General features: G+C 43.9%; 10 protein-coding genes across 20 annotated transcripts in view; 4 read left to right on the plus strand and 6 right to left on the minus strand.

Annotated features, from left to right (window-relative positions):
• The window catches only part of URI1 (URI1 prefoldin like chaperone), a 41157-nt gene extending 35926 nt beyond the window's left edge, over window positions 1–5231 (minus strand). Inside the window, exon 1 of the mRNA XM_053987456.1 lies at window positions 4852–5231. Within this exon, the coding sequence (XP_053843431.1) occupies window positions 4852–4926 (75 nt within the window). The 5' untranslated portion in view covers window positions 4927–5231. The remainder of the gene's footprint in view (window positions 1–4851) is intronic.
• A 49910-nt stretch (window positions 5232–55141) lies between these two features.
• CCNE1 (cyclin E1) lies at window positions 55142–66700 on the minus strand. Of its 3 annotated transcripts, none has more exons than XM_053987796.1 (11): window positions 66606–66700; window positions 66196–66286; window positions 65920–65988; window positions 59528–59670; window positions 59317–59452; window positions 58364–58510; window positions 57571–57666; window positions 57074–57208; window positions 56880–56991; window positions 56644–56801; window positions 55142–55784 (listed from the first exon to the last, which is right to left on the minus strand). In XM_053987796.1, the coding sequence occupies exons 2-11, from the start codon at window positions 66229–66231 to the stop codon at window positions 55662–55664; spliced, it is 1155 nt and encodes a 384-aa protein (XP_053843771.1). In that variant the 5' UTR covers window positions 66232–66286; window positions 66606–66700; the 3' UTR covers window positions 55142–55661. The 3 variants fall into 3 exon arrangements, with proteins under 3 accessions (XP_053843771.1, XP_053843769.1, XP_053843770.1); XM_053987794.1 differs by lacking the exon at window positions 66606–66700 and adding an exon at window positions 66396–66505; XM_053987795.1 differs by lacking the exon at window positions 66606–66700 and having other exon boundaries at window positions 66196–66382.
• Window positions 66701–67073: 373 nt separating this feature from the next.
• On the plus strand, window positions 67074–97009 carry LOC128812785 (uncharacterized protein F13E9.13, mitochondrial-like). Of its 2 annotated transcripts, XM_053987414.1 has the most exons (8): window positions 67074–67255; window positions 68403–68485; window positions 75252–75432; window positions 79986–80136; window positions 85217–85329; window positions 86913–87082; window positions 87881–87989; window positions 96825–97009. In XM_053987414.1, the coding sequence occupies exons 1-5, from the start codon at window positions 67183–67185 to the stop codon at window positions 85272–85274; spliced, it is 546 nt and encodes a 181-aa protein (XP_053843389.1). In that variant the 5' UTR covers window positions 67074–67182; the 3' UTR covers window positions 85275–85329; window positions 86913–87082; window positions 87881–87989; window positions 96825–97009. The 2 variants fall into 2 exon arrangements, with proteins under 2 accessions (XP_053843389.1, XP_053843388.1); XM_053987413.1 differs by lacking the exons at window positions 67074–67255; window positions 87881–87989; window positions 96825–97009 and having other exon boundaries at window positions 68252–68485; window positions 86913–87844.
• Window positions 97010–108092: 11083 nt separating this feature from the next.
• Window positions 108093–117063, plus strand: LOC128812787 (protein C19orf12 homolog). Of its 4 annotated transcripts, none has more exons than XM_053987417.1 (4): window positions 108348–108431; window positions 110362–110469; window positions 114728–114904; window positions 115987–117063. In XM_053987417.1, the coding sequence occupies exons 2-4, from the start codon at window positions 110439–110441 to the stop codon at window positions 116247–116249; spliced, it is 471 nt and encodes a 156-aa protein (XP_053843392.1). In that variant the 5' UTR covers window positions 108348–108431; window positions 110362–110438; the 3' UTR covers window positions 116250–117063. The 4 variants fall into 4 exon arrangements, with proteins under 4 accessions (XP_053843394.1, XP_053843392.1, XP_053843391.1 ...); XM_053987416.1 differs by lacking the exon at window positions 108348–108431 and adding an exon at window positions 108583–108798; XM_053987419.1 differs by lacking the exon at window positions 110362–110469 and having other exon boundaries at window positions 108093–108431.
• Window positions 117064–117335: 272 nt separating this feature from the next.
• On the minus strand, window positions 117336–117893 carry PLEKHF1 (pleckstrin homology and FYVE domain containing 1). The gene has a single exon (XM_053987415.1). The coding sequence runs from the start codon at window positions 117867–117869 to the stop codon at window positions 117336–117338; it is 534 nt and encodes a 177-aa protein (XP_053843390.1). The 5' UTR covers window positions 117870–117893.
• Window positions 117894–120426: 2533 nt separating this feature from the next.
• On the plus strand, window positions 120427–124276 carry LOC128813019 (protein C19orf12 homolog). Its single transcript, XM_053987763.1, has 2 exons — window positions 120427–120601; window positions 122872–124276. Exons 1-2 carry the CDS (start codon window positions 120427–120429, stop codon window positions 123132–123134), a joined length of 438 nt encoding a protein of 145 aa, XP_053843738.1. The 3' UTR covers window positions 123135–124276.
• Window positions 124277–137221: 12945 nt separating this feature from the next.
• Window positions 137222–144437, minus strand: LOC128813050 (pleckstrin homology domain-containing family F member 1-like). 4 transcript variants are annotated; one of them, XM_053987802.1, is made up of 4 exons: window positions 144372–144437; window positions 142453–142595; window positions 141598–141666; window positions 137222–139509 (listed from the first exon to the last, which is right to left on the minus strand). In XM_053987802.1, exon 4 carries the CDS (start codon window positions 139495–139497, stop codon window positions 138676–138678), a length of 822 nt encoding a protein of 273 aa, XP_053843777.1. In that variant the 5' UTR covers window positions 139498–139509; window positions 141598–141666; window positions 142453–142595; window positions 144372–144437; the 3' UTR covers window positions 137222–138675. The 4 variants fall into 4 exon arrangements, with proteins under 4 accessions (XP_053843777.1, XP_053843775.1, XP_053843776.1 ...); XM_053987800.1 differs by lacking the exon at window positions 141598–141666; XM_053987801.1 differs by lacking the exon at window positions 141598–141666 and having other exon boundaries at window positions 142453–142561; window positions 144372–144414.
• Window positions 144438–146985: 2548 nt separating this feature from the next.
• Window positions 146986–182120, plus strand: LOC128812852 (uncharacterized). The gene is made up of 6 exons (XM_053987508.1): window positions 146986–147156; window positions 172017–172084; window positions 176973–177036; window positions 178369–178486; window positions 181162–181395; window positions 182036–182120. Exons 1-6 carry the CDS (start codon window positions 146998–147000, stop codon window positions 182068–182070), a joined length of 678 nt encoding a protein of 225 aa, XP_053843483.1. The 5' UTR covers window positions 146986–146997; the 3' UTR covers window positions 182071–182120.
• POP4 (POP4 homolog, ribonuclease P/MRP subunit) lies at window positions 161199–164896 on the minus strand. Of its 2 annotated transcripts, XM_053987509.1 has the most exons (7): window positions 164875–164896; window positions 164303–164355; window positions 163670–163893; window positions 162951–163028; window positions 162674–162735; window positions 162249–162350; window positions 161199–161823 (listed from the first exon to the last, which is right to left on the minus strand). In XM_053987509.1, exons 1-7 carry the CDS (start codon window positions 164879–164881, stop codon window positions 161687–161689), a joined length of 663 nt encoding a protein of 220 aa, XP_053843484.1. In that variant the 5' UTR covers window positions 164882–164896; the 3' UTR covers window positions 161199–161686. The 2 variants fall into 2 exon arrangements, with proteins under 2 accessions (XP_053843484.1, XP_053843485.1); XM_053987510.1 differs by lacking the exons at window positions 164303–164355; window positions 164875–164896 and adding an exon at window positions 164113–164272.
• A 659-nt stretch (window positions 182121–182779) lies between the features above and the next one.
• On the minus strand, window positions 182780–201774 carry VSTM2B (V-set and transmembrane domain containing 2B). The gene is made up of 5 exons (XM_053987507.1): window positions 201690–201774; window positions 200885–201069; window positions 199279–199308; window positions 197992–198418; window positions 182780–183061 (listed from the first exon to the last, which is right to left on the minus strand). Exons 1-5 carry the CDS (start codon window positions 201760–201762, stop codon window positions 182973–182975), a joined length of 804 nt encoding a protein of 267 aa, XP_053843482.1. The 5' UTR covers window positions 201763–201774; the 3' UTR covers window positions 182780–182972.
• Window positions 201775–286717: the final 84943 nt, after the last annotated feature.

Below are 286717 nucleotides of genomic sequence, written 5' to 3' on the forward strand. Positions count from 1 at the left end.
TACTCACTTCCACTGTCTCATCCTCCCAACCCCGAGACGATCTGCTGACAGCCATTTGTAACCAGATCAGGAATCCACAGTAGATGAAAAATAGTCCGGGAAGGAGGGGAAAAAAAAAAAGGGAAAAAAGGTCAACAATAAAGTTTGTTTTTAAGCTGGATCCCAGCCCAGTTCACTGACCACTGTCACAAATGTGCCACCCTAGAACTGCTAAAGTTTGAGTGAAAAAAGTACATGCAAAAAGATTAACAAGTTGTTCAAATTTAAGTCACTTGGAAAACTCACATTAATGAAAAATTTGAGCAAGTATCTGAGACTGTTGCTCCTGTGCTGCAGCCTATGGTAACAGACAAGAGGAACTACAAAAGCAGCACCTGCACAGTGCAGCAGTGTCCCAATGCAACCAAACAAACACGAAGCCTTAGCGTACCTGCTGCTCTTGAGGGCATCAAGAGGTAAGCTCTGAGCCAGCAGATCCACCTGCAACACTGACTAAACAGACTAAAAACTCAGACAAAAACAAAGTACAATTTCACAGCCTCAAAGGATTGAAGAAGTACTTGAGATGAGGAGCATCCAAACAGACCTGAGAAGTACAGGTTATGAGCTGAACCTATGGAATGGAGATCTGCAAAGATACTGAAGACCATTCCCAAATGATACCCTGGTCACTGCATCTACTCACAGCCTCTGAAGACAGCTGTAAGAGCAGCACAATTCAGTGACACTTAAATTTTGTGCATATAATCTCATCTACACATTTTACCAATGAGTTTGAACACACACAGGATTGCCCTCTCCAGAATAAAGGCAATGCTCTTAAAACTCTTCTGTCAAGTCTCCTCCAATTACCATTAAAAAACCTACTGAAGATCTGTTAATTTATTTCACAGTTCTTGGCACTATATAAACTTGTGGGTATTTAACTCATACTAATAAGAACATGGACAAATATTGACTAAAAAAGTAAAACTGATGATCAATTAACACTGGAGGAACAATAAGTATTCCACAAAAAGCTTCCAGATCATGACTGAATTAGTGCTTTTACTTGAATGCAGCACCTGAAACAACATTACTGGAACCAGTGGACAGGGTGGAGTGTATGTCATCACAATTTCCAAAAAGGTAATTGTCCAGGTACCTTTTAAAAAGGAATAGGGCAAATAAAACTTCACACAGGTTCTTTTTAAAAGAAGCAAATCAAACCAAGCTTTAGACACTGTTCCCTTTTCTCAAACAGTTATTGTACAAAATGAAGTCCTGCTGCACTGGTGGCTCATACCCAGGCTTTCTCTGGATTCTGTGAACTTGGACATAGGTTGGAAAAAGTGCCACCCATGGCACTGCACTGCACTGGAAAGCACATCTCAGTCTCATCTGTGAGTCTGCAGGCAAGCACTTCCTGATTTCCAGTGGCTCCTGCACCAGCATCAAGTGAACAAGACCCCACTCTGCTTCACTGCTCCTCTTCAGACTGCAGGAACAGCTCCAAAACTGCCAAGCTGCTGATTTCATAGCACAGATATTACTTGGAAAAGACAAACAGAAGCAGTCAGCCCCAGAAGTAAATCACGTAAGAAGAGGAAACACTTTAAAAGAGTGTAAGCTTAGGATTCTGTGATTTGTTTCCCCATAATCCACTAACAAGTATTTTAACTGTCAAAAAACTTTAAGTACCCAGAATCTTGAAAATCATTTGGAAATTAAAGATTTTACAGCTCTACCATTTAAATTCATAAAAATTAAGAATATGTCATAATGCACAATGGCCAACGAGTTACAGTAAGAGCTGCACTCAATCTAATTGTGCTTTGCTGTCATGGTGAGTGACAGGAGAGTCACTTCCTTGTCCTAATTTTTCTACAAGGAAAATAAAAAAGTGTGTTTGTCAGTGCAATACAAAAAAAAAAAAACCCATATTGCCATTTAATACTGGAATCCTTTAGATTCTCCATGCCTGAGTCTGCACTCTGCAAATGTCTCTTGGGTCTAATTGGCTCTGTAATGTCTCCCATTACACGTATTGTCATTGCATTGCTCAGAAACTATAGAATATATCATCCCACTGTAAATTCACTGTCTACACAAGTCTTTCCAAATCATACACATCTGACTTGTCAACTTCCCATCAGTTAGTAATCCCAACCCACTTGATTGCAGGAATAAATGTATATAAAATATTATGTTTTAAAAGCAGGCCCTATAGCATGAGAAACCTCCTATTTAAATATTCATTTTATAATTTCTGTACTAACTTGCAATAGATTTACCACAGTATTTTCAGCTAACATATATTGCTTTTACAAGTAATCCATGACACATACATTATACTCTTCTTACAGAAATATTCAAAACTTTACGCAGGCATTGTGCTTCCAATGATGGTCTTTATCATGAAAATTACTAGATATTCTTCTATAATTTATCCCCAAGATACACATTCTAAGTCATGTTTTTATACAAAGTGCCTTTAGTAGAAGCACTGAAAATTGCTTTTAACAGTTTGGTCTTACTATCATCACAAATTAACAAGATGAAATCTGTCCAACAGGCAAGCAGTCCTAAACAAGAATTAAAATTACTTTTCACCAGGGGTCTTAAACCTAGAAGTTGCAGCCTCCATCTGATTAAAGATAGAAAGTCATGGACATCCTTTTCTTTCAGTATTTTTAAGCAGGAAGGAATCCTCACTTCACAAGTTCTCCAGGGCAGCTCTTTAGCACTTAAAAGCTCAAACCCATTGCTGAACCAGGCTTGTACAACGGCCTGGGTGTTAAAATAACCAACCACAAATCAAATATTATCTTTAATGCTGCAGATAGGTACTGCTGTATTCCACAATTCCACATAAACTAAAAGTTGCCTTCAGATTAATGGGAATAAATAGGTTTCCTTGTACTTAATCAAGCATCACTGGGACAGCACAACATCCCAGTAATTAAAAGAAATGTATTTGTCTGCCAGTATATAGAGATATTGTTCTGGCTAAGTAACTTTACTATTTTCTATGGTCCTCACACTACAATTACTAGTTTACTGAAGTACTGGGAAACTAATTCACTAATTCTCCTTCATCTTTGTGCTGAGACAAAACAGAAGCCTTCAACTTCAGTGATTCTGTGGGAAAAATACGGATCTCTGAGAAGAGGCAGCTGAAATGAAAAGACCTCCTCCATCTTAAAATACAATATTTTTGTAACTGAAAATACCGTTGTAATCTAATTATATATATTCATTGCATAGAGGGAAAGTCTACTATATCTTCATCACGACACTCCATTGTAACCAAGATATGTAGTTCTTTAGTATAATTTCATATTGAAGCTGAAGTGTTCCATTTTTTTCAGCCAATTTGCAGAAATTATGTAAAGTTTCCCTATGATAAAATATAACTTTGGTACATCAGCCTAACAGAGGCTTAATTAATGGTCTCCTGGGTCTCTTTTCCACTGGAGCAGATCTGTTTAAGAAGAGTCTTAAACTTGCTTACAGAGGGGTCTTATCATGAACTAGGAGCAATCCTCTGTGGCTATGGCAGACGTGCGCTTATGCATTAGGCCTGACACTAATGTACCAGAGAAATTATTCTTCACCAGATTCCACCACCCTGAAAATTAACCAAAGGAGCCCAAGCAGGCGAGTTTCTATCACCAATTCTTGGCACGATGGGTTCCAATCCGTGCAGGGCAGATGATGCAGAGGATTCTAGCAGACCCTCTTACTGCACATCCACATAAACGGTCAGTTGGCTACACAGGTCTTTTAGTAATGATCTAATGGGTATTCAAAAGTAGACACATTTGTGCGCACAATATTCCACACAAGGCACATTTTTATACCCCATAGGTGTTACTCACTTTTTCTCAACTAAACCAGCATGTGACAAAATACAGGCTGGAGATAAAATCCTTCCATTACAACTGCGGAACTCTAATGTGCATCTTACCATTTTAAAAAAAATTTAATCCCATGAGCAGAAAAAGTGAAAGGTCTGCAGACTGTATTTGTGTCAACAACACCCTGCACATGACCACAAGTTATTTCCAGTGACTCCTGCACCCACACAGAGCTCACCGTGAGGCTGCAATCTACAAGCCCCAAATAGCATTCATTAGGTTTTCAGGACCCACTTGAGTTAGATCTTGAGTGTAATCTACACGAAAAAGTATCCTGAGTTTTGTGCTATGGTCTCAGGTGGAACCAGCCTCTGAACTCTTGGGAATAATTTCTGTGGAAAAATCTGGTTCTTTGAAACCAATTTCAAATATAACCAATGATTCCTAAGGCAGGTCATGAACAACTAAGTTTTGATACACGGTCTTTTCAAGCTGGCCCAGGAGCACGCTGGCCTCCGGCATGACGCAGGTCACAGACATGGCTGGGCAGTTTTGAAGGCGTGACTGTCCCGGAGGCCGGAAAAATCACGGAGAGGCGTGAAGAGGATAAAAACACGCGTTCATGGGCGCGCTGCTAACCACGGCAGGCGGGGGCAGCAGCGGGGCAGGGGGTGCGGGCAGGGCCTTCCCTCCGGCCGCCGCCCGACCTCGCTCCCCGCGGTGTCCCGGGGCCTGTGTCCGGGGGGCTGTGTCCGGGGGCTGTGCCCGGGGGGCTGTGTCCCGAGGGCTGTGCCTCGGGGGCTGTGTCCGGGGGGGCTGTGTCCCGGGTGCTGTGTCCCGAGGGGCTGTGTCCCGGGGCCTGTGTCCCCGGTCCGGGGGTCTCCGGGTGTCCCGGCCCGCCTCGCCCGCCGCCCGTGACGTCACGCGGCCACGTGCCCTCCCCCGCCCCGGGCCCCCCGGGCCCGGCCCGCGCCCCCCGCGGCCCCCGGCCCGGCCCCGGTGCCCTCTTTACCTTCTCGTGCTCCCGGCGGAGCCGCCCCACCAGCGCGGGGCTCAGCGGCGAGGCGCCGCCGCCGGGGGCCTCCATGCGGGCCGGGCCGCGCCGGCGGTCTCCGGGGGAGCGGGGAAAGGGAGGGGGAGGGAAAGCGGCCGGTCTGGGCCGATCTCCTCAGCAAGGCGAATGAGTCCTATAGAAATGTTTGTGCAGGGCGAAGCGCCGGCTCCAGAGCCGCATCCACGCGGAGGCCGCCGCCGCCTGGGCCCGGGGCGCCGCCGCTGCCGGGGGAAGAAGCATCTCAGTGTCGCATTCTGGGCCGCGCCGCCGCCGCTTGGGCCCGGCTCCCGCTGCGCCGGGGGCAGAGCCGGCCCTGGGTGCCGGCGCTGGGTCCGGCCGCGCCGCCGCCCGCCCGCCTGCTGCACTCTGGGTACGCGCCCGCGGCCCGCGGGAGGCACCCGGCTGCGAGCCGCGAGAGGCGGGCGCTCCACACCCCCTGCCCGGCCCGGCCCGGCCCCCGCGCCGCGGTCCGGCACCCCCGGGGCTGCCTGGCAGCCCGGGCCGCCCCGGCGCTCCGGCGGCCCGGTGCTCGGGAGCGCAGGCCCCGGGCGCCAAGGCCTCGGCGTCAGAAAGCGAAGCAGCGGCTGCAAGGCGCTCAGATGGGCCTGCACTAATCCCGGATCCACGCAGAGACACAGCGGTGTGTCCTCTGTAACTGCGAGGTGCTGTCACAGTTACTGCCCTCGGGGATGCCGGCTCTGGAGAGTGTGTGTGCACTGGCAGGGCGGCTGGCGGTGAACAGTCATAGAATCATAGAAAGGACCTTAAAGAGAGAATAGAATCATCACGATTAGAAGAGACCTTCAAGATCATCGAGTCCAACCATCTGCTCAGCACTACCCCTGTAACTCCTAAAGCACATTGCCCAGCACTTGTGCCAGACACCTCTTAAACACCTCCAGGGATGGTGACTCCATCATATGCCTGGGCAGCCCGCTCCGATGCCTGACACCCAAACAGTGAAAAAGCTTCCTTACATCTCTAATCCAAATCCCCACATCCCCCCTGCATGAGCACGGACACCTTCTGCTATAGCAGGCTGCTCCAAGCCCCATCCAACCTGGCCTTGAACACTTACGGGGCATCCACAACCTCTATGGGCAGCCTGTGCCAGGGCCTCACCACCCTCACATGAAAAAATTTCTTCCCAATATCTAACTTCAATTCCCCCTCTTTCAATTTTTACCCATTACACCTTGTTCTTTTTCTACAGTGGGCTGCCATGACTTGGCAGATTGCAAAATACTCATTAAAATCACTTAGAGCAGCACTCAGACTTGCCTACCTGGAAAACTCACTGCATGGGAAGCAAGTGGTGTACAGCCACCCTTGGAATACCACGGGTAATTTATGTGCAGTAAAGTCACTAGCCAGCTCTGTGAATGCCATTAGACACCTGTGGCATAACACAGTGCTGGAAGAGAGCCACGCTTTAACAGCGTGCTGGACGGCAGCACTGCAGACGGCCTGAGCAGCTTCTCGTGGTGCTTGATGCCACCCTAGCAGGTGTATTTGTACACTCCAAACACCACAGAGGCGGGTTCAGTCACAGACCTTGCGTTTAGTGCTGAACCTCTCCCTTGAGTGAATGAGGTTTTGTGTTGTTTTATGTTTGCTGGTAGAGTTGAGGGGCTCATATTGTCTCCCCCACGGGGGTAAGTATGTCATAAGATGGAGGTAAAAAGGGTCATCATGCCTATGTTTAGATCAAGGGTTTCCTTCTCCTGCCAAAGAATCAACACTTCCTTTCTATGAGCAGAACTTACCCTATACACACCACAAAACAACTGTTTGTGTTATACACACGACACAGTATTTGCTGTGCACTTTTGTAAATCCATGTTCCCATCCCCCTTGAAGAGCTTGTTAAAGCTCTACAGAGGAGGAATTTAGAAACAATTTTCAAAGCATGGTTACTCAAGCTGGAAGTTAGCTTTTAGCCAGACTTTAATACAGCTTCCAATACTGCAAATAAAAATTTGCAACTGCAGCTGGGTAGTTTGGTTTTTGATATAACTACATCCATAATCTTCAAGAATAATTGAAAGTTAGCTAAAATCTCTGGCACATATGTGTCACTGAGGGAGGGATTTTGGATCCTTTAAACGGACAAGAGATATCTATTTATTGTCATGAGAAAATGGCTCACCAGCAAAAGGGTATCTCAAGTTTAAACAGGTTATATGAATCTTGCAGTCCTTCTAAATGCGCATTGTAGGTAATTCCCTTTAAGCCTGCTCAGAAACTCTTTGGAACTTCACTTCAGGGCTTGCAGAGGAGATACTACAAATAGAGGTCATCTTTAAATGTTCTGGTTGATTTCATTTCCTCTCAACTAGATCAGAAGATAAAACAGATGTACTCTATAAAGATACAGAATCTTATTTGATATTTTCATTTTTTACCTGACATAAAAAACCCTTAAGTAACATGAGGAGCCACGAAGTAGGAATTCTGTATCACAAGACACTATTTTCTAAATAGAATGTAAATACATGCAATCATTTCTCTTGGTTCCTCTTCCAAAGACTTCACCATTTCCTGTGCCTTGAGTGCACCATTTAGTCACTGAATGTGTTGGGTTGAAGGCCTCTGACAGTCCCAAAGTGAGAGGCTACATCGTTATCAGAGTAACGACTGCTTGTGTTTGGTTGTACTGATGATGGTATGGAATAGTTTATGGCATCCTTTTGTACATTTTGTTTTTCATCTGCCAATGAAGAAATATTCTAATAGTGACAAACAGATGGGATATAGCATTTGCCAAAGATGAGCCTGAAGCCTTTCTCACATTCTTTTGCACTTATAACCTGTACAAAACCACTGTCACCAGTGCAACTCTATAGATTATAAAATAAATCAAATTGAAGCTGCAGATTTTTGTTTACTTGTTTACAACATTAAATCTTTAGATGCCCTACCAGATGATTTTCATAAAACCTTGGAGAAAACTCTGGAGGACTCTCTGTAATTAAGTGAGGGAAAGGCAAATAAGCAAAGCTTACATGTTCTCTTCCAAGTCTGGCTTTGTGCTCAGCAGACATGCCCATACTGGAGCTGAAGACAGGGCTGCTGGCAGAACTTCTTCCAAACCCCAGGCTGGTCAGATTGGATGAAATTTTGGAATGAGAAATCAGTGTCATGTTTTCAGTTTTGATGTGAACAGGTCAGCTGTAGCTGTGAGAGCAGTGGAAGCAAAGTCTTGGAGAGGTCAAGTTAAGTTTGCAGCAGAAAGCCTCACACCAGGGCTCTGGCTTAAAGGCATTCTCCTTTGGCAAAGAAGTCTGTGCCTTCTCCCCTGCTCATTCAAAGTCATTCACCACCACTCTGCAAAGACAGCAGTCACAAGGCTTCCCTTGGAGGAAAACAAGGAGAGGACAAAAAGAAGGAGGCATGGGAGAAAATGCCCCAGCCAGTCTTTCTGCAGAGAGAAACAAAGCTGAATTCATGACTCCTCTGTTTTACAAAACCAGAGCCTTAGATCTTTAGATCTAACATGGATTGCAACAAAAAGTTGTGGATGAAGACAATAGGGTTAAGAATCTTGGAGCTCACACATGTGTGCAAACACATGCAGAGCTATGCTAAGAACAACAGTTGTGTGGGGATTGGCTGGAAACTGGGTACAGGGAAAAAGCAGCAAGAAGGAGCTCATCATTATCAAGTGAGAGAAAAAGTTATCCTGAGACAGGTCCCATGAGAGGAATGCATCTTTGGAAAACAAGATGTGACCCATGTGGTCAGAGATGTGACCACCTCTGTTGTCAGTACATGGGGACAGTGTGAGAACAGGAATAGTGAATGAAGTTCCCAGGCCATGAGCAGGCTCCCTGATCTGCTGAAGGGAAATTTCATACTCAGTCTTCTGTCAGGAAAAGCACATGCTGGAATTGTTGGGAAAAAAAAAAACCAGACTAGTATCCTTTTGTTAAAGCTAACTCATAATCAAAGTGTCATAAGACCAAGTCCATCTTAAGATTGTATATATAATTCTGGCTGCAACACCCACCCTGCATGCTTATTATGAACTTTTAGTGATTTTTAAATTCCTGTGAAAGATTAAAAGCCTTTCCTTGTTGCTGTGATTTGCCAGGAGGATAAGTGCCCCAGCAAATACTTAAGAATAACTGTCTCCACTCTGCCAGCAATAATTGAATATTTTTTTCTATCCAAAAATTTTATTCTGAGCAAAACCACTATTAACTTTTCTAATGAATGTTCTTTATGTTGCAGATAAGTCCTTTTGGGCCTTCCTGTTGAAAAAAAAATGGCCTTGAGTCCCCCTCCTTTGGTAAATCAGGAAGGCAACCCAGTTCCACTGGAGGTACTTAGAGGAGTGAAGCTCTGCAATGCTTGCAGAACCATGGTCAAAGCCTGCACCTCCCTCAGTTTAATCAGCCTGAAACAGCCAGTGGTTTTTGTTCAGATAATGACAATGGAGTCAAACTACTAGACACCTTTCATTGTCCAGACGTAGAACAAGTAAGGTTTTTATATGGTTGTTGTTCTGAAACATCATGGTACTGACATTAGCATGTTCCTCTCTCCTCTCTTTTCTCATTAGAGAAAGGTGAGAGGCTTCAGGGATGACACCAACATGCTACTCTTTTTTTGGTTACATACTTAAATACCATAACTCATGCTTGAAATGTAAGTTATGGGGCACTAGGTGACAGCTAAATATTTATGTGCTCTGTGTCACCACCTTAGCATCACCCTTGCTATCCATCCACACAACTATCCCATGTTTAACATTCTGATATCTGGGAACCATCAAACTCATGTTCCCTCAGGTTGCGTTTTTAAACAGGGCTAAGTATTAAGTAGGTTGATGTTCATTTGTCTCTGCAGGGAGAACAAGGGGCCTGATTTTCTGGTTAAAGCTACTGGATCTTAAAGTCCATCAATACAGTGTGTTTTGTTTTCACATTGGTAATGATGAAGGGGAGTCTGGATCTGTGTATTGGATTCAGTCAGGACACGGAAAATTGTCAGAAATAGCCCATACATTACCACACACATCTAGGAACAGCTAGTTAAAAAAAAAGCTGGAACAAAGTATAAGCTGTCTAGTGAGACCATCTGTAGAAATTTCATTTTTCCTGATAAAAAGGGCATCTATGTAAAAGATGCATAAGGCAGGAGAACCATCTATTAGTGTGCATTATATTTAACCTTATTATGTGTTTGCTAATAATAACAACATAGCTTGTTTTCATGTTACTGTCACACAGTAAAGTTCTGGGCCCCTCACAGCGACACAGCTGACTGTAGTCTAGCTGCTATTCTGTGAGTACTGTCATGCTTGGTTTGGTACATGAAACTTGGATGCTTTATTTGTATGCTTTGTAGTTGCTTCTGCCATCTTTGATTAGTATCACCTGGAAATCCCTGCTTTTCTGCATGTAGTCACACCCAAGAGGAAAGCCTGACTCGGAAAAGATTAGTGTCACTTTGCTTTTTCCCCCTCATCTTTTCCCTGTAAAGGAGGAGAGCTTTCTGATCATGGCAGTATATCAGTTAAGATAGCCTAGATACCAAATACCTTAAGGGCCTCAATCTCCTCTCATATGTCCCAGAATTAAAGCTGAAATAACTCTGTTGACTTCAGTGGTGATTTATACCAGCATTAGTGAAAGGAGAATCAAGTTCTGAGGTTTGTATGAGGGATACTGTGAAATCTATTCTTTTAGCTTGTTAAACAGACAGTAGCAAAGGCACATTCCCATTAGCAGGAAGATTGTGGCATTAAGGATGTCTGTCTTTCTCACAAGTTATTTACTCCCTTGTGCTAAGGTGCTGATGAGGGTGGCAGTGTGAGAGCAGCCCTTGTGCAGACTCAAGGGGCAGATTTAGAGGTCTCCCACACCACAAATGCACAACTTCTTTTCTGACGTTTGGGTCACTAACTCTCTTCAATACAACACCTGTCAAACAAGCACACACAAACCAAAGCTGGTAGCACAAAGTTTGTGTGAAAGCAAAGCCTGCACTTCACTTTTGCAAGCTAAAACCTTGGCCCACGACAGTGTGTTTAATACAGGCCTTGCATCAGGTCCAGCATGAGCCAGCTGGGCCAGAGCCAGAGAGAATTCTCAACCAGAAGTGACCTTGTTAAATACTCTTTACTGGGTATGTTTTTCTGCCCATTATTGATCAAGGGCAGGTTATACACCATTATTTTTTGCTGTAGCACAGGCAGCCACTTTGATTCTGTTATGTCTCAGAAACCTCTTCCTCTGGTTACAGTTTGTAGGAGGGGTACATGCTAAAAGGGCATTCCCACAGTCTTCTTTCCAAGTGATCAAGGGGCATTTCTCCAAATAATTGGGTTTTTGTCTCTACAATGCAGCAAGCCAGCACAGAAGCTCTAAACTGCTTCTCAAATTTTTACCTGAGTTTCTGTGACTGAAGTAAAGCTTGTAACTACAAAGGTTGGGTTTATCATTATTTTCAATTAATAACTTTGTCTCTCCTTTTAATTGTAATTTCTTATTCACTTCAGGGAACTATTTACATATATTTACATATATTTATTTATACACTTTAACAAATGTACTCATATTAAAACAGGGCATTTCTCTGACAAGCTTAAACCTGTTTCCCTATCATTCAACTTCCCTTTCATTTCACCTTTTGTTTTGTTTCTTGGCATTTTTTTCTACTTTAAAGCACTGCATTTTGTTGCTAAAGGTACCTTTGGTTTCCAGATATCCTTCCAATCTTGTTTAATTCTTCTCAGTAAAATCACAAATGATATTGAGCATTACATTGATTCTTAACAAAACAGCTGGGATGGGAATATCACAAACCAAAGGAAGCCAGAAACCACAGTCCTCTACTTCTGCTGCTACAAACCAAAAGCATATTACAATTTATTCCTACAATTCATTCCTGCAAGTCCTTTCTTAAGCACGTAATCCCAATTACGGACACAGTCCTCGTGGCTTCAGGGAAAGTAACTTCATGATCCAGAACTCTTCTCAAGAGAGAAAAAGTTCTTCAATTTGCTTAAGAAGGAGTTTCTCTGGAAGCTGTAGACTGAGGAGAGTCAGAGGACGACTGGAACTCTTTTTTGCATAACCAGATCAAATCTGGCCTTAGTAATAGTGAGAAATTATTACCATCTGAATTCTAATCCATGGCATATGCAATCGGGGCTGGGTGGTCTCATTATAACTTCTAGGAGAGCAAGCCTCCTCTCATAAACCACCACTGCAGGTGGCACTTCAAATGGAGGTCTGCAGGCTCAGCGGTGTAACTCCACTTCTTGTTGAACTCACAGAGCATTTTTAGCAAAGGAAATGCAACAAAGTCAGTTGTTTTCATATTTTCCAACCCCTGAAGATTTCCATGAGATGTTTATGATCATTACTTAGGGAAAGAAAAAAGAATAAAAGACTTGAAGTACATATTTTCTGTGGAGTGATGTAAACTACAAATATTTAAGCAAACATCAGTAAGATGACCCCAACACTTAAGGCAAGCAACAATAAGCCTCAAAGAGGGGAATGCTTCCAAAGGATGCAGTCTGTGTTTTCAGGACACATGTACAAATAATACCAATTTTATAAAATACAGCAAATTAGGATTTATTAGACTCCTATGCTAAAGACAAGTGGGTTTTCCCATATCCTTTGGCATATCAAATGTAATTGACCTCATTGAGAGGAGAGACATTCAAAGTATTTTAATAACCTAAACTGGGTTCCATATCCATTTATATGAAGAGCCTTAACTGGTGTCTGTTTACTGGCATTTATTTGGCTCCATTGCAAGGAAGGTCCTGCCTGCCCATCTCACCTCATTTCTGTTTTCATCTCCATGCAAACCTGGCCCATTCTGCCACAGCAACAGCTAGCAGACATCCTTGAGTGGCATCCCTGTGGTTTAAAATTTGCATGGAAAATTATAGCTGGCCCAAAAGCAAGTCCAAAACATCATCACCCATGGTGGCAGAAATGGAAGGGCAGCACTTCTGAACACCCCCTCAACAAGAGGGTGGCAGCTCAGCGAAGAGAAGATGCAGCAGCATTTGCCATTCTTGGGAACAAAGATGTTAGGGCTGCTTGTCTATTAAGAGCCCTGCACTTTGGGCCAGACATGTTTGCTCTTGGCTAAAAACCAAGTTTTTGACATGAGACAGCCTTGATAAGGAAGTTGCTGCTAAGGCACAAAAGTGATACTGGTGAACACAAGACATTATTATAGCTCACTTAAGAGCAGATACTACTTTTATATTTGATTTCAATATATTTTGAATTTATTTGTTTTCAAAAGCATCTTGCATTTAGGAGACATGTATGTATATATAATAAATCAAAATAAGTGAGGAAGTGACAGCATAAAGAACTGAAGACTTTGAATAATATGTTTCATTTTAAAATTACAAGAGCATAAATGCACAAAGTCTTAGAGGCCTCCATCCAACAAAGCACTTACATGTATACTTAATTTTAAGTCTCCCTACAGTCACGCTTTGCTGAATTGAGGCATAATAATGGTAAACTTATAGGCCAGATTCTGGACTGAATTCAGTAGATGCAGATGTCTTTAAAAGGAAACAATATGTGCATGTAGAAAGCACATCTCTAGACACGCATGCCTGATCACTTGCATTCATGTTCAGAAACTGTCAAATGCAAGAACATTTGTTTCCCCTGATTTAAAATACTTGCCTTGTTTGACACAGAGACACTTTGCTAGCATAAAAAATGATCTCTACCCAGAAGACTTTACAGTCTGAAATTTGGACAGATGAATAGCAGGTAAAATATAGAAAAGGATGAGAATGGAAGAGAGCTGAAGTAATAGGCTCAGATGGTTATTCATTATAGACATGTGCATTCCGTGGTTGCCAAGTTATAAGTTTTAAATATAGAAGTTTACTTTTATGTACAAGTAATAATTATTAACAGAACACAAATCTTAGGGGGCTCTGCAGATCATTTTGACAATCCAGAGTGAATGGGAGTTTTGCCACTAATTTCAATAGAGTCAGGCTTTTATTCTGAGACTCTGTTTTAACCCATATGTCCCCAAAAGAGAGCACACACAAACCTTTACAGCCCAACCAGCTCTGCTCTGACCTACAGAGCCTGGAAAGTGGGGTGCAAACATCTGGCAACTCCCAGCTCTCAGAAAGAGGAAGTGTCATTCATCACACATCTGTAATAAACAGCAGCATGCCAAGCAGCAACAAACTTCCTCTAGCCTTTCTTCATAGCCAAGCCTCCCAATTAACCTCCTGTCATCCAGAGGTCAAGTGGGAGAGTCTCACAGAAGAAGTCTTGCTCCACAACACCTCAACCTGCAATTCAACACCTCCACAACACCTCAACCTGCACCGCAACCTGTGTGCAAGGGGGAAGCACACAGTGTAGAACTGCTGGGGAGGAATGGTTAGTGCACATGGCCATGCTCACAGCTCCCACCCCTCCTGCAATCCTGGGAGCTCCTAATGCCTCATACCCCCAGCTCACATAGGAAAAGGGATTTAAAACTGTCAGGCAGCAACTTTCACTATTAACTTTCAGTTTTGAAACAGCTGAGACTTAAAGGCTTTGAGGAAATCTGGGTCCGATGTTTATTTTTAGATAAACTGCCAGGGAAATAAATCACACAATAATGATTTTCAGTAATTTTTATAGGAGAGCTGACAACTGACTGCGGTGACTCAGTTTTTGCAGAGTACTCTACAATATTGTGTAAGCACTTTAATTTCATCCATGATTGAATGAATTCAAAGGGTCTGGGCTTTGTTCCTTTAGCACTTCGAAGGTGTTTCAGCATGAGGTGGGAAGAAGGTAGGAAAGGACAGACTTTGTCCATGTTGTTGCAGTAGAGAGTTTCAGGAATCATGCAAAGTCATATGGAATTAACATTTCTTCTACTGTATCAGAACTTTCACCTCACCTAAGAGAAATAAAATTCAGTAATTACAGAGTAATTACTAACCTTAATAAAGTCACTGGTAAGGTTGGAGTAATACAGGGGTCAGCCATGCTCTTGCCATGTTTCAGTCAATCTATTGTGGAGGAAAGCTTTCCAGAAAGATTATTCTGATAAGCAAAATAGCTTTGTAGTAATAGCAAAGAAAACCCCCTAAAAATTGGGGATTTTTTCCTTTGCAAATTTGGTTTTGTTCCTTTTTTTTTTTCTTTTTTTTTGAGGGTTTTTTGCTTTTTTGTGTGGGTATTTTTAAACTTCTCTCAAAAAAACCAAAAACTGACACCCCTCTAAACTGAGGCACAGGCTCCTTGGGCTCTGAGGAAAGAAACTGGCATTAGTTCAGTGACTTCAACCCGGCTCCACACTGTCTGAAAGGTCCTTTCACAGGGAAGTTAATGCAATATCTTGGTCTGAATTACCTCCTTTTTATCACTACCTCCATGCTATTTAGATATAGATTTTTTAGTTAAATGTACTTGTTAAATTTTAATGTTCTTTTGAAACACTGATGAATTCAAATACCACTATATGCAGCTTGCTGGGTCCAAAGAGTCACACAGTGGGAATGAAGCTGTACTCAAGCCACGCTGAAGTAGTTTAGCTGGAGCAGAGGATTTTTGTTTTTTCTCTGGAGGCATGATGCAATAACCACCCAGCTGATAAGCTTTAACTAATTTGCAGTTTCCATTTATTCTTATAAAACTACAGTAAGCTATGCTTGGAGTGGGTCTTCCCCCAGATTCCATACACTGTGAACTGATTTTCCCCCTGCCACATGCTCAGCACCCCCCGACACTCAGCTGTCTGTGTGAGACAGGCGTGCCCTTGTCCGTGGGGTTGCACAGACAGTCACTGTCCCCTGGGCACGGGCCAGGCTGAAGGCAGCCACAGCCAAGTACACACAGCTGCAGTGCATTTGGAGTATTGTACAAACTCAGACTTCAGAGAGAACTAACTCTTAATGTAGCAATAGGAGCAACCAGATATTATGTGAATGAGAGGAAATAAATACTGGATTCTTTACTTGCAAATGTTCTTTTGGTTCGGGTGATGGCTTGTTATGCAACTAAAATGTGAGAAAACACAAGGAACCAGTAATTTCCTCTTGCACTCACAAGGCAACACCAAATATCTCTTGAAGCTCAATTACGATGGACAAGGAAGTATAATGGCTAGGTCTGGTTATGTCAAGGCAAGACAGGAATATTAGATCAGCTGCCCCAACTTGCATAGCAAAAACTCCTAGACCACCCAAATAGGTTTGCATTAAGTTGAATACTTTAGACTTTGATTAACAGCTTCTACATAACTAAATGATGTTCAGAGACACCTTGTGATAGTCTGAAGACCACCAAGACAGGCAGAACCCATCATGAAACCCAGCAGAGTTCCAGCAGGCAATTTGAAAGAGCAGTTTTATTTCCAGTTTCCATTTCAGTTTGCAGACATTGGCTGTTCTGACACATTTCCCTGCTAGCTGAAAAAGCTCCCTGGTACCCTGTATTTTCTTCCCATGAAGGTGCTTATACATTATAATTGAGTCACTTCTCAATCTTCTTTTTATAATGAAAGATAGACTAAAACAGCCTGCGGCCTTTAGAGCATAGGCAGCTTTCCAGAAGAGTTTATGAAGGAGTAGAGGAAGTCTTAATTTCCCTATTTACAATACAGTATCAGTCATCTCCCTTTTCAAACTTGCCAGAAGCTTTTGATTCCTTTTGGAAAAAGCTGTATGCTTAAATTAAAAAGCACAGAAGCATGTATCAGCTCAGATAGCCCTTGGTCCCCCAGCCTGTTTCTGTGGACATGAGCACTATTTATGACAAATCAATTTGGACTTGCATGGCAGGTAAAAATGTAAATCTTGTCTAAAGACAAAGCTCCAACGCTGCTGTTAACAGCAGCTTTTATTTCACTGAAGTATTTTCTTTTCAAAGAAGTAGATTTCAACTAATCTTACACTGATTTGAGAAAACCCTTTGCAGATCCCTGTGTCATTACAGATTGTTTGCAAGGGCTAGCCATTGATTGCTGCCAGCACAGTCATCGATGGACAGGGGCTGCTCCCCTCCCAGCACCTTCTGGAGGGCCTGCCCAGACCTCTGGCACACAGCTATTTTCTGAACACAAGAACCAGCATGCATTGGTTGGTCTCTAGCATAAGCACCTGTGTATGATCTCATAATTAAAGATGGAGTCAGTGTGGAAAAGTGAGTTTCACCTCTGGTGGCCCATGTAGCATCCCCCAAGAGCTGTGCCTCAGCCACCCCTCTGGGAGCTCGGGGTGGCACAGACCTGCTCACAGCCAGGTGTGTGCCAGGTGGCCCCTCCACAGCATCCTGCTTCTGTGATGGTTCCACAAATCCATCCCTGCCCTTGCTGGTTCCCAGTGGCAGCCCAGTCCCTGGAGCCATAGCCAACAGCTCCCTGTGAGAGCCTTGCTGTCCCCTTCCTGCTTCCCTGCCTGTGGTAGCAGCTCCCCTTACTCATCACTGGGGACCCATTTCCATGAAATCTGGCAGGGGAGGCTCCCAATGCCCTTTTCCCCAGTGCCCTGGCCAGCCCTGCAGGGATGTGCCTGAGCCTCTGGTAATCATGGCTTGTAGGAGGAAAAAGCTGCTCAGTTCCCTGACACAGCACAGCCACTGGCACCGACGGTATCACAAATCCTGTCAGGGCTTCCCTGTCTGGCACTAAAACCATACCTATTATTTATGGATACCCCTTTTTAAAATTAGATGATTACAAATTAGAAAATACATGTCCTTAAATCTGAAAGTGCAAAGAGGGGTTATAAATATGCTAAGTCATTCTTTTATGTGACCTGAATAATTATGGAAACTGTAAGAGTTGCAATTTAAAAGGATTTTGAAAACACATCATCTTTCAAAAGATACATCAGTAGAAGGTCATCTGTGACCCCTGCATTGTGTGAATTTTCTGATGGAATAGATAGACCTAAAGTAAGATGACAGCTGCCCTCTCATAATTAGCAAGTAGGAGGCTGAAACAAACTGAAAGCCACCCAAAATATCAATATCAAAGCACACATAAACGAATCAGCATGAAGATAAGCACTATGCTTAAATCTCTACGAGATGCTGCACTGGGCTTAAAGGAAGAGGCTGATTTTTAATGCAGACACAATACATCTGTAATTATTATATACTACAATTATTGCAGCAGCATATGCAAATGTTGCACTGTGCAGCCTGAGAGCAGACTGAGCACACAGCCAAGTTTGTGCAGCCGGGGCAGTCACAGCCCAAGCGGAGAGAAACCCGCACGTGCGCGTCCGGCTTCCACGTTTGGGAGCCCACGGAGCCACCCTTCTGTGCTATTCACCGTGGGCCCATCAGCCTCGTGTCAGAGCAACCTTCAGATAGTCAGAAATCAGCACTGTCAGTTCTAATGGTAAGGGACAAGTCCCATTGTCTTCTGGCATATCACATTTTCTTTGATATGACTTGTCCTAGATTTTTAGATTAAAAATAACGAGTATATAATTCATATATACCACATAAATTTTATATTAAAAAAAAACCCTTAAAACCATACCTACAGTACTTTAGTACCTGACTTGTATATTTATGTGACTATTGTTAGAAGTGACTAATTGGGTTTGATTAGCTTCATCATTAATATTCTGTCCATAATTTAACATGCTTCAATAAAATACCCTAAAGCAGTATAATGATTAGATTTCAGGAATATGTGTTTTGCAATTAAGTTGCTCTTGATTTTGATATGCAGATTAAGAAATGGTGGTCTCATTTAAAAAAAAACTGCCCTTATTAACTCAGCAGTATACTCTGAAGATTAGGTAAGAAATCCAAGATTTTCTCTTTGTATATGCTAGTTAAAATGTATTTCAATCAAGCATATGTGGGCAAATCAGATTTGATTAGTTTAAGTTCACAGTCATTCTATCTAAATGAATAATGTGTCACCTAACATTGCAAAAATTTGATTAATAGTTTATCAGTTAATTAAAAATGGGGTTTAATTTTTCTTTTTTAGGAAAATGCAAGGTAGATATTCCTTGTCTTCATCATAAATGCAAATTATTTCAGCTTGAATCTATTGTTCCTTGCTCGCTTCTTAGCCAACTGGCAAGAAAATAAAGCTTTTAAAACTATCTCTTTTAGAGAAGCAGTAAAACTTTGTTTGCTTACACATATGGCTGCCAGTTGTCCAAGTTCAAGCAGGCTTATTCCTGTACACACTTATTCCTCCCCCAAACTCTGCAGGGACTTTTTGGAGAAAGCCCTGAACTGTCTTTGCTGCATCCCATGGCAGGTCCAGGAGGACTCTGTGAGTGGAGTCCAGGTAAGACCCACCAAAGGGGTCAGGGAGAAGAGAGGAGATTCCAGCCACGCTGGGGAGTAAAAGGGAGAACAGCAGGGGACAGGCAGCCCCAGCCAGCCCCGAGAGGGGAGCACCACAGCCATGGGCAGCCCTTGGGCACCCCTGTTAGCCAGCATCAGCCCATCACAAACCCAGCAGCCCACCATGAGCCCACGGGGGCACAGGAGGAGGCTGACAGGCAGGGCTCCAGCCAGCCTGGGTGTCTGAGCACTGCTGCTGTAGGGTTGCACCATGTGTCTATCTAGGTCTTTTTTGATTATGTATAGAATATAGAATATTATACAACCAGACAAGAGAGCGGGATGGAGCTCTCAGTGGTGTGTGCATTTGTGTGAGTGCTCTGTACTTGCCTGCTCTGTATCCCCAGCTGTATGTGTACAAACACACACACATATCTTATCTAGCTGTATATCTCTTTGTGGTACATGCATTTGCCTACTGTAAATATATCTTCAACCTTGCTTTGCTGCTGGTTGGACAGGAGCATGAAGCTGCAGCAGCTTCACCTCTCAGGCCCTCAGATCCTGCCTGACATGTTTTCCTCCAACACATAACAACATGGAAAGGAAGGGAGGGGAAACTTCCTCCATCTAAGGAGCTTTGAAAGTTGTTTACAGACACCAACATTAAGAAAATTGCAGTGCTACAAAAAGAAACAAATACGAAAAGCTAAAAACTGGGAAAACAGAAAACTGGTTTCCTTCAAGAACTCAATTTAGTTATTTGGTGCAACCACATCATATCATTTTAATTATATTCTCCCACATTACACTTTCTACATGATTTTACATTATCCAGTGCACAGCATGAATAGCACTCTGAATTCACTAGCGTGAAACATGTACATCCACACATGACTCAAGTACACAATCGAAGATGCTTAGCAGAGTCTCTCCTAAAGATGCTCCTACAAGTCCCCATGATACCCTGAGGAAAACAGCCAGGATTTTAGCAGGGAACATAGCACACTGCAGGAAACACTCACAGGAGGTGCCTCTCATCACTCTAAGGGTGGGACTGCTACGCAGAGCAGCCTGTGCTCCCTGTAAGCATCACCATCAGAGCAGGTGAGATGGGCAGGATGGTGGTTTCTCTGGTAACTCTTCAACAACAACCAAGAAAATTTGCCTGCTTTTCTTTACAAAGGCTGTTACCTTTTTTTTTTTTTTCCCAGTTGGATTTTAATGTTAAAACCAGTCCAGAATATAAAACTACTTACTCCTAAACAGTTGGATATGCATCCAAGTTCGTTGCTTCCCCCGCTCCAGCACTGTCCTCCCTCTGGCTTATGCACACTGCCTCCAGTGCTCCAGGAACCCAGACTGTTCCACCGTGTTTTCATCCACTCTACATCCTTTTCAATCTGTGCAAAGCAAACCTCTTATTTTAGTCCTTTTATCACTAACTCTTCTGTTACCTTGTCACCTGTGCTTTATATCTTTATTTTCCTGTATAAGGCAGCCTCACAGAAATTACTAGAAAAACTATTACCCTTTCTCCTTCTCTCCATAGCACTGTTGCTGCCACATCAGGAAGAAATCAGCTACTTAATTACAGTGTACGAGACAGATAAAATGCCAATTTTGCCTCCTATTTATAATGATCACTTAATTTTGCAGGCACCCCACAAAGAGCAGAATCTGCATGCTGGTCCCTCGTATTTTCATATTGTTATTAATAATCTGAGCATGAGGGGGGTGAAAGACAGAAGAGATCATATTTGCTGCTGTACAGCTCTGCACTAGCTATCATAACTGTAGCACAATAATCCTATTTGTGAGCAAGTAAATGTATCTATATTAATCACTGAGTCATACAATTATTGAAGTTAGAAAGGGCCTTTAATATCGAGTCCAACTGTTAACCCAGCACTAACAAGCCCACACTAAACCATGGCCCTTAGTGCCACATGCACACATCTTTTAAACCCACCCAGGGGTGGCACTGCCTTGCTGCCCTGGGCAGCCTGCTCCAGTGCCTGACCACCCTTGCAGTGAAGAAATCTTTCCCAATATCCAACCAAATGCTATCCTGGCACAACTTGAGGCCATTTCCTCTTGTTGTTTCATTTGTTCCCTAGAAGCAGAGCCCAGCCCCCACCTGCTGTCAGGGAGCTGTGGAGAGCAATAAGGTCCCCCCCAAGGTTCCTTTTCTCCAGCCTGAGCACCCCCAGCTGCTCCTCACAATGCTCGTGCTCAGGGGGACCATCACTGCCCTGTCCTGCTGGCCACACAGGTACAGGCCAGGTGCCACTGGCCTGTGTGCCCACCTGGCTCATGTTCAGCTGCTGCCAAGCCTTTTTCCACAGGCAGCTTTCCAGCCACTTTGCCCTCAGCCTGGAGCAGCACAGGCTTTCCTGACATAAACAGTCCCTTCTGACCTTATAGACATCTTTTGATTGATTGAGAAGAAAGATAAAAAGGGAAAGAAAAGCATTATTTGATTATCCATTGAGCAAAAACAGAAGAAAACCATTAACAGTAAAAGAACTTAAAAATCTCCAACTACAAGTGGAAATGTACAATTACAGTGACATGCCCACAGGTTGTATTAGGGGGCTTTGAGTAACCTGGAAATATGGATCCATCAGGAAACACAATTCACTTCAGTGAATTCACTAGGAATGCTCAGACTTCTTAAAATCAGGTCCATAAAGACTTAACACCTAGAGAAATGTGTCTCTAAGATACCAGAAGCTAATTGGTCATGGATAATAATATAACATGCTTGCCCTCCACCATTAATATGGGGCTATATTAATATATCATGGCTTGGTAACATAGTATGACTGGAATCTATATCAAATGATTATGTCAATGGTCCATTAAGCAAATAGTACATTAAACCAATAGAAGAGCATTAGGTGTTTGCTCCATAAATGGGTATGTAACAGCAGGTTTAGGATTTAAGACTCACCAATAAATGCAATATTATATAAGCTGCAGGTTAGCAAGGAATTTGCTCTACCTCATTGATTTCCATATAGAACTAGACACAAGAAGCCATTTTCTATCCTAAGGTTTGCACTGTAGCCAATTAATATTAAATATTTTCCTATGAAAAGCCATACAAACATGACCACGTAATTCCCTTCTAAGAGAAATGTTTCATTAGTGTTTCTGATGGAGGTTATCAATTCCTCTTCATCACATTACTTCCATCTTGTCCAGCAATTATTTACAATACCAATGACACCAAACATCTCCTATGCCTTTTTTCCCCCCCACCAATGTTTGAGTTCATCTTGTCACAAAAGTTTAGTGATGATGAAAACTCTTGGACAGGAGCCTGTGCAGGATGAAACCCTTCCTTGTAGTACCCTGATGTTGAAAGGAAATTTTTCAGATGAAAGAGGTTTGACTTCAACAAATTCAATTGTAGTTGGAGATATTTACCCACAATTCCAGGAATGCATTGAAATTGCCATCACCTGGTGGAAGCTGGACAACAGTTTCAAGGTGAGGGGCACCACATACCAAGAGGAAGGTCACAAAGAACTGAGTCCCTCCAATGTCAAGCTCTGTCTCTGGGCACAGCATTATCCCCAAAGTCACTTCAGTTGTGTTTTGCAGCACATCCTCTGCTAGGCACCCCCCAGGTGCCTGGCCTCTCTCACTGCAGCTGCCAAGAAAATTCTGACAAGAGGCTGGGTTGCTCTTTACCTCCCTAAGCCTTCCAGCCCTCATCTTCAAACCTTCTGCAAGGGAAAACCCCTTCTGCCTTATAAAGAAAAAACAGGAGACCATTCTTCAAACAAACAAGTTAAATTATAAAAATCTTTAAGTGTGTTCCTGTGTCCTGTCCCACCAGCAGAGCACAGGGCTGATGTCCTTCAGGACACAGCTAAGTCATGGCAGCAATCACTCCCCCACCAGCACCTTCCCAACCTGCCTATCCTGTACACTAAATCAAGAGTCACCTTTTTTGTGTATCGTTTAACAAATTCATGTAAATAAAAGCCATGTGGTACTGATAGACACTATTACTCTATAACAAAGACTTCAAAAAAACAACATGGATAGGAGATGCAGAACCCAAAGGTTCAGGCCAGTTATTGTAAACTAAAAAGGAATTCAAAAATAAACCACTAAGTCACTCAGTACAAGCTGCAGCTGGGGGCCAGGGCCACATCTCTCCCACTGTGCGAGCCGAGGAGCAGCAGAGCTTTGGGGGGAACAGACCCTGCATCCCAGAGCTCCCCCACCACTGTGTGCATGGTTCAGGTGCCCAGCCCTGGTTTTGGGCAGCTCAGCTGCAGGTCCGTGCCGTGCCCCCAGGCCAGGCAGGCTGCCATCACTCAGTGCCTCTTCTCCACAGCTGGGCTGTCACCACCACTCCCTTGCAGCACGCTCCTGGGGTTCCCAACACAGCTCTCCCCACCTCTGCCCCCTCAAGGGTGGCCCAGTGTGGTTTCCATGCACCGCTGCTGAGGCCTCCCCTGGCCTTTCCCCTGCTGGGGTTTTTCCCCAGCACACACAAGTTACAGCTCTTCTGCTTCTCTCACACATCAAGCACAAATTGCTTCCTTCTGCATGTGTTTTCTGTTCATCGATACACAGATCTGGTGACAGTAATCCTCTTTTAGTTTCAAAATGGTTAATGGTTTTGGGCTCATCTTCTTTCCACTGTGTGTTCAGCTTTCTGGCCTCTACAAAGCGAGCATAAAACAGAGTTTCAGACACTTCTGTTCACTGTGCACAAGAGTAAAGTGCTTGAAAAGATGCAAGATAGTGAAAAATCAGTGCGGTGTGTTTCTGCCTCATTCATGCCTGCCAATATCATTTTAAAAAAATCAATAGATTGCAATTTGCATTCATTTTAATACATTTGCATAAACTCAGGCAAATACATTGAAAGCTTTGTCCCTAACAACTTTAAAGTTATGCTGGAGCAAAACAGCAGCACAGAGAGCTCATTGCAAGAGCTCATTGCTGCCCTGGGGGGTGGTTAAAGTGGGCAGGTTTTCCTCTCCCTGCTCAGTTCCATCTGGGCAGGCAGCATGGGCAGGGAGCAGGGCTGGGCTCTGCCCTGGCAGCACGCTTTGGAAGGATGGTTACATCCCTGCTTACAGCAGGGCACCCATTTGGTGAGCCCAGACTGGTTTTATGGCTGCAGGTAAGTTCTCAGGCTCAGACTCTGAGTAGTCTGTTTTGTTTCACTCCCACATTTTGGAGCCCAGTGTTAGGTCCCTGAGGAGTTGATCAGGCTCACACTACCTGCAGCAGTCACTGAGCAGGAGATAGTTCAGGGACACACAGAAATGTGGTTTCACATTGGGACACTGAGGCTGGACCAGGGTAAAAATCTTTCTTCCCTTGACTGAACCTCTAGGTCAGATTTGTGAATTCACCTAGCTCTACCAGCAATTATTTCTCTTTCCAAGCAGGTGTGTTTCATTTCCCAAATCCATAGCTGATCAGGTATAAGATTTGTTGCAAGACTATGGGATTGCTCTAAAAAGCATCAGGTCTGCTGGCTCTTACTTGAGTTCAGCCAGAGCAGCATCCCCTCAGCCTGTGGTACAAACCTGCTACACAGTGGGACTCTTCCATGCCTTGCCAGCCACCAGACACTTCCTGGCATGGCTCAGGTAAAACCAAGCAGGCAGGGCAGGGCAGCACTGGCAGGGAAAGCCACAAGCCCCCATATGCACAGTGCACATCCCAGATTGGCAGTGTGCAGCTCAGTCCTCCAGCAGGGCACACAGCCCAGCCCACCACCCCTCAGCACAGAGAGTCTGAGCAGACACAGGACTTCTCCACGGTTTTTGAGCCATGTTGCTCTGCAGAAGTGATGCTGGAGGCACACAGGCACAGCATGGTGCCCCTCAGCCTCAGCAGTCAGCCACAGGCCACGAGCAACACCACCAGACCCTACCAAGATTTAAGGGGAAGAAAAATAGTGCTGCTTACAGGCCTAAAACCAAAAATACAAGGGTAAAAATAAAACGAGTAACAGCTTTTCTGCAAAATGTGTAAAATGTTATCAAGAGAATAAAATCTACAGTTGGCTGGAGTATGTGGAGTAAAAAAATTCATGAACACACCAAGGCCTTCAACATTGCATCAAGACCAAAGAGGAGCAATGTGTTGGGAAAAATACTTTCAAATTCAGTTCAGAGAAGCTGATTTCTGATGTTCTTCAACTCAGAACTTGGAATCATTTTTTCCCCTGTAGGAACTTATACAAAAATGACAAAGAAGGAAAAATATATAAAAAGCCAAGAAATAATGACTTTTTAATCTTTGATGATATCTACTCAGAGGGTAACTATCTACAAGGATTGCAAAATTTAACCTATCATTTCTATAGTGACAACAGAATTTATAGATTAATAGATTTATAGAATTTAAACATTTGGAACGAAACCATCTGGCTCCGCAATAGCCAGCCCCAGACTTAGTGCTTCAATAGCTAGAGCTCTTCTCACTGAACAAAAGCCAAACCTCAAGTCATCAACAGCATCTGGCTACGATAAAGCCCTGCTCCAACACCAACTATTCAGAGATGCTCTGCTAAATTAGCAGGATGCGCCTGAGAAGCTGAACTGCACAAAGGGGTAAGGGGAGACACAGTAGGTGTCCCCTGGGAAGGCTGGAGGTGCTGAGCATGTGCCTCGCCGGGGCAGGAAGAGGATGATTAAAGCTGAGTACACAGACTTAATTTTTTAAATCTGCTCTCATAGGGGTCAGTTGCTGTCTGGTGCTCACAGATGTTTCCAGCTGGGGAGGAGGCAGCTCCTGGGAGCAGCCAGCGGGGTGGTGCCCTGCCAGGAAGGGTGACAATGCAGAAGCCAGCTCCACTTGCCCAAGGAAGCCACCTCCACTCTCTCTCCCTCTCCCCATCCTCGGGCTGGGGACTCAAACCACCCAATTCCCCGTCAGGGAAGCAGGATCTCCAGGGCTGGGGTGGCCAGAGGCTTGCTCCCCACCCAGCCACCAGACCATTTGGAAGCCACTTCTGTTCCTCAATGTTAAGGTAGAAATAGAAAACTTGAAACAAATCTCTGACATTTTATAACTGCATTTGCACTAACAAATGTAGACGACACATTTATTGACATTGTAACAACTCCTCCAGGACAACTACATTTTTTAAAAAATGGAAGAATAAAGATAAATCTCCCATAGATATTGCAATGAATCTTACCCTGACATCCTAACAGCTCTGATTCAATCCTTGAATAGGGAAGAGCTCATTAAAAATATCTTCCCCAGCCGCTGCATGGGGCCGATGGCTCCTTCAGCCCAGCCCCAGCGACTCCTGCATGCAGCTGGTGATGCCAGACAGGCACAATTTATGGTTTCATGAATTTGATGAAGTGATATATACACTCAGATTAGTATGTTTGTAAGAATTGTAAAGGTTTCAGGCCCAGATTTTGTGAACTACAAGTTTAATTGGCCCGCGATTACTATGACTGCATATGCAAATTAGATCCGTGCAATTTCATATGTAAATAGCCATAAATTGGGCACGCCGAGCCTGCTGTGGACTCACTGCCACTCCACCCTGGCACTCGAGCCAGCCCCTGAGCTCCCTACACCTGCATCTTGCTGTTGCTGCTGCCCTCAGGATCCATCTACACAGCTCTGTCAATATTGCTGGGAAACGTGGCTGGAGGTCAGGTTTGGGCTGGGGAAAGCCCAGAGTGCTGCACGACCAGAGCATGGCAGGCAGCAGGGGCTGCAACCCAGAAACTGAGCCAGAACCTCTCCAAGGAGGCTGCTTCTCTCACCTCATGAAATCCTGCCCCAGGCTTCTGCCAAGGGTTTGTCCACGCTGGTAACTCACCAGCAGCTAGAAGCAAATTTTACCCCAAAGTTTTTCATATAGGCTTGCTTGCACTTCAGAATTTTTACAAGTTTTCCCGACTTCAGCACCTTCCTCCAGGACAGCCTCTCCCTCCTGGGTTTTGATTGAAGCCAAGAAGTGTCCACAGTTAATGGGAATCCTGAGCCACAGGATTGAGACCAAGCCCTCCTTTTAAGGCCTGGAGCTTTGGTGCACTGTAGGGCAGCATCTTGCCTTGCTCATCACCCGGGGGGAGATGCTGCAGCACCTGGGGACACTGCAGAAGAGCCACCCGACCCAGATAGAGCAGCTTCTGCTCTGTTTCCCTAAATATCTCATTTGCACACTGTAGTTGTTGTTGCTCTTTTTAATGAAGAAAGACTTCAGATCTTCAGCCATGGACTTGGAGCTCTTCAAAAAGAAAAAAATTCAAAGGCTGAAAGCCTAATATTAATGAAGAAAAACAGAGCTATGCAAGCCTGAGACAACTAATAACCTATGCAGAGCTATAAACTGATAAAGATTTGCTGGTCTCTAGTAAGAAGTGAAGCACCAAGGGTTTTCATATAATAGGAAGATTCCTGCATTCAGTCTATCTGGACAAGATGCTTTAGGCTTAGTTTCCTCAAGACTTTTGTGCCATTTATGGACCATTTCTGCATGTAAAACAGGAAATTAGTGTACTAAAAATGACTTACACACCAAATTAGTCTGTTTTCATACCCACAAAATCCCAAAGCAGCTCTATTTAACTCTGACCCAAGTATTCACCTCAGGGGTGAATTACCTAGAGAAGCTGGAGTCAGATGGAAAAGCATTTGCAGCTTTAGGAAGGTTATTTTACATATTCACCAATAACTTCATTTTGTGGAAACAAGTGCAGATTTGGTGCACTTGTTTCCACAAGTTGTTGTGCCATGACCCAATGTGGCAGGAGCCCTTCCCATAGCACCAGATCCCCACACTGCTGCCCCTTCTGACCATGTCTGCTCTTCTCACGTCTTTCCAATTTAGATGAGCCCTAAAAATATATTCCAAAATAAAAATGAATCCAAGGTACCCAGCCTCAATAAACTGCACACCTTGCAGTGCCACAATTTCAACACCCTGCTGCTGCTGGGCTGTGTATCTCACACAGGGATGGGGACACAGGTCTTTTATTCCCACACAGAATATTCCTTCCATGTTATCCCCTGCAGGACACAGGGGCTGAAGGCACTTGGGAAGGAAAGCTGAACACGTTGTACAACAGTGTCCCAGGCTATGGAACTTGTTCCCACCCATTTTGGGGGCATTTTCCAGAAATATGGATATCCTCCCAGTGAAGGAGGCACCATTCAGGGCTTCCCTATAACTGTTTCTCAGCCTCTGGGTGTGGGTTAGCCTTCAGGAGGTCACAAGCAAGAACTGGAATAGAAATTTGTGTCTTTTGCTCCCTTTAACTCAATGCAATCTCCTCTGTTTGCATCTGCAAGCTACATCAGCAAAAACATCCTGCACAGATGAACTCTACAAGTACATAATAAATAAATAATAACAATAACAGTTTGTGTTAATATAGCACCTCTAATCCAATTATCTGAAAACTCTTTGCAAATACTAATTAATTAAGTCTTGCAACACCCCTGTGACATAGGTTATTATTATCCCCACTTTATATATGACAAACGGGAGTCACCAGAATTCCACTTCCCTCGAGCACATGTTTAGAGCAGCACAGCCAGAGCCTGTGGCTGTGCTCCAGCAGCACACATCACACCACTCTGAAAAGGATTGCTTTTGGTAAAGACCATCACACTGCAACAGCAGAAAGATGGGAAGCTTCCCAGCCATTACAGAACACAACCAGAGCCAGCCCTCACGCACGGCCGAGCACCAGGCTCCTACTCGCTGCCTTCCTGCCCCAGAGGATCCCTGCAGATCCACACCGAGGGAACATGAGGTCACACCTTACCTCTCCAGCCGTCAGCACAGCATGAAACAATAATTACTTGCCTTGGGTCTACTCCAAGGCCAGGCTTGCAAAACAAAGAGGTGCTGAGAAAGAGCTCGAGCCCCAAAAGGGCTGACAGGAGCATAGGACTCTTTCCTGGCTCTGGTTTCCTTCAGGTGCTGTGAATTTCAGCATCCCCTGAAAACTCTGTAATTTATGCCAGGTGGAGCATTTGTGTTTCATCAGGAAATGGTCCATCCCAAAAGCACAGGTGGGTGGAGGTTGAAGGAGTGGTGCTGCCCAAGGGCTCCTCACCCTCTTGCCTGTGGCAGCCAGAGAGGCTTGGGCTCAGCCCCAGCTACACAGATAATCCACCCTGCTGCCTTTTACATGCCTCAGCAATTTCAGTGCTCACTTTTTTCATAAACTTTTATAAGATATCCTAACATGGACGCAAATAATTTTTTAGCTTGCATTTTATGAAAAATTAATTGTTTAAAAGAAAGAGAGTTGCTGCTTTCTCTCTGTGGAAAGCGGGCTGGGTTACTTTACGTATCAGGAAAATTGAGGCAAAATACTTCTGAAAATGATTCTTTTTCGCTCTCTTCTGATAGGGAAACACATATGAAGGCCTTCTGATTTGTTAGAACTCTTTTATGCCCACACTCTTTTTAATCATCTGCTGTAGTCTGGAAGAGCTTTTGGAGCTCCCTGGACCAACCATCCAAGTCCTCTTTGGTACACTTTTGGCAGCAATGTGGTTGGAACCATCCATCACCTTATTTCAGCTTACCCTATACCAATGAAATGGTGTGAAAATGGAAATATTTTACATTACAGTTGTACCTTTTCAGGAACATGCTGACCTTTGCCCCAGAAGTGTGTTTCTATCAAACTCATCCCTGCAGTGCACTGAGCTGTGGTCTGCTTGGTAGTAGCAGGGGGAACCACCCTTTCATCTGCAGTGAAATCCATCCTCCCCATTTTTAACATCCAAGTGATAAAATTCACACAGCTAAATGAAAGATGTTGTTAATTATTTTATGGACTCGCTGCCAATTCATTCTCTGCTGTGTTATAGTGAGGTCAGTTGGAGAGGTGTATAGTGAGGAGGTGCTGCTGGGGAAGCAGGGAAGCTGCAGCACCACACGTGCCATGTGGAGAAAAATGGGCAGGAAGGTGTACTGCTTTAAGTCAAACAAGATAAGGCATGTTTGCCAGTTGATTACTAAACCTAAGAAAGATCAAACAGCTCCAGTGGAGGAGAACTGGGTACAGCAGCTCATAGCAAGTGCTGTGGCTAATTCCAGACCAAAGGGGAAGCAGGATAAGAGGAAATTTATGAGTAAGCTCTTGAAGTAATGAAACGAAAGTAATGCTGATTGGCCTCATTTGCAGCAGTTCAAAAGCTGATCAGCATCGCTGAAGTAGTGAAGGATCAACTGACAATCATTTCCGTGGTGAGGAGAGGAGCTGACCCGCTGAACACTGCACAGGGAGTCCAGGCACGGGGGCCACAGCTGCTCCCAAATTCCCTCTCTGCATCACCCAGACATCGTGCTGGCCCTGCCAGGGCACCAGCCCAGCTTCCTTGAGAAACGGGATGCAGCGCTGCGTGATGACCAGAGCAGCTCACAGGGCTGTAAAATGGGGAGACAAAGCTGGAGAGTGGGGAGTGCCCAGAGACACCTGCCAGGAGCTGAGCACCATGCATGGAAAGCACTGCCCCAGAGCAAAGAGGAACCTGTGACCAGGTGGGCTTCACAAGGACAGGACGTTGGCTGAGATCCCAGCAAGAGCTCCTGTCCTTGGAGCTGGAGGGGCTGTGGCAGCCCGGGGGGACCATGGCCCCTGCAGCACATGATCTTCCCTGTGCGCAATCACGGGAGCCAGGAACCAACAAATCCACGTGAAAGCTGCTGGATCTTTGACTGCCCTAGGGCCTGTATTTAGGATAACAACGGTTTGTAGTGTGCTCACTCAGAAATGGGGTGGGGAGGAAGAGTGGCACATTTGTTACTAATATGCCTTTGCTTCAAGACTGAGTCTGACCCGTGTCCCGGTCAGAGTTGTGTGGGAATACATTATTTGTGAACATGGAGCCATCTGGAAAACATGTGATTCCACTGAATTTGGAAAAAACCATCTGCCTATAGGTTGCAATGAAACGCTGATGGAACATGCAGCTTATGGAAATGTTTGTCTCTTCCTGGCTGATGTGCTGTATTATGACTAATTTTTGAAGGCCACATTGCATTAAGTCAGGATGTGCAGTGGAAACAACATGCCTGATAAAATCTTATGTGAGACAATGAATTGTAATATGTACATTTAAGACTGTGGAGAAAAAAAATAGCCTTTTTCATCTACATATTGATTCAAGTCCTTACATAAGCACAAAATCGCTGACCATAAACAAATACAGCCAAAACCATTGTGTTTCCAGTAGTGTTTCACATACCTGCGAGTGGAAAAAAAGATTAACCCCAAAATTAGTTGAGTATTTTGAGCTTGTATTTTGACACTGGACACAGTGAGGTGGTTTCCTTTAGTCACTGTAATGGGGAGAATACTAATCCACTCGTGCACCAGCACTTTTACAGGACACAGTGGTTGTGCCTCAGTGAATTTCTTCCACACCAGATTTTATTTGCGTGAAGAACAAAATCCTTTAAGAGCCCAAGAGTTCCCATGTGTCTGTGCAGTGGCCCTGTGTGAGGCTCTCTGGGCCGGGCTGCTCTGCCAGAAATTTCCCGCACGAAAATCTTGTTCTTTTGGGGTGGGAGGGATGGAGCGGTGGGAGGATAGACGGGATGCGGTACCGCGGGGGGGATGCGGTACCGCGGGGATGATGCGGTACCGCGGGGGGGATGCGGGACGGGAGGCTCTGCGGGGCCGTGCGGGGCTCGGCGCGGCGGGGCCGGGCTCGGCGCGGCCCACGAGGTGGCAGCAGACCCTTTGGAATGCGGCGGGGCCGGCGGCGGGCGGGGGCTCCGCCGGGACAGCCCGGCCCCGCCGCGCCGCGGGACGAGCCGCCTCCGGAGGGGTCTCACGGAGCAGCGGCACCGGCCCGCCCCGGCGGGGCTCTGGCAGGGCTGGGCGGTGCGAGAGCATCCCCAGGCGGTACCTGGGAAGGAGGGACAGCATCCCCAGGCCGTACCGGAGCATCCCCAGCCGGGGGGTGCACCCCGAGGAGCAGAGGATCAGCCCCAAGCAGCGCTGCCCGGTCTCCGGCCTCCTCTGCCGCCCGCCCCGGGACGCGGCTTCCCGCTGCCGGCACAGCTCGGCACAGCGCCTGCGGGGCTGCCGGAACGAGAAGGAATTTAATGTTGTCGAGATCTTTAATACGTCACAACAGGAGGAAATTGTTCCTGGAATACCTGTGGCTCCCGGGAAGATCCCCGTGGGGCGAGCGGGGGGCAGCCTGCCAGGCTCTCGGGGCAGTGCTGGGGCTCACACGGCCCCCCGCCCACCCCGTGTGTCACAGGCGGAAACTGTTCCTCCTTCCCTCTTCTTCTGTTTCATCTGCCTGCCGGGGCAAAATTAAGACCAAGCAGCCCTGCACTGTCCACCCTCCCCCGGGAGCCGTGTCCTGGAGCACCGCTGCCGTGGGGACGCGGGTGCTGGGGCTGTGACAGGGCTGAGCGGGCGGGCGGCCCCCGCTGCCGGCTGGGACCAGTGGGGCCGGGTTTAACTACAGCTACACGGCAAACCGAGACAGGGCACCGTCAAAATTCAGCGCCTGCCAACCGTATCTGGGGACCCGCGGGGTGATGGCAGATGGCGGAAGGAGTTTCTTTATAAACTGAGAATGCAGACGTGGAATCGCTGTCCGCACTGATTTTCCCCCCAAAAGAGCTCATGCGCTGATAGAGACTGCTACACATCTCCGCAATTAAGCAGTCAAGACGTGCTGAATAATAAATGAGCACAGAAAGGCCTGGGCTGCAGCTGGGACCGAGTGCCCCGTTAATGTGACAAGTGCAGCAGGCACACGCCGCGCTGGCAGAGCGCTCCCACCCCGGCTGAGCCAGGGAAGCTCCCTCTGAAGAGAGCGGCGTTCTCACCAGGCCAGTGCCTTCTCCATCCCCTGTCCCTCCTCGCCTCCCCACCCAGCACGGGGGACCAGCCCCCAAACACGCAGTCGCTGTCCCCACCCGTCCCCTCTCTGCTCACAGGGGCCGATTCCCGGCCTCCTTCGCACCTCTGATACACAGACCGCCGCCCGCTTTAAATGGGCTGCGGAGGTAGTCTGTGTACACGTGAGAATAAAGGAAAAGGTAATTAAAAGATATGACCTACATCAAGCAAGACCATCAAGCGCCTGTTACATTAAGTGAGGCGGATGAGTCCTCCATCCTGCCCAGTTTTAGCATTTATTTTTGGGCAAAGCATTAGCACAATGGCATTTTGCCTTCCCCTCCACACTTCGGGTGGCAATATACCTTTGTTTAAAAGACTGTAAGGAGCACAGAAGTGAAAGAAATCAATGTAGTTTGAGGTTATTGCTTGAGTGGGCAGAAGAACATGAAAATTCAAAACATCCCAGCAGCCTATAGATGTAGGCAAACTCCTGGCTGTTCAGGCAACTGATTGTTCAATAAATGCAAATGGACAAAGCAAAGCATCACTGAACTTGAGAGATAAAGGTCCCCTAACAATAGAGGCTTTTTACAGCATTGAGTCCAATTTTTTTTTTTCCTGTTTGTATAAGTAAAACCCAATTTGAGCAACTGAAGCATCAGCTCTTTACAGTGAAAGATAATTTGTCTGGAGCAGCCAATAAGATAGTGTAAGATCCTCTAAAGAAAGCCCAAAATATGTATCCTCATTTCATTAATAAATGGCTTGAATCCAAGCATAAAAATGATGTGACTTTAATGGTTTCTCCAACTGGTAGCCACATTCCTTGTTAGCGAGAGATCCCATGTGGGAACATTAAAGTGAGACAACCCCACACAGGCTGGGAGTGATGAAACATGACCTAGCAGCTTCAGCATGCATCAGAGGATGGAGCTTGGTAATAAAATATTCAGATAAGCAATTCAGCCCCAAATGATGCTCACTGTCCAGATTTTGAAACTGGGGTTTAAAGAGCTTCATATTTTGAAGTGCCTAGTTTCCATAAGTAAATATGAAACTGAAAGTCAAAAGCTGGTAATTACGACCTGGTTGTGCCTGGATATCTGTCTGATTAATTTAAACATGTATTTTGGGTTAGTCCAGGAAAACTATCGAAATCTAGCATCTCTTTGTGAATAAATCTTTGTGAAGTTGGCATGCCACAGGTAGGAGAGGGGTCATGTGATATGGTATGTTCTCATTTTTTGCTTCAGTAGATTCATTTTTTATTGAATAGCAGAGTAAATATTTAAGCAAAACTAGTGTAAACTGCTGGCAGGTATGCCATGCTAAGTAGCAATCATTTACTTTTAAATAATTAAAAGTCAATATACAAGCATAGCATTCTTGTTGCAGTGAGGCACACGGTGCCACTGCTCTGCCTACATGTCACTTCAGAGCCTGATTTACTAACAAAGCATTTAGTTCAGCTCATTTGGAGGGAAAAGGAAAAAAAATGGAGGGTTTTAATAACTCACATTCTCTGTTGTGTGTGTTTGCAGGTATTTTGGCTATGCAGACCCCAGCTATTTCTGTGTAAGGCTGAGTCTGCATTACTTGTGGGGCTGGTAGGGAAAGCCCTGATTTCCTTTGCTTTATGCATAGCGGAAGTGTCAGGATGGCTCTGATGGTGTTTAATTAAATATTTGGCAGTGTTTAATTAATTAAATATTTAAACATTAAATACTAAATAGGATGTGATGTCTGCTTAGTGGACATTATGTCTCAATAGCCATTAGTCATTAAATAGGACTCAAATTGGCCCTAGAAGACTCCCCTTAGCTAAGCAAGGTCTTAAGTACATGCACTTTTGGATCTTCATTAATAAGTAATAGAGGCCAATTCAGACTATGTAGCAACACAGAGATCCCTATTAATGGAAACATTAATGTCTCTGTTTGAGACCAGGCTCTCCAGTCTAGACAGCAAATGAGCTGCTGAGGGCAGAGGGGTGGGATGGGGCTGCTCGGGCGGGCACGGGGCTGTGGCCAGGGCGGGAGGGCAGCGGCAGCAAAAAGATCCCCACCGTGGCTGTGGGGTGCCTGCCAGCACAGCACCTTCCCTGGCAAGGGCAGGGGTGCAGCCTGCACGTGCCTGTGGTCTACCAGCACCACAATGCCTCTGTGGGACCGTTTTGGGTTAACTTCAGGGGATTTAAAGTTCATTACATGGTTTAGTGTTTGCACACACTTAGGCTCGCTGCATGAGCCCTGCTCGCCCAGGGAGCCCTGTGCAGCCACCTCGAGGTAAATGAGAATCAGGCTCCTCACACCCACCCTTGGCCAGATTCCCACAAGTGTTGGCCACAGGCTGATCCAGCCAAACATTCCCACGTGCCAGCACTCTCAGCCTGCACTCTTCCCACAGCACCGGCACAACACGCTGGAAACTGAGCACAGGCAGAAGTGCCTGGTGAAGTGGGGTCTATAAAAGTGAAGGGGACTGATGTTTTAAAGATTTTTCTGTAATATAATTTCAGCAGGGAAACAACATTTTACAGGCCCATGTGGTTTTGAATTTGCTAATTTATTATTCTCTATTCCCCAGACAACCACTAGTGGCAAACACTTCATACTTTTCACCTCGGTGGTATTTTTGGTAAGATTTATCGGTTTTACCATTAGATCCAGGGCTGGATTCTAACACACATTGACACTGCCTTTCAGTACCACAGTGCTCAGCAGAGGTTGTGTAGCCCACACTAGGGACTCAGGCTTCCTGGAGACAAGTGACCCTGGCACCCACCCTGCCAGCGATCTGGGGCTTTTCAGGGTGTGATAAACTGACTGCAACTTGAAGCATGTCTGAGATTGTTTTAATCTATGATAAAGTCAAATTATAATCCAGCAGAGAGATCCCTAATTAACTCAAGGTTTTGCTTCTTTGGGGATTGTGATAATAAGCCACATGCCATCAGTGAGACTTGTGGAAGGCCAGGGGTGGGCAGCCAGCAAGGGGCCTGGTGTGATCCTACCCTGGTGCTTCTCTGTGGATTCAGCATTCATAGATCTCCCATGCCTCCCAGGCTGCAAACACACTGGTAATCAGATTGTGCTTCTGCCTAGTAGTTCTTACTTGAAATATCATTGAGTTAGCTCTTGAGGGATTTGTGTCTGGTGACATATATATTGGTACTGAAGTCAGAGGTCGCCTATTGCAAAGATCATCTTGATAGGATGATTATGAAAAAAGCCATGCTGGTTAGAAGACCCTCTAACTAGATTTGGCCATCTTCTTTCAGCATCACATTAGCGGATCCTGGTTTCTCTCTCAGTTTTAGTGATCCAATCTTTCTTCTCCTGAATTTCCCCCTTGGGAGCTTTCTACACAGACATTTTAATATATCACACTATTCTCTGCAGAAGTCATTTGCTTAATAAAGAGACTGGATATTTTTTAATTGTAATATTAGCAGTGTTCAAGAGCAGCCACGATGCCCACACCTATGCCTGGCACGGGCTGGGAAGGGCTGGCCCTGGACCAAAGCCATCCCAGCAGTGAGTCAGTGCTTTCACCTTCACATTTCCACCATGCACATCTCCCAGGGCAGCTGGGACTGGCTTTGGAGGGGATGGTGTGGCTGCTGGGAGCAGTGCTCTGCACAAGATGTTCCTCCACCATTTTGTTCCATGCAAACTCCAGCTGGACCTTTTGTAGTTTTTAAGAAATTGTCAGTGAAGGGATAGGCACTCTAAAGCGAGCACCCTATCAAATATTAAGCAGCAGAGTCAGTCTCTGAATTACCAGCTAACTGCCAAACACAGGGTTATTTTTCAGTTTTAACACTTCTTGTTGCACAATGTCAAGCTGTCAGAAGACACCGTCTGCAGAACACAAAACAAATACCAGTGCCACGCTTTCTAACAGTTCAGACAGCCTGCTCAGCATCCTCTGCCCACACCACCTTCCCAGGTGACACGAGGTGAGCCCACACGAGCTGCAGGTGGGCTGTGCTGCTCCCCACACTCACTGCTCTCCCAGTTATTTCTCCTAGTAGCTTTGCATGCTTGTTGCGTGCTGTTAAAAGGCTTTTCATTTCCTGACAATTTATAAATATGTATTGGGCCTGAAGGATGAGGGTAAAGCAACTGCTGTTTCTTTTTTTAAAGAAAATTAAACATGACAAACTTAGTTATTCATGCAAACCATCCGCCTGTTATCTCTGATTATGCAGGATCCAAATGGTGAAGCTGAGTGAATGAGTGCATTCATCAAAGTAAACTGTCAGAGGCAGGAACACTGGGTTTAACCTACCCCTACCTATTCTCTTTTGTACTTATGTTTCATCATCTTCAACAAGGCAGTGCAGTTGCTTGGTATCAGGAGCACCTATTTCACTACCCCCCCCCTCTCTTTAAGGGGGTTAATTAACCTCTAGAAAACAGAAGAGACCCTGTGTGTAGTGCTCTCCTGCTTTAAAACATCACTTCACCAGGATACTTTAGCCAGATCATAAGGTATTTCAGGGGCAGAGGGTGGAGGTGCAGTGCTCGTGTGTCCCTGCTCTCACCCAGTGTGAAAGGAGGTGCAGTGTTTTGTTAAGCCTTGGCACTCGTGCATGTGTACATATGTGTGGGAGAAATACGTAGAAATAAACTTCACACACTGGAAAGTGACAGACTGATTCCCACCCATCCACCAACCTGCCCCACAGCAACAGAGAAAACCTGGGACATGTAAACATGAGAAAACAAGAAAGACTGTATCATACTGTTGCAAATTTGTGGCAAGCGCCACTGTTCGCTGGTCTGTTCTAACACAGAGAAGCTGCTTCAGACATCAGCTCTTATACTCAGCTATGATGGATCTTATGAGGATTGAATGGAGCCAGGTCCCTTCCTGAGGCACCAGAATCACAGAATGAGCTGAGTTGGAAGGGTGTCACAAGGATCATCGAGTGCAGCTCCTGGTCTGCCCAGCACCATCCCCAAGAGTTACCCCATGTGCCTGGTGCCATGTGTCCAAATGCCTCTTGACCTCTGACAGGCTTACAAGCCATTCCTTCTTCTCCCCCACAACCATTACCAGTGCCCTGAATGGTACCTCCTAACTGGACGATGCCCAGGTGACCACTGAGGCCCCCTCTGTCCTGCACTACCCTTCACTGTCAATTCTACTCATTTTGGTGCAAGCCAGTGACCAGAATTTTAAGCCCCATGGTGCTGAGCCATGCCAGAGGGGTTAAAGTGTCCAAGGATTTTTAGGGTGGGCTGGAGGGCAAGGAGGACTTCTTGCAGCTTGCAATACCTTCTGTGTTACAATATAATGCTTTAGAACCAGGAAAAAGCCACAGCACTCTCCCAGCATGATTTACACTCTGGTTGAGTCAGTGTGACAGCAGGACTACTTAACGCTACCCTCCGCCCCCACTGTTACAGAGTTATGACTTTAAACGCCAAATATGAATCAAAAATTTCCTCTCCATTCAAGTCCTCCTTCTGCCCTTCTTATCTGACTCATTTCCAGGCTGCCCACTGACCTTCATGCTAATTGATCATTACTAATAGATAAGAGTAATGCAGCTTTTGAACTGTGCTTACTGTGTGCTTTGTGCTTCTTGATTGGCACAGGCGACATTTTTTTGCCTAGACTGAAATTAAATCAGAAGCCAGTGGACAATACCCCTGCACACTGGAGTGACTGCCATGCTGCTACAGGCACGGCCTGAAATGACTGGAAAAGCCCAATTCCATCAGAGGTGGGCATTTGCAGGAGGCTGGGTCTTCTCTCACACCCCCACAGAGCACGCTTAGTGTCACCAAGCCCTCTTACGCCACCAGGTACCTCCCAGGAAGGTGCCTGAGTTCACTGCTCTGGGTGTAGCACTCACCAGCTGCCCTTTCCTGGAGGCTGAGGTGTTCCACAGGTGTTAATTAGCTCAGGAAGCCACACAGCGCCCCAGATATCTGTGGAGCTGAGCCATGTCTGCCTCTGGATCCAGGGCACTAGAGAGGATTTAAGTGACTAGTCAGGAGTTATTGGGAGAGCCTGAGGTGCAGCTCAGTTCACACTTGCTGCCCGCAGCCCCCTCTGCAGCTATCAGATAATGCCAGCCCTCTGCACTGCACTAATACTGGGGAGCATGTTTCGTACTCAAATGGATTATTACTGGAATCCTATAGATAAAACCATTCATCTCCTGTGGCCCTTGGGACCTTGTATAAGCTGAGAGGCTAATACATATCACAGCAACAAGACACGAAGCATGCAGCACAAAGACACAGTGAGAGGCACCTGCAGGAGTGCTGAAAGGGAGACAGGAACCTGAGCAGGAAAGCAAATCTGCACCAAATACACAGATGTACACACAAACTTCACCAAAAATCCCAGCTCTTCCAGCACTTTCAGGTGAAGTCTTCAGAAATATCAACATGAGCTAAAAGCTTCAAACTCCTTTTGTTCAGCCACCAATTTTCTTGGAAAGACTGTCAATGATAACAGCAATTATCAGCCTTGTTCTCAGACTTGCCCATGCATGGGAGCAGTCGCAGGTGGAGGCAGGTGCTGGTGGCACAGGACACCCAGCCTGCCCAGCCCACGTGTTTGTACATCTGCCCCTTTATCCACCACGGTGACAAAAATAAGAGCAGAAATCCCAACGCCCCATTTTCACCAGCTTAAACCCTGGTGATGAGCACTCTAAGAACCCATTTCAGGCAGAATAGAAAATTAATGAGGGAATAAAAGAGGTTGAGTCACACATCTTACATCTCAAATATGCCTTGCACAAATCGTCCGTGATGAATTGTTGTATGAAGTCTGGGCAAGGCTCCTCGTTGGTCAGAATACAGATAAAGCATGTGTGGGGCTTCTCACATGTTAAACAGAGCTCATTAAGGGAAAGATGCTGTTTATCCTTTTAATTCTGACCACATCATTCACTCGTCATCTTATTTAGACCCTATTTTTCCCCAGACTGGCAGGTGATATGATTGCATTGGCCTCAATACAATCACAGCTCACACTTTGCTTGACAATCCAGCAGCAGTGACCAGAGCTTTTGTGCTGGTGCAGCTGGGAGAGCCGGGTGCCTGCTCATGGACATCCCAGCCCAGCAAGCCCACGCGGCCGGCACGGAAACAAAACCAGGCAACTTTCAGGCCATGAATATACATCTCGTTCAGAGCAAAAAGGAGGCTCTCCAGCAGCAATGCCAAACATGCAGATTAATGACAATGCTTTGCCTGTGAAAATGGCCTTGCTGAGTCCAGACACGTTCTCCCAAGATCCCAGATTTTGTAAGTTAGCAAAAATGTTGAGCTGTCTGTTTGCTTTAAACAATTATGTCAGCTCTGCAAGTAAAATATGTTCCCTTGCCTGACCTCCCCATGCTGCTAGGTAGGGCAGCATTTGGCTGGCTCTTGCTTTAACACAGACATCAGGGGACAGCTGGAGACTTTCCCTGAGAGAAGAAGGGCACAGTCAGTGAGGGGAGAGGTGGCAGGACCAGCAGCAATGAGTGTTATCACCTGCTGCAAGCCCTAGTACCCCAACAGAGGTAAAAGCCCTGGTCAGGTGTGGGTTTAAGTCTTCAGCAGGAAGTGAAAACAGACCAGTTTTCAGAAGGCAGCTCTTAAGTAGAGATCTGGTGCCACACTTTATTAAAAATACAGTCCTAAAGCAGACAATACAAAGGAGCCTACTGTTGCTGCTCCCACCTCTCCCCAAGGGAGAGCTGCTGCAGAAAGAGAGATTAAATTATTTATCCTAGGTCACAATGGAAGTCAGTGGCAGAACTGGGAATTGCAGAGGCTCCCCTGGGTGCCCACCCAGTACATTAAGCACAAACTGAACCCTCTTGTCCACAGCAGTGGGGGAGAGGCCGGGTCAGGCATTCCCTGGGCTGGGACAGGCTGTCAGAGCCTGGCACTGGGCTGCTGAGCAGGAAACACTGGCTGTCAACACCCAGGGCAGAGCAGCAATATTTATATCAGAGCTAATGGAGGCAAACACCCATCGCTTTCCTGTGATTTATACCCAACACACCACAGCCAAGCTGAGCCAGAGGAGCCCATCCTTCCACCACCTTTCCAAAACCAGCATCCCAACTGGTGGGACCAGGCTAGGACCAGCCTGCAGGGCATTTTCTCGTGTGAGCAAACACTCACTTGACAAAGGTTCAGTAAAATGAGTCACACACACAGGCTTACCCTAGGGCCGACACTTGGTGTGAGACCACATGAGGTCCCAGGCTGGAAAACACTACTTGGACAAACCTGGGCTAGATGGCAACAGCCTTGAGTGAACTGCAGTGGAAATAAAACTAGAGGGCAACCTAGTGACAGTGCTCAAACACACATCCCAAATATTTCATTACCAGTATCTCCAGAACCCATCTAGGCAGCTTTCTGGTATGTGGAAAATCAGGTTTGGGAGAGCAAAAAAAGTCCAGAATGTGCTGGGGGTTGTGCTGAGATGGTTGATTAGAACGTGAGACAATTCTGAACACATGGAGGGGGAAAAAACCAAACCCATGGAAAAAAAAGAAACCATACAAAAAACCCAAAAGAAAAAGAAAGTTATTGTTCAGTTTTGCACTGCATTGCAGGGACTGAGGGATGGCACATCTGGGAGTCCCTGGGCCACAAAGCTCCTGGACACTCCAGCACCTCAGCCTGCTCTGCAGGTCTCTGCTCACACAGAGCTCCCTGGCCTGTACATGGAACCTCCTGCACCTTTTAGCTACTAATTCATAAAAATAGCTTCTTGGGATGCAACTGCATACAAAGCCAATACTCATCTCAAACACAGCAAAAAGCTGTGTGAAAATACACAATTGAAGGTACTTCCCATGCTATAATCATGTGACAGTTCTTCAGAGAGAGCAGAACAGTGCAACAAATCCAAAAGCCATGACACTTCTGACTGTGATAATTTCACTTCCAAGCTAGCAGCAGGTGAGGACAACACAGTTTGCTCTTCACGATATTCAAAGACTGTTTAGCATCAAAAAATCTTTCAGAGTGATCACAGTCCAGGAGAATACATCTAATTCCCTTTAAAATAATTTGGAGCTTCACTGGGTAGAAAATTGCTATTTCTGCTCCAATGCCAGAGAATTCCATTTTTAATTATAGAAATTTCTGTTATGCACAATTATAATATTCTTTCATATTCTCCCTCACTCTTAGCTCGAACACACTATTAGCTATTTAAACTACTGCTATGCATCAGGCAGACACAGGTCACTCCTGCTGCACAGGAATGCTGATGCTCCTGCCTCCAGCATCAGCTCAAACCAAAGAACAGAGGATGAAGCACTTTTTTTTTTTTTTTTTTTTTTTTTCTTTATATTCCAGGACAAATTACCCTAACAATCAATGACTGTTTGGATGCAACCTTCAGTCAGATGCAATTAGAATGTAACAATATTAAATACCTTCTCCAGAGTGCAGATATGTGCACTGATGCCTTGTGGAATGCAAGCTAAGGACCAAATTGAGTGAGCAGAGTGAGAAATGCAACATGAAAATCCACAGCAGAAGTTGGTGAAAAAGAGTAGCCCCTTGCTACTGCCTGTGTTTGCAGGATCAGGAAACAGAGGGATAAATTCTCATGTCCCAAACCAATAAACACAAAATTATCTTTACACAATAATTAATCATCCTGTAGAATGAATCAGCTGAACCAAAAAATATCAACCTGTTTCTGAGGAGCTGTTAGGGGCAGCAGCTGGAGATTCGCAGCTCAAACCTGTCCCAGTCAGATGAAAGGAGAAGACTCCAAACACACAGGAGTGTGTCCAGACACACATCCCCGGGATTAGTGCTTGCAAAGGTACAAAGATGATGAATGAGTTGCTTTAATCCGTGGCTGCATTAAACAGATTGTCTCTGTACATTTAGTACCTGCTTTTTCAGTTCCAGAGGGAATTTAGTACCTCTGCTGATCAGAATCGATAACTTTAATTGGTAGTTTAGAGTTAGGTGCAAGGTGCATTGACACTAATGAAAATTAGTTGCTTAATTTGCCAGTGACACGAGGAGCATGCTGGGGAAGGCGGTGGGAAAGCCAGGCAAGGCTGCTGCTCCCCGTGCCCCACTCCTCGGGCACAGAGGAGGGACAGAGGGATGGGGTGGAATGATGGAACAGAGGGATGGGAAGGCGCTGATGCAGCCAGGCAGCAGGAGGGTGCGCAGGCAGCTGGCCAAGCTCGCCCAGGAGCCCAGACAGGAGCCACATCCCTGCGTGGGTGGGCAGAGAGCACAGAGCAGGGACTCAGGTGCGAGCGCTTAGGAGAGCCCGCTGCAGGCAGGGCGGAGCGCACATCAGCTGCCCCGGGAGCCGAGGGAGGGGGGCTCCCCACGCCACTGGCACAGGCAGGCTGCTCTGTGGCATCGGGGCTTTCTGGGCACCCAGCAGCTCCCTGGCTCCTCGAGGAGCAGAGCTCTGCTCGTTACAGCTCCGAGGGCAGGAGGGGAGGCAGGGCTGTGCCCGCCTGCGCACAGGAGCCTGGCAGGGAGCTCGGGGTGGCCAGCACAGCCACCCCACCGTGCCAGGAGCCACCTCTGGCCTCTGCTCCAGCCACAGCCCCTGCTCACCAAACTGAAGAGGCCACGTGCATCAACCCCCTAGGATCTTCCAATTAAGCTCTTTTGGTGTGGATCAGAATTAAAACACAGCTAACTTGCGGGCACACTGGAAGCCCTCACTAGCCAGCAATTGAAATGCTTCTGGCTGGCCCCATTCCCTTTGAAGCATGCCTGCTGGCTGTAGGTTTCTCTTGTGCTCCCTCGCAATTACAGCACTTTTCAGCTTCTCTCTCTCCTTTTTTCTTTAATTTAAATAGATTGAGAGGAATTAAAAAACCCTCATCAATCAGATTTATCAAATAAAACTGTTGAGGTAGGGCCAGCTGCAGCTACATATGTCAAACTCAGCTGCAGACATGAAAGGAGAGGCTGTAATTCATAGGGTGCTCAGCTTTTTGAGGGTTTAGCAGCAAAGCTAATCCCATTCTACATTCCTAAACCTATAGAGATGCCTCCAAGCTAGGCAAGGATCAGTCCCTGCATACACAGGTCTGTCTGGACTCTGTCCCCTGTGAAAGGAGGTGTCCATGCTGTACTTGCTGCCTGGGCACATTCCTTCACAAGCTGCTGCAATGTCCCCCTTCTCAGGGCTTGGGAAGGACTCAATAGACCTTTGGTTTCTCTCCTTGTCCTTGTACCACATGTGGCTGAACAAACTGGGTACATAATCTGTCTGAGACAGTCTGCACAGGTTACTCCACTTGTAAGAGCTCAAGTGAAAGAGAAGAGTCACAGCAAAACTTCTCATTGATTAACATGGGTCAGATTTCCCCAGCCTTTGCAAATTTAGGTTCACAGAGGTCCACTTTTGTTGAACACTATTAGCTGAGTGACAATGTGCCGGAACCTTCCCCCAGATTGGGGTGACTCCGGGTGGTGGTAAAGTCTCTCCTCCAACCCGTGCCTTCAAAGAAAGACTCAGTAGTCTTCAGTCGTCTGGTCTCAAGGCAGTTTATTGCATATTATCTCAAGGCACACAGACTCCCTGACATTGTCCCTGATTTCTTCTCCCTCTGCATCTCTCTCTGCGTCTCTCTTCGTCTTCTTCTCCGTCTCTGTCTCTGTCCCTGTCTCTGTCTCTCGAGGGGCTGGTGCCATCTTTTATATCACACATTACGTATTAGGTGTTTATAGTTTTTCCCCAATGCCTATTACTTATGTTGAACAGTGACTTTCTACTCTAAACCAATCTGTGAGTGCCAACACCACCAAGAACATGGGGAATAGGAAGAAGAAAGAAGGAGGACAGGGCACGCTCAAATCCCTCCATCTTAGAACCTCTGACCCCCATGTACAAAACTCAGACCCCTCTGTACAAGGCCTAAAACCCCCCTGTACAGCACTCAAAATTCCTACCTTTCACTTTGTGACTACTTCTATTATAATATCTAAACTTTTGTGATTTCTTGTTCTTCCTACAAAGTTAGTAAATTGTTCCATGAGTCAGACTCAAGACCACAGGGGTTCCTGGCCGCCTGCCAGGGTCTCAGAGGCTTCTGCCCTGGGCCCGGAACATCCAAGAGTGTCTGAGGGACACCTTGGGTTCCGACAACAATGCAGCCAAAGAAATCCAAAAGCAGGTAACATCCTCAGAAATCTGCACAAGGATCTTGAGGTGTGGGTGAGAGCAGTGTTCAGGGGGCACAAGCTGAAAATGTTGAGGAATAGGTGTCTTGGCAATGGAGAAAGTCAGAGGTGGAGCAGTCTTCCCCCATTCTGCTGAAAAATACTGCTATTTCCATGTCGTCCCCCAAGTGCCACTGTTCTGGGACACGAGTGGTGCCCATGATTCTCCTGCAGATCCTGCTGGCCACTACTTTTTGGAAATACCCTGATCACAACCCTCCTTCTGTCATGGTAAAGTGTCAAGGGGAGCACTGAGGTACCACAGCATCCTCTCTCTCCCTTTGCTTTTCCACGCTGCTGTGGAATGGCCAACTCCATGCAAGGAGCATCTCAACAACTGCTGACAGCAAAGAACACCCCCGGGACATTCAGGGACAAACACGTGTAATGAGGGACACTCAGGGGTCTGAAGTGTGGAAGTACTTCATGGTTTTCCTCGTGGTTAATCCAAAAGGGGAGATAAGAGGTTTCCCAGCCAGTGGAAATGCACAAACCCGGTGCAGGCTCTGCCTTTCCTGCCCCTGAGCACCCACGGAGATGCTCTGTGACACATCACGGCTGCCTTTGGACACGAGTCACAGCGCTGACCAGCATCTCTGCTGGGAGCCGGGGGCAGGGCAGGGCAGCCCGTGTCCCCGGAGCCCGGGCAGCCCTTCCCAGCGGCGCCGGAGCCGCGCCGCGGTGCGGGGCAGCTGCCGTGGCCCAGCACGGCCCCACACGCCCAGGGTGTGCTGGGGCAGCCCTGCGGAGCTGCTGGCACGGAGGGGCAGCCGCTGCCCGCGCTGACATCGGGCACGCCGCGTTTGCACCGCCCCAGAGCGGGGCGGCGATGGCGCAAGCCTCGGGCCGCTCCCGGCCACATCGCCTCTAGCAGAGGCACGGGACCCTGCGCTGACCCACCTGGCCCAGCAAAGCTGCAAAAAGCAGCAAAGCCGCTGCTGCAGGGGCCCTGCTGCACCGTCCAGCAGCTTCTTTAGCAGAGGTGTCCAGACCTCATCTCGCAGGGTAAAGGCTGTCAGTCCTCCCTCGCTTACAAAACCGAGCCGCTCGCTCAGGCTGCTGCCAGGCCCTCGTGTCCTCCAACAGACTCCATCTGCTGGTTTCGCAGACGAGCAGCTCCTGCAAGGACAAAACAGATCTAGTTAAACAGTACGCACTTCATCTTCTGTTTCTCTCAGCAAAACTGTGCAATTTTTGGAGCTATTTTGTAAATTCAGATTTATTATGATTATTTTTCATGCTATGGCTACCACAGTGACCATAGAGAATTTATGGAGGTAATAATGTATTTAAATAGCCAATTTTGAAAAAAACTGAGCCATTGCAATGGATTAACACTCAAACCATTAATATTCAAATGTATTAAGTCACTTGAAGGATTTTTTTTTTTGTGTGTATGCATATTTTGGGGTATATTCTCCTCATAATACGTGGAGAGAAGATATGCTTTACTGTTGACATTTAACACATTTTCTTTATTGCTTTTCATTTCATTGTGAGTAAAAGTCTTATTTGTCCACCCAGCCTTCCTTAGGACGAATGCCATCATTTCTGTTTGCAGAAGCAACCAAAAATTAAAGGAAATATTTTAGATGTCAACATTAAATGTCAAAAACTGATTTTAAGTAATTAGTAATACCCTGGCACAGATGCATTTTATTCAGAAAATTCCTGTTAAAAATATTCATTGGGGGATATTCAAATTTATTATGTAGAACAACATGGCATTAACGTGCTGGCTTCTATTTAATGCTTTGGTTCATAGCAACAAAGATACCAATGGGAAATCATTAAACAAATATGAGATTTTTTTGCAGCATAATGGGTCTATGTTTGGTATCACTTGAAAAAAGAAGAAACCCCTCACCGAGCTCAAACTGACAGAAAAAAATGAAATCATCAGGCAAAGTACAGCAACATTATAAATGGTAACAGACTTCAGAAAGTGATTTTATGTTAATTCAAATGTTAACGCTGTCCGAGGCTGCTGAAGGGAGCGTGGGGCTGCGGGAGGAGATAGACGGTGCCGGCAGGGAGCACAAAGGGCTGCCTCTTGCTGGGGGGTGTGTGTGTGGGGGGGGGTTTATTAATTATATTTCCTTTAGAGCCCTAACAATAACATGTCAGTAATCTACACATTCTGTACTTAATTGACGTTAATGATTTGGCCGGCCGGGAGCCTCCCCGCGCCGTGAGAATCGCGGCCGTCCCGCGTTCCTCCAGCCCCCGGCGCAGCCCCAATTAAGTCGATGAGCGTGGGGCCGCTGAGCTGCATCCCCACGGCCCCTGGCCCAGCCGGGCCCCGTCTTCCAGCCCTCTCTTGGCAGCCCTGAAGGAGCACAGCCCCCAGCGCAGCCCTGCACAAAGGGACATTGACGCACCCCCAGAAGTGACCGCCAGCACGCACGGCCACCCTGCCGTGGTGGCAGTGGCGGAGCTGGGGCAGGCTCCTCTGGCTCCCCTCTGACACAACAGCTGGGGAGAGTCTGGGATTTCTCTCTCGTGCAGGTGAGCAGCAGGTCCCAAAGCACAGACAGCCATCCCAGAGAGCCCAGCCATCCCAAAAAACCCAGCCCCAAAAAATCCCACGTGCCTGCAGCTGCCCTCGAGGTGCCGATCCACCCGCAGGCACTCAGCAAAGTCAGGTCTGCAGTTATAGCAGGGAGGTGATGCCTCTCAAACCAGCCCCTGCCTGGGCCGCTGTAGTAACTTCACCTGTGGTGCCACTCAGCCAGCACAGAGTGCCCCAGACTCCCACAATTTACCTGTCCAGAGCCAACCCTTTCCATGACAGCAGTCCCTGGAAAGGTGGTTTGTCTTTAGGAAGGCAGCTGGGGAGAAAGTCCAATGGGCAGCAGCAGGATCCACACCCACTGCAGCTGCTGGCACTTCCAGACCTTCTGCCAGTGGCAGACAGTCCTTGGGAATGGCAGGAGAAGCCTGGAGCCCTGCCATAGTCCGAGAGCACGTGGAAGTTACAGCAACAGCACCACCAGCAACCACCAGGGTTGCTCTGGGCAGATGCAGGATGACTTCCTGGTGTGTTGCACCAGTGCATCCCCTGCATCCTCCCAGCACAATGGTATGCAAGGAAGTCATGCAAATTTCTCCATGAGGACCAGTAACAGACCTGCTTTTGTGTATGGCATTTCCTCCCTCCTTGGGGCTCCTCTTAGGCTCATCCCAGTTCAATGCCAGATGTGCTTCACAACCACCAGTGCTACAGCCCCAATTCCTTCTTCCTCTCTTCCCACCTTTGATCCTGCCAGCACAGAGCCTCCACCATCACTCATCCAGGGTGTGGCCAAGCAGAAAGCATGGTGGCTGAGCCTGTGTTGCTCCTTCACAGAGGATCAGTAGCTTGTCTGACTCCTTTTTCTTCTTACCTGCATTAGAAGTCAGATCTTCCTTAAGTTGTCCAATAGAGGAAGCCAAGAGACAGGGAAGTGGGGAGAGGAACCACAAAAAAAAACCCCATGAGTCCAGATTTGGTAGGAAATCAGGTTAAAAAAAACCCAACCAACCCAGTCATTGCAAGCAAATACCACCCCCTATTAAGGGGTTTCCAGACCAGCCATCCCACAAGCAGCACCTCTCCCACTCCCAGCAGAACAGGGTGGCCCAGGCAGCAAAACATTCAACAAATTGTTCCGTTGCCACTTCTCAGGGGAAAACATTTGCTTAAAAACAGTCAGATGAATTTGGAGTGATCTATAGGGCACTTTGTTATGTTAATGACTGTTACCAACTGTCTGTTCTTTATATTAAAGTGTTGACTCATTGTCAGTTGGGGCGAGACAAGACAGCTTGCTTGTGCCTTGCAGTCCTTTTGCACTCACCCAAACTACTCATGTGAAGACACTTTAATATGAAGAGACACTGTCTGTGGCTATTATTAATCTCCTGACTGAAGCCCAGAATACTAATAACACCATGCAGGATCATCTAACCTTTCCTCAGAGCATTCTTCATTCTGCAGGATTTTGGCCAAAATGAAAACATTTTTCTCTGCTCTCACAAGGCTGACAACCAGACTTCCCAATCAGAGATATAAAAAGGTTTTCATTTGCCCTCTCCTGTGCTCAAATAACATCGTCATTATCATCATTCTGGCAGAGGTAAGAGGGGTGCCTCCTGCGAGCCCAGAAACATCAGCTTTACCCACATCAGACAGCAGCATTTGGCAGGTCTGGCTGAGGTGAGAAAGCAACTTGTTTATTCTCAGACTGATCTTAAACCCAAGTGTAACAACCAAACCTCTCTGTGAGCTGCACAGTCCAGAAATGACATTGGCATCTGGTAAGAACTGGAAGATGGATAATGGGGTGAATAGATAAAGGTTATCTTTTAAGTCTTGTAATGGTCAATAACTCCTGACACGTAGAAAAATTGGGCTGAGGTGCTGAGCTGCAGAGGCTGGTGTCCTGATAGAGTGCCCTCCCCCCAAAAAATCCAAACACCTTGCACAGAAGTGCAAAACAAAGCACCGTATTACTCTTCTCCATCTGATGCTGCTGCTCTGGGATCCAATCCAAGAAAGCTCAAACCATTTATCCTGGTTGCACACAGAGCACTCCATAGGTAAGTTTGTGTAACTGGAGTCTGAACACGATAACCTGAGCAAATCACAGCTGTCCCTACTTTTCCTTTTGCCTTGGGAGGAGCCCAAACACATTCCTACACAGTTTCATTACATTTTTACTCTCCTCTTTCCAGCCAAGCCATCCATATTGAGAATGGCCCCGTCCATCCATATTTAAGAAAAAAGCAACAATCCTAGATCAGAGCAGTGTCTGCTCCCTGCTCAGGCAGACCAGCCAAGCTCACCCTGTCAGCTTTAGTGGACTTCACATCCTTGTGTCACCAACAGCTTGTTTCTGGAAACACATCTGTGCATAAGTTACTTTGGGCTCCTGACCCTACTGAAATAAAAGAATCTGCCCCCCAAAGGAAGAAAATAGACCCAGCTATGCTTTTAGCACCAGGAAAAACAGCCACCCTGCATACGTGATAACTGCATGATTTTCCAGAAAATGTTCAGGCTTGTTGCTTTTCTCTGTCAGGAAAATTGTTTAGCTCTTGGTTAAACCCCTTATTTAATTTTCAAGGAATGCTACTATATACAGTTTGTGAGAAATCCAAACATTTGATGCTTTGATGTTACCTTAATAGTATAAAAGTATATTATATGTGACCAAATACTTGCTTTTAAATGAAGAGTGACCAATTGTAGTATTGCCAGAAAGACATTAAGTGCATTTAGATTTACAGAAGCATTTCCCTTCCCCAGCCACTGTCCATAAACAAAGTAACTTCTCTTCTTTCAATAGTCATGGGAATTTAAGAAAGCAACAAAACTCTTACTTCTTTAGCCAAGCCAAGGCAAAAGTTCACATTTGAGACTCATAACAGCACAGGCTGATAAAGGAAACCTTTTCCCCTCAAATAAAGACAGTTCTTGTCAGGCACCTGCTCTCCTCCACCCCAGGAACAGGGCTGGGGCACATCTGACAGAACAAGCACCAGGTGGGAGAAGCTGCACACAATTTTTCCTCATATCCCAGGCAAACACATATGCTGAGGCAAACCTTTAGTATTTCATATTTTTCCTCCTTGCATATTATTGCCATCATGCTGAAAATCAAAAAATCAGTGCATTATAAAAACATTTGCTTTCTTACTATACCAGTTACGTGAGAATATGTTTGGCTTGGTAAAACAAAACCAGTTTTCAAGTAGATTTGCACCTCCAGTAGACAGTCTGCTCCCCTGAATTGCCAGCATCTGTAGTACCAAAGCCCCTGGGATCAGAAAGGTCTTCCTTCCTTCCTTGAAAGCCATCTCATTTAATTTGCCCTCAAACATGTCAGTCTGGGGAGTTTTGAAATCCCTGGTTTTATTCAGCCTACAAAGAATATTTCCTTTCTTTTTCTAATGTGAAACTCACCTTTCACAGAAACAAAAAGCTTCAAATACAAACCTACCCTTTCTGCTGGACATAAACTTACTATTTCAAGAGATTGAAAGGAATGGCTCATATAGCATTGCAATATTCTGCAGTCTTAGTTAAATGTTTGATTATGTATAAGCTGTGGCAATAGTGGACTACTCAAATTTGAGAGAAACACATTTTGTACTTTAAAGCTGGTTTGCAGATAGTGTGGCTGAAAGAGAACAGGATCATCATCAAAATACTACTCATCAACTCAAGCCAAATGGGTGCTCTGCTGTAGTTTTAACTTCAAAGCAGAGGTTTCACAAATTGCTATAACAACAAGAAATGGACATGAAAGTCTGCTCATATTTGTGCATACTTTTCTTCTGCCACCTCACAGATACACAAAAAATAAAATACAACCCCCAAACCTCTAGTTTCTCCACCTTGACTGGCCACCCCACAGCTGGGGCGAGGGCAGGGTGACCAGAAGGGGAAGAACCCTGCTGCTTCCTGCCACAGGCAGCACATGACAGAGCTACATCCCTATTTAAAATGCCAAACCTGAACAGAGACCACAAGAGTCCAGGCCAAGCTGCCCCTGGCCTTACCAGTAAGGTAGAGCTGTTCTTAATCCCCCAACAAATTCAAGGCTAGACAAATAACCTGTTATTTCACAGCATAGGCCAGTGTTCTCTTTTTTTTGATGGTAGAGGCTTGTGGAAGATGGGGTATGGAATAATCTGGTGCTTTAAATGCACGTTGATAAATACCTAGAGAAAGCAGTTCCCTGAATCCCCAGAACAGAAGGTTCATGCCAACAAACGAGGGGAAGCAGGTACATCCAATGTCAACCTGCACGCTCACCAGCCCCCTGCTGCACTGCACACTGACCCCCAGCTGTTCCAGAGGGCTTTACCTCGCAGGTGTTACTCCAAATAAAGCCTGGAAAACAGCCCATTGTAGGCTATGGCAACTCCCAAGCTGAAGCTGAGGTTCCCTGACACTTCCCCCAAGAGCGGATGCTGCTGTGAGCCTCGAACACTGGCAGTGAGGTCTGACCTGACAGCCTGGCTGAAGAAGTGTCCCACCCAGCCAGGGTGGGTGGGACAGTCCCTCCTGGATTCAGGCTGCTGTGCTGTGTGGGCAGCAAATAGCACCCAGGAATAGAGAGAACCCTGAGCCAGGCCTGAGGGCTGGTTCTTGCCTCCACCTTGTGCAAGCAGAGATGTAATAAAGCCCTCGTGTTGTAATTCCTGAGAACCAAGAGGAGATGCTGACCTGAGACCTAGAAGTAGAACCAGAGAAACCACCCTCCTGCTTTAGGGCAGACAAGCTACGCAGAACTATTTCTGTGAACTATTTATACCAATAGCTATTTCTGTTAGGTACCTACGGCATTTACAAGAGCTGAGCATCTGGCTGTCTCAGTGGGGACTGCCATGCCTTCATCCTTTCTGCTCACCAACCCTGTTCCCCTCCACCCCAGCTCACAACTGCAGCCTCAGCTCACTCATTTGGGGTTATTTCCTTCAATACACCCACAGCAACCCCCAACTTCCAATTTTACAGTAGCAGTAATGCAAAATTAGCACTGGATTAATTTCTGTTGTTCAGTTTCTCTGATGCCCCCAGCTTTCAGACCAAGGTGAGGGTTTGATGCATTGTTATGACAAACCTTTCAGGAGGAGAAGATAATCATACACCACCTGGGTTACTGCAAATTCAATTTACTTTGCAGCATGCTTTATGCTGGTCTGGAGCTATTAAGGAGATACAGTTTCCAGTTGAGGAGTGCGCAGCACTGCACAGCTAAATTGCTTTCTCAGGATTGCCCAGTGCTGCCCCTCCTGCATCATCCTGGGGCTGTTTCCCCCTGGAGACCTCTCCCCACCTCTTGGGGTAACACACCTGAGGTCAGAGCCTGCAGGAATATAATATTTGGTATCAGCCAAATATTTTTTATTTGCACTAACTTCAGCCCTAACACCCCAAACCTTTTCCTCTTACCTAGCCAGGCAGAGCTTACTTTCTTCCACCAGACTGGGCCAGGATTGAAATTTAGAATAGGATTCACAAGGAAAGAAATAGGGAGGAAACTCCCTCTTGGAGGTGGTTGGCTTTTTTCTAATAGGGACAACTATCTTCCTTAAAATTACCTGCACTCTTCTTATCTAAAAGTCTTCTTTTCAGCTAGTGGTAACCAGTGCAATTATTTTTCAAGGTACCCTAGAAAGGCAGCACCAGACAGACAACACAGTATCCATGTGTGGCAATAGAAAACCAGAAACAATTCTTTTAAAAGGTGCAAAAGTAAGAAAATAGCTCTCAAGGTTAAGTCCCCAGCTGGGACGTGACTGCATTCCTACCTGGGGAGCTGCAAAGCCACCATCTCCATGCTCTGAACACACTGCCTTCCATCAGAATAAAGGAGGCTGACCTTTCACAAAAGAAAGAATTGTCAAATTAACAGGATTACCATCCGAAGCAGAGGTCACATTTGGAGAGAGGCCCGTTGTCTGAACAAGTTTAATTCACAGGTGTATCTATCTCTCAGATCCTGGTTTCCTGCACAGCCCAGAAACACATGGAACATCTACATTCACTCTTGCATAGGTATTAAACATAGTTAAATATTTAGCTTAAACTCAAAGTTAAGAGTTTACCATATCTCTAATATTGTTACAGGACATTTTCTTGAACAGTTAAATGCAATCCCCATTTTTAAAAGGACAGTTAGAAATTAAAAAATGGAATTGTGATTTTGTTGTGAAACATCCAAAAAGGACTAAGATCTGAAAATAAACACCAAAAGGCCTAGCACTGAAGCACAGTTGCTGATTTAGGAAGTAAGCCTAGACACTACCTTTCAGGAGGATTAGCTTCCCTCATCTACCCCCATTTTGTGTTCTACATTTAAGGACAAAGCACCAAAATATATCTTGGCAAATCTTTCAATAATCAGTAAAAATAACATCCCCTTTGTCTAGGACATGCAATTCTTTGAGAAATTAAAACCTCTCTAAACTGGCACCAGCAAACATGTGCAGCTCACATTTGCACTTGTTAACACAGAACTTATAACCATTCATTGCAAGGAAAAAAGCCAGCAGCACCAAAGAACTTGCTTACCATCGATTACCACAGGCGTTTTTATTACATTAAAGCTTTAACATTTATCAGAATACTGGGTCAGGAAAGAGAAAATAGCAGAATAACTTAAAAAAATAATAATAAAAAGCAGCCTTGCTGGAAACTATTGTTAAAAAAAAAAAAATCTAACCAACAACATAGTAAGAGCTTCCTGAAATATTAATGTTGTAGCATTTAAGTGATCTGCAGCAGGACATGATGAACCCTGGTAGTCTCACAAAAGTTTTCAGTGTTATTGAACAGTCCTTCAAAGCAAGCACCAAAAAAACATGCAAAAAACAAAGAACCATTTATTTCTGTGTTCCCCCTCTTCTCCAGAACCATGAGTTTTCTGAAATGTCCCACTAGGACCTCTGTGATTCTCAGACATTGCAAAGGTCAAAGACTTTCCTGTAACAAGGCACATACCTCCCCAGAATTAAACTCTGCACACATGATTGTTTGTCAAATACTGTGCCAAACCCCTAATGTTTAAATTATTTTTTAGGAAGAGGTAGACTTTTCCTACTGATTACCTCAGGGTAACAATCCAGACAACCCGATTCAAGAATTTCCCAGTAAGAATCATTACAGAATGTTAAGGAAGCATTCCTCGTGTACTTGTCATGTCTATTATCCCTTCCCCAGCCTCCTGTATCTGGCTAGAGGAAATCCAAGTAGCCCAACATGACAATTTTACCTTAGTATCCAAATAGAAAGTTTCTATGGATAAGTCAATTAGTGGTACATAAATAAAGCAACACTTACTACACCATTCATCCCCGACTCCCACACTTATTAATGGTCACAGTCTGAAAAAGTCTTAACTGATCATAGTTAAAAGAAATATAGAAATATACATAAAACCAGCTGTCTTAGACAGCATTTTTATTAAAAATGAATACACAGAGACATAGCAGCTTTTACAATAAAGAGTTTTTTAAAAGGCATCAAGTCATAAGCCAACCATTCAAAAAAGAGGCTTTGAAATGTCTTCCTCAGCACTTTTTGCCCATTTGTCAACAAGGGACTGAAATCTGCAGATTACCCAAAGGACAAACAGGCACAGTAACTAATCTAAACTTCAAGCCCTTTTTCTGAACAGTTGATCAAGCATCACCCTCCGTAGCAGCATCTGGAGCACACTTCAGTGTTCTTTCAAGTGGCTGGTGTACTTGATCCATTTCTTTAAAATATTTTAACATTCAATAAAACTATTTCAAATAGAAAAACTTCTGTCACATGAAAGTAAGGTTTCCTTTTCAGATTCCGTGAAAGCTTATGAACTTCACTGGCAGCATTTCTGTAATGAAGCAGGAGCTAAAACCAGCAGAACAGGCACTTCAGCAAAATTGTCTGTCAACAGTTCCTGAAGTCATATTGATTGCAGTCCAGAAGACAGTTTCTTGCTACTTTGTGGTGGTGTAAGGACACCAGTGGGGAAAGGTGAAGTCCTATTTTGTTCAGCCAATATGGCTTGTTTTGCTTGAGCTCTGTCCTGAAAGCACACGAAAAAGAGAAAAAAAAAATCTTTACTTTGGCATATCTAGGGAACAGATCAATAGAATTCAGTGTTTTATAATCTGATAGATTGTTAATTTGGAAAAGCATATGCATATCCATATCTAACCCCCCAAACAGTAACTGATAAATCACATAGTACACAGCAGTTACTTGTAGTACAACTCAAAGAGGTCAGTGTTAGTTTTTAGAATCTGATGATTAGCATTAGGCATTCATAACATACAAGCACTCCTGTACTTTCCTGAAAGCAAAATTTCCTGAAAGAAACAATTGAGCAGGAAGAACTTCTACCTAGAATTTAATAACCTAAAGCAAAAAACTAACCCCAATGGCTTAAACCACAATTTGTTGAATGAAATTTTCATCCTCCGCAAGTTTCTCACACTAAAAACCACTGCTTGTCAATGACCACTGTCACATAAGTCACCCTAGATCAGTCTCAAGTGATCAATCTTTACTTTTCTCTGGATCAGACAAGACTATATTAGTGGTATTTCCTAGAGAGAAAGGTCTAACACATGGTACTTGAAGTATCCCAAAGGGTAGAGAAATTCTTCTGATTTCTCAGGTAATTATATGCTTTTGGTATGAGAGGCTGAAGGCTCATCTTTTTAAATCATCTTTTTAAACTAAATACTGAACAAGACAGTCCCAAGAAAAGTCTTTGTCTCAAGAATTTTGGATCAGGACTACAACTGTATGCCTTTTATCATCTAAATACACTCAGTCTCAACCTGTTCATGCTTCTCTTACGTTGACTGTATGTCCTAACCAAAGAAACAAGACTTCAGAGATTTCAGACAGGCTTTTGTTTTCATTCTGCGCATACATACCAGCAAATCAAAGCTGTTTATGTGCATCTGTATATTGTGCAAATCTTCAGGAGCTATCCCGCTAAAGTGTTTGAGTTTGGAGCTTCCTACTTCCCTTAGAGCCATGGCAAACGGGACCATCCATTTCACACAGTCCTCTATCTCACAGAATTCATAACCTGCAACACAAGACACATGCTTATCTGCCTGAATGAAGACATATTTGTCAACACATTTAAGTCTATAAATGCCAATACCTGAAACTTTCTGCATCAACTCAGATGAAGAGAAGTGATACAAAGCAGAAGCTGCAAGTATTCCATAGGTATATTCCAAGCAGCCAATATCCAGCACACAGAGATCCAAGAGCTAAAAGACAACAGATGTTTAGTAAGCCTGACAGGAAAACACTTTTCCAGGTGAAAGAGCATTTAAAGGAAATCAGTCTTACCTCTGTTATTTGTACAAATATCTGCTGTGGATATTGTGGCAGCATTACCTCATAAAGATCATTTAAATATGCAACTTGCAGGTAAATGTTTAGCCACGATACAACTGTCAGTGGATTTAAGTTCCAATTAAGAGCCTGAAAAAACAGACATATACAAGACTTCAGTGCCAATTAAAGTTAAGTTCCTAACTTAAACCATGCAAGATGGTTAAACAATCACAAGCTCTAATCCCAGTTGGTTAAGGCATCTTTAGAAAATGCAAATCAAAGACTCTCCTGTAGCTCTTCCTGCTGATACAGTCAGGGAACAAATAATTTTGTTAATACACACATACTGGTGGATGCTTTAGATCACTTGTTACCTAAAGAAAACACTGCTTTCCAATTAGTAAGAGAAATTGTGCCTCTTAGCAGCACCTAAGATTAACTGAGAAACTCTGCTTTTAGTCTGATTGTGCTATACATTTTTAAAAACTAATTCCACTTCTAAATATTACCTTCATAATGATCAATTCCATACTGATGATTTCATCTTCTGTACAGGCTCCATCTGTAACATAGGCAAACTGGTGCAACTTTGGTGGATAAATTTCCTGCAAGATAGGAGATCAAGTATTTAATTTGTGGAACAGGCTGCAACTAGTTTCATGTGTTCCTTATCCCCCCATTCTAAATCCTGTGCTCTCTGCCTTTAATAGACACAGATTTCTTGTTCATCATGGCCTTCAACTCTCACTTTGGATGCATCAGCACAAACCTACATTGTTTTACGACAGCACCACTGTGATTGTATCATAACTGACATCAAGATTTTTTTAAGCATCCTAAAGAAAAGGCCTTTTATCTCTTGCTTAAGAGCAGACTGAACAGCAGCACTCTTAAATGACTAAGAACTTTAAAAGCACTGTGTATTTTAGTAGTTCAAATTTATTGCTCCAGTCAATAATAGCTCAGACTATCATGCAGTAGGTACTCTATTGCAATAAAATTGCAACAAATGGTCTCTGTATACAGCAGCCAGCCAAAAATTCGTTTACCAACTACAACTAAAACTTTAGATTTATTCCAACACTGAATTCTCGAATGAGAAAACTAGCTAACATCACAGTATAATTTTACCCACTTCTAAAAAACAGGAATGTTGGAAAAAAAAAATCTTTGTTCTGTCTCCCATTTGAAAAAAATGATAGCAAGTAATGCCATAAAGCTTTCCACAATGTGTCCAGCATCCAATAAGTGTGCTGTGTGTCCATTCACATTTTTATGGTAAGTAAAGCAGGAGACACTTACCTCAAGCTTTGCTGCTATGAATAGAGAAGTGACACCAATAAGCTGCAATAGTGTTTTTACAACATCCTGTTGTGTTGCCATAAAGCGATCAAAGAAATCTTGTGCTAAATAAAAAGTTTCTCTATGAAGTTTATAGGCTTCACAAACCTGGAGAGACAACAGAGATTACAAAGGTCAAGAACAGTGTTAAAAAGTCAAAACTAGATGTTACATATGTATTAAAAAAAAAGCATGAGATAGACAGAAAATTTATATTTGCTTTCTACTTCACTGCTATTGTGAAGTAACATTTTAACTAACTGCAAGAGTTAAACAGTTTCCTTTGACACAAGATGACTGCCATTACAGTAACTTCTAAGAGAAAAAACAGATCACAGTGAAAACCCTTCTAGGAAATGCAAGCACATGTTCCAACAATGTCAGAACATCAGGTCCTCATTTTTTGCAAAGATCCATCATTCCAACACCTCAAAAGAGAAAATTCTCACAAGCTGTTTAAAACTAAGAACAGGGATTATACCACCAAATCATCCAAATAGTGAAACAGACTCAGACAAAAGAGGAGGTGTAGCACATTCTGCATGACAAAAACAGATAAAAAGGCTGGAAGATGGATCTGATCTCTGAGCTTGCCACCTTCCTTCTTACAGTGACTTTTGTAATTATTTGTTCAGCCTTTGTCTGCAGTGTGACCTTAAAAGCTTACCCTGTGTTAGGGACAAATTGATTATTGCCCACTATCAATCTAAATGAGTAACAGAAAGTATTGACAGTCTGCAAATCATCAGCTCAGTACATCATATAGTCTTTAAGTTTGGTGTCATTCATTGACAAAATTTAAGATGAAGACAAGTATCTGGAGTTAAACATGCTCCTGAAGTGCACTCATGACAGTTATTAGTGCACTTCAACAAAAGCACACTTGAAACACTCACAAGCACAGAAAAGCTTACCTCCATAAGCCAGTCTAGAAGGATGGTTCTCATTTTAGGCTGCAGCTGGGGGTGCCTTTGCAAGTAGAATTTATCCCTCACATAGGTCTCTTCTTTGTTTATCATGTTTTTCCATACATCATCCTTGTTTGCCCAGCTAAAAGAGATCAATGTTTAGTCTTGGATGATGAGACAAGAGGAAGGCAGAGCAGCAGCAGCCCAGCACACTCACCCTAGAGCTGGCAGTGGGGTAGCTCTGGTGGGAACAACGCTCAGATGGACAAAGCGCGAGTAATCGACACAAACGGGATCGTCATCTTTATCCGGAGTGGGGATCAGCATGTGGGCATGCTCGTGAATGTTATTCCAGGACTTCTGGCAAATCAAACAGGAGAATTTACGCTGTGCTTTTTAAAGTAACTGTTTTAGTTGTAGATAGATAATACTCATAACTTCTGTCACAATTTCTTGCCAATGTCTTATCTCTTTGAACTGCACAGAATCACAGAATGGTAGAGGCTGGAAGGCACCTCTAGGTCTTTTCATCAAGCTCCCTGCTCACACAGGACCACCAAGAGCCAGTTGCCCAGGACCATGTCCAGAAGGCTTTAGAATATCTGCAAGGATGGAGACTCCAGAACCATTTTGGACAACTTGTGCCATGCTTGGCTGCCCTCACAGTAGAAAGCGTTCCATGATACTCAGGGAACCTCTTCTGCTTCGGTTTGTGTTCATCTCCTTTTGTCCCATCTCACAAAGAAGAGCTTAGCTCCATCTTCTTCACATCTTCCCTTCAAATAGTTATAAACAATTGACACAAATCGCCACAGACCTTTTCTCCAGGCTAAACAGCTCCAGCTTCCTCAGCCTTTCCTTATCAGCAAGATGCTCTGGTTCCTGAATTACCTTAATGGACCTTTCTGGACTCTTTCTTGTATGCTCAAGTCTCTTTTTTCACTGGGGAACCCACAGCTGGACATAACACTACAGATGTGGCCTCACCTGAGCTGAGCAGAGGGGATGTTGCTTATAAGCACATTAGAGAAAGTTTGGAACTAAAGCTGAAGAACATTCACCCTGCTCTTTTGAAGGCCCACAACTGTTTCATGGAAGGATACCCATGTCAGAACCTCCTACTCTCATGCTGTGTTTTATTTTTACCAAAAATATACTTGCCCTCAGGTACAGAACAAGCAGATGGAACTCAAAGACCCAAATATGAGGTCAGGATTTCTGGTAAGGAATATGTAGATAATATGCCTGAAGCCATGCTTTCATGCAAAGCATCTCAGATGGTGAACACAGCAAAACAGTTTGTAGGATTTTGTACTCATTCATTTAGCAGAGTTAAGATAAAAACTCAAAGCACATGTGACCCAATTTTCAGAATACAGCCAAGTACATGTTAAACAATTGCTACTAAACTGCCAAGCTGATAATTTTATATGCCAAATTCTGCCCTAGTCTGCAAACATCAGGTATTCAAAACTTCACCTGGCATTTGGACCAGAACTTTAATCTAGTTTACTCTTCTACCATCTAACTCTTAAACAGGATCTTGGGCACTTCACACAGTGCCCCAGGAAAACACTACTTTATTTGCAGTAGAATACAAAGCCAGCACCATGTCACCATGTCTAAGCAAATTAAAATTTGGCATTTCTGTTTAATACTGAAGTCAGCCATCTTCTTGCAAATTGATCAGTTCTGCACCACTAAAAGGACAGAACTCCCCAACAGATTTCTAATGTGTTAAAAAAATAAATTAAAAACAAGTTCAGAAGAATCATTAGGCACATCAAGTAAAATACTATGTGAAACTTTGCCTCTTGCAAAAAAGCTTTCACAGCTGATTTTTGCTATCTTTCTTACATATGACATCACTTTCCAGCAAAATGGCTCCTTCTTCCTGCACCAGTTTCACAAACAGAAACCACTGACTTGATGAAACAAAAACCACATTTCACAGTTCTCTCACAGCTAAGACTACTTTGCACTTTGAGTTACTGACTCAAAGATCAGTCTCTTTTTTCTTCTTGGGAGTTCTACATGCAAATACAGCATAGCTACATACCCAGCCATGCCAAGATTTAATTTGGGTGGGGAGGAGGCAAAACAAGGGAATAGTATCCTTATCTTAAAAATTACAGACTCATTACAAACTGAAAGTTTGAATGAAAATGTCGCATCAGCGTTGCTTAAAATTAACTTTTGTCCTCCCTCAAAACTAGACTTTAGTCACACTTTGTTCTCCAAACTGCACAGCAAGCCCAGCTGCCAACAGCCTTTGGAGAAGTGCTGTCTTATCAGTAAATCAGCAAACAGAAAAGCAGTAGATTATACAGTATCTATTTAAAGGTGCCTACTACACCAGGAGCTTCTGAAGGACAGGAGACTTGCTCACAAAGCTCTCAGACACATTGCATGCAACAATACTAAACCTATTTCATCACCCTCAATTTTCTATAAGGAAATAGAAATCAAAGTTCAAGAGCCTCTCAGGTGTTTTGAAGAGAAGGGAAAACAAAGTTTCTGCCAACATAATGTCACTTAACAAGACACTGGGATAAAGATGTGAGCAACACTACAAGTACACAGCTCAGCTAGAGACAAGAATGGAAATAATGTCCAGGGCCTCAAAAGAAAGCAGCCTATGGGGAAGGAGACAGGAATTAATTAGCGTGGGTGAGGAAGCACCATAACTCTGGCACAGATTTTGGTTGAGAGAATGAACATATCAATCAGGCTCTTGAATCCTTAAAACAGATTTAGCAAGACACTCAACTGAAAGTAAGAAACACTATTAAGAAATTGCATTACCTCACACTGCAATTGTAAGGAAATAGGAGCCACCACTGAAAAAGGAACAGTTTAAGGTGGGGAGGGTATGAGGAAACCATGAAGAACTTCCTTTGGGCTTGCACAGAGCCAATCCAAAAGTGGAGACCTGTCAGAAAGCATCAGATACTACCCAGAATCTGTGCAGCCTAACAGAGGAAACACTACAGTCCTGAGCTTACTTCTGAGACAAAGAGGAGCCGAAGCAGCACACAAGCAAAAACATCAGTGGGGAGAATGGTCTCTTCAAATCTATGTGGAGCCCAGCAAGAAAGCTTGGTGACACCCACAGTAATGGTCCAGGTACAGGAGCAACTAATCAGATGCTGATCTCAATCTCAGACCCAAGAGCAAGAGACAGACTGGAGGAAAAAAGCACCTGAGAAGGCTCATTAGGAGGAGAGGTACCAAGAGGGAAGAAGGTGGGTGATAAGCCCATTAGAGCATCCAAGTCCAGACAGTTCCAAACAGAGAAAACCCAGGAGTTCAGAAGTGTGAGTCTTTTTAAAGCTCAAATATTAGCAGGCCTCAGTTTCCTGCAGCATGTCACCATACACTGATACATCAAATATTCATAGAAAACAATCTTTTTGAACAACCTTTAGGATACAGATCAGACACAAAACAGCAGGTTGACCACTGGGATTATTTGGTTAAAGGCCAGGCAGAGCCTTCAGTGAAGAAGAAACACCTAAAAATACAAACTGCTGAATCACCTGTGTATCTCAGCGTGAGCTAGGAGCCACCAGAATGAGCTTCTACTGACAAACAAGGAGTGCAGCAGGAGGAAAAGAATGACACAGAACCAGAGGTTTTTCAGCATGGCAGGGGAACAGGCCTGTTTGTCACCCTAAAAGGAGGGCCTTATACCATACACAATGGTATCACTTCCAAGTCCACAGCCTTAGTTTGCCCATCAGAAATAGCAAGACCTATAATTCTAGCCATTTTTCACTCATAGGATGCATGACTTTGAAGTAACTTTTCTTTGCATCAGAAGGAAATTCCAGATTTAGCAAACAAGTCAGAAAAGAGCAACTCACACTATTAAGTTGGTCCAATCCTATTGGGATAGCATAGGAGCTTCTACTCCTTTAAAGTAAGAGTCTAAATGTCCTGATCCAGATTAGAGCCAAGTCTGTTCTCAACATGTATACAGTTTAAACTCCTTTTTTGTGGGCTTTGTTTTGTTTGGTTTTTTAATTGAATCTTCAAAAGTTAATCTAGATTAGTAAAAGAAACTTTTTTGATGCTATTTTTTAAAACACTTAGGTGGAACACTCTGACAATGCTAAAATCAGATTCTGAAAAACATCTAGTGAGGAACTGATCAAAACTCCTTCCTGAGAGTTTACTCCACCTTCACATGTGAAAACATTAGCTAGTTTCATCTAAAGAAACTAACTTATAGATTCAATTCTTCACTTTATATGGAGGTGACCATGCAACTTGTATCACAATTACACAGATTATTCTAATCTAGTTAGATGAATTTTGTTTTACATGGAGCCTCAGAAGTATATTCATCCCCACAAACAGCCAGAATTAGTATGAGAATTGCTAGCAGAATTACAGCAGTGCCAGTTCTCCAAAATCAAACACTGAATTTATGCAATATTCTGCTGTCACAGACCTGATGATATAGCCACCCTTTCATCACATAAAGGGTAACGGCATCCTAATTAAGAACTGAGGCCTTATGTTCCACAGAAGCAAACTAATGAATTGACTATGAAGATGTCATAAAGTGGGATGTGACTCTGATATTTTGCCTTGTGGATAAGCTAGTGTCAGTAAACAATTTATTTAATGTAGAAGTCATGTGGCATAGGCTGCAGTGGATTTATAGCTGCTTGCATTTTAGAACTGTCGTGTCTCCACAGAGTAACTGTCGCCCTGGCTATCATTCCAGCCTGCTATACTGCTGCTGGAACCGTAAACATATTCTCATTAGTGGTCCATGGCAATTTATATCAGAGAATAGCTTGTGTCACACCATAGACTGAAGAGCTGCTGCTGTGCAGCCAAATGTTAGCTTTTTTAACCAGATCTGGAACAATCTGGCTACTTTGTCACAACAAAAATACCTGATCTATGTAGCGAAAGATATATAGGCATGATACTGTTTATTGTTTATAGAATGAAAGGGTCAAATTCCACCAGCATCCTATAATTACCTTGAGAAATTCCCAAGTAAAGATTTTTGATGCCTACTGCCTATATTATCTAAGTTTTAGTTTACCTACCCATACTGAAGTAACACTGAATGGCTACCAGGCCAAGAGCACAAACAAGGAGACAAAATTGGAAGCCTTTATCTGCTTTGAAAGTTGAAGGTCAACATATGCAAACGATACTTCAAGTTCCCTTCCACTGTCTTTTCGGAAGACAGTAAAATTGGGGCCCCATTGAGATTTTCTAACAAATACCTTGTTATTATGCAATAAACATGCACAAGAAGGCCTTGCTCAGTTTAAACAGAATGAATCTTCTGGTGAAGGAGAAAGTTGCAGTGAAGGACAGGCAGCTCTTCCTTGTCAGAAGTGAGAAATTAGTTTAATATACTGTGCAAAAGAAAGACAGAAGGGAAGGAGAGATCCCCTCATTAAATGCTCACCATTTGAGCCCTGCTTAATATGTTGACTGATAACTAGTGTACGCAGTTGCAACAAGCAGAGGCCATTCCAAACAATGATGCCCATCTGTTATGGTAGCACTTCAGTCTGAGACCTTCCAGCTGCCACTTCGGGTTAGATGTGCCACATTATGCACAGCCTCGCCTACCAAATGAGGACAGGCTGCACACCCTGACCGTGACTTCTGCAACCTCAGCATCACCCTGCGTGTGCAGTGACAGGCTGAAGTGACAGGGACTGAGCACGTGTTCAGGGGAAAAAGGGGAATGAACCTATTCCAGGACACAGGCTACTCAAGGTACAGAAGCATCATGCTTTCAACATCACACAGCATCCTACAGAGCTCCCAAAAGCACCTGCTTTTCAAGAATATGGAAAGCACACAAATGGAACTAGAGGACAACAGTAAAACTAGTTTTGACTTTTTAAGTTGGCTCATTCTACGTGCCTTGATGAGAAAGTTGGCAATGGTCACTATCAACCTCCACTGCAGGACTGATTTTCACAGGTAGAGTGACTTTATAGAAATATTCCTTTGCTCTGCAGAGAAAGAAAGACTGTTTTACTATACCACAAGCATCTAGTATACACTTCCAAGTTCTAACCAGGAACTCCTTACTTAGCCTGTCTAATAATTACCCTTGTCAATGGGAATAGAGCTGATCTAGGAGAAAAGGGGACACTTTCCTCTTTCCCAGATGACTGAGAAGTAGAGACACGGCTGCAAAGAGAACCACCTCAAGAGATGATCCTGTCTGCTTGCTTGAGGAGCACATGTACAAGGTACATAAGCACATGACTGTACTTTTGCACCTCTCTGGAGACGTAAATGCAGAGTAGGTCTAAATGCTTGACAGGTGCACTTTGCAACCCCAGGACAGCTGAATTCACTTCAGCATTAACATAATGCTTCAGACCAACACAGGCCTTATATCTTATAAAGGTTTCAAAACCGTATTGAAACATGAACTGTATTGTTCTGCACACTCCATCATCAACCAGGGCCAACAGTCCCCCTTGCCCACTGCTATGCAGCATGTGGCTGAAGCAGACCTGCTTCACCACGTTGCCATAAATAATGAGGTTCTGCAAAGGTAAGCGCAGGGTTAAGCAAGATGACAATATTTACATATAAAGTCAATTCAATTACCTGTTTTTCACACGGCTTTTTTCTAGTCATCTCCATTTTGGCAATTTCTTCATCAGGATCCTGTAAGAACTACAAAAAGCGACACATGATTTCCGGAGCACAAACCGCGGCACAAGCAGCTGTTGGCAGCTGTGACACGCGCCGGGTCCCCCAGGAGCACAGCCCCGCAGGCCCACCCGGCCCCCGGCATGAGGCCCGCACCCCCAACAAAAGGCGGCGAGGGCGCGGGGGCCCGGCCCGGCGGCGGGGCGGGCACCGGGCCGGGCCCGCACTCACCGTGGCCATATCAGCTTTCCTCTTGCGGGCTCGCATGGCGTACTCCGCACCCGCGTCCCCCTTGGCAGGACCCTTGTCGTCCGCGCAGTCACTGCGGAGAGAGGGGAAGCTGAGCGAGCGCCGGCCGCGGGAGCCTCCCGGGGTGCCCGGCGGGCGCTCGGCCTGCAGGGCCCCGCGCAGGGCGGGCCCGGCGCACTCACCTCTCCCGGCGCACGGCACCCGCCTCGGCCGGCGGGGCGAGCCGAACGCCGCGCGGAACGGGGCCGAAGCGGGCCCGAGCCGCACGCACCCCCTACAAAGGCCGGCAGAGGCGCGCAACGGGCGGCCGGACCGGCCCCACCGGCTCCCCCCCCCCCCCCGCCCCGCGGCCGCCCACCGCCCCCTGCCCGCCCGCGCGGCCGCTCACTCACCGCCGCGCCCTTGCCGCCCGGGAGCGGGTGGTCGGCGGGTGCCGGGCCGGTGGGGCAGGGCGGGACGCGGGCGCGTTCCGCCGGGTGCCTGCTGCCTCACGGCGCGGCCGCTCCCGTCCGTGCGCGCGGCGCGGGCCGCGCCCGGCGGGACATTTAAACGCGCGGCGGCGGCGCGGGGCCGCCTCCCGACCGCGCACGTGGCCCCGCGCGCGGGCCGGGGCGGGGCCGGCGGGGCGCGGGAGAGGCGCGGAGTCCCGCGCGCGGCAGGGGGCGGGGTCGGGGGCGGGGCCTGCGGATCCCGCGCGGAGCAGGGGCGGGGCCGGGGCGGGGCCCCGACGCGGAAGCGGCGGGAGCGGCCGTGGCACGTGGGACCGCGCCGGGCCGGGCCGAGCCCAGCCGAGCCGAGCCGAGCCGAGCCGAGCCGAGCCGAGCCGAGGGGCTGATCATCCTGTCCCGGACTCGGTCCCGGCCCTGGCTCCCAGCCCGGTCCCTGTCCGGTCCGCGGCGGGAGGCGGGGCCGCCACCACGGCTTGCCCGGCCCGGCTCCGCTGCCGCCCTCCTTCCCTCCCCGCGGGCCATGCAGCGGCCCGGGCTGTTCGGGCGGCTCAGGGCGGCGGTCGTCGGGATGGTGCACGTGGGAGCGCTGCCAGGTAAGCGGCGGGCGAGCGGCACGGCCGGCGGGGCCCGGACTAGGACCGGGACCAGGACCGGGTCTGGGTCGCCGGCGTCACCCCTTTTCCCGGCTGCGGTCCCCCTGGAAGGCTGTCCCTTCACCGCTACCACGGGCCCCGCATGAAGCGCCGTGAGTTTGGGCGCTCCCCGTTTCAGAGGTAAAATAGGCGGGAAATAGTTCCACACAGGGACCAGGGCTGAGAAAACAGCGTTTGGGCTCGGTGAGCTCTGTGCTTCGAGAAGCAAGGCTTAGGGAATTGCACAGATGGGCGTTGGGATAGGATGGGGGGTGGACAGAGCTCTCATGCCCTCAGAGGCAGTGGGAAGCTCAGACAACAGGCAGGATCTGTTCCAGCCTGGCCTCCTCGTCCACCTTTCCAGGGGCTCAGGCTGGGCAGAGCTGGTCAGGACAGCCCACCTTGCCCTCGACAGGCTGATGCCCAGAGCTCAGGGTGCCCAGGTTTTCCCAAAAGCAGCCCCCAGGCGGTACGGCCAGCTCACCCTGTGCTGGGAAATCAGGGCAGCAACAGAGCTGACGCAGGGCTCAGCTCAGTCCCCATTGCACACTCCCACTGCCTGACCTTAGGAGCCCAAATATCAGAAGAGACTTTGGTCTTAAGGCAAATTCATTGAACTCCAGTAAAATCTGTATGTGTGTGTTTCTGCCATGAAGATCAGAGACAGTCAACCTTGCAGATTAAGGACAGCTTTAACTGGTTTTTAACTCACTGATGCTTAGCATAGGTGTTCTGTGCTGATATAGAGGTCAGTTAGTTAACTTGCCTATGGGTTGTATTGTCTGGAGCATCACTAATGCAGGATAAATTACAAGGATGTGAATAGCAAGCTAAGAGCAGACCTAGTGCAACAGGGGATTATAGCAGACATTCCTCAAGTTTGTGAATTAGATTTAGGAGCTGAATGGGTACAGCAGCTCTGCCAAGTTCAGGTAAGGAAAGAGATGTCACTAAGGCATGTCACAAGGAGATAGGGCAGCCTTTGAACAAACTTGCCCTGTATCTCCCTGTTTCAGTGTGCAATCCCCATGGATGACCTACCCAAAGCTGTTACTGTCCATGGGTTTGGTTTGTGCATGCCCTGGGGTAAGCAGCATTATTCTTGCAGGGACACCAAGAAGTTCTCTGCCATTGACCCAGATCATTGATCAAGCTTGTCAGGAGGCAGAAGTTTACAAGGATGCTGGAGTTGTAAGTTTTGGTTTCTTTCTTCCCATGATGGCCATTGCACAAAACCACTTCTGCACAGCCAGAATTTTAAATTGAGCCTATAGCTCAAGATGCATCAAAAGCATCTTGAAGCTCATAGATTAGAGATGCTTAAATCCATGTTGTTTATTCAGCATAGAAAGTAGGCCTCTGGATTTCAAAAAAACCCTAAGATAAGTATCACTTGCACCCAAAACAATTGAAAAAGCTTAGATTCAAATTGTACAGTTCAATTTTTTTTTTTTTTGAGTTGGATGAATCAAGTCAATTTAAGGAGTTAAAAAAAGTGGCCAGAAATATGGGCTGTTGCTGGCATTCAAGGTCTCTGGCTGTAGAATGCTTCATCAATCTAGTCTGACAAGCAACTGTATTTTTAGCTCTGTCCAAGCCTCTGGTTTCCTGAGGTCGTGGAGGTATGCCATGTGCACAGCTGATACACTGCGTGCATACCTCAGGAACCTGGAGGGTGCAGGATCACCCCACAGCTGTGTTTGTAACAAAACAGCACAGAGAATTCAGGATCTAAAGAAAAAAAAAAAAAGGCTAAGGCCCTTTTCTGCCCTGTCTAAGCCTCTCTCCAGGCCCCTGGCAGCAAACATGCCTGCTTTGCACATCCAGAAGAGCAGGCCCAAAAGGCCATTCTCAGCCAGAGGCAAGAAGAGACTGCTGTCAGAATTGCTGTTGGACCTAAAGTGGTGTAGTAATCTTCATAGGTCAGTAGATTTTAACAAGGTGTATGTCCTTTTGAAAGGTCAGATATGTTTTAAACATTTCATTACACCTTGTCTTGGGTTGTTGATGTGCTTTTTCTTTGACCTGCCCACAGCATTACGAGCATTTTCTCGTGGTGTACTAATATCCAAGCTTTGAAAATGTCTTCAGTGAACAAGCTGTCACTGCTCCAAGCTGCTATTTTCAGAAAAAAACTTTATTAACAAGTCAGTTGAAACATTTTTAATCTATAAATTAGAATGATACCATACAGACAGAACAAAATTGAATGCAAGAGCTTAGTTTAAAGAATAGAAGAACAAGGTCAAAATGCAAGACAAGTCACAAAAGGTAGGTTATGGGCAGAGCCCTGGTAAGGCTAAACTAGGAAAGAATGCTGAGAATAGAATCATTGAAAGGATAAACAGCACTGGGGTAAAATGATGCTAACCTGGTGGGCTTCAGTACCTGTGAACCAGATGAACATGTGTGAGATGTCCACCCAATCAGAATAGTCCCTGACTGCAAGCTGAACAGAACAAGGAAGTTTTCTTCCTTTTCATTCCTCCTGAAAGAACAGGTGTGCAATAACTGTATTCTGTACTGTGCCTTTATATTTTGTTGTGGCAGTATCACCATGAAGTATAACGTGATTCCATCTCCATCAGAAGAGTGGCAAACACTAATCTCTGCCTTTCTGTGCCAGAGGAAGTCTTGCACAGATACTCTATAACTCATAAAGCCATTGCTCCACATTGCAGTGGAGCAATGTTTGCTCAATTCCTTACATAATAATTACACATTGAAACCTTCAACAGCAGGGGGAAGACACCAAATACTCCTGAAGGTGAAGGAAGGTACAGGAGCAGTTACTGGCACTGTTGACATGCAAAAAGCTGGAGCAGCTTTGAGATAAGCTTTAAAATCAGTACTAAGAAAAAGTTTCAATTTGGCTTTTATACTTTGTCTTTTCAACAGTTGTACTGAATTCTGCAGTTCCAGCTCTGACTGGTTTACCTTTTCTGCATGTGCATTGCAGTCTCTGAACTTGAATATATCTTTAAACCTACCTGTCAGGAGACACATGAGGTGAATGCAATCATTTCTTTACACATTTGGACAAATTCAGGGCATAGAGTTATAATTAACCCATTTTCCTATAGAAGTCACAGGATCATCAGTATGCTTCCACACCAGTCTTCATTCTAAAGGTCTGCACAGTGTTAGAGAATAGAACAGAACAGAGTTAGAGCAATATAAGAAACAAATCCTTTATTAAGGAGATAAATGTCAGAGATAATCAGGAGAGCCTCCATAAACATCAGTAGGTTGCTTAACACTTTCTGCAATTCAATTCTTTAGTTTAAGAGAAATGAAAGTTTTCATAATAGATGCTTTCAGGAGCTTCCCAGCTTTTACAGAGAGGTCACTACTGCCAAACTGTTCTGGAATGGGAGTCTATTTGGGTTTCTTGCTCAGTATTCCAAAGGAGCTGTTAAGCTGTTTTTCTTGTGGAAGAAGAGCTAGAGAAACGGTTTTTTTTCCCATGGATGTTTGTACTGACAGTGTTCCCAAATGCTGCCCACAGTAGCCCTTAAGAAGATACATAACCATTTGCTGCTATTTAGATGTTTACATATTGTCTCAAATTGTTCAAATTGGTGTTAACATTTAAAAATAAAGTATATGGTCTTGCTTACTCCATCTGTGTTGCACTTGGAAGTAAATCCTGGTATATTCAGAGTAAGGTGACTTGTCTGGCACATTCACAGCTTCACATAATAAATATGAAAGATTTGTGATATTAGAGCATAGTAATGAAAACAAGTGAGTGCTCAGTTAGGAAGCCATCTGTGCTCAAAATGTATATGCTTTGTACTTGTGTGTTGCTAAACAATGAAATTCCCTAGACAAGATTTTATAAGCAGCAGGCTATGAGGCATTATAATCCCTCCAATTTGTACCTGCTTTTCTTTAAGGAAGAGGCAAAATATATCTATTCAGGTTAACTTTTATTCATTCCATTCAGCCTGGCTGACATTTATTCTGTAACTAGAAAATAGAGCACAGATTCCCACTTGACTGTTAGTTGCTGTTCCTAACTGTAGCTACTGGAGTAGCTGACATTAAAAACAGTTACTAGTATATGTTTTACATTGATGTTTTTAAAAAATGAAAGAGTGGTAAGCCTATTGCTCTTACAACTACCGTGATAACTGGAATTCATAACTTAGAATTTAATAACAGTGGAGACAGAATAAAGTAGTATTTCTACACAGAAACATGTAGGTTGCTTTCACTTTGATTACTGAGTAACGTTTCAAATCTCAGCTGTATTACAGGAAAATAAAATAGCAGACTGCCTACAGCTACCTCCTATGGAGTGTGCAGGAGAACATGAGATAGCAGCTTACTTCAGTTAAGGCAGTGACCTGCTCTGGAGGTGAGTTTTTACAGAAGTTGCTAAGAGCTGTGCTTACAAACAGCAATTAAATGCTCTGCAAAGGCACCTGATTTCCTCTATAAGGGGCACATGAGGGGTAATTGCTGCCATTGTCTTAGTCCCCACCTGAGCCTGTGTAATAACAGGGGTGGTGCAAGGCCTGCTCCCTTTCTGGAGGAAGGAGTAGGGCTGATGAGCTTGGACAGGTTTGTACTGAGGTGCATGTGTTTGCAGGTAAAGCCTTTCCCTGGGGAGAAACACTGGAGTTAAAGTTGCCCTGGGAAAAAGTTAGGTTAGGTATATGCTGAGTTAAAACCTGTGCAATTGTTACCTCAGTTGTGGTTTGTTACTGTTTTGAGGCTTTCCTGCTGTAATATGTGTGAGGCTGAAGTGTTTTAAGAGGTTATTTCTGAAAGTGGAATACAGCTAAGGAAACTATTTTTCATATAGCTAGAGAGCTAATTAAAGAACCTATTTTTCAGTAGCTAACTGTGATGCAAAGGGCACTTCATGTGTAGCACTTCAGAAGTCATTCAAAGTAAAAAGGAAATACATTGTTTGAAAATTACTTATAATAAGGCTATTGCATATAAGCAACACTTAAATTATCTTAACATTCAATAGAAAAGGAGCACAGAAGGTGCTTGCAAGAGTTTTATCTCATACTATCTATGTAAATCCTGCTTTGGAGGATATAATGCAGAAGCTGTTTCCATAGGCTTCTAAACCATAAGCTTAAGTTCCAAGAACTTTAATTTAGCATAACTGTTTTCTTTCCCTCATTTTAATTAGCTGTCTGATAGTACTGAAGTTTATTTCCTATACATATCAATTCAGTAAACACAAATCTGTGGTGTTATATTTTTATATAAAATATGAAAGAAAGCTTTGACTTAATGCATCTGTAATTCAGTTTTCTGTATTGCAGAACATATGTTGTTCTCTTTTTAATTAAACAAAGCATAATATGCAAAAGAACAGTCAGATGATACCAAAAGAATAACACATTATTAAAGTTCTACCAAAAATATTCACTGTAACTGTGGACCTTGAGGCTATAGGAAGAGGCAGTTGCTGAAAAGTGAATATAGTAAATTTAAAGCAGGAGAGAGAACTGTTGCAATTCTCCCATATGCCTGCATTTTGAGTTAGAATTTAATGAGACACTTTTTATGTGTAGTACTATGGCTAGGGGTTTTTATAACTTATTAAATGAATTAATTTATTAATGTAGCTAATGGAATAATTTGCTTTATGCAAATCCAGAATGGTCAAAGTAGTAGCAAGTTGTGAAGAACTCTGTTTCACTGTGGAGTTCTGCCAGCCCATTCTCTTGTTTTTTTTTGGCTACTAGTGTAGCTCTTTAGGAGCTGAGCATTTTGAAGCCCCATTCCCAGCTGTCTTTCTTCCTGTTGAGATCGATTCTTGACTGCCTGGAAGCTTGGGGATGCTGTTTTGCAGATCCTGGTTCCTGGCCTTTATGATAAGCTTGGTGTTTCCCTGATACCCAGATTTTGCTGAAGTCTGCCAAGTAGAGCCTTTCTGAGCCAAGGGCTTCCAGGCTTTTTGGCCTCAAGGAATTACCTAGTTCTGATGGTTCATTGCATTTTTTTGAATTTGCTTTGTTAAAGTATTATAGTTCTATGTTAGTCCTTTTGCCACATGCAACTACTGACCAACTTGGCATTCTTGCTGAGACTGACTTAATAGAGGGAAAGAGGCTTGGAGAAAAAAAGAGGTGCAGGGTTTTTCTTTCTGTTGATACCACAAAGGATTCAGTAGCTGTGCCTCAGGTACCAAGACCATTTGGTCAGTTCAGGTTTGTTGGAGCAATCCTAACCTAACTCCAGAAAAATGACTAAAAATTGTGGGTTCTTTTGTGGTTTTCTTAGGACCGATTGTCATCTTGGTCACATGGCTACCTCCCATCACAGGTACAGAAGGGTGGATGTCACATATTGAATTGGACACACAAAGTCAAGTGCAGATGTTTTGGTTGGTTGCCATACCTGGTGATCCTTTGCCTAATTCAGGTTTTCCTGGGCTGGAATTATGTAATCAAATATGTTGGTGAATGGCATCACAAAGTGCAAAGGTCTGATGTGGCATGTCATCATATCAGGTCACCTTTTCCATTAACAGGTTGTGTCCCATTGCTTTTTAGGTAGCATGTCTTTAAATACTCAGGATAAACTGAGTATTTAAATACTCAGCTGTATTTAAATTACTCAGTTCAGTAATTTGGAGAAGGCAGCTGTGCCCTGGTGCATTGAATGTTTGCAGGTTGTGTGCTTGGACTGACCATGTTGCTCCACTGGATCATTTCCTTCTCACTTTTCCCCAGCCTCTGTGCTGAGTGTTCATTTATGATGCCTGTGCCATAGCCTATAATTCAGCCATTAAATGCTGGCACTATTTTATATACTGTCTTATCTTTTACTGCCAGAAGGGCTTCCACACTACAACAAAGATTAGAGAAGTGTCACATATAAAAGATTTTTTTAAAAGGATTTTTTTTTTGTTTCCCCTTCCTGATTCTCTTTGTTATTAAGAAACAAGCTGCTATATTTAATCTCTAATTGTATTTTTTCCCAAAAAATGTTCCTTCTCTTCTTGTTCAGTTACCATCTCTGTGAAAGGTAAAGCTCTCATTTTAAAGGATTAAGATGTGTGATAAAACTCCAGAGAGAGCAGAATTTATTTGCTATATATACAATTAGTTTGTCTATTAAACTTCTTGCATTTTTAGAATTAAGCTGCTGAGAAATATCTGGTTTTCTTTTCATCTTCTTATTGCTAATGCAAAATACCAGGCATGGAATATGTTTCAAGGCTCTACTTTTACTCTTGTTATTAATCCTTAACAAAATTATGTACAATCTGCAATTGTTGCAAACTTTTTGGTGTAGCCTATGCAATGATTAGAAATGTGCGTGGCATCAGGTAATGTGCAAATTGTATCAGCAGAGTATTTTATCATCACTCCATTGTTTGCTAAGAGTATGTCCATGTGGATGGAGAGGTATAATAGACAATAAATAGCAATATCTTCTTTCCAGTAATTCTGAATACAGAATGGGAGAAATATCACTAGTTCATATTATGGCATTTGGCACAATAATAGTCTAACAAAAAATTACTTTATTTATCCAAAGTAACTCTTATTTTCTGACATTAATTGAATTGAGAATTGCCCTGATTATCTCAGAGTCCTCTGTTATCCGAACATACTCAATATCCTGTATTCCCCTTGGATAATTGAAGTTTGACTTTACACTATTTTTAATGAGGTATAAGATTTAACTCATTTGCCTATAGTTCACATTTTAGGATGGCTCAAAAGAACCCAAATTGATGAATGTATAATTAAAATCACATTTATTTCTCTTCATGATTTCACTGCAAATACCGTGCTGTTGATGAAAGCACTTTTATAAGTGGTTGTGCGCATCAAATGCATCAGCACAACTTGCTGTAGATAATCCTCCCTTTGAAGGAAAACCTTTACACTTGTGTGTCTCAGTACACAATATATAATGGTGAACTAGCCACGTTTGTGCAGTGCAATGATATTTTTTATCACTCTTTCCCCAGGATGGGCTGATCCTGGAGAACATGCGTGACGTGCCGTACACGGTGCGCCCTGGCCCGGAGGTCACCGCAGCCGTGGCAGTGCTCGGTGCTGCCGTGAGACAGAGCTGTCCCTGTGTCCCTCTGGGTGTCCAGGTGCTGTGTGCTGCCAACCAGCAGGCACTAGCCATTGCTCTGGCTGCAGGTAATGCAAAGGGCTCCTCAGGTACTGCTGTGGCATTCACTCTCCATAAACTGCACCTTGTGCTGGCATAGATACCGTGGAAAGCTGACTGTGCCCTGAAAAGGCAGTTAGGTTCTGAGAAAGGTGCCTGCTTGATTAGAGTGGATGGTGCTTGTGCACTGCCTCAGCTGGAGGCTGCTAAAGGCTGCCACCACAGCTTTCTAGGTGAAACCTGTCTAAATGTAATCATTAGTTTAAATCTACTCATGTCTAAAAGCCACCTTTGGTGTAGCTCTTATTTACTTCAGTTATAATATATGGGAGGATTGATTTAACCCACTGTGGTTAAGCATCCTGTTTCAGCATCTATTTATATGTTGTTGCTGCTACTGTTGTCCATGAAAACTAAGTTTTTGTTATCTTTTTTAATGAATGAGTAGAATGAAGCTTTTTATATAATGACAAAAATTGAGGTATAGATAGCCAAAGTACTTAAAATTAAATTGCCTTTGGGGGAATTAAATATAAATTAATCTATCCTTATTGCATGAATCCTAGACTTGGCTAAGCTTCCTGTTCTTACTGTTTGCTGAAGCAATTTTAGTTTTTCATATGTAGCCCTCCCTGATGTAAAGATGAAGGCTGGCTTAATATGGAAGGCCTGTACTTCCTAAATTCACAAATTGAGGGTTAATGCATGTTTTTGCCCAAATTGACTGTCATTATGGTAAGGCTGCACATTTTTGCATGTACACATTTTATAGAGCCAGGCAGAAGATGCTGATGTTAAGTGAAAGCAATACTTCAGGTACAATCAGGCTAACCTATCTGCAGTGGCAGTTTTAATTATGCCTAATATGTTCTAAAACCTTTAAATTCTCGTTAATAGATGTGTTTTGAACTGACATTTGTTTTGTGAGCCTTAAAATCAGACGTTGCTATTTTCAAAGCATCTAGCCGCTTGACAAATTGAGAGAACCTAATTTTTATTACTGCATTGGAACTTATATGAAAACCTCAAATAAAAATGGTAACATAAACCAGTTTTAGTTTTTAGAGGTTGCTGCATGTGGGCCACTGGAGGTACATAGGTATTTGGAAAAATAGCACATAGCCTATTTTTAAAAGCAATTCTTTGAGGAGCAAAAATCATCACTAAATAAGGGATATGGTCTGGGAACAATGTATTTCTCTTCTTTGCAATTATTAATGAAGGGGAGGATTCCTGGAGGGCTTGGGTTTTGCTCAGCTCCACTACTGTTCTGCACTATTTCCTCTGTAACTGTAGAACACCAACCAGGAAGGGCTTGTGTTTAATGCATTTCATTGCACTTCTCTAAAAATGAGTGTCTCAAGTTCACTGAACAGGGAAGCAAAAAGAAAATCATTTTAAGCAAAACCATGGTAAAGTGGGTACTACTTTGTAGGTAGCAAATCTTTAAACTGTTTTTCTGTAGCAACTTAGTAGTGACTTTAATGTCAATACAATTCTGCTGGGTAGCTAATAACAAAGCAAATCCTGTATGCTGTCACTACAAAAATAACTTGCTAAAGGTGTTTCAGCTACAAACCAAATATAGCATCTTCTGTATCCTATACAGTCATTTCATTTTCCCTGTGGAGATCCCTGTCTTTGGTAGGAATAACTGTTAAGAGAACCACACAGGGAATTTATTACTTGTCTCTAGGAGAAGGTTTTGATTGAATTTGGTAAAGGGTGGGGAGAAATCCACAGGTCTGCAGTGTGACTAGGAGCTCAGCTACTTTGAGCAAGGATTGTAGGGTCCTGTGCCTGGGTGAGCCTGGGTCACTCATCATGGACCAGGGCTCAATCTTTAAGTTTATCTTACCTCATAAATTTATAAAAAAAAATGGTTCACTTGGAAAGGACTTTAAACAGTCATCTAGTCCAAGTGCCCTCTCTACCTGAAGCTGCCCTTTTTCCTTTAAGAATCAAGTTAATGAAATTCCAGTTCTGAATCAGTCTTCATCAATGATGATGACACAGTTGATAGCTGATAAACAAGGCTTCATGTCAGGACATATCCCAGATCTCTGTATGTCTTTTGCAAACACAGCTTTGCTTTCCTTTCCTTTCCTGCACCAGCAGAGTGGGAATTCACTTGCTGTATCCACAACACTGTTTAGGGTAAGACAGAATTAGGCAGAGCTGTGTGCTATGGCTTTTGCTGTCCTTTTTAACTGCCACCATATTAATGCAGTGGTGAGGGGAGGCAGCTGAGCTGAGAATTGCAGCAGGGAGCACCCAGAGGTGCTGTGAAAGGCAGGAAGTGCTGTGGATCCTGCTGGGAGTGCTGCTGGAAACCTGTGCCTGCAGCCCATGCTGAGCATGGCAGGAGCTGCTGCAAGACAGTGTCCTGAGAAGTATTTTTGCAGCACAGACACACTGTGCCTCCAGTGTCATCAGCAAAGTCAATGCTTCTCTAAGAGTTCTGTTTATTAGTTTTTATTGGATTTTCCCTATTGTTTTCCAGTGAAACTACAAAATGGGTTGTTCCCATATAAGTCAGAAATGGGACTGCCTATTAACTATTCTATGACTATTACTTTTCAACTTGCCAAATGTGAAAGTAAGCAGTAGTATCATTCTCACAATTTTATGAGCATAAAAATGAATTCATTAGCAGAATCTGATTATGGCTTCATAAAAGAGAAGGGTAATGATACGGTGCCTGCACCTATTACACTTGGTTAAAAATTGTATTTTCATGGCCTCCAAAAACCCAGATTGAGAGTACAGCCTTGTTAAACTAAGTACAATCCGGTGTTTAGCAGAAAGTCTTATATTATTGCACTAAGGAAACACAAACCAAGCATCAACAAACACTGTGTAAGCAGTGACTTCAATAAATTAAATTACTCAATGAATAGCTCGAGTCCCAAGTTAAACTTCGATTGCTATGAAGGTGCCATGTCTCTAGGCTCATCCACAGTTTTATGATTAGAGAAATAATTATCCTTATATAACTCTGAATTGTACTGTAAGCTTGGGTGATGTAATTAGAAGCTATAGCTTTTGTTCCTAGATGTAGAAATCTCAGTTCAGCTGTTTGCACTGTGTTTATCACCAGTGTCTACAAGCACCTGCAGTGGTACTTGTGGCACATTCTTGTCTTTGGATCCTGGGAATACTCCGTGCTTTGCACTAATCTCAAGGCACAGGACAGCTTGCATTTGATTTGGCATCCATCTGTGATGTTTCTTGTGAGCTGGAGTCTGTGTTGCTAAGCAATACAGGCTCTTCTCTATCAGGCGTAAGCTTCTGTTTCTGCAACTTCAGGGCTTTTGGAATGAAACTGGAATTTTAAAATAAACAGACACCTTGTCATTTGGTAAATAAATTTTCAAGATCATCTATGTTTATAGTTGGAATGTGCTAAGGTAATGCCTCTGTTGCCTAATCAGTTCTGGGTAGGATTGCATTCTTGATGGCTCTTTCCACATGCATTGCTTTCCTTTGTATGATGTCAGCTCTAATTAAATGTGCATCTGACTCCAAAGCTGGAGCAGTAGCAGAGCTTCAGAAGAGCTTGGAAGGCACCTCCAAAGCAAACTGGAAGAGCAGTAAAACTGCACAATATGAGTGCAGAGCTTTTACACAGATGTGTAAAAGAGGCAGGTTTTAAGTGACAGTTCAAGGCTATGAAAGACAGGAGAGAAGTGAGGATTGCAATAATGGAGTCAGAATTAAATCTTGTGCCTCACTGCTGCTTATTGCTTTGTGGTCCAAGGCTTCAGTCTTACAACAGAGATATTTCAAGCCTGTGCAGGGGGGCCCTGGATGTCAATGACTGGCCCACATGAAGTAATTACAATTCATAATCTTCCTCTTCAGTATCCATCCCACAAAAACTTCCTAGTGACAAAACTTAATGAATATGGTGGAACCTATGTTACTAAGGCATGGCAGAATTGATGGTTGGAGTAGAATGGCTTTGACTCTTCCTAAGGCTTTGGCACAGCTCTAGAGGCAATTTGTTGATGTGGTGCTGTGTAGGGAACACATGCTACGTTCAGATGGAGTCACATGGGTTGCATATAACGTGTTTCAGGCTGTGCTTTCTTGCCTAATTTCCTAAAGAAAGATGACAGTGCTATTCCTCTGTGTCTGTAGCCTGGAAAGATGCAAGTTAGTGAGCCTTTTTGGAGAGAAAACACGTCATCAGAACAGAGAGCTGTGTTTTGACCCACCTACTCCTCTGTCTGGCACACCATGGCAGCAGACAGGGCAGGGTGTGCAGCTGCCTGTTCTGAGCCACACAGGAACAAACTGAGGGGGAGAGAAGAGAACCAGGGGATGGGGGAAAACTGGTGGGGTCAGTGGGAGAGATGGGAACTGAAAGCAGTGAGATGGGAAGAAGTCAGAGAGAACAGGGGCAAAAATAAAGAATGGAAGATATGTGGGAAAGTGAGGTGGGTTAGTCCTAGAGCACATGAAACAATTTGTTGGGATCAAATAGGAAGGGCAGTAAGATGAATTTTCATTTGGTTTTGGTGTTTTTCTTTTCCAGTTCTCAGTTTTGGGCTAAAATGTTGCTTTTGACTGTTTTCAGGTCCTGATTTTATCCGGGCTGAAGGGTTTGTGTTTTCTCATGTGGCTGATGAAGGGATAATAAATGCCTGTGCAGGTGACCTGCTGCGATACAGAAAACACATTGGAGCAGACAACATTCTGATTTTTGCTGATATTAAAAAGAAGCATATGTAAATACAAGCAAAATTTTATGTAAATATAAATGCAATCATGGTCTTATATCTTACTCCATTTTCTGATTTTTTTTAATGTCAATTTTCTTCCAGGAAAGTTAATCATATAGGGAGAAGTTTATTATTTAAGCATGGACTTGCAGGGCTATAAGGGGATACATTTAAAAATAAATTTGCAGCTGTAAGTTGCTGTATCTGTGAAGTTTGTAGTTGTTTAACCTTCAGGTTTTCAGCATGCCAGCTATGAAAGCCTTGCATGTGGTATTGAGACATTGTATGCATGTGTAAATGTCTGTTATGTTTAAAGAAGTTTTGTTTCTGAGGGTTAGGTATCCACAGTTATTTTTTAGTTATGAAGGCAGTTGCCATATAAAAGCATCCAAGTGATCATAATTTGGCATTTAAAAAAGCTCTTCTCTTTCTTCTCCTTGCCAATAATTCTGATTCCTGCTACTTAAATCAGTGCTGTCTATGTAAGGGTTATGTTCTATGATTATCAAAAAGAAGGAACTTATGACAGCTAAATCCAGTTTCTTTTCTACTTATACTTTATCTTACCTGTCACATGGTACTTTCAGCTATTTAGATGTCACTCTTTGGATTTGTTTTTTTTTTTTTTTCCCCCAGAAGAACTGCTCAAGTGCTATGTATTATACATGCTAAATAACCTAATTAAAATGTTTGTGTGTAGTATGTGAGCCATCATGAGAATAATCAAGTTTGGAAGATCTTAAATATATAATAAGCAGGTAATAAATTTCAAAAGAGAAAGGAAACAATGCAATGAGGTGGTCAGATTAACCTTTTTAGGTCCTTTCAGAGAAGTTTCTTTCTGATGATTTTTTTTTACGTATATATATAAATGCAAATACACTGCATTAGACTTTCTGCAAATGAAATTGCATCATGTAATTTTTATTCTTAGTCTTGACAACTGGTATTTGGATTATACTTCCCATTTTTTTTCAAAGAGTTGGCCTTTAAGAAAGGCAAAGAAGTTCTTGTTTCAGGCAGAAACATAAGCTCAGAAGGAAATGCTGAAGGACTTCTTGGTTGAGCTTTTTGATGTAGAAAAGTGCAGCTGCCACTGAGAGCTGCTATGCTCCTGTTCTTTAAATGAGGAGAAACTGTTCTTGTGCCATCAGCACTCAGCAGTGCAACATATTTGCCATAGCTGTTGTTTTCTATTTAAATACAGAAAATCCAACAGTGTCGGATGTTCTACCAGCAATGGCTGGAATTCTTTCCAAGTCTGGGACCACAGAAATTAATAGCTGCTATTGCGATAGGTTTCAGACAAAGTGTGTCACCCATACATCAAAGCCTGCTGTTCAACAGCTGGGATGCAGGTGTAATTGATGCTTGTGTAAGATGATTCCTGTGGTTTTATCATAGGTATTAACTATACTTTCTGTTATTGGACTTGTGGAGGTTGTTGATTCTGCCCTAGGCAACAGGATCTGATTTATGAATGAGGGCACATCCACAACTCCCACTTGAAGTCAGAGAGCTCTGTGTGCTCCACACTTCTGAAATACAGGTGCTTGACACGTAAGCAGCTGTCTCAATTGACACTTGGTGGTGCACACTTAGCACTCGCTCTCTAGAGCCAGGAGACCCGGAGCAATCACCCAGCAATGAAGGAAAAGGTTGGTTTTTATCTCCTGCTCGGGTGGCAGTGTCACTGCCAGGGAGAAGCTGGACATGGTAAAGCAGCCCCTGGGGGTTCTGCTGGCAGGAGGGTGGGGAGGCAGGGCGTGGGTCCCACGTGTGTGGCAGGCCGTGTCCCCGCAGTCTCACGGCCGCTGGCGGCGTGGCCCAGGCGGCCGCTGCCCAGCCGCTCCTGGCCCGCGGCGTGGTGCCGGCTGAGCCGGGGCACCCAGCCTGGGCACCAGGGACGGGGCAGTGCCGGGAGACAGGGAACTCTCTCTGGGGGGGTTGGTTTGATCACAGTGATCGTATTTGAGGTGTTACTTTGGTGGGCTGTGGTATGTTTCTATCCAACAGCTTGGCACGGCAAAAATGGCAATTATTCCAAGCTTTTAGAACACTGAATGAGGCTGAAAGAAAATACTATTTCATTTGTAAAACACCCTAATATAAGAAAAAGCTGCTTTATAATCCTAGAAAACTAGCTATACTAAAAGTAGCCATATTAAACTATCTAGTTAACCATAAATGTTTCCATTGAAGAGTTCAGTGTTTTTGTCTTTCACAATGGAAATGGAATTCCTGTAAGAAAAGGGGCATTTTGATAAGGCAACATTCAAAACATTAATACCAGGGAAAGTACTGCTTGGAAGATTTTTCAGAAATAATACAAATTCATTGGTAGACAGGAAGATATTAACATCAAAATAACTTTTAAGTAGTGTGGACTTTTGTCAAGGAAGACTCATTTGCCCTATGAGCTCTGACCTTTGCAGAAGTGCTAGGAGTCTTGATATTTTTATATTAGCATCAGTTTGGGCTGTGTTCATGAAACAGTATTGCTCCCATGCTATAATTAAATTTCTATCATGGGGACATTTAGTTTTCATCACTACTTTTAATTTAGATCAATGGCTTGAATTTGAATGTCTCACTACATAAAATAGAATGTGTATTTTTTTAGGTTTTACTTTGCCTGACATACTGTAACCTGGCATGTTTTGAAGGTCCAGTGCACTGTGTTGTAGTCAACTTAAATTAGCAGATCAGCATGAAAAACATATTTTACCTGTCAGAGATAACCTGCACCTCAACAGGTTGTATTTGTATCTTTTGTGTTGTATTTTTATATCTTTTGAAAAAACATAAAATCATTCACTATTTTCAGGGCTTTATGTATATCACACATGCTTAAGAGCATTTAAAATGTAGGTTGAACTTGTCAAAATGGTTATTTCATACATATTAAACTTTTTGCTAAAAAAACAGATTACAAATTGCTGTGCCTCAGTCGCCAGTGCTAAAAAGAAAATGATGGCTTTGTGTGAACACTGAGCCTCTTGAATTAGCTGGGTCTTTTGGTACAGCAAATTAGAAATGATACATGGAACAGGTGATACTGGAAGTTATGCCTGCTTTAGAGACTGCAATATTTTGTTAATCTAGAGATCCACCCCTGTTTGTACTTAATGTCTCCACTGTTATTGATGCAGATCAAATAACTTTTAAAAAATATTTGATATGTCTTTGGGCAAAACCCTAGGTTAAATTCTGCTTTCATGTATGCACATGCAACCTCCATTGATTTACTGCATCAGAGAGCAAAACCTGACCTGTAGGCCTAGAGGCATTTTTGTCACAGGACCCCAACCAGACAGAACCATAGCTTCTGCTTTTCTTTCATGTGAACAAACTTGTCAGTCTCTGTCTCTTTCTCTTTCTGGGTCCAAAGAACAAAATGAATCAGAGTTGGCAGCTGTAATGAAGTACACATTAATTCTGTGTTTGGATTTGTGTTATGAAAGCAGGAGTGTGCAGATCATGGGTTTATTGTACTTAGATCACAGCATTTTGGATGTTAGCAGGCCCTCTCATGAGAAAGATGTCTTAAAACAGGTAAGAGAAGAACTTAAAAATTCCACAGTATAAAAAAAATGACAAATTAGGCATATCTATGTCAGGAGATTCTTAAAAGGGATCATATCTACAGTCTACAAAGTTGGTGTTGATGTGAGTGAGATTTTGCATTTCAGGAATTTATGCAGCCCTGGCAGTGCCGTATTACGGTGATACAATTGGGCACCTTTCATCACGCTGCAAAGCAGCTCTTGAAAGCAAAGCTAGGAGACAGATGAGATTTTTGTCATGTCTCTTTTTCAGCTTTGTTGTGCAGTAATATAGAAGTGGTTTTGTCTTTGTGTAGAATTGATTGATTTGCGATGGGCTGTGGGAAGTGTTTCCCTGTCAAGGCAGAGCTCTGCGTTCAGTCAGGTTTTGTTTGCAGTTTGTGTTGCTGCCTTCTGGGGGCTGGCAGGCTCTGCTCCAGGGCTGCCTGGGCACTCCAGGGCACCAGAGGTTGATGGAGTACAAGGTCTGAAAAATCAGGCTTCAAGTTGTTAAGGAGCAAGAATTACAGCTGAGCATTTTGAATTTGTTAGTAAACCATCTTTCCATCTAAGAGGTTACAGAAGTTCCAGTTTGCTGCCTTGTGGAATGTTCTTTGGTTGGATGTGTGAACCCATCATGTTTTTTCTTTGGCTGTAACTGCTGAAATACCTGCTTTGCATTCAGTTTGTATTTTGAGTGACCAAAGCTATGCATAATGACTGCTCAGTTATCTCTTTGAACAAAACAAAGTGTCTCAGCTGAGTAACCTGTGGAAAACAAGTACATAATGAAATCCAACAGCTGGCTGTGACCATCACCTCCTTAATTACTGTTCATAAAAGGGGCCTCAAGACTGACTCACCCTCTCTCATCTTCTGATGGCCAAAATAGAGGCTGCTGCCTGTGTGATTCCCTCCGAGATAGAAAAAGTGCTGATCACTTACATGTCCTGTTTAAGCCCTAAATTTAATGACAGAGAAAAAGTCCTTTGAATTAAAAACCTAAAATGTGTTAAGAGGGGAGCATTACCATAAATATAGTGTTGTGTATGGTACAGTGATCACTGCAATGAGAAAGCTGTTAAGGAAGAGTAGTCGAGCAAGTTATTGGCACAGTGGTGCTTATTTTTACACCACTCTTTGCCATTGTTTTCAAGCTAGGAGCACTTGGCCTTTATTTCATGAAACTTGTGCATACCATAGTTCAAATGCTTTCATTGTGCTTTGCAACCAAGCACGATTTCATTGGGTTTTATTAAAGACCTGTGTGCAGCTGTGCTGCCACAAGAAAGAGCACAGTGCCCTCTAGTTACAGTCCACAGGAACAGAGAAATCCGTGTGAACTTCAGCATCTTGTTACTGTAACATCACAAAATTGTATCCTTTTTCTCACCGTGTCAAAAAAAAAAAAGTCAGAAAAAGAATGCCAGGAAAATGGAGAGATTTGAAGCAGAGCTCTGTGTTCAGAGATATTTTGACAGTGACTGAACATTGCCACACAAAAACACATCTCACTGCTGTTGTTTTATTTTCTTTTACAGGTTAGAATTTGTATTAGCAGAGCCAATAGAAACATCACCTTCTACTAATCAACTTTAGGCCCTGATGTGTTTGGAAAGGACTTAAAAGTAGCATCTGTAGCATACTTAATGAGGTAACACATCTCAGTGCACACTGAGCACTCCCTTTGCCATTCTTCACATTGTCATTCTGAATAGATCTCCAGCCCAGGAGATGTGTGTGCAGTCTGTGTGCCATGTGTAGATCACAGCAGCACTTGATACCTTCCCACTTTGGAAGGCTTTAGGTTGTGTAGGATCAGTCTCAGATTTCACTGGGTTTTTCCCTTTGCCCAGCAGGGCTGAGCTGTTGTCCCAGACCCATATGAACCTGCTCTGTTTAATTATTTGGCTCTTTGTTTTTCCTGCTGATGTGAAATAATTATGAAACAACTCCCTGCTAACGTGCTTTACGCACTTGTAAGAACAAATATTGACTTGGGGCCTGGTTCCTTTGGGGATTCAGTCAAATACTGCCACAAATCTCTGGTCAGATGCACCTTAATTGTGTGCTGGTATTGATGTAAAGCAGATAGGATATTCCTAAGAGCATATAGATATTCTATAAATAAAAAAATAAAATTTAAAATAAATATCCTGGTTTTTAGAACAGGATATTCATGATAATGCTGTAAGTAGCTAGAAATTAATTATTTTTGTTGCTGTAAGCAGAATGACTAAGAATATCAAATATGCAAAGAAATAACTTAAGTTTTAATCATATATGCATGAGCTATCTGATTTGTTGTACATTTTCAGGAAGGGCTCTGTTGAATGGTTTTTTCCTTGTGTTAAAATCTTTTTAAGAGGGAGTTACTGTTCCTATATGGAAAAATGGTCGAGCATGTGACCTAAAAAGAGATTCAAGAACATTTTAATTGATCCCCTTTCTTCAGTGAAGTAGGAAGGTGATAAATAATTAGTCTTCCCTGAAGCATAATTAATAACTTAGGCTTCTGATGAAACTTCATTTAAACAGTGTTTTGAGGCAGACTTTTATTTGTTTCTTGTGTGCTTTCCCTAGTTACCTCAAGCTATAACTACCTTACCATCAGCTTATCACTAATTAAGCCAATTTATATGTTTTTAAAGGTCAGAAATAATGGCTCACAACATTCCTCTAAGGGATGAAGCATCCAGTCCTATGAGTCACTCTTTGGATGGTCAGTTTGACATAAAATGATGAGAAGGATGCTTAAGTAATTCTTGAACTGGGCTTTTTTTTCCTCCTCGCAAAGCTAGTACTGTATTTTGAGCCTTGTTTTTGTCTGTTTCTCCTCTTGAAACCAGGTAAAGGCTCAGATGAGTAAGTAACACTGTATATAGGAAAAATAAGAGGCTTTTTTATTCCATTGTCATTCCTCATACTGATAAAAGACCACTTCTCTTTCTGGCTTTTTCCTTCTGGAAAAACTAGCTGAACTGTCAGTGGTGCTTGTATAATCCCTGCTCTCTTTCATACAAGCAAATATAGGAAGCATTCCAGACAACAGGATATAAAAAGTAAGATTTTTTTTTTTCTCTTTAGAGCAAAAGGTGTTTTAGAAGTAATAAATACCACAATCACAGATTTCTCGATACATTTTTTTTCTGTTGAAAAACTAGGCAAATTAGAGTCTTTATGGAGACAGTTTCAAAGAAAGGAATTAACCCTGATTTTCTGTTTTCGTCTCCTCAGAGGTTAAGCATGCTGTGAAGATTCCTGTGCTGGCTGGGTCCGGAGTGACCCTGGAGAATGTGAGGAATTACTTGGATGCAGATGCTCTAATAATTGGTTCGTATTTCAAGAAAGAAGGATATTGGGCAAATGCTGTTGATTGTGACTGAGTCAAGAAATTCATGGAACACGTAAGTAAACTGAGGGAATGAGTTTGTCAGCAAACACTGTTTGTTTGTAGAAATGTTTGTTTGCAGTGTGGTACGTCCTACGGAATTAAAGCACAAATGCGCAGCCAAATGGCAAATAATACCAAATAAAAATGCACATCATCTCCATAACTAGCTGGGAAGCTTGGTGACATCCTTCACAATAACCTGGTGCTCTGATGTTTGCTTCTAGGCAGCACATTTCTGTGGTGCTCAAAGCTACCATCAGTGCAAAGCCAACTCTGAAATCTTGTGTGAGATATTTTCTCCTGTAAGTTAAATGCTTACGGAGTTTAAGAACTTTTAGAAAGTGCTCATCACAGATGAGCTGAGTTCTGTTTTGCCTTTAAGTACAATAGGATGCCCTAAGTTTACAGCTAAAAGTGTTGCAAATTGGACAAGTTAATTAGCCTTTCAGTTTCCCCATCTGTAAAATGATGATAATAGCACCTACATCACACAAGGGCCATAAGACATAATGAATGAAAGAATGTACAGCACTTTCATCTCTCCAAATGAAGGGCTCTTTTAAAGTTCAAGATCATTATTTTTTCATTAGAATTGTGCATTTATAAAATTATAGTAATACCACACAAAAATTTAAGATAATTGTGTGGTAATACCACACAAAAATTTAAGATAATTGGGGTATTGATTTACTTACAATACTTATTAGAGAATGAATGTAAATATTTAATTACATTTTAAGTAGTTTTGGAATGTAGTCAAAATGCTTTTGCAAAATCTGGAAAATTTAATAAAGGTTGTATTATTTTTCAGCAAGCACCTGCAGCTTTGTACCTCTCCAGACTAGTAATAGTGATGTAAAAAACTTTCTTGGAATACACAAGGTATAATTACAATAGAAACCTTTCTTCCAAAGCTACAGGTAAAGAGAGATTTTTATTTTTTATGTAAAATGTAGAGGAAAAATATTAGAGTCTCACTGTGTCTGTTGTAAGAGATTCCCCTTGAATTTGATCCTTTAGCTCTAAGGAATCTTAAAAGAACCCAAGGAATACCTGTTATGTCATGGCTGCACAAAATGTGGGTGTTAGTTTTCATTCCTTGGTACTGGGAGCTCAGTTTGTCCTCTGGAATCTCTCTTTTTCTTCATGTGTATACATCAGGCTAGTGCTGATGCCAATGAAAGTTAAATTGTGGGTATCAAAGCAAGTATACAAACGTGGGTTTTGTGGCAGCTGGCAGAGCACCCGTGCTTCTCTGAACAAGATACATCCTCCTTCCAAAGACAAAAAGATTTTTCAGGATACTTAGTTTTGTTAACACAATGGTGATTCCAGAACATCACAGTACGGTTGATTCCAGAATGTCACAGTATAATATTGTCTTCTCAGGTTTCTGTTTTCTGCACTGGTCTGTTTCCTACATGACTCCCATCAAAAGGAATGAAATCTCTCTGGTGTGTTGCCCTGCTGGAAAAGATGTTCATTAGGCCCTGTGGCAGCCATGGCTTTTCTCCCTTTTTCTCCTAAATGCACTGACACAGCTTCAATGCACAGAAATCCTTTCAGGATTTCAGGTTTGTGGTGGCTGGCACTGCTTTGTCAAAGTGCACATTCACACAGGAACTTTCAGGCTGTGTGGTGGTGCTTCCCTCAGAACCAGCAGTTGTGTCCCCATCCCTGTGCCAGCAGGAGCACCCCTGTGGCCTTACAGGGCTCAGGAGACAGATTCTAGCTGGAACCTAACCCAGCTTGTACCAGCCACTCCAGGGGTGGGGAAGGGAGAATTGAGGTCATCTTCCTCAGTCCTTGCAACTGCAGCTCTCCAGGCTGCTGGTAGAGGCAGTGCAAAATTGCTTAAGGATCATGAAGATGCTTTTTGAATTTGTATTCCACACAGCCACAGCATCTTTGCCAGGTAAAGCAATGATCTGGTTTAGTCTTACAGTTCTTAGCCTGAGTAATGAATGTTATTTTATGTCCTCTGTATTGTGAAAAACACCATATTAAAGTAAAATAAATTCACTTAGATACTAGTAATATCAGTCTGCTTAAATCAGTATATATGTTTGATCTTTGTGTATTTGGGACTGTTTTGTGTATGTTTCCATACAGCATTGCACAGAAGATGTAGTGAAGGCTGTCCCAACAGCTATGCACTAATACAATTGTTACCAGCTTTGGAAGTTATTTTCAGTAAACCTGTGAGCTTGAAAGGCTGACGTGCAGGCAATGAGCACTGGTGCTCTATTGCCACAAGAATAAAAATCTTCAGTCAGCTGAAAACTACAACAGATATACTGATATGGACTGTTCAGTGGTGATGGTTGTTTTCAAAAAAACTGTTGTCAAAAGTCACATTCACCACTGTGAGTATAAGAATTTTGTGTTTACCAGTGTGTTTCTTGAATTGCTTTCTACTTACTCACATCCTAAAAACTCAGAAGTGCCTAAAACTCAAATGAACTGAGTTTTCACCTGAATAAAAAGAGGGGGTAAGTGAGAACTTCCTCAGTGCTGTATGCAAGGTCTAAAGGCAGTAATGTTATACACAGTAGTTGTTTAAGACAGAAGCCTCAATGAGTTGGTGTAATACTGGTAATAATGCAGTGAATACTGTAGACAGCACTTGCACTGCCAGGATTTCATGTAGCACAGCACTGTGTAAGGAACACCAGCACTTATGGAAGGAACAGGTCATAATTTGGGTCTGTATTGTTACATATGAAAGGTAAGTGCAGAATTTAGGGAACAGAAGTAAAGGAGAGCTGATTTTCAAGCCTGAAAATGTGACTGATCACCAGCTCCATATCATTCTTTGTGCCAAAAGTATTTGTCTAGCAGCATTAAGCATCTGCTTGCCTGTTTCACACAGATGCTGTAAGTAGAATTTGACCTTTTGTTCAGCAAGTGTTTGAATATTTAACGTGAAAATATTAAGTTATCAGAAAGGCTGACTCTTTTTGGGAAGACTGTACAATTTTTATACAGCCCAAGTTGTTAAAGTACTTTGGAGCATGAACAACTTCAGAGCAGAACAAAGCAGCCAGTGCTAATGTGTAGAAACTCCAGAAGTAAATAACAGCTGTTCAAGAAGACTTCTATTAAATATGTATTAATTAACTTGAAGTGCATCACTTAAATATGTGAAGAGATTATCTTGTGTTAATTTACATTAAAACACACAGCACTTGTTAGCCTCATTACACCACCCTAAGTATATCCTAAGCTATCACCTCATCTTACACTGAGCGTTTTGTTGGGTGTTGATTGCTTTCGATTTGCCCTTTTAAAATGTCAGATAGTGGCCTCCATTTCTTGTTGGATCTCTTCTTTCTCTCAGGTTTTGCTCTTGCATAGTTACAGTTCTTACTTGTGTCTGTTCTGTGCTGAGCAGAAAGAAAAATAACAATAGGTTGTGAAAATATAATAGTAATTGCCCACCCAGACTTCACAGGTGGATCCTGCTGTTAACCTATGAACCAGCAGAGAATGTAAGTGTCCATTTGTATAGGAAAATTATTTTATATGAAGATTCAGTATCACCTTTGGACCAGGAAAGATAAATAGTGAAATGGAGTCTCTTTAGTGAAATTATGGATAAATAAACGCAGGGCTCATAATAGTGGTCTAACTCAATGTATCAATCTTCATAGACTCTCATTCCATCCAGAAAACAAGTATTTAGGTGAACTTAAGTAAAAACCCATCTTTCTTTCTATTATGGTGCTGAAAATATATAAACTTACAAGATTTTATTTAGTGTCATTTTAGCAGCAGATCCAGCTGCTGGGCTGTTCTTTGATCCATTATTTTGACTCCACAGACTCCCTGATCATAAGTTGGAGTCCAGTTCTTGTTTCCCACACCTATGCCAGCACACTCCTCACTAGTGAGAGACTGAGGAATGTGAGAATTTGCAGGCAGGCCCTGGCAGAGCAGGAAGGGCAAATGAAACCAAAATATTTGGCTTTAGCAGAATCTTCAAGTCCTCGACAAGTTGCTGCATTGCATGACTCTCCTGGGAGAAATGAGTGGGGCTGTTTGCTCTGCTTTCAGGTTGTTTGCAGCCCTTTCAGTTGAGACTGAATTTGCACCAAGGTTGTGTTTCCAAGATTGTCTTTGCTGCATTTGTGCTTAGGGTGACATTTTTTCCCTAAGTGAAAGCTGGCTTTGCAAGGTAATTATGGCAATACGGGAAGTGCTACCTGTAGAGAAATCCAGGCTTGGAATTCACAGCCCTTTGGTTCAAGAGCAGATTCAGGTGCATGTATCTTCAAAAAAAAACCCAAAAAAACCCACAATGCTTTAAAGGTGACTTAAGTTAAACCTTCTCTACTTGCTTAGCCCCGACGTCCAGGCAGTGTTTGCTGTGCTGAGGAAGTTGAGTTTAGGAATAGAATTGACTGTGGCTTTTTTCTTGTGCATTTTCAGTGCTTGTCTCTGTGATTTAATGGATGTATTATTTTTCAGAAGGAGTGGAGAACTGGGCTGAGATGCCATGGTGTGTAGTAGAATTGACCACCCCTGCACTGAAGATGTTTTTCCTAATATCCAACCTAAACCTCCCCTGGTGTAGCCAAACTAAAAGGCCAGGTGGTCTCTGGTGAAATCTTGACAGTAGTGGATGCTTTTTCACCCTAATCTTTAAAAGCACGGAAAATCAAAGGTAGAAAAGAGTCTTTCTGCCATGCAAGCAGGAAAGCTTTAACATGAGGGAAAAAAGTTGCAATTCACAGCATAATCTGATTCTTTGCTTACAGTTAGAAGCTTTAGAAGTAGTAGAGCTAAGGAGAGCCTAAATGTCTCTTGTTAAACACTTAAAGATAGGGAAATATGTGTAAGGGTAATTATCTTGATTAAAAAATTTGATCATCTTAAATAGGTATTTTTCAAGGTGCTAAAAAGGGAATTTTGCTGATTTGGGCTGAAACTACTAGTCTCTATGTTTAACTCCTCTCTTTCTTGTCACTCAAATTTTCGTTGTTTTATGAAGTAAATTCAGTGTCAGCCAGCAAATGTTAGTGTTTCATAATTTCTTTTTTAAAAGGATGTCACTCCTTTAAAAATCAGTGATGAATGAATGAGGAACATTCATGAATGGGACAGAGATGCTGTTTGGTGCATGGATTACTGGGTGTTTTATATATTAAAATGCAATTTCTCCCTCTGTCCTACCACCTGTGCAAAGGGAGATGGAATATTTAGTGTAGAGAGTAGGAACTGCTGAATTGGTGGGTATTTAGGACCTTTGTATTACTCAGTGAACAACATTAAGTGAAAAAAAAAATTATATATCTAAATTTGGCAAATCTGATATGAAACCAAGTGTTCAGGATAGTAGTTGAACTCAGAATTGTTTGACTTTGTGCCTGGTCACTGTGTTAGATGTGCTATGTCCTATTGCTTCAGAAAGAGGTCACAAAAGAGAGAACATTGAAATCATGTTTCATACAAATGCAGGAGGAATCCTAAATTCAGCAGTAAACAAAAATGAAAAGGAAGGCAGCACAATAAGGGCAAAAAAGATGCTTAAGTTTCCATAGTTCCTGCCTCATTGTTTATTCCAGCTTCCTGTTTTTTCAGTCTGCTTCTCAAGCCTTTCTTGTGCATATACACAGATTATAGTATGCACAAGAATAAGCTGAAGGCAGAAACTGACTTAATGAAGACATTCTTGTGAGAGAGAAAAGATTTTGTTGTCCACAGATGCGCAAAGAAAAACAGAAAAGCAGCTGCCCTTAGAAATGGAGTAAAAGTAGAGCTGAGTGCCACGTCATGATGCTTTACTCAAAATCTGGTGTGTTGAAAGTCTTTGAGAGCTTCTGTACTGTTGTGCAGAGATGTAACCAAGAGGTGGAACAAGAAGCTTCTGTAATTCTCATGTCTTAGATACTGTCCTGAGCAGTGCTGTCTCTTTGCCAGTTTTCAGATGGCAAATAAGGATAAAAGGAAATAGCTTTCATAACTCTGGTATGGATGACACAAGTTTTGTGTCAAAAACTTTTTTCCAGAAGACTCTATTGAGTCATGTGCTGTCATCTTTCTCTTCAGATTCTGAAGGGCAGAGGTCCTCAGCTCACTAGTTCCCATCTCTGTAGGAAATAAGTTTGTCTTTTCTGAAACCTTTGAGGGCAGGGACAGTATAAATGTGGAAAAAATGATGTGGCAAGTGGGTGGGGAGGTGAGGTGAAGTGGAGCTGAGATACAGCAATTAAGTGAAGGCTTGTGGTCACTTGGCCTGCAGAGTTAAGGAGCTAGGGATGTTGGTTAGCAACAATTAAATTTAAGGAATATCTGCACTACACCCACAAGGCTGTGAGCACTGGCATCTGGGTGAATTGGGCTGGTTTATTCTACTCCTTGTGTTATTTGCTTATCAGCTGAAGCATTTATGAGAGCAAATGCAGCTGGTGGCATTTGGGCTGTGGAAATTACAGTTTGTAATATTCTTCTAACAGTAATTTGAGAGTTTAAAGAATTATATAATTAATATTTCAGTTATGCACTGAAAACCCTCAAGTTTTAGCAATTTTTTTTTGCACTACCTTTATCAAATAGCCAAAAATTCTATAAGATTCCTCTGAATCACTAACCATGGCTGCATCAGCATACCTGGTGAAATAGATCAGTGGTCCAGTCTGCTTTGACAACTCCTATGTAACCAAATATAGGAGAAAGAGAAGAGAAAATTTGTAGGGCTGGTAGTGGCTTGTATTTTTCAATAATTTATCAAGATTGGAGAGCACAGATTTCCTTTGGGAAATATTAGTTCTAAGGTTTACAAAGTGCCTCAGTTGTAAATACCCATAAAAATGACAATTTGGTAGGTCATATTTATTCTTAAGCGGGTCAAAGGACATTAGCGTATTCCTACTGTATAAATCTGTCACGTGCAGAATTTCTTTATGCTCCCAAATCACAAAAGCACCTCTTACAGTCAAGGAGAAAGCACCACATTATTGCCAATCAAGGACAACAAGCAAGGATATTGATCTCTACCCAATAACTTTTGCCCTGCTCACTAAGTTTTTATTACTGAAACTGGACACATCGAGGGATTGGATTTAATATATACATATAGTGCTGATTTATTACAGGAGGAGAAATATGGTCTGGCCTTACTTCTGGCTCAGTATTTTAAGACTTTTTTTATTCCTTGCATGGAAGCCATGCAAGGAAAGTGTATACATACATACAGACAAAGTGTAACATTTCCAGCTAGCTCTGGATGTGCACAAATCTTCAGCTTGCAGAGGTACGTTGACTTATGGGTGCACAAGCATCCTGCCTTTGGTGGCCTTACAGTCATGAGTCTTGATTTTAGGAGTTTATATATGTGAAAGTCTGTATAGGGGGATTGTTACTTCAGAGACATCACTAAAGATAACCCTGGGGAGAGAAGAGGGGAGATTGAAGGGCACAAAAGGTCTGGGTGCTGCTTGCTGAGCCTGGTGTGAAGATGTGTTGGCTTTCTGCTCATGTGTGGAGCTGTGCATGTAAAACCCTTTGTATAGGGGCTGTTTAGCAGTCACAGGCACTGGAATGAAGCAGAGAGCCAGCATCCTGCATCTTGGTCTCCTGTTGGTGAGATTTCATATTTTGTGGTCATTTTTGGTTGATCACTGCAGAGGATTTGGCCTCTCCACAAATACAGCATCTTTGAACTCTGTCCACAGTGATAACCATGGCTTAAGGCAGAGGTAGGATTAATCAGCTGCTTTTTAGAAGGGAAGTGCATCTACAAAACTGAAGGGAGAGTTCTTCACCACAGAATTCTGGAACAGTGGACATTGGAAGGAGCACCTAGTCTGACCCACCAGCTCAAAGCACAGTCCACTGACTGTTGCTCAGTGAACAGGTTGTTTGCTCCACTGAACAGGTTGCTCAGGATCTTGTCAAGTTTTCAATGCAAGGATGGTGTTTGGTGTTTCCACAACCTCTCTGGGTAACCTGTTCCAGTATTTCAGTGGTCAAGGATAAGCTACTGAGTTAAAAATACAAACCAGGTAAGTCAGCAGGACCAGATATCTGTTTATTTTGCATCCTAGAGAGCAGCCAACTCCCTGTGTAATTATAAGCCCTGCTGGCTTTTTACCTGTCTAGGCAAAAGATAGGAATTTTGATTGCTCTTTGGCCTTTCAAGAGCTGGTCAGCCCTTTCACAGAATAAATGCATGCAGAAGTAGCTGATGGATTTGCTGCTCATGTTCATAATGCTGTGGAGAGAGCTGGAGAGGCCATACCCTACTCTCCATCATTTCCTGACGGAGCAGGCAGAGGGACACACGCTGAATTTCTCCAGACATGTCCTTCCCACACCAGACATTTTGTCAGGAGGTTATGTGCAAGGTTTATGTGTTTGTCAGGATTTCCAGATGTCAAGTAATCCCAGCACAGGAACAAATCCTAGCATGCCTGTAGAGCAAACCTGACACTCCCTGGAAGTGCCCCTGCACGTGGTGTGCACACTCCCACTGCATCTGATGTGGCTGAGGGTCCTGTGCGTGTGCCCTCCTGTGGATTTCCACAGGCACAACAAATTGGATGTGACCCAGACATTTTGGATTAACTCTGTGTGTTCAGACCATCTGTGCAGCACATGTACCACTGGGCTGGTGATGCTTTGAGGGTTGGACAGAGTGCTTCTCACACACAGCTCCTGGGAATGCATTTCAGTGTAAGAAGAGTTCAGAACAGGATCCCAGCACAATCAGAAATCATGCTTTTTACAGGGAACCTCTAAGTAGAATTCTGCTATAGGAAGAAGCTGATTTTTTAGGTTCTTCAGCCTCCTGACTTGTTACAGGTAATTGTGTAGTCAGGCTTACCCTGCCTTCAGGGTGCTTTCCTATGGCACAGATTTCAGAAGGATCTGAGAAGGCAGTAGCTTTTGATTTTGCATCTGTGTGTCTTAACTAGAATGTAATTTCTTCACCAATGGGAATTCAAACCAGAAAGGAGACCAAACAATGTGGAGTTGAGATGAAAATATGACCCAAGGTACGCATTGACTACTTCACGTGTCAGGTGGAAATGCTGAGTTCTACCAGCTGCCTGTAAAATCACCTCTCAGAATCAAGCCTAGAATGAGAAAGTGACAATGACTTCCATGTCACCTTTTCAGGTAAATACAGAAAGCTGTAGTTGCCAAAGCAGTGATGAATCATGATTTCTTTCCATCCAGAGAGCCTTGGGCTTTTTCCTCATTCAAACATTTAACTTACTTGCAGGGCTGACAGAAAAGCAGTAGATTTTTTTTCCAAATATCCATTTGCCTTTCCATTTATCTACTTTGATCTAAAATATAGAACCTGATAGATGCCCTAGGTAAATCAAACATTTTCCGTCTGCCAAAATGGTTTTGCAAATGCTTATTTCATGCCATTACCATTTTTCTGTTTCTAGCAGTAAATCAAAAAGTATCAGCCATTCATCCACTTTAAAAGTAATGCCTTTCCTTAGCATAATTACACATACCCAGTGGAGATCTGTGTGCACAGTAAATCTATTCCTTTAAAAGGTTTCGCCTTAAGTACCACAGTGACATAAATTGGTGAAGCGCAAATTTATTTATTTAAAAGGTTTATTCTTTTAACTGATCGAGTAACTGTTACACATCCATTGTTTGGTTTGGGTGGAGAGGGCTTTTATTAATGTATCCGATTTAATTTTGCAGCAGATGTTTATGTAGAAAGGTCTCACTCCTTACAGGACTTGTAGCAAGTGATATGCATGTGTAATTTATTCTCATTACAGGTTTATTCTTAACTGGTGTTCAGGGGGTCTTCACTGTATCTCTAGTAGATCCTTGAGAATTAAATAGTTTAACGGATGTAATGAGCAAACCTGAAAGAAGTACACGTAAAGCAGAATATGGATTTGGGTATTACCTCTCCAAATTTGCAAATAATGTAAGTATGGTATTAAAGGAGAGTGGGAAGTTGCCAAAAATAAATGTCTTCAAGTAATAAATGTTCCGGATGGTATTTTGGCAAAGCAAAGTTTAAAAAAATGGATCTTTTCATCATTCTCATGTAAACTTGCTCATCTTTGTAAGTCATGCTTGTAGCTCTCAGGGGTGTCAAACCTAAAGCAGACAAGCCCAGCTGGTGGAAGCCTGGGAGTGAAATGATGAATTTTTTAGCAGATCTGAGTTTATTTTTAGGCTTTATAGAATTATGTTTCATTTCCCTGTGAGTGAAATTGTAGGAAGTAGCTTAGAAGAAAAACAAATTAAGAAACTTCACCAGAACAGCAAAAAATAGCAAAACACTGGACCCTAACTACAGTTGAGCACAACATATCCTGATTGCATTTGAAGTTGTGGCTACAGTTTAGTCCTGCAAATATTTACATACATGTTCAGTTTATTGCATATGAGAATTCTTGAATCAAGCAGTAAGTCTGAAGAGACAGCAGACTGCAGGTTAGGTTATGGCATGGGGAACTGAACAAAATTTCTAGTGTGAATACATTTTCTGTGGCTATATTTTCCATGGTGCTGAATGTGGGAGTAGAATTCCAGGTGTCTGGATTTTGTTAGGCTAAGCAGTAAAAGAAATGTAGAAACATTTTGGGGGAGAGTTCATAGCAAGGTTTTGGGTCTGGAATCTTGTTTGGTTAGTGAAGATAATTTCATTAACACAATCAACATATTCAACCCTATGATTTCACACTATCCATTTTTGCTGGCATTACAGAATTGTCAACTCTTTCCTACAGTTAAAAAAGAAAAACTGCATTAGTATCCAAGGCAAGTCTGGGAAAATGCCATGGACCTGGGACGAGGAGATGCATATGATAGTTACAGATCCAGCAAGGGCTGGTTTTTGCAGGAAGTTTATCACATGCAGCTACACATCCCATTAAGGTCACTTTTTTGAGATGTCATTTTAAGTGAACTTGGCTTTTTGAGGTCTTTTCTAGTACATGGAGTAGATCAGATGTTGCCAACCATCCTTTTTTCTCAGAGTTGATGGTGGTGTTGCCATATGGTTTTGCCTCTGATAGGAAGTGGATTAGTAAGTGACAAAGATGCCTCTTTATATCCCATGTCCTAGAATGTGCTCCTGGGAGTGCTGGGGACTGCAGCTGAAACAGCCTCCCCTCTGTTCTGCAGTTGGGAACCAAAGGAGCCACCTTAAAGGGTGAGAAAGTACCTCAGCTTCCAAACTGGCTCAATCTTTGTCTTCCCATGCTGTTTGCATCGATGCTAATCAATGTTAATTATGGTAGTGGGGCTTGTGATGTACTCATTATAAAAGCCATCCTATTTTTCTGTGCTTATACAGTTTGTCACACAATAGAGCCCTGATTGGGGTTCCCTAGATGCTGCAAATAGCAATACAATTTGTTATAAGAATGAATATGTGGTTCATGGTATAAGACTACCAAACTCAGTTCATGGAGCTTGGAAGCACTGCTTGATAATCGTGTTTGCTGTTACCATTGACCATGGCATTCTGGATGTGTCTTGACAGCTGAGGTTTCAGGAGTAAACCAATTAAGTTTTTGTTACTGATTTAATAGGTGCTTCTTTTTCAATTTGCATTTGAGTCTGTGGGTTTTGGTATGAATATATGCTTGAAGTTAGCTGTGCTTAAAAACTCTTCTGATTCAGCATCCTCACTGTGCTGGGTTCAGGATCCCACCACCACTCCCTGACTGCACTGGCAGCTGGTGGGTGCTGAAGGATGGGGAGCCAGGGTCTTTCTTTCCTAGGCTGAAGGTAAGAGGTACAAGAGTAGGAAGGTGCTTTGTCCCAGGTGCTGAGCAGCTGCTGGGTGTAATTTGTAAAAAGGGTGCCCAGCTCCTGCAGGGGCTGGAAGCCCAGAGCTGGCAGCTGATGCTTTCCTTCCTCCTGAAGCTGCAGCCTCCTCCTCTGTTACTAAGAGCTGGCACCCAAGAGGTGCAGTCCCCTATGATGAATTTAGTTCAGTCCTACTGTTATCCTCACTGGAAATTTCAGCACCATTGTTTATATTAATTAATTTGTATAAATAACTGTGTTAATAATAATTAATTTGTATAAGTAACTTTAAATTTTTATATATTAATTTGTATAAATAACTCACTCTGCACTACCTTTGTGAGTTTTGGTGGCTTATATAGACTCTTTTTTTCTTTCTTTTCAGAGAAAGTTTTCCACAGTGTTATTGCTTGTTACCTGGTTTGTTATGGAATATTGGCTCCAGTCTCATTTTTCAATTCCCACCAGACTGCATGCTTGAATTTTAGTTACTTACATGCAGTTTAGGTGTGTGATTATCTGCCTGACTCTAGTTTTCTGCTAGAGTGCTGACCAAGCCTGTGTACGAAAATCTTTTCAATTGTTTAGATGTTACATTACCTCTCTTGAGTGGGTATGCTGTTTTAAGAGGAATTCAAGTCAGTGGAGAGCTGCTTCTGTGTTTGTAATTAATTTAAAATATTTATTATAGCAGCTAGATTTTTCCCTGCTAATGATGCTTTACTGAAATTTCATGATCTACAGCACACCCTAGTGATATCTGGAAATCATGAAGTTACACCCAGTCAATTTTATTTCCTTTGTGGTGAAGCACATCTTAGGACTTCAATAAGCAAAGTCCAGGAAAGTAAATACCTAAATGCCTTTGTATACAAGATAGGAAGTTGGTTTATAAAGCGAAAAACAGCTAGTCCTCTGTGAAAAGAACATCTGTATAATGAGTTCATCTGGCTTGCAATCTATAATGTTTGACACGTTTAACAACATGGGGAAAAGCAGCCAAAGGTTATGTGAGAAGAGTGAGAAATATCTCTTGGGTTCCCTTTTAGACTGGAGAGAGAAACTAGATGTAAATAAAAGCATTTTATTGCCTTTTCCTCCACGTGGAGGAAACGTGCAGGCAGATTTCATAGGTCAGAAGCACAAATGATCATTTACTCTCTTATAGCCAGAACATTAAAAATTATGCTAGGTATTAAATTCCTCCTTTTGCAGGATGTTAGGTCACTTGTGGTTTTTCAGGTGGTGGTACCTGTATTTAGTTTTGAGTGGCCATCAGGCTCCATATGATCCTGCAGAGCTTCCTAACTTTTTAGGTTATCATCCACTCAGTTTTTCCTGGATTTCCATATTTCAGTAATTTATTTTCTTCTGATTTGTCTAAACACAGAGACTGTCAGGGGTTCTGAATTGGCTACTGTTGATCCCATGATGGGGTGAGAGGAGAAAGCAGGTTTGAGAAGGAATCTGACAAAGAATTAAGTAGTCAAGAAGGAAGGCAAATATTTATCAGAGGTGAAATCAAATAGGTGACGTGTGGATGACACTGAAAGAAAGTGAAAGCAATATGAGCTCCAGCTTGGCTCAGCTGCAAGATCTGATGCCATATCTCTGTTTCATGTACAGAGCATTCCTTGTCTATGTCAGGCAAAGCTGGATATGGGGTCCTGCTTTCTGGTTCTCTCACACATGAGAAATCTGTAATACTTTAGGGAGAGACAGGTTTCCTCTCAGACCTCTGCATTCCACTCTTGTCAGGTAATCCAAACAAAATACAATGAGTATTTTGTTTTATGTAAATAAAAACAAAAAGTTTGCGATAATTTATGGTATTTATTTAAATGACATGCAAATTACTTTGTGAAACTTAGGGGGGGAAAGCAGCACAACTGAAACAGCACAATTGTTTCCGAGAACATTCATTTCAAATCCACATACAATATTTCATTCATGCTTAATTATTTCCCCAATGCTAGTCTAAGCATTACTGGTTTCCTTTGTCTTTTTGCTTTTGCATGCAGCATGATTAGCAAAACTGCTTGTGCTCTACCAACTCCTGCACATATGGGGTTTAGCCTCATTGTTCAAGGGGTGGAGCAACAAGCAATAGGAACACTCATGCTGCCAAATTTGGCACACGTGAGCCCTCCAAAGTATACAGATACCACCCGTTTCATTTAAATCCCTGTCTATATTTTGCATTGCTACTATAATGGCAACTCCATTGTCTGGGTGTATTCTTTGAAGCAGCTTTTCTCCCATTGTTTGTGCACTGTAATCCTGGAGGTTTCTGTAGTTGTCGTGAGCAGCTTACGTGAAAGAAATCCTTTAGCTTGCAGTGAACCTGCTGGCAAAGGAACAGGTCATGACTAAAGCATGAGACCTGTGATCCTTCTGAAGAAAATCTCTTCAGTAGATTGCATAATTTCTTGTTTTCATGAGACCTGTCCTCAGGTTTGGACTCAGTGTTTCCTTTTGTCACCTCTGAGGCATGATGGGAGCAATGATGCTGGCTGTGGATGTGTACCCTTAACAACATTTTATACACATCTCAAATACTAGCAAAATTTAGGACAGTTGTTTATTCTAACTGCAGCAAAGTCTTGGCCTTTTATTCTTTCATGGTATTGATTGAATTGGCACATCCTGCTGTGAGTCTTTCCAACAGACTTTGAAAACTTAATGCTTGTCTGCTTAGAGAAGAATAAAGAATTTCCTGGAACTTGCTGTAGAGAAAGAGCTGCCCAGTTCTTTCCCCTTCTAGCATTCAGTCACCTGGGCAGTGCCCTCTCCTCCTGTGGTGCATGCCTCTCATGATAGTGTATACACACACTGTTGTCCATACAGCCATTCAGCATTAGCTGATCTTTACAAATTATGCCCTTTACTGATTTTGCATGCACATAATTTTATTCCTGACACAGTCATTTGTGACATTTTTAAAGCAGTGGTTCCCAAGATTAGGGCTGCAGAATGTCAGCAAAAGGTCCCTTTGTAATTTGCGAAGTTTCCAGTTCATTTTGTTTCCAAAGTCTAGTTCACATTAGAGGACAATATAAATGTTATATAAACAATGCCCTACTCTTCATTTAGCTTAGTTCTTCAGAGAACCCTGTTGCAGCCACGTAGGCATTATGTGATCCCACAGGGTGACACCTTTGTGCTTGCATGTGACACTGAGGGATGACCCAGGAGACAGTATTGAAATCTGCTAAACTGTGAGTCTGAAAATCCCATTTTAACTTATTTGAGCATTTGCAGTGACTTCTGGAAGCTTCAAATCTGGTCCATCATTGCAGAGAGTAATTCAAATTCACCTTTTCATCTTCTTGCCTCCAACTTACAATGATAAAAGTAAATCAGGTAATGTAATTTGTACAAGCTGGCCTCTTTCACTCCACTGCCCTCCTGCCTGCAACTTTCCCTCCTGCCTGCCACATTATCAGAACTCAAGTCCAGGAATGCTGAAGAGAATGATTCTGTGTTCCTTTGGGCTCTCATTCAGCACCTCTGGAGTAGGTGTAAGGTTGGAAGTAAAGTCAGCCAAGGACCCTTGGCTCTGGTGGGACTGAAATCAGCTTCTTTGGGCTTACAGCATGTCTCCAAAGTAATGTGTATTGGGGGCCAGAATTACACACAGCTGGACACTTACTGTTCTCAGACTCCGGAAGCACCAGTGCACATCTCTCACACCACTGAGCAGTACCAAGCATGGAAATGTACTGCTGATGTTATTTGAGACACCCTCAAATGTCATCCATCCTTGATATTCAAATGTTTTGTTCCTTCACTGAATGTACAATAGGCATTTTAGATCGGATTTTGACAGTTGTCTACTTTATGTGTGTCCTTTAATTAGTGTTTTGACAAAAGCCCAGGTGCACTATTTTAGACACACTGCAAAAGAGTGGCTGTAGGAGATGGGGATTTTTTTAGCTCTTCCCTGGGAATCTTTCTAGCTCCTCTTTGGTATTTTGTGTAGCTATTTTTTAACCAGGTTTTTATTTCCACATCAGTGTTCGTCCGTGCTATAACCTATAAACATGTAAGCTAATTTCAGGACACTGACTTTACAGATTGCTGTAGCTTTTTTCTGAAAAGGTCACAAAATGACTATACCAGTAAACACAATTAGTGAATTAGGTTGCTGAGGAAGTAAAAAAATAGCATAGATGACTACTGTAAAAGAGGTTAAAAGAGCAGGAGATAAGTTATTCCATTTGCAGGTAAGAGCATGCCTAAAGTACCTTTAACAGCTTGGATAATGCTAGCTAGCAATGCGTGCTCTGTTCCAAAGCACCAGCCTATATTTTTGGATCATCTTTCAAGACTGTGATGATATAAGGCAATTAATAGTGTTTTGTGACCTTCTGCACCAGTAGTCCATCTTTTTGGCATTGAAACTGATTTTGCCCAACTTGGCATTTTATCACCTAGGAGTGCATGGGGAGATCAAAGAGACACCTTTTACAGCAGCAGTGGAATGATTTAGTTCTGTCACACTGTTCTTCAAATTCACCATTTCTTACGAGCTGATGAGGCAAACCTCTTCTTTGCTTAATATCACATAAGGTACGTTGGAAGGCTGTGAAGAGGCAGATGTTCTATAGCTTCACTTCATACGCAAAAACCTGTTATTCTTTATTTGCATTCAATTAGAAGTCAGACCCTGATGAATATCTAGTGTAGGAAATGGGGAAGAGATTTGCCATCAAGCATATGCTTTGCTTGTAGTGGATCTCAGTAACCTGTGTCTTCCTGCAGTGATTTGGTCATTTCTACTGTATTATTTACACCTTCCAGTCAAGGGTAAAGAGTGTTAATAGGTGACAACTGGAGTTATGTTCCTGCTTTTAGAAATGTTGCTTTTTCTCATTCCTTTTAAAAAGCCATTCTGCAGTTGCAAATTTCCCTAAGTAGCTCTGTTTAAGGATTTAAGTGGTGTAGCATTACTTCCATATTAATTTTCTTTTTTGATACAGTTGTGCCTTGTTTGATCCTGTGAAGGCTCGCCATTCTCCTGGCAATCCTGAGTATAATATAAGGAGCTCAGAAGTTATAAAATTGTTGTGTTGTCAAGAAGGGAAGGTTCAAATGATCACTGTAATATGAAGCAGAAGTGGCAGACTCTTCCAGAACAGCTGCTGTGATTACTGTGACCCTGTAAGAGCACACATACCAGGGTATTAGAGTACCTAGGGAGAGATGGAAGTTGTCTGGAGCCCGATCAGAGACGGGGATAAGCAAAGCAGCTTTTCATCACTGCAGCACAGGATTTTCCAGCCTTTTGAGGGGAAAACAAGAGGAATCTCATACCCTCCTAAATTGGGATGTGATTAGAAACTTGCTTTGTTACATCCTTCATCCCTTTTCTTCTCTGCGGCCCATTCCCACCACATGTTCTGAAGAACACATGATATTTCTTCCTTTTTCCTCTTTTGTCTTTGCTTTGAACTAACATTGTAAATTAAACCATCCTCACCCATATCCAAGCAATGCATTAACACAAAAGGAAAACCTTGAGAGTATTTTTAGGTGCTTTGCAAACTTAGACAAACAGTTCAATATTACTTCACACACACCTCAAGTTTGGAATTGTTCTTTGTCTTGCCATTGTGATAAGAAAAAAATTCAGGATTGTAAGGAAAAAAAAAGGTGCAACTAGATTAAATGATGACACTCATTCTGTCACATACAGTTGCCTAATCCTCATGTTTTCTCTGGGATTCTCTAGCATGGAACAAAATGGAGAGAAACAACCTTTTTTCTGTGGAACAGATTAAGTGTCTCATTTTGAAAAAAAATGTATCTGTCAGGGTTTCCTGTGAAGGTAATAGGTGTGTCAGATAATTGGATCAGGTATGTCTGGACTGTTTCTCCAGACTAAGCCTGCTTCTGATGAGCATTTTCTCAAGATGTACTAAAGGACAGGCTGAAAGCCAGAATGAATCATTGTTTTGGTAGCAACAGCCCCTCTGCAGCTGAAATCATTTGTGGTGCCCCTTGGCCTATCTCTTAGTATGTCAAAAGCTGTGCAGACATGAGGCTGAGGACACAATGAAGGGGCTTGCAGTCATTTTGGGTTCTGCTGTATGTTATCTGCCAAGTGGCTCTTCAAACCAGAATGCCAGTGCACTGGTGCTGTGGTTGATTTCTGATGCCTGCTTTTGACACATAATGAGGATTTTTGGGGGTAAAAGGGAATGTGGTTTTTATCTTGATTTTTAGGAGCATAAAGATCCTAGTAACTTGAAGAGGAAAAATATATAAAACATCCTGATACAGGAAATGAAATAGTGAATCAATGCTGATAAAAGGGATGGGGGCAGAGCAATGACATCTAGTATTTATTAAGAGCCCAGCTCACTGCAGTGTGTAGGGAAACATAGAATGGGTCAGGTTGGAATGGAATACAGTGGCCCCACCTCCCTGTTCAAATAGGGGCCATCCCAGAGCACATGACCCAGGATTGTGTCCAGGATTGTTTTGGAATGTCCCCAGTGAGGAAGACTCCACACTCTCTGTGGGCTGCCTGTTCAGTGTTCGGTCACTGCACAGGAAAGCTCTTCCTTGTGTTCAAGTGGAACTTCCTGGGCATCAGTTCCTGCCTGTTCCTCTTGTTCCATTGCTGCACCCCACGGAGCAGAGCCTGGTCCATGCTCTGACACCTCCCTTTGGACACTGACAGACAGGGATGAGGTCTCTTCTCTAGGCTGAGCAGGCCTAATTCCCTCAGCCTGTCCTCTAAGAGAGATGCTCCAGTCCCTAAATAGAGAGAGAATCCAGTGAGATTATTGACAGGATCAGATGTGCAGCAGGACTGCCTTGAGCTGCTCTCACTCCACCAGCTCCTAGAATTAAAAAGCACACGAACGTCTGTACCCTGCGTGTGTTCAGGAGGCCCTTCCCGAGAGGCAGGCGCGGAGCTGCGGGTTCCCAGATCCATGAGAGGAGCTGCGGGCTCTCCCGAGCTGCGGCTGCCGCCAGATGGAGCCGCCGGGCAGCGGGACCTGGGCGCGGAAAAGCCCGAAACAGCGCCGGGATCCAGCCCGAGCCCACCGAGTGAGGGCTGGGCTGGTACACGGGCATCGGTGAGTGCTCACCCAGGAGAGGAACAGGCTGATTCCATCAGATCCTGGCTGGGAACCGAGGACACAGTCGTATCTTAACCCAGCGGATGCAAGAATCAGATTCCTGTAAAAAAACAGACTTCTGTAAAGAACTAGATTCCCTTAAAGAACCAGATTCCCATAAAAAAACAGATTCCCTCGAAGAACCAGATTTCTGTAAAGAACTAGATTCCTGTAAAGAACCAGATTCCCTCAAAGAACCAGCTTCCCATAAACCAGATTCCTGTAAAGAACCAGATTCCCGTAAAGAACCAGGTTTCAGTAAAGAACCAGATTCCCGTAAAGAACCAGGTTTCAGTAAAGAACCAGATCCCCTCAAAGAACCAGATTTCCGCTGACTGCAGCTGAGTCAGCGTTTGTGTAAGAGTGTAGTGCCATTGCAACAGCATGCACAGGGTTAAAGGATATATACCCTACACAGTTATCTTACATTCTGATCTTAGTAATTTCTATCATACTCAAAAACAGACCTAGTAAATACCTACTGATGTAGCCCTAATAACCTGTGTGTATTTTTAACTGGAGTAGTGAAGTAATGATTCCATTTGGCATAGTGATAAAAATTCCCTCCTTTGATGGTTGACAGACTTCATTGCTTCTAATTTTGCCCCTTGGAAAGCTGCATGCAGCTGGAATTTGGGGTGTTACTTTTTAAAACGTACATGGCATTTCGGCTCTTTGCTCATTTTAGGAATCACATTTGTGTTTTACATCCAAATCATAAAAATCAAGAGCATCAGTAGACCTGTAACATTTTGAGTTGTTACACAGAGAGTTATTTTATGTGATCATATAAAGCATGGGGAGGTTAAGAAGTCCCCAGTGCAGCTGCAGGAAAGGGACAAGAATTGTGAGTTATATTTCTCCTTCATTTTCTCATCCTGCATTTTCTATTTCTGAACAAGGAACTGATGGGAGATGGTTTATCTTAAATCAGAAATGAAATCATAATCAAGGCTTTGTTTACAAAGCCAAAACCCTCTGTTATTAAACCATTCTTGAGAAAATGGCAGCATTTTTAACATTTGACTAACTTTTCCAAGACTGTACTGGTATTAGGAGCCAGTGTGGAATTTCAGAAGCCATATGTGACACAGCGGTTTTAATGCTCATTTGATTGCTCCTGATGCTCTATTAGACTAGCACACTGCATTTTACTGAGCTGGTGGCTGAAACAAACCTGAATGACAAACATGCAAAAATATTCTGAGATTAAATTCTCAGAGTAGGGCTAGGCATGTCCTAACGCTGTTCTGTGGCAGACAGCCCCTTTCCTCCTCCTTTATCCCAGAGGATGGGACTGGGATGTTTGTTCCACAACCATGTTCTAAAATCATGGCATCAGAGAATGGTTTGGCTTATAAGGAGACCTTGAGGAACATCTTGTTCCAACCCCCTGCCATGGGCAGAGACACCTTCCACGATCCCAGGCTGCTCCAAGCCCCATCCAACCTGGCCTTGGACACTTCTAGGATGGGGCAACCACAATGCCTGACCTTCCCTATTCCAATGCCTCACCACAATCCAAGAATTCTTCCTAATGAAAGCAATGAGAGGGAGGTGTCTTTACAAACAAACCGTGAGCCTGCTGGTAGAGTAAGCCAGATACTGATAGGTGAAAGAAGCAATGAAGGGAACCAAAAATTCCAGAGGAATTCCACTAATTGACACAGACTGCTGCTTATCCAAGGATGTGATAAATTCCTGGACTTACAGAAAAAGAGCAGGATACACATTAGAAGAGGCTCTGTATTAGGTGAGTTGGGAAGTCTGTACCTCTCAAGTACTTCAGCCACTGGGGAAAGAGAGGGGGAAATGCAGCCGGGAAATTAGGATAAAAAGGAGGCTGCATCCCACAGCAATTTGAGACCTCATGGGAAATACTTCATGGCCTCTCCCTTTATTCCAATAAAGCTACAGAACTTTATTTACTCCTCTGTCTCCTTTTTGGACATTAACCATGAATTAATTTCCTGACACTAATCTCTAATCTAAACCTACTCTCTGTCAGTGTGAACCCATTCCCCCTTGTCCTGTCACTACATGCTCTAATAAACAGCCTTGCCGCATCTTTCCGCTAAGCTCCCTTCAGGCACTGGAAAGCCACAGTGAGTCACCCCAAGGCTCCTCTTCTCCAGGCTGAACAATCCCAGCTCTCCCAGCCCTTCCTCGCAGGCGGGGCGCTCCATCGCTCCGACCACCCGCTGCCTGCTCTGGGCCCGGCACAGCGTGTGACGGCCCGCACAGAGGCCGGGTCCAGCCGCGCCGATCCCGGCCGCGCTCCCGGCCCCGGGGGCGGGCGGAGGAGGCGGCACACGGCGGCGGAGCAGGCGCGGAGGGCCCAGGCCGCGGCGGAGAGCGCGGGCCCCGCCGCCCAGGCCCGGCGCTCCGCGGCCGGCACAGCTGAGGGCGGGCCGGGCCCCTCCTCCGCCGCCACGGCTGTTTCCTGCCCGGCCGGCGGAGAGCCGGGCGCTGCCGGCGCAGGTAGGCGGGGGAGAGAGGGAGGAGGGAAGGAAGGGCGCGGCGGAGCTGGCTGTGTCCGTGAGGGCCCCGCGCCCCGGGCAGCGCCGTCGGCCCGCGGGGTTCGCGGGTGCGGCCGCCGGGGCCGCGCTGCCCCGGGGAGGGAGCGCGGGGGAGCCGCCCCAGCGCCTGCGGCCGGGCCGGACCGGGACCTGGGGCCGTGGTTCGGTGCGGCGCTAATGCCCCTAAAGACCTTCAGGCCCCACGGAACTCCCCTTCCGCTGCACAGAATCCCCGAGTCATTATGGTGGGAAGGGAGCTCAGAGCATCCAGCCCAACCCTCCTGCCCAGGCAGGGCCACCCCGAGCAGGTGACACAGGAGCGCGTCTAGGTGGGTTTTCAGTGAGCATCTCATTCCTCATTTCTCCAAGTCACACTGCGGCTGGAGCAATGGTTCAGCGACAGTAAAACTGAAATTGACAGGAAAATAAATAAAGAAATAGCTATAGTGTAATTAAATTTCGGCTATTTCAAAGGATTTATAATTACATTTTATGCTCAACCTATTTTAGTCATAACATTTTTAATAAATTTTAAAGTATTCAGAACATGTTGATTAATGAGATTAAGTTTTATGATTTTGCAATGAGTCAGGGAAAACATCTTTAATTTTCAGGCTTTGTTCAGGTTTTGAAGGTATCACCACCGTGTGCTGTGCTAACTACCTCTACAGGGGAACAGCTCTGCTATTTGTGTTTCTGACTGTCAGCTCATTTCTCTTTCTTACCTGAAAGTCTCATTATTGGCTTCAGTATCAGCTAGCTGATGAAAGCGACCAGTAACTTTTTTGAATACAGCCTTCAAAATGGAGAAACTGGCTAGGAAATGAGGGGAAAATTCCCTTTTAGTTTATAATTAGAAGGGCAATGAATGAGGTCTATAAAAATTCAGGGGCAGAAGGAGTTATGGCCAGTCTTTGACAGATGCTTTGTGATTTAGCAGACCAGGTAAGCTGGGTATCCTAAGTGCCTAGACAGGTTAGATGCCAAATTTCCTTTTATCTCAGTGGAATGAGATAATTCCTATTGAATATTTATCTGCCTTTTTAGGCAACCTTGTAAAACCAGCTTCTAGGTCTCTAGAAGTAGTTTGCTCATCTAATGAGTAAATTTGTTACCTCTTGTGTTAAATAAACCAATTAGGTGCTTTGATTATATTACATGCTTTGATAAATACAGAAAAGAAGAGCAATGCTCTCAAGGCCTGAGTCCTTAAAAAACAATATTAAAATGCTCTTCTGAATTCTGGTTGTCTAGCAAATACAAGAGTTTCTTACCATCTCTTCATATAGTTGAAACTAAAAGAAATCTGAGTAAATATATAGTCAGTAACATATTATTACAGTAAATATTTGTAGATATAATGAATGCTCATGGTTAGGAAAGAAGAGTACGAAATGCTGGGGTGAGAATGGTGGTAAGCATATTTTAACTGTTATGCCACAAAGCAGGAGTAAACCCTTTCTGAGCAAAATAAAAGAAAATTGCAGAGGCAGAACAGGTTCAAAATTAGTATATTGACTGGCTACTGATGCCAATCACGATTTATGTCAGACAGACCATCTGCTGTGCAGGTTTCAAGTACTAGACCAGGCTCTAAAGGTAGAATTTTCAGAAAGTGATGGTTTAGGAGCCAGCTGCTGCTCATGCTGACAGGATGTGTATGGACCAGTGATGACATAGTCCTCCTTTGCAGATGGACTCAGTATTTTGAGTCCCTGTCTGTCCACCTGCTGTTATTGAAATAATTGATGGACTTCTAGCCTGTTCAATCAATCAGGTGATGTCTTCTTGCACACTGTTATTTGTGAAGTTGTGTTCTTTAGTCTGTCTCAGTGTGTGAATACCTTGTGTTTGGATTTTCTCCAGTGCTGTTCTCATATTTCTTCTAAAAGGTTGCAGTTCCTAGAGAGCTGTCACTGTACAGTTGAGACAGAAGAAATTGTCACCTCACATTCCTGTTCATCACCATATGGTGTCCACCATGATAGGGACAGCCACAGGTAGGACACATCTCTGTATCTTCCCAGGTGGGTTTGGAATGTGCTGTGTGGGTGGGATTTTGTGCTATGTGCCTGCACGTGGCAGAGATGTTTCCTCAGTTTCTCAGGGAGAAGCTGTAAGGAGCAGTGAGGACAGCTCGCTGGTGGGGCAGGCTGGGTGCTGGTGAGAATGTCTCCTGTGTGGGCATTTGGGAAGAGGCTCATTTTTCTCTAAGTGGGATAGTGAGTGCAGGGATTGAAGGGCTTTTGCTTGTCTGAAGCCATCATTTGGTGAAGGGGGCAGTAGGGTGATGAGATGGGAATGTTCACCTGGGAACAGCTGAAATGAGGTTCACACCATTGAATTACCTGGGAACCCTTTTCTATTATTCCTATTAGTAGCACTTTCAGTGAGTTGGGTACGATACTGTTGTTTTAATTCTTTCTATGGCATTTTTCTTCTTAGGAAAACCTGCTGGTTGTAGGTTCAAAGTTGAGATGTTGTAACATGTTTCCTTTGGATAGGGAGAGCAGGAGCATTGCTTACTTTGTTCCCCTGTCCTTGGGGTGAAAGAGAGGGAGGGAGCATCAACTGAAGCACAGACTCTTAAGACTTGGGATCAGTATTTGGGGAGACCACAAAGACACAAGGAAAGCAGCCATCAAACTGCAATAAAACAAAAACATTGCACAACAAAGTTTCGGTTCTCAGCAACTTCATGTTCTGGAACTCTTGGGATTGGTTTGTTTATTGAGGTGCTGAAGATTTTTGGTACCATGTGACATCAGTAGGAGCTGTGGGGACTTGGCACCTTTGAAAGCTGCACACAGTTTTATGGATGTTGATATTTCTATCCCTTTATTAGAACAAATCCAGTATTTTACAATCTTGATGTTTCCTAATGTCTGGGTGATTTCAGTAGGGAGCAATTTGTTAGTAGAATCAAATTGCACATTAAGTTACTTGTCAGTTACAACATCAGAGTTTATAAATATTTTTGGCTATCGTGTGATTGTACCTCTAACACACAAAGTTTACAGCTCTTTCTGTGCTGTTCTGGGGTTGGAGCCTTGCTCCTTTGTAGCACCACTGGCATTTTGCAACAGGCCTGTCTTCCTCTTCTGCTTGCTTGTGATTCTGAGCAGTAGGCTGATGTCAGCTGCAGCTTTGTGCTCCACATTCTTGCAGTTGGCTTCTTACAGACCTCACCAGTGTGTGAGGTGTTAGAGGTTTGCAGCTGCATAGCTTTATAAGCCTTTTGTTTGATTTCCTGACTGAGCTGGCTGGCTGCTGACAGTTATTTAGGTGTTTTTTGGTAGGGGCTGCTTACCCTAATAGCAGGTTAAAGGCTTCTGTTGTGTCTCTGTGCTGCAATTGTTAGTGTATTGTCAAAATATCCTTTAATGGCCTGTGGTGTGTGGTTGAATAAATACCTGCTCACTGAAAATTGCCTGATTGATCATCTTGATTCTTGATTGAATTTTTTCAAGGAATTCATAATTCTGTGTGGCAAATGTAGGAATCTGGGATTACTTTACATGTTAGGTCATGGTGTATATTTCAGTGGCTCCCACTAGTGCTCTGTATGTACAGTTTTAAAAAATACCCTTGTATGTGCTGTGCTTCAGGTACTGTGTTCACTAATGTTCTCTGCAGCACTTCAATTATAGTGAATATGACAAGAGATCTTAGACCTGTAAGAGTTTAGAGAAAATGAGTGTTCCTTGTGAAGTCTTTCAGAGTTTTGAGTGTGGTGCTCAAATCCAGAAATAAGCCGGACCCACTCTGCTATGCCAAGAACCTTTTTCAGTCAAGCCAAAAAGCCCAAATAAATGTTAATTTTGTGAGTGGAAATTTCCTTTGGGGGAGTTGTGGGAGGAATGAAATGGTCAGTCATTTAGTATGGAAAAACTGCTTTCTGTTTCTTGAGTCCCAGTAAGTTTCTGCTTTATCTGGAGGCTCAAGTTCCAAATTTGCTTGCCACAGATTTGTACACCACCGGGCAGCAGTGTGATTACCATTTGCCTTATGGCCTGGCTGTTTTTAAGCTTTAAGTCAACTGCACTTTGAAGCTAGTTATTAAAGAGTGTTTTATTTATGCAGAGAAACCAAGGGTAGCTGGTCACCTTTGCACTGTGTCACCTTTGCCATGTCACCATGGGGACACCTCTCGGTATTGGCCATGTGGAGGATGGTAATACAGGTGACTTTGGGCAGCCAGCTTAAACCCAGTGCTGGAACTTGGTGCTTCAGCTGCAGTCATGTCTGCACATAAAACATCATTGCACATCTGGTACAATTAGATTGCTTTAGGAAATTGTCGCACTCTCTCAGTTTGGGGGGGCAAAGCTGATTATTTTACTATCAGTGAGAGCCCTGTGTTGTCTGCTCTCCAACTTGTGTTGTCCCACCCATGCTGCAGAGCCTTCATCCTGGAGGGCTTCATGTGAGACATTGACTGAATTCTGCCCAGAGGGGAGATGCAAATTGTTTTCAGCACTTTGGGTTAGTCTGAGGACATGCCAAGGAGATGCAGCACAATCCCAAATCAGTGTCTGAGAGGAGGGGGTGAATCCTGCAGCACTTCATCAAACTGCTTGGGGCTGGTATGAATGGCACTCTGAGTGGAAAGCTGCTCACCTTTTCTTAGAAGGGTAAAAACAAATGTTTAATTGTCTCTTTTTCCATCATGCCAGGGCCTGGCAGTGGGAGCTGTACCAGTAGATATATTTTGGGGTGTTTCCCCACTGCTCTAGGACAGACAGAGCAGCCATTTGTTCCTGACTTGGAGCTTGAGCCCTATGGGATGAGATAATATGTACCTCTGGGAGCAGAGTGTGTGGCTCTGCTGTGGCTGCCCCGCACACTCTGCCACTCTGAGCCACTACTGTGTCATCAGCCTGCCAAAACCCCAAAAGCAGCAGTGGTAAAATGATGAACTTGGATGTTTCCTTTAGACTGACACAAAGACGAATGGAGTAGTGAGAGAAATCAACTATTTGATTAATTTCCTACTGTGCCTCTTTGCAGCTATGGAGTATATGTGGTCCCTTCCCAAAATCCAGTTTTCTTCAGTGTCAGCAGTGCTTGGGTCCTGCAGTGACATGGGTGATTTGCAGTCAGCCATTTTAGTGCAAAATAAAGCTTTCTCTGTTGCAGTAGTTAATTTTTAATGACAAATAGTGTGATACCACTCCACTTTCACTTTGCACTGAGGAGATCTGTTCAGGAGAGACTCTGAAACAGGTTGGCTTGGCCTGAGATAGTATTGCTATACACTCTGGGATAAGAGGTTTTCTAGGGGCTGAAAAACCCCAAATGCTCATCTCTTCTATAGCGCTGACATTACATGTACAACGAGAAATCTGCAACTTGTGTGTATGTGATTTTATTTTTAATTCTATTGAATACTTTTTTCTTTGTTTCTAATTACCCCTGGAAGCCCTTTCCTCAGCTGGTGTGCATAGTGGGAAGTGTTTATGTGGTGAGCAGCAGCAGCAAGTGAATGAGGTGGAGAAGTTTTGGTCTTAGAGTGCTTGTTCTCAGGGACAGGTCTCTGTCCCTTGCTGAGGACATGTGGCAGCATTTTACAAGCTGGGATCCTGTGTCTCTGCTTGCTCCTTTGTGAGACTCTTCTGGCATCTCTGCTCTGAGTCCTGACTGCCTTATCCATCCACCCATACATTTCTGCTGGCCTGGCTCCAGAGCACCTGAGCACTAAATGTCCCAGTACCAGGTCTCTCCTCCAACACTTCCTCAGGCACTTCTTGGTTGCTGCAGACAGCCTCCTGCCTTCAGAAATCAGCATGGAAGTGTTTAAACATGGAGAAGAACTGGTATGTGAAAATAACTGACGGATTTGTGGTAAAAATTAGGACAATGAGAAGATCCCTGACAAATTTGTCCGTTATAATCAGCTAGTTGTGGTAGAGTGAAGCTTTGTCTTTTTCCCAGAGCTGTGTGTGATGCTGAACACACATGGGAATTGTTCAGGCCAACAACAATGTACTGAAGAATTTGATTCTGTAGAACCTCTGAATTTGTTATAAACCCATTTTTTTTTTCTGTCTGAGGCCAGAAGTCTCATTGCAAACTGGCAGTAAGTGACCTTCAGCACTTACTGCAAGGCGTGGTCTTCTGAGAATCAAAAGAGAAAGTAGTTCATATTTTCTTTGTTCGTCCTTTAACACTAGGTTTTTTTCCAAATTGTATTAATGTAGTGGCTGGGTTTAGTCTCGGTTGTAGTGGTCAGAAGATAACTTAGAACATCTTTTGCAGGATTTGGAGACGCCGGGATGCCGATCCGTGTTGATGATGTGATGACGCTGCTCAACCATGTTGCCACGGTGAAGGGCATGAAAGCTGCTGTCACATGTTCTGGCCGGGGAGCAATGCTGACAGGTGCATCAGCATTTTTAGGGGGGATGCTGGGAGGCCCTCCAGGAATTGCTGTAGGTAAGTGTGCTTTGCTTTAGGAACAAGAGGGTGGATAAATCTTAGGCATCAATACTTCCAGTGGCTTTTGCATTAAGTGCCCCTAAATCAGTTATTGATGTTCTCATAAAAGTCCCTTGAAGATGAATTCAGCCATCCTAGGCTTTCAAGTATTTCTGTGGTATCATGGGAAAAACTGCTAACTGAGTAAAAGCTGCAAATTAAGAGTTTTTGTCTAATGAAAAACTGCATCCCTGCGTGTGCATACATAGATGACATTTTAGCAACAGTTGCTGGGGGTGGCAGTTTTGGTGGCAGGGTCAGTTCTGCCACCTCTCCATTGTGAGGGTTCTCTGTCTCCTTCCTTCCTTCATTCTGTCCATCCCAGGCCCTGTGTGCTCCGGGCAGTGCTGGCAGCCCTGTGCAGTGCTGTGCTGCACTCACACTGCTGCTGGAGGGGAGCCCTGGAGGGCTGCTGGGCTGCTTTCTCAGCGGCCACAGGCACGTCAGCTGTACATGATCCATCCCTCTGCTGTTATCCTGACAGCCTGGGGCCTTCCACTTACCCGAGTGTGTCTTGTCCACTGGGGAGGGTGGGCTGTGCACGAGGTAGATGAAAGCCTGAATGTGTCTGATGGGATTGGTCTGTGAGCACCTGCAGGGGTGGCCTTCAGGTGTGTGGGACACTGCAGTGTGTGACTCTTAAAGGAGCAGAAAGCCTTGACCAGTCTGGGACGATCTGGTAAGAGACTTTTGACGCTGCTCAGGCAGTTGTTGGTCTGGTGTTTTCCTTGGGCAAGGTTTATTTAGCAGTAGAGCTTACCCTAAGAGAGTGTCCCAGGGAGTGTTTTGTTTCTGGTTTCTAGCTTGAAGGCATTAGTTGATTATATAAAGGGTTTCCTTATGATTGCTGTTGATGTAAAGAGTTGTTAAAATCCTTGTTGATGCTTTGAATACTGTGGATAAATCTAGTTATAGCAGACACAGATAACAGCTCTATGTTGATTTCTAATGCAGGTGAGGACATTGTTGATGAAGCTGTGGATAGAATTCCAGGCTTTAACATTTATTGGTAAAGACTAATGATTCCCTGTGTTTCCTAGGAGGAGCAGTGGGTGGATTGATTGGATGGATCACTTCTGGACAGTTCAAGTCAGTCCCTCAGATTTTAATGGAATTGCCTGCTGCTGAGAAGCAGAAACTCTGTGCTGAAGCCATGGCTGTTGTCAAGAACTTAGACTGGACTGATGCTGCTCAGCTGATTGCTCTTGTAATGTCAAATTCTGCTCTCACGGACAAGGTATTAGGAGTGCTGACCACTTACCTTACCAATGAGCTAAAAGCACAACTAAAATATGGAGAATAATCCTCTAGGATTATTAGAGCAGGATTTTTATGCTGGATTGCATTTTACTCCCATTGCTGTGAATCTTCAACACAACAATTGTTATTTATCAGTACTAATTAGAAATATATGCTGATCTAAGTAATTTGGGGGTATTTGGTTTTGGTTTTTGGGGGTTTTACAATTTTTATCATTATTTTTATCATTTTTGATTAGTGTGGCTTTGTAAGGATAGTATTGGATTACTGCATTAACCTGACTTGCTATGAAATTTTGGATTGCTCGGCACTAGGAAAAATTCAAATTGCTGAAGGGAATCATGCTGCTCTGAGGCTAATGTGTCACTTGTGAAAATTTTCAAAGTTGTTTTGTTTTATTTAGAAGACTTGATTCTGTTTAAGTGCTTTAATTATTTTTCCCTGTGAATGACATGTAAGGTGCCAAAGTAGCTGGGGCACTTTGAAGAATTTTACCTGTTGTTTGTTTTAGCCCTGCAAAGGAAACTTTTATAAGGAAGTGCTTTACTGTGAACTCAAGAAACTCAATCTGTACTTTGTCACTTTTTTATTGTAATTCTTGAGTTATCTTTTCTTGTAAGAAGTGAAGCAAATACTTCAACAAGATTTCAAGTAAGGAAAACAAACTGTGAACATTTTCAATTCAATTTTCACCAGGTTCCTGTGCCCTAGAATGGGAGGGTGTGACATTAAAAAAATGGGGAGCTGATTCTGCCAGTTTTATATGAGCCCCAGGATTAAGGCTGTCATTTGAGCATTGATTTCTGGATTGAGTCTGTACAGCTGATCCTCTGTTTTCATTAAAATGTCCATAAGAAGCCTCATAGTGATCTGTGTGCTGCTTTAAATGACAGGAACACTTCAGGAACTCAGGCAGGCCTGCAGTGGGCAGCCAGCAGTTGGCAGCAGCACTGCTGGTGAGGTGGGGTGATGTGCCAGCTGCATTATTACTGTCAGCACCAAATGCTGTGGTGCTGAATGTCCCAGCCAGTTGGTCACATTGGGTTTCAGGGCACTCATAAGACAAGTTTCTAGGTAGAAAAATGTGCAGGTGTACCTTCTTTTTATGTAAAGACACAGGTGAAACTCTTCACTTGCGGCAGTGGTGCCTGCGGGTGAGCGTGGAGAACTTGGTCTGCGTGCAGCGCATGCAGATGTCCGTGGCCTTGTCTGGGATCCAGGGGGCCGCGGGCTCCCTGCAGGGCTGCCGGCCCGTCTTGGTCAGCAGGTGCTTGATGCACTCCTCCAGATGAATGATCCACTCCTTCCTCTCCGTGAGGGAGGCTGCGGAAACCACAAAGGACTTCTTGGAGGTTTTAATCATCCAGCGGTTCTTCATCTGCAAGGTGTCTGGCAGCGTCTCCAAAGTGACATCTTCAAGGGGGATGATGTGCTGGGAGTTGTACTTCCTTTTGTTGATGATGATGCTGCCGTAGACGAGGATGTCGTTGAAAAGGAAGAATATGCGAGGCTTTGGTTTCTTGCGGCATTCTTTGGTTAAAATCCCTTCTCCCAGGAGGACCCTGCCCGGCAAGGCTAAGGGCTGCCCAGAAGCCCCAAAGCAGTTTTCCACGGCAGCAATGCGCTGGCTGTTGATCTCGGTGTTTGCAAGGTGGTCCACCATCTCCAGCTCACCCTGAAGAGAGGAAAACAAAGAGGGAAGTGGTCAAACTGCACCTGGGTGAAGGTGAGTGGCCAGTGCATGCACAGCTGAGATGCTCCTAATGCAATCTGAGGCTACAGGTAATCTCATGGGCACTCCTCGCTTTAGTTTGTTACCTTTCTAAATAAAATCCTCAAACTTTCTGACCTCATTTTGCAACAGCCAAGGCTGTACTGGGATGGTTCAATTTGCAGCAATGGAAGCCCTTGAAGACAGAGCCAGGTCTTCCTGGTTGTGCTTTTTACCAGGCTCCCTGTGTGTCCTTAGAAAAGAAAGCTGCTTGGTCTGAGCCTGATTTTATGCAGATCCATAGATCTGCATTAAAGGGTCTTGAGAGCAAGCCTCCTGTGAGCTCTGCTGAAGAGGATGTGGAATGCAGCACACTCATCTCTCCCCCACCTCTGCACCCTCCTCCTCCCACCACCTGGGGGTTTGACATTGTGCTGTGTCTTGTTCTAACAGGAAACCCAGGTAAGGGTAGCCCCGAAGCAAAAGCAGCTGCTTGCCCTTGGCAGTCTGCAGTGAGGGAGATGCTCCCTGCAAGTGGATTTTCTCCCTGCCCCTTCCAGGCTGGAGGGTGCTGCCCCAAGGCCAGCTGGGCATGGGAATGTGAGTCATTTCCTGCTGCAGAGAGGTAGCTCAGCCATCACAAGGCAGGTCACAGGGCCATGTGTTGTTACCCCGGTTGCTGCTGATGGCTCCTGGAAGCACTCATGCAGAGCTGCTCTCCACTGGTATCCTGTGCTCCTTGCCCAGAGCCCCTGCTGCCAAGGAGGCTGGAGGGAAGGGGAGGATGACAATATGCCAGGTCCTGTGCATGGGGGACCTTCTACCCTTGCCCCTCAGCCCCAGTCACCCCTCTGCTGTGCTGCAAGGGGAGCCACAGAGCTGCTGCTGAAGGCTGCTGCACACCATGCACCTCTCAGCTGAGCCATCTGGCAGACAGAGCGGGCAATGCCTCCGAGTTCCCAGAGCTTCCTTCTCTAGGGTGAAAAGGCACAAGGCCAGGACACAGCTCTAGCCATGGCAGACCTAAATGGAGTGCCCTAGCCTGCAGGAAAAGCTTTCACTGAGAGGCACGGAGTGCTGAGTGCTCCTGAAGAGCTGCCTTCCTCGGGGTGCCCCTGGAGCTGGAGGGAAGGGTGTGAATGCTCAGGGCCTCAAAGCCCTGGAGTGCACTGGGTGGAGCTGGGCAGAGCTGGTGTACCCAGCTCACCTGGGTGTGCACTTGCCATTTACTGAGTGCTCTGGCCAGGCTGCAGCCAGAGGGGGAATCCAGGGGCTGCCCCCAGCAGCAGGGGCTGAAACCACTCCCCAACCCCCCTGCCATGGCACAGACATGCAGCAGCTGGGCCAAGGATCTGTTACTTGTCATCAGAGAGGAGAGAGCCTCCATTCCAAACATGGATCCATCAGCCTGAGTGGATCTGTGCATGGAGAGGAGATGTGCTGCTGCAAAAAGCACCACATGTTTTTACCCTGTCCCTCTTAAATACACAAATTAGGCCGAAGAACAGACAGGCAGGGCACACTGTTGTCCATGACCGTGCACCAAACTCCCTGAGTAAGGTTACCCAGAATCTCACCTATCCTGGGAAGTGATCTCTCCACAAATCCCTGGCTGAGGAGTTTCTTTGTGAAAGAGCAAGATAAACAAACAAATAATAAAGGAAAAAAGTCAAATTACAGCTTGGGATCCTTGGTGTGCAAAGACCGTGAATGCAGTAATATACTGTCCAGAACTTTTGGCACCAGCAACACCAAATGGGCTAAACCAAAGCAGTCCCACCAGTTTCCTTTCCTTTCCTCATCCTTCTGGGTTATGGAGCTCTTAGCCTACCTCTTTCATTTTATGTAGTTTAGAAGCATGGCCCAGCCTCTCAAGAACTCATGGTCCTTGACATGACTCTATTTCTAGGGATCTCTGCATACCACATTCCAGCAGAGCACTAAATGTCCCAGTTCCAGGTCTTTCCTCCAATGGTTCCTCAGGCACTTCTTGGTTGCTGCAGACAGCCTCCCGCCTTCAGAAATCAGGATGGAAGTGTTTAAACATGTAACAAAACATGGAGAAGAACTGATATGTGTAAATAACTGACGGATTTGTGGTAAAAATTAGGACAATGAGAAGATCCCTGACAGATTTGTCCATTATCTGCTTGTTGTGGTAGTGTGAAGCTCCTTTTCCCAGAGCTGTGTGTGATGCTGAATACACATGGGAATTGCTCAGGCCAACAGCAATGTACTAAAATTTTGATTCTGTAGAATCTGATTTTTTTATAAAACCTTTTTTTTTTCTGGTCAACCTGAGACCAGAAGTCTCATTGCAAGATGGCAGTTTCAGTGACCTTCAGCACTTACTGCAAGGTGTGGTCTTCTGAGAATCGAAAGAGAAAGCAGTTGCTTGTTACACTAGGGTTTTGTTGCCATCAAATTCATTTTATAGCTAGTTTTAGTCTTGGTTGCAGTGGTCAGAAGATAACTTAAAATATCTTTTGCAGGATTTGGAGACACCAGGATGCTGGCATCTGTGTCCACGGTTTGTGTCAATGATTTGATGGTGCTGCTCACCCACATTGCCACAGTGATAGGCATGAAAGCTGCTGTCACGCGTTCTCGTCCAGGAGCAACACTGGCAGGTGCACTTGCCATTGTTGGGGGGATGCTGGGAGGCCCTCCTGGAATTGCTGTAGGTAAGTGTGCTTTGCTTTAGGAACAAGAGGGTGGTTAAATTTCTGAGTGAAGAAATGAAGAGATGGGGGTTGAAGAAAAGGGGCATTCAATGTTGAGATTTCCTGCTGCGATGGGGGGTGAGGGTAGATAAGCCTTAGCATGGGGCAGGATCATTTATCACTAAAAATGACTTCTGTATTTTAAAAGTTCCTGATATCCATGTCCTGATGAACTTGGGTTTTTTTTTTTTCCACTGGGATTCATTATTCACTGTCACTTTGCTTTTCTTCTTGTTGCAGAAAGTTACAGGAAAGCCTAAGTCTAATAGTAAAGAATTGTTTCTCCTCTGTAACTCTGGAATTAAGAGTTGTCTAGTTTGAAAGCTGCCTTGTTGCTGAAGCCATGTGGGCCCTGGCCCATGAATGTTGAGCAGTTGCAGGAATTTCACAGGCTTTACTGATCCTGGAGTGAATTGCAGTGTGCCTCCATCAGGTTGAGTTACAAAAACAAGCAAATACTTTGTGAGGAGTGATAACAGAAAATGCAAAGTGAAGCTGTTACTCCTGTTACAGGTACAAAACTTAATGAATAGCCAGAATGTTGACAAATATATGACTGAAGTTATCAGGAACAAAGAAAGGAAATTAAGCTTATGTAAGAAATTTGTAAGCTTAAAATCTGAAGTAAAGGTAATAATGTAAGTGGCCTCATTCTTGAGTGAGATGAAGAGAAATACTGACATTATTAATGGATGTATTTTCCCTTTTAAGTGTTTGTTTAAGCTTTCATAGTGTCTCCCAGTCAAGCTTGATGTTCTTCAGCCACTGTGGAAGGCACTAGAACAAGTATACCTATTACTTCATACTGAAAGTATACAATCATAAGCATATATAATAAGATTAATAAGTCCTGTCTAAATTAAAAGCCATGACTCAATTACAGTGCAGCTAAATCATAACCCTCTAATTTAACTTTAAAAAAATTGAAAGGTAAATAAGCCAAAGAAGTTTAGGACAGTTAGAGAGACATTTGCAATCAAGGGCACCTTTACTTGCTCAAACAGCCTGGATAGGTGTGGGACTGGGTGGAAGGGGTTGTCCCTCTTGCTGCTTTGCACCAGGAACGAGAATGAGTTACCTGCCATATGCAGCATTGCTGGAGCAGCTTTCAGTCATCATGCTTCCCAAGGACTGCCTACTCTGAGCAGGGGCTCTGGGTTTGTTGCTTGGGGGAGAAAGTGTGATCATGTAACAAATCTTGTCTCAATGGACGGGGAGCTTAGGCGTCAATACTTCCAGTGGCTTTTGCATTAAGTGCCCCTAAATCAGTTATTGATGTTCTCATAAAAGTCCCTTGAAGATGAATTCAGCCATCCTAGGCTTTCAAGTATTTCTGTGGTATCACGGGAAAAACTGCTAACTGAGTAAAAGCTGCAAATTAAGAGTTTTTGTCTAATGAAAAACTGCATCCCTGCGTGTGCATACATAGATGACATTTTAGCAACAGTTGCTGGGGGTGGCAGTTTTGGTGGCAGGGTCAGTTCTGCCACCTCTCCATTGTGAGGGTTCTCTGTCTCCTTCCTTCCTTCATTCTGTCCATCCCAGGCCCTGTGTGCTCCGGGCAGTGCTGGCAGCCCTGTGCAGTGCTGTGCTGCACTCACACTGCTGCTGGAGGGGAGCCCTGGAGGGCTGCTGGGCTGCTTTCTCAGCGGCCACAGGCACGTCAGCTGTACATGATCCATCCCTCTGCTGTTATCCTGACAGCCTGGGGCCTTCCACTTACCCGAGTGTGTCTTGTCCACTGGGGAGGGTGGGCTGTGCACGAGGTAGATGAAAGCCTGAATGTGTCTGATGGGATTGGTCTGTGAGCACCTGCAGGGGTGGCCTTCAGGTGTGTGGGACACTGCAGTGTGTGACTCTTAAAGGAGCAGAAAGCCTTGACCAGTCTGGGACGATCTGGTAAGAGACTTTTGACGCTGCTCAGGCAGTTGTTGGTCTGGTGTTTTCCTTGGGCAAGGTTTATTTAGCAGTAGAGCTTACCCTAAGAGAGTGTCCCAGGGAGTGTTCTGTTTCTGGTTTCTAGCTTGAAGGCATTAGTTGATTGTATAAAGGGTTTCCTTATGATTGCAGTTGATGTAAAGAGTTGTTAAAATCCTTGTTGATGCTTTGAATACTGTGGATAAATCTAGTTATAGCAGACACAGATAACAGCTCTATGTTGATTTCTAATGCAGGTGAGGACATTGTTGATGAAGCTGTGGTAAAGACTAATGATTCCCTGTGTTTCCTAGGAGGAGCAGTGGGTGGATTGATTGGATGGATCACTTCTGGACAGTTCAAGTCAGTCCCTCAGATTTTAATGGAATTGCCTGCTGCTGAGAAGCAGAAACTCTGTGCTGAAGCCATGGCTGCTGTCAAGAACTTGGACTGGACTGATGCTGCTCAGCTGATTGCTCTTGTAATGTCAAATTCTGCTATCAGAGACAAGGTATTAGGAGTGCTGACCACTTACCTTACCAATGGGCTAAATGCAAAACTAAAGTATAGAAAATAATCATCTACAGAGCAGGATTTTTATGCTGGATTGCATTTTACTCCCATTGCTGTGAATCTTCAACACAACAATTGATATTTATCAGTACTAATTAGAAATATATGCTGATCTAAGTAATTTGGGGGTATTTGGTTTTATTTGGCTTTAGTGTTTGGGGTTTTTAAAATTTTTATCATTATTTTTATCTTTTTTGATTAGTGTGGCTTTGTAAGGATAGTATTGGATTACTGCATTAACCTGACTTGCTATGAAATTTTGGATTGCTCGGCACTAGGAAAAATTCAAATTGCTGAAGGGAATCATGCTGCTCTGAGGCTAATGTGTCACTTGTGAAAATTTTGAAAGTTGTTTTGTTTTATTTAGAAGACTTGATTCTGTTTAAGTGCTTTATTTTTTTTTTCCCTGTGAATGACATGTAAGGTGCCAAAGTAGCTGGGGCACTTTGAAGAATTTTACCTGTTGTTTGTTTTAGCCCTGCAAAGGAAACTTTTATAAGGAAGTGCTTTACTGTGAACTCAAGAAACTCAATCTGTACTTTGTCACTTTTGTATTGTAATTCTTGAGTTATCTTTTCTTGTAAGAAGTGAAGCAAATACTTCAACAAGATTTCAAGTAAGGAAAACAAACTGTGAACATTTTCAATTCAATTTTCACCGGGTTCCTGTGCCCTAGAATGGGAGGGTGTGACATTAAAAAAATGGGGAGCTGATTCTGCCAGTTTTATATGAGCCCCAGGATTAAGGCTGTCATTTGAGCATTGATTTCTGGATTGAGTCTGTACAGCTGATCCTCTGTTTTCATTAAAATGTCCATAAGAAGCCTCATAGTGATCTGTGTGCTGCTTTAAATGACAGGAACACTTCAGGAACTCAGGCAGGCCTGCAGTGGGCAGCCAGCAGTTGGCAGCAGCACTGCTGGTGAGGTGGGGTGATGTGCCAGCTGCATTATTACTGTCAGCACCAAATGCTGGGTGCTGAATGTCCCAGCCAGTTGGTCACATTGGGTTTCAGGGCACTCATAAGACAAGTTTCTAGGTAGAAAAATGTGCAGGTGTACCTTCTTTTTATGTAAAGACACAGGTGAAACTGTTCTGCCAAGTTCATTTTTTTGCCTAAAATAAAGATCTCTGTGTGTGTGTGTGATGAGGTTTTTGTAAGTTAAGGTTTAAATGGTATAACTTTAAACTCAATTGCTGCTGTTGTATGCATTTGATTAATTTACTTCTGCAGGTAGCATTTGCCTTTGTTAAATTCAGTGAATTGCAGGACTGTTATTGTTCTCAGCATTTGATAACAAATTTCAGTGATGTGAGAAGGAGGTGAAAAAGAATGGTAATTTGGCACTCCTAACCTTGTCAGAGTTTCATAAAACCAAGCCTAAAATCAATGGGGTTTCTGTTTCATTTGCACATTACATACACTGCAACTTTTAAATGTTTTTACAAACTATATCAAGTTAAAAATACTATTTTTTATAAATGCAGTTACTTTTGTTTGCAATTTTCTGGTTATTTCACTAATTAAATTCAATCTTTTGAAAATAACACACTGCTAGCAGTGGCAGATGATTGAATGATCCAGTGGGATGGAATTGGCATCCTATGCTCAGCTGTTCAAACCCAGAATGAACAGATCTGACAACTGATTGTAAAGCAGGCCATAGGAAAATGGGCATTCTGGTTCATCTGTAATAGTGTTTAGTATTTAAACAGACCTTTACAAGTTTCAGTGGTTTCAGACATCAATATCTTGAACCCTATTTTACAGATATTCATAAATGTGGGCCTACACATAGGTAGTGATTTGATTTTTATCATTTGTATCAGTGTAATAGACGTGGATGGAGTTTAGATCATTTTACTCTGGTCCTCTACTCTCCTGTGAGACTCTAAGAGTATTCTTTGAAATGCTTTTTATTATACCCTTAGAAATTGTAAACCAATTTTAATTACACTCTTAGCCTTCACTGTGGTATAAAAGGGGCATGTGTTATATGGATGCCAACAGAACTCAGGTCCCAGTAGTTCAGAGTTCTGTACAGACCAGTCCTAGCTTATGTCAAACCCCACTGCTGCTGAGCTCCTCAGAAGCCTTATGCCACAGAGGAGGATGCTCTCAGTCATTACAATAAATTTAACTTCTAGAGGTTTTCAGATTACTGGAGTAGAACCAGAAGAAAGTTTAATTATGTTTGTTCTCTGTATCTTTATTTAACAGATTTGATGCTCTTGGAGGTCCTTGGAAGGTGGCAGGTTTTCAAAGTGGTAACAGTAAGTTTGTAGACTGGTCTGAAACACATTTCACTGCTGGTAATGGAAGAACAGAAATGAGCTCAAGTGCTCATCTCATGTGAGTTTGGACTTTAGAGAATGAGGAAATGACCACTCCTGTTGTACACCCTGATACTTAACTACAGAGGGAAAATGAGCATGGCAGCCACAAAGGTTTTGGTGATGGTGTTTCAGTGGTTTGTGACAGTTTATATTGCTGAATGCTGCAGGAAGAGCAAGTTGTACCTTTAGTGCTCTGACTGCAGCCCCATGGCTGTCATATTGAGGTCACCATGATATTTGGTCTGTAGCCTTGAGTGGGAATTTGGGCAAGTTAAAAGCACCCTTCAGCAGATTTGATCATCTGAGGGAGAAGAGCAGCTGCACGAGAGTGTTTTAATATCCATCTCTTGCTGTTCTTTGGTAGAGACAGGGCTGTCCTCCACTGCAGCCCTTGCTGGTGTTGGAAACAGCCACAGGTAGGGGATGGCACCTTCTGAAATCCATTCCAGCTGCATAGTGTCCAGGCTGAGTGTGAGGCACAGCCATTGCCTGGGAAACGAGGTAACATAGTGCCAGCAGCTTTGGGAAGCAGCTGAAAGAGTCACTATGGGGAGATGTACATATTTATAGAAAGAAACCATCTGTGATGCTGGTTATTAACCTGGTTTGGTTGTAGATGTGACAGAATCAAGCTAGGTTTTCACTGGCAGATGGTGTATTTTTTACTTAAAAGTTTTTTTGGTTTTTTTGTTTTTTTTTTTTTTAATTTGGTAAGCTTTCTGATTTCAAAATAGAAAGCACCACAAAGTATTTTGTTAGCAAGAACAGGGAATATACATGCTTTTATAAAAGGCAGTCCTGAATTCAGATACAGACTAGCAAATGAGATGTGCCATCTAGTGGGAATTAGATTAATTCTTAAACTCAGCCTCTCAAGGCTGCCTCAGTATCTGGGTAACAGAGTTAGTTAGTTAGTTACCTTTTTCTATGAAAAGTAAGGTTACTTTCTTTTTTTACTCTTACTCTGTCTAATTTCTAGCTTTAGTAAACTTGTGTTAGACTAAAAATACCAGCCCAGCTACAGCCTAGACTAGAATTTATATGCATTCCCTGCAGAAGTTGGCTCTTTGGTGATTATCATATGTGAGCTGTGACAGCACAAATATTTACTGCAGCTGCATGTCACATTTAATTATAGCGAGAAAATACAGAATCAGGCAGAGGAGGGCAGTTTACTTCTCGATTACTAAGGGACAAGTGGATTTTGTGAGCTGAGCAGCAGCCGGTTTGCAAAGGCAGATTGTCCACGGTGGAACTGGCAAGCCAGTGAGGAGTTTGTTGCCTGGAGGGCTGCATTTCTTTGTGCCCCACAAAGGAAGGTGGTTCTTGGCTCAGCCTGTTCACATCGTATTTGTCACGTCCTCTCTCACCTCTTAGGCAGCATGAAAAGCAACAGGGATTAAGCATTCAAGGACATTAAACAACAAGGCCAGCCTGCCTCCTTGCAGGGCTGCACAGCCACACCTGCAGAGGGCTTTGCTGGGCAGAAGGTTCCCGGAGCAGCCGCTCCGCAGGGCCGCTGGCAGGAGGGGCCGGGCTGCCCCCGTGCAGGGGCACACACGGCTGTCCTTGTCCTTCCTTCCCAGGCCAGCGTGGGCCGAGTTCCCCCGGGGGCTGCTGCCTGCCCTGCCCGCCGGCCCGAGCAGCTGGAGAGCTGCTTTGTGAAGGAGGCCGAGTGTTCTCCTGCAGCAATGGTTTGCTGGATGCCCCAGGACCCTCACCCCGCTTCCCCATCAGTTGCTGTGCTGTGAGGGGGTGAGGACAGCGCCCGGCTGGCGCTGGGGGGCTGTGCGAGCTGAGCGACAGTAACAGCGGGGTGTGCCACACCAGCGTGTTGTCAGTGTTTGTTTCTCAGTGTACTCTCAGACGGTTCCAGCAGTGTGGGGTGTGGTACTACGGGCTGTAGCCTGCTTACAGGCTGCTGTGCCCTGGCACAGCTCTTCTCCTAGGTCACAATTTACAGCTCCTGCCAAGTGTGCTCCAGCGTGTGGGGCACGCGTGGGGTGGAATGACTGCCATCACCTGCTGCCACTAACACTCGCCTCTTCAGGGAGGAAACCCTGTGCTTCACAGGGCTGGGTGGGCCAGAATAGCTGCTCTTTTGAGGCACAATTCTGTTTAGCACACGTAGCATAAAGCTATTGACACCCAGAGTGTGTGTCCACATTTCTTTCGGATGACACCCCTCTGATGATTGCAACCCAGTGGAGATGAGCATGCTTTTTCTCACTTTGGTTGGTTTGTGGGAAATTAGGGCTACAAAACTCACTGAAAGGTTATTGGAAGGGGATTGTAATATTTAAAGCCATTAAGCAAATTGATTTTACACAGCTATATTCTCATGGCATACCTGCTCAGATAGTCTGGCCAGGTTTGCTTATGTACATGAAGTGAGCATTTGACTCATCCTCCATCTCCTGGTTCTTCTTGATTGTCAATGATTAGCTAACTTTTTGGACAAATATTTTCTTTCCTTTAGGATCTTTCATATCCTACTGCTGCTGCCTTCCTGTGAGCCCCTTGGCCTGTTGGGCTGACAGAAGGATGGCATATGTGGTTTCCTGAAACTTCTGTGATGGTCCTGCTGTCAGTGCAGGTCTTGTTCAGGTGCTGCCCGTGCTGTGTTCTCACCAGTGTGGGGCCCTGTGGGGCTGGACAGCAGGAGTGAATCCTCCATTTGATGGAATGGCATCCTTCACTATCCAGAGAGGCCTCTCTGTTAATTGTTCTGCTGCTTTCACATACACACATTTCCAGTCACTTATTCCAAAACTAATACTCCTGTTCAAAACTGTGCAGATTCATGTGGAGATGAAATTTTCCCGTTTTTTTCCTTGCAGAGTGGCAGCAGCTCCAGCAGTGCTCCCTGGTGACTCAGGGGCAGGCTCAGGGTTTGATCCTGTGTAGCTGCAGTGGCAGGACCTGCTGAGCTCAGTCTTCATCAGCAGTTTGGCAGCACTGGTGCAGCCAGAGGATGTAAAAGCAATGCGTTTTTCCCCCAACTAAAAGCTCTTACACAGAAAGCAGTAGCTTAGGCTGTCACTGCTTGATAAGCTGATGTATAACTCCAGACTAATTGAGTAGCAGCCTTTCAGCTGGGTTAGAAAGCTTTTAAAAAACCAAAGCCCTTTGCATTGAAGTGAACTAAAGCTATTAGCCCCTAATTAAAACATGAGGTTTCATCTTTACCTTTCTAGAGATCACAGAAATCTATGTATTTTTCAGGCTGTAAGCCAGAAATCAAACATTCATCATGTAATTGCAGTAAGTGTGGGCTAATACTTCTCATTAAGTGTGATTTATGAATTCCAGAACAGCCTACGAGGTAAATATATAAAATTATTCTGAAGTCTGCAAAAATGAAGGTATTAATTTCTTTGGATGGCTGTTCAGCAGGAAGAATTTAACATGAACATTACAGCTTTCAACACTCGGTACAGACACTGCATTTGGACACCTGTACCTTTGCAGTTTCCTCCGAGTCACTGCTCATCTTTCATGCCAGCTCAGCCTTCAGCTGTCAGCAGGGAAAGCAGCCTGGCTTTCAGGCAAGCCATTCTGCTGGGCCTCAGAAGATCTGTCACCTTCTCTGGCTCTTCTGCTTGTTTCCTGGGTGACCTTGAGTAACTTCCCATCTAGATCCTGAATGTGCCTTTTGTTAAACACTTTGTAATCTATCAATAGGAAATGATGTGTTATAGAAATGTGATAGCACTGTTCTGTAGCTAACCAATCTCTGATCCTGCAGTCAGGACATGAGCATCAAAGAAGGAATATAATAAATGTTAGCAGAGGTTCACAGCAATCAGGACAAAGAAGAAACTGCTAAGTTTTGAAATGTAGCTGCTTTCTTTGTGGCAGGGGAGTGAAAGACTTACACTGATGTTTGACCTTAACTAATTAGACCCTGTACAGGAGTGTCTAGCAGGATGCAAATGTTTTGTGTTCCTTATTCCCTGCTCAGCTTCAGTAGGCAGGAGTGAATTAGGGTGAAATTAAATCTGTCCTGTACTCTGACATGCTGCTTTGGAGTAGAGCACTCTCAGATTACTTTGTACATATAATCTGAAGACAGAATGAAGGGTTTGTTATTTTGGTATGAGTCAGTAAGATACGATGAATAATCTTTGTAATTTGGGTTCGTTCAAAAAAGCTTTGAAGCTCTTATTTTTACCTGGCCCTGCTGCAGCTCCCTGAGCAGCTCCTTGTGCTGAGATGTTAAGGCAAAATAATTGGAAAGTCAGAATCAGCTCCTGAACATTTACAGAGACCTGAGTGTTTGCAGTAGGAGAGACCATGGAGCCAGTGCAGGTGTGTGTTTAGCCTCACCTATACCTCCCCAGGTGCTGGCAGTCCCTCACAGCTGGAGGAGATCTGCCTCTCCTTATGAAGTGGGTAAAGCCTGTCCTGGGTGAAGGTAAACTCATTCTTCTGATATTGGTGTAGAGTCACAAAATTAGTTTTTGTTCTCACCCAGCTAACTGCCCAATGGATATTTCCTCTCCATTTCTGCCCTCTCCCTGGCAGACAATTCTGCTTGATACTGATGGAAGTTTTCTGCAAGAAAGGAGCCCAGGGCAGCTCTGATTTTTGACTGCTATCTGCACTTCCCCAAACATCTCCGGCTCTACAAATCCTCCTCTTTCCGGGTAAAAATGAGGGAGCCATCTCACTTTTCTACCTTGCTCTTCCAGGTAAATTTTAAGCCCTACGTAACCAGTTTTTCAAAATCCTAAGTTAAAAACTTGCTCCCATCTAGAGCAGTGAAGGATACAAAAGACACAAAAGTTGAATGTAATATTCAGGCTTGAGAGGGAGAGAGGGATGGGGTGCAAAAGCAAATGCTTGGTTATTCAACAAAAGGGGATAGGGCAAAATGGTCTGGAAAATAGTAGACTGTAGCAGAGTACTTGCTGAAGTATCACTAGGAATCAGCTGCCTGCTCTGTGCCTGTCTGTGAGCCACAGTTCATGCAGCAGACTTTGACCAAACTGCAGTTTATTAATGGCTCGTGCCGGAACAAAGTCAGTAATAAAAGGCTAACTAGGGTGCTGGTGGGGAAGGCTGCTGGATCTGATTTTGCTGGCTTCCATAAAAGGGACTTGCATGTTTTTTCCCAGCCATTCTCTTCAGGAATCTGTTTATAAAAATATTTGTTCCATAACCACAGTGAACAGCCTGGCAGCTGCCTGCATGCTTGAGGCTTTCTGCTGTCTCAGGTTTAACTCTGCAGGAGCCTGTGCTGACGCTGAGTCTAATTCTAATTTTGGACTTTCATGTCCTCAACCTGGTGCTGTGGGACTGGGGCTGCTGACATGGCAGCAGCACATCCCTGGTGTGTATGGGGTGAAGATTAGCCTTCACATCGTGCCACTAATGATAAGTACCAGCGAGGATAATAAGGAGCACTCTTGTAGTGCTTTACGTCTTCAAAGTGCTCTGCTCTTGCTAACTAATTAAGCTGCCTTGTGACAAAGGTATGTATTTGTGTTGTGCCTAACGTAACCGTGCTGTACTCTTATGCAATAGACCAAAACTGGATGGTGTCTGCAGATAGCACTCAGGAAATCAATTAACCAACTACTGGCTGCTCACACCCCAACAGCAGAGCCAGCTTCCAAGCTGCCCCATGTCCTTTGGTTAGCCTTGGCTGGTCTTTGGGAAGCTTGGATATTCGTGGAAAGCTGCACGTGCCAAGTGTTTGACGATGTGGTTGCAGTGTTTTGCAGCAGCTCTGTTTTCAGCCACACCATCTCCCAACCCTGCCCAGAGGATGCAGTCCCAGTGCTCGTGAGTTAAACCCAGGCACTGCTGGGCTTGGCCCAAGAGCCCCAGCTCTGTGCTGCTGCTGTGTTCTAAGAACAGGATGGTTACTTACCAGTGTGTACTGGTTGCAAAGGAAAACAAGGTCACGCTGTGCTGTGCTGCCACGGTGAGGAATAGAGGGGATGCTCTGCTTTATCTGCAAGATTTCAAAACCTTACTGGGCAGCAAAGCCACCTTCCCACAGCATCCCAGTGCCTGCCAGCAGCTGCAAACATTGAGCCTGCAGTCAGCAGAACCCTGTATGTTGGTGCCACCGAGGGTAACCCTGACTACACAGTGCTGACCTGTTTTCTCCCAGGAAGGAGCTTGAGGTCACTGGACAGATTTCTGACAGCACAAGCTCAGTGCTCAGCAGTGAGTCAGAAGGCAACAGGAAGGTTAGGGCAGATGGGAAAGGAAACCAAGAAGTAAATGTAGTTAGGTCATTGAACAAATCCAGGTAGCTGCCCCATCTTGGATAGTCTGTGCAGCCTGCTTGGTCCACTGGTGTTTGTCCTTTTGGAGCCAAAGAGGGCATTGCAGGACTGGGAAGGATACAGAGAAGGGTAACACTGTAGGGGAGGGCACCTGTGTAATGAGAGATGGGCTGCTTGTAACTCTTCCACCTGGAAAAGGCACTGATGGGGGAGATTTTGTCACAGCTGTGACTGGCACAGAGCTGAATAGGAGGAACAATACTGTGCTATAGAAGGCAGGGTGCACCCCCTGAACTGGCAGAGGTGAGGGGAAGTGTTTGTTCACACAGTGTGACAGGGAATTGTGCAGCTAATTGGCACAGGATGCTCCAAGTGCCAAAACAAAAATGTGTTCAGGCGGTGATTAGGCAGACTGAGTGAGGACTGGTCACACCAGCCACTGCCTCCACAGGTTTCTCACCAGGCTGACAAGAGACTAGAGCAGCAGCAGTATTGCTTTGTAGGTGCCTCTTCGATGCTGTCCCTCATGATTTTGGGATAGGTGATCTGGCTCTGGGTTAGTAAGACTGCTTTCATGTTCTCCCAATTCCTGCAGTGCTGTGCCAACACATGTGCTACTGTGAGTAAAACCCAATGCAGGAGCTGCCAAAGCAATCACCCTCTGAAAAAAGCATGGCATTTTCTGTGTTGTACAAAAGGGGTTTCCTGTGCTAGGGAAGACCTGCCCATTTGCCTTTGTGTCTTTTATTCTGCTCAAGAGTGGAGCCTTCCTCTCTCACTGCTTTCCCATGTACAAATAAGTGATTAAGCAGAGGACCTGACCTCTCCGGGTCCATCAGTTGTAATCAGTTACTTCATTATCTCAAAATTGCAATATCATCTTAAAAATTAAACCAAATGCCTTTATTACTTGCACCACAGAGAAAATGTCTTCAAGCCACTAGAACCCAAAGCACTAGGCCATAATTTTAAAGGGGGAAATCTTTATTCACACCCTTTTAAAGTGGAATTTATATTAAGATATTGTGCTGTTGCTTTGTTTTGCAGACTCTCTCTCTCTTTCTCTCTCTCTCTCTCTCTAAATATATTTTTATATATTAAACAAGCTCCTTCTCTTCCCCTGTCTTGCTGTCATTGCTAAACATGCAGCCAGGAAGTCTCTGCTGGTACAGCTGGGAGGGAGGCCCTGCTCACTGCAGCCTTGTCCCAGTGTAGCTGGATGAGCTGGCCCCAGGAAAATGCAGCCTTCAGAAGCAAGTTCTGGTGGGGAAGAAGAGGAGGAGGAGAAAGTTCCAGTGCTCTGAGTGGGAGGCAGAGCTGGACAGGAGGTGACGAGCCTCCACAGAGCTGTTAAAGCCACATCTGTTCTGGAGCAGCCTGTCAAAATCTGTGTCCAGGGTGCTGCATTGCTTGTGCTTGGGCAATGACCAGCCCCTCTGCCAGCTTCCAGCACAGGACTCTTCCCCCAGTTCCCAAGGGGAGCAGCATTTCCAGTGCTGGGGGCTCCCCCACTCTTCCTGCACTGCCCAGATGGTTCTCCCAAAGGGTGAGGGTGCTGAAATGTGGGGAAGCTCTGTGGAGCTCCAACTTGTAAGGTCTCAAGCAACAAACACATCCTTTTGGATCCCTTCTGTGACACAGCTGTGGCTGGGCTTTGGCTGTTGAGTGTCCCTGAGGAGAGAGGGAGGATGGCAGCTGGTGGGAGGGTGTTTACTTGCTGCTGCTCCAGAGGGCTGTCCTTAGGCTCCAGGGTGTGCTGAAAGGGCTGCCCCTGCTCCAGGGCTACACCAGCTGCGTTCCAGATCCCGTTTTCCTGGAGGTAACACACCTCCAAATGTAGTACTATAGGGAGCAGCAGCAGTACTGTTAAGTCCTGAAGTAGCCAAGTGTGACAGCCTCCATTTGTCATCCTCCCCAGATTAACAGCTTTTTGCCAGTGGATTTTGCCTCTCATCATCAGAGCTGTTGCCTTGCAGACAGATGGCTGCGGTGTGACATCCACATCCCGGGTGCCTGTGGGACCAGCACAGACAGAGGGGCCTGCTCAGCCTGCAGGGGCTGTATCTGCCTCCTGGTGCTGGAGAGTGGACAAATGCAGCTGCAGCCTCACACCCCGCGGGACGGGTGTGCCTGACAGCAGGCACCTCTGCTGAGGTCTGGGGGGAGGCGTCTGCCCTCCTTGGGCCCCAGCAGAGAGCTGTGCTGCAGAGGGCCCTGTGCAGCAGGGTCAATGCACAGCGTCACTGCTGCCTCTGCTCCCCGGGCCCTACACACAGCTGTGCTGGGAGTGTGTCGGGGGGAGAGCTGGATCCTGCCCAGCCCCTCAAGGCAGCCTCTCCCGAGAGGAGACAGCCCTGCAGGTGGTGTGAGGCTCCCCTCTGCCCAGGGAGCTGTGCAGGGAGGCTGCTGTGGGCCCAGCCCCAGAGGGCTGGCACTGGGTGCTGGGGAGCAGGGCTGGTCACAGGGTGTGCACAGCCAGGCTATGCACACCCATAGGGGCTGCTCAAACACGAAACGGGTGTGCTCAAGGACATTTTGGGGAGGATCTAGAGACTCAGGTTAGTTGGCCTGGAACTTGCTGCTGAGCACTCATCAAGCCAGAGGCTCTGATGGAAGCCAGGAAGCTGTGAGCTGGGTGCTGGTGGCTCTGGGCTGTGGGTTGGTTCTGGCTCTCACCCAGCTATTGGAGCTGTTTGAGCCACCTGAGGATGCCTGTGAGGGGCACTCCTGAAAGCACGCTGGAAATCCTTTCTATGTGAAGCCACTAAAGCTCTGGTTTTACCTTATGTGTAACTCTTCCTATAAAAAAATGTGTGAATTTTTTTTTCTTGTTGCTGTTAGAGGGAAAGAGATGTGTCTGGCCTTGAGTTAATGCTTTTTCCTTCTCAAATCCATTTTTTCCATAGGCTGTCACCAAAGCACATTGTGTTTATGATTTAAAAAAGGAGAGGTTGGCCAAAGCTCAGCAATCCCTTGCTGCATGGGGCAGTCTGGGCAGCAGGATCTCAGGTAGCAGGATGGCTGCCAGCAGCAGATGCTCTGCCCCAGGGTGTGTGCAACAGGAGGTGCTGCACACTGGAGCTTTGCTAAAGTAAAACCTTTTCTCTAGCTGCCCTTCTCCTTTTTCTCCCCCCTCCCTACAGTAACAGACCGTGAGGTTGTGTAGCTTGCTCTGGGCTGTGAACCTCTCCATAAGAGGTTTACAGAAAACCTGCTCATTGCTTCTTTGCATTTCTGGCTCTCAGTGGAACTGAAGTCAAATGCCAGCTTTGGTGTTGCTGGGGGTTCACCAGCACTTCACAGCACCTCCCTGCCTGCCCCCTCTCCTCCACCTGCAGCACAGGACCACAGCACTGGCTGCGTGTGGAGGTTTTATCAACCAGGTCACAGGCTCCCTTCCCATACACCTGCATGGCACTGGGGCTGTTCCTGCCTGTGACATGTAACATAAAGCAGACCTGGCTGGTATTGCCCTGCAGTGCTTTACACCCTGGTGTGCAGCCTGTGCTCCTCTCTGGGGGCACTGGACACCATCTCCAGCACACAGGTCTTGGGCAAGGGTTTCTTGCAGCTGTTTTGTGTCCACCATGGATGGGACAGCAGTGTAACATCTCCTTCCTGCCAGCACCATTCTTAAAGGTCCATGGCCTGGAGCAGAAAGGGTGAGAAACAGAAGCCTGGACTTTTCATAGGAGACACCACTTTACAGCTCAGGAGCAGCTGGGACCCGTGTGTACTCCTCAGTTCCTCCTCCTAATCAAAAACCAGGCAGAGTGAGGAAAATGAGAAACTGCCTTGCAGCAGTAGTGAGTTGGAAGAGGCTGTGAGCTGTAGCAGAGCCAGAAATCCAGCTTGGATAGAAACTGAGTGCTTGAGTAACTGGAAGCAAGACCCGGTTAGAGCAGCTGGCTCACTTCTCCCTCCTGAGTGCTTGTGAATGCTGAGTCAGCACTGTGCTGGAGCTGGTGTGTGCCTGAGCTGTGCCTTGGGACAGCAGAACACACAGCTTTCCTTGAACCTTTTTGATCCTTTTAGTTTATCTGCAGAGCAAATCTCCCCACTACCTTCTCCTAAGCTTTCATGACTGGCTGTTGCACCAGTGCCATTCTCTTCCTCCCCTTCTAATCAACTTTGGAGAGCAGAAGAGGATGGTGTGCAATGGGGACACCTTCACCCTGCTGTGCCCTTTGGGCTGTGACACCTTCAGGCAGGGGTTGAGCAAGGAACCTCTTCTGGCACATGACCCCCATAGTTCGTGTCTGGGAACCCTTCAGGAGGAGGCTGTGACCCCACAAACCCTCCACCTGCAGATGTTTCCCGAGGTGAGCACTGGAGCTGCTGCTCTTCCTGCCCACGTGGGGCTGCAGGCTGGAATGAATCTCTGGTAAGGCCTTTATTTAGCTAAAATAGAAAGAGCACAAACTATCAGGAAATGCCCTATTAATGCACTTGAGATAGAATCAGGCTGGAAAACTGCAGGCTGGGCTGTAACAGCACACAGCCTGTGATTTAAAACCCATGTGTTCAGCAGGCCAGAAGCCAGGAGCCCCAGGCTCTAATCCCAGTGCTGAGCTCTGCAACAGAAGTTCAGGAAGTGGGGGAGAGGCTGTATTTAAATTTCCCCATGTTTTCCTGGGCATGATCCTTTTACCATAGACATTTAAAATTTAAGAATTGCTTGGTTTCCTGGGGCTTCCAGTTGGTGGAAGATGTGTGCGTTTCTCCAAGAACCATGAGCAGTATGCATCAGAAAAAGGGGCTGGGTTGTTTTTGGTGGTTTGTTTGTTTTTTTCTGACTTTTTTCCCCTGCTGTGATTAAGAAAAAATTTTCCTCACCAAGAAGGCATTCTTTAGAGGCATGCCTGTCCCTCATTAGAGCATAAAAGCAGTTCATAGGTCTTTTGGGGCTGGCAGTAGAAAGACCTTTGAACACACAAAGTAAGCTGATCTCTAACAGAACTAAGGATTAGGTTCCAAACTTCAGTACATTTCTGATTGGATGCAGATTCAGCAACTGGACTATTTTTGGCTCATGAACAGCTAATGGCTGTTTATTTTTAAGGTCATTTTCTGTTTGCATAGCATGTACACCCTTCTGGTGGGTGGGAGGCATTGTAAAAACAATCACTGCTGTGCAGAGTTAGGAACTAAGCCTGGAGAGGGATGGAAAAAACAGAACTCGGTGTACTTATTGCTTTAAAGCCCAAAAACATCTGCTTAGGTCATAAGGTTTGCTGGCCCACTCTGAGCTATGTCCCCACCGGAAAAATACCGTTCCAGTTAATACAGACTACTGCAGGGGATTGCAGGAAACTTGGGGAAAGCCTGTCAGACAACAACATGGTATAAATAGGAAGGAAGCATCAGATTGATGCCCTTACCTTCAAGCAGTAAATAGAAACCAGAGCAGTCTCCCCACAGCTGAGGAGTCACCACTTGTGCTGGGCTGGCCAGGCCTGGATCCCAGCTCTTGTTAAGACCCTTGTTCAATAATAATATGCTTTATTGTCCTGTTTTCCTGGCTCCTTTCTGTTGGCCATATCTTTATTCACACACAGTCAAGTGATACAAATTCATTGGAACAGTAGCAGTTTATAAAAGATAGTAAGAATAATTATCTTGAACAGAAATTTAAAAAAACACATGGCCACCTGTCAAGCAATGCACTGCTTTCGTGCATTGTTTCATGGTACAGAAACATTTTACAACATTGGCAGTGTATTCCCATCCACGTTGCTTTTCCAGACCACAAAATACACAATACAAAAATATACTAAAAGTAATGGAGTTTGTAGAAATGTCTGCTGCAAAACAATTGCTGTTGTCTGATTTCCTCTATATTTACTCCCACACTACATTATGATAGAATACTTGAATAAACACAGTTCATTTCTAACTGAATTTGAACTTTTAAAGTTGATCTCAAGTAAAGTCTTTGGCTCCCATCCTTGAAGTACATAAAGGACCTTAATTTTGGACTTGTGAGACTGATAAGGCAGGAGATGAGCCCACAAGTGAGAATCTGATGCCTTGGGCAGCAGCCCAGGAGGCAAGGGAAAGCTGAAGTGCTGTACTTCACAGGATCTTAATTTGAGGTTTTTTCCTGGATTTTTACAGACTTTTAACAAGTCTTCCCTGGGCTGTCTTTTTACCTGATAGGCTTGAGATTTTCAAGTTTCTAGCAATCTGGTACAACTGCTTGTGTTTGAGATCTGGGCTCTGCACTCAAGTGAGTGAACTGCAGTACCTCACTCCCTCTGTATTTCACTGCTCAGTGTAATTTTCCCTGTCCCTTTCCCCTCTCCTTCCTCCTCCTGGCCCAGTACCACTGGCACGGCCTCTTTCCATGTGAGAGACTGGATGCTCCAGTGCTTTGCTAGGGCTGCTCACACTGAGCCCCACACAAGCTCCCTGCATTCGAAGTACCATTCTCTTAGTGTTCCCAACCTTGAGAAGACAGGGAATCCGGTGCTGGCCGTACTGTGCAGGCATGAGCAGCTATTCCCTCAGGCTGGCACACTTGCAGTGAGAATCTCAGAATGCTCATGGAAAGTGACATCCAGAGTGGCCCTTGCTGTGACTGAGGAACACACGGTGAGCAGGCCAATGTGTTCAACTCTGGGATTTCATGCTCCTTTTCCCCCCAAGAGCCAATCTCAAAACATTTCAAACAAGAAATGTTTTAGCAGAGAGGAAGAATAAGGCACTGAAGGTGAGCTCATCTGGTCAAGACTGATCCACAGGGCACTGCCCCAGTCCTCAGTGCTCTTCACTGAGCTGTTCTCTCTGTGCTCACATCATATGAGACGTTCTCAGAGGGGAAACCTTGTCTCAGCTCTGACACCACACACAGGAGCCAAGATCCACCTTCCTAGGCACGGCCTTCAGAGAAGACATTGAGAAGGACACGCATTGGAGGCCAGACGTTGGCTTCCCAGTGTGTAAACACCACCAGCTCCCAGGGAGGTCAGCTGTGGAAAGATGACCAGGATACCTGTGAGGTATAAAACTCTGTGTCTGCTGGCCACTGCTCAGCTTTCTCATCGTCAGACCTGTCGCTGTCATCACCGCTGGAGGGTTCGTAGCCCTGGATGGCAGAGTGGATCGGCTCCGGCTGCCTCCGATCCGCCTCTGCCTCCTTCTTCTTCTCTGCCAGCAGCTGCCTGTAGCACAGGTTGCAGACCCTCAGCGGCTTGGGGGACAGCCGGGGCATCAGGAACCTCTGCCTGGAGCAGTCGGCGCACACCACGAAGCCGCACTTGCGGCAGTGGTGCCTGCGGGTGAGCGTGGAGAACTTGGTCTGCGTGCAGCGCATGCAGATGTCCGTGGCCTTGTCTGGGATCCAGGGGGCCGCGGGCTCCCTGCAGGGCTGCCGGCCCGTCTTGGTCAGCAGGTGCTTGATGCACTCCTCCAGATGGCTGATCCACTCCTTCCTCTCCGTGAGGGAGGCTGCGGAAACCACAAAGGACTTCTTGGAGGTTTTAATCATCCAGCGGTTCTTCATCTGCAAGGTGTCTGGCAGCGTCTCCAAAGTGACATCTTCAAGGGGGATGATGTGCTGGGAGTTGTACTTCCTTTTGTTGATGATGATGCTGCCGTAGACGAGGATGTCGTTGAAAAGGAAGAATATGCGAGGCTTTGGTTTCTTGCGGCATTCTTTGGTTAAAATCCCTTCTCCCAGGAGGACCCTGCCCGGCAAGGCTAAGGGCTGCCCAGAAGCCCCAAAGCAGTTTTCCACGGCAGCAATGCGCTGGCTGTTGATCTCGGTGTTTGCAAGGTGGTCCACCATCTCCAGCTCACCCTGAAGAGAGGAAAACAAAGAGGGAAGTGGTCAAACTGCACCTGGGTGAAGGTGAGTGGCCAGTGCATGCACAGCTGAGATGCTCCTAATGCAATCTGAGGCTACAGGTAATCTCATGGGCACTCCTCGCTTTAGTTTGTTACCTTTCTAAATAAAATCCTCAAACTTTCTGACCTCATTTTGCAACAGCCAAGGCTGTACTGGGATGGTTCAATTTGCAGCAATGGAAGCCCTTGAAGACAGAGCCAGGTCTTCCTGGTTGTGCTTTTTACCAGGCTCCCTGTGTGTCCTTAGAAAAGAAAGCTGCTTGGTCTGAGCCTGATTTTATGCAGATCCATAGATCTGCATTAAAGGGTCTTGAGAGCAAGCCTCCTGTGAGCTCTGCTGAAGAGGAAGTGGAATGCAGCACACTCATCTCTCCCACACCTCTGCACCCTCCTCCTCCCACCACCTGGGGGTTTGACATTGTGCTGTGCCTTGTTCTAACAGGAAACCCAGGTAAGGGTAGCCCCGAAGCAAAAGCAGCTGCTTGCCCTTGGCAGTCTGCAGTGAGGGAGATGCTCCCTGCAAGTGGATTTTCTCCCTGCCCCTTCCAGGCTGGAGGGTGCTGCCCCAAGGCCAGCTGGGCATGGGAATGTGAGTCATTTCCTGCTGCAGAGAGGTAGCTCAGCCATCACAAGGCAGGTCACAGGGCCATGTGTTGTTACCCCGGTTGCTGCTGATGGCTCCTGGAAGCACTCATGCAGAGCTGCTCTCCACTGGTATCCTGTGCTCCTTGCCCAGAGCCCCTGCTGCCAAGGAGGCTGGAGGGAAGGGGAGGATGACAATATGCCAGGTCCTGTGCATGGGGGACCTTCTACCCTTGCCCCTCAGCCCCAGTCACCCCTCTGCTGTGCTGCAAGGGGAGCCACAGAGCTGCTGCTGAAGGCTGCTGCACACCATGCACCTCTCAGCTGAGCCATCTGGCAGACAGAGCGGGCAATGCCTCCGAGTTCCCAGAGCTTCCTTCTCTAGGGTGAAAAGGCACAAGGCCAGGACACAGCTCTAGCCATGGCAGACCTAAATGGAGTGCCCTAGCCTGCAGGAAAAGCTTTCACTGAGAGGCACGGAGTGCTGAGTGCTCCTGAAGAGCTGCCTTCCTCGGGTGCCCCTGGAGCTGGAGGGAAGGGTGTGAATGCTCAGGGCCTCAAAGCCCTGGAGTGCACTGGGTGGAGCTGGGCAGAGCTGGTGTACCCAGCTCACCTGGGTGTGCACTTGCCATTTACTGAGTGCTCTGGCCAGGCTGCAGCCAGAGGGGGAATCCAGGGGCTGCCCCCAGCAGCAGGGGCTGAAACCACTCCCCAACCCCCCTGCCATGGCACAGACATGCAGCAGCTGGGCCAAGGATCTGTTACTTGTCATCAGAGAGGAGAGAGCCTCCATTCCCAGCGTGGATCCATCAGCCTGAGTGGATCTGTGCATGGAGAGGAGATGTGCTGCTGCAATAAGCACCACATGTTTTTACCCTGTCCCTCTTAAATACACAAATTAGGCCGAAGAACAGACAGGCAGGGCACACTGTTGTCCATGACCGTGCACCAAACTCCCTGAGTAAGGTTACCCAGACTCTCACCTATACTGGGAAGTGATCTCTCCACAAATCCCTGGCTGAGGAGTTTCTTTGTGAAAGAGCAAGATAAACACACAAATAATAAAGGAAAAAGTCAAATTACAGCTTGGGATCCTTGGTGTGCAAAGACTGTGAATGCAGTAATATACTGTCCAGAACTTTTGGCACCAGCAACACCAAATGGGCTAAACCAAAGCAGTCCCACCAGTTTCCTTTCCTTTCCTCATCCTTCTGGGTTATGGAGCTCTTAGCCTACCTCTTTCATTTTATGTAGTTTAGAAGCATGGCCCAGCCTCTCAAGAACTCATGGTCCTTGACATGACTCTATTTCTAGGGATCTCTGCACACCAGATTTCAGTGGTAGCTAGAATATTTTGTCAGATACAAAGGCCTTGCCTGCAAGAGCCAGGAAACCCAAGCTTGTTTTAAAATAGGAGAGTAAGCTCTGATGCTGTGAAAGCTTTAGCTGTTGCACTGACCTGGGTCCCTGCACAGAAAGCTCTTGGACTTACTGCATGGAACAAAAGGAGAAGGTGCTGGACACAATCCTGTAGTGTGAAAAAAGCTGAAGGTGAGCCCTCAATACACATCAGACTTCTACCTGCAGGTATGTCCTTACTTCTCCACCCTCTGGTTTGCTGCCTAGTTAAAATACCATGAGTTAACCAAAGAAAAGCCAATTCTGTCGTGGGAAAATCTCTGCTAAGACTAAAATTGTTGGCTGCTCTAGCCCAGTGTATTTCTTGAAGGAGTTTTCGTGGGATGCAAAAGCAGAATGTTTTCCTCCCATCTCTCTTCCCCCTCAGGCATAAGTGTCTGGAGAACAGCACATACACATAATAAAAAAAAAATAGTAGGAGTGGGACTTACAGTGCCTACCTTTAGGCTTGGACAACTCACTCTATCCCTCTGTGTGCTCCCTGTTCAGATGGGGGCTGAAACAGCCATCTGAGGGGCTGACTCATCACATCCCACCACAAGCCAGATCCATCCTGCCCTGAGTTCCACACAGTGCTCGGCTTGACTGACCACATAAAACCCAATTTCATGTTAATACTGTGACTCACTGCAAATAATCCACAGTTTGGCTTTGGAATGCAAGCACTTTGTGAATCTGGTAAATAAAGATAGCTGCTGAGTGTTACTATGGTCTGCTTTCCTGGGAGCTGAGAACCTCTCCCTTTGGAACAAAGTGAGGATATGAAGTCTAATCTATTTTATTCATTTTGGTAAAAGTTTTTTTCCTGTTTGCTTAAGTTTGCTATGTCAGGTCACAGTGCTTATTAGCAAGTGCTACATATGCCCATGTACCACATGTAGCAGCAGCAGCTTACCCAGCTGAAATTAAGGTGGCAAGATGTGTTTTTCTGGCGTGCTGATTTTCACAGAAGTTTCTGGCATGGCGAATTCTGGGATTGTTTTTTTCATCAAGATCTGCTGGTTCTGCATGTAATCAAATACTATGCAGTGAATATGACTGTTCAAAGGAAAAAAAAAATACAGCTTGGCACTCCACTCCAGAAGTAAGCACGCCACAACACTTAACAATGAGCGCTTGTTCACTTGTGATTATAAACAGCCATGCTGATGCCTGCCAGGCACAGCATTTCAAGCTCACGGGTCAGCAAGTCTGGGGTATGTTTTTCAAGTCTGTATGTATCTAAGGCTTAGGTGTACCGAGGCAGCGAGCTGCTCTACCTGATCCTTCCGTTCCTGCCATCAGGCAGAACTGACAGCCTTGGTATCCACTGCATACCTCATGCATACCACGCATGGGATGGTCCATGACACTGAGATCTGACTGCTGAGGGCTGCCAGCAGAAAATGCCCTGAGCCTCACCTCTCTGCAGCTTTCCCTGACTCCCTCTTTCTGCTTTGCTCTGAGAAATGGCTCCTGGAGAGAGGGCTGGCATAAGCTCTTGCTCACCGAGGACAGCAAGTAGGATGCAGCTGCCCGAGCAGGCATTTAGAGCAAGAAGAACAAAGTTCCTCTCCTTTTCCTGCCTGAGGGCATTTCAGCTTGCTTCTCCCTCTTTCCTGGCATGATGTAACTGCTGGGGTAAGGAGGACAGGCTCTGGTAACCCCCTTTCTGCCATGCTTACGAGGAACCCAATTCAGCACATGTACATTTTGGGGCTGGCTGTCATATCAGGCCTTTAAGAATGTCACCAGTTCCAGTGGGACAGGGACTGACTGAGCTGCCAAGCTTCTCGCCACTGCTGCTCAGTGTAGGGCCAGAGCAAGGGGACGGCCGGGCAGTGGCTTTTGAGGAGCTCACACTGATGCCACCGAACCCAGCTGTTGGCAGCCTGAGCTCAGTTGTGGCTCTTGCAAGTGCCAGCCAGGCTCAGAGGCGCCCAAGCAGCAGAGGAAGGGAAGGAAGGGAGGGAGGAAGGGGAAAAGCACGAAACTCAAGGCAGAGCTTTACCCGTCCGTCCCCCCTGTCTCTGTCCCTGCACTCATCCCGAGGCACTCCGCCCGCACCTCCCGCTCCCCGGACTCGTGACAACGACAGACACGGGCTGGCTGCCGAGGGGGAGCCACCGAGCGAGGCGACAATTCCCTGTCCCTCCCAGCGCCCGGGAACTCGCGTGCCCCTCTGGAACAGGCGCAGGGCCCAAGCGGGGTCCCGCTTACAGCTCCGCAGCGGGAGCAGTGCCCAGGGTTTTCGTACACGGGCAAAGTTGGCAACTTACAGAGGCCCTTCTAAAAACCCCAGCACGCCCTCCCTTCTAAAAACCCCAACACGCCCTCCCCTTCCAAAAACCCCAGCACGCCCTCCCTTCTAAAAACCCCAACACGCCCTCCCTTCCAAAAACCCCAGCACGCCCGCCACCCTGGAGCAGCGCTCGGGCCGCAGGCTCCGCACACGCGTGACGGGCTCCCCGGACGGGCAGCGCACACCGCGGGACCCCCGGACGGGCAGCGCACACCGCGGGCTCCCCGGACGGGCAGCGCACACCGCGGGACCCCCGGACGGGCAGCGCACACCGCGGGATCCCGGGACGGGCAGCGCACACCGCGGGCTCCCCGGACGGGCAGCGCACACCGCGGGCTCCCCGGACGGGCAGCGCACACCGCGGGCTCCCGAGCCGAACCCCGCGGCGCGCACGGCCCCCTCCACGCCGCCGCTCTGTCCCACGGCGGGCGGAGCGGAGCCGCCAGACCGCTCCCGTCCCCCGCTGCGGCCCGGCAGCGCAAACCTCCCGGCTCTCCCCTCAGCCCCGCGCCGAACCCCCGCTCGCCCCGTACCTGCCGGCCGGCCCCTGCCAGCCCTCCCGCGGGCCGCGCCGGGCGGCTCCGTCCGCTCCAGGGCCGGGCCCCGCTGCCGCTCCCCGCCCACCGCCACCGCGGCCAATGGGCGCCCCGGGGCCGGGCGGGGCTGCCGCGGGCTGCGAGTGCCCCGTGCCTGCCTGTGAGTGGGGCCGCGTGTGCCCCATGTCTGCGAGTGCCCCGTGCCTGCCTGTGAGTGGGGCCGCGTGTGCCCCATGTCTGCGAGTGCCCCGTGCCTGCCTGTGAGTGGGGCCGCGTGTGCCCCATGTCTGCGTGTGCCCCATGTCTGCGTGTGCCCCGTGCCTGACCGCGAGTGGGGCTGCGTGTGCTCCATGTCTGCGTGTGCCCTATGCCTGCCTGTGAGTGGGGCTGCGTGTGCCCCATGTCTGTGTGTGCCCCATGTCTGCGTGTGCCCTATGCCTGCCCGCGAGTGGGGCTGCGAGTGCCCTATGCCTGCCTGTGAGTGGGGCCGCGTGTGCCCCATGTCTGCGTGTGCCCCATGTGTGCGTGTGCCCCGTGCCTGACCGCGAGTGGGGCTGCGTGTGCCCCATGTCTGCGTGTGCCCTATGCCTGCCTGTGAGTGGGGCTGCGTGTGCCCCATGTCTGCGTGTGCCCCGTGCCTGCCTGTGAGTGGGGCCGCGTGTGCCCCATGTCTGCGTGTGCTCCGTGCCTGCCTGTGAGTGGGGCCGCGTGTGCTCCCGGCTCTGCGTGTGCCCCGTGTGTGCGTGTCCTGGAGGACTGCGTGTGTCCCACAGCTGCGTGTGCCCTGCTGACATCCACCGCCCTCCTGCACACTCTCCACTTGGCCCCACCAGCATAACTCAGTGTATTTAGTTTGCTGGCAGTTTTAAGTTTCAAGTTTCGTCACCCCCTAATCACAGTATATTCCATCGAGCAGAATGCTACACATGGATGACATTGTATAAAGATACCCCCGGTACTGTGTAAAATACCCCCGGTGTTTTACAGTTAAGAAGAGGGATATAAATAGAGCTACACATTACACTGGTCCAAAACAGAAACCAGACCTCCTCCCAAGCTTTGGATCACATCTTCTAACCACTTTTGTGATTACTGTTACAGACGTTTGTGTAGAGAGCAAGCTACTAACACCGAAATTGGCGTTGCAGGGAAATCTTTTGCATTCCTCTCTCCCACCCGCTCATCCCCCCTGCATGACAGTGCCAGGAGGGTGGTGGGGTCGGTGGGCAGAGGCTGTGAGTGTCCCTCAGCACTGCTGAAGGTGCTGCAGGGGAGCCAAGCTCTGGCCCTTGCCGGGTGCAGTCACACAACCCCAGGCCTGTGCTGATATATAATTCAGGTGCTTGCTCACTCTCTGTAATAGCTTTTCTATTTTTAATGGAAAGAGATGGACCTGTCAAAATATTATAAATATTTTTTTTCCCAGGTTTTCATTTTCTTTGGTAATAATAATGTGGGCTGGGAAGCTCATGGTGCAGTTTAGAGCTAAAGTGCTTGGCAATCATGGGAGTTTCCACAAGACCTTATTTCTTTACACTTTGTGATTGTGTCAGACGAGCAGATAAATGAGGACACGGACTAAGCTCAGTGCAGTATGTGGCTGCCTAGCAGTGTACAAGGGAGGGTTACAGAGGGGGCCATCAGGTCACTGACAGAGCCCTGAAAACCTGAGAGAAAGCTCAGCACAGAGGGGAGGCTACTGGGCTGAACAGATTCAGGTTATCACTATAGATATAGTGATATATATATATATATATAGTGTGGGATCTTGTCAGTCCTCCTCCCTTTTCTGTGGGACTGAGTGGTCTGTCGGTGGAAGGAGCACGGTCTGCCTTTGCAGACCGGTTCTCACACCTGGGAGCTGGTTTGTGTTCACCTGGAGTACCAGCTGTGTCCTGGCTGCTTTGGGAGCAGTCTGCTAACTTTGAGGAAATCTGCCCAGCTTAGAAATTAATTCTCTACAAAATGCTGGGCTTTTTTTAACAAGATCTAACTGTAAATATCTGTAAACTATAAATAGAGAAAGCACTGAACTAAATATGCCAGAGTTTGTCTTAGCTGTCAGACTAATTCAGATCTAACCAGCCACAGGTTATTACTCTGAAACTGGTTTTTTTCCTCCTGTATGCTAAAATTACTCTGAATTTGCTCTCATGTTATGCTAATCATAGTCTCCATTACTGAGATATAATCCTTTAATTTATTTTTATTGTTGTTTCTCAGTATGCTCACCTGGATAACACATCAGCCAAACACAGCATTGGGTTGGCCAAACCACCTGGGATTTGAAGGTTTTTTTCTTTGTTCCTCTTCAGTCAGAAGTGGAGGTGTGCTCAGGCAATTGTTGCACGAGGCAAGGGAAGCCCCGAGACAGACTTTGGGTTTACAGTCAGGATTAAGCAGTCGCAACTGAGAGCTGACTTTCTGTTGGTATTTTGTTTGTTTGTTTTGGAAGCTCTTACGCACCTGTTTGAATTCCTTACTGAGATACAAACTGGGAGTTTCACCAGTAATCTTAAGAGTTATTTGATAGGCAGGCGCAGGAGCTCTGTTTTTCCTGGCTCTAAAACCAAACATTTGTGGGACCACTTGAAAAAACTGCAGCCCAAATTACCAGCTTTTAATGCAGCTAGAGCAAGGTGAAGAGACTTTATCTGATTGCCTCTGGCATTTTCTCCAAAGCCACTTCTTTCTCAGTAGCAGAAATATCTTGCCCAATTGGGAGGCAATAATTTCAAAGCAAGTAAAGGAAACTGCAGCTGCTCAGCTGAGTCAGCCAAAGGTAAGCTCTGCAGGGGAGAAAATGTTTTTTTATTATCTTCTAGTGGCAAGATTACTACAACAGCCTGCAGGAAAAGATTAGATTATAATAGTAACAAAAACATCTGTTAAATTCTCAGCTCAGTGTATGTTTACTGCATGTTTGGAAAAGAAGAAAAAACAACCCAGGCATTTGATAAAATTCTTTTGACTAAAACTCAGTATTTAAATTCAGTTTGGGATGTTAGGAACCCGCTGTGATCATAGGATAGACAGTGGTTTTAACTAATTGACTACATGGGGCATTTAATCAGTGGACATGACAGCTTTTAGCAATGGAGATTTTATTGAATTGAACTTGGCATACTGTGACCTAATGAAGGAATAAGACAACTTGTGTTCATCATCCAGGTTACCTGTAGGGATGAGTGACCTCTGTCCTGAGTGAGAGTGTAGGGGGGTGAATGTTTGTCTGGTCTGGCTCTTGGGGATTCCAATAATCAGCCTCTTCAGAAATGTGTGACTTGATTGATTTGTGTCTCTGAAGCCCTAGCAACTTCATCTGCCTGCTTTAGAAATGAGTTGTTGCAAGTCTGACAGTGCAGAAGTCACATCCGTGCTCAGCTCTGTCAGTACAGGCTGGAACTTCAGAGTGCCAGTTTCCAAATTCTCACTGGTCCACACGCCTTGAAGCTGCTGCCCAGCAAACCTGTTTCAGAGGCTGCTTGTGCCTTAGGGATCTCTCAACCCTCGTGCAGGAAATTACCCACTTGAGTGGCTCTGAGAGCCTGGCTGCAAAATGATTGTCCAAGTGAAAGTATTCCTGAAAGCAACCTTTGCTTGCTCCTCTGCCTTTTGAATAAAGCAATGCTCAATCAATGTGCTTTTGTTTTTCAGAGGCATTGCTGTGCTGTGCTTGTGTGCAGCACTTTATCCTCGGGATCTTGAAGTGCAGCATAAATTCTAATAACTGTGAGGGCTTGTACCCTTCTCACGGGGAGTTCCACTCTGGGAGAGTTTCATTTGGTCACACGGTGCTTGGTCACCGACACAGAACAGTGGGTATTTGCTCTTGTCTTCAGTAGCAGCGGGCTCTGGCTCAGAGTGAATCAACTGGGAGCTGAGGAACATCCCCCAGAGCTCCTGACTCACAGCCCCGTGTGCCTCAGCACAGGGCCACGTCCCAGCTCACGAATCTCAGTGACCCGTACAAAAGCTCCTGTGTGCAAGCATGACAAAACCTCTCACATTTGCAGATTCTAAAGTCACGAGTTTGTCTTGGTGTTTGCTGCACCCTTCCCTGCTCAGACCTCAGCCCTGCTCCATAAGTACAGTGCTGTGGAGCTGGAACTCAGTCTTGAATAACCAATAATGATCAATAATTTCTGAGTTGGTTGTGATGAGTCTCCAGGTTGCACCCGAGAACTGCCCAGTGCAGGGACTCGCAACAGGGGAAGCTCAGAAGTCTGAGCTCTCCTGAGGAGCAGGATGGGTGAGCACACACTGATGAACAAGCAGGAGCCCTGACATGCTGCAGCCCCTGTTTCTGAGTAGTGTTCCCCAGTAGTGGGAACAGGCTGGAGTTGAAATACAAAAGGTGAAGGTGAGGAAAAGCTGATGTAAGAGAATATAAAATGTTAGGGCTGTGAGAAGGTGCAGGTGTTCAGTGCAGAGAGGGATGTAATATCAGAACAAAATGTATGAAATTAATGTGGGAAAAAAGAGGTGTGTCTAGAAAAGTTACTGAATGTATTTTTCAGCATGCTGTGAGAGAGTGCTGCACCTTCTGAGCTCAGCCTGCCTTCCAGAAGGCACCATTCTGGGCACGTGCTTCTGAACTCTTCCTACTGCTGCTATTCTGTCTGAACAGTGATCTCATATTCAGTGTGCTTTTATTGCACAAGATAAATCATGGTGAACAAATAACTGGTGAGCAAGTGTTTCAAAGTCTAAACTGAGGTAGATTAGCCATTTCAAATATTTAAATAGGGAAAAGCATGGGGAACAAGAGTGTGATAATCACTGGTTAATGCAAAAAAATGTAACTGACTGATTGACTGATCAGTCAAAGACAAATAAAAGAGTGTCATTCCTGAACCCTGCTTTGCCTATGGATATAGCTTCTATTTGTGTGAAGAACATGCTTTGGTCTCTTTCCTTTGTAACTGCTACCCAGGCTGAATGTGTGCATTGCTCAGAAAGGAAAAACCTTCTCTTTGTAAGGGACCTTGCCCCACGTCAGTGTCTTTTGTGCAGGAAGGCATCTGCTGCCATTGCCTGGGGAAGGTTCATGCATTGAGTGCCTGTGCAGAGAGCTCTGTGAAAGGGGAACAAAAAGGGAAATCTTTGTTTCCTTTTGTTATCTTCAAATATAAGGGAACACAGCCAGGAAGTGTGTTTTTTTCCCAAGGTGTTCTGCTGACATCCTGGAAACCAAGAGAGCAAACCTCGGCTTGGCTGAGATCCCCATCCATTGACAGGCCGGATCTTTAAGTGCAGAGGTGCTGATCTGAATGAGGGATTGGGGATTTCTTCTGGGGTAGAAGAGGTTTATTGGCTTTTAGAGATTGTGTTGCTGCCTGGGCGGTGCAGGATGTATGAGATGTGACACAGAGGATGTATGAAGGATCACACTTTAATTTGTGAAGTGTAAAAATTGTTTGGTTGAGAAACCAGAGGGATGTTGTGTAACGGGAGGTTTGTGGTTGCTGTTGGGGGACATCTGAAAGAGGAGTTGAGAATTCTGCTCTGTATTTCAGCTCAAGCTCTGCAAAAATTGTCTATGTCCAGGTGGTACCATTCTGCCTTTTTGGGAGAGTTTTGGAAGAGTTAACATTTTTCTGAGATTTCTATCTAACTGGTGTGCTGAATTATGTTTTGGTTTTCTTTTTCTTCTGCTTCTTTTTTTTTTTTTTTTTTCTTTTGTTTTATCTGTTCCCAGAATGACATATTTCTTCTCTAACCTCACTCCTGAAGAGCAGCTGGGGGGAGGCAGGGGAAGGCACTGCAGGTTGGCTCTGTACCATTTGGGTTGTTTGATTTCATTAGCTTGGGAGCCCTCACAAATGCCTCAGGCCATGCACCTCCTCGTGGACCCAACTTGGGAGAATCTCTTGCGCTGCTGCATGCATTAGCCTTCATTAATACAATTAGCATAATAGCAATTAGGATTCATTATTCCCAGCAAAAAGATAAAGCCAGTAATACATATCTCTGAATCGAATTCCTCAGCACCTTGTCTTGGGATTGCTTTGTTTTGGAGTTGTTTGCTGTTTATATCCTTCCATCTTCTAGAAAAAAAAAAAAAAAAAAAAAGAAAACCACGTAACTGTAAAACTGTTTGGGTCAAAGAAATGCCCCGGGATGATCTTTCACGCATGCTAAATAGGTGAAGTGATCTATGGGACCCTCCCAGCTCACACAGCCACTCAACAGTCGAAACTGCAAACTTCATCTTCAAGCACAAAAGCTACTTAGTTTCCCCATGTTGAAGACTTTTTATAATAGCAATAAGATAACTCTAGAGAGAGCCATCTAATATTAACTCCAGGGAGTAATCATCTAATCACAATCTGGGGGTGATTTGAAGCACTCATCTGGACCAAATGCCTCACAACACCCCAGGAGTGGTTTTATTGCATGATAGCAGTACCCCATTGAGCCTTATTGCTTAATTAAAAACAAATTCCCAAGTAATTTTTTTGCCTTTCCATAAAAACACAGTAGTACATAGCATGTATAAAACATCCATTAAATGATGGTAGATGCAAATTTACATTGTGAGATACAATCCGTTTCTTTACCACTTGGGGTTGAAGTTAAATGTAAAACCATTTCCTATAATCTGTGCACTGCTGTGTTTAGGGAGGAATAAATATAGGAAAGAGAGGTTCATTGTAGGATGCCTTGTTTTTATTAAGTGATATGTTTGGTCCCTTACAAAGGAATTCCAATTCTCATCCATCTTGCAGACGCAGGAGTCAGTCATCATTGTGGCCTTTTCTGCTTCTTCCTGGAGATTTCCTCCGCTTGCAGCGTTCCAGGGCAGCACTTCACAGGAATGCTGTCCTTGTGTCCGGGATTGCCACGGCTCTGAGCAGAGAGCAGTGCTGCTTTGGGATCACGCTGCTCACTGAACAGGTGGTGCCCACGTGCCTTTGTGGGTTCTGCAGTCTGGCAGGGATTAAGCCGGGTAGGTGCACGGTTTATCCACTTTGGGTGGTGCTGCCCTCAGCTGCACTGGCTCTGGCTGAGAGGTCTCCACTCCTGCGGTTTCCCTGGGAAAGCTGCTACAGCTGTGCAGGGGACCCTGCTCTGCTAGGGATCCAGACTGTGCATGGGAAGAGTGTGAAAGTCCTTTCAGTTTCTGTAGAGGAATGCCTGGGCTCCCTGACACCTCTGCAGAGTGCTTGCATAGCCCCAAGGACTCTGAGTGTTGTTTACATGTGAAAAGAATAAGATGAATGTGTGCTTACAAACAGAGCTGAGAATCTGCTTGTAGATAGGGCCAAGGACTTACAGATGGGGAAGGAGGGAAAAAAACCATCAGTTCCAGAAAATGTTACTCATTGACACAGACTGTTGCTCATCCAAGGCTGTGTTAAATTCCTGATTTTACAGAAAAAGAACAAAGGCTTAATACAGTCATGAATAGTGTTTTGTTACAAAAGAAAAAATAAAGGGGGGAGTGTATTACCGGGGGCAGGGAGTAGAGGATTCAGGGAGTCTGTACCTTCAGAGACATCAACCAGTGGGGAAAGGAAGAGGGTGATGTGGCCAGGAACTTAGGATAAAGAGGGGGCTGCATCCCCCTACAATTTGAGAGACCCCATGGGAAATGCCCTGTGGCCTCCCCATTTATTCAGATAAAGTTACAGGGCTCCTCTGTCTCCTGTTTGGACACAAATCTCTGGTGTTGTGGGTTTTTCTGCATGCATGCTACAGGCAGAGAAAGCAAATCCAAGTTTTTAAATGTTTACTGAAAATCACACAGGGAGTGATGGAGCCACTGCTCAGAAGTCCTGGCAGCCAAAGCTGTAATTGGGTTTTTAGCCACAGCACTGAAATAAATGGGGGGAAAAAGGGTTGATATGACATTTTCCTCAGATTTGTTTCTTGGGTTGCCTTTAATTGAATGGAGAATCTTGCAGATACAATTTTTAAAATAAAAGCTGAGAATTAATAGTAGCTATTACTCTGGTTGTTCCAGGTGCTGGAGCCTTCTCGTGGTATCTACAAGCTGAGGATAGAGGATGACACTTGTCAGTCTCTCCCACTGTGGGCCCCACTCAGTGTTGTGCACATCCTTCTGGTTTTCCCTATCACGTGGTGGCTCCCCAAGGAAGCAATGTGCGAGTATCTACTGCTGATAGGTTGCAGCATTTGGGGTTTTAGAGGCAGTGTGCTTTTTCCTGTACGTAGATTTTGTAAAAAGTAATGTTGAGGGTTGTTTTTTGTGAACACTTTGATAGAATGCTTTGCTGACTTCATTTTTAATGTGGCATTAGAGAGGTGTTAAATGTTATGGTGGAGGATTTGTTATGAACAGGTTGCAGCATTGTAGTGGGAAAATGGATGAGAGTAAACTGTTGCCTGCTTCTGCTGCCTGAGAACAGTCTGAAAGAGAAGCTAACAGAATAATTAAACCTGTGTATTTAAAACAGTTCTGTACTAACCAGGGACATTGCCAGGTCAGAAAAGGACATGAAAGGATCTGACAGTGTTCTTGAACAATAAACATTTTTACCTGAAAGATCTCTGCTGGCATTATTAGGAATGCCATTATCTTGCTTTGATCTGACTCTCTAGGACTGGCTGCTCACACAGCTGACCCAGAGCAAACAGCCAACAAAGGAAAGCCCTAATGGACTTTGATACCTTTAAAGAAGGGTTTCTTTTCTCATCAGATGTGTGTCATTTTACAAAGGCCCTTTCATCTTAATGTGCCTGGTGGAGATGGCTGCCAGCAGTGGGACCAGCACAGCCCCTGGCTAAGGCAGGCTCTGGCAGAGTGGCTCTCACTTGCCCAGCCCTGTCCCCCTGTCAGCTCCAAGGCTACCCTGCCTGCAGCCACTGCCACTGCTGCAGCCTGGATGCTGGGCAGGGGTGGTTCTGCTTCAAAACCTACTGCAAAAAAACCCAAACAGACAGTGAGAGAAGCCCTACCATGGCTGGTTTTTAGGTGGTGGTTTGTTTGGGTTTTTTTTTTTTTTTTTTTTTTTTTTTTTTTTTTTTTTTTTTTTTGTTTTGTTTTGTTTTTTTCTTGTATGTGTGGGTTTGGTTTGGTTTTGGATCTTTTGAGGGGGGGTTGGGTTTTTTGCAAGTAGGTCCAGGGGTTTATTGGCCTGCTGGGGTGGGCAAAGGCACACCTTGGTCATGTGAAATACCTGCCTTACTCTGACTGCAGCAGAGCTGAAGAGTTAGCAGAGCACAGACCTGGCCTGTTCTACCATCTGAGCACATATAGCTAAGCTTTAGGACACAGAATAAAAATGGTATCTGCCTTTATTTGGCCTTTTGAGATGAGGAGTCAGGAGTCTTACGTTGATGGTTCTGGGTTATTTATGACTCCCTTTAAGAGTATATCCTTGCACTGAGGAAATGAAGAATGTGATATTTTAGCCGTTGGAAATGCCTGGCTTAGTTTGGTTCTGTTTCGCAATTTCATTTTGACATGGTAGGCAATTCAGAACATATATTTGCAGCAAGGAAAATGGAGTTGTTATGGAAACATCTGAGCAAGGCAGCTGACACAGGGTAAGGCAGGCACCAGATTCGCTGTACACACAGACACACTAAAACAGCGAGTTCATGTAAGGTAAGGGAGCAGTTTCTAGGCACTGTCTGCTTCCTGGGTGGGTTTTCTAGCACAAGAAGAAAAAAAAAAAAAAAAACAACCAAAAAAAAACCAAACCAAAAAAAAAAAAAAAAAAAAAGCCACTTTAAAACTGTGAGCATGTGGCTCCATCTTCTGGTACCAAAGCAAAGTGTGTTGCTCTGGATATAGACAGAGGTGAGATTTCTGTATCATTTTTATGTTAGCTGCTACGAAAGCAATGACAAACCCAGAAGCAACAATAATAACAATAAATTAAAATACCTGTGCCCCAGAGCCAAGCTACGAGTAGATTTCCTGAAGCTACAAACCATTCTGCTGGGAGAAAACTGCCTTTTGAAACATTCTCTTAGATGTTTAGCCCCCAGGTGGACTGTCTTCTAAAGCACAACCCTGCTCTCCTATGTGAAACCAGTGTTTGCCCAGCGTGGGCTCTCCCAGGGGAGCCTTGTGCCTGTGCAGGTGCTGCTCTCCTGCTCTTGGCTGTAGGATGCATTTCTTTGTTTCCCTCTGCAACAACATCTTTGGCAAAGCAGCTCAAATTCCTGATGCATCCTCATGGAAATGCTAGCTGGGTAGAAGCAGGAATGAATGGCTCTTGGAGGCAGACTGCCAGAAGTCAAAAGAAAATAAAGCTGTTTTATTACTTCACCAAACAGTGAGTGTTGTTGCAGCGCATATTGCGCATGCTTAATTGAGCTTGATCACTCAATCTGTTCACCTTAGTAACTCATTTTGGTTTAATCAGGAGTAAGACATTGTTCAAAACCAGGAGGTGTTATCATTTGCTGGGTAAACCTTGGGTTTTCTAAATAATCCTAAAGAATTGCCCCAACTTTGCTGCTTTAGAACAGCACCCAACACAAGGAATCAGAACAAAAGGTAATTATCTTGTTGAGCTGCTGTCCTAAAGCTATTGTTTGCAAGTCATTGCAAACAGGAGGCACTGCTCTGTAAATGCAAAATTTAAACTATGGACCATGTGTTTTACTTGGCTTATTCTGTGTACATAGTAAGTACATTCTTTTTTTTCCCCTGGATAGTGAGCCTAGCATAAAAGGACCCCAAATTCTTTGTATTAAGCCCTAGTTTTCAGTCCAAACTACTTCATGTGGCAGTGAAGATGAGGGAATATAGATGTAATGGCCCCCGTGCTTGTGCCTCTCTAAGATCACTACCATGAGTGATGAGTTCCTTGCATGCAGCATTTATCCGTGGGGAGGGTTGTGTGGAGACCTGCTTGGAAAGAGTGGCAGGGAATCATAGCACAAAAATCATTCCTAAAGTAAGAACTAGCTAAGGCTTCCCATCACAGCCTCAGCAGCAAGTGGATCAAAACTAGAGGTGAAACCAGCCTTTGCTCTTCACTGTGGTGCTTTTAAGGCCCCACACAGAGGGAAGCATTTTAAATGGCCACAGGCTGTGCTGATAAAGTACAATTGCAACCTCCATGGCTGGTATTTAGTGTTTCTAACCTGTCCCTGAGGCTGGGGTACATTGGACTTCCCTTTGGCCCTACCTGAGGTTTTCTCTTGAGGCTACCTCCAGTTCCTACAATTTTTTTCCCCTCTCCCTGTATTTCACCTTCAGTTTCATTCTGTTTCAGTTCATTCCTTGGTGAAACCAAGTTCTAATTTCTAGAGTCTGTGTCTCTCTCAATATCCTGTGTATTATTCAAAGCGATCTGCTCACCTTTCTGAAAGATGTCACAAGGGTAGCACCTTTCACTGACACTACCACTAAATAAATACTACAGACTTCTTTTATTAGGAAGTACAAATCCTACCCGGAGTGTGTTTGATAAATCAGATCTTTTGCAGACATCTGGAGATTGTATCTGCAAATCCCTAGCCAGCTTGTTTTGTAGTCATTGTTACCATAATTCAGGTTAATGTTGTTGCCACTTTTTACTTGCTAAAACACATGTGGTGCTTTATTGCTTAAGAAGAAAAAAATAAGTGGCTGCCTTGGAACAGAAGTTCTTTTAAAACCCTTCCTGAAAGTTTGCTGTTTGGAGAAACAAATGTCAAATCAATTGTCCTATCTTTGAATTGCCATTCTGAAAATGCAAGCTGTGAAAAGAGATTACTTGGGTTCTGAAATGAGGAGAGTGTAAGAGTCTAGATTGAGAATTATGTACCAATGGAGACCTAAAATAACAAGTGGAACAAGTAAACTTTTAGCTTTTCCTGTAAAGATTTACTTAAAAAATATTAGATCCCAAGTGAGGCTGCTCATGCCAAGTTTTAAATCTCATTTGAATTTTTATAGCTGTTATAATCTCTGATATATAACCTTGGAAACAGGGTCTCGTAACAGAAATGCCAAGTCCCTTGACTATTGCCTTGCAAAAAAGAGTTGCTGTAATAGGCTGCAATTCTGAGACAAGTTTGCAAGGCTGGCTTATGTCTGCATATCATCATTCAAATGGGTCTAAGCTGGGCTCTTCACATAGTTTGAGGTTATTTGTGTGTACGTGGTCAGCCGTGTGCAGCTGTGCCAGCAGTGTCAGCCCTCCGAGCAGGGCAGCACAGCCCAGCGTGTCCTTATCCACAGAAACGCTCCCACAGGGACGGCCTTGGAGCTTGGACATGCTGGTAGGAAAGTAAAGAACAGCGTATTTTCTGTTTTGCTGTCCTTATTCTTCTGCATTTCTGCACAGAAGAAATGGAAGTTCCCAAGGAGCCAAAAGGATTCCACATGCCAGTGCTCTTTTTCCTCTCATTATCATACGCTTGCAATCAAACTCTAATTTTTGAAATAAAAAACCTGCAGGATTCTTTATTGGGACTATTAAACCTTCAATCTTCATTATTTAGGATGGCTACTTACCTTTTACTCAATGAAGCCATAATGCAACTGCTCCTATAAAAACTATCGAAATGGCTACTGTGGCAGTGAGTAGATTTTCCTCCGTGTAAAATAATCTTCTGTGAGTAAGACATAACTATCATTCACATTAATTAGGCAGCCATATAATGGGGTGTTCAATAGCTATTACATCATTTAAATTCTTCAGTGAGCACCTCAGCCACCCAAGAACTATCCAGCTGAACATTTCTGAGTCCATAATTTTGAAATAATCCTGTAGAGGAAGAATATGCGTGGCAGAGTGTTGCAGACAATTTCACCAAGAAAAAAATTAATTTTATTCAGATTTATGGAATTATTTTAACATTTACAAGAAGTGCATAATCCTATTCTTCTCTCCCTCCCAGAGTAACGGTGCTATAAAATGGAGTCTATTTTGGGGCTGTACTGTGTGAGAGAATGTCCAAGGAGCTTGTAGTCAGAGGCCAGTGATGGCAGCTGGACACACAGACACAACAAGCACATTTCCCTACACATTCTGTTACAAACCTGGGGCCCTGGAGCCACAAGGCTCACCTGAGAAACCCTGACCCACAGAAAAGTGAGTGCAGTCCTGCTTGAGGTTTTGGTTTTGATGTCTTTTGCCCTTAAAAATCATATAAACCCTTAAGCATTTATATTCCATTCGGGTTATTGCTTTTAAAATTTTGAGGTGAAGCCGGAGTCCTTTGATTTGAATATTATAAATAATGTTCTAACTGTGTTATGATATATTTTTTTACCTTTTAAGATTAGTTCCTCAGTAAAATGTACATATGCCATGAGAGCAGGAGCTTATCCAGAGACTTGAAAGAAATAAGGCTGAATTTATTAACTAATAAAGCAGGAAGAAGTTTCTATTAACAGGCCTGTATGCAGATGTTTAAATGCCTGTAGAAGACTGGGCAGTGCCTGAAAGTATATGAAAATAACATGTTTCAAATCAGTATGGTTTGGCAATATGGGAATAGTTCTTAGCAGAATGAAAAAAAGGAATAGCCTAAAAATTGGCTGGGGAGCAGGGTAGGAGAAAATGTAAAGTTTAGACTGTGCCTTTTCCTATCAGGTTATTTTAGCTAATTGTAAACTCATTTTTATCTCTTTTCAATGGTTATAATGTACTGTACATTATCTGACTAATAGTAGAAAGCAGCAGGGAGCTCTCTTCACAGGGAGAGCTCTTAATTCAGTATAAAATGGTGAGTTCTCTGTAGTTTTCCATAATCCCTATCCAACAGGCAGAGCCTGCAGAGGTAGGTGTCAAAACCCACCTGCAGGTAGTGCCAGGTACTGTTTGTTCTGCAGCCAGGAGGTTCACGTTTGTCAGATGTAACTGCTTCTCTCAGCAGCAGACCCTCTGTTTTAGAGATCCTCTATTTTTCATGTGTGCTCATTGATTTAATTAAACCAGTACACTGAGGGAAATTTCTGCCTTACCGAAATAATTCATTTTCATCCCACACTGTAGGGACTTAGAATTGGAGTTACCACAGGAGTGACAGAATTAAGGATGGGGAGCATGAGACAAGGGCAGGTCAAACCTCTGGGAAATTCCATGGAATCACTGTTGCTGCATAATTGGATTTGGTATGTGGGACCATGGGCTGGTGAATGCTGTAGCATGACAGGCTTGCACAGATTTTGGGTTGTCTAACAGTAGGAACAAAGGTGAGCATTTGTTATGGGAATGGGTACATGGAACTGTTCTGGTAAGGGGCTGAGGGATTGCCCAAAATCAGGCCACTCTGGTTTTGAGAAAATACTGCTGCTGTTTCCTGAAAGCATGGTCTGGATCAGAATTTTGTGCTCTCTCTTACACTTCTCTAAAACACTGGATGAATTGAATACATAGAGTTAACACCAGCTACTTGCTGCTGTTATTTCAGTGATTTGTCAGTCATAGACAGTTTTTTGGGGTTTCCACTGTATTGCTTCTCTAACCCATTTTTTAGAGGAAATCCCCCTCAAAGAGAATTTTCCATGTGTTTTCTTGGGTGTGAATTGGCTTCAATTTTAAACATTTCCTACAATGAATTATTTTGAGGTTTCAAACAGAAATTATAGGATGTTTGCTTTTCTGTTCTTGCTTAAGTGTTCAAAATTCAGTAATTGAATTGCTTACAATTGTTTTAGTCCATATTAGTTATAAATATACATACACAGTAATAGGGAAGCACAAATGTGTGTAAGGTAGTGAGATGTTGCTCTGCTGTTTGTTATTCCCTGGTTAGTGAGAGTTTAGGTGTAAAAATCATTACAAAAATGTTTCTGCTGTGTGCAATCCAGAGTTGAACATATGAAGGATGAAGCATATTAGAGACAGCTGTGATTAGTTCTCCCATTTCCCAATATTAAATCCATTAAGGATTTACTCTCTCAGCTAATGAAGAGACAGGGATTGGCCATGAATGGGCAGGGGAGGGCTGGTGAACTGTCATTTTCACTTCTCCCAGTTTCTAAGGAAGTTCCTCGACAAGCACGAGGAGTTTAATGAGTTCTAGGGAAAGTGAACACAGAGCCTGTGCCAGGTGGGATTAGGTTGATTTGCTGGGGGTGGGCAGTGATCCCAGCTCTGGGGTGGTTCAGCTGAGTGAGTCATGGGGCTGTTTGGAGCACCTTGGCAAAAAGGCCTCTCAGCTGATTTACCAGCTGCAGGAAAGGATCCTGAATGCCTGGGCTGTTCAGCTCTTGTTATTCTGCATTCGTCACCTCTCTGTGCCACTACCCTGGGATTACTCTGGGGAGCTCTTGGACATCTCCTGGGCACTCCTCACTGTAAATATCAAAAGCACGTCAGTGTTTGTTTTTGTGCTTGCTGCAATAGTTTAAAAAATGCAAGTGTCAGTAGCTATGGGAAGTTGTATCATGTTCATCTATGAGTCCATATGGTGGAACATGTTCTGTCCTTCACAGCACAATGAGACATGATTGTGCCTAATTCCAATTTGTATGGCATCCCCATTAATGTCTCTTTCAGCCCTCCATGAAAGGCCCTTAATGTTAATTAACCGGACTATGCCAATAAAGTTCTATTAGCTTCCCGCTATTAATTTAATATTATAGGCATTTAACAGATGTCTTAATTACATGTTACACTGAAGGCTATGAGCAAAATTAAAACTAGGTCATTGTCATGAAAGGAAAGTTTCTGTTATGATTTATGGCTTCTACAGCTTTGTTTTTCCTTCTGACCTCTTACAGGACACTGAGTTTTAATTTTAGAATGTTGAAAGGAGTAATGGGTGAAAGGTAGAGTAATAACTTATGTCTAACAACTTTAACACAGACTGTTCTTACTTCACAGATAAAAGGTCTCACTGGTGTGAAATGACTATTTCCCCATATAAAATATCTGTCCCTGGCAAGAACACTATTTTCTCCATTTCAAGGGCAATACCTCATAGAACTGCAACAAAGACTTTTCTTTCTATACCAACTGCTTCTATTTCCTGATTCCAAAGGATCTGTTCTTGAACACCAGTATTGCCCACACTGTGAGTTCCTCCATTCAGGAATGGTGAAGGTGCTTTGTGTCTGAAAGCTCATGCCAGGGAGCTGCAGCTCTCCTGTGACCTCTCCCAGCAACAGGTCTGGAAAGAAGTGGGAGCTTTGGGGGCCTGGTAAGTGTTTGTGTAGCACAGGGCTTGGAGGTGGTGATGAGCTCTGGCTCTCTCCTGTAAGACAGAGTAAAAGCTCTGACTGCCTTCCCAACCCCTTACTCAGCTTTGGGGTGTGACTGTGTGAGGAACAGCTGTGTTCTCTTTAAAGGAATTGCCCTGGTTGGCTACAAATGCTTGAATGGTGACGGGGAAAAAATTTCCTAGGTACAGGTCTTCCATTTGGTAGTGAAATTGATGAAAAGCTCCTGAAAATTACACTTAAAGCCACCACAGCACTTTCATAACAGAAAAATGTTAAGCAATCTAAATTCAGGAGTCACTTCCACCTCCCAAACACATCAAACCTGCCCAGTCAATGAGGGACTCTAATCTGGGCAATCAAAAATGAAGTGTACAATAAAAAATTAAACAGGGGCTGAGGACAGACAAAGCACAATAGCTCTGCGGACAGAGGTTAAATATTCATAAAGCAGTTCTGTGGGTAATTGAAATACAAGATTGAATGGGGGCCACTTCCATCTATGAATTTCTAGCTTCAAGTGCTTCCCTCTTAGGGGCTGTGCTGTGTTCCCTGCACTGTGCCATGGCAATGTGTATTTACTGATACAGATACCTGGCTCACCCTGACAGCAGCAGGGTGTTAGTGGGCACTGGGCAGCAGCCAGCCTGCAGCCAGCCATGACATTATTATACATATGCAGGAACACTGTACACACCTGGCACCTGTAACATCAACCCCAGCCAGGGACATACTCAAGGTAGAACCCGCCACTGAAACAATTTATTTGCATGTGCCTGCAGCAGGCCAAGATACTGATCTTGGCCCAGGAACAATGATTATAAAGAGCATTTGTCAGGACCTGCAGTCTCATACTGCAAGCACATAACAGGCAGCTAAAGCCCAATTTATAAAGAAGGCAACAATAATATTTATTACAAAGTTACAAAATATAATTTTCACTGTACAAGTTTACACTTATAAACTGAAACAGAAGTCAGGTAGTTAATATTAATCATATAACTTTAATAAAAGACAGAATATTATATTCAAATAAAAAAAACCAGACACAACCAATTTCAACAGTCGGTGAGACTGCTTAAAGACAGCAGATACTGCTCATTCCTCAGTAAGAAGGAATGCTTTATAAATATTTCACGTGGCTGTTGCTTCTTCCATCTGCCAGAAAGCCTACTCTTTGAGCTGCAGGAGAACATGTTTCTGTGAATGCTTCTAAGTTCCCATGAAATCACAGGTCAATAGTTCCTTTCAACTTGAATTTTTTGGCCGATCGCTCACTTGCCCTGAGCAGGAACTTGCTGCCGTAGATGTAGGAAATGAATCCATCAAGCTCCAAGCTAAACACGTTGTTAAGTTTGGGAACAACTGAAAAGCAGAAGGACACCAACTGAACAAAGTGTGCTAATTTAAGTCCCTGTTATGGAAATATCCTGACATACCAGGGGATGTTATTCACCTGGAGATTTGAGCCTTGACACATTTCAAGGTTTTTACACTTTATCAAGAGAAGAAAAATAACCCAAGCCTCCACATTTAACTGGAATAACCAAAGTTAGTCCTCGTGCAGGAGCATACAGTTCAGTGTTACACTTTCTAAAGCTGCTCATTTCTAATGAGATGTGTTTTTGGTAAGATATTGGGCTGTTGGGTGGTCACTTCTGCCACTCTATGCACAGAGCCAAAAGCACTGATATAAACCAATGTACTCCGAGGCACAAAATGAAGAGTGTGCTCAAGATTTTTTTTATGATTCATGTTATGAAAAAAATGAAAAAGAATGCCTTGTATACCTTTTAATTTGTCCTCTTTAGTGATAATTTTGAAGATGTGTTTAAATTCCTGTAGAATGATTCCTGTTATCCCAACATAAGACGGGCACTTTGATTTTGTAACTGAAAGAACAAAAGTATGTATTAGAAAATTTCAGATGCACTTCATTTGCTCTTCTCCTGTTGTGTCATGATTTTAGACATTTTCAAACATAAACATTTAAGTATTCTGAAATAATGTAGCTACAGTAATCACTGGTAAAATGTGCAGTTAACCTTTGCACCAACATCATGATTTTCAAGAGCAGTTGTAAAGTAATTAGCATTTTTAAGAAGAGAAATACTATCTCAACTATGTGATTTTAGAGTTAATGATGCTGAAAGGAATTTTAAAATAAGCACCTGAACTACAGAATCATCTCCTGACAAGCAAACAAACAAAATACCTGTAACAATGGCTCCATGGAGATCAGCTTTGAGCAGCTTGCTCTGAATCATATGGGGTTGCCTTGAAGAAGAGAACGGGATCAGAGAGGAGGGAAAAAAAATCAAATGAACTGTCAGATTTACAAAATGTGACCATGACTGTTATAATCATGATGATTCTGTGAAATAGTACCAATATGCTTATCAGTTAGCCACAGTGTTTCAAGCAGTAAATCAATAAAACTGGAATTATCTAGTGTATAAAACCCAGACTAAATTTAAAATATTTGAACGTACGCATCAGGTTTGAGTCCATGGCACAGGTCTCTGATGTACTGTTTCCAAAGCTCGTGGAGTGGTAGGAAAATTGCATATCTGCAGTTAAAAAAAAAGATAAATGAAAAGTATTATACAAAATTTAGTTGTAAAAAAGTCCATTGGTTGATTGCTGAAGTAGTCTGTATTTCCACAGAGTTAAGTCTGACATTTTTAAGTTACACAAGCTTAAGTTACCCCGCAATGTGACCCACTACAAACAGCTGGTTTACTTTATAAAAGAAGCACAAAGCATGCTCTTTTCTACCAACCTAAAGCAGTGTTTTAGAGCATCAGGCTAAGACTGAAGAGATTTCTCCTTTTTTCCCCACTCTTTTATTTCCCTGCTTACTCTGTTAGCAAAGTAGGGGCTTCATTCAGCATGATATATTCAAAGAACCTTACGCAGAATTTTGACTCTCTGGTCACAGGGACAGTCCAACTTTACAAACTGAAACCAGAGGGGATTGTGTCTGGGTTTGATTTCTTGTCATATTTAGGTACACAAAATGAGCTCAACAGAAATGAATCTTTCACCTATTTAGAAAAGAGAATTCTTTTCTCATGCTGAAATGCCACCAGTAGTGTTTCAGACTGACTTTACACACTGGAGGGTTCCTATCCACATGCACGTGCTGCTGCTTTTACACACTTTTGATGTAGTTCCATTTACTACACAAAGAAGACATTTAAAGCCCTACCTTTGCTGCTCAGGTTCAATTTCAAACAGACGCAGCTCTCGCCTCTGCTTGGCAGTAAAACCTTTTGTCTTCTTCCTCTTTTGCTTGGTCTTTTTTTTGGGATAATGCTCCAGAACGACAGCTTTCCGAGTTAGCATATCCTGGATAGCTTCATCTTTCATTTTGGGCATGCTGCGCTTCAGGAAGGCATGTACAAATGTCTTGGCTTTTTCTGAGCTCTGGGGCTAAAGACACGTGAAAGCATGCTTTAAAATAGTACGTGTTAATTAAGTTAGAACTTGCTGCTGACCGGCGGTTTCATCAAGTCGGCAAAATCTCCGTGGGACTGGGAGATCTTCCCGTCAGTGCCAGAGGAGGGAGATGTTCCCACGCCGAAGGCCCTGCGGGCAGTGCCGAGCGCGGGCACACCCCGGCCCTCGCGTCCAGCCCGCTGTCGGACTCACCTTCTGCAGGAAAAGCCCTTGCTTTGCGTTTCGTTTGAAACAGCGAGTTCCAAGCGGGATATACAGGGGGAACCGGGGACCGAACCCACCCCCGGCCCGCCGGTGCCTGGCGGGGTTTAAAGGGCCGCGTAGGAGTGGGAATCGCCAGGTAACGCCGGCACGGCGCTCCGGGGCCCGCTCTGCTCGGTACCTGCAGGCGCAGCTCCCCGGTCTCCTCGGGCGGCAGCCGGCGGTACAGCTGCCCTGCAAGGCACGGCGGCGGGGGTCGGCCGGGGCGGGCGCTCACCGCCATCCCCGGCCCCGCATCGCTCATCCTCCATCGCCCACCGGCGCCCGCCCTCCATCCCTCACCTTGCACCGCCCGCCCTCCATCCCCTCACCCTCCCTCGCTTTCCCCTCATCCCTTCACTCTCCATCCCTCACCCTCCACCGCTCTCCCCTCGTCCTTCACACTCCGTCCCTCACACTCCATCCCTCACCCTCCATCCCTCGCCCTCCACCGCCCTCCCCTCATCGCTCACCTCCATCCCTCTGTCCCCTCTCTCCCCTGTCCCCTCGCCCTCCACCGCTGTCCCCTCATCGCTCACCTCCATCCCTCGCCCCCCACCGCCCTCCCCTCATCGCTCACCTCCATCCCTCGCCCCCCACCGCCCTCCCCTCATCGCTCACCTCCATCCCTCGCCCCCCACCGCCCTCCCCTCATCGCTCACCTCCATCCCTCCCTCTCCCTCTCCCCCGTCCCTATCTCCCCTGTCCGCTCACCCTCCATGCCGTCGCAGCACAGCCGGCGCAGGCCGATGACGAGTCAGGCGCGCGTGCGCACAGCGGCGCTCCCAGACCTGGCCACAAGGCGGCGCTGCCGCCCGCCGTGAGGGCAGCTGCTGTAGTAATTGGCCATTTATTGCTATTTACTGCTCTTGTGCTAATAAATTCTCTGAACTGGGAGGCACTGAACAACAGATATTTCGTTTACTATAATGGGGGAGGTTTTTTTTAAAAGCCCTGTCAGTCATACCTTCTGTAACACCGGCCATCTGATTTTCTGTGGTCATCCACGGTGTGGGTATGGTCACGGACGCGCGTCGAGTGCTGTGGGAGTACTGACGTGTCAGTGTGCTTCCCACAGGAGCAGCAGGGTCTGCCACTCGTCATGGGCAGCCTGGCCGTGCCGTCCTCACTCCTCCCTCATCCTGCAGTCGCTCCAACACAGATGATGGGATACACATTTCCACTTTTCCATCCTGCAGTCTCCTCACCTCCCACTTCTGTTGCCTCATTTGTTCTGGAGATTTCCCCCCTCCCGAGATTTACCAGTGTGGTGCTGGAGCCAGCCACTGCCCAGGCTCAGGGCCATGGCAGGCACAGGTCCTCTCTGCCCCTACTGAAGTTCCTCCATTCCCACTTCTCCTGGTAGGAGAGAAGTTCTTTCCTAGTCCCATCCTGTCCTACGCCGCCTCTCCAGCCACAGCCCTGGGGAGTGCCTGCCTCTGCTCTCAGGGTTAACAGTGTGTCAGAGCTGTCCTGCAACTGCACACCTAGCAACATGAGATCCTGGGTTAAAATCAAGTTAAAATCAATCTCCTGTTTCTAGCAATCAAGGCCAAGACATAGGAAGACGCCACTTGCTGTGAGATTTACGTGCTCTGACACATCAGGGCCTCTTTCCTTCTGGGACAGGACAAAGTCCTGCTCACTTACAAAACAGAAGTGTCTTGAAACCAGTGTGGCCAATTCCTTTTCCTGCCAGCCCAATCCCAACTCCTGCAGTTCTCTGCTCAGGCATGACTTTTCTCCAAATACAGAAAATGTTTATATTCTTGTCACATGGAGATATTTGCTTAGCAGATAATTAAGCACTGCTTGGTAAAGTATGTTTGGGGAGGGAGTTACAGGGACAGGGTATAGGAAACACGATGATTTTCTGGAGTGCTGCTGTAGGGCACAAAGGTACTAAAGTGATCCCTAACAGGGAATGAAATAGTAGATCTCTCTGGTTGTGTGTAAAGGAGAAAGGGCCGGTGCCTGCAGAGTATTAAGCATGAGCAGCAGCTGGTTTGTATGACAGACCTCCTGGCAGTTAAGTACGTTACCACAGCAAGTGGATCTCTTGGTTTTACAAAGCAGGGACTCCTTGAGTTGTCATTGCTACTATGAGAAGATCAATTTTCATGAATGGAGTACCAGGATAAGCGCTATGGGTCTTTAGGGCCATATGAGTGCTCCTTCACTGGATTTATGCTGCAATTCTTAGGGCACTTCAGGGATTAATAGTCAAATCAGTGTTGTCGGTGCTGGTGTTGTAAATCCAATGATCCAGGCTAAACTGGTGCCTGGGGAAACCAGTCTCTTCCAACAGCTCTACATCTTCATTTCCCAATTTATCTTCAGCTATAATGTCTGAGGGAGCGAGCTCAGCGCGTTAGTGTGTGTCCTGGCAAGAAGGCTCTGCGTCAGGAGTCGAGACTCACATCAAATAAACATGAAAAAGAATAGGTGAAGAAACTGAGAATCCACAGAATAGGCAAAAGCAGCTTGCAGGTAAGAAAAAGAAGGCTCAGAGAAATGAGGAAAGACGGGTAAGATGTGAATGTAAAATGATATGGAAATATGCCAGCAAATAACTGTAATGCATATTTCGAGATGTGCAGCACCCTGTCTTAGTGTCTTAGAACTTTGAAGCTTCTGACTTCAAGTAAATCCCCTTGGAATAGGTTTGTAGTGATAATGTTCCGTGATACGTATCATTAATACCATGTTATAGGTGCCAACATTGGTGTTTCTTATCCAATTAAATCTATATGGCTTTATTTATTGCTCTCCAAAAATAATAACACCCCACTCACACCTATGCAAACCCCCTTCATGGACACAATCTAGCAGTGTGCCCTAGGGGAGGATATTGCTGTACCTCTTAGGGCTGCTGACCTGCAGGGATGGGCAAGGACCCACGTGCAGGCCAGGCTGGGGAACAGCAGTGTCCTGGGAGAGCTGGGCAGCTCTGGAGCAGTTACACAATGAGCTTTATTGTGACAGTCACAGAAAGCTAAAACTTGAGATGTGAAGTGACCAAAGACAGTATAATTAAAGATGTTTGTGTGACACAAGAGTAGCAGATCAGGGATTTAAAAAAAAAGAGTAATTATTAACTGAAGCGAGAGATGAGCATGAAGTTAAATGGTGTGTGCAAAAAGTCACTGGGCTGTAATCACTGTTACACTTTTGCTGACAGTGATGCAGGAAATAAATACTGTAATTCTCTAGAAGGACTGTCTCAGCAAGCATTTGAGCTCTCAAGATCAATATAGTTTATTCCTCTTGGCCAAATTGTATTAGCAGCTGAATTTGGTCCCTAGAGACATCTGTACTGGTGAAAATAATTTCCATTTAAAGCCTTCTGATCTGATTTCCTCTATCCAGATAATACAATTCCCACCCCCTTCCCATGACTGTGCTGAAGCAGCATCCATCCAGTCCATGTCAGCCCTGCCACCATCCCACAGCTCCTGCCTGCACCCAGCCTTGGCATCCTGTTCCTGACATCTCCTTTGGGCCTGGGGGAGCTCAGTGCCAGCAGTTTTAGGGCCAGTGCCTGACCATACCCAACGCAGCTGTTCCCTCCCACCACTGCCTGTGCAGCCAGGACCTTCCCAGGGAGTCAGTTCTCGGTGTTCCCTGGAAAAACCCATCGAGGAAAGGGTCATGTCTGGGGGTGGTGGGGGGGTGGGTGGGCAGGGTGAAATCTGCCATCCAGCCCGGTGGGAGCATGGAGTGACTGACATGGGTAGCCTGAACCTTCATCTCATGTCAGTGTAGGTATGCCAGAGGAAGGTTTGCAATATTTATGTGTGTAAGCCCAAACTCTTGCATTAGGGCCTTGGTTGACTGATTTTAGATTGCTGTGTTTGACTGATGAGCTGTATCTTTTGAAGTACCACGTATCCCTCAAATGTGTCTTTTCCATATATTTTTCCATTATTTTTTCTGCTTTATCAGCTCGCCCTTAACTCAAGGCTTGTCATCGTGTTCTGCCCCCGCCCCGAGCTGATAAACCGTCCTTCCCGGTTGAAGGGTCATTATTTCCTTGCAGTCCTGGCTCCTCATCTCGAATTGCAGCTGCTGCTTCAGGGCACAGACAAAAGACTGGCTTGTCTGTGCCTGACAGAAACAAGAAAGCGCTGGGAAGCACAATCCAACTAGATCGCAGTGGCACAGAAATCAAAAGCAAATAATAATCCCAAAAATGTTTTCAGAAAGTCCCAATGGTTTAATAAAAAAACAAAGTGGGTTTAAAAAAAACAAGGTGAAACGAGGCAGGTTTTTGGCAGGCTGTGCCCTGTTTCCACAGCTGCTCACACTAGAGGGCAGCCCGAGACTGTACAGTGCTGTTGGAATTCAGTTCACTGTCTTAGAGTAAAAAATAAATTATAAAACTTTACAAATTGTGTCCTCTTATGGAAGAAATGTGGCCGTTTGCAGCTTGGTTTAGCATACAGAACTCCAGTTCCTCCACATACCAGCCTTTTCTGCATCACAGTGTCAGTGAAAAGAGGATTGTGAAGGAATTCAATCTCACCACAAATTAAGGAGGCCACTTTTTAAACACCAATAAATTCTTATATCAATATAAGAAATCATATCCATCTTAAAATATTTAAAATATGAGCAACCCTAGAATACCTGGAGATAACTACTGCACAGAGCAGTGCTAAAATAGCAACACTTGCTTCCCAAAACAGTAACGAGCAGTCAGGAAAGCTGAGGCTTTGGCAGCTGACATTTGCTTTCCCTGCATGCTGGGATCACGTATGATCCAAACACACATCAGCATGACAGGCACTACTTCTGCTCCTGAACAGCTTGTATTTTCTAATTAATACCAGCATTCGGCATTCACGTATTATTCCATGACAGTGTCTCACAGTCATTACTTTTGTTACGCTTTGAGTCTCATTTAGAACTTGTTGAATATTCTATTTTAAAACTTAATTAACATTGGCTTGTGTGTGATAGGGAGGTATGATGGAAAAATGAGATTTGGTTTTGGTTAAACTAGATAAAATTAACATAATTCAGTACACTTTGAAAATAATCCAGGTGTATTGAAAATAAAAGGTGTATGTTAAAATAATTCGTGTTTCCCCAAAGCATCTTTTGCTGGGTTTCCCAGCAGGTGCTCGGGCCAGAGGCAGGGGGAGGGCACCCTGCAGCCCAGGGGCTGTGGCTGGGACCATGGGCACTGTCTCTGACACCGTGACCCACGAGGGAGCGGGAGGCTCCAGCCACACTGGGCAGTGTCCCCAGCACGGCCGCCTCCTGCACAGCTCCCAGCCAGCAGCTGCTCCCTGCCTAACAGCCACCGTGCCTGGAGTTCCAACTGCTGGAAAACCCCAGGGAAGCTGAGAAGGTTCATTAACTGAACAGATACGAACTTCTCGCTTTTCCTCTATAATGAGGCATCCTTCTCAGAAGCATCACTCTTAGCAAAGCCCTGTTCCTGCCAGACTCTTTGGAGGCAGCGTGCTGAGGCTGTTAGGAGTGAGCCGTTCCTTTTAACACAGCAAGTCTGCTTGTGCACCTCCAAAGGATGCAGCTGCTGAATGCACACTGAAGGGCTCCTCTGCAGCACTCAGCTTCAGGTCCCGCTGCTTTGAACGTGTCTGTCACAGCACGCCAGCTCATGAGAGTCCTGCCCAGGGGACCTGTGTGTCTCAGGTAGAGTGACACAGAGGAAAACAAGTGGGCGCTATTTGTCTGTTGAAACTGGGCTGAATGAGCCCCGTTGGCGCAGTCAGCACCTGAACTAGCAGTGTCCTGAGCTGCTGCCTGAGGCTATCTGAGGGGAGAGCTGCGATTCCCAGCTGATATGGAGTGGTGCATACTCACACGGGGTGCTGCTAACCCATAATGCTGCTGGGACCACGCTGGTAATGCATGGAGGCAGCATTATTTTATAATGTTCCTGGTTTTCTGCATTGGTGTTTTATCAACCAATTATAGAGGCATCAGTGATTGTATAATGTGTGACCCAAACCCCCAAGGGAAATTCAGCTAAATCCCCCTCACTGGACTGCACTGAGCTGTGCTTTGAACTTTTCATCCATGAGAGTGTGAAAAGCAGTCAGAGCACCTGAGGGCTTGGACTCCCACTGCAGGCAGGGTCCTTATGTGCACTGGTCAGCTCCTTGCGCAGAGCTGGCGATGAGGCTTTCAGCTCCCTGTCTGTAATCCCATCTCTTCGGGACTGCCGGAGTGTGGTGGGGCAGTGAGGGGGTTAACTGCAGCAGTTAGCTGCAGCAGTCCTTTGATAATTGAAAAAGAAAAAAAAAACCATCTGAAGCTAACCAAAACAACCCCCTGTTTGAGGTCAGTGCTTTAGTAAGTGCCTTTTAAAGAAACAATAACCTGGTGCAATAGAAAATATTCTGTCCCTCTCTTCAGTAGAAATCTGATAAACCACGGAGAGAGGCAGGTGTCCAAGGAGATAAAAGTAATAAATGTGGCTGCACTTCGGGAGTGAGTTAGGCTGTCAGGCTGGTAATTAAATGAAAGCCCTCTCAGGAAATGCTGGAAGCTAATAGATACACATGGAGATGCCAATTCATTTGCCTCATCAATGTATGGTAATTTTAGCATGGGATTAATTTATACATTTTGCAGTGGGACAAAATGGCAAGGATGGGAGGATGAGAGCTTTCATCCTGCCAGTGGTAGAGATTATTAAGCACCTTATACTTGTTAAAAACAGAACAGTGTGCGAAAATGGGAGAGAGAAAATGTTTAATTTAAGTACATTCTCTAAACAGAGTTAACTAATCACAGGCTTATACCTGACCCAAAGCACTCTTGCAGACAGCTGCCAGGGGCTCCTTGGCTTTGCCACAGCTCAGTAAGTACAGAGCCCTAGTTAGCAGGTAGCTCGAGTCACTCTGTGTTGCTGTGGTTTAAAGGATTTCTGAGTTACGAGAGTGTGAAATGAGGAGTGCTGCAGGGGTGGATCCGGCTACAGGAAGAACAGCGATTTTTGGGACTACAGCAAGCTCAAGGATGGATGCTCTGGCAAGTGTACAGAGGAGCTGCAGGGAAGGACAGATTTGTATGTAAAAGCACACTGGTAATCCCCACAAAATGGTAATCACCAAGAGCTGGTAATCTTCAGCGGAGCTGGTAGTCACCACAGAGCTGTGTGTGCCATGCAGGCTTGGGGCAGTGAGCAAGTCACTGCTCAGGACCCCGTCAGCTTTAGCCATGTGGCACACACTGACCACAGAGCTGCCAGCTCCTTCTGGTTCATGGTTGTCCTGTTCTGGAAGAAAGCCAACTCTGAGGCCAGGCAGACACTGAAGTAGAGGAGATGTTCTCCTGTGGCAGAGGGCAGTGAGGGGGCTGTGACCCTGCTGTGCCCTAAGGAGGTGGGTGTTTGCATGTTACTGTCCTTGAACCGTGCATCACTTCAGTGCTATTTGTCACAGGCCCTGAGCTCTCATGGAAGACCCCTGCAGCTCCCAGGTGCACAGCTGAGGACAGACAGACAGACATGCTGCTCCCAGTGCACGCTCAGGCCCCCGGTGAGTCTGGAGCTGCCGGTGCCTGTGCTGGTGTCTGCCAGAGCCCTCTGCTGCCGGCAGCACCAGGTGCTGCTGGGGACACGAAATGAGGCCCTGATTTACACATCCAAGTGTGGCATTAAGGGCTTGACAAGGGGTATGTCAGCCCTGAAACACACACTGCAGCACAGCAGGCCTCTTTCTAAAAAAAGCACTCTGATCTGTGAAATTATCAGCATTGAAGCAGCAGAAGCAAAGCAGATTTTCCTTTATTTTCTTCTGCCTTAGAGGAGGAATACTCACTTGCCCTTCAGTATGATTACAGCCCATTTACCAACACTTCTTTTTTTTGAATTTCAGACCTACATTTTGGAACAGTCACAAGGAAGAAGTGTTTCTTTTCAGAGCCCGGAGCAGCCAGAACAAGGGTAAAGTTTATTTAACAAAAAGAATAGTTCCAGCTGAATACATATTGTAAAATTACAGGATCATTTAAAGCAAAAGACAAATGGTTGTGGGTCAGGGTCAGGGAAGGAAGAAAATGACATCTGCTGCAAAGTGCATCCAACAACTGTCTTCAAATTTAATTTTTTTTTAATTTGATGTTTTTTCTTTTCTCTGTGTAATTATGCAAAATAATAGAACTAAAAAAAATGTACTAGATGTTGAAGGCAAGGTGGAGGCTTTCTCAGGGATTGCAAGTAGAGGCATTGTAAGTGGTGTCTCAAATGCTGATTTCAGAGCTGCGGGCTCTCTCTTTCCAGGATGGAGGTCTGCATCCTCCCTGCATGGCTGGCCAGGGCAGGACCCTGAGGGACCCCACGAGGGCTGGCCCTGGCTGCACACTCCTTGCTTAAACAGCCATTGCCCTGGTGCCACAGAAGTCACCTCGATCCCTTTTGTTCCAGACTGCAGCTGTCAAAATCCACACTCTTCATGAGAAGGATAGTTGTTACTCACTTTTGATAATGGTAGTTTTAGTTGGCTCTTGCCACTCTTGCTGCACAGTCTGGCTGCTGTGTCTCCTCCCAGGCACTGCTGTAGTGTCCTCCTGCCCCTGCTCCAAGGGTTCTCAGTGTTTCCATAACACTGGGAGGTGAGCTGGGAACAGACCCAGGAATATCCTGGTGGTCCTACCAGCATCAGCCCTGGGTGAGCTGTGGGAGACATGGAGGGGTCAGGAGAGCTCATGTCATTACAGGAGGGGCTCCTGTGCCAAGGAGATCATCTTGATGAAACCCTCCCTATCCCCTGAGGACTGACTTACAGGGATTTTAAGGGACTGTGAGGCATGCTTTAATATGTCTTTGTCTTGACACTACTGAATTGTACTGAGCCTTTCCATAGCCCTGGCATTTAAACACAGATGTTGTGTGTTGTGTGTTGTCCTCTTCTTATGAATTGAAACAAAAAACAAGAAGGTAGAAATAATAATTTCCCTCATTGTCATGCATGTAAAAATACCAGACTCCACAGCTGAGACGTTTTTAGTGCCCACTCAGATAAACAGAGTCAATTCTGGGGGTAGAAAACGGGGATGTTCCAGTTGCCAGTGTAGATACATTCCCTGCAACTCAGATTCTGCTCTGGCTGGGAAGCACCGAGGCATTCCCCATCTTTGGCCAGAGGTGATGACTGAGCACAGCTGCTGGAGCCCTCGTTCTCCCTGAGTGTGGAGGAGGCGTTTCCGGAGCCTCTCCAGGTGCGGCACAACAGCTCCGCTCCAGGTCCTGCTGCTGCCACGAGCTGTGCTTTAAAACCAGCTGAGCCTCCCACATGGCAGCGTGATTTACTAAACCACTAAGATATTGGGTCAGCCTTGTAAATCATTTTAATTATTTCACTAAACAGGTTGTGGAAATAGATCAATAGAATATATGGCATTTAGGCTTACAGTGCTGTGCATTCATTATGGGAAAGGAGTTATATTAACTGATTTAGGAGCTAATAATAACTGAAAATAACAATTTAATGGAAGCCTTCCAATCCTGCACTTTCAAAGCAGGATACAGCTATACACAGTCTACTCATTTTAATCTCAGTCAAGTATACAGAGCAATCTTTTGACTCTCAGAGAAATGTCAGTCAAGTACAAGTACTTGCAGACTTTCAGCATCCCATAAATTACATTATAATAAAACCAAAACAAAGAAACTGTCAACAGCCATTTTTGCATACTGGCAGGGTTACACGAACCAGACACATGAAAAATAAGAAAATATATTGCAATCTAACAAAGTGAAAGAGTTGCACAGTAGGGGCTACTTTCCTCTTGCGGTTTGTATTTCTGTGAGACCATAGTTTGTGCTGCAGAGTTTGAAGGACACTTCTCTCTCTAAGATATTGGGGTTTTATCTCAAACATCTGAATAGTAAATATATATGCTGTATTTCTGTGAATATGCACTATATGTGTGATTTATATATGCAAGGAGACAGGGAGGAAAGCAAACCAGAAAAACCTAATCTCACTTGTGCAGCAAAAGCCAGGTCTCACCATTCAGTAGTTGGGGTCAGCATTGCTCTGTTACAATTATTTTACTGTAGCTGAACTTAATTTGGTATGCTGTGTCCTGGTTTTCTTAATGCATGCATGACAGTCACCTGTGCTGTTAAAATATTTCCTCCTGAAATAAGCTGTACATTGTGACTCTTTAATGCCTTATTGGTCATCGAGTAACTGCTGAAGCCAGCAGCAGGACTGTGGGCAGAATTGGAGCTGCAATCAGATAGTGGCCCTGTGTCAGGCTGGTTCGAAAGCCTGCAGCCTCCTGATAGGCAGTTGTCACACAGCTATCTCCACTCTGCTTTGCAGGCACAGTTAAGCTTTTCTTTAAGCCCTCAGGCTAGATAGCTTTGGAATTATGCACTTCATCACACCCCAATTAGCTAGGGATGCATGACAAAACCCGTTATCACTTCGTTTAGGTGGGAAAACACCTTGTTTTGCTTCTTGGTTCAGCACGTGAAGACAAAAAACACACACTCTTTTTGTCCACTGGGAAAAGCTTGTCTTAGAGCAGCGTGAAACTTCGAGCTGTGTCAAATCATGCTGTTCCTGCTTATTTACCTGTGTCCTTGAGCTCCATCCGGCTGTTTTGGGAATGCTAAGTGTTGCTAAAATAAAATAAATGACTTCAGCGTGACCGCAGCACTTGCTGAGCACACTGCCCGTGCAGGCCGTGCCGCAGGCGTGTCTCGTGGTCCTGAGCCCCCAGAGCAGGTGAGATTTTTCCCCAGGTACATGTTCCCCAAGGCTCCCCACACCGCCTCGCCCCCTCACCGTTTTGCACTCCCGGCTGTAAACAACAAACTGGGCGGATGATGTTCCCAAGCCAGCAGCAACAGATGAGCACCGAATGAAGGGAAATGTGAACACATGGCATTTTCATGGCCCTGAACGTGAGCGGGGCTTTCTCTGGCGCTGCAATGCTCCAAAAGACCTGCTGTGGCAAGGTTTGAATTACCCCGGGTAATGAGCCTAAACTGGGTTGACTTTTCCATATACATTTACAAGCAGGTTGACAAACACTTTCTGAACCCAGCAAAGCTCCTCGCATTTGCTTTTGAGATGTTTTTCTTTAGTGAAATGCTTTAGTCTAGCATAAGTAGTGTAAGACCTCTCTGGGTCATCAAATAATTAACTCGGGTTCATAAAGGGAGTTTATAGTCTTAAAAAATACGGCAAAAAGTTCAACTACTCGCATTTGACACCGTGGCAAGCTGGATTTAGTTCTTTTTATTCAGTCTTGTTACGGCTGCCATTCTGACAGGAGCCTGGTGTGGCTGCTGACTGCTCTGTGCTGGGGCTGGAGCCCCCAGCCCTGAGGGCAGAGCCCACCTTCTGTCTCTCCCTGGTGCTGGGGAATTTCAGGTTCAACTTCACACCCACAGATTCCCCCAGGATTGAAGCACTAACAGGTACTCAGTTTGGGTCTTCCTGTCTTGTCAAACTCTGCTTCTCTGGAGACTGAAATGCCAGGGTTATTAATTGTTAAAGGATGTCATAAGGAGTCTGGCTACGTGGTTCTTGGCTAGCTTGGGTGCAAAGTCATTATCAGTGACTTAAACATAAATGGAGGTTCATTCTAACCAGGACTGCAAATTAGCACCTTGCTGTGCATTTAACTAACTTTCGACTTTCATAACACTATACTATAAAAGTTGAAATTATATCCAGGCACTCTGTAAATGGATTACACTATTATCATTATTTGTAGCACTGAATGATTGTACTTTTACTGTCTTGCACTGAATTAGCATAAATGAATAACAAACACGAGTGTATTTGGTAAAGACCATAAAGTAACTGATGTTTCCTTAATCAAACTGTAAATTTTCACTGTCTCATTTGATTTTGTTGCCTTTAGCTTCTCTTGTGCACTTTCTCAAGTGCTGCATTGCCCTCAGGGTACCAGGTATCAGACAGACATGGTTCAGCTTAGATCATCACTCAGTACAGTCATTCCTTGGCCTGACTTGGGTTTAGATGTGCACATTGTGTCTTTTCCAAAGGTTTATCAACATTCCCAAGCAAGTGCAGCTCCGGAGCTCACACACTGCTTGGCTCAGTCAGAGTGAGACACACTGGGTAGGTAGGTACTGCTGGCTTCCCAGGGCACTCTAAATTCAGGATAGCACTGGGGTGTGTTTCAGCAGCATTCAAATTCCTGCCACAGAAACAGGATGACTGTCTAGGGAAAACAGGCTTTTAAATCTTGAGGCACTTGAGGCTCCCTCCAGGAGCTGATGGGTGGCTTTTCCTTGTGCTCCCACTGTCCCTGCCTGCTCAGAGCAGCGGGAGCAGCAGTGCCTGTCCTGTCAGACCAGAGTGTGAGGCTGAGCTGTGCCCTGGGATGCTGGGCAGGAGCTTTCCTGAGCTGCATTGGCTGGCAGCCTGGTAATGCAGCTCCTGCCATCCTGCTTTCAGTGCTTTGCAGGGGATCCCAGAAAAGAAAGACAAATTAAGAGTCCTCAGCACAATGCTGGTGATGCTCCATAGGCTCCAGAGAACTGACTCTGATTGTCAGGGCACAGACTAACCCCCAGCCCAGGGCTGCCTGATGACAGGAGAGGGCACGTAAATTCCCAAGGGGGAATTTAGTTCTCTGATCCTTGGCTAAGATCTGGCCAAGCTGCTCCTCTCTGGGTCACAGCCACCACCGCATTGCTCTCCTGAGGGAAGGATGAGGCAAAGCCAAGAGGGTGTCAGAGTCCTGGCATCGACCTTCCTCACGCCCGACCTAAGAGCACAGACACTCTCCCTATGGCACATTTGTAAAACTGCAAAGATAGTTGGTTAATGTCTTACTGACAGGTGTCCATCACTTGGATCGACTCTTGACAACTCTGGAAGCACTGAAATGCAGCAGTCCAGAACAGTAAGTAAATAAATTACAGCATAAGCATTAAAAGAGGCTCTGCCATGGGAATTTAGAACTAAAGCTCATGTTTAACATAGACTGTTAATACAGACAGACTCAGTCAAAAAAAAAAAAAACAAAAAAACAACAACAACAACAACAAAAAAAAACCCACAAAAGAAACCTATTATAAAAACAAAACACTTGGAAATCAGAAATATGCTACTAATTTTTGCCAAACAGTAGACTTTGACTGCCAGCCTAAATATCAAAACCTGCCTAGGTACTATGTTGATCACCCTAAAACCCAAAATGAGTCACAATACTCACTGGATTGTCAGAGCAATTTCAAACCCTGAAAAATATTTAGTAATGAAGAATTCCTATTTCAGTTTATTAAAATAAATCAATTATTTCAGATTTCCAAGCAAAATTACAAGAAAATCAAAAAATAAGAGCCCATTTCTGTGGTCATCTGTTTTTTCTTTCTGTATAATACTCCCAAAGACTTAACCTGTTGCTTCCTATTTCAAGGATAATACTAACACAGAGATGAATGAAAGTTTTTGAAAGATCTGGTCATGGAATAGAAAAAAAAGTAACACCCCCTTTCCCATCTTCCCTAGAGTAAATCCCAGAAATTTCCTGTTAGAAAAGTACAATCTTCAATTGGACTGTAAACATTTTTGAATTATTTATGCAGATCTTGGTAATTTAGTTTGCATTACACTACAGATGATTTTCCATATGAGATTTAAGAACCAGTTCAATAATAACAGGAAAGGAAATCTATACGCAACAAATAGGGAAATCCATTAACTAACTCTGCATCACAGTCCTCTTCGATTCAACTCTTAATGTAACTGTGTTTTACTCGCAATGTCCATAATTGCTATAATTCGAAGGTGGGCAGTCACCAGAGGAGGAATAGGGGATTTCAATCCACTCGTTGGCATTAGCACAGATCCTTTAAAAAAGCCACCTTGTTCAGTTCTAAATTTTGGATTGTCATTGTTATGGATCTGAAGCACATATTTTTCTTGACTGGCTCCATTGATAATATTATCCATCTCTATTCAGCAGAGGTTGCTGGGTTTTATAAACTTGGTCTAAACTCAGCAACAACCCCCCATCCCGCCCTTCCTCCCTCCTCCCCATCCCTGTCACACACAGCTGCTGCTGTGCTGGGGCAGGACAGGCTGATGCAGGGCTTCCTATGGCCTGCCTTGCTGGGATTCTTCAAGCCTTCATCTTGTTCCCATTATTTCAAGGCCTGTTAATTTTCCTGTGGAATAATTGCAGCTGCTCCTGCATGAACAAAACCCAAACCTGGTCCCCATGTGCCCACAGCAAAGCCCCCAGTTGCCCAGCAGCCCCCATTGCAGCCCAGGATCTGCAGAACTGCACAGAAACACCACAAAAGCCCAGACACAGCAGAAAAGAAAGAATCCTCCATCTTTACTCTTCTGTAAGTGAGTGTTTTACCATTTAAACCCATTAGCAGCAGTGATTCGCAGATGCTGGAATTTCAGTGCTCCCCAAGGCCTGCAGCACTGGTTTTCCCTGACCTGGAGGCGCAGAGCCCCGGGGTGATGCAGGTGCTGCCCCACAGGCGCAGAGCTCACAGGGCTGCAGGGGCAGAGCTCCCTGGGCAGGGTTGGCAGAGCCCTCCCCCTGCCCAGTGACACCAGCCAGACACGCTTGCTGCGCATTAATATTCTCACAACAACCCCCCTCCAATCAGTCTTTGCTAAAAGCATTAATTAAGACTTTAACATTTCTGATCCCATCAATTTTCTGTTCTCTTCTTATTAAATAGATGTACTAGGGGCGTTTGAATAATAACTGCCCAAAGTTTGGGGATAATGAATAAATGAACTTTGCCAGCCTCTGGCTAAGCATGAAATTTGCTGTGGAGTAACAAATGCAACGGAGGCAGCTCATACATTAACCAACCTAGTTTTGACACACAAGTTTGGGAGCACATTATTTACTTACTTACTAATTCTAAGCAAGACTAGGCTCCAAAATGTTTTATGCAGGAAATGACAAATGACATGTTCAGACAGTCTTTTGCACTCTTCCATCACAGCGTGAAGCTGCTCATTCACCCATCTTCCCTTCAGTGGGTCTGGCCCTCTTGCCACGCACAGCAAGGCTTTCAGCACTGCAGGCTCCATTTTCCTTGGGAACTTTGCCAGAAAAGGAGCACTCTACAAACTGGATAATTTTGTTTTTTACTCGCTAGGTCTTGGCACTTTGAAGGTCACCTGTGTGCTATCAAACTACTTTTGTTCCATGTATTTTTACATGTGCGTAGCTCTAGCACCAGCTCTGTTACACTGCTGTAAATCCATTCAATTTTGTGGAAATCCATTAACTCGCAGTGAATTTATGGCAGTATAACTGTGAGCGAGCTGCAGCTGATGGCGCAGACTGGAAATATTACAAGGAAAAGTGCAAAGTTCTATTGATTTTCTCTCAGGAAAAATGTGTGTTTCCTTATGATTATATTACAGATGACTCAGCTCTGGCCCCCAACAGCCATCCCTCATGTTTCCCTGCTTGCTGGCTGTGCGAGGAGCCTGTGCTGTCCCCAGTGCAGGGACCTGGGGCTGCCTCCCCAGGCACCACCTGCCCCACCCGCGGTGCTGGGGGAGTCTGTGCCCGGCTCCGTGTGGCACTGCAGGAGCCACACCAGCCTCCCACGGCTCTGCAGCACAGGCACTTACTCCTAATCGATTCTGACAGCAGACACCACGAGGAATGCTGAGATTTATGAAAGAGCAAGATTTGCCACTAGCCTCTGTCCATTAAGGGTACGGCAAAACCTCGCTTTGCCCTTTGTAAATACAATCAGCAGAAGTGAGGCAGTTGCCCTTTTCAGAAGAAAGAGCACTCTCAGAGGACAGATGTTTTAGCAAAAGTTCTCAACACACAGCAATAAGGCTCCAAATTCTTTACAATTTCTCTTCAAAACGTTTCTCATTCCTTTAAGTGCTTTTTAAAGACTAAATACTGTACTGAAAGCTGCTGTCTCTTCTTTAGCCACTTATTTTCCCTGCACTACGGGAATATGGGGCCAATTATAGGCTGTGTACTTTGCAAAAGAAAAGCTAGCCTGAATGTGGAAACCACGGTCCCAAAACCTGAAGGGACTCATTTTGCACATTTTTAAAGGCAATACTTACCTTCATATAGTGAAGATAAAGGTAAAGCAAGGCAATCTCACTTGTTGAAGGTATCCTGTGTGCTGGGAATGAGTTCTCTCTGCCTGTGTTCAGGTCTTCATTGGAAAGAAAAGATGCTTTTTGCTCTTGCTAGAAGAGATTTTTCATCAAATCCTCAGGTTATTGTTTAGTATTTCTGAGGTTTTATGGTGAATTGGAATATAAGAATTGTTATTCCTACTGTGGCACACTTAATTTTGATCTCAGAAAGGATAAAAAAAAAGTCACTTTTAGTTGCAGATTTAATATTTTTTCACCTTTAATGTGATTAAAGTCTAAAAGACCTTGGTAATTCTACTCCTGTCATTGCACACAAAACTTGCTGCCACATCCCTTTGCAGGTAACAGGCTACAAAAGAAAGGGAAGGACAAACTCAAGATGATTGATATATTTCCTCCAAACCACACAGTCTGTAATTTAAGAGACAATGCACTCCGTAAGTGATGGAACAAAAATATCAGAGCAAAGCAGATACCTGTTTACTTGGAGACCAGCTGGGGTAGGGCTGAAGTTGAAATAGAAGCATCACTACTCTTAGACAGACATGCTTCACTGCTTCAAGCCTCAGCTATTTATTTTGATCAATTTAAGCAGATTTTCTTCTTCCTCTTGTGGAAAGATTTTAGTTCTCTCCCTTAGGAAAAATGTTGAGGAAGTTGAGGCCCTTGAGAAATGTTCTCTGCCCTTGAGAAAGCAGCAGCGGTGATGAAGAGCTGGCCAGAGGACCCCCAGTCCAAACACAGGCAGGTTTCACTTGTGTGACCAGCCCTTGGTGGAAGGGTTTGAATTCTCCTGACATTGCAGGCTCCATGCACACCTCTGCTGGACTAACTGTCCTTGAGCAAATTCCCACACAGGAATGCTGGTATTTGTTCAGACATGGTCCAACATGCAGATCTTTTCCCCACCTAGCTTTCCCTTCCAGGTTTAGAAGCCCTCCTGTGTGCACATGGAAGCCAAGGACTGTGTTCTTCAGCGTCTCATGCTCTGATGCACCTCCACGCTGGCAACAACCTCCTCCTCCAAGTTCTTCCAAAAAGCACTTCAGCTTTTTGTGGGAGGATTATGGATTTCTCCCCAGTCCTACAGCTGGCAGTAATGGGATGAACATTACTGTGAAGATTTTATCCCCTTTGGATCCCCATGGTGAGTTTGCCCCAGAGCAAGAGGCTTTTACCAGCACAGTGTAGTACATGTATCAAACACAGATCTGCTTGGTCTCCAGCCTAGGGAGTGCAAGTGGCACAAATCCCTGGCTGTCACTGGCAGCCCTAGAAAAAGGAAATCCTGAGCACCTGGGAAAATGGCAATCCCTTCCTGCCCTCCTTCTAGGACAGGGCTCAGGTGCAAGGTGAGGCAGGGGCATGTCCTGTGTTTGCTCTGCAGCTCCTGCAGGCACAGTCCTGCTGCCACTGGAGCTGTCACTCTGCCCTTCCCACAAGGAAACTCTTCTCTAAAATGCCACACAAATGACAGGATAAGAGTCATAGTCAGGCATAGGAAATTTCAAAGCAGTTCACTAAATTCAGCTAATGCAGATCATGTTTCTTTACCAAGTAATCTTCCTGGCTCGCTTGAAAAACAAGCATTTTGCAACAGAAAAATAACTAGTCTACTTACTGTAAAAAAGCTTCTTTAGAGGAAGCTCATCTAGATAAGAAAAGTGACAAAATTATGCATTTAAAAAAATCTGAATATACTTTAAACAAACCTTGGAACTAGGTTATACAGCATTCTGGGATATTTTATTTTGATTTTCCACTGCTTGATTCACCTTTTTTTTCAGAGAGACCTGGGGCAAACCAAAGCAATTTACATTGAATGCCACACACTGTCCCACTGTCCATCTACAAGATCTTGCCCTGACTGCCCAGAGATAATTGGTGGCACCAAGGAAAAGGCAGCTGCAGCCTGGGACTGGCTGCCTGCACGTTCTGCTGTGGCCTTTGGCATCAGGTGAGGGTGTCTGAAAAATAACTGATTTCAACTTTATTTTGTTTGTACTGCATCTTTCCTCAAGTCTCTGTGCTGTGACAAGGTAGGGAAGGCACGCAGCCATCAAGCCTTCTCAGGGACATTCAGGACACAGGGAAAGGCACACACATCTGTAAAAACTTTATTTCAAAATCTTTTTATTCAACTGTTATTCAGCAATATACAATACAGTTTATAAACAAATGTCTTACCTTGTTTCCAATCTTCATTTAAAAATAAATATTATTGACAGTGAATATTAATTATGGTAAGATGTATCTTTTTAATGTCTCCAAAAGAAATAATTTAATTAAAAAAGAAAAAGGAAATCCAAAAAAACCTAAACACAATAATCTACTAAAAATATTTCCTTTCTTAGGAAGGGTTTGACCCAACATCTTTACATATTGTCATAAAGATAACTGCTCAACAGTTCGTGCAAAATGAAGAGTCAGAGGAAAGGTTTAGAAAAGAAAAAATATTACATTAAAATAGAGAAATCATAAGTGCCATGCACAGAGCAGGGCTTTACACCATAGAGTCTGGAAACTAGATGCATTATTCTATGTGGTTTACTTTCTTGTGGCATCCCCAAAAATATGTTTTTCCCCCCATGTAGAATTTATCATGCTTCTTTCAGTCTCTTTCTGTCCATCTTTAAAATGGTAGGGATTTCTTTGTAGGGATTTTGTTTGTTATTAAATAGGTTCCTTTCTGTTTGGCTGAGGAGGAGTGGAGGGAGCAGTCCGTCAGTGGTTTACTAATAAATGTACAAGCTTATGCAGTATTAACAGGGACATGTATAGGAGTGGGTCTGTAGCATAAATAGGTCCTGTACCTAGAAAAGAAAGAGACAAGGGAGAGAAGGAGATTTGATTTTTTATCTTTTCCAATATAGAAGATTAAATGCAGAAGAGAAATATAAGAAGATTCATTTTTATCACTTCAGTGCCAGGGGTCAGAAGCTTAATTTTAATAGTAAAACAGCATCCTCAAGCTATCCAGCTCAAATAGCTTTCTCCTCCCCCTCCCAAATCTGACTCCACTTAGGTCATTTCATTATGTGTTACTAATGGCATGCCTAAACTTGGCTTCAGCCAAGTTACCAGCAATTGAGATTTCTATAAATACACCATAATCTAGTATATAGTTTCTTGAGAAATGACAGGTATCAACCACCCATTACTTTAAAGGGAAATGACAAATGCTGCGTCTGTACTTCTTGATTAACAGGACATGAACCCATTTCATTTGGAATGGGAATAGCAAGACCTTGACATCTTCTTTACCTTTTATAGGAAAGAGCAGAATTTTAAATTAAAAATGTGCTCAGGAGCTATAGACAAACAGAGGTCAGGTGTGGAACACATCTGTTCCCATCAGTCTGTCCCAAGGAGAGTGATGAGCTAACTCATGGGGCAGGACACGCCGAGGTGACTGCTCCCAGACGAGTGGCAGCCACTCCATGCTGCAGCTACCAAGGCTGTCCCTGCCTCACACCCGTGCACACCAAGATACTCGCTCAGTTTTTTTATTTTCCAGCGACGTGTGCTGAAAAGATACATAAAGGTATTTGCTGTGTGCCCCGTGGTGTGGCTCCTCTCCCTGGCATGGGAGGGATGAGCTGTGGGGCTGAGGTCTCTTGGCCACGCTTGGCCAAGAGAGCAGGACACACAGGCATGAGGCTCTGCTGTGCCACCTCTGAAATGGCCATTGCTGTGCTGCTGGCAAAGGGCAAGGGCAAGGGCAAGGGCAAGGGCAAGGGCAAGGGCAAGGGCAAGGGCAAGGGCAGAGCAGCCCCTTTCCCTTGGAGCAGCCCCATTCCCTGGAGCAGCCCCATTCCCTTGGAGCAGCCCCATTCCCTGGAGCAGCCCTGTTCCCTGGAGCAGCCCTGTTCCCTGGAGCAGCTCCATTCCCTGGAGCAGCCCCATTCCCTGGAGCAGCCCTGTTCCCTGGAGCAGCCCTGTTCCCTGGAGCAGCCCCACCACTGCTGCAGGGCAGGACACGGGTGCCTGACACTCCCTGAGCTTGGCTCAGCCCACACAGGCAAGGCCAGGCTGGGCCAGAGCAGCTGCCCCTGGGGACACCTTCCTGAGCCACAAGAGGACCAGCGTATGCAGCTTCACCAGCAGGGGATGGATGTGATGGATGTGGGACAAAAGCAGGAGTCCAGTAGGAATTTGCCCTGCAGCTGAAGTGCAGAGGGGCAGCTGGGGAGAGGCCTCCTCTCTGCTGAACACCCAACCTACAGGGCCCAAAACACTTAGTGCCACTCAGACTGTGAGAGACACTTTGCAAAGCATGAAAACTTTAAAAATAAGTTTTCTGTATCTCTGGAAAAGTAATCAGGGCACTTCTGTTTACGAAACTCACTTCAGGCACCGTAATGTGAATACTTTAGTCTTGGTCTCTAGGACATGTGAGTGTCTCCCAGCTGTGGCATGATCAAAGGAAATGCCTCAAACAGTGCCTGAGCAAAGCACTGCTCTGGGGCTCACTGCTCCAGCTGCCTCGTAATCTATACACACCTCACCAGCAATGCTGGAGCACGATTATCCAGCATCAAAAATAGTACACAGCAATGTGGTGTGCAATTGAGGAACTCAAGAAATGTCCCCACAGTGCTATCTCACAGACGCCCAGACTGTGTGGTGATTATTTAGTTATTAAGGTTTTAATTAAATCCCTGCATGCACAAACACATGCTCAGGACTGCCTGCACAGCAACAGCAAGGTATTAAGATGAATACAGGATTTTTGTTTTGAAAGCTGAAAAATCATTAACAAACACAATTAACTCCAGCAGCTAAAGGAGTTAGTTGCAACTCACTGCAAAAAAACACTAGAAGTGTGTGCAGGGAAGTCCTTTCTTCTGGGACATGGCACAGCTGCAAGTAGGCCAGTTCAGGACAGTCCCCATGCGCTGTCACTGTCCCCTGAGCCTGGGGATGGCAGGGGCAGCCCAGCAGCAGCTGACACTCCTGGCAGCTGCACACAGCTCAATGGTGCCAAATTTGTGCCAATTCCACACCTGCCCAGCACTGCAGGGAAGAGCTGGCCTTAGATATTTATTATGATCAAACCTGAGGGTGCTGAGAACCCATTCTTTCCCTGCTTTCAATGAACAGGGCTTGAGTCTGAGATGCTGCCAGTTGCTCAGACAGCAAGGTGTGCTTTTGTGAGAGGGAATTCCCCTGGAAACACTGAGAAACTCAACCTGGAGAAACGGGCTCTTGAATCTCAAGTGTCCTTACAACTGTGGTGCTGAAGGGCTGCCAGGAACACCAGCTTAGGATCATTTCTGCTTTGAAGGGAAAGCAGTATTAGTCACAACTCCTTGCAGCACCTGTGTGCCTGCTTACCAAAATCATTCCTATATTGGTTTTACCTTTATGTACTAGTTTTAGTTTAAATTTCAATGCAGAACTGTGATTTCAACAGTCCAAATTTTGTCTTTTCCTTCTGTAGAATAGAGGTTGTTTTCAACCTATATTCTCCATCTTCCTTGATGGCAGACTGTGAGTTCAGACTCTGTTAACAGAATCTCAGCAGTTAAATGAAACATATTTTAAAAAAAGTATTTAAAAGTGATTATTCTTACTGAACACCACATACAAGCTTCTTTTTTCGTACTGATTCAGTGATGGTCTGCTTTAAGGCAGTATTAGACACACAGAACTTCAGAATTCTCCTCCCTCTAAATATAAGCAGACCAGAAAAATAATTTCAACAACAAACTGAACTTAGTGTCCTCAGTTCTGCTGTTACTGCAGTAGTGGAAGTCTTGACTTTTAGTTAATAAATTGCTGCATCTGTAGACGTAAACAAACAAAATGTGGGCTTGAGCATGAGGATCTGGACACCTGATTGATCCAGGTGTGAGAACAAAGGGTCCTTCTCCAGACACCTTAAATCAGGAGTACACAGTTACTTGCAAACTACAGACACTTGCGAGAAAACATTTCACTGATATTTTGAATATTCATTTGATGTTCTGCTATTGCAAGCTTATTTATCACTATACAGACTTACAACTTTGCTTTTAAAATATTTATATGCTCATGGCCAAAAGGGAAAGTCTACCACCATGCAGAACAAGAACAAATTGTTCTCTTTGTGTATGGTGAATTGCTCTCTGGCATCACTCATCCTTCTTTGCGATTTATGACATAATAGTGCTTTACTGCAATTTTCTATTTAATATTTTTTTCATGCCAGAATTAATCACAGTTTGACTTAAAACAATTCAATTGAAAACAAACATTAATTAACCAAGTGACTTGTGACACCCAGAAAAAATGGGATGATTCTTTTACAAGCTATATTTAACTAATGGTCAAAACCCACAGTTTCCAGCAGTCACCTATTTTTCTTACTAGAAAGAATCTGAAAAGTCCTTTGATGTCTCTTTCCGAGATGGTGGTAAAATGCAGTGGCCCATATAATAAAAAGCTGAAAGACATCAGTAGCCTATTTTCCTTGAAAGATGAGACAACACCTAAAATCTGACTGCCTATTGATGATGGAGCTGGGGCCCCGGTGTCACGAGACATTTCTCTGTACTGCCTTTTATGCAGTGACCTGCTAGCCTTGGCCTATTTCCTTACAGAACAATGCCCAATTAAAGCCCTCAAACCTGGCATTTCATTAAGAGGTGACCATATAGATTGATCTGTTCTCTCAGTCCAGAAACTATAGACTGCACTTGACACATGTTCTTGTTCTGGTATCTATGGAAAAAATGGAGTTTTACATGGGTTACTAGTCAAGGATCATTACAAACAATAACCTCCTAGATGAAACAGATTCTCACTCACTGACATACATTTGGAGCATTTGCATTGAATTGAATTTCCCCAATTTCAGACCTAAGATCTTCTTAGAAGCTTTTAATTGAAATTACTGAAGTCACTATACACTTACTGAACCAGAGATAATAAGCTACACCCCATTAGAACTACTCCACAGTTTGAGACAAGATCTTATAAACTCTACTCTTACGTATTTAAGTACTTCCACTCTTAAGTACTTCCAGCACAATCCACACACTGCATTTTTGCTTTATTTAAATCTTTTTTTTTTTACCTAATGCCTTAAAATTCCCACTCCTCCTCAGGAGCTAATTCTCCAGGATGCTGTGCAGAAGTGCATGCAGAGCCTGTGCTGATTTTAGCAGACCCTCCGAGCTCAACCCTAAAACTGCATGGAACAGGAGGTGTTGTTCAAAGAAGTACTGGTACAACAGGAAAAAACACTGAACTGTGGTGTCCTTGTTGCTTTCTGGCTGGCTGTGGATCATCCTGCCCAGGCACAACCAGAAACAGCTCCTCAGCTGCCTTTTGATGGAGCTAATTTCAGCAGCAGTGACTTCCCACATGTTTATGAGCAACTGCATGGGATCTGCTCGCCACTGAACCTGCCTAGAAGGCATGATGACAAAATTAGTTTTCTATCCACTACCATTTTTATTTATGATTCACCGAGTTTTGGAACAGCTTTCCATAACTCATCTCAAAAAAATGCCTCACAGATGTCAGCATATGTTTTTATTTCTACACAACCATGCAGGTAGAAGCTTGTGATTCTGCTTTGTTCCTTCATCCATGACATCAAGGTTTTTAAGGTCAGGAGTAAAACTTCTCACAGAGCCAGGTGAAACTACCAGCATTGCCCTCCATGATAATGCCCACATTTCACTTCCTTATCCACACCAGAGCCTCAAACTCTCCAGGAAGCTGAAAGCAATTTTACTGGCCAGAAGACACTGGCCAGAGTTTTGGAAAACTCTGTCATCACTTTAGGTCTTCTCAAATACACCTGAGTTTCACTGTTTCTCCACCTTCTCTCTCAAAATATCCACTGCAATATTGAGGCCTATATTTAGAGGTGAATTGCCAAAATCCCACAATACAAGAGTTACTGAAAGCCTCCTGTCCTGGTTTTGGAAACTCAACAGGTTTTAATATTTCAAATAAGATTCCACTTGCATTTGGAGTATTTAGCAGTCCTGAAAACAGGACACTAAATTACAGTAATTTACTTGCCCACACCTGTATCTATGTGCTGGACTAAACTCACCTGTAAACAATGAAGTGAGGCAGAATTTAAGGCTTGATAACTCTACAGAAGCTGCATGCAGAGCAGCACAGTGCAAACTTCCTGAATAGGTAGGGAAATAAATATGTGTATTTGCGAAAAAAACCAATTCCTTGTAGCAGCCTGGTCCTTATTTTTGACTGTTCTTGATGTGACAACTCAAAAAGTTCACCTAGGACAGAAGACTGGTGTTTTAGTGGTTTGGTGTTTTAGACTTTAGTATTTTAGCATGATAGCAGTAAGGCTACAGATTAGAAAACAAATAAATTGGTTGGAAATGAGAAAGAGGTGTAGTCATGCAAGGAAATGATGCAGAAATAAAAGTTTGGTTCTGATAAGAAGCTAAGAGAAGAAAAATATTCCTTCTGCAGTATTGATTTTCTGAAGCACTGCAGTGCTCTGCTGGAAGTCAATGTGTGAGTGCCTGTGGGACAGGACAGACACAGGCATTGGTAAAGGAGTTGGGGATGTGTTCCTTAAGGCACCTGCAACTACTGAGGTGGATTTTGGTCTCAACAGAGCTCATTTTAACTGAGACTCATTAAGGCCAAATTTTCCTTAAAATGCTAGTGCTGACAATCCCTGCCAAACAAGCTCATGGTACACAGACCAGCCAAGTGCTCTGTTACCCTCTACAGAGGCTCTTCCCTCTCCTGGATCATAAGGACATCATTAGACATAAGGTACAGGATTAAATGGACAATTGATCTGACCCATTCCACAGCTGCTGCAGGTCTGCAAGGCACAACACTTTTCTATTAACAGCTATCACAAACAGGAGTTGTTGAACTAGTGGATTTGATGAATGCAGGGAAATGCATGTCTGCTATGGAGCAAGAAATACTCCTGTATTTATACAGAAATACTTCTGTTTGTTAGGTTCCCAGAGAAATATGCAGTTTCATTGCCAACAGACTGGCAAAAGACTATCTCCTACTAAAGTTACAAGAAATAGGGGTAACACAATATGGGAAGGATTTTCCCTCAATATCCCCATTTCCCTTCTGTGGTAGCCAAAAGTGTGCAGAACAATCAGCACTCTTACCAAAGCCTCCCTCTGCTACTTCAAACACTACACGTGCCTGTGAGCACCTGTGTGCAGAGGGCAGGCAGTGCCCACAGACAGCCCAGCAGAGCAGCAGCTGAGCTGAGGGAGCCAGGCCCTTGGAGGGCTGCTCTTGGGATCTCTTCTACACTGGAGACAGCCAAACAAACCACTCAACCACGCCAAATATCCACTCGGGAGAAATTAAAAAGTAACTTCAAGACAACACCAGGAGTAATTTATAACAAGCTCCAAAAGGAAACACTGCTCTAGATGGTGTCAGTGGAGGACAGAAATGCATCATGAATGCTTAAAATGAGTAATTCATTCTGTATAGATTATACAGTTCAAATGCTTTCTATTGGTTTACATTTAAATAAGCCAGTAACTTTCCTCTTTTGAGACCTGCGGCTGGTCTCTACTTTGTATTACCCTCACATAAACAGATTTCTGCTTTGGTATAGGTGAGATGATCTCTCCTCACCAAATATCTTATTAAGACACTTAAACCATGCAACTATGATTTTTTTTTTTAATTGCCAGAATTTTCTGCAGTTCCATGATCTAAAATTAACTTAACAAAACAAAGAACCATTAATTCATTCCCTGAAAGTTGAATGAGAGATACAAAATTCTTTGTAATGAAATTTGGTGGAAAATTAATTCTAAACTAAAACACAGAGAAAAATAAGTAACTGAATGAGTGGTAGCTCAGGTGGTAAATAAGCAGCCAGTCCTACACTTCCTTCTTCTGTACTATTATGTGAGCAATTCCAGAGCATATCCATACACACAAGTAGCAAAAGCACAACTCAAACTGCCCAGAGCACAAGGCAATGAAAAATACTGGGAGGTGGTTTCAGCTATTGAGCTTTGAAGCAAGTTTGGGGTATATTCTCAGGTTTTTCATTATAAGTAGGAAGGCTAAAAAGTCATATTGCAGAAAAGCAGGTAAGCTAGATATGTTCACACAATTCCATAGGAACTTTATGAAAAGACTTACAATAAGAGTCCCACTGGACTGAACCACAGGTTTCACATTCTGTAATTGATCCAAGTTGTAAATATTTGCAACCCAGAAATAAAGACGATGACACTGTGGTTCTCACTGTTTTTAGAGTATTTTTGACTTGATCAGGATTAGGAGCAAGCTGCCAATGTAGTTGTAATTATCACTCCAATCAGAATTACTAAACTTAAGCAGATGCAAGTGCAGATTAAGGATTTTTTTTTTTTTTAATAACCCTATTCTGTCCATACTTAAAGAACAGAGCTAAGTGCATTAGCAGAATGCATGATGACACATGAAAAATGGCTGTACTGAGAGCATGTGCCGGAAAAAAAAAAAGCAGAGCCTGTGATTTCCATAAAGAAGGGATCACCTTTTTGCTATAAACAAACAGCGGCATTTTGGGACTGACCCACAAATACAGAGACCCTCCAAACTTCCACTCATTTCCAATGACTGATACTTGCTAAATGTTAGTTAACTAAAGATTTTGCTGTGCCCTAGATGTAAGTGAGGTCAAGCTTTGCAGAACAAGGTAGCAAGGGGTTATTTGACAAAACTGTGGACATGGGACATTCCTCAATACCCTCTGTACATGTGAAATCTCCAGCTCCTCGGCCTGAGAGGGATTCAGATTAGCACGCCAGTTGAAAAAAAATAGAAAGCAGTAAACTAATTCTAATTCTACTGGTTTGATGAATTTTACCCATAGAATCACAGAATTGGTGAGGTTGGAAAAGAGCTCTAATGTCACCAAGCCCAGCCATGAACTCAGCACCACCACACTGTCTACCACTAACCCATGTCCTCAGGTGATACATTGCCATGTCTCCTGAACACCTCCAGCAGCATGGGAACAGAACAGGAGCAGAAGACCATGTCCATGAGAGACCTCCCTGTGCTCTGCCTGCTTTGGAAGTCAGAGCCTCTCCCTGCTCACACAGGGATGCCCTGCTCCCAGCCACAGGGTGAGAGCAGCTGTTGTGGGGAGTGCTTGGGGTCCTTTGCTCTGTGAGCACAGCTCCCTCCTCCCTGTGTGAGCCTGGCACAACCTCGTGCTGGCTCACAGAGACCCCTCTGCTGAGCACGGCTGCTGCTCTGCCAAACTGCTCTTCTTTCCAGCTAATAAAATTGCCTCCCAGCTGATAACAGCCTAGCAATATAAAGTGCTTGGTTGTTAGCTGCTGTTGTGACAAATAATACCATTCTGCTGACAACCCCATTTTTTCCAATACAAACCTACTTGAACTGTTTATTATTGACATATGGGACTGCTCTACCATTATCTAATTTTAAAAAACACATAGTAAACAGCAATAGTGAGCCTGACAGCATTCTTACGGCTTTAGCAAAGCTAAATCAAAATCCAAAGCAACCTCCTTTTATTGCCAGCACAGTCTTGTCAGGTTCTCTTCAGTAAAAAAGAAACACCTACACAGGACTACTGTAAGATTCATTTCCTGGCAGAGGCTACTCTGTGTTTGCTTTCCAACTACAGCCCACACTACTAAAAACCTTCTCAAAACCAGTACCAGTAAGGCTGTCTGGGCATTTCTTTGTGCCACTACTGCTTAGCTTTAAACTTTAGCTTTTAACATTTAGCAAGTATCAGTCATTGGAAATGGGACCTATATAAATTGACAGTACAGTTCAAGCATCAGTAAAGCTACATAAAGTTTACATCAGTAAAGCTGCACCAGTATAGCAAAGGTGGGGAGCGTGTAACAATTACTGCCTCTCATAAAAGATACAAAGTTAGCCAGTTCTGCAAACTAAGGCTCCGTTTTGCAAAGTTTCTATTGAAACATGTATAAAGACTGTATACACTGTGTGTATATTCCTGCCCCAAATGCTGTTTGCTCATGCAAAAACACATGTGGGTGCACTGAGCCTTTCTTCATATAAATTTCTAATTCTCACTCACTAATGAATCTTATATATATATATATATATATATATATATATTTCTTATATAGAAATCTTGACCAGTATTAGGTACAGCTTCAATATTCACTAAAAAGTCCTGTAATACCCCCTTCATTTAGTGTTTTCAGTAATATTTTTAGAAGATTTTTTCACCCATAACATAAAGATATCAAAGAAATTCAAATAATATTTGGATTTCTTCAAGGGCACTGAACAGGCTGGAGTAGAATAGGTTAGTCCTATTTTGTCTGTCCTCTGGGGAACAAGCAAGAACCACTGAAAGGAGGTTACTCAAATAAATTGCATTTCCACAGTACAAAAACACCCAGGCACAGCTTGTTTCTGCCCTAGATAATGAGGTGACACAGTACAGCAGTTAGTGCTTTTGTCCAGTTCGAAAATTAATCCATATTACACAGACACAAAGGAAGATATTTGACCTCACTTGTCCCCAAAGCAGTCTAATTTGCCTAGATATTAAAGTGCTAGTGATGTGTATTTAATGAGAATTCCTTTTGCATGTTTATTATCCAGTGACATTTAGGAGGTCAGCATGATAATTCAGTTATGGCCTCTGTCTTGCTACTTTATTTAATGTAAAGGAAAATGTGATGTGACCCAGGTTGCGTTTAACTACAAGTAACATCAGAATTGAGCTCATACATGGTCTCATAAAAAGCACAGGGGAAGTGGAGTAGACCCTGACATAACTGAGTGGGAAAGGCAGGGAGCCTGAGCTGAGCAGCCTCACAGACTTTCCTTTCTTGCCATTTCATGTAATGTTCATCTATCAAACATAAACAAGCTCCACAGGCTGTCTCTCAAACTAGCAGAGAGTCATTAAAGCTCTGACAAAGCCAGGAGAGCCCTGAACTCAAATCCTTACTCCAAAGTTAGTCCAAACACAACCACAGCCCCTCCAAACAGAGTCCCCCTAAGCAGCCACAGCTCTGGAACAATAAAACACTGTGCTCCTTCCTCTGCTGTCTCTGAGCTGCAAAGACAGGCCTCTTGCTTGCCAGTGCACAGCAGAGATCTAAGAGTCTCCACGTGGCTTTCTGCCTCAAGGAGGGCTGGCTGTGCATGCCCTGCTCTGCTGAGCACCACAGGCACAGGGGCTGCAGGGCTGGGACCTGCTGCTTTATCTTGGCCAGGTAGCCCAGGAGCAGAGCTCCTTCTGCCTCAGACACAAAAGGCTTTCAGGAGGGGAGGGACAGGCACAGAGTGAAGATTTATGCTCTTCCTTGTGATGACCGCTTCATCTGTGCACGACGCATGAGCCTGTGTTCCTCCTAGAGCTTCTTGTTTCACACTCCCATCTTTGTTTATTTTATTTAAACCTTTCACTTCTCAGCTTTGAGGCTGGAGATCAAACAAATAAAAGGGAATTTGGAAGCTGCAATGTCTGATCTATATTCTGCTCAGAAGTTAAACTAAAAATTGCCCCCAAGCCAATACACAGGCACTCATTTTGGAGACCATTTGGTAGGATATAATACAGTCAATTTCCCTCCCAGGAAGTCAGGATGAAGATCCTTGTTTATTACTGTACGATCAGATGACAAAGTTAGTCTCACGACTAAGGCACTGGACTCAAATTTAGAAGATCTGAAATTAAGTTTTCATATTTAATTTCACTGCTGTCACACAACTCAACAAAGTCAGTTGTTGTTCTTGTGTCATTTATCTGTCTCACACACTTGGACTGCAAACTTCCTGAGACAGAGACACTGTGTGTTTCACTCAGCAATGCTCCTGCACCCCCCTACTCTACCCAGTAGAAACCAGGAACACTTCCAAACAGTAACAACTGAGTACACTTTCACTTGCTCACCCCCATTTTTTTCCCTACAGTGTAAGATTCCATTTGTGTACAAGCATTAAACTAAAAGCTCAATATTATTTCATTTAGAACCACACGGATGACTGCTTCTCTGATAGTGTTAAAAATGGTCTTGCCAGCAGATCTTTGTCCCCTCACAGTCCAAATCCCATTTTCTAGGCTTCCATGAGACCACAGCACCAAGTTTTTATATGGTTGTTTAAACATCATAGATAAAATTCTGTTTAAGTAGCTCATATTTATGGTATATTGGTCAATTTTTCAGTTATACTGGATCTATTGCCTTATATACACCATAATGCTGACATAGACTTCAGGCAAATACCATTTCTGATGGTGTTCAAAACAATGGATTTTCTATTTATACCCAGTTTGTCAGATGAGACTCTCGGCTCTTTAAATAATCTCAGTAACAGACACATTTATCCTAATAAATTCATGTTTCAGTTCACTTAGAAGATGTAAAGAATCACACTTCTCCATGGTGCATGACTGGGGCAGCAGCTGAAGTCAGCAAGAGCCCTGGAGGCACATCCCAGTGTAGCATTTGATCTATAATCATGTTTATTGGAATCCAAGTACATAGAGGCCCTCTCTTACCACGCTGAAAGTATTGGGAAGATTTCTATTGCAAGGAAAATAGGATTAGAGGCCAATTCATGCAGGACACTGTAGCTAGTGCCATGCCATCAGCTCTTAGGCAGAGCTCTCCAGTGTCTTAAATGAGGATGTTTCTTAATCGCTGATAGCAAATCCATTGTTCGACCACATTTCTGCTTTTATACAGAGGAAATATCCCTGTGTACAATGAAAAGACTTAGAAATGCTAAATACTGTAAATGTATTAGACTATTCAATTATTACACACAGATTTGGTGCAAGTACTTATCTGTATGTGTTATGGAGCTCAAAATAGGATAATGAGGCATATGTATTACACTATGCAGATATACTCATACAGCAACACAAGGTTAGGTCTTGCAGTCTTAAACACCACGTGAACAAAGATTTAGTTGGATTTGTTGGTCCTACTGTATGGAAAGCCAGTTCTGACACTGCCTTGGGGGGTGGACTCAAAACAGGGCTTCTACTTCCCAGAAGTAAATAAAAGGGGGAAAAACCCATTTCCTGTGAAGCAACTGCATTCTTCATGGAGAACAATAATTACTGTAGCTAACTGTAGCTCTAAAGAACACCACTTTAACATACAAACGGGAAACTCAGAAGGTCTAAGATGTCATTTTCTTTTGAAGAAAGTTTAGTGCTTATCCAACCCGAGTGGCAGCACTGAAGACCCCAGTCTTCCCTTTCCTCACAAAAGCAGGTGATACTCCTGCAAGCCCTTATCACACTGACTGCCATGTTAATATTTTATCCAGGTCTCTGTGCGACATTCATGTCTAGGGAAGATTTCTTGCCTCTACACCAAGCTGTCTCTCTGCTTCAGACCAAATCCCTGGCCCAAACAGTCTTTCTAAAGTACCCAGGAGATGGGGACTGGGACAGCAGCAATCTGCTTCACAGACATCTTGTGATAACAAGACTCAGGCAGTTCTGGTCCAGAAGGTATCGAATCAGGAATTTTTGAGGGTCAAGTCCCTCAGCTGCAAATCTCCAAAGCCATGCTGTCATTGATATTCTATTGATTTTTAATTACAGGCAGATCCAAACTACCACAGGTACAGAAATTACAACAAACCAGGGAGAAATCTGTTATTCAGGGAGATCTTGATTCAAGCAGAGTGAAAAGGCATTATTTCTACAAGAGGACCATACCAAAATACATGATTAATTACTTCCCTCTTATGGGGACAAAAGCAGGTGCTGGTTTACACCTTATTAAGTCAGTACAGGAACAGGAACAGTCTGACTTGGCTTTCTCCAGCACTGGAGCTGCCACAGAGTGGCACTGTTCACAGAGACCAGTGTGCCCAGCAGGGAGCTTACAGCACCAGATTTTTGTTTAGCCAGTTTTGTAGCACTCAGCATCAGTCTTCACCTGGAGACCCCCACTAGTTGTTTTACTGTATTCTGCTACCTATTTCACTGATTTAAATCATTCCATTACCTCCACTCCTGGCCACAATGCTACCAATTTATTTTCAGAATTGAATGCAGCCTAGAAATGATGCAGAAGTGCCATATCCCAAACCACAGACATGTAAAAAATTGGGACAGACAGCAGTTTAGCTGATCTGGGCAGGAGGTCTTGCCCTAACAGGCATATGTGACATGCTGTCTTGGCGGCACACGCTCGCATCCATCTGTTGACGTGGAACTGAGCCCGCTGCACTTCCACCATCCTGCTTTCAGTTCATGTGCACCACATAAGCTCTGGGTTCAGCAGGCAGGGTGCACAGCGCTGCAAGTCCTAGACCCAGCCTCTGCTGTCAGCATGGAAAACACTGCAAGAATTCTCACAGTCACAGAGTGGAGAGGAAATATAAGAACAACCCCCAGCCCTGGGGTCCCAGGAGAAAAGCAGATATTTCCAAACAAAACACAATACATCATGAGCATTACAGTGTCTGGTTTAATTTCTTGGGGTCAGTGGATTCAGCAAAAGCAAAATTAACTTCTTTAAATGCCCACAAGCACCTTTAGTTAGATCTCAGGAATTGTCACCTTATCTACCACTAGACAGCAATGAACAACCAGCTCAGTCTTGGGAATGATAACGAGTAAAACCTAACTTTCACATGTATTTCTACAGAAGGAGGAAACTAAATTATTCAGAAAACAGGAAAAGGTAGTAGCCAGATAAAACACAGCACCTGTAAAGCACCAGCAGGTCACAGTGACCCATATAGGAATGGTTTCCATTACTGTGAGCCAAAACCTGCAACTGCTTGCCCAGAAAGTGTGAAGAGGTATCAGGAAGAAGTGTGAACTTCCCTGCGTGAAGATTATGAATCTGCGTCAGAAGAGACTCAGCAGAGAGGGGGGAGCTCAGGCCTTCCCTGCACAGTTAGTGGCATAAAATTGTTTCCCTTTTCCACAGATAACTTGGCAGGGACATTTGTTCAACATTAGCTAAGTGACAGTGGCTGAGAGGAGAGCTGAAGCCCAGCCAGAGCAGCACCACACCCCTGAAGCTTGAAACACTTTTGCAATGCAGATTTAAGACTATGTTCTTCGTCCCAGACATTCCTGTCATTGGATAAATAAGGGTTTATAACTGCCTTCTCTGGCAAACCGCAACATGGTAATGTGGCATTAATAACTTAATACAGTATTAACTGATAGACGATCAGTATTAGCGTGATGTTTACATTTGGAAAACATTATACAGCACTGTATCTCCAATTCTTATCCTGTCATTAATTCAGGTGTGGAGCTCATTACACAGCAATTGACATTTCCCTTCTGAATCTGCATCCTGCTCTGCACAGGCCTCGCATCTGCCTGGGACAACCAGCCCTGTAAGCCACTTGCTGATCTAAATTCTCTGCAAATCTAAATTCTCTGCAGAACATCCACGGTGTTTCACTCGAGGCTGCAACTACTGTTTCAAACACTGCACCCAAAAAGCTGCAAAGGGGGTTCTGAACGTGGGGCCTCCCATTGCATCTACCAAAGGGATGCAGGTCCCAGCCTTGTACTCGGACCCATCTCCCCAGCGCCGTGCCTGTGTTCACTCCTGTCCAGGCTGGGGCAAGGCACAGTCCCGGCCTTTGGGACAACCTAAGCCCACTTTTGCCAACAGCCTCGGGCACGATTACTCAGTTTCAGCGTGGCAGCGAGAGTCCCCCCACGGCAGCGGGGTGACAGTGCCCGACCCGCAAGCGAGCGGCAGTGCCGGGGCTCCCTGCGTGCGGGAACAGGGCTCCCTCCCGGCCCGCGCCCTACCTGACCCGTGCTGCTGGCGGAGGATGGCGGCCTGCCCGGGCGGCGGCGAGGCCGAGGAGGCTGCGGCGGCGGCCGTCGAGGCGGTGGCGGTGGCGGCGGTGGCAGCGGCGCTCGGGGCGGTGCCGCCCGGGGCGGGGGCCGGCGGCGGCGGCGGGCGCTTGGCGGGGCCGGGCGGCGGCGTGGGGCGGGCGGCGGGGCCGTGGCGGCGCGGGGCCGCCCCGCTCTGGATGTGCGACACCGCCTCGGCCGCCTGCACGTCGGGCGGGGCGAAGCGGGACAGGACGCGCAGCAGCGCCTGAGCCTTGTGCTCCTGCGTCTCGTCGTCGCTGTAGTCCGACACGCGGCACTGGTAGACGCCCTCGTCCTGCCGCCGCACGCCCGACAGGCGCAGCCGGTGCGAGATGTCGTTGCCCTGGACGCGGACCGTCTGCAAGAGAGCGCACGGCCGGCACGGCCTCAGCGGCGGGCAGCGGCCTGCCCCCGCCCGCGGGCCCTGCCCGGCCCGCGCCGTGCCCTCTGCTGCCAGAGCACGGAGCCGGGGCTGGCTCCCCCGGGCAGCGGACACCGAGCCCAGCACCTCGCTGCTGAAGCCCCACCTCGCGGGCGCTATCCGGAACCGGCCCCTGTCCCCATCGTTCCCACGCCACCTCCCACCTGTCACCACCAGCGCTCTGCCACCCGCCCCGCGGGTGTTCTCTCGCCCCCCGGCCAGTCCCAGGCTCGGGCAGCCCCCAGCCCTCACGAACCGGCCCGAACCCCCCCGGGGAAAGTGCAGCCCCCGGGGCTCGCCCCCCGCCCGCTGCAGCGAGCCAAGCCCGGCTGGTCGCAGGGTCCCCTCTCCGGGTCCAAGGAGCTGCCCTGTGTCCTCAGCACCGCGGAGAGGGGCAGCGGCACCCGGGCCGCTTCAAAGGAAAAGGAGCGTGTTTCCCGCATGACAGCCAGAGAAGGGGGTCGCCTCAGGCGACTGGGGATTGCAGAAGGCAAGACTCTCTTCTGATTTGGCCCACAGTCCTTTTCCAAAGTGGCTAAGGAAGGGCTGTAAGGCAGGCGTCACCTCCTCTGGATTTGCGAGGAATGAGACGTGACTGCAAAACCAGCGACAGATGGTAACAACGTCTTGAGCCACGGCACACTGAGGAGGGGAAACGTGCCACACTCCTGCCGTGCTGCAGGAGCGCGGCTGCCACCGAGACCAGCTGCATTCGTGTGTCAGGAAATGAGGGGGCCATGCAGTAAATCCCACGTGCGTGGGAGGAGGGATGTGCACCCATCTCGAGCTGCACTTACGCTGATTTTGGTTGCATCCTTATTTGCTACCTAAAAGAACAGAAAAAAGGGCAATTAGACTCAGCACTGCCAGCACATCAATATGATGTGGGAATATGATGCTCATATTCCCACCCTGGTGGAAGGACAGGACATTGATAGATGCAACTTTTTCTGCTTGCCATTCACACAGCCTGTGTGGCTCAGGGCAGTTCCCCAGGTGATGGGGAAGGCAGCAAACCAGTGCTCAGCTGGGGGGACTGTTTTGGTAAAGTTCCCATACTGCCCCACAGAAGCGCTGCCTTCCCCAAGGGTGCGAACAGCAGCCAAAGAAATGCTTGTTGCACGCTCTGCTGCTCACAGTCACTGACAAACACTGGGGAAGATGCTTCACCAGCAGCACAGCCGGGAAGGGCTTGGGCAAGCTAGATCCTGCATGGCTCAGGGCAGAGCTTCAGTCCTGAAACACCCTGGGATCAGGTATCATGCAGCAGGTTTCATGTTTGGTTATGTTTTTGTCTCCAGCCAACCACTATAAACCTAAGTGATGCCTCAGACCTCACTGATACGCCTCTCAGGGAGACGGTCATCATTCTCCAGGCTTGCTCTGTCATCATTTATTGTAAAAGCAGCTCACAGTTTTTATATAAGGTTAAAGAAGACATTTAAATCCAAGCGATTTATTTCCCAGTCTGACAACTGACTTACACTTTCCCCAGCTAGGCGGCATCGCATTAGCTCAGTGTCTATATGCTTTGCATCTCTATTTGAGCTCTGCAGGAAAACAAGCGTGCCACAGAGAGGGGAGCTGGCACGGGCACAGAGGCTGCCGCAGGCCACCCTGCTGGCACAGAGGCCGGGGGCTGGAGAGGATGACATGTCCTGCACAGTAGGGCAACACAGCCTTAAAGTCCTGCTTTACCCCACTCCTTGTACAGCCCTGTTTGGTATCTTCAAGTTGTCTTTGCTCTGGTGGGGAGGGGCATAGAATGAATTGGCTTATGCTGGGGAAATGCAGCTGAAGAATTTAGACTAAAGCCTGCCCTCAGACCAAATGGCTTCCTAGGGGGAGGGCAAAAGGCACGCAAGATTTAACTCTGCTTCATGCATTTTAATTGCTACATCTGACTGGAAACGTCTTGCTGAGCTTCAGATATGGACACAAGTGTGGGTGTGTACAAGTGTTCCTTTGTAGATGCAGACTGGTACCATGTTAATGTATCAACAGAGAGGTGTATCCCTCGTGCCTTTCTCTGCACTATCAGTGAGCAGAGGCTCTCCCACCTTTTGCAGTGATTCCTAGCTCATTCCACAGAAGCACTGTTTTTTGCTTGTCCACACTTCACACAACAGCTTTTCTTGGGACCTCATTGCTGATTTTGCCGTGGAACATTTATAATTTTCTGTTTACAGTCCTTAAAGCACTGATGTTTTTTCCTGACATGAAGTCCCTCACGGTGCATGCCCTGTACTCCTGCATTCCTCAGAGGGCCTGGACACACTGATGCTTCTTACTGGTGGCTGCCACTGGGCAGAGGAAGCACTCTGGGAATGCTAAGTTTATTCTCATCACCACTTAAGCATGTTGCATTTGATGAAGAGATGTATCTCCATAGCAATGTATTACCTTGCTCCTGCTGCCGGGGACACTGATGGCTAATTCGTGTGCAAGTTCTCTGGCTGGTTCTTTAAGGTACCACCACTGGATTTCCAAGGAGTAAGAGGTGGATCCGCTGGCTCGGAAAGCACAAGGCATCTCAATATCATCTCCCTCCCTAACAGTCACATCTTTGGGAACTTCAGTAAAGGTAGCTGGGAGGGGAAGATAGATTTAGTTACAAGGGCTGGTTAACGAGAGATTACAAGACAAGATCAGTCCTTTTCAGTCTAACGTGAGCTGCTTCAGCTCAAGAGCTAAGTGCTGACCGCGACAGAGGTTTCCTGGAGCCCAGGGACCACAGGGTAAGCAGAGCATCCAGGATTGCGCACCCCGGGCAGGGCCGAGCCGGTCCCGGTCACCCTGCAGCCGCGGCTTCAGTGCAAAGTTTGAAGAGGACTTAAAAACCTCCTGGTGCTTCTAAGAAAGCCTTCGGCTTGCTAGAGGGCCACCGGTGTCCCACTGTCCCCTCCCGCCGAGCGGCGCGGGGACTGTCCCGGGCTGCGCGCCCGCCGCGCCCCGCTCCGTTCCGCTGCGCGCTGCCGGCAGCTGCGGCCCAACAGTGCCACCTTGTTCTGCCAGAGCCCGCCCGGGCAGCTCCCTGCCCCCAGCCCCGCGCTGCGAACGCGCCGGGGAGGCCGGGCCTGGGAGCAGCGGGGCGGCTGCAGCTCGGCTGCGGACGGGCGGCCCCGCAGCCCCGACGGCCCCGCAGCCTCAGCAAGTTGTGCTCGGAGCGGCGCATCGCCGCGGGAAGAGGCCGAAGTTCTCTACTCACCGGTCACAATGAAGAGCAGAGGAGCGTTGAACATCAGGTAACAAAAGGTGCAGAACAGCCCCCGACTTTCCATCGCATCTATGTGGGCTGCGGGCGGGGACCTGGCTGGGCGCGCAGCCGGGCACGCCTCAATCCATCGCACACAGCGGGCCGGGGCAGGGCTCCTTCCCAAAAAGCCAAAGCCTCCCGGCTAACCTCGGTTTGCGGAGAAGTAAATATAAAATCCACAGCCGGCCGCTCAAACTCGCTCGCAGGTGGAAGCGACGTTTCTGGGAATGCAGCAATAAAATCGCGTCCCGCTCCTTCTCTCCACCGCGGGCGGGATTCAACTGCCCTGCGCTGCGTGGGGGCTCCCGCAGCCCGAGAGCGAGGAGGCGACGCCGGGCGCCTCTCCGAGCCCCATCCCACGGAGCGCTCCGCGCCCGGAGCTCGCCGCGAGGTCCAGCGAGGCGGCGGCGGCGGCGGGGACGAGCCTCCCCTCCCCTCCCTGCTGCGCCCGGGCAGCGCCCGCCGTGCGCCCGTCGCGGGCTCTGCCCCTGCGCGGCGGAGGCGGCGGCAGCCCGAGCCCGCCTCTCCCCGCCCGGCCGATGGATCCGATGGATCCGATGGATGCGCGGCCCCGGCCGCAGCTGCCCCGCGGGCCCGGCCCCCGCCCGCGCCCCGCACCGCCCCCCGCGCCAGGCCCCGCCCGGCGCCGCCCCGGGGACCTGCGGAGCCGCTCGGGCTCGCTCGCTGCCCGGCCCGCTCGCTCAAGCCCCCGGCTGGCGCTGGAAGTACCTGTGAAGCACCTGAGCGCGCAGCAGTGAAGCCGCTGCTGTTCGCGGCATCCCCATCCCCGCCCGGGGCTCCTCCTGGGCTGCGTGCCCGCGGCGGATTGCTCGGCTGCTGTCAGGCTTCCGAACTCACTGCGTTTGCTACTTGTTAAAATACATTAAGGGAAAAAAAACCGCAACAAAACCCACTCCTATTGATTTAGAAAAGAGCATCATAACGAGAAAACGTTTCCATGGATCAGCTGTTTCTCAGGCTAATATCCTAATTAAAAAATAGAAGCGTGAAAAGTCATCAGTAAAGTCATTACAGTGAGTATAAATCATAAGCAGAATTTGGTTTTTGCAGTACCTAATGTGAGAGAGCTGTATTTTAATAAATTTGAGGTGCATTTCTAAAATATTCGCCCTTCCCCCCCATCCTCCCGGAAATTCCATTAAAAGTCACCATTTTGTTCAGCCACAACTTTATTTAATCACTGTGATGGCCTGGGATGTGTGTTTTAAGATCTGCAGAAAATTTCCTTTATATTTTTAATGGTTTCATTCTATACCATAAAAAAGATGCATGATGTGTTAGCTGGATACATGAAGATTTCTATGGAAAAAAATATTTGGGAACATTCTCTTTTTGAATAACTAAATCAGACCAGCTTTGATCTCGTCTCTAGCTCCCCAGCTACCTCCCTGTCCCATCAGAAAAATCTCTGGTAGAGGTTGGACCCTGCCAGCTGCTGGCTCCCTGCTAGGAAAACCCACCTTTGCAAGGTTTCCATCAGGAAGTTCCAGTAAAATTCACACAGTCCTGAAGAAAACCCAAACTGCATCAAATCAATATTTCTTGCTGGAAATTTTTTTCTTCAGAGCATTTTTAGCCATTCCTACTGATCTTACTGTGACTTTAATCCTGTGACAGTCCTCTGGCAGGTCTATGACAATTTGCCCAAAGAGCAACTTGCCTTTCTCCAGATTGGTTACTGGGAGCCTAAATCCTGCCCCAGGCATGGCCCAGTTCCCCAGGCAGGTGGAGTTAGCCTCTGCCAGTCATAGAAACTCATTGTAATAACTAGTAAACACCATTTAATTAAATACTGTTATAATTGCTGACACTTTGCTTTTTCACCCGAAAGCTCAGTGTGCTTCATCCAGCATTATTTGTTTATTCACATGTGGCCTCGGGCCACCTATCACTGCAGGGGGTTTTATTGTCACTGTGCCAGAGTCCCCACGCAGTGCTCCACCCACCAGGACATGAAGAAGGCAGGAAAAGGCCATCAGGACAGACACACCTGAGGAAGTAAATCCAGTAGCCACTCTGCTCAGCAGCACAAGTCTTCCAGTCCAATCCCAGGAAAGGGTTAAGTTGGTCTTCTGCTAGAGACAACTTTGTGCCCTCTGCACAAGGACTGATTAGAAAGCTCCTCTTGGATAAACAGGATCAAACCAAGTATTTTTTATATCAAATGACTAGCGACATCATGTTTTAAACACTTTTACTCAAGTTGTTATTAAAATTGATGTTTAAAAAGTTCTTCTGAGATTGCAACATTGTGAAAATTTACAACAGCTAGGAAGGTGAAAATACCCAGTTTATGTTAAGTGAGTTTTGGTTCTTAGAGATAAAATAATGTAATAAAAATGAAAAGGAAAGGCAAATGCATTTAAACCTAGTTCTACTTTAATAAATTTAAGGTTGTTATTGTAGTAGTAGTGTTGGTTAAGATAATTCTATCTTAAATGGTTGTCTCAATATATAACACTAAACCTTCAGTTCTGCTGTATTTACTACCCTCCAAGTTTGATTTTATGTGTAGCAGCTGACACTGAAGTGCTGATATCTTGGTGTTCAATTAAAGTAAGGAATAAGAAACACAAGAGCGTGTTTTTCACAGTCTTAAGTTAGAGTAATCCAAGACTCTTTTTATGTCCTCCTGTTCTGCTAAAACTATAATGAGGGACTGTGGTGCTCTACACTCACTGGCAAGTACCCTGTGCAAATCATCTTGCTCTTAGGATCATAACAACATTTGAAGTCATTTATTGATTCAATCCTGCTAGCAAAAGGAATTTCTACAGCAGAAGCTCTCACCTGCCTGCACTCTTACCTCAAACAGGTGATGAATGGGAGGAATGTCATAGGGAGAAGCTCACTTTGTAATTGCTGATTCTGCAGCATCATCCAGCAATTCTCAGAAATCAGGAAAACTATTCAGGTGCTTAAAGTAATGGTTGTGTTTAGTTGATGACCTTATTTTTTTTGCTGCAGCTGTCTGTATGGCAGAGAGGTAACAATATTTTACACTTGGACAAACTGAAGTTGTTTGTTTTTATGGAGAAATCCTATGGCATTTCCATAGTATTCCACTTCCAAATCAGATCTTACTAGAAAATCCCTCTAATGTAGGATAAACCCAAGCACAGGAGCATTTGTTCTGTAACAGGACTCTCCATCACTTCGTACAAGTGGCTTCATTCCTAGGCCATCCTTGAGGTGATGCTGGCAGGGAAAGCTCTGAAGTCCAGACTCCTGAGCACCTTTCCAGGTAAGCCGGGAGGAGTCTGAAGGGACCATTGGATGGAGGCAACAGAGTTCCTCCTGAAGGGACTGTCATCTCTGTCATCTCTGAGTCCCATTGTCATACTCCAGTACTGACCAAATCCCCCTGGTGTGAAATGCAGGAGCACCACTGGCCCCGGGAGGGGATGGATGGTGAGCAGTGGATGAATGCCTGGTGCTTTAGGCAGACACTGTCACTCACAGGGCTGGTAGTGGCACACCACTTTTGATGTTGTTGGACTGTGTTTTACAGGAACTCATGAAATCCCCTAAGTGGTTCCAGCACTGTGTAGCTGATTACATTGAAGAATGTCTGTAAATTCTCCCTGTAATACTTTTAAATGACTAGCAGCTCCTCTATTTGAATGACCAAAATACTTTCTAATGGCTGCTTGAGGAGCCTTCTCTCCTGTTTGGAGTTGATCCACTCAGAAATTAGGGCAGTGCAGATTACCTTTGGAAAGGAGAAAGCTGCAAAAACATACAAATTTACACACACAGAGCATGTGGGATGAGACATACTTTGAGCTGGTGTAAAAGCACTGTAACATTCTTGATGTGACATGGTATTTCTACCATATTTAAGTAATATTCATCTCTCCCCTAAATCCTCTGGCAGAAATAAGTCCTGTTCAACACTCTATTAGATTTTTGTCAGGTTTTTTTCCTTCGAATTTTTCTCATTAGACCAACATGTTTTTGTAATCACAGGAGCCAATTTTGCTTCTAGTCACAGAAAGTAAATGATTTTGCACGTGACCCCTGTGGACATGGAGGGCTGGAGCAGACAGTGCTGTCACTCACAGCTCACACAAGGGGTTCCAGCACACTCTGGGGCTCGGGGTGCCTCCCTGGTACCTGAGTGTGCTGATGACATGCTGAGGGGCTTCTGCAAACTGCATTTTCTGTAGAAAAAAGGTGAGGGGCAGAAAAGAATATTGGATGTAAAGAGACCCAAAAAAGCAAAAGTAGAGAGATGCTAAAATGTTCACATCTCTGCTTCCAGCACAGTGACCTTCACTGTGGAGCTTCTATCTCAGAGCAGCTCATAAAAACAGGCTGGCAACTGCCACCCTGGTTGCTTTTAAAATGTCACTGGTTTAACATCAAATCAAGAGGTATAATTGCCTTGTTTCTGCCTTCTCCCCACCCCCCATAATTCCAGTCCTGATCATGCCCAAAACGGGCTGTGTTTTGGGCCTGATCAAATATGAACACCATATTTGTGTTCCTGGAAGGAGTTTGTAAAAGGTCATAAAAACTGCAAGTTCAGAGGGCTGGATTGTTTTCAAGATACACCACAAACTTCCTATTTCCCATCTCCAAGCGGGGACTGCACTGCCTTGAAGTTATTCCAGGATCCAGGTGATAGTCAGGAGTCTAACACAGTATCTGAGAAAGAACTGATTGGTGTCATATGAGGAAATTCAGGGTTAAAACTGGCAGACTGTGCTACCTCTTTGGTTTATTTTTCCCTACTCTGGACAAGTGACATTTCCACCACAAAACTCCATTTAACTTTCCATTAAACTGATTAAGGTAGAAAGCATGTTTCTGCATTCTGGTCAGGCACAGTTCTCACTTTATGCAGCAAACACATTTTAAATCAACTTTTGTTTCTACTTTTGCTTTCTTATCTACATTCTTTGTTAAATGATCTAACAGGATGAGACACTCATGCAGAAACATATGGAAAGAGAGGACAAAATGCTCATAATAATGCAACAAAATCTCACATTCTAGTACATCATGCTTGCAACAAAATCAAAGCCAGAAAGCCAGGTTATTCCACACTGTAAATGTATCTGAAATAGCATATGTATCTGTATAGCATATAGCCTGTTTTAATAAAAGGCATGATGCTGGGTGCCCAACAGACACCAGTATAAGATGGCATGAGAAGAAAACATAAAACTTGTCATCTGTCAGGTCCATCAGCACATGGGTTTGGCATTTGGCAGCTCAACCTGCAGCAGATGGGAGCTGCTGCTCCTCCACTGCTCAGTGCAACCCCTGCATATGGAAGGGATTGAGCAAATTTATTGGGAAGAGCTTGATTGAGGTGGATCACCCAGAGGCAGAGAGTGGAGTAAAAGCCAACTCAGCTCAGTCTTGGGAATTAGAAAAAATACTCTGCTTTGCAGAAGTATACTAAATACAAGGGTAGCAGCCAAAATTCCACATTACCATGAGAAGCTCTGACTACAAGATGTCCCAGCATTGCCCAACAGAGCATAGGTGAATTTTTTTGACTCTGAAATGTCTCTACCTACACACTGTGGTTACTTCCTAGGAGTAAAATGTTTAACTTATACCAAGATCTTTAGAAATTATATCAGATCACCATATCTAAGTCCAAGAGAGGCACCTCTGAGTTTGGCAATACCTTGTATTTCCCACTGTGCTCACAGATAGTCATAACATCTCCCACATAGAAAACCAACATATATTTGTTCTCAAAGAACTCCCAGCACTTCATAAGGAAAGAAATCCATGTAAGCAATCAACAGATCAGGCAGGATCTGCAGCAAACTCTTAAACACTTAGGCATCTCAGTTCTGCAAGTGTTTCTGTGACCTGCAATATAAATGTCTCAACAATCTCCAAATGTAAAGGGGGAGGAGATGTACCTGCTGTGCAATATTATAAAGAAAAATATATGTTCTCCCATGTGTAAAACCAGGGAGTTTACTTTCTTAAAAAGCTAAGATTGTTTCATCTTTCCTGTACATTATTTGCATTGCCAGGATCACATCATGTTGGGCTCTCCACTAGTACAAAGCTAAAAAATCTGAAGGATTAGAAATTCAAGTCACATCTATCCAGTTCTTTGAGAGAGATTCAATGAGTGACTGGAGAATTAGTATAATTACTGCTACATCACAGATACTAAGCAAATAAAGCCTGATTAGTAGAGGTGGGGAAGTGAGCTTTATTTGCTTAGGATACATGATTTATTTTCCTTTCCTTATTTTTTTTTTAATAATAAATACTTGATAAACAATTGGAAGGAAACCAGTTACCATTAGAAATTTATCTCTTGCATCCCTCTGGTCAAGCTGAAGCTAAAGCTGGTAGAAAAGCTTTAGTTTAAACGTGGTTGAATTAGGTTTCCTGATGTGGCTGCCGGGTAGCTCAGAAATGAGCCCTGTGGGTGAGAGGAATCTGCTCCTGCAGAAGGCAGGGAGCAAGCTGAGTCAGCAGGACTTGCAGCATCCTCTGCAGCGTGATGGCCTCTGATTCCTGGCCTCACCCAGCTACAGGGGCAATCCTCCTGTGCTCACCTGTGGGCCTTTCACCTGCACCAGTTGCTTTCAAATCTGTTTAACACACAATACATATTATTTTATGTAGATCTCTATTTATATAGAGAGACATAGTGTCTCTGTATAGATACGTGATATTCAGAGTTATGGTGCTTTAAATAATTTATAAGATTTTATATATTAAATACCTTTATAAATGGCACGGGAGCTGTGAGAATATAATGGAATACTCCAAATGGATGTGGGTTACTGCAGCTGGCAGCTTGGGGTTTAAGTCCATAGCACATCAATGTACCACGTCTTTGAATCATGGGTGAGTGAGACACCAAGAAAACAGGTGTTGACAGTGTGAATCTGGTGAGTTGGTAAAGCCAAAATCATGACTTTTGTTAAATCAGTGTAATCAGGAAATGTACAGAAATACCATCTTTCCAATTAATACTAGAGCACAAAAGATCAGAGTGCAAGGAAAAGTTCAAGTAAAACAAGAATCTTACAGTACACATAAAACACATACAACATGGGAAATCATATTGGGTGCAAGTATGTGGACTCATGCACAGAGAAGCTTCTAGGTATTCAATTAATTTTCCTTTACAGATTAAGAATACATTTACATTTTTTAAGGAACTGTCTGCAGCTGCTCTCTGCCTAAACCACAAAAACCTATCCACTTAATAAAAGAATGCAACACAACTCATTGAAGCCAACAGTCTCAAAAAGCATCCATTAATTTTGGATGCTTCTGGTTTCAGATGTCTCTCTTAATGAGCTTGAATGTAAACATGCTCTTAATAATTCTGCCAGAACTGAGCTAATAAGTCAATGTCTTCGTTTATCAAGTGAAACACCTGACCTCATGCTGTATGGATGAATCAGATGCTCTGACTTAATCATTTATATTACCTTTTTTTTATATATATGAAAAAGAAGGAAAATTTGGCCCCGATTCCCTGTTCTGTTCTCGTTCCTCTCAGCAGCTGTGGCTGTGTGAGAAAGCCTGGATGGAGCAGCCTGGCTGAGAGGGGCTCCCCACACCCCCATCACAGCGTGCATTTGTGGGAAGGAGAAGGGAACAGGACAGGACGAGTGCTTTTCAGTTTGCAGGTAACCCTTCCACTGACCATGTACCTCTTCAGTCTGCTGGTGATCCAAGCCCTTACCCACTGCTTCAGAAGGACTGTGAGAGACCATGGCTCCTAATGAGACCTGAAATGACTCTTTGCTCCAAGCAGGATCAATTACTTGCTGGTGTGTCCTCAGTGCTCGCTGTGGTTACAGAGCTGCACAGCTGATGGATGTGTAGGAGTAAGTGCTGGGCTGGGAGGTGACACTGGGGAAGTTTGGAATGGCCTGTTGACACATCAGTATTTTATGGTAAGAAGGACTCAGGCTGAAGAAAAATCCATCCAGAAAACAGAACTGCTTATCCCCCCAAATGAGAGGAACAAGTCAGTGGGGCTGTATCAGGCAGATGCTGGCACTCAGTTGTGAGAGGCTGGGTTCAGAGCTCCAGCCACTGACCTGGGAAACTGAGATGTGAGGGATGCCTCTCAGTTTCTGGCTAGCAAGGTTGGAACCCACTCTTGGCCAGGATACATTTTCTCGTGGGCAATTTTTCTGCAGCCCATGGCCCTAAAGGAATTTTTTCCAAAGAAGAAGGAGTTGCATAGCCCCAAAGGATACAAAACATCCAGGAAGAGGAGCCTCTCCCCATCCTCCAAAGAGTTTGTGGCACTAGAAGACTTGGGGAGATACTGCCATAAAAAAAAAAAAAAGGAATGAATATGGAAACTAAAAGGCAGATTGTTCTTCATTCCACATCCATGTGCAGACTCTGATGTTTTTTTTCAGTGTTCTCAGGGAAATTAAATTAAAATAATTATTTCTCACCTCCCTTATCCCAAGATCTGAACTGGTTAACTTCTGACAGGTCATCCTTTTGTACAGATTCTAATAAGAAACACCAAAGCCTAACCTCAGCAGCTCCTTTGGTAGGTCTGGATTAGAAGCTGTGCATTACAGAGTGGTAATTAATAATTTTCATCAGACAGGAGTTTGTTAGGTGCAAAAAGGGTGGGCAGGGAACACTGGCTGTAGACACAGCCCAATACTCAGAAGAGGCATTTAACATATGGGAAGATGGATTCAAGGAAAATAACAATGATGACTGCAGAAATACACGGGTCCCAGCAATTAATCTATGAAAGCATCCTGGAAGAGTCTGAGACAAAATGTCTTCATTAAATGAAACTTTAGAGGTGAGCAAATGGTTCTAACAAAGAGTTTCACAGACAAATAGTTATATTTGCAGACTTTTAGAAAAAAAACTGCAACACATGCTTGTTTAAAGTGGCTGCTGTTAGGGATAAGCATGAGAGTGACTGCAGGTGCTCCTCCATGAAAGCTCTCCTGTCAGAGATACCAAAACTCAGACACATAAACATGTTTCTCCTTTCCTGGTCTCTTTTCTGGGTGAGAGTCCTGATGCTTGGATGTGACTTTGCTCTGACATAGACCCTCCACACAGTGCCAAATGTTGAGCAGAATGCTTATTCCTCAAGCTGCCCGTCAGTCATGTGCAGCTCACTGCAGGCAGCCATTCCAGTGGGGGCAGGTATCCAGGTGAACTGGGAAGGACAGGCTCCACAGCATGCTTTATTTGGAATTCATTTGGTTTCTGGAACAGCAGGAGTTCATTTGGTTTCTGGGACTCAGGCTGTGTGGGTGACATTTGTGAGGTTTTGCAGGGCAGTCTGCAGTGTTGGGGGTCTGCAGCTCCAGCCCAGCTGTGCCCAGGAAGGTCCTGCCCAGCCCAGGAGCAGAGCCTGCTCAGAGCCTCACCTGCCTTCAGTGCAATGTAGCCACAGGGGCAGGATAAAGGTTTCATGAGCAGAAAGGCATTTGAAACAAACAGTTACAACTTCATAAAAATTCTAGAATTCAGATGTTTACAGATGCTTAAATATTAAGGTTTTCACTTCACTAATCTGAGATTAATCCATTACGTAAAAATAGACATTTGTTTAAATAAATTGACCACACTGCTAGTTAGAGATTTCCATTGTTCAGAAGGTCTGCCTTATTTTGATCTTTTTTTAGGAGATAATCCTCATAATCCTGTAGAAAGGTGACCACAATATGTGTTCTCTCCTACAGCTCTTTGCATTCAGCTGTGATCCTGCCACCACTCACTAGTTTTGGCTACTGTGGAGTCCAGGTTTTCAGGAGGAAGCTGGGAAGAAGTTATGAAGATGTTAATTGTGCTGATAACCAGAATGGATTCAGCCACAACACTGTTAGCAGATGAACACTGTGAGGACAAATCTAAGCACTGATTGAGCTTCCTATCCCAGCAAAACCAGTGTTTTCCTTAGAGCTGGGTGTGCATTTGCAGTCTATTCCGTGCTCCCAGGTTAAACCACCGTATGTGGAAGTTCAGTCTGTTTCCCAGCGTTATTATTCTGTGTATGAACGCTCGACGTGTGACGCTTTCCGCTTATCTATTTTTATTGCTTCTTCCTCAGCCGTGCAGCCTCTCTGAGCCGTGCTTTACACCTCGGAACAAGTCCTCTGGCCAGATGGTCGCGGTGACAAATGGGGAGAGATGTCAGAAGCGCTTTGCGTAGCGGGGCACTGAGGCGCGCAGCGCTGCCCTCGCAGGGACACGGGGCTGAGCGCACCTCGCCCGCCCCGCACGGCGACAAAGAACAACACCCCTCTGGGGACACTCTCTGCTCTGCCTGAGCTACCCGGCTGTGCCTCTGAGACCAGCTCTTGAAAGCCAGAATCTCACCAAAGTCTATTCTAAAGCCAAAACCCCCATGAAAATGTTTTCTGTGTTTTCTTCCTGTATGGCACACATGGCTTCTGCTATAAGCACTATCCCCAGTGTTTCCAAGAAAGCTTTGAATGGGAAACTTCTGGATTGGATTTCAAATCATAACCTCACCATGCTTCATTTTATCCTGATTACCAGGATTACATTATCTGCTTCATAGAGTATCTTCTTATCTTATGGGTGATGATTCCTCACTGCTGCTTATGATTTTCTACAAAACCTTTCCTTTTCACGAAATGTGTCTTTTAAAGTCCAACTTCATGGCCTTGTTCTGTGGATTAGAGAAGCCAAGTCAAATAGGCAGGACTGGTTGGTTGATTAGACTGTGGTGAAGTTCATGGCAGTGAATCACATGGTTATTGAAAATTCTGATTAAAACAAGCAATATTTTTTTGCATTAGGAAGCTCTTCAGTTGTCTGTAGGTTCTCTGTCAACATGATACCATCAAGTCAAAAACAGATCTGTGGAAAGCTGAGGCCTGAAATTGGCAATTATGGCTAAAGGGACACAGGCAGCGAGGCCAGGGTGGCCTCCCCAGCACTCCTGTCATGAAGCCTCTAAAGTATCTCACCTTTTCAGGGTTAAATTAATAACCAGAGATGACTAAAAAAGCAGTCAGGCTTCTCCTCTAATGTGACTACTGTAAAGATTTAAGTTTTTAAGATACTGTCATATGTACTTTTTCTTCCAAGATCCTTTTTGTTGTTTTGGTGTACTTGGATTAACCTATATATCCAGCCACAGCTGCTGGCAGTTATGGCAGTTATCTTTGACCTTTTCCTGAGAAATAGCTGATAGCTTTCCAGACTCCTTGGCTAATGGTAGACTTTAAGCTAAGACTAAAATGTTCATCTGATTGAACTCGGGGCTTACTCAGGTAGAAAAAACAAGTTGCACTTTTGACAGAGACCTGCTTCCAAATATATTGAGCAAGCTCTTGGGCTACAATTTTCTATGCTATTGAGTTGTATTGCACTGAGAATTTGACACAACATTCTACACACAGTGAAAACAACCTTTGTAGTTTATGAAATGCAAATACCATAGCATGAATTTCTATAGATAAGTGATTAGAAATTATAGGCTGTGGAAAAGGTCTTATTTACAAAGTTAAATTTGTTGAAAACCCTAATTATTCACCTTTTAGTCTACAAATATATTAGCCTACAATTTTAAAAAATTCTCCGAAGTTATTGATAGGCTTTAGTATAACCTTGATAATACATGAGGGCATTTTACACAAGTGAATGTTTTTGACGTGGTGAATCCACTATTAATTATAGAAATGTCTGCTTAGAAATCTAGGATAGCAACTGTCCTAAAACTATCCTTTATCTAGCTCTCTGCCTACATTCTGTGCAGCTTTGCCATTGCACTCAAAATAAATAGGAGTATACTGCAGTACAAGTTAATGAATAAATGGCGAATTACTAAAACTGTCTGACCAAATGATTCAATCTCTTCATCACGAATCAGAAATTCTACTATGTTTCTTCATCATCTGCATTTGCTTGTGTATGCTCCCTCAAAGCATGCTTTTAAATTATCACCGTTATTACACACTTTAATGGTTGGTTAGATTTGTCAGATTTTTGCAAATTCAATGAAATGTCAAGCAGAGAAAGCACATGAAACACAGAGTTGTTTCTACTGAAGAATTTTTTTCCACATTTGATTTGTGGTGTTTAGAGACAGAGAAAAGGAAGAAGGTGTTCCTGATGCCCATGCTGCCAAACTGAACGCCAGGTTCCTTGGACTCAGCAATGGATTTGATTTTATCCCTGTCTTTGGACTGGAGGTTTTGTGAGTTGAGTTTAACAATCTCTGTGAAGAGACCGTACCTTATCTCCAGGACAAAGAGCCACATAAACCTTTGGTTTAGTAAAACAGCAGTGGTGGGGATCCATTCTTTGATTAGGACCTTGTGGAAATACCACCTTGGAGTGGCATGGAGAGTCTGTTATTTTCCCCCAGCTGCTCGTTGTCATTAGCCACCTCTCATGGCTGATTATCTGGAATTCTCTGGCACGTGCCTGATGGGCACTGTAGCATTTGTGTTTGAAAAACTTGCCTCGCTTATGCTCATAATTAATTATTTCTAGAACTTTGGTTGATGCTTTTCTCCTCAACTCAAGAAGTAAATTTTTCTTCCATTCCTGTAACAAACCCTGAGTATATTTTACATAAATGTTATTACTGACATTTGTTCTCATTGGGAACTGCTGGAATTGCCTGCTCATGGAATTGAATGGCTCCTTTCCCCAACCATCTTAGCAGGAAATGGCTTTCAGGGCTCCAGATATTGGCTAACTCCCACTAGGACCTTCTTCCAGCTTAGGATGAGTCAGGAATGCACACAGATGCACGTGTGGAGCTGTAGCCCCTGCCTGCAGCAGTGAGGGCCAACACACCCACTGTACCTGAGCAGGTGGGACACAGCAGGTGGGGGCAGACAGATTTAGGTCATTTCTTCCAAGCTGTTATACCAAAACTGTGTGGTTTAAAGCAGTGGTTTTGATTGTTTGGGATCACCCACAGCAGACAGCTAACAATCTCCATCCTCAGGGAATGGAAAGGGGAAAGCCCCTGTGATGGAGAAGGAGAACTTCAAAGTCTTCATTTCAGCTCCTTCATTTTATGCTCCTTTTCACATAGCAGTATCTAATCACAGCAAACATGAATCGGTTCTGCCCCAAGGTCATCATTTCCTCTGTTCTTTGACCCTCTGCAGATGAGAGCCTTTGCACCTTTCCTGGGGATGGACACTGCTCACTGGTGCTGCTGAGGAATGGACCTTGCTCGTCTCACACTGGCTCCCCTTTTTCCTGGTAATCAGCTGAGTGCATTTTTATACCTTATTGAAATGCACAAAAATGCACTGTCCAATTTGACAAAACTTCCAACTAATTACAAAGTACTTTTTGCAATTTCCTATGTAATATCCTTTTGAAAGTTGCTCTGTTTTCTTTCTCTTTGAATGCGTATTCAGAGCAGGCAGATTTGTAGGCACACAATAAGAAGTTGATTTTGAAAAGAGGTAAATAAATTGCACTGGCTGGAAAAGGGTTTCTTGCTGCCCTTTTATTATGATGTGCACAGAACTTGCTACAAATTCTTTACTTTGCATTTCTATCACAAAGATAAATGAAATTGTCAATCCTGTTCACATTTCCTTTTGATGGCTATATAAAAGTAATAGTCAGGGTGCCAAAAAAAGCTTTCATTAATTCTTCTATTTATTAAGGTGAAAGGAGGACTATTTTGCAAACAAAGAAGAATAAACAAACTGTGGTGAATGTCCGCTCCTTTTCTAGAGAATATGCCTTCTTTATTCCTAACTTTAGAATGACTTTGAGCAGTTTTAAAATAGATAAAAAACTTCTTGATTTCAGACTTCTGTAGCTTCATCTCAGTATTCACCACTGCAACACTACACAGGATAAGTGAAATGTTGTATGGTAATGTTGAAATTTAATCCAGGGAATAAGACCACACTTTAAAAACAGGAAAAAAAAAAAAAAAAAAAAGATAAATTCTGTACTTGTTCCAGTGATATCTGATATTAAGGAATAAAAAAAAATCAAACAAAAATGAAACAAAAAACCACCCCACTCTGCTTTTTATATGTGATAGATATAGATATCAACATCATTTCTTCAAAACCATCTTGGGAAAAGAAGCCCTCATAAATCACATTTATTAGGAGTAGTCTGGAGCAGAACAAGCCCTGCGTGCTGCCATGGAGCTGACACAGAGTCTGCCCCAGCTCCCTCTGCCTTGGCAGCACACCAGGGCCAGCAGGAGCTGCTCCAGTGGCAGTGAGGTGGCACAGAGCGCCAGGTTTGTCCCCATGCACTGCCAGCTCTGAGCTCTGTGCATGGGGACGGGTGGGAGCAGGAGCAGGGGAATGGGGAGGGCAGAAACCCCCGGGGAGGCAGCAGAAAGCTGGACATCAGGGGGAAGCTCATGGGGAAGTGAGACAGGCACTGCCCAGGCAGGAGACACCCTCTGGGATGGGCACCAGAGCAAGGAGAGCTGGGGCCCTCGACAAGCAAGAGGAAGAACCAGATTATGCTTTCTCTGCAGGTGGGGGTGAATCTGCCTGCAGAGAGGGTCAATTCTTATAGTCTCAGAAATTTATGTGGACTTTGACCCTTTAGTTTTTTCACAGCATTGTTTTTATTTTATTTTATTTTATTTTATTTTATTTTATTTTATTTTATTTTATTTTATTTTATTTTATTTTATTATTTTATTTTCCCCCCATAGTTTTGTCATTACTTGCAGAGGAATGGGTTTCATTAGATTTTGAGAAAACAGCAAGTCCCAAGAGACAAATAAATCTTCAGAGACTCTGAAAATTAAGATGGGGAGATTTGAAAATCACACCAGGTTTAGCAGTATCATTGTAACTTCCTGGGTGCCTGGGAAGTATTTGAGCAGAGAGTTTGTAAATGTCCAGGTGAGGAAGAAATCCCTTCCTCTGAAGGACAAGGTGAGGGCAATACTTCCCTGAATTCCATGAAACAGGATCAAGACACCAAAGTTGTCTTTGTCCTTCCTATGAGCTGCAAAAGGTCTCAGGACAATTAGTCCCATCTTTTTTATTGTTTCAGTGTGGAGTTTAAAAGCCCTGACCTTTTATCACATCTATTTAGCTCTATATCCATAGCTCAGGAAAAAAATAAAAATGAGATGGATATTCTGTGCTTGGCAGAGAAATGCAGTACTAATTCATTTTCTGGCTACAACAGTCCAACTGTGTTTAGTTTTTCCTTCCTGCATTCACTTCTAAATCTGCCTCCTCTCTTCCTCTGCTCCTTACACACATTAGCATCTATATGTGTTTATGTGTCACTGTAAATCTTCAGAGTCATTTTTTACTACATTTCTTATTAGTATAGAATACATAGGACTTTCTGCAAAGGTTGGAGTTTTCAGAATATGAAACTCTTGCTCGTTTAGATGTGGTTCAGCCTGCTCTAAACGTGCCCATAAAGCATTCATTCCCAGACACTCAGAGGCCACAAAGCATGATATTGACTCTGCTCCTGGTGCAGCTGCGTGTGATGTTATTCACAGCCAAAGCCCCAAGCCATCTTTCTACTCCACTTTGAAGGAATCACTCTCTTTATCAGTGAAGGAAACAAGCAGCTTGTCTGCTACAACATTCAGAAACCTCCCCTTCCATCTCCTTCCCTCCCTTAGCTACAATATGAACATCAGATATGGGAGAAAAATAACACTGTGTTTCCTGATGCAATTAATTTTACAATAGTTCAACTTTAACACCTTTGGACATAAGCACAAATGGGAAGAAAAATTAAAGCTTAGATTCACAAAGCCATGAAAACAGCAGTAAACATCCAGCAAAAAAATGTTTCCTTATCGTCTGCAAGCAAAGGATTCAGCCACCGGGAGATGTTTTAAAACCAATTATTTAAAAACCTACGTAAACACTGATTCCATGGGAAAATCATATCCAGTTCCAAAGGCTTCAGGAAAACCAGGCATAAAAGCTTGAGATCTTACTTGAAAACAAGAGGTATCTGAAAGTGCAGCCTTCCCTAAGGAAGCCACGATTTAAATTTCAAGTTTTAGACAAAGCAGAAAAACAAAACCTCAGAACCAACCCTCACCTTGTATCAGACCCAGCTGTTTTTGAAGATTAGCCCTAGATTTGCATTAGCATGCTTTGACAGACACGGTGCCACCCCGTGCCACCCACCTGCCGTGCTGGGGACACTGCCTTTGCCAGCACCCTGTGCAGGTGCTCTGCTGGGGTGAGAGAGAAGATGGGGTAGATCAGATCAGCTCTAATTTCTCTGAAGCAGAGACACCCCTCTGTTTGTTTGCACAGCCCAGTATTGAAAGAAGCTTTCACTGTGGTGAAAATGTCACTATGCAAGAACTGAGTCCCTGGAGCTTTCCCGGCTAGATTGCTTTTTCTCCCCACCCCTTCACCCCTGCTGTTTTTTCCCTTTTCATTCTGGATTTTTTTCCCCATGACACTTAAAATGATATAAATATTATGGGCTAGGTTCTGGTCTCCTGAAGTAATAATATTGAAGCAGCAAAGGTTTTTGTGTTTAAGAACACAGGACTTTCAGCAGCTGCTTGGCTGAATGTCCTTTGCTATGCAAAGCTCTGCAATATTTCCAGTTGTGCCTTATAATGTCAGCCTTTGGAGTATGATAAGGTATCTCTGTGGTTTCATATTGCATCAAGTGGAAATCCAGCATACAAATGACTTGCTCGGGAATATTCTACACAAAATTATTGAGATTTTTAAGCTGTTTCTGCTTTTACTGAGTGAAATAGATAATATGGCATCGAAGCATTTTTTGGAAAGTTTTTACTTTTTGAGTCATTTAAGGTCATTTAAGTGAGGAGTGTTATATTTATGGACTATCATATATTTGTGCTCCTGTACATTCCCCTCCATCACCCAGAAGAAAGGGCAGTACGTCAGGACAGTCAGCAAAAATCAGGTCTGTTTGGTAATAATGCTATTTCCAGACCATGCAACTACCAACCCATGTGAGATTTTACTGGAATATCACTCTCTTGCCTGCAGAATGGTTCTGTACCTGATGTTCAATCATTATGTTCATTAGTGGGGAAAAATCCTTCAGGAGTATCATTCTTTCTAAAAAGCCATATGCAATTGTGTGGCTAAAAAGCAGAAATGTCTTTAATTATATCAACCATGCTTGCAAATTAAAGGCATAATAACCCATCTGCATCTGTGTAAATCGGGTATTAGGCCTGGAGTCAGGATTCATTTGTGTACATCTATTTAAAAAATAAAGGAGTAAAACACATGCACAAGCATAATGTTTAGAGTTTGGGATGGATTGGAACGATATCAAAAGGTGTCAGAACAGTACATTAGTGATATCACACAAACAGAAAATCATTGGAGATGCTAGATGATGGCAGGAGAAAGAGGGAAATTTACTTCCACATTTAGAGACTTTTCTCCACATAAGCAATGTGAATACTCTCACTCAATCCCTTACTTGACCAAATTTGCAGGACAAGGCTTAGGAGTATCTCAAAACTGGAGTACAAAGCTGGCATCCTTCCCTGAGTGTCAGAATATCTCAGGAGAGCTTCCAGTAGCAGGCATCAATATGTTCATTTAACTTTCTCCTCCAGATCAGGCTTCAGATTCTGGCAGGGAGCTATACTCCCTCATTTTAGATGTAAAATTAAAATTTACATTAAAAGATTTTAAACATCTATAAGGAACATCTGGAAGTCTTTCCCCAAACACTGAATAAGCAAAGGCTCCAGGACTGGCTCCTTTGTTCATGTGTATTTTGTTAAAATACACAACAGCATCAGTGTCAAACAAATGGATGTACTTGAAAGAGCTACAAGGAATTACAAAAGACTCTTGCTCTCTTTACATCAGCTCTGTGATGCTTCCTGCTCTCTCTTCTTGTTGAAGCTGCTGCTGTAAACAAACAAACAAATCCTGGAGCTGTGCAGAGGGTGTTGGAAACATCACCAGCCACGGCTGGGGAATAAATCCAGGCACTGCCACTGGAAAGGAACACACACACGTTGAGTCTCTGTGGAACCTGTTCCCTCCAGCCCTTTGACAGGGCAAGGCAGCAAGGACTGTGTGAGCAAAGTCAGTTGGTCTCAGGATGCTTCTGAGGACTGTTGTGGAGCTGCTGCTATGATTAGTAACTGTGCAGTAAAATCCTTGTAATTTAACACTGGAAAACAAAAGAGTTTATAGGAGAAAATAAACTTCACAACTCAAAATGCATTCTACAAATGCTGGGTCATTTCCTGCTGTCCTGATTCAACTAAGCACTCAGGCCTTGGCCAATCTGAGAGTAGCCCTGTCTACAGCCAGGGCTGGTGCCAGTCCCAGCCATTTCAGCTTTATCTGCTCCCCTTTGGGAATTCCACTGGGAAGCTCCATTAAGGATTTATGGTCCTAATGCAGAAAATGCACAGGGAATAGAGAGTTTCCTCTAACACAGATTTAAATCCTGGCTCTCTGTGTGTTAGCAATCAGGAACCTTGTCATGTTAGTGCAGTTTGTATTTTGTAGTGGTCATACATCTAACAATAAAGTACATTTGGTTAATAGATCTGTGCCAAAGAGCACAAGAATATAAGAATATGTATAGAATATAATTCTTACAAAGAAAACTTCTAAAAATAGTGCTACTTCTTCTAAGAGATGCAAAGGGATATTACTGATTAAGGGTCATTGCTTCCTCTCCCACTGGGACCATTTCTGTGCTGGGGTTGGGCAGCCTGGGCTGCAGGAGACAGAGTTTGGGCTGATGACAGAAATGAGGGGAGCACATTCAGTAGTGACATGAGACCTGGAGGAGTTGATTCCTTGTCTCTGGATTCTTATGGCAAAAAAAACCCAGAGATTTTGTTCTTTTGTTCTCTACATACTTATTCTCTTCTTTTATTTTATTTTTTTTAATGTCTGCCTGAAAGAAAATCTAGTTTTATCTGGTCTTAGACCAATTAGTACTTCTGCCTGTGGAACCCATTAGCAGCATCAACAACAGCAGATATGTTTAAAATACAAAGCTGGTCATTCCTGTGCTTTAATCTTAATTGGAGCTTTAAATCTAACACTGTTTTAATCATTAAAATAATGCTGGAAAGAAAAGCGTGGGTTTGAGGGGGGGTTAAAAAATCTTTTACTTCCTATGTTCTTTTCAGAAAGTTATGGTAATTATTTTTATAGTGACAAGAAGATTATTTTACTTAATTTAAAACAGAAGATTAAGTTCTCAGGAAAAAAAATTACTGTAATGTACACAAGTGGGAAAACAATGCCAACAGTTCCCTACATCATTAGAATTACTTACCGGTAAAATTTAAGGTACAACTAAAATGTGGGGCACAACCAAGGGTCAGACATCTACACCCCACTCACAGCTCTAGAAATCCTTCCCCCACCCCCTCCCCAAAATAGTTCTACACTGGGAAGTCTATAGGTTTTCCCCCTTATAATCAATTTTTTAGAAATTCTTTTAAATTAAGTTTAGCTGTGAACTAATGGAAATAAATTATCTATGAAGTATATCATGGTGGTCCTGATCTTGCAGTCTATGGTGCAATGATAAATGACCAGCGTCGTAAAATAGCTGTTAATAGATTTTAAAGCCAGAGGGGGAAATTATGATCATCTAATTCTGACCTCCAGCATGGTGCTGGTGCCTGGACACCCCCCTGTACCTTCTGCATCAGGGCCACAGCTGCTCACAGAGTGCCAGGACATTTTTCAGGCAGACAAGCCCAGCAGCCCCTTTGGAAAGGGTGAGATGGATTCTCACTCGGTGAAAATCAGATTGGTCACAGCACCGTGGTACACCACATGGAAATTTGATCTACTTTCTTTTTTTATGGTGCCATGAATCCTGTTCTCCTCCCTGACAGTGCCATTCTCTTCCTCTCCTTGCCTGAGCTGTCCCTCTTAAGCTTTCCTATTGCTCTTGGATCTCCATCCCAGCAAGTACCAGCTTTCCCTCTCCTCTCTGCAAACTGCCCTCAGCCCCTTTCCCTTTTGTGGTCACCATGTCCTCTGTGCTGGCTCTACCAAATCCACGTGTTGGCTCTGGCTTTTAGGGACTGACATCAATATCTTGTTCATGACAGCACAGTCTCTTTTCAGCCACCTGGGGAATGCTTCACTGATTATAAGGAAACCATGAGCAGAGAGAAGGGATAAATTACTTAACCAATCCTCTACCAATGACTTTGTTATGTCTGCTTTCAGAATTGTGACCACCATAACTCTCCAATTTCAAGGTTTGTGCTCTAATCAATTACTTTGAGATAGGAAACAAAGATTTTTGTACGGGTTGCTGTATTTTCCTGCCTGTATTTCCACATCCAGAAGAAACTCTGCAAAGTAGAGTTCATGGCTGGCAGTGCTGATCATTACTGTTCAGAACTGCTACACTGTCATCCTCTTATTTACAAAGTTTTAATGCCCTGTGGGTTTTAAAGCTAAATTTTTTACTAGAAAAAGTCCAAAATGGAGTTTGAGTCCTGAGAACTTGCCAGTTTTGATTTGCTCAGCACAGTTCTTTCTATTTGTGCAGGCACTTCTCACCCTGCTGGGGCAATGTTTGCCAGCCCAGACTATTTATGATTCCTATTAAATAAATACACAAACAACTAACTAAATAAAGCAGATCTACAGACAGAAGATTATCAGGTCTTGTTCCAAACCAGCCACACTCATAAGCATGACAGTGACAGGAGAAAGACCAGAGTTGGCTCCACGGGCTGTCTCTAAGAGCTCTTCCCAGACACCAGGGGATCACTGAAAGAGAAGCAATTGCTGAAAACTCACCTGAAAGGCACTGGGAAATGCCTGCAGTATTTACTTAGTGACATGGCTTCCTGGGCAAGTGCCAGCAAACACTAGTGCATGGAGCAAAGGGAAGCCACATTCTGCTGGCTTACTCTGATCAAAAATGATCAAAAGTGGGGTGATCTGAATTGGTTCTTGAACGTGGCTTTTCTGCTTAGCACTGTACAATGCCCATTACAGCACTGTCAAGACTTGAGGATGTGAGGGCATAAAGCAGATTTCAAGCCTGAAGAGCAAAATAAATTACTTGGCTTGGGCAGATGGAAAAGGACACTTCTTTTCTGAGCTGTCTAGCAAGCCAGGAGCAGAGTTTAGTCCAGTGAGAACAAAAATAGCGCAATAAAACCTACTGGCTGCAGCAGTACAGATGGCTTGTACCATCTCCTAAGCCATTTACTTTTAGAAGCTGAAAAATGGCAGCGCTGAAATTTTAGGTGAACATTTCACTGCAGGTGATCATCGTAGTGAGAAGTGTTAACTCAGGCTCTTATCTTGCATCCCTTCTCTCAGTGTTTTAACACCTCACTCTCCTGCCTCCTTCTCTCCCCAAAAGACCTTGAGGAGCACTAACTGTAGGGATTCATGTCAAAATCTTACAGTACATTGTTCCTGCCCTCAGAAACAGTCGCTGATTATCACTTTCACAAATATTTACTGCTATCTGATTCTTGAATAGAATATATTATGAAAATCTCCATATGCCCAGGCACAGCTTGACTTAGTGGGTGAAAGACGACAACTCTATTTTGGATTCACGCTGCTGAGAGAAGAACACTTACTGTATTGAATTCATACGTCACTTCAAACTGCCTTTACAGATAATAAATCCAAATGTTCCTTTGATAATTATCCTGTACTAAAATTAATGCCAAATAATGTGCAAGCAAGCAGGCAGGCCTTTATGGGTATGATTACAGCATTTACTTCTCTTTGGGAACTGCTGGAACTGTCTACATAAATAATACCATGCCATTATCCTTAAAGCAGCACATTTGTTTTACAATGAGCCCTTGCCGGGGGAACTTTTCACATATATACTATTGAAGCTTTCTGTGCACCTTAATCATCTATCATATCCTTTAAGGAAAGATCCCTTAGAAGAGAACACTTTCCCCCCTCCCACTACTGCTTGACATAAAACTATAAAGGTTGCTAGGAATATTGGAAACCCTCCCTCCTTTCTAAAAGACAATTTATCTTCTTTATTCATTCTGCTTGAATGCCTCTGTAACGAAAGAAACTTTTACTGTGCTTTGCCTGAAATTCAAGAATTGCATATGTTATAAGGGCATGGTGAATTGCCAGAGTTTCAATGTCTCTCCCAGCCTGACGTGTTTTCCTCCTTCCCTGCTGTGCTGCAGCCCCTTTAATTGAATCCAAGCTTTTTGGGGCACTTGCACTAGCATGGAGATGTGCCACCTGCCTGGGGCACTGCCTGTTGTGCATTTGGCTCCTGAACTTTGTCTGAAATCTATCAGTCGAGACAATTCCTGCGCCCAGTGAACACAGTTGATAAATTATAACCTCAGCCTGTTTGTTGCTATAAATGAATGCTAAGTCAACAGCCATATTTTGTACTGAAGTCAAATAAGCACTAGAAATTGGGAGATAACAGCTTAATTACAAGCTGGAAGGACCTATGCAGCACTGAGTCCATGAAATTACTGAGCTGCTCCTACTGGCATCAAAAAACCAGAAATACGTGGATGAGGAAAAATGGCAGTTTTGTTGCAGACTGCTACTGAGCAGCCATTACACTCTAATCAGAAACTTTAAAAGGAAAAGCAGGAGTAACTCAATTCAGAGGCCTTTTACTGTCAATTACACCAGACCTTTTCTTATTCATTTTGCTGAGCAGCTCCTGAGTGATTCTGATGGAGTGAAATCACAAATACTGCTCACCAATGCAGCTGCAGCTCTCCCAGTCTCACTACGTGGATGCTTCTTGCAAGTCAAAATGGGATCTGATAAATTATGAAACAAGGACTCCAAAATTCAGATTGCATTATGAGTGGATTTATATTCTTGGGTCATTCCTTCCCTAGAGAGACAAGTTGGAAATTGAGGTTGGATGATATACATTGAGTGTATTTTCTCTTCCAGGGCTCCTCAGCAGGTGAAGTGTCACTGCCTTCCTCTGATACGTTCCTGTGCACTGTTCTCTAAATTACCAGGCTCTTCTCTGCTCTGCAATGGCAAAAGAAGACTCAAAACCTAGGAAAACTCATCATGGACAAGGGTTTTCCAGCCTGGCCTTGCCTCTGGCTCCCTCCTGCTTTAGGCAGTGTTGGGCCATTCCGTAAGGGAGAAGAGTTGATGCTTTGGTCAGGGTAGGAATACCAACAATACCATGAACACTGAGCAGGATGGATAAGCCTCTTGCCCCTTGGAGTGCCCAGCCTCAAAGCCAATAAGGCCACTCTGCAGTAGATGCTGAGAACAGCTTTTTTCTCAGCTTTAAAAACTTTCTCCAAGAACTTTGTTGATTGCCTCTCGCCCCTAATTTTCCTTCACAACATACATTTGGGTTCCTAGGTTATAGAACTCTTGTAAATGGGAATCTTCATTTTTCTGGAAAGGTTGATTTAAATAGCCATCTTTCTGCCCTGATTTTAACGTGTGTTCACTGAACAGTTTTTCATATCCAGTAGCGTGCTCATCCTGTAACAAAGGCAGGGGATGAGGCAACACGTGGTCCTGAGACATACCATAGTATCTTTATTGAGAGCTGGAAATTTTCTGGCTCCTGAGGGTGGCAAACAATTTCATAAGCTTTTCCAGGGGCACTTGTTGGGCTGTTGGTGTCTAAACTTTTCTTGTCTCAGTTTCAGTAAACTTAAATTGTACCAATCACCTTTGGTAAGTGTGCAGGGACACTGAGTGACTGTACTGGAACTGGCAGCTCAGACTGGAGGTAGGGCAGGAGGATTCCCTGGGAAAGCTGGGGTGCTGAAAGGGAGCAAAAGAAGTTTACAAACCAGTGGACTGGTGACAGTACAAGAGGACACAGTCTCTTGTCCTATAAAGACAAGATAGGACAAGTGGTGTCCTATCCACCAGGGGAGACTTTGGTTGGACATCAGGAAGAATTTCTTTAAAGAGAGGGTGATTAGACACTGGAATGGGCTGGCCAGGGAGGTGGTGGAGTCACTGTTGCTGGGCTATTTGAGGAAAGACTGGATGTGGCACTCAGTGCCAAGGTCTGGTTGGCAGGGAGGTGTTTGGTCATAAGTTGGACTCACTGGTCTCAGGGCTCTTTTCCCACCTCATAGTGATTCTATGATTCTGTGATTTTGTGATTCTGTGAGGTTGCACCTCCCCTGGCATTTCTGCACTGCAGTGGCTGCTGTTGGATCATAGGACACTGCAAATTCCTTGTCCCCACTTCTGCCACCCCTGAGTTGAGCCAGGTGCTGTGTTTGCCATGGAGGAACTGAACCAAACCTCCCTTTGGGGTGGGAACAGCAGAGTGCAGCAGCAGCTGGGTGCTGTGCCAAAGCAGGAATGGCAGGCGTCTCCCTCTGTGCCAGCACTACAGCTGGCAACAAACCAAAACCCCCAGAGAAGTGTGAGACATAGCTATGGTAACTAAAACTGGACCTGAAGAGGTTTTATGAAGTTCTTATACAAAAGACAGCACGGAGGGGTCATCTCTCCTCAGAACTAGAAATCTGGAGAATGCCACAGTTCAGAAAATGCAAACAAGAACTGCCAGAATGAGAAGGTGAAATACAGCTATTGGTGCTGTGACAGAAAATAGGAGACTCGATATCCAAGGGGAAATAGTTTATTCTATGTTGAGATGTCTGAAGGAAATGGACAACAACTGCGCAGACCCAGTCCAATTAGGAAAAAAGATTAATTTAATTGCTTTCCACAGATCTTGGTCTCTGAGAACCAGTCAAATGCAGAGCTAGAAAAGATAAAGGGCTGCCTTAGGGGTGAATATTTTCAGCAGAATTCATCTGAAGGAAGTTGAACAACATAGGGAACTCCATGCAGAAGAAGATATATTTCTCCTCCAAGTTTACTTACTCTTAAGTGAAGTATTTGCCAACTTTTTTCAATTAGTTTTTTCAGCTGAAAGAACTCCGGAATTGTGAAGCCTTGCAAAGACACATGATTAAATTGACTTCGACAGGTGAGGTTCAGAGCTCACTGAAAGGTCATGCAATTTAAACTGACAGGTATCACAGAAGACAACCTGACTAGCCCAATATATTTCTCCTGCTAGAAAAGCCAAGGACTTTTAGGCAACAGATTATCATGGATGCTGCCACCAAAAGTGATTTAACCTGGAGAGTAAGTGAAAGTTCTAGGTATACAGACAGAGCTGGCTGCTGAGCCTGCCACTCCCTATGTAATGAGAAATCATTCCATATTTTCTGCCCTGCTGTTCCCAGGTCCTTGCAGACACTCCAGTGCCAGGAACACCACACACTGATTCTGGATGCAGTGCAGTTTGCTCAGTGAGAGTCAGAGGACAGCCCAGTCTGGCCCAGCTCCTGCTTCTCTCACCAGTGGTCATACCCTGATAACAAGAACAATCTAATCAGCCAGTGCATTCCCTCCTACATGGAAGGTGACTAATTTCAAAGATTTTCTATCTCTCACTGAGGCTGCACCTCAGTAAATACACAAAGACACATCATCGGGACACTTGCAGATATTTTAAACAATTTTTGGCTGTTTTACTAGTCCTGCTTCGACAGAGATGTACAGCCCCACTTAGGCAGAAAATTTAGTGCTCAGTGAGGATATGGGAAAGAGAAACAAAACCATCCAAGGTTTGTTTAAAACCCCTTATTTAGTAACATACCATCTGTTGTAAAGATGGTGAGACCTTCCTTAATTTTCTCTCAGGACAGGGATACAGCTGTCAAAACGATATGGCCTGGCAAAAGGACCAAGGCAAGAGCTATGCAACTTTACACAGCCAGGATTCCATGGTGGAACAACAGGACAACATCTTCCAACAAAGTGAGCTCCAACATCCTCCAGAGGTGCCCACAAAATGGAAATAATTGCTGTGAAATATTCACAGACCCACACAGCACATTTCTTCTTATCTCAATGTGATTGAAGCAACTGCAGGAACTGGTGAATTGTAGACCTGGATAACTGAGAGCTGCTTCACAGTTCCTCAGTTCCTGTATTTTGTGAACCAAATAAGCAGGTGGATCAAATATGCTTTCCTTGACTAGGATGCTATTTTCATTAGGTGTTTTTATTTATACACTTAGCTGCTCTGGACTCTGAGTGGCAGACAAAGTGTCTCAGAGATGAGTCAGGCTGCTCTCCTTGTAGCGCTAAATTACAGAGGGATTTTCAGTGCACACTGATTCCAGCAATATGAAAGGTCAGTACACACGGATCTCTGGCTCCAATGGGAGATGAGGAAATGCTTAAGCTTTTATCTTGTTTCCAAGTGCTTTGGGTTAAGCCTTACAAGTTTGCTGAAAGCTTTAGTGGCTTATATCTGCTGAATGATAGTGTTAAATCATGGCTGTAGGGGTGTCCTGCTCAACACTGTTCGTGGCCAACTCACCAGCATTGCCTGCTGTCTGTGAGAAAAGCATGAGGAGGTAATAGGATTGGGAAGAGGGGCCCTATCATCTCTGCCTCCACTGGTGAAACAGGAGCAACCATCCATGCAGGCTTAGCGTGCTAAGGTGCTTAGGCCACTTTTGGAGGAGAGACATGGCAGACTGCTCGAAGACCTAACAGGGACAGAGGAGAAAGGGGAGAAAAGCAAATTTAAAAAAGGCATTAAATGCTGCCAGAGAGAACAAATAAACACAGAAACAATTCCAGTGGCAAAGCTGCATGATGGGAGAGTTCACTAGCACACACTACTGGAATTTGAAATAAATATGACCAAAGGATCTTAGTCCAGCAGTGAGGGGATGAGGGAGGGTGGAATGCACTTGGTGAGGACCTCCACTGTGTTTGTGCCTGTTTGCTGCTGAGATGCAGGATGCTCTCACTGCTCATGTCAGCAGTTAGAAGTGCATTCTATCTTAGGGTAACAGCCCTGTGCAGGCTGGCAAGGTCAAAGCCAACCTAGAGGGAATAAATCTTCTCCCTTGAATGACACAAAGCCACAACCTGGCTGTTGACTCTGCCCTCAACCTCTAGAGCTGCTGTGTTCATAGTTTGCTTCTGCACTGCTCCTTCAGGTCATGATTGCCACTGGATTTTGTGAAGCACAAGTTTAAAACAAACTAAAAGCTTTCTTGAATTTTTAGGAAGAAGTGAAGCAGAAGAATCCTTTCTTTCCTGATTGCAACAGCCCTGGCATTCCCCACAGATCATGCTCACCCTCAGAGACCTTGCGTTTCTATTATTAGCATCACTGGATTTTGCATTCTATCTTTACATTTCAGCTCTGGGTTGTATCATGGGACTACTCAAAATTTCTGCTTCCTTTTCATTTCATAAATAAACATGCATGGGCAAAGTCCCCAAGCACTCTTTATATGCACGAAACTGATTCACCAACAAATAGCAATTTTGCTATGAAAACTGATATTTAGCTTTTTCTGTTGCTGCCTCTGCAAATGGAGAGCAGTGACTTTTATTTTGTGTGTGTGTATTATTTCTCACTAACATCATTTTTGGGTATAGCTTTCAGTAGCTTACTAAAAACTGGCAAAACCTTCCAGATAATTGTTTTATGGTAATAAAACAAGTGATTACACTTTCTAAAGCCAAACAAGTGCTGAGAAATTCTCTGCTTGTCTGAAATGAGGTTTTGCTTGTAAGCCTTCCCTTACCACCAGCTCCAGAAGAAGAAGCAAAGCTGATGAGTTTCAAACACTCCTGCTCTGACCAGTCGGTGCCAGTGCAGTTCCCCTGACTTGTGCTGAACTGCTCCTGTTTAGGGGAACATCAAGGGAAGGAGAATGAGCCCCCCTTCCAGTCAGTTATGTGATGGACAAAGCTGCTCTCTGTGCTGTGCTCTCACAGGGCTGTGCCCCTGTGCTGACTGGGGAAATAACCAAATTCTGCCACTGTTCCCCTGGCTAAAAAGCCCTGCCCACTGCAGTCCTGTTCAAAATACTACACGAGGAGCTCTAGGAAACACAGGGCTGAGCCTTTTCCCAACACGTGGTGTGAGCTCAGGGGCACAGCTCACACACAGAGGTGACCCTGGGCATCTTGCCAGCACTGACCAGGCTCTCCAGCCACACAGGGCACTGCAGGGACAGTGGAGATTCTTCTGCTCGTGGGGACAGCTGCTCCTGGAGCAGCGAGAGCCTCCTGGCACAACCACAGAGTGTTTAACACTATTCCTTCCCTCTTGTTCTGCAGAAGGAGCAATGAAATCTGCAGTGTAATGTATTCAGCAAAGTTTAAAAGATAAATGCTGATGGCATTTCCACTCACTGTTAATATTAGAAAGCTGGGGAAGACTCCCTCTCCTGAGGTGAACCACTGCAAATCAGGAATATTTTAAATCAAAAGAGACACAGGGCCAACTTGCAGTGAACTCTAAATTACAGGGAATTGACACGTGCTGAATTTAGGGATCCTGTTTAGCCCAGCTCTGCCTTCAAGGTAAGGTGGGGGGTTCAATGCCATGCCACACTTGCATTGTAGCTGAATTCCTTTCTGGAAGGCTCTGACAATCCTATCCTTTCCCTGTTTTCTCTATAGAGCTATTTCAAACCTACAGAACAGAGCTCACAAATGTCCTTTTAGCAACAGTATCTTTCTGACACTGAGAAAAAGAAAAGCGTAATTTTTTGTTTTCTTCTTTTTTAATGATCAAAGCCAACATTCATTTTTGTATGGAAGTGTGTGTGTATACTAAAATGATATTTGCTTTGCCTGAAATCTACCTGTGTATGTAATATTTATAGCAAACATGTTTTTATCAGAAACAGGTAATTGGAAAACATTTCAAAGACACTGCTGGAATATGCCATGAAGACTTTCCTACTGCAGCTGTGGTTGAGAAAGAATTCTGGTCTCAGGAACTCCAGGAAACCAGAGGAACTCCCCAGCTTTCTGGGATTTCTGATTTGGAGAGTAGCAAGTAAAGTGGAAGCCAAGCTATTCCCTCTAAATGGCCAAAGGGCTGAGGGAGTGAGAAGTGGGGAAGGGAAGCTGAGCACTGCCATTTGACAAGTAAATTCCAGAACTGTCCGATGGGGGTTTTAATTGTCAGCTGATAAACCTCAGAGCTGTGTTTGTCCTCTTTCCTGAGAGGGGCCCCACAGGAGAGCGACAAACACCGCCTCCTTCTTTAAACAAAAAGGGGGAACTGTGGATATTCTCAGTTCAGTCAGAGAGAAAAGGAGAGATTTCTACCAGGCTGTGCCTGGGAAAGAGTTTCAAAGGAATGTAAATAATTCTCTATGTCTCTTGTTGTTCACATTGTTTATAGATATGTTCTGCCACCGTGCATCATTCACTGCACACCAATGGTGGGAGATGTTTTGCTTTAAGACCAATGAAATTGGTCTGCACGATGTTTTCTATAAATAGAGCAGTGCATTTGAAATAAATCAGTTTTCCTTCTCATCTTCTGACTTGGAGTATTCATTATTCCCGTCCTGCCTCAACAGCAACACAGAACCTCTAGAAACAGCAGAAGTGACAGTGCTGACATTTTGCACATCTGTGCAAAGCACAGAAATTTCTGCACAGAACCTTGAGAAGGTGAGAAAGAGTGGAATTTCAAGGTAAAATTTTGCCTTATGTCCATGAGGCCTTGGAGCACTCATCAGGTGTAGCTTTAATGCAGTAAGAAAGGAGGCAGCTCCTTTACTGTTCGGGCTCACTGTCAGCACTGATGAGCAGCTTCCTGCCAAGGGCTTTCCCAGGCACACACTCAGAGCAGGGCACAGGGAGGCCTGGAGGTGCTGAGCCCCTGGGGGCTGGACACAACCAAACATTTAGAGATGTTTCTTTTTGGTCCAGGCTCTGCTCTGAGACCTTCACCCCTTCACCCCTCTCTCACTAAGGTGAAAAATGAAATAGAAATGCTTCAATACAACTCTGAAAGGAGCACATTGAGCAGGAAACTGGCTGCAGCAATTTAATGAGAGGACAAGGGCAAGGTGGGATTAGAAATCCAATCCTTCTCAGGGCCAAAGAGTGTTTTTGGAAGATGCAGGGAGCTGTGCCTGGGAAGGGCTGCCTGGAGTTTTGCTGCATGTTTCGCTCAGCACATGGCTGAGGTTGTTCTAAAGGGATGCAGAAGCCACCAAAGCAACAAAGCATCTGTCATTCCTCCAAAATTTACTGAATTTCAGAGCAAGCTGCTCAAGCTAACACAATATGGTCAAGGAAAGCAGACTGGAAGCCTTTAACATGATTTGCTGCATTCACCTTTAGGTAATTGATAAGCAAATATTCACCATAAAACCTTTGGAGCCAGTCGTTCACTCACATGGAAAGAAAGGGGCTGTGAAAGTGCCACAATTTGGAGGTTCCAAGAGAAAAGTATCCAAAAGAAGTGATCTTGAAGAGAGGAGTTGTCACAAACCCTAAATCCAAACAGTCCTTCACGTCACAGATCCTCACATCCCATTGCTCAGGGCCAGTGAGTGCTTCACCAGCAGCCCAGCTCACACAGGCCTGCTGTGGCCAGAGGCAGCAGGCTGAATTTAAAAATACATCTCTGACCTGGTCAAACTGTTTTGTCTAAGGAAACAACATTTCCTCGGAGTAGAGCCATTAATCCAGTTAAGTGTAATTAAAGCATTTGCACAAGTCTGAACTAATTTCTCTGTTTACAGAACAGATTGGATAAATATCCCTGTGAGAGGCAGAAAATTCATTACAGCAACAGCTTAGGTCCCTGTATTTCTAAGCTGTCCTGATATGAGGAAATTACTTTGGTACCCTAACAAATACATCATTTCAGTAAGCTCTTAATGTAAAAGCACTGTGGAAATAATGTCAACAGCCTTGTGATGACTAATAAATAGGCTGATGTGCATCCAGCTGCACATAATAAACCTTTGGAGAGCATAATGTCATCATAAGCCAAAGGAAAAGGTATCACAAGATTACAACCCAGCTTTTATACACAGGCACAACACTTCAGTCATGTTAATACTCATTCTTCTCCTCATTCTCCTCCCCAGATTGCTGCCCTTGCTGGCTCTGCTGGCAGCCCTCTGAGCTGGTGCCTCATGACACTCCCAGCTCTTTCCAGGCTTTGAACTTTCTCAGCTGCTGGAGCTGCTGCATTGCTGGATGAAGCTTTTTACTTGCACTTTAGACAGAATTTTGATATTCTGGGTGCTGTGTGAGGACTGAAACTCCCAGGGCTCCACTCAGCCAGCAGGGACAGAGAGGGGGTGACTGGGCTGGTGTTGGGGTGCAGGGGTTTGCCCAGTGAGAGCTGCAGTGCCACCCACACCTCACACTGAAGGACTGTGGAACAGGAGGGATGTGTCCCTTCAGCCTCCTGGTTCAAGACAAAGGCACTACTTAAAACCTCAGCTGTGCAATTTTGATTCTCTTACAGGAACAATAGAGAAAAACCCTAAACTGAGGTGTGCTCCAAACCCATGTGATATCAGTTGTAAGGACATACCATAAACCATATGGTTTAACTTTAAGTCCAGGGGGTACTAAAAGTGGAAGAACATACCTCAGTACCAATCTCCTGAGCATCCAAAAGTGCATGTTTGAATTCAGCACAGCTGCAGATTAGGGAATTAGAAAGGATACTGGCTGTCAGTTCACATTTTTAAATGACTGATATTTTTTTCCTGTAAACCTCTGATTATAAATGGCTTTCACTATGACACAGACTTTTGGAATGGAGAATGTTCACAAATTCTCTTTCCAAGTTTCTGTTGAGTATTAACAAATTTCTGTACATTCCAATCTCACAGGAAAAATCTACTTGAGCAACATTTTTTCCTGTCCTTATTTTAAAAGATATCAAACAAATATAGCAACTGTTGCTGAGCAGAAGCATTTAACATTTAATGTGTATTCTTCATCTTTAGTCTCCACGGTGTTAAGGTATATGATAAACAAGAACACATCCAGCTCTTCCCACCACTCCACACACCTCTGTTGTGCTCCTACCTCCACAGCTTCAGGTCTTGTCCTGGACATTCCTTGCCGTGGGAGGTTGTGGGAAGAGAGACTCCCTCCCAAAGTAGGAGGCCATGGTGCCTTGCTGGCTGCTTCCTGAGAGCCTCCTGCTGTCCCTGACAAGGGATGGGATGGTAAAAGTCAGCCAGCAACTGCTGGTGTTTTCAGGTTTGTATTTTCTGACATCCTCTTTCTTGCCCAGCTGCGCTGCTTGAGCTGTGTGCTGGCAGCTGAACACCTTGTTAGGAGATGCTGTCTTGGAGGAAAATGATTTTTGTAGTCTCACAGCAGCCAGATTAAGCTGCTGCTAAAGCATCCTTGCAATTCCAAAATCACTGTCTCTTTAGTTTGCATACAATAAAGGCATCAACAAAACACAGCACAGGCACAGCCAGCCAGCCCTGGGAATAGTATGGCAGCCCTTGAAGTCCTTGAAGTGGTAATTGCACGACCTCTTTATTTATCCATTTGGGTCCATATATCAGTTCTCCACAGGAATCCTGGAGAATTTTAAGTGGCTCTTGTTAATACAGTGAAGAGATAGGCTGATTACCTTGTGCTCATTAGAAGTGTACAAGGCTACCAGAGATAATTGGAGAGCTCTGTGAAATATTTGCCTTTCTCAGGTTGCAAATATTGTAGTACCTCATTAGTTTACCCTGCTATTGCCCATTGACTCACTAACCGGGGGTTTGCAACCTGAAAGGACAGTGGATGAATTCCTAATAAAACAGGGCAATGTACTGCTCCTATTTCTGCAGTTTTACTGCACTAAACAAACCTTCTGGTACACTTTTGTCTGTGGAACAGACAAGACACTGTGAGTGAGGAAACCGAGGTAAAAGAGGATTCAACTTGATGCCGTATCAACAGTGTTAATAGAAGTATTAATAAAAAGGGCTCTGCAATTGTGAAAAAGAAAAGCAAAACTTCTTTATTTTGTATTTATGATTCATTTCAAGCAGGAGAGCAGTGAAACTAATTTAGTGTGAAATAGTTTTGTGTCAATGTTCACTCATGAGCTGCACTGACACATTCACTCAGGTTTCAGGTATGCAAAGGGATCAGTGTATTCACATTCCCATCACAGTGCATCCAAAGGCTGTCCTGGGTACAGCTGCAAGGAGAACAGGGACAGTGCAGCTGCACCACCCCATCAGAACCTGCAGCATGTCCTTGAGTGAGGCTGGACAGCCAGGCTGGCTCTGGACACAGAGGAATCGCCCCTCCCTGTGGGCACAAACAGTTCTCCCTGACACAGAGCTGTGATACTTCTGCCCCAAAGAACCATCCCACCATCTCATGGTCCCCTTCTGAACTGCACTGAACACCAAAGCAGCCCGTGTAGAGCAGCCTTCCTCTGTGGGCTTCTGACAGACACACTCCAGCTTACAGCATTGCACCTCAAACACTGCAAGCAAATCACCTGCACCTGATCCCAGTGCCACTCACCGGTTCTGAATCACAGCAGGTATTTGAATACAAGCTCTAATCTTGATTAATCTCAAACTATTGATAGGAAAAGGAGAGAGGAGCTCTCAGCTGAACTGGAAGTCTTTCTAATTGGCCTGTGGCAACTGCATTATAACAGAAAATCTTAAAAAGAACCCTCCAGAAATGCTAGTACCATTTTAAAAACCCTGTAGTTTCATGGCACAATTTAGTTCTAAATGATTATATAATTACATTTGTGAATGTAATCCTGTGGGGTATTATTCTAATTATAGACCACAATCCTTCTTAGCAGCTTTCAGAGAAATAATTTGTGTAATGAAATGAAGGTTTCCAGCTGCAGCAAACAAACCAATCTCGAACCTATTTTGTAAATGACAGGCTACACTTAATGGTGTGATCCAGCTTGGATCAATCCACTGACTCTGTATTTGCCTGGATTTTGGGGGATTCCTTATTCCAGAGCAGAAAATGGCTGAGGGCAGCATACTACCTGCAGAACCCACAGATGTGCTCTAAGATGATAAATAATGCAACAAAAAAAAATTAAAACTGAGGCCCCAGCTATTCCATCCAAATGTGAAGTAGCACCACTCCAAGTGCTGTTGTACACAGAGGTTGAAGACAAGGGACTCCTGGCCTTGGGGACATGTTTATTCTGATTATAAAAAGGAAATTTCGCTCAAAGAAACTTTTCTCTACAAGCCCCAAACTGCATTGCAGAGCAATGACTGCATTTGAAATGGAAACACACAGTAACTCCAAATAGGTGCAGCAGCCTTCACCTGTCTAAACTGGAATCTTTCCAGATACTGAATGTCTCTGTAGACACTCCAATGCCACTGATCAGTGCTTCATGGTACTGTTATCTGAGCCCTGAGATAAAATCTGTTCACTGTCCCAAAACTACCACCAGTCATTAGCTGACACAGAGAGCAGCTACAAACCAGCCCTTTATTGCAGCCTGGCTCCTAACAAGCTGTCCTGAGGACACATCTGCACTCCTCTTGCCATGTGAGCCACCTTGTTTTGCCAGAAGCTTCCTGAGACTGTGTCCAGCTTCCCTTCTGCTGCTTTTTGTATAACATCTTTATGCAACCCCTCACCCACGGTAACAAGGCAGATTATGCCAGTGCAGAGGTCTTGGAGCATCCTGTGAGGACAGGGGTTTACAGAAGCTGGAAACCAAAGGCACACTCCAAGCAAGTAAATCTACCTTCATGCAAGAGGAGGATGTTGGTGTTTGGCCAGGAGTGCACTGGGAACAGAGCTGGACTGCAGCTGCTGCCCAGACTTGTGCCTTCCTGCAGCACTATAAATACACACTGCAACTGGGCAGATAATGGGTGTGTCCCTACAGCAGTTTACACTGAGGAAAGATGAGCAGAGATCTCAGAGGAATAGAGAAAACACTGGCTGAACTTATTCAGTTTGACCTGTATATTTTGGGCTGAAGTATACACATTAATGCACTGGGGGGACACTGCATAAAACTTCTGTTCTTACTTGATTCTTCCTGAGGCTTTTTTATCCTTACTTCCTTAAGACACCAACCAGTAGACTATCACTTTTTCTTGGCTCAACATTGTTATAAATGTTGATTATTGGTGTTATCATTAGTTATAACTTTGATCTGCTATAAAATCAAAGTACTCACACTAGAGCCAACACACAGGACGGCTGTGCCTGTGCAGTCCAAGACAAAGGCACATGACACAAGAACATCTGGAAATTACTAGCACTTGCTGTACCTTTAGTCAAGCATGCCTGCTAGGCCAGGGCAAGAAAACAGATATGCCTATTTTATGTAGCTCTTCTTTTACAATAATAGTGTTTGTACAATTGGTAGTCAGTTTGAATTGTGTTCTGTACACTGCATTATATATGTAAATTAATTCCTATTAATCTTTATAATGTTAAGCTCCTGCTAAAAATGTTCATTTAAGAAGTGCCTTTGTTCTTCTGTCTCCCTAATTTCAATTCCCTTCAGTCTCTTCACCCTGTGTATTAAAGCACTTTATTAATTTTGTCACGTTAATCTGATCAGTGCTAAACTCACCACCATTTCTAAAGACCTAAAACACGAGGCTAAGCTCCAGTGACACGCAAACAAAGAGCCCAACGTGCACCAGGCACAGCAGCTCTCTGGTGCCTGCTCCTCCCAGGAGGTGACAATCTCTGCCCACACACCCCTGGCACTGTGGCCAAGCTGAGCTCAGCCCAGAGCAGAGAGGGCAGGGCAGGGCAGGACACGCAATTCAAAGCTCATTAAAGTAACAGGGGGGTTAAGTGTGTCATCAGAAAGGAGGGGATGAAAACCTGCCAACAGCAAACCCCCCAAATTCTGTGCCATCCTGCATATTAGGGAAAGGAAGGCCTGGAGCAGAGAGGATTATCTCTGAATGGTGATTACCCAGGTCTATGGAACTGGCATTAATTCTGAAATTATGGGATGAAAATAGAGAAGTTACTACCAAACAGAACTGTCTCTCCCATTACAAGATGGACATGTTAACAAACGGAGGTTTTATGCCAGAACACATCTGTAAAGAAAGCAGGAATTCATGAGAATTCATAAAACACTATGTACTTAAAAGAAAGAATTTCAATTTAAGATTAATTTCCATTCCCAAAAATGCATGTCCAGAAAATTGTTGTTGATTTAAACATACCAATACTTTGCTAGAAATATATTTTCTTTTTCCATTTATGTTTACTAAATTCTTGCAAGATTTTAGCAAGTGTTTTGGCTAATACCTGATGAAAATGTAGCTATTTGATGTTCAGGGGGTACTGAAATAGAAGTGTACTATATTACTATGTAACTTGCCCAGAGCTCCAGGCAGAAACAGATTTTTCTGACAGAGCATATTTGATCTCATTATGTGATTGCTGATTAAGCTATGCCTAACAGGTAGGTTGTGATTGATATCACAGACTCTTAAAAAAAAAGAAAAAAAAGAAAAGAAAAAAAAACTCCAACCATTTTTTCTTGAATAAACATGCAGTCTTAAAACAGAATTTCAAAACTTGCTTCATAAACAATCCACAGCCTGTCAGCTTTTTGCTTACATGTAGTATTAGCTATTCTATGCCAAAATTATTTTCTCCTTAATAACAGAATCAAATTATTATCTTGAATACTTCAAGTTCATTAAATGCCAGCAACATAATTGGGAACTGTATGATATGAGGAGGAAAGATGTAGCTTGCAGTAAGCACAAATATTAATTTAAGTTTATTTTTCCATTCATTTTGAGTAATGAAGAAGGGAAAGAAAAGGAAACAAAATAATGTGATCCAATGACACTGGTGTGCAGCAAGACTAAAAAGAACATAAACAAAAAGATTAATCACAGTAGTCACATCTGCATGCTCAATATTAAAAAATATACCTATGTGTGGAATGAATTTTCAAGGCCTGAGAGAGACAACCTCATGATCTGTGATTAATCACAGAGAAAAAAACCCCAGTCCCATACCGATTTCTTCTCTGAAAGCTGGATTTGTTGAACGTGCAGTTCACCTATATAGTCTACACACAGTTTTGAGACATAATCTAGATACCTGATGCTGTTGAAATACAAGAAGAATAAAAAGGACAGCAAGTGGTAAGAATTCCTTTTCCTATCTCTGGAAAAGAGAACATTTGTAATTATAACATTTTCAAGTTCAGCTCAATTCAGGAAGATTTAAATTCCTTACACAGTTTTATGCACAAAGCCACAATGTCTTAGAAAACATGACTGCATCACAAATTCTGCTTTCTGTGCGAGCTTTGTTAAACTCATTTAGAGAGGGTGTATTTTGTAAAACTTCATTCTTTGTTCAAAAAGCTTTCAAATCACGGAACATTTGAGATAGAGAGCAAATTGGTTTGGATGAGTGGTTAAAGGCTTTGGCCACAGTCCCTAGTCCTGCTGACCACCCAACAGAGCGTGGTTATGGCTGACTGAAAGGCCTCCCATTATTATTTATTCTTGTCTTCACCAAAGGGCTGACCAGGCAGAATTGCTTAGACACACTGACAGACTCACGACGTAGAGCTCGACAGAAGTTTAATTCTCTGGTTTAGAAAAGGTTCCTGATGCATATGATGAGTGCAGGGGTCACTAATCACCACACAGACTGGATCCAGAGCTGATCAAGAACAGCACACACGGGGACTGGCACTGCCCCTTTGGGCTGCTCAGGGTAGCAGACAGCAAAGGGAAGAGGCTGCTGAGCACTTGTGCTTTTGCTAGTGGTGCGAAAGATACACAAAGTACCCTGACAGTAAAGAAAAACAAAACACCACTCAGATTCTGCCAAGGCACAAGGGAGGAAATGGACACCTACACTGGTTTACAGAGGAGGATTTTCAGTGGATCAAAGCCAAACCACAGTACTTGCTTGCTGCAGCACAGCCTCTGTGACAAGGCAGCAGTGGGGCTGCAGGCTGCCAGCAGCTCCTCCAAGCTGGTGTCTGCTCACAGGAAGACAGGGATGGGATGCCACACTCTGTTAGTCTAACGAGATACCACCAGGGCAAATGTTCTCAGCCTTCCAGAGCAGCACATTTCTGTTGGGAGCATTCACCTGTGCAACTTCCACTAGTGAGCAGGTGAGCCCCAGAAGGCTGCAAATTGGCCCAGACCTTCCCTCTAATTCCAGAAGAAAGCCTGTCCTGCTCAGCATGAAGCAAACCATAAACACACATTCAGCTTGTTCTTTAATTTTGTTTTCCTGATCTGTCATAGTTTCTAAGCAAACATCCTGTATCTTAAACAGCTGTTGGTAAACAGTGCTGTCTATAAGTTTTCAAACAAGACACCTGGGTCATCCATTTAAAACCTGAACTTCCCTAGATCTGGATAGATCCATTGGAGCCAGGTGAAACAGTGCCATGGTACTGAAGGTGGATTTCCTCAAAGTGGCCATCATCCTGTCCTGTCTGCAAACACATCATAAGCACATGACTGTGAAACACTTTCCCCCCATAATGCTTTAACTATTAATGAGAGAATATTCTAGTACAATAAATATAAAAAAAGAAATAGCATCTAACTTCAAACACTTGAAGTAAGACTCACTACATGCCTCCTACAACCCAAAAGATATACATAAGCCCAATGGAAACTATGAGACTCTGCTAGGGGTGAAAAATTGGGGCAATAGCAGCTTAAGCATTATTACAGATTTCTAAAGGTGCACAGTGGGTTTCTGAGTGCTCAGTTTCCACAGAAACTAAGCTACAGATTTCTTGCCTTCTTAAAGTCTAAGTTCTATTAGAGACATAACTGTATTGCAGTTTTACCTGTTTAGTTGAAATAAATACATTTTGTAGACTTTGGAAAAGTGCATCTCTGAAAAACTTATTATCATTATCTTCATCTATCCAAACCACATAAATATCCAACATAGGCACGAGCCTTGTAGCAGTTAGTGGTACAGTGCTAATGGCAATAATTCAAATTCTCTTCAATCCTCCACAGAGAAGTCTGTCATCAAGGCACACTGGCCATAAAGGTTAAGTAAGTTTTGGCAGAACTACAAAGTATTTACAGTTAAGACCAATAACTTCAGAGATGCAGAAGTGTGAGAGGAGAGTTGTCTGTGCCTTCTGCAGCACAGAGGATTGAGATTCTGCCCAGCTCCTCACATATTTGATTGCTTGATTTATTTCCTGGGAGCCCTTCATTTCAGATGGCATTCTACTTCTTTATCTTTTTTGTGCACATTTTAACTTGTTTACTGATTTACTAAGCAACTTTATATTAGCTTCCACCCAAAGGACTGCTGAAACTGCTCTAAGTATTTACTTTCAATCAGACAGCTTTTCTCTTCCATTTGTTTTCTTGACATTATCAGTGCCTTCATATGAAAGAAGAAGCTCCAGCAGGGCACCTCTATCACAGTGGCTACACATTTTAATCAGAAGGTAGGGGAAACAAATCTGAAAAAATTAATATAAATAGGATGCTTGAACTTTATAACATGACTCTCTCACAGCTTTATGTCACAGACATGATAGCTACTGCAATAGGAAAAGTTCTGCTCAGTGAATAATTGGAGACTACACTTCTGATGTTTTTTCAGAGACAATTTACAGAATACAGCTGCCTCCACTCAGATCAAAGTCCCTGTTAAAAGGGCCAGATTTCTCTTTCCTGATAGGATCTGCTCTTCAGCTTCTACACTGAGGAGTCCTCTGATCTCCCTCTCACAGCAATGGCAGAGGTCCACATTGGAATGTGGTCTTTCAGTAAAAAATCAAAGTATGCCAATAGCTACACATGAACATATAACCTGATCCTACAGATCTAAGCCTGGCAGAGTAACCTGCTTATTTCTAACAATCACCAGTAATTTTAAAAACATACATGCTTATTTTCATTTTTAACCCAGCTAAAATAAATCTTGGTCTCTTTCAGTGGGCCTTGCCAAAGGGAAGAACACCTGTATGAGGGCTTCAGGATACTTAAGTTTATAGGGAAGTTTCAGGGGTAGGGAAAAAAGCTCAGATTCCCTTTAGTGGATTCTATAGGGTTTTCTAATTTATAGCTGCTTTTCCCTGGGAAGGACTTTAGAGCAAACCCAGGTTGTCACTGAAGGTCAGTATGAAAACCCCTTTAATTTCGTGAATTTCCAAGCTCTTTTGTGGTTAAATCACCAAAGACAGGCACTGAACACGAGATAAGTACCAAAGAACACCACTAACTTTAAACCACGTTTCCATCATCCCTAAAAGCTACTGGGAGTACAGTGAGCTTAACATATTAGGTGGTAGACACAGACAGATAATTAAATAAAAGAAACCCTTTCGCTCCCACAGAGCCAGAGCAGCACCCACACTGCCTGACTCCAGGCCTGACTGAGCTGTTCCCACTGCTTTCAATTCAAACTATGAAGAAGCAGACACAAACCTCAGAAGCAGTAAAACCACGGCTCCTTCTCCCATGGAGAAAACCCCCCAAAACTACCCAATTCCCATGTTCCTGAATTTCTGTAGCCGATTTCTTGGTGACATTTTTCATCTTGACAGCACCTTCATGAAATGTGACAAATTTAGGCAACAGTCTCGCACTGAAAAATGTTCCTGTGAACTTTTCCCAGTTAAGCTGCAATGAATTTGCTTAGCAAAAAACAAAAGATTTTCCCTCAGCTTAGCTTCCAGTTACTTTGATACATGATGCTTCAAGTAGTTTTAAAAAATGGACCTGGCATGGGTTTTGTATTAGTTTTTAAAGCTCAGATCATTGTTCAAGATCCTGTGACATTTCTCACTGCTGGGTCTGAGAGAGGACTGTGGGCTTTTGCAGTCCCAAGGCATCACCACCACCCATTTCCACAGAGTCCAATTTTCCAAAGCGCCCTTTCAGTTTGTGGCAGCAGCTCAGTGTGTGACATCAGCTGGCTCTGCAAGGGCACCATTGCTGCCTAATGCAATCTTTAATTGTCAGCTGTCAGAGCTCTGGCCAGGCTAGAGGGGACCTGTCTGCTGCTTTTCAGGCCATCCAAGGATGAGTCAGGCAGGCCTGGGGAGGTCTCACGTGCCTGAAATGAAGCCATAAACGCTGTCACAAAACCAGAATGAAAGCTCTGGCAAGCTGTGAACAACTGGAGTGAATGATGGCCTGGGAGGGTCACAGACAAGATAGCTGGGCTCAGCAGGTACCTGTGGTATTCCATGGATTATTATTCTAAATAGAAAATACAGGCTGGCATGTTTGTGTGGAATGCAGAGGGAAAAGGTGAGGAACTGCACAGGGGAGGGGTGTTCAGGAGGCTCTCAGCCAGCTGCACTCACAGCCTAACAGCCAAGAGGCTTTTAATCCTCTTCTGCTTTTACAACCTTTCTCTACCTCATGAGTGGAATTTCAACACCAAAACTCTGAAGGTCACGTTTTAGTGAATGTTTAGCTTCACAAGCATACTTTCTATACAGCTTTCCCTCATCCACGGGGCTTTAACCAAGACTGCAGGACTTGGTACTTTTATCTCAGAAGTGTACTTTCTGAGATATATTCTGACTTGGGTGTGTGACCAGGTTGCCACAAATTATTATAGAAAATATTCTTTGCATTCGTTGCTAGAGACTTCTGAGATCAACAGCAAAACTAAAACTTCAAGATCCTTTCAAAGCATATCCTAAAGCCCCCTGGATATTTCTATTTTATATAAGCTGCTCTTATACTCTGCCTACAAGGGTTTCACTGTAAATGTAAAGAGCCTTTGAGGCTGTGCTAGCAGGACTAAATTCTGTGATGGTTTTGGCTGGACCAGAAACACAAAACCCCAGCTTTTTCTTGTAGTGGAATTTGTTCTTGCAATAGAAACCAGCTAGGAAGAAATTAAAAATCAGCTGCCATAGTAAATGGGTACAAAAAATTGTTTTGGACGCTACATACAACAATGAGAAACAGAAACCAAACTGCAGTAGGGTAACTCACACATTTTATCATCACCATTGAATTACCAAAGCCCACAGCCAGTCAGGAAGAGAACAAAAAGCACACAAAGGAGAATTTTATACTAACAGTGTTCTCCTTGGGGATAAATGTTATACAAATACCACAAATGCTTAAACTTATCCTCGAGAAGCAGAGTGTTTCTTGAAATGGGATGCTAGGATGTTCAAAACTAATCTAGTCTTTGTGTTCGTAGGAACACTGCACTGCAAACGTGATTCTGCTTTTGGAAACTTCCCCTTTGCAGTCTGCTGGGGTAGTTCAACCACAGATCTATTAATTTCATCACTCCCCATGAAACAACCAGTATGCTGAGCTCTAAATACTGTGCCTGTGGGAACAGTTTGTTTATTCTTGCTTAGCAGGAGAAATTCTATAAGAACAACTTGTGCATAGAAAATTTAGAAACTTTAAAATTAGAAGATTGGAACCATTGTTTCAAGATTGAGCACCAACAATTCATTTAGGGGGAATTCACTTGTGTGAAACTTGTGTTTCTTAGAGCTTCAGGCACATTGGAGAATTGCTGGCCTTCGATCTTCAATAAGATGCAGTTAGTTCAGCTCTTCCATCCACAAATCCTAAATTTTCACCCATGATTCCTAAAACCTTTGAGCACATACTACAATATGCAAATCAGGCTAGGAAATGTTCATCTGTGATCAGCACCTAATGATTTGAGTGACCTGAATTTGGAGAATATTCATGGAAGCATAATAATTAGACATGGGAAAGACCTGAGGCTGTCTTCTATTACCTAGTTAGTGCAGCAGTGAGCCAAGACTGATTACTTTTGACCAATCTCATTTTGCAAAGAGCTATGTGAAGAATCTTCCACTCCTTCTCTTGAGAGGCTTTCCCAATAAAGCAGATCTTGCTTTTAAAATATTTGTCTTGATAACCTGTACTCACTTTTTGAGCAGTTGACTTCACTTCAATACTAGGCACACATTGCCTTGCTTTAAAGGAAAGTGTGTTCAGCTTTATCAAGTATCCCAGGATGTTCCAGTGGCTTTTAAGCTTTTGTTTGGTTGCATTGTTCTCTATGTGCTCTTCTCTTCAGCACTTCAAAATCTCAAGGGCATTCCTCACATATCTCCTGTACAAGTTCAGTCCTCCAGAAAATGGATAAGAAATGAGAAATTTTACTAGAAGTAGCCTATGAAATCCCCATTAGACTGCACAGATGGCCAGAAATCATAATTGGAAGCATTCATACATATTTCAGAGTGATACACTGGAAAAAAAAAAAAGATAAAAATCAAGAGGAAAAGGATCAAAATCCCTCAACTCAAGATGAACTTTGGCTAAAACTAAGTTGGTGTTTCCCCTAAACATCCATCATGCAACCCAAGTGACAACACTTGAATTAAAAGGTGCAAGTGAAGCACTGGTAAACAGGACTCTCTTAAGAACAGAGACTGCTACAATTTGATTGCTTATCTTACCTTCAGCTAGAATATTAAATATATGAACAAAACTATTCTGCTAGATACAAACTGCCCAACAGGATATATGGAAATACATAGTAAATTAGAAAACACAAACAGGCCAGGCTCTAGGGCTAGACCTTACTGCCAAGGCAACACTGTGGCTGACATCATGCATAAACAATAACAACTAGGCTTCCTGGAGCCCAGCCAACATGTAGGTTTTGTCTTAAAGGATGCACTAGCCTAGTGTCAACATTATTAGTAAAATCATGTAAAAATTCACAGATTTGGAAAAAGAAAGGAAAAAACACCACACCCAGAAAATGTGTGAAGAAACAGGGAGAAATCTAAATATAGCTATTCCATCACAAAGATTTTATTGGTGCCAGTTAAGGATGATTTCCTCACTTGTATCTTCAGCAGATTTGTGCCAATTTTGCAATTTTTGTGCTTTTACATCCCCCCTGCCAGTACATCAGATATTCCCCTCCCTTTGGAGTACACCCAAGGAAAATGTATTCCAACCTCAGGGTTGGATGAGCCATGGCTGTAAGCCAGAGTTTCTGCACTGAATTCCCAGGTTTTTTTCCAAATCTCTCTGCATATGCTCTGCCAATTCATTGTCTCCAGAAGTAAGAAGAAGCTAATAAAGCTGTGTTGGTATGTTCAATATGGTTCAGCACTCTCTGCTAACCTCCTTTGTCACTAGGCTGAAATCCCACCTTCCAGTACTGAAGCATGCTGAAAGTTTTGGAGAGGTGTTACTGGAGAGCATTTGCCAAAGAGCTCAGTGCAGGTAACTCATAAACTTGCAGAGAATGTCAGAAGCTGCCTGTGAAGGCAGGACAGATTTGCAGGATCAGGGCCTTGTATTCTGAAGAGGTGATCTGGACTGGTTCTTTGCCAGTCTAACTGGTTGGACTTCACTAGAATTGCTCTTGACATATCAGCAGCAGAGAAAGGGAAAAAATGGCCTTTGAAGATGCAAGTGACATTTCCCATGGCTTCTTTAGCTTCAAGGACTTTGATAATACCACTGTGCAGAGAAGGGAAGCCTCTGCTAGGTCTAAAGTAACCTATTTTATTAAGAATTTTCATCTCTGATGTTTAGTAAAAGCCAAGTGCCCTCCATTATCTACACAAAAATAGCCCACTAGGTATTCAGGGCTGTCTTTTCTAGTGTCTCTGCAGACTCTGTAGCCCTGGGTATGTTCCTCATGCATTAGCTGAACAGGATTCTCTGAACTGCTCCTCGATCTGTGGTACACTCCACATTTAACATTGTTGTGCACTCACTCACAGAACCATTTTTAAACTCAGCCCCCTGCTGAGAGCTAAATGCACTGTTTGTATTCTAATCTTTGTACCTACTGCAGCTAAAGTATAGTGGTTCCACAGCTAGAAGGCAATAGCTAAAGTGGAGGAAATGTAATTAAGAAGAATAAAAAAAAAAAAGATTGATAGAAAATGCAGCACATTGCTCTAGACATATTAATTTAGTGCTATCTGAGTGACTTGAACAACTAATTTATTAAAATTACCTGGAAGCATCTTATGATTACCCCAACATAAGCAGTCTGTAATTTGCCTCTGCCGCTATTCTTGGCAAGACAGTCCACGCTTTGCATGCTCAATACACAAGATGCAGGAAAAGCAATTAATGCTGTTGACCTATACAAATAGGATAACACCAGTGGGCTTGATCACTGTCAGACAAGTGCAGATAACTGGTAAATGAAGGACTTGGTCCTGATTTGTGAAGCCTGTCAGAATTAAAACATGCTGAACTCTCCCTGGCTTGGATGGGAGGTGTGAATGTTTGCTATCATGTGCTACTCTGAGATGGTAGTGTGGTCATTGCCTGTAGCAGCCAGAAAAGGAACCCATAGAAGGGAGAGGTGGCTGTAATGAGAGGAATGCCACACACTTCCATGCCAGGCACTTCCTGCCTTCTTTGGCCTCACAGCTCCATCCCTCCCAAAGCTGCCCTTGTGTGACGAGCTCATGGCTCCTCCAGCAGAGCTAAAATCACAGCACGGGCTCCTTCAGGCTGCTGACTGCCTCAGTCACAGCTCAGTCTCCTTCACTGCATGAAAACATTTCAGAGGCTTGCTCAGGAAACACAGAGAAGGCTTTGGTTTCTCACTCCACCAGTAAATATGTTGCTTATTATTGAAATGACTCTCAGGGTTTGGGGATATTTCCATGGTGATTTAACTACACCAAGCTCGTCACACACTCCTATGTGCTTCCTCAGAGATGTCAGGGTGAAATCCCTGAAAACATCTAAACTGGTTCATCCAGAATACCATAGAAAAGAATTTTTCTTATAAAAAACCAAGTCTAATAGCGGAAGACATCAGACATAAGTCAGAAATCACTTTAGAGAACATTTTTTGTTGGAACATAAAAGGAGGTTTTGTCCCTGAGCAGAAAATGGTGATAAAAGTGGAAACTGATAAGCAGGACATGTTCAAGGGACAGCAGAAGAGACCCAGCCTGACAGGTGCAATGCTGTTCCACTGCACTCAAATCTGGAGAGGAACATCCAGCCCTGTGCTGACTGTTGGGACAGCAGCTGCCATAGTCCATGGGGAGAGAGACCAACTGGCAAATAAAAGAAAAAGCCCCAGAGGTTCAATTCATAGTGGCAGAAACTCCCAGTCCATGGAAGCCTTTTGCTGCCGTAGCCATGTCCCAATGGTTTAAATAAAAGATGGTTTTGACATCCTCAGCTTTCTGGTAGTTGACCAAGCAGTGTCTCCTCCCTGAGGCTACACTGTCATATGAGTCTGCTCTTCTAGGCTTCACACAAAGGCCAGGCACTGTTTTGTCACCCCACAATGTCACACAAAGAGAATGCACACCACATCTGGCCCATTTGGGCACTTAGAGTTAAAAGCACTCCCTGGAATAGCTGGCTGCTCGAGGCCATGTGACACTGTGGTCTCGACAGCTTTGGCCTGCATTACATCTGACAGAAAGATAGGCACAGCTACCTGGTGATAAATGTCATGGCCCATAATTATTGAGAAAAAACGATTTCATGGGGATGGAAAATGTTGTGCTGACCTCTCATTTAATTTCTGTATCTCTGGTAAAAGGCTGCAATTCACAGCAAGTGTGAACCAAATTCAGCTACAGTGCTCCTTCAGCAAAGTGAGGGGGATTGCATCAAGGAATGGTTTTGGCCCCTTGTGTGCAATCAGAACTTGATAAAGGTGCTGCTGAAATGACCCACTGCACTGCATAACAACTGCTGGAGGCCAGGGAGAGGCCCCGCTTTCGTTTGTGGAGATGGCAGGGCACAGCCATAAAGCCTGATGTTAGTGCCTCTCTCGGATCTTCCCTCAAGTTCATTTTCTAAATGGCTATCCAGAATATGACTCTCCCAGCCCTGTGTCTCTTCTGGTGATTAGTTTGCTGCCAACTCAGTCTACATGGATCATCCCCGAGTCCATAATGGGAAAGATATTAATTATAGTCAGGGAAAATTGAGTTTCATGACTCCCAGAGGACTGTGCTACAGCCTCCATGAAACAACTTCTTTCCACCTTTTTATGTCAAGTACAACAGACTCCACATAAATGGTGCAAGACATTTTTATGAGTTACATCATGAATAGAAAAGAGCAGGAATTGTATCGAGCTGCCTGTGTGCATTAACCTTGTTTCTGAGGAGCTAAAATTATGTTTGGAAGCAAAGATAAGATACTGCACTAAGAGTCTGTCACTTGGTCTTCCTTCTCCTCTTTTGCTCTTTTAGCAGAGGTCATAGCCCTGCCTGCTTGAACACTGGAGGGGGTTCTAGATGGTGAATAAAATTTGCAAACCCTAAAGCTATGCACTTAAGTCCTTACCCAAAGGAACATTTTACAGAGGCACCACAGAGAGAGCCAAACTCAGTGTACATTAAGTACACTACAAACTAATTTCAGGAGGCAACTTGCACTGAGAACAAGCCTTAGTACCAACAGATAACCATTTCTTATTGCTCTTATCATGACAGCATCCTTCAGAAAGACCATTGTTCTCCCAGAAAAAAGTGAATTATCCCAAATTCATTAAGGACTAAATCAGAGATTGCTGCTAAATTTTCCTTGATTTTGCTGCATACTGACAATCATTAAAACATGGCTTTCTTGATCACTCACTTCCTATTACTTGAGGTTCCTCTGTATGAGGACTATACTTTCCCAAGCAGCGTGGTCTGGAAGTGACAGCACAGAACTGGGAGGGAAAAAAAAAAAAAAAAAAAAAACACCTTAAGTTTGAATCCTTACCCTGCCACTGCAAAAAAGGAAAAAGGGAAAAAACCTCCTTCACTCTCTCACTTTTGAATAATGGGAATTAATTGCACATATACACACACAACTTCAAATAGGCTCAAGTAGCATACGTATAAGAATTAATTGCACATGCCTGTTTTCTCTGAAGTAGAGACACATTAGGGATGCAAAGACATTTCCAGACCCATGGGAACAGTGTTCTTATACCAGCAGCACTCTACTGGAATACAAAAGAACCAGTGGGGTTTGCTTTTTAAAATGTGTTTAGCAAGGCTGAGGAGCCTAGGGCTGCTGCTGTGGCTGCTGAGTCCCTGCCAGTCCCAGGCCAGGGGCACAGGGAATGTGAGGAGCCTGGGCCATGTGTCCCCAAACCCGATGGACACAGAGAAGACACGCTTGCATACAAGAGCAGGGATGTGTGAGTAGGAGCTCTGACACTGGTGGGCAGATAGGGGAAGGGCAGCAAGGGCAGGAGAGGACACAGAAGGAGCTGGTGCCAGGAGCAGAACTCAGTTTGAGCATCCTCTCCTGCCCTTCTCCTTCCCTCCTACTTTTTAGTCATTCCTTTCCCACTTTCTCCAAAGCACTGAGAAAAAAAGAACAAAGACCACACCTTGATCAAAAGGAAGCCCTGGGTACTGCTTCTCACACTGCTCCTGTTTTACCCTGGAGAAACAGGAGGCAAGGCTCCACAGCACAGCCAGGGGTTGAGCCAGGACCCTTCTGTGCTTGCCCAGAGCCCTGGTGTCCCCTGGGAGCCCGGTGCTGTGTGGGAGCATGGAGCAGACACAGGGCACTGATCCTCCCTCCCGGAATCACCTGATCCTGCCAGGAACAGCTCCCAGCTCAGCTGCGTGGGCTGAGCCATCACTCACCTCCCTCAGGTGAAAGCCAAGGGGAGGAGAGAGAAACCCAGCCCAGGCAGAGAAAGCAATTGCCCAGGGGAGCAGGGAAAGGAGCTTCCCCTGTCCCTCCCACGGGTGAGTTGCCACCAGCAGCCCAGCAAGAGCCCAGGCTGGGCTGCTGGTCCTTGTCTCAGCAGCAGAACCTAGGCTGGGCATCCTGGGGCAAGCAAAAGGGCTTGAAATGGAAATTGCCATTTCTGTCATCTAAGAGATAGAAGAAAAACCCTTAAGTTTCCCTGTCTCACTCTTCCTGCAAAGAGAAGCTGCAGGTTATGTGTGTAGGGACCTCAGGCTAGTTCAGAGTGCCTTGTGTGCTCATTAGAAAGGCCCGACACCCATCTGCAATAGAAACGTCCAGTTCTGGAACAGTCAAGGGCTTAAAACACAAAAAATTCTAGTCTTCAATTTTGTGGAGGCAATTTAAAACAAGAAAAGCTTCCCAGATTCTTAAAAATGCTGGATTCCAGTTTTAGTAAGATCTTATTCTTGATTAAATGCTGCTTCATTGAAAATGGTGAGTGATTTCTTATCAGCATGAGTAATCTCCTGTAATACCTGTGTAGGCTGTCAAACTATTGTCAAATTGAAACACTGATTTCCCCATTCTGTACATTTGATCATAAATTCCATTTTGGATTTCTCTGCTTTCTCTACAAAGGCTTTTGAGCTCAAGATCACTGAGACAATGTGGCAATAAAAACATTCAAGCAGCAATACAGGGAGCTGGGAATTTATTGTATCAAGATTTATTTTTAAAATATAGGTTTCTCCTGATAAACTAATATTGTCATCTGTTCTGGTGGCAGAGCATACTGCAAACAGCAATCTTCCCCTAGAGAAAAAATGTCAGATTGTGATTTATGAACAGGGAGCCACTAAAGAGTATGATTTCACCCTAAATTAGTAATTTATCAAGTAAAGAACAACAAGCAAATAGCTGAATATTGGTGTCTTAAAGGGTCAATAGACTTTTCACTAACTTTTGCTTCAAGCACAAATAACCAGAGACTCCTCCAAGGAAAAGCTGTTCTAGTGGATGCCCTAGAAAATGAAAACATTTAAGTCTAAGTGTTGGGAAAACATTCCCAATGTGACCTTTGAGTGTCCACATGGGTTCAGAGGAGCCCCACACAAGGGGACTGCACAAAGCTGCTAAATGTAGCAGGTGCTTTGAAATGTGGTAGTATAAATCAAAAGGACTTAGTGGGGAGACGAGGAGCAAGGAAAAGAAAACAAAGCCATCTAAAAGGGTGTTTGTTTGCAACCTTAATTAACTGTCTGAAGTGGAGCAGTTGATTTCCATGTACAATGGATTATGAATTATTGGAAATCACTATTACACAAGTCAACAGAACAATTACTTTGTAAAATCCCCATACAGGCCAGGGAAATGAGTTTCTAGACATCCATCTGGGAGGAGGTTCCCTCTACCTCTGATCAATTTTGGCAGGAAACACACACCATCAGTGCCTAAAGGCATGACCATGGATGCAAAGTTATTCAGCCAGGACTTCAAGCAAACCAAGGAAGATCAAACTGTAATTCCCCAGCCACTCCCTCAGAAATCTTTTCTCCAGGCTCCCCAGGCTTCACTCCCAAGAATTTCAATGATTTGTAATGTTGTTGGCTTAGGAGCTGCAGTGCACTCAAATTCACACTGCTCTCAATCTTACACATGAATTATAAGTTCTTTTTTTTTCCCAAATACCATACTGCAGATGTAGATGTCTAGATCTGGGTCCATAATTTCCACAAAATTAGGCAATTAAAATTTTACTTGCGGCAGTTTAAGTGCATCTGTAAAACTGCTACTAGACGTGTCAATAGAACAATTTATGGTTCTGTGCCTTTAGATCTGGACTATTAGAAGATTTCATGGTGCATCAATCCACAACTGCCATGAAAAATGGGTGTTTATTTTACTGGTTAGATGCCATCAATCTGTTTCTTTATATGGCACAGCTGGATCTAATAATGAATGAAGAACTTAGTTTCTTAACTACTGCAAAAATTTCTTGTCCATTCAAGAACTGTTTCAAATTTCTATTGATGTAATTCCACTGTCTCCTATCAATTTGTTTAGGTCTGCATCTTTTTCTGAGATTACTTAAATAACTATAATTAAGCCAACAATCAGAGCAAGCAGAGAAGATTCTCCAAGCGTCAGATTCTCATTGTGTAGCAGAAGGGTGCTGGATATAATACTTTTCTGATAAAGTTTTGTGATTTATTTTTTATCCTTTGTAATGATGCTAGAACCTCCTTGGGTGATGGTATGGTCTCTGCTCTTTCAAATGGCAGAGAACAAATGCAGTGGTAACCAGAGATATGCAGAAGAGCTGCAAAAAGGAGATTGCTGTATCACAGGAAATTTAGTGAGAGACACCCAAAGCCAACCATCTAAAGCAGTGTCATTGGTGAAGGTTCAGTTCTGATCCTGAAAAGTACTGGAAAAGAAGCCCTTTCCCATCTCAGCTGTAGCTTGCTTGAACACTCATAACATCTGCAAATGTATTTTGGCTTTGTGAGAAATAAGAGTTGCCTTCCTCAGTAGTGTCAGTTCATGGCAGGGGGTCTCAGTGCTTTTGGCTTTAACAATTACAGTAGATGTGCTTTGAAAAAAATGAAGAACTATTACTTAATCTGCCTGAAGAATGTGTGTATTTATTCTAAAAGGTGGCAAAGAGGACAGGGTGGCAGCTGCCCTTTATGTCTGATCATCAGCTCTCCCCTGGTTCCTCACAGCAGAAGCATTTCCCAGGCTGGAGGAGCAAGTCTCTGCGTGCTGGTGGCATCCTCTACTTTGTTTGACCTTTGGCACAAGAACTGAGTCTAGAACGACCTGAATTCACATTCAGGAGAAACAGACTGGGACAGTCCATAGCAAGAGAGGCCAAGATTCAGCTCTGACACAATCTGATTACAAATTTATCCTGGGTAGCAGACAGGCAGCCTAGAGAACCACGTACAAACACTTGCTCTGCATCAATTGCCTGAAACAACCACATTGTGCAGCACAAAAGCTGCAATGAGGCATTAAACACGGGCCCAGAAAAGCCAGAGCATTAATGATCAGTGCCCACACAGGAGCACAAAAGGAGGGAGGCAGCTATTTCATTTTGCTGTCCTTAGAAGAGAGAGCAGGGAGGCCACAGCCTGAGTGTTTACAGGGGCTGAAGCCTTGGAAAGAGCCAGAGGGTTTGCAGCAGCTCTGAGGAATGGCCTGGTCCCCTTGGGCGATCTGCTAAGGCAGAGGGATGCGTGCCCTTGCCAAAAAGCTGATTAATGTGAGATGGTCTGTGTCAGCCACAAACTTGGGCAGCTCTCAGCTCAGGGCTGACACTTTTCAATCAAAGCATGTCTGCAGCTGAACTTAATAACCAGCCAGCCTATTGCATGGGGGGCCCCGAGCAGCCCCAGGTCACCCAGGACTGTTCAAAGGGCCCTGCCTTGCTGCAGGGCTGCAGAGTGCCCTGCCTGTCCTGTCAGATGCAGTTGGATCCACGGCTGACACGGATGTCACGATTCCTGCTGCCCTCCATGAGCACTGCTGTGATGCTGGAAAATGGAGAGGGCCACCTGGGATCACTGGATGCACAAGCCATCCCCAGGCTGTCCTGTGCAATCTCTTCCGCATTTTCCCAGCAATGACATTTCATCGCTTTTGAATGAAATAAGTTCTTTTGCAGTGAAATTGTTTTTTTTTTTCCCTGTCAGCCAGAGGTCAGACTGTTTGCTTAATAGCAAGGCAAACCAAAATTGCTGCCTTCTTTTAATTCAATTTTTATTTCTTTCAATAAACATTGCAATTGTTTTAATTTGACTACCTAAATGTATTTATTTGATTATGAAAGCATAGGTTTTTTTGGGGGATGGTTGCAGTCCCTGGAATTCTGATAAAGTTTTGTGCTTTTTTTTCTTATCCTTTGTAATGATGCTAGAACTTTCTTTGGATGTTGAGGTTTTATGATGATCTCTTATCAGAGGAGGATTAATGGGATGGGACAGAAAAATCCATGTGGAAGTGCTGCACAATTTCAGTGTGATAATCTGGCCTCTGTTAGTTAGCTCTGACTACCTAGATTTGACTACCTAAATGTATTTATTTGATTATGAAAGCATAGCTTTTTTGGGGATGGTTGCAGCCCCCTGAATTCCTATGAGAAGCACTTAAGTCAACAGTTTTAAACCACTTCATACCACACTGCTCTGTACCACCAAAATGTTCTTTTTGACACATAATGTGCATTTCAAAAGCAGAGGTTATTTCCCAGAGAGCATTCACATGGAGCATACACCCCTTGGACTCACCTGGAGTCAAACACTTTAACATATATTGAAGCTGCCAAGAGTATTTCATAGCAGTTTCACATTTGAAATGGGTTTATCTGACATAAGTCATGGGAATTGATTTACTCTGCCAAGAGAAACAGCTCCAGCTTCTTTACCCCTTTAACAATGCCCCTGGAGAGCCCTGATGGACAGTGGAAATTGCCAGTGTATGGAACAGCCCAGAGCTAACTAGCAGAGGCCAGATTATCACGCTGAAATTGTGCAGCTACTTCCACATGGACTTTTCTGTCCCATCCCATTCATCCTCCTGTGGTAAGAAATCATCATAAAAACTCAACATCTAAAAATCTTTGCTGAGGCCTTCCTCAAGATTGATTTAAGTAGCAAGAAGCATCTGAAGTGACAAGTCTCAAAAGAGACCTCTCAGGTTCTTGTTTGAAGCCCATGCTAGTTGAGGTAAGATCAGCAGAAACCTCTGCTCATATTACAACTGCTTTGTTAATAGTTTTCACTTAGCCACAAAAGCATTTTAAAAAAGGGCATTTGCTGGCAGAAAATAAAGCAAAGATGGATAGGCCTTACTGTATATAAAATACAGGACTACTCAAAATCTAGTAACAGTTCCCAAGTTGAAGGAAGAGTCAAGGACAAAACTGGAGTACAAGAGAAGAAAAATGAAGGCAGACTGAGATAACTCTCTTGATGTAAAAAAGGTATAAAATGTAGGTTTGTTTGTTTGGTTTTTTCAAAAAGCCAAAATAAATTCCTAGTTAACAGCTTCCCATGAACAATGACCTACAGAACAAATCAGCACAGAAATCTGCATTCAGCAGTTTGTTGCCAAAGTCCTACTCTTTACTCCCTGGAGCACACAGCCCTCCCAGAGCCATTTGCAGTAATGAATGGGTCACATTTGCTGTGAAAAGAGACCCAGGAATAGGACAAGCTTCTCACCAGAGAGCTCTCTTGTAAAGCCCCTGCGTACACAAAACATCTTGAATGCCTGGGGAATGTTATGCTGCTGCTGCTGGCTGAGACAAAGCACTGTGGAAAGCCTAAGCTGTATGTCAATCAGTTATAAAACTCATATTTACCCTGGCTACATTATAATTTCACAGAAATAAGGAGATCTTATTTAAGTCAAAAAGGCAACCCTGTTCTCACACCACTCTTTTCTTATAGTAGTCTGTTCCTGAACCCACCTTCTTGTATTACAGGAGTTTTTCCCTTAATATTTTATATGACAATTAATTGACAAAGTGTATTATAAAAGAGACACAAAATCAAATCAGGTGACAGTAAAAGCCAGACAAGGGGAAAAAAACCATCAAACCCAAAGGAAAAGCTAAATGGCACGGAGAGGCACAATTATAACATTAGTAATAATCCAGTGCTGCTGAGGTTTCTTTGCTGCTCCTGCACAGACACACAGGTCCAACACCTGGGATTTCCCTGGCATTTCCCAAACAGTTTATATTTTATGGAAGGTAGTTTGACACACCAAAACCAAGAGGAATCTTTAACAACTCCCTGAGACTTTCACCAGTTCAGAATTGGAGCACTAGGGACAAAACTCAAAACATCAGAGCCTTGCAGGCTGTCCCTGCAGCTACACGGGAGCTGTCCCCTCTCCCTGCAGGGCTCAGTGCAAGGCAAGGAGCTGCAGGGCTCCTCCAGCACACTCTCTGCTGGAAATTAATCTTCATTAACCCACAGGAGAACCAAGCACAGCCTGCAGGAGAAACAGGAGTGTCTTCTGGGTGGCTGAAAAATGAGCACAGTCCTCCCTGCGAACGTGGGAGGTCAGCTGCACTGAATTCAGTGGAGTGGATCACTGAAAAACAGCTCTGTTTGTCCTGGGGAACAAAAGGGTGCATTTGACCCAACTGCAAACAAGTTTTCAACGAGTTGTAAAACTCTCAATGTGGTTTGCAAACCCAGCTTAGGTTGAGTTTAAGGTATAAGGGTGACAGAGGAACTCAGTGGCTGCTGGAAGGGGGAAGCCTTTGAGAATTAATGCTTGCCCTGATGTCACAGGGGCTCTGCTTGCTTTTGTTCAGGGCTAAATGTGGCCGACTGGACCACGGCTAAACCTGGGATTAGGATGTGCACAGGGCATCAGAAGCAGAGGGCTACTGAGTGTGATTTTTCCACACTCCCTAAAGAGTTCATCAACTGAGTGAGAGAGGGCATCAGTGGAATCTAAGTGCAGGCATTTGAGGCAAATACAGGTCACTAATTTTTTTTTTTTTTTTTTTAATCTAGTACCATATCTATCAAGGAGTTTTAGAGAGAGGCATGCAAGGCAAATCTTCAGTTCTTTCATATTCCTCAAATGTTTTAATATTCAGAATTAGTATAGACTTTATGGCCTATTTTTACTTTTCAGGAAATTCTGACTCATCCTTCTAAATTTAAAAAAAAAAAAAAAAGGAAAAAAAAAGAAGCATTTGGAAGTAATATTCCTTGCATAATCATTACAGATACACACATATAAAATCAACTCCATAAATTAATAAATATAAAAAGAAAATCTGTATTTATATAGAGGTAGTCATCTTTCCCCAAGTTATGAAGGGCTTTGAGGCTTGCATTAAAAAAGATCTGTGCAGCATAATTTTGGAATACTCTGACATTCTGGGTTGTGAAATCATGTCTGTAACTGATTAGGATTAGTGAATTTTGACAAAGGAAAGGGATTACTGCAGCCCACAATTTCCTGCAGTTGCTATAAGTGGACACAGAAAGCACAGCAAAATGAGTAACAACCCTCCTGCCCTAACCACAGGGTGACAAAGACGACACTGACCCACCTGTTCTCAGAAAATCCTGCCTGAACAGCCAAAGCTGCAAGTCTGGAATGCCAGCGGTGCGTGTAGGGCTCCAGAACAGCAGAGCTCAGAGAGGTTACCAGAAGAAAAACCCCCACAGGTTTCCTGTGGTCTTTGTGCTGCTCAGAGAAAGCAGCAGCTTCTCCAACACCCCTTGGCACCAACACCAACAGCACAGAATGGGAACAAACTCAGGATCAGAGGCACCACAGTGGATCTGCAGGAGTTGCACTCCATGTCCTGTGCACACCAAGCCATGCACAGATAGGTGCTCCTGAATAAAAAGGCACAAAACAAACTAATCAGGAAAATTTCAGTATGTGAAGGAATCTGATGCTTCAACTACTTTTTCCAGCTGGGTTTACAAACACAAATGATGTTTCTCTGACTTTTCCCTCTCTGAAAGGAAGTGGAATGGCTAGGGATTGACTTTCATCCTCCCACAACGCTGCACGTAGCAAACAAGAGGGAGAATATTAAGCTCCTTTCTCTCAATAATGATCTTCTGATCTAAAAATGTCTTTTACCTCTTACAACTAAAAACTATGTGAAATGAGGGGAATTAGAATAAAAGCAGCTCCACTTCAGCATGCAAATATCCTTATGAGTTGGGAGCTCAGAAACACCACTGTGAATACAAATATATTTCATTTGAAACAGAAGAGACTTTTTATCAATACAGAATAGAGGAATAAATCCCCAACTTGGGTCATGAAAGTGCACTTTGGACTTATTCTTAGTGGAATGCCCATTCCTGCAGTTTTTTAGGGAACGACTCCAAAGAAGCTCTGGTACAAGGAGAACTTCACACACTTCCAAGTGCAGAGTGCTTCTCAGATAAGTATTTTCATTGCTTTTTTTTTTTTAAGTTACAGAAAATATTCTCTCCAGAGGCAGAAAAGAAGACAAATGGTTTACATTATTCAAAGAAAAAAGCCCAACTCATCCTGCCCACTATAAGATCTCTAAATATACCTGCCTTACCAGCAGAGCCCATCTCGGAGGTGGATCAAATTTCTGGCATCGATAACTCTGCAGAGGTAATGCATTATCTCCTCCCTCAACTGTTTGCCAACAGGAAAAACAATCTGTGGGGAAGCAGCATGAAAATACCAGAAACTCAAGTGCTGAATACTCCAAGTAACAACCCTCATTAATGTTGTCAGTAGAAGGCTCTTAAGCAAGCAATCACTCTTTCTGTCCCAGCTCTTAACAGACTTAGACATCTTCTTCCTTTTGGCTCTGTGCTGCCTATTGCATTCTTAAATTTCATCTAGAAGTTTGTTAAGAAAAGCCAGATAAGTTTATGCCAATAATCTGCTCCTGAGGCCAGCAGATACCTGTGTTCTGCACTTAGAGCTTCTGAAACTCATCACGGTTAAACACAGGCAGATGAAAATGACACATTGGCTTTAAATGTCGTGCTACTATTTAATATTTTATAGTTTTCTATTAAGAAATGGTGAGGATTTCACTTGTAATACACACTCCTGCTAAAGGTAGGGGTGCCTATTACAGTTCCCAAAGGCAATACTTCTCAGTAAAACAGCTCTTATTAAAATTGTGTTAAGTCACCTTTTTATTGGGAATTTTGGCATTTGTTTTTATGTCAGATTTGAGTAAGAAGTTAAAATGTCACAATCTGCAGCAAAATCAGATTCCAGAAATACTTTCTTTAAGGAGAATAAAACTGCTTTGTGTCCAGAAGGATTTTTCAATCTTCATTGAATAATAGTTGAAACAAAATATTTGACACATAAGGTTCCAATGATTTCCCACAGCATTCTGATAAAACCTTATGCATTTTTGGGAAATGCTCCCATTTTGCCAAATCAGTAATATCAGATAGCAAAATGCATTAACCAGCACTAGTCAGTCACCTCTGAATTCAATTTCATTCATTCAATTGCTGCACATGATTTTTTTTTTTTTTCTCACTTTTTATTGACTGAACTTTGTTCATTGGATTTCAAAAGTGTTTTCCCAATAGTTTCTTTAGAAAATACATGAAGAAAGGTTCTCGGCTGGTGGAGGCTGGCAAAGCTCCAGCCCAGTCAGTGGGCCTCAGCTGAGGCACTGGCCCTTTGTGAGTGTTCACAGAGGCTTTTTATGTGCTGCAGAGATGCTGGCTTATGCAGAGCAGCCAGGAAAGCTCACTGTGTCTCCAGCTTGCAAAGAGGATAGATATTTTAGCAGCCAGGATAGATATTTTAGCAGTCACCAGTCATTTAAGGCTGATGGTTCGGTGACAGTTTGGGTAAAGGAGCAGACTCAGTGGGATTCAGCTTTACCTGCCCAGAGCCAGGGGAGACACGTTCAGGCAGATAAGCACAGAGCTGGAAGCTCCCAAAAGCACCTCCTGCTGCTCCTTGCTTTCATTTTCACTTGAGTTCTGAGCAGTTTGAGGAACAAACCTGCATCATAAAGCTGGAGGGGAAACATTCTGTGGCAAAGCTTGCAGGGGAGAACAGCCTTTCTGGGAGGAAATGGGATGTCCAGGAGAGGCCTCCGGGCCATGGCTCAGTCCTGTCTGAGGCTGTTTGGTGAAACAGGAGGCACCCCGAGTGCAGCCTGGGCATCTGAAACTATTCTCCTTCCCAGCAAATGATCTCAAACCTGCAGAAAACTTTCCATGTTGGATCTAGAGCAAAGGCTTGAACTAATGGCGTTTCTGCATAAATTTGCATTACTCTTTGCTGTGGAAATTGGCCAGCAGCCTCAAGGACTTTCATCATTGTGGCTTTTTACCACAACTTTTTATTGCTTAATCTGCATAGAGTCTGTCATGGATGGCCATTGCTTGCACACAAGAATTTATTTGGCCCCACAGTAACCCAGACACATCCCGTGGCCTATGGAGAAGTCAAAGTTCCTCAGAAACCCTCCTTCATTCCTTCACTTTTCTGTGAATAGGTGAAAATCAGTACATCTGCTCTAGCCATACCAAGGAAGATGGAAAATCTGCAGAAGGACGACAACAAAAAGCAAAGAAAAATTATAGAAAAATGCTCATGTGCTAGCTGGTCTTGATCCACTCCAAAAAGGAACTGAAATCAGTAAAGAACTGATTTCCATGTGATCAGCCTTTGGCTCTACCATGATGCTGCTCACTTGCTTGAGACTGGGGTCAGTTTAGGAATTTCTTGATAAAGACACTGCATTTTCATAAGAGTAAGAAAAGTTCATCTTGCAGAGATGCTCATGTGCCAGATCTGACTTAGGCAAATGAAGAGTTTTTAATTTCAAGAGAATTGCAAAATATTTCAGTACATATTGTTGAATTTTTAAGTTCAGATGTTAAAAATATCCACCATATAGTAGCATCTGTAGTATAATACAGCATCACCTATTTTAAAATTTCATTTCACTGAAAGCGACATTAAAGTGCTATTGGTGAGAGAAAGAAACAGAAAAATCTGGTACTGCACAAGAAATACAGTTCAGTAGTCTGGAAATCAAAAAAAGGCAGGAATAAAGAAGGCAAAAGAGAGTGAAACAATATCAAACTCAAGAGAAGAGCACTGCATTTTAATCCAGTTCTTAATACAAAGTCATGCCTCAGTGCACAGGTGGCCTGGAGCAATAAAAGAATACTGGAGTCAAAAGCACAGGACCACACCTTCCTATTCCTCCCCCCAAAACACAAGGAAAAAAAAAATCTTGTTTGAGACTGTAGGAGATGAGGTTTTGAGTCTGCCAGCAGCACCTCTGAGTGATGGCATCAGAGTGGAAACCAGAAACACCAGAAAAAATTCTCACCAAGTTTTTTAGAGTGGAGGAGATCATCTAGGTTAAAAATCATCCTCCTAAATACAGCAAATGCAGTAGCTGTTTGCTGGGAGAGAGTGAGCTGCAGCTCAGTGCAGAGATGTGACCAGAGCCCCCTGGAATCAACAGAAAAGCCCTGCTTGGCAACAGTGCCACAGAGGCTCCACTGCTACGAGGCTGTAAAAGTGTCCCTCTGTTCAGCTCAGCACGTCTGGAGAGACAGAGCTTAAGACAGGACTCTGCAATAAACAGTTTAAGGAAAAGGTGGACAAAAATGCCGTTCTGAGGGGCTGGGAACACGGACAATTCACCTTAAAGCTTTGTAACAGCTCCTCTGCCCAGGGATGACAAATGCCACCTCCTCTGCTGAGAGATGGAGAGAGAGAAATCAAATGTGTCAGCTGCTTTTACTGTGTAATGCGGCTTTCCAATCTTTGAAAAATATCAGATATTAAGACAAACTTGTGGGGAGAATGTGAACAGGCATTCTGAAATAGAATTATCCAGAAAAAATGTTGAAGGCAGTTTAAAATACCCTGAGAGGTATACAACCCTCACACAGCAAGGAGAGAGAAAAATTACAGCTGATAGAAAACTTGTTCTGTGTTTCTCTGGCATTGTAAAATAAAATAGAACCTGTAGGAAAATGAATGTCAGGGTATGATATCTGATTGCTGTCAGACCTGGCACCCAAATGTTGAGTTTTCGGGCACTCTAAAAACAATGCATACAATAGGTAAATTTAGAAATGGAGAAAAACAGAGGGAAGTAAAAGGAAAAAACCTTGAACACATTTTCAAAAACAGTACAGAACCTTGCAAGATAAACCTCTGGTATAAATGTCATTTAATACTTCTCAACTTTTTACCACCTTACTTTTTTTCCCTATATGTTAAAGAAACCTGTGTTTTTCCATTACATCCCCCATTGCTGTAAGGGGACACTGTAGACCTGGACTGTAGCTGCACCTTGGTTTTAGTCTCTAAGAATGTGAATATTTCCTTTCTATTTCACTCAGTTCCCCCACATATGACAGTAACAGCATCAAAATACCCACTTACAAACCCCTGCATGCAATAACCCTGATATGGTATTTTTGTACAAAAATATTATTTATATTTATATATTTATACATTAAATATATTTATATATTCTACAAAAACTCATTTATATGCATAGCTCTCTACTGAGAGCTTTCCTACATCTAGAAGTTATTTGAATAACCATTTGATGTGTATGTAAAACTTTCCCAACTGCTTATTCACAGGGATGATTTTGGTTTACGTTTGCTCTGTTTAACAGCAGATAATCCTTCAGGTGAGGCAGGAGCTGTGCCTGATGCACGGGACCCTTTCCTCCTTTGGTGGATTCATCCCTGGCATGAGGATGTGGGGATAGAGCAGGGGCAGCCCTGACACGCTGCTCTGTCACTGCCTGGTGAGGCTGTGCATTGTCAGGCATGCCCTGATGATGTTTTTGTAATTCCACAACTCAGGGGATTCAATACAGGACTTTCAGACTCAGCCTGGCAAAACACAGAAGAAACACCACACTGGGCTTTCTGAGGTTTTCATGAAGCTTTGGCAGCAGTTGCCATCCACCCTGGTGCAAGGTGAAGGCTTTCTTAGTGTTTAATGTTTTGGAAAAAAAAAAATGAGGGAACTGCTGTTTGGCTTTAGTGGCTGTTTGTTGTTTTTATTTGTTTGAGTTTAATTTCAGAATTCAGACTCCAATATGAAACTAGCGGATAAAGGATTAGAAATAAGTGCCCTTCATACTTGCAATTAAAATACCAGTAAGAGTGAGTGCTAGCAAGGGGCTGGTTTTCTGACAGGGATAATGACACTGACTGTTAATTTTTCTGCCCCCCAACCAAATATCCACTGCCTCAGTAACTGCAGCTTTGCTGTCTACCCAGTCAAATACATATCCAGCACCTGTTGCATTAAAAACATTTAATATGTTGAACCTTTCCAAATCTACCTGCAGATTTCCCATTTCCAGAAGGAACTAAATCTTCACATCAGAGAGAAGAAAATGTTCCTTGTGAGGTAAACTCCGGCTTCTATCCCTACCCATACAGGGTGGGAAAAGGCACAGCCTTTACTTATGTTTGATGGAGCTGCATAATGCATTTTGTGGTGTGAAAAGTTTCAAACCTTTCAGACCATTTTGTATTTATGATGCAGGTCTTTGCTGTACCAAAAAAGGCATCTGAGGTGATGTAAAATAATGCCTTTCTTGTTAGACTGCAGCAGAAGCCTTCCCTACTCTCTCTGCAGCAATTTGCTTTTAGTTTGCCATTAGGATAAAATATTTTTTTTCCTCAGAATGGAGCCCAGGAAATTTTTCAAGGTGACACAGGATGATGTTACCAAAGAAAAAAATTTGTCACATGTTTTGTAAAGGACAATTTCTTTTGCAGCCTGAAATACCACTTGCTTCTTGTGACAGTGTTAGTAAACCGTGGACTCAAGATCTCTGAAATTAACCTTTAACTTTCTTAGGGGGTTTGGTCTCAGCTGAAACCCAACCATGGAAATAGCAAAGAATTCAAACCAACCAAACAAAACTTCCTAGATTTTGAGATTTGTTGTTACTGTTAATATTTTACTATAGAGGGAAAATACCATCAGTGTTTGGAAGCCAATGGTCAAGAGCAATACATTTGGAAGAAATTAATTTTAGAAGACTCACAGGCTCTATATAAGTCAGCATTATTGCATAGGTGTGTTTAACAGATCCAGATTTTACTACTTTCCTGGCTGCAAACACTGAATCAAATCCATTTCTACCTTATATTGCCCCTATCTCAGAAAAGCAGTTCTTCCCACACTCAGTAAGGGCTGATGCTGGCATTGTAATGTAAATAAAAGTACCCAGAGGGAGAGGAGATGAACAGCACTGGTTTCCACAGACTCCATCAGTGACACACACAGGAAGAGCTCCAGGGAAAGGCCAGGTAGAGAGCTGCTGTGAAGATGAGCAGCATGATCTCCCGCTTTACATCTGTGAGCAGAAGCATCTTGGAGAATAGTTTGTAGTAAATAATTTGCTTGATGGGTGAGGAGAGAAGCCTGGGCCTGGAAGTCACCAGGATGTTTCCCTCCTCCTCAGCTACAGCACAGAGCTCAGAAAGTTCAGACCCACCTAATGCCTGTGAGAAAGCATGATCATTTCATGAAAATACTGCTGCAAGAACTTCTACGAGTACAGACAGTTAATTTTTGTTGCTTAGAATATTGTAACTATTAACAAACCAACCATTTAATCGAACAGAGTACTTGGTTTTCTGGTGCTGTTTATTTTACTGTATTCAAACAGGAAAATGACATTTCAAGGATCAACACTTTATTATAAACTAATACCTTTCCTAGTAACTGAGGTTTTCCTGTAATTCCCAGCCTGGCTCTCCCTCTGACTGAAAGGCTGAGTTAATTTCTCAGTGGAACAGCAGTTGAGAGAGGGATAGAACAAAAAGAAAGAAACCTGAGATAAGGCTGTATAAACTTGAATTCTCTTCTAATTTGGTAAAGGCAGATTGAGTCCCATAATGTGAATTTGGATATTTCTGAAGAAATTGTTTTGTTGAAATCTTTGTGGATAAGTTTTATTTTATGATAGCTTATAGGGAGAGGAAGACCCAGCACTCCAGCAGTCACACACAGCCTGGGAGCCTCACTTCCCACGAGTCAGCATCACCAGGGCCAGGAGATTAAATTTAATGAGTTCTGCCCTCAGCATACAGGGTCAGATTAAGCACTCAGTAAATGTGAACCTTCTCACACACTATTACTGAAAAGGGTCTTCAGAAATTACCTGGAAAAAATTAGTTCCTGTCCTACAGCTCTGGGGACACAATGAAAGGCTTTCAGAGAGCTTCACTTGCCTGGCAGAGTCTTTCTGAGAAACTAAACTAAAATGCTTGCATTCTCTGTTGCACTGGGCCCATGACAGAAGAGTGCTACAAGTTCTTTTTTTTTTTTTTCCTTTTGCTAACTCTTGACCATTTCCTAAGACTAAAGCTTTCTTTCAGCCAGAGATTTAATTTATCACAGCTAATTGGTTTTCCTGTTTCTGTCCAGAAGCATTTACACTTTTAGATTCCTATAACAATATGTACTACTGATATTTTTGTATTGACATAAAAGTGGCACAATACTTGTCTGTGCTTTAAAAAAAAAAAAGTTGTTGCTATTAATTTATTGATCTTTATAACTCCTCTGAAGTAAAAGGGTAGAGTTCTATGTCTCAGGAAAATGCACTACCAGTGACTTTCAAATGCAGAGGAACTAACCTATCACCAATGTAACACATCTTAGACCATAAAAAATATACCATAAAATAAACCAGTGATCATAACTATATGTTGCCATGTATAAATCACCTTCTGCAAAATGCTCCTATTCAAATTTTTCTTTCACCTAATTTCCTTAAGGATACCTTTATGTACAACACTACTGTAAATTACTTTTCCACTTCAGCTTTTTAATTACTTAGAATAGAAAGCAGATCTTATTTCTAAAATAATACTCTTATTTACATTGCTAAATGGAAAATAGAATAAATTTGATCTTTCAATGCTATCAGCTCAGTTTTCTGCAATCTAAGTTAAAAACCTGCACACTTTCAAACTCTGAATTGCTGCAGAAATGCTCTGCCAAATGCAGGATGCTGCAGACCAAGGTTTTGCAGCCTTCTGTCAGGTTGCTGGGAGCTGGAGCACAGTCCCTGCAGCTCCCGTGCAGCCTGGAGTGTGCTGGTTGCTGCTGGGCAGCAGCTGCACCAAGAGTGCTGTTATATAGAAGATAGGTAGAGAGATAAATAGAGAGAGAGAACGAGAGAAAATGAAAAGGCTTTTTTCATTGACACAGCTTAGAGCAGACCCAGAGCAGCTCTAACTTATGGTGTGGTGTAGTTTGAGACATTTCCTTCCCTTACACTATAGAACCTTTTCTAACCCCCACTCCCTCAGAAGGAAAAGAGACTGGCTTGGGAAACTCCATTTGCTCCTGACCTGGAGCTGCCCTTGTTCTTTATGGTGCACAGAGATCAGACAGAACAGCCCTGTGCAAAACCATCCCTCACCCCTGCACTCCTGCACGCTGCTAAATGTGTCTCAAACCAGCCAGGCTGCACCCATGGAACCTGTGAGAGTGCTTCTGCTGTGGGGTCCATGGCAGCAACAGCTCTGCCCTCTGCCTCAGCAGCCTTGCAGCAATGCCAGCACAGCTGATACACCAGCCAGGCTGAATACCTACCAGTTTGATCAAAAGTTGTAGAAGATTCCTGTTACAGTGCTTGTAGCTTTTATCACTCTGCCTTGGCAGCCCCCTGGCCCTACAATTTCGTTTGCCCCCACATGCAGAGTTTGTAATTGGTGCACACTCCACTCTCCATCACAGCATTCCTGTTAACAGGCTGGCACCACATCACACAAGTGGAACATGTTCATAGCTAAACTATTGTGACTTCAACAGACTTTTCCCTGTTACAACAATTTCAATCAACAATCAAGGTTTCTTTCTCAGTTTTGTTGTTTGCATTATGTGGCATTTTAATTCATTGTATACTAATTCCAGTTCTGCATTAATTGTATGTTTCTGCACAGTAATTAACTAATCACTATGTCACTCCCTCTCTATTATGAATAACCTCATTAATTCCAGTCTGAAAGCTTGGTGCTTGCTGCCATTGCTATCAATTTTCTTGGTTCTTTCTGCCGCTTCTTGACTTATAATCAAATATGAAACTCATGTATTTTTAAATACTCTGTCTTCTGTTTCTCCCACTGAAAAATTCATTGTGCTATCAAGCCCTTTAAAATAATGTTTATTCATTATGCATTTCTTTGCTAAGCAATCAAGAGCTGTTACAATAAAGTGTGTGACTTGCTCTCTCTATGTCAGTGATTCTGCTGTGTCAACGTCTCCATTTTAATCCTAAGTTTACTAGAAATTAGAATTTAGATCTAAAATTTAGCTCCAAGGTTAAAGACAGCATCAGACATTTTTGCATGGGGGAAATTTCTTGATTATTCCAATTAATCGTTTGGACATTTTTAGGTTATATTTGTGGGTAGAAACTTGTAGACACACTCAGCAATGGCAGCAGAGCTGTGCTCATGTGCCTGGGAGGTCAGAGCCTGGCCAGTGGGAGAAGGTGCTGGGAGATGCCCACAGCACAGACACACAGTTCTGATCACCAGGGTGCAGGGACTGGTGAAACCAGTCACGCACAGCTCTGAGCGAGTGCTCTGCTGCTGCAGCCTGGCCACTCCCAAGTGCAATGCTTCCATTCAAAATTTGCTCAATCAAGGCCCCACTCCTCTTAAAAAACAAAAAAAATCTTTAAAACAACTTTATATTTCACACAGTCTATTCATAGAGTACCCTTTTGTCTTTTATGCTCAAAAGCAACAAGAGGCTTGGAGATATATATATTTCCAATAAGATAACAAATTGAGATTCTCAATTGTGTGAGCACTTTTAAGGACTGGATGGGAAATCTAATGATTCTGCATGTGCACAGTCCTAATCCAAACCCATTGCAAAGTCAGATTACATAACTGTAGTTACTAATTTTTAATTCAGGAAAGTACAATTTTTCAAACACAGATAAACACGTGCAACTCCAGGGGGTAAGAGGATGGTTCTCTGCTGATACAAGTTGCTGCAGTGCAACATAATTCAAAGGGAGATTGTGTACCTGCAATAGCCAAGGGACTGCTGCAAAATTTTTAAAGGAAAAGGAAGAGGAATGGTGAAAGTCTTCCTGGAGTCCAGGAAATGTATTAAGGAGTATATTCATCCTTTAAGAAAGACACATTTGGTGTCCAAAGTATTTTCATAATTAAAAAAAAACAAAACCAAAAACTCAACTAAGCTAACAAATAATGAATAAAAACCTGAAAAGTTTATCTGGAAGTTTTGGAGTGGTTTGATTACAAAAACCTTAATTGCTGCCTCTTTCAGAGAGGAAAAGAGGCTCCTCTGCTGAGAGGCTGCTGCTCTTGAATGGGCCGGCTCCAGGGCTGCTGAAAACACACAGCAACTCCTGTTCCTGCACAGCACCATTTATCCCAACACACATTTGTACAATGGACCATAATGGTCTGTTTGCTCTCTCACAGTCCATTAAGCCACCCCTAAATGCGTGGTTTGGGTGTGCAGTGAGAGGAGATTTCACTGCTGGTGCTATTTCGGCATCTGCTCCTGTCCCGGCTACCAGCACTGCTCTCATTTCTGCCTCAGATGCTGCTGCTATTACAGACACCCACCCCTTTTCCATGTGCCTTTAGATCTGCCTTTTTATGCATGTTCAAGGTTTTCTGCTAATCTGGTTGAATATTTCTATTTTTCCTTCTCTTTTTTATTGGTTTTGCCACTTACATGAACTTATTTCTGTTTCCCTTTGACTGATCCCACGTGGAAACCTTTATCTCTATGAATAGCAGGTATGATTTTGTTCATATTAAGAACTGGCCTGCAACATCACCACCTCTTAAAGTTCAACTGAACCCACAGTTGTAATTCAGAAAGGTGATTGTTTTTTTCAAAACCATTGTTTCCCGCTGCATGACTAAATGCTTCTTCAGCAGGAAGCAGAGAAGAGGGAAATGCAGATATATGCATAGCTATATATTCATGTAAAGAAAAGGATGCCCTGGAAGCTGAGAAAGTTGCAATAAGTGAGTTATTTATGTACATAATTAATGAATTGAGTCCATGGAGGCTCCTCATTAGCCCGTTCCAGTCAGTGTGTTCTGGACACCTGAGGTGGTGCTGGTGCTGAAGGCAGCTCCTGCCTTCTCGTGGTGGCACTAAATGAGAGGTCACAAAGGGGAACTATAAATATCCATCATCCTCTCCCTCCCCCTTCCACAGGGAGAATTAAATTGTTACCAAGGGTGACTCGTAACTGATTGTGCAGGACAGCTGATTAACGTTGTGCCAGGATAAATAAGGCAGTTTGTGGCTCTCCACACCACCATAGCAGGTTCCCTTCAGGTTTAGCTGACATCTCTCCATCACTTATAACTATTTCATTTGGGAGAGGCAGGGGACAGGGAATGTCTTTAACCATGACCACAGAGACTGCATGAAGGAGTATGTGGAGCAGAAAAGATGGCATGCCATCAATTCACAGCAAATTCACCCTGATTTCTTCAACTGAAAAGCCTTTACACTCCATTTTTAAAGGGAAACTCAGACACTGTAGTAAAGAAGTCACTTTGAAACTGTGATAGTCGCATCTCCATGCCCTAGCCTAATCTGTGCCCTGCAGACAAAGTAAGAATCCAGAATCCATGCAAGCATTTCCATGATTTATGTCCCAGCTCTCCAGACTTCAACATACCCAAGGATAACATTTCAAGATCACCACTTCCCCCTGAACACAGCCTGCCCAAACTGATCTGTATCAAATTAGTTTAAAAGAAACACAAATGCCCATATGCTTAATAGCCAGGAACTGCAGAAACACAGTCTGTGTGAATTGTTTGGTGAGTGGGGCTAACCTGTAATTCTGGGAACTAAGGCACACTCTGTGTTCTGTGTTTACACCTGGGTCATCTGCATAAGCACTTCATTTTTAAAACACTAGGTTTAGAATTAGGCTGCTCTTAGGAAGAAGGCTGGCTGCATGATGTGCCGTAAACTTTACTGCCATTTAAGGCCCAGAACAAAACTTTTATGTTCATTGAACTGCTTCAAAGAAAACTGATCACATATCTACACACTGTAACTACTGCCGTGTTCAATGAAAGAATAACACTGGGAAAGCACTACAGGATTTGCAGGAACTTTCACCTTTGTATATTTGCCTTAAGGCAAGCTATTTAAAGCAATTTGTTGTGTTTATTGGAATAAGAGAGTATCCCACTTTATAATCTCTCAGCAAACCTGGGTTATCATGATTTGAAGAAGTAATAGTGTTGTTACAGCTGATTGTTACACATGATTAAATTAGAGTTCCTACATCAAACATCTCAAAGCAAAGTTAAAGGCAAAACTTGATAGAGATTAGAAAAACCTGGGGTTTGAATTTAGTTTGGGAAAACAATTTACTATTACTAGTTTTGGATCCAGGTCCTATTTCAGTTCAACTGCAGGCTTTATAAACAGAGACATTTGAGAAAAACAAATGTCACTTTCTCTAACTCAAATCTTTCTCAATACTTACGTGAGACACACAGAAGCAGTCTCCTGGTTTTAGACTGGATCCATATCTATCCTAAATAATCCACAATTTACATCAATCTTGCTAAACTGCTTGCCTGTTTGTCTGCCAGTAGCCTTTCAAATTAAATTACAACACAGTAATTGTTTCTGTTGACACTGTGTGTCTTTGCTCTGGGGAGGGGAACTGACATTATCTGTTTATTAAAAAAAACTCTGATGGCATTTTTCTCAGCATAACTGAGTTTGAAATTCTTCACCTTTTTTTATGTCAGCTCCAAATATTTTCTGATGCAAACCTTGAATGAAAAAGATATAGGCAGAGAAAAATGGGCAGACAATGCCCCTGAACAGAATCTGTTCTAGTGTTCTTGTTCTGTGAATCTTCACACAGCACCTCACAACACAAGGTGTAGCTCTGGCAGCCCAACAGGAAAGAACTGGCAGCAGTGGAGTGACAAATAATTGGAATTCACCTTCATTCCTGGGAATGAACACAGTATGGGCAGGTCACAGCAAGGCCACAAACCCAGCTCCTGGCTGCCCCATTTCCTGTGCTCTCCCCTTCCTGCTTACACTGGGATTGACTTTAAAGAAGTCTCTTGTGGGAAGCTTTGGCTGCCAACCACAGGCAAAGGAGTGATATTTCTTCTGTGAAAGGAGTTATATTCTTCTGCACTCAGACCATGGCAGGCTGGAAACAAGCTGGGAGCTGGGCATGGACAACTGGATTTGAATCCTTTAGCACACAGACCTTATTTATCCTTTCCTTAAAAAAAAAAAAAAAAAATCCCATAAGGAAAAGACGAATCTCCACAGATCTACAGATATAGTTACAGTGGACACAAGTGAAACACCATCAGTTTGGCCTAGAGGTGATGGGACTACATGTCCCCAAGTGGAGCAGGAATGACAAAAGCTGCATTCCTGCTGCCTCCGTTTACAAGAGATGTCAGTTCTTTGGTGGCCTGTATAATAACTTATTATCAGAGAGAGTTAACACTTTGAACAGAATTAAGACTGCTCACAGCAAGCCAGAGGTACATATCAGATAATTTTGGACCTGCAGATCTCAGAATACAAGCAGAAGATGGGTTAGAGAGCCTCAGATAGTTTGCTGAACCACAGTACTAAGGCAAAAAGTACTTGAAATAACAGTTTCTGTCCAATTCTGCCCCACATTCCCCTTTTCTTTTTTTTCCTCCTATACTGAAGATGTGCACTTTTGTTTTGCTAGAGGACATACATGCTGTTGAGTCTGCTTGCTTTTTCTATCAATAGACTTGTCAGAAAAAAAATCAAATTTCAAAATAATTTTGGCAAACCACAGTGAGATGCAGAGAAGCAGGCAAATAGTTTATTTTTGGTCAGTAGGTTATCAATTGAAATAAAGTATATTTGAGGTAGAAAGGATCCATTGGGAAACAGTATAGGAGGTAGAAGGACTGGGCTAAACACTAAGCATTCTCCTTGTGGAGCTTGTCTTCACTGAACTGCTCCTTCCAGGTTCAAGTCAGTCCAACTCAGTCAGCCAAGCACAGCTCTGGATTCTGCCTGCAGTTCAGTACAACTGTGTTAACTGATGATGAATTGCATAAACTCCTGGCTGCAGCCTGCAGTTTCACATCATCAGCTGTCCCAGCCTTGGGCACGGTCTAATTAACTTGCTCTTGCAAGGCAGGGTCCTATCAACACCTTATGATAAATTCAAGTCTGATTTCCTCCCTAATCTGGATCATTAATGCTGTTTTTGAAAGCATTTAAACCAGCAAAAATCTAAGGCAGCATTTTTCTACTGGATGGGAGTAAGATAAAGCAGCAAATTCAGACTCTGGCTCACTCATAACCTTTGGGTTTTTCCTATAATTCTATTTTAATAATCTTTGATGCTAAATGAAATCCCTATAGAGTGCTATAAACTTCCAATGTGATTTCAAAGAACACATTCAAACACCACAACATTATTAGGTGCTAACATTACAGATTCTTTTTAAACCTCAGTTCTGAGGTCAGTCTATAGAGCTTTAGGGCCGGATAGAGAGAACAGACAGACTTTTCTTGTCATCATCTAAATCTCACCACAGGTCATTTGTGCCCACACTGCTGAAGTGCCTGCAGTACCTGCACTGCTCTTTATGGGTATTATTCAGAATGCAAAGTGACTTTCACCTAGTTCTCTCTGGCTTACAAAGGTCAGTTTTGTAAAACTTGTCAATTTGATTGATATCCTGGTGTCATTTTTTTATAAATGGTTTTGTTGATAGTTGTTGCCATTTGCAGTGTCAGTGGAAGTTTTTCTCCAAATTACTGAGAAAGCTGAAGTATGGACCAAGTTGTAAACAATGACCATGGCCATCCACATCTGCCTTGAGGAAGATCTACTGTCCTTCCTGAGAGGAGCCACAGGTGTAAGGAGTGTCTCAGGCTGGGGATGGAGTTACCACTTAGAGAATAGCTTTTCCTTTCAGGAAGGTGACTGAGAACCTGGCAAACAGCAACCTGAAATGCTCCCACAGGATTTTGGACCCTTGTTGCATATTTCCAGCCAGGGAATCATGCAGAGAGGCTTCCTCTTCCTGCTGCACCAAAAAACCTGGGAGTGTATCCAGTGGGGCTCCTGCTGAACACAGAATGTGGCTCTGAATTTGCTGCTCAGCAGTGGGAACATGCCCAGCTCCTCTGGCTCTGAGCACAACTGAATCATTACCAACACCAGCACAAAAGATTGTGGCAAAGTGGCTTTCATTGGAAAAGGCAGATTTATTGAAACCACGTTCTTACAAGGCCATAAATCTGGGTCATCTTGCATAGAAATATTTTCATGTCCAAGATAAAATTTCCAGTCAGAAGGAGATCTGGGAATACTCACATATTCCCTGTGTTTATAAGAAAAGACATACCTGAGGGGAAACACTGCCCTCACCCCATTTTGTGTTGTTCAGCATGGACACATGAACCCATCTGTTCTTTGTCTTAGCAGGTATCCCAAGGCATAAATGAACAGTGAGAAAAAAAAAAAAACCTCCTCATTTATTTTGGTTATGAAATAAGATTTTTTAAAAATTTTTATTGAGTCTTGAGACAAAGCCACACATTCCCAAATGTCAATCAGTGTTAAAAACATTATGCATTCAGAAAAACACTATTTCAATAAGAAGGTTAGAAAGACAGCATTTATTACAGCCTTACTGCAGTTTGAAACTCTAGGAAGATATCAAGACTTACCTAGGAAAGGCTCATTTACAACCTCCATGGATAATGCTTATAAAAAAAATCTGACATTCTTTATACTGCTCATTGCAGGATTTGAACAAAGCAATCTCTCATACACCCAATATCAGTCCCAAACTTCTGCAGAAGATGTGGTTAGATAAAATTTTAATAGATATAAAAATGCTAGCGGTCTCAATAAATTGCCTGTGTTCTAGAGAAAGATTCTTTTGAAACTTGCTCTTCCCTACTTTCACTTGTACCTTATGTCTGCTAGGTCTGTATGTGAAAATGTGAGGAAAAGAAGGAAAAAGGCTCAGAAGACACTCAAGCTAAGTTGGAAAGTAAATGTCGTAAGACAAAGAGGTAAAAATAAATGCATTTCAGACCTAAAGTTACATATTCTCTTAACATGACATTAATTAAAAAACTGCCATTTGACTGAAAAGCAAGTCTGTCTTTTCTCTCTAATCCTCCTAAGGAGGTTGTACCTTTTTTTTTTTCCAAGCACAATCTCTATGCAAAGGTTCAGCCTTGTTCTGTTTAAATGCCCTTCTGAAGTTCTTTATTCCACTTTATTGCCTTTAGAAATGGGATGAACAGCACTGAAAAAGCCAGAAAATTACTCTGGACTTACCTTCTAGCTACAGATGTTCCTTAATATTTCCCAAACAAGCAAAAGAACAACTGAAGCTTCATTTCACTCATGACTACTTTTCAGCAATTTTCTGGTGCAATCCAGAATCATTTATTTTACATTTTTTGAATAACAGAAGTGTGTAGCAATAGTTGCTTCTAAGTTCCACAGTTTCACTCCAGAGAAGTCCTCTGGGCTTCCCTTTAAGAAAAATGACCACCAGGAACCAAACAGAGTCGCTTGAAGAGCATTGTCACTAATTTGTCATTCTCTTTTCATTTGTAAAATTCAGGCTGTTGACAGCTAGCTAGACTACATGCCCCCATATCTCACTCTGATTTCATAACCACATGCACACATAAGATAAGTTTTTTCTTTGTTTAAATGTATCACTGATTGCTCCTCTTACTGCAAACTGCACAACATGGCTGCTATCAGGCTAAAGGTGCTACACCAGAATATCTGTATTAAATGTACACTGCAATTATTGCATGCATTTCATCACTGTTGACTTCAACATAGCTAATTCTCATTAAGATGCAAATCTAATGAGTCACAGCAATTAGAAGGAAGAAAGTTTGTGACTCAGGAGCAAGTTCTGATTGAGTGCTCTAACGTTTATTTGGGATGGGACTGGGGTCATTCTCCTCAGTGCCCTCAAGAGCCATTTAGAGCTGTAACTCTGCAATACTGTTTTGCATCCAACAGGAAATGTGCCTATTTTGACAGAGTTCTAGGAAATATTTTCTTGGTTTACGTGTTTTTCTATTGAATAATTCCTAACGTATTCCCAATTCTACTCACAGATAACCATGGTTTCAGGAAAAGTAAAAAACAAAAAACAAAAACCAAACAAACAACAAACCCAAACAAAAACCAAAAACCAAACCAAACCAACCAACCAAAAAGTCTTATTTCATAACCAAATGAAATTAGGAGGGTTTTTTCTCACTATTTATTTATGCCTTGGGATACCTGCTAAGACAAAGAACAGATGGGTTTGTGTCCATACTGAACAACACAAAATGGGGTGAGGGCTGTGTTTCTCCTCAGGTATGTCTTTTCTCTTGTCTTTTTAGGGTCAGTACAATATGACTATGCTACATGATGGCAGCAGAACCTGCAAACAGCATCTGCATCTCCAAAGAAGTTTGCCAGCCCCATCCCACACCTTTCAGAAAGAACCAGGGCTTCACAGAATCCCAGCCAATGTTTCAGCCTCAGTGTGCTCTATATTTAAACTGAAAAATCATTATCTATTGTTATCATTAAATTGTATCCCTTCTGGAGTCAATAGCTTGTCTTTTTCAAGGAGAAAAGCAGAGAAACATATAATCAAGGCAAGAGGCTGCAGAGGTGGATGCTTCACTGTATTATGGACTTCATTTAATTAAAGTCTCTTAACCTGCTCTTAATCAAAGCAAATGGCAAGTGGCATGCTCAGCAGATGGATGCAGCTGTGCATAACAACCATGCAGGTGTTTAATTTTATATTTGGCAAGTACAGCAAGCAGCATTCAAACATTTGAAGAGGAGGGGATGGTTAGTGAGGGAGGGTTTCTAAGACACATTTCACTGGAAAAGGGAGATTATTCTGCCACTATTAAGTTACTCAATCAACTTCACTAGTTTTGTGTTAAATCCCAGTTTGAATTACAGGGGCAGATGTATAATCTATGAGGCTTTCCAGAGTAATCCCTCTCTCCTGCCCCTCCATCCCCAGATTTTTTTAAAGGCTAACTGTACTAAAGTGCAGATTTCTGTCTTCTCAGACACCCAAAGAAGTTCACTTTTTGTGTCCCTTATTCCCAATAAAAAAGACAATGAATGAGCCAGAAGGGACAGATACAAACACATTGTAGGTAGAAATTTATCCCTGATGGGCCAGGAGCTCCAGAAACCTGTGAAGGAGGCAATGACAGAAAGAAACCGAAAGACAGAAGTTTCCAAAGTACAAATCCAGAAAAGTAATTACTGAGATTGTCACAAAATAAGAGAAAAGAGTATTCACTTTAACGAGAAGTCTGCCACAAATGTAATTAAAATGAAAAAACAGTAGTTCAAAGCAAAGCCAAGGAAGGCTAAATTTTGCATTTCATCAACATCAGTTTTCCCCTGCACCCCCAATAATTCACAGAATTATTTACCTACAAGAACAAAATGTAATAAAGGCCAGGGAAATGAAAAACAGGCGAAATGGCAAGTATTTGGCATCTCCTGTATTAAATATACCAAAGGAAGGAATTTTGGCAAAGGACCAACACAACCACAGCTTGAAAGGGAACGTTACTGAAAGGTAAAAGTGGCAGTACCATCACCTGCATCAACAGGTGCAAACCCAGACATTCAGTACAGCCATAGACAAGGAAGGAGGCAGAATGTGGATGAGGCAGAATATGCAATTTCAAAACATGTGAGTCAGTGTTGGTGTTAAAGAGATTCAGAGACTGCCACGATTATTTTTCCACTCATTTTCACTTACTACAGTAAGTTAGCTTAAAATAGATTACACACTTTCATAATATTTCTTTCCCACATGTTCCCCTGATGTACTATAGTCTTTCAAATTAAAATAGAAATATCCATCTGATTCCCTCTGTGTTTTTTCCATGCAGAGAAAGAAGTTCAAATATCCTTGTTTAACAATCTGAATATAAAGAGGAAAGGAGCTGCTTAAGAATTCCTTCCATCAGTATTTCTCAGACCTATTGAAAATACAACCTCACTTTTGGCTCTATTTCCATCTGCCTGCAAACTCTGAGATAGTTGGTAGATTATTTTGAACACTTTAAAGCTTTTTCTGCTCATTTCCAGTTCCTTTGGCATTCTTCCGTAGTCTTCAAGAAGTGGGACACCCCACAGCTGGAGAAACAGTGGCTTGGATAAGCATCACAATCAAAGCACACAGAATTTTAACACAGAAATTACTCAATAAGGCCCTTTGTACTAAGTTGGAGGTTTATAAACACACAGAATCTTTCTTATGCAATAAAAGAAATATTTCTTTTGCTTTCAGTCAGATTAATTGTCAATCCACCCAATTCAGATGCTTTAGGAGCCCTTTATGTGTCTGTGATTTCCATGGTAACAAATGATACACCAACCACCCAGAACCCTCCAACAAGTCCTGTGCCAAGAAGTTAAACAGATCTACAGGTGAACTGCCAGAAGATCAAGTCCTGAGAGTGCTGCTGTGAAAAACCTCCCTTTTCTGGCTTCAGTTTTGTGGTATTTGCATTTTTACTTTGATATGTCTGAAACTGAAAAGCCCAGGACTCAAAACACCTTTTACCAGTTCTCCCATTTTAATAGCCAGATTTCAAACAAATAAAGATGAGTGAATACTCTTTTCCCAAAGAATACTGATCAAATTCATTATCATCAGCTAGTTTGTTACACAGATGACAGTAATCTATAAAACTACCACCCAACAGTAGCTTCTTTATCTACCAATGATGCAAAAAAGGTTACCCTCAGGTTTCAAAACATCTAATTTATCTGAAAAAGGTCTTGCTGCTGTCTCTGTTGAGGCAAGGATCACAAGGTGGCACATTTGAAGGCTGCACCTATTTCCAGTGGCACAGAGTTCCTCCAGAACTGACAGGAGCCACCCTGGGACACCCACAGAACAAGATTATTAGTGCAATCAATTCCAATGATTAGAAACACCCTTGCCTTTTTCTAAGTAAGTATTTCTGTTTTAAAATTTGTCAAAGATAATTGCCTGGATGGTTTTGAAATGCAAGTTTTTAATGGCAAGCATTTTAAACAGAGAAGTCATTGAGAAAAGAGAAAATTAAAATAATAAAGTGACTTGATTTACTTATAGTCTGTAGCATAAATGTGGTCCAAAGGACCATTATACTCAAAGCACATACATGTGAGAAAAAGGTAAAATTCATCACATATTCTTTAAAAACACATTATTCAGCATTTTGATTTACAAAATTTTTTCTGTTTTGTTTCTGCAAGCATAAGCTGATTTTGTTAAATATTTAAAGGTTTCCGTCTCAGCAATAAGCAAATACTGTATTTGTATAGCAGATGAAATGCTAGTTATACCTTGGAGAATTACAAATATAAACAGAAAAAGCATTCAGGTCAAAACAAAAATAAAATTAGAGCCTAAAATGTTTGTAGGAAATAACACAATTTGTATTTACCTAATTCATGTAGAATTAAAGCAGAAGCAGCTGTGTATCCAAAGCTAACTTTTATGACAACATATACTTCCATAAATAGTTTTCATGATAACATATCCAACTAAACTATTCTAGCCATATTTGCATTTCAGAGTGATTATTTTTTGCAGTTAGCATATTAATTTCCTTAAAATTAATAATTTATTATGTTTTTTTTTTTCATTTCTCCCTTGTGTGTATTTTCAAGAAAATGGTGTCCTAAGGCTTGAATAATTGCCAGCCAAATACTCAGCAGTTACCTTGATCTTTGCTCAAGCTACATGTACATGTGTGTGTTATCAGAGCTTCCCTGTATTTTCTCCAGCAGACAAAATTAGATAAGACTAAAAAATAAAGTTACAAGCTGATTCAAATTCTTTCAAAATCACTGTGATTCAAAGTTTTGATAGCAACAATATGCAGTAGTATAGGGGCTTCTCTTTTGATCTCTGCAGATTATTTGGGTCTATAACTTCCAGCTACATTCTCTAATTTTGTCACAGGTAAGGTGCTTTAGAGCCCCTGAAACAGGGGCTGCAGTCAATGAAACAGAGCTGGAGTCATGGCAAGCAACATTCCACCTTTAAGAAAAATAAATTGTGATGACTCCAGCAGATGCTGCTGTTTCGAAGGGACATTTCAGGTTTGGTGCTGGCACATCCCTTCTCTCCTGGCAGCAAACCTCCTCCATCACTGCCTCTGCAAAGAGGAGCCAGAGCCTCTCACCCCAGGGGCTCCTCAACTCAGGGATCAGCAGGGGCAGCCACAGATGGAGCAGTAATTTATGGGGTTTGCACACTGTTCTTGACTGGAAGTAGATTATGCTTTTGGTTGAAATTAAGGGAAAAGGGGAAGGGAAAAATCTTAGAAAAGGCTAATACAATAGTTGGTCTTCTAGTCAGCAAGTCAAGGGACACGGACTCTCTGTTCTTGATATTTCTGTGTTCCACTCAAAGCCTCCTGGTTTTGTTCCTTGTACTTAGAGCAAAATCTACAGAAAGTGCCTTTAAATGGCCACATTTGAAAATGTAATTTTTCAGTTTGCCCCCCTGTTTGGTTCTGGGCAGAAGCAAAGCCAGGCTCAGCAGAGCTGAGGGAACACAATGGCACAGGCACAGGGAATGCTGAGTGCTCTGTGACCCCGGAAGCTCTTCTGTCCCCAAGGACCTGCCAGTGGCAGATCCAAGAGGGGTCTGAAGGAGCACACTGGGACAGAGGCCCACTCCCACTGCTGGTGCAGGCTTTGTGGCACACTGCTAAACACAATCCACTGGGGAAAAGACTATTGGCCATAAAGTGACATTTATGTGTCTCAGTGTCTGAAGGCAAACTGGAAAAAGGTCATCAGTGATTACAGAATACCTGGAGCAAAGAAATGCTTTCAGTGACATCCCTCAAAAATGAACAAACCAAGCCCCGGAAATGTTCATCAGGAATGACCATGTGAACCCAAATATGGCTCAGCTGTGCCCATGCAGGACCCCTTTGTCTGGGGACATGCATGGTAGGGGTGGGACCAGCAGTGCCAGGAAGCACAGCCCTCTCCTGGCTGCCCTGTGCCCGTGGTGTCCCCCAGCTGCCCAGCTTTGCAGCCATGTGCTGAGTGCAGTTTCTCTGCCCAGACACCACCAGCCCCTCTGGGTGAGAATCAGGAAGATGCTCACCCTGATAAATTATTGGCCTCAAAAGAAAACAATCTGTTGGGAAACTGAGTGTGAAGCAAGCTGCTGCTTGCTATGCTTCAGTTAAGCGGCTCAGCATTGGAATCCTTGGAAAATATCAGAATCTGAGTATTTATTGTAGTTCAGTATAGAAACTACACTTTATAGGCAGTATTTACTGTCTCCCAGCTTCAGCAGATAACATACAGCCTGCAAATGGATACGAGAGTCAGCTCTTCCAGAGGGAAGAAAAATGCATTTCCTTTCCTGTAAACTACAAGTAAACACAAAATGGAACTACCCAGGCAGTAAATGGATTTCTCTTTCCTTTCCAAATTGCAAAACATACCCTTGATACAGTAAGCAATGCAGAAGGGTACAAATTGCATAATACTGCTATTTCTTAGACAGACTTCCTAAGTATGAATGTTAAATAGATACTTGCACCAACTTCTAGACCTAAACCTGTCAGCTTTCCTTATAATCACCTTAAACTTTTAAAAAAATTCAGGAAGTTTCCATAAGGACTAAAGCATTCGTAGTTACAGCATAAGCTGAAGATGAAATTCACTGCAATTGTTCTGCATCTAATGTTTGCACGAGACTAATCGATTGAGACATTCCCAGATGGTTTTAACATTTAACAGCATCTATACAATGACAGTCAGAATTTTTAATACTCATAGAGGCACAGAAGGGTGGCATCAATAAGACAAATTGTATGAGTAACTGACATTAGAATGCACTGGCAATGCACCCAAAAAGTTATTTTTAAAGACTGCGACAAGAAATATTCCAATTAGGCTTCATAAATTACCAGAATGTAGCCATCATTACTGAAAAGAGAATTTCCCTTGTTACCATAAAAAGAATTCATTGTACTGACTGGAGAAATAGATACTCTTTTGACTTATTAATAAAATAAATATAACAAGTTATAATTAAATGGATCTTAAACTGCAATAATTACTTAGAAACAATGAACAGACAGGCACAGGTGAACACTACACAAATCGAAGCATGCAGTGAAGAAAATGAGAATAAATGCTCTCTCTCTCTTCCAAATGCTGTGTGTTCAAGTAAGCAGCTTGATTTCAGCTCAGCCAACCAACATAGTTGATGTAATTAAACAATGACACAGGTTTATTATATAACCAAATGGAAAGCTGAAGACAGGTCTGAACAGCACTAAAAGAAGATTTAATTAAGTCTAGAAGATCTAATTATGCAAGCTGGAATCACAGTGTAGGAGCTGGATCTGTTCGGCTTTGACACTTCTTCCCAGCTTTTTATTCTAGAATTTCAAAGATTATTTAAAAAATGTTAAAGGAGGAAAAAAGGAACAGTTGGTCTGAAGTAATGAATTTTTCACTTCAAGAAAGAGAAAGGCACACTGCAACAGAATAATGGCAGCGGCACCAGAGACAAGCTTTTATATTTAACCTCTCAACAAGCAGAATATTCATTGCCTTTCATAAACTGGAAGTGCGAAAACCTAAGCAAATCTCATTGTTCAATCCCCCTTCCTGGTGCATTTCAGGCTGACAAGCACGTGCATAAAGCCCCTGACCCCCGTGAGCTCAGCTGAGAGCCCTGAGCTGACCCAAGAACGCTGCCCTGCCCCTTTGCCCCGTCGCTGTTCTGGGGGCAGTGCCACGTGCCCGCTGCCAGTGGTCCGGTGCCTGGTGGCCTTGTCCCTGCCCTGCTGTCCCCTCACCCCACGACGTTTCCCCAGGGCTGACAGCCCCTTGTGGTGCTGCCCAGGCCGCCAGGAGCAGCAGCTCCATGGCTGCCTCCATGGGCTCCTCGCTTGCTCTGCTTCTCCCCAGGCCTGGAAAGCTGCTCCTGCTTTATTGGGACCTGACCATTAGCTCAGCAGGCTCTTTCTTGGAACAAAACCTCCTTTTGCAACAGCAGAAGTTAAAAATCAAATCTATTACAATCTATTCAAATGTCCCTTAACAATCTGTTACAAATCTATTACAATGTTGGCCTTTTCCCTCAGAAAGGGTCCCTGTGCTCCAGACCGTGCACGCTGTAAGCATTGCCCCCCCCCAAAAAAAAGCACAGGGCAGGAAATATGGGAAGGGAGATGCCAGTCTGAGCTCAGAGCTGCTTGGCTCAGTGAGGCCACACAGCACCAGTGACGTGTTGCAGGGCCCCACAGGCAGCCTCAGCCTCTCTGCAAGCCATGCTCCTCTAGCACCAGCTGCAGTTTCAATAGCTATGATTTAAAAGTATGATGATAAATGCTTTTAGTAAATACACAGGTGACATTTTAAGGCTGTCAGTGGAATAAACTGGTGTAAAGGTACATTCCTCATTATCTTGTTTTGTCCAGAATACTTAAATTAGTTTCTCCAGAGGTTTTTTTTTTTTTTTTTCTGGTTTCCGTTTGGTAGTTGCCTCTGTGCTTGATCAGTGATTTCTTTTTGCTCCCTTAGCTCTTGTCTATACAATGACATGCTTAGACACATCTGAGAAATTCAAGTGTCTTGTTCTCCTCACTCATGTCTATCTCAATTCAATTCTCTTTCAGTTCTCTTTTCCTCTCAGACAATTCCTTGTTAGTATAAATCACCTGTCACTTATCTTGATAGATTTAGTTGGATCCAAACTGAGAAAGCTGAGATAATTCTTGGTTCTCAGCATAGCATTTTTCTTTTACCATTCTGACATTCCACATAGAAATACTATAGTTTTCAAACTCCATTTTAATATCATAGATAGTAAAATTACAGCTCTGCTAAAAAGAGTAGTCTAAGGGAGATTTCTGATTGTTCAGTAGGTGTTCTGAAGTACTCTTTTTATCCATGATTTTCATTGCCTGACAAAGGAATGTATTTTCATGTACACCATTATAGGGAAAGACCCACATGCTGAAAAAATATGCCTGTGGAGTGTCATAATACTGTTCACCTTTATTGACTAAAATAAACAGCATGAAACTACAGTAAAACTTTAAAATCTGGGGGTTATCCTGAGAACTACACAGTATTTAGACTGTTTTCAAGGCAGGGCTTAGGGAGGCCACCCTGGCACAGTGAGGCCAGGCTGAGCCCCTCTCCTTTCTCCCAATTCTGCCTCCAGCCCATGGAGCTGCTTGTTAGTGTAAAATCACACATCCATGTGTGAGCACAGAGCGGAGCTTTAACACCTCTTTTTTGGGTGGTGTTTTTTCTTTTTCCCCTGCCCTTTTTGAAGTGGTTGGAATAGGGGTTTTTTTGGACCCCACCTGACAGGGTGGCAGACAATGCAGGGTTTGCAGCCACTCTGGGTTCTAACTCTGAGCATCTCCCAGCTGCATTTGGTGTGCAGTGCCAGCCTGGCCTCTCCTCTTTTCCTCCTGAGGGATGACTTCAGTTCAGCCAACAGCTCTGTTGAGAGGAGTCACTGAACTCCACCTAAAGGAGGCAGTGCCCAAAAACAGCAATGGGAACTTCCCTGGGGATTTCAAGAGCTGTGGCTCATACCAAGACTGTCTTTGTCATCACAGGAGTAAAAATTTAGTAACAAACTACAGATATTTAATAGTCAGACTATTAACAGCTCACTAGTATCAACAAGTTAACACTGTGGTACAAATGAATTAAACCAGAGATAAATGTAGGAAACACTGTAACCATTCCAAGTATCAATTAAAAAAAAAAAAAAAAAAAAAACCAAAACAAACCGCTTTTCTAAATACTGGTACAAATTCCTGAAGTTTAAAGAGGTTTCCTCTCCACAAAAAACATTATGAATAAATTATGGCTCATTATAACATGATGATATGGCATGATTTGGGCAGACATTATTCCATTAGGCCTTCAGGGATTTGGGTAGAATCCTTTCAGATGAATGTAATCAGACCTTTGGTTCTCAGACATTCTTAAAATCATACCATGGTTGTTGGTTCAATTACACTTTTTTAAGTACTCCTCAAATACAAAATGATAAAAACTTTTTCAGCAATATCTTTACAATTGTGGTAATGTATTTTGAATTTAATTCCAGCACACTCACGCTGAAGGTGCCCATTTTCACCCTCATTTAATACATTGTCCCCAGGAGGATTCATTTTGACAAAGAGAGTAATAGCTGAAAATAGCTTCAAAAATGATGATACACTGCAAGAAATGCCCTTAATTGTGAAAAAGTTCATCATTTTGGAAGCAGGGACTTGATTATGGTTGTAATTCTTAAAATTCATTGCCCACTATTCTGTTCAAAATATCCAAGCTACTGAGGAATAGCAATGCCCTTCTGGTAGGGCTTGCAGGACCTTCACCATATGGAGATTATCCCCAGTGCAATATAACATGATGAACTCAAAGCCCATTAAAAGCACTGCTGAAAGAACACAGGAAATCCTGGGCTTAAGAAAATCTAGAAGGGGAAGGGTGTTATTTAATTTTATTGACATGTTAGGGACACTTACTTTTTTCTTAAATTTCATGCTATCATTTTTAATCAGATACCAGTTTATTAATATGTGCAATTAGCTGTGCAGATTGGGAAGAAGAGGGAGAAGAACACCAAGCCTCTGTCTTCAAGTGTAGGAGACAAGTAACAATTGAGTGCAAACCAGAGTGTGCTGACAATGCAAGTCTATAAATGGTTGAGCATCTTGTCTGTGGTTTTGCAAAGCTTGCTTTCACTCTCCTATGTGATTAAAAAAAGTAAATATAACCTATATGTAAAAAAATTTTGTACATTAAAAAAATTGCACTTTTGGCTCTACCAATGGTAAGCAGTTATATGAACTACAAATATACTTCTACCATTTAGTTTATTAAATGCTTTTCAAACAAATTACTTTCTGTTCATTATACTTGCAGTTTATAATGGAATTGCATTGCTAGGAGACTAAGAAAATAAAAAATTTCAGGACAATTCTGTTGAAAACCCACTGGTATCTTTTATAAAATGCAGATACATCACAACCTGTGTTAGATAAATAATGGCCCTTCTGATGATGGTCTGTAGCTAATGAAGAGTAGCACACAAGAATTATTCTAATGATTTGGCTTAATTCTCTCAGAATTATGCTCTTACTCTTCCATAATTCTGCTATTTATAGCATCTGAATTTAGAAGTTAGTTCTGCTATGGGTCAGTTGGATCCTGAACATTTTGGCCATGACCACAGGAAGGAATAGACACATTTTAGCAGATACAACCTACTGGCATCTTTGATAAGTTATTTACATGTAGTAGTGAGAAGATACTTATGCTTGCCATTAAGCATAGTAATCTAATTAATTTGCTAGGCTAGGATACTATAGCCCCTCAGAAGATAGGCATCAATTCTACACCATTTTACAGACAGGAAAACCATGTAGCAAGTCAGTGAAAAATTCTGGACCAGAAGGGTCAAATCCAGCCAATTTTCCATCCTACTTGCCCAGACTGTATCATTCTCTTACTCTTTATGCAGCAGAAATCTCACAAATTTGTTGGTTTTGGTTTTTTTTTTTTTTTTCAATTCAACTGTATTAACCACTTTTTCGAGAGATTGCTTCAGTTTTGTATTCTGCTTACAACTAACAGCAATTCTTCTCTCTTCTTTCAGAGTATGTGGCTTGTGGACATTTCTTGTTCCCAATGTCACAGAAACTGATTTCCTCTTTGCTATAAAATCCCTACAAAACTCTTTGTGCCAACATCCAGATATTTCTGTAGCCTCTACTACTGCTTCTGCTGTAACAGTCACCTTCTCCCTGTGCCACGTTCTCAGCTGTTTAAGGCATCAATTAGTCAATCACTTTTCATATTGCTGTAGAGCATCTTCTAGGCATGGTTTCCTCTGTAATGTACTGAACTTGGCACCTTACAAACCATTTCATTATAGCAGATGAGTAAGATCTGAACTAGACTACCTGGTCATCTCTGGCACTCCTCCTCAATTGAAATCTCAGCATAAGAGATCCACTAATTTTCTCCCCAGGGCAGAAATGTTTTTGTTGCTGTTAATACACAGCTTACAGGAAGTCATGTGTCCAGTGAAATGCAAGACACTGAAAATAAGTAAACTGCTCTGCTACAAGCCTCTGATCTCCACTGTGCTCCTTATTTACACAACTGACACACAGATTAATAGGCATTTTCATTTAAAATTCTTACCCTCTCCTTGGAAATCTAGTTTGTGTTTAGCTGCAGTGGTGAAAAGCAGAGAGGAAATGAAACAGTGGGAGAAGCTTTTCTTTACAGAAGCAACTGAGTGGCATCCACACAGATCCCGCGGACTGAACCACCCCTTCAGCCAGCCTGGGCACAGGAAATCAAACCATCCTCTGCACAGACTGCACAGGCTCTGCAGGGAGGTCCCTGCCTCTGGTCCCACCCTGGGACCACAGGATATGGACCTCAAAACCACAGGCACAGGCCACCTGCACCAGGTAAAAGTTCAGCTCAGAGTCGCGTGTCTGTTTTTTTAAACTCAGTGAACACAACAGCAACACTTAAAAGCCTTAAAGCTTCCCTAACACTTTGGAAGCAAACAGAAAGCTGTGGTACATGGTGAGAAATTCTGCTAGAGAGAACAGCAACAGCTCAGAGTCAGCAAAGAGATCACTATTATTACTCCCTCAGGGTAGCACAAAATAATAGGAGCTCATTTGGAAACAGATAAAACCATGTGGCTGAAATAAGTTGAGCCTCTACTGTGGACTCCGACCTGTAAAAGACATGGCTGGTTCTTTTAGCAATATCTGCAGTACAGTTTTATGGTGCACACTCAGTCTGGCTGTAAAAAGAGATGTTACAGATGAAGTAAAAAAAGATCCATTCAAAATAATATTGATCAAATTGCAAGATCAGTGAACAGTGAAACAAGTACATTTTCCTGTAGGTCTTTGTCACTGATTGACTGTAGAGCCATTAGTG

Source organism: Vidua macroura, chromosome 11 (assembly GCF_024509145.1).
Source record: "Vidua macroura isolate BioBank_ID:100142 chromosome 11, ASM2450914v1, whole genome shotgun sequence".
Classification (NCBI taxonomy): Eukaryota; Metazoa; Chordata; class Aves; order Passeriformes; family Viduidae; genus Vidua; species Vidua macroura.

Bases quoted from the DNA above. Each gene is read 5' to 3' on its own strand.
- LOC128812785 (XM_053987413.1), top strand. From the start codon at position 68,252: ATGTCACAAGGAGATAGGGCAGCCTTTGAACAAACTTGCCCTGTATCT. The intron at 75,433-79,985 runs GTAATGCAAAGG...GACTGTTTTCAG, and splicing joins AGCCATTGCTCTGGCTGCAG to GTCCTGATTTTATCCGGGCT. The intron at 80,137-85,216 runs GTAAATACAAGC...TTTCTTTTACAG, and splicing joins GATATTAAAAAGAAGCATAT to GTTAGAATTTGTATTAGCAG.
- LOC128812852 (XM_053987508.1), top strand. From the start codon at position 146,998: ATGCAGCTAGAGCAAGGTGAAGAGACTTTATCTGATTGCCTCTGGCAT. The intron at 147,157-172,016 runs GTAAGCTCTGCA...TTTGAATTTCAG, and splicing joins CTCAGCTGAGTCAGCCAAAG to ACCTACATTTTGGAACAGTC. The intron at 181,396-182,035 runs GTGAGTTTGCCC...CTTTTTTTTCAG, and splicing joins ATCCCCTTTGGATCCCCATG to AGAGACCTGGGGCAAACCAA.
- VSTM2B (XM_053987507.1), bottom strand. From the start codon at position 201,762: ATGGAAAGTCGGGGGCTGTTCTGCACCTTTTGTTACCTGATGTTCAAC. The intron at 198,419-199,278 runs GTAAGTGCAGCT...GCTCTCTTGCAG, and splicing joins AGGATGCAACCAAAATCAGC to ACGGTCCGCGTCCAGGGCAA. The intron at 183,062-197,991 runs GTAGGGCGCGGG...TTTCTTTTCTAG, and splicing joins CCGCCAGCAGCACGGGTCAG to GTACAGGACCTATTTATGCT.
- LOC128813050 (XM_053987800.1), bottom strand. From the start codon at position 139,497: ATGGTGGACCACCTTGCAAACACCGAGATCAACAGCCAGCGCATTGCT.
- LOC128813019 (XM_053987763.1), top strand. From the start codon at position 120,427: ATGCTGGCATCTGTGTCCACGGTTTGTGTCAATGATTTGATGGTGCTG. The intron at 120,602-122,871 runs GTAAGTGTGCTT...TGTGTTTCCTAG, and splicing joins CCCTCCTGGAATTGCTGTAG to GAGGAGCAGTGGGTGGATTG.
- LOC128812787 (XM_053987417.1), top strand. From the start codon at position 110,439: ATGGTGTCCACCATGATAGGGACAGCCACAG. The intron at 110,470-114,727 runs GTAGGACACATC...CATCTTTTGCAG, and splicing joins CATGATAGGGACAGCCACAG to GATTTGGAGACGCCGGGATG. The intron at 114,905-115,986 runs GTAAGTGTGCTT...TGTGTTTCCTAG, and splicing joins CCCTCCAGGAATTGCTGTAG to GAGGAGCAGTGGGTGGATTG.
- PLEKHF1 (XM_053987415.1), bottom strand. From the start codon at position 117,869: ATGGTGGACCACCTTGCAAACACCGAGATCAACAGCCAGCGCATTGCT.
- CCNE1 (XM_053987796.1), bottom strand. From the start codon at position 66,231: ATGCGAGCCCGCAAGAGGAAAGCTGATATGGCCACG. The intron at 59,453-59,527 runs GTGAGTGTGCTG...GATCTCTTTTAG, and splicing joins ACCCCACTGCCAGCTCTAGG to CTGGGCAAACAAGGATGATG. The intron at 55,785-56,643 runs GTATGTATGCGC...GTGTGCTTTCAG, and splicing joins TAAACAGCTTTGATTTGCTG to GACAGAGCTCAAGCAAAACA.
- POP4 (XM_053987509.1), bottom strand. The intron at 163,894-164,302 runs GTACCGAGCAGA...ACGTGTCTTTAG, and splicing joins CCGGGGAGCTGCGCCTGCAG to CCCCAGAGCTCAGAAAAAGC. The intron at 161,824-162,248 runs GTATACAAGGCA...TCTGCTTTTCAG, and splicing joins TAAAGAGGACAAATTAAAAG to TTGTTCCCAAACTTAACAAC.